Source organism: Podarcis melisellensis (assembly GCF_964234715.1).
Source record: "Podarcis melisellensis genome assembly, chromosome: 16".
Lineage (NCBI taxonomy): Eukaryota > Metazoa > Chordata > Lepidosauria > Squamata > Lacertidae > Podarcis > Podarcis melisellensis.
The window spans coordinates 29,676,556-29,926,863 of NC_138533.1; the positions used below are offsets into that span (position 1 = coordinate 29,676,556).

Consider the following 250,308-nt stretch of genomic DNA (forward strand, 5'->3'; position numbering starts at 1 on the left):
TGCTAGGGAAAATTGGAAACTTTGGAATGAAGTTATAAGTGCATATTTTAAAGGCCTAACAGCCTGTATTCCCACATTTTAATTTGCTGCATATTTTGTGATTCTAAATCTCTCTCACACCAAAAAGGACTTGCCCCAACAATAGAAAACAATTGGTTGCATCCAACTATGTTCTACTCAGAGTAGACCCATTGGAATGAATGGATCTAAGGTAGTCACACCTACAATCAATGAAGCTGTGGCCAAATTTTCAAGCCAAAGATGCCTTTTCTTTGCCAGCTTCAAGAAGCCAGACATCAGGAGGAAGGTGGCTTTGCCGTATCCTAACAAGCCAATGGCTTCGTGATGAATGAGCTACAGGTGCAGATATCTGATGGAATCAGGCAGGATGGCACGAATAACCCTCTGCTGTTTTAGCACAGTATAATGCATTCAACAGCGGGCTGTGGATCAAGCTCGTGAAACATTTATTTTAAGTCTTAAAATATCAAATTCCTCATAACGACCAACTTCCTCAAAGCAGCCCTGGCAATTACGAGGGTCACGTCGTGAGTGATTTTGCGCTCAGAGGGGAATTAATTTTAACCGCCGCTACTGTAAAGAGCACTTTTGCTGGCAAAAGGCAACTTTATGATCGGATCCAGCACAACTGAGGTTAAAGTTTCATTGTCCTCACTAAAAGAGGCACTTGGGACAAGGGGATCTAAGAGAACAGCTTCCTTTTACGTGAGTTCCTCCAGCGGTAAGAGAACTCTAGAGGTGAGCGAGAGATGAATGGACCGCTTCCAGGGGAACAAAGAGGGATATGGATCCCCAAAGGCTTGGTAATGCAACATTCCCCAGCCAAGCACACTCCATTTCCCACTGTACCTCAAGGACCACCTCTTTCTATATGAACCAACCTGGACCCTGCGATCATCATCTGCTTAAAATAGGTAGAGAAGCCTATCCAGACATGTGGAAGTTACTTGTGTTTTAGTTTTTCTTAGCTACTGATGAGTTCAGCTATCTTCTGAACATTTTAAAATACTTGTTTCAAACTGTTTTTTATCAACAATTTTATTTTTATTTTATTTTTTAAATATATCTTTATTATGTTAATATATATGTTTATTATATTTATTTTAAATATATCTTTATTAATTTAAAATTATTAATTATATATCTGTACAGTGGTACCTCAGGTTACATACAAACAAATAAGAGAAGAATCAATCAAACCACCACACTATAAGATACAAGAAGATTAATATAATTATAATCATATATACTCCTGATACTGAACACAATTACAAAGCTTATAGAGAAGAAATTTAAAACTGACTTCCAATTAATCTCACTGTACTTTATCTATCCATTACTTTATACTGCACAGTTACATATTTCTTATATAATTTATATATATAGATATTCAACAATTTTAATGTGTGTGTGTATTTGTAACCTCCTTAGAGATTGTTTACAATCAAGTAGTATATAAATTTTGTTCAAGAACACAAAAACACAAGCGTACTGAAATGTAGTTGCCATATTTTGAAGAGCAAAAAAGAGGACACATTTGCCAACTTCTGCTTTTTACTATGGGTCGCTATGACGACTCACTTTACATACCCAGGAAAAAGAAGATGGGTCCTGGAAAAAGAGGGCATATGGCAACCGGAGGGGGGCATCTTGTCCTCAGCTTCTGCACTAGAATGCCTCCAAGGAGCCTGATTGAGAGAGCCTGTGTGGTGCAGTGGTGAGAGTGATGGACTATGACCTGGGAGACCAGGGTTTGAATCCCCACTCAGCCATGAAGCTCACAGGGAGATATTGGACCAGTCCCTGCCTCTCAGCCTAGCCTACCTCACAGGGTTATCATGAAGATAAAATGGGGAGGAGGAGAAGTATGGATGCCATCTTGAGCTTCTTGGAGGAGGAAAGGCAGGATTGCTGTTGTTTAGTCGTTTAGTCGTGTCCGACTGGACCCCATGGACCAGAGAACGCCAGGCACTCCTGTCTTCCACTGCCTCCTGCAGTTTGGTCAAACTCATGTTAGTAGCTTCAAGAACACTGTTCAACCATCTCGTCCACTGTCGTCCCCTTCTCCTTGTGCCCTCCATCTTTCCCAACATCAGGGTCTTTTCCAGAGAGTCTTCTCTTCTCATGAGGTGGCCAAAGTATTGGAGCCTCAGCTTCACGATCTGTCCTTCCAGTGAGCACTCAGGGCTGATTTCCTTCAGAATGGAGAGGTTTGTTTTTTTTTTTTTATAAAAAATTTTTATTAAGATTTTTTACAGATACATATTTAACAAACAGAATAGGTTTCATAACATCCTTTCATTCTATTGTGGACTCCCTCACGTCTCCCGCTTCCACTTTCATCATTAAAAACAAATTTTTCCAAGCAAATTATCAACTTGTTTATGCTCTTAAGTGCAATATTTAGGTTAAACTCAAATAAAAAATTATAATTTAATGGTAGACAGTTATTTCTGCTCTGGCTTCCTTGTTAGGATTCAACCAAATTACAGTACTTTTGTAAATAGATCTTAAATTTCTTCCAGTCTTCTTCAACCCTCTCCTCTCCCAGGTCGCGGATTCTGCCAGTCATCTCAGCCAGTTGCATATAGTCCATCAGCTGCATCTGCCATTCTTCCAGTGTGGGTAGATCTTGGGTTTTCCAGCTCTTAGCGATAAGTATCCTTGCCGCCGTTGTAGCGTACATAAAAAATGTTCTGTCCTTCTTTAACACGTTCTGGCCGACCATGCCCAGAAGGAAGGCCTCTGGTTTCTTGGTGAAGGTATACTTAAATACCTTTTTTAACTCATTGTATATCATTTCCCAAAAGGCCTTCACTTTAGGGCAGGTCCACCAGAGGTGAAAGAATGTTCCTTCATTTTCCATGGACTGCAAGAAGATCAAACCTCTCCATTCAATGCAGAATGGAGAGGTTTGATCTTCTTGCAGTCCATGGAACTCTCAAGAGTCTCCTCCAGAACCATAATTCAAAAGCATCAATTCTTCGGAGATCAGCCTTCTTTATGGTCCAGCTCTCACTTCCATACATCACTACTGGGAAAACCAGGATATGAATGTAGCAAACAAACAAACAAACAAACAAACAAACAAACAAATTCACAGCTCCCACACCCATCACTTTGATCACACAGCACTTATACCACAGATCTTCAGCAAGAAGAGCAGGATTGACCTATGCAAGCAAATTCCTGCCAGTGAACTCCAGGTACCCCTTGTGCAACTTGGGTGGTTGCATTCCCAAAGGTGTGTCTTTTCATTTTCTGGCAGTCTTGGACACCCAAGATTGTAATGCCTGGGAGTCAAACGCTGGCCTGATTAGCGTTATGAAATCCAAGCGAAATCAAGTTAATTGACGTCAAATGGGTTAAATGTTAAAACTGCAGCAAACAAGAGGAGTTTTGTTATCTGGTATCCAATCTGGTGCCCCGTTTATGAACCACAAGTTCCAGAAATCAGGATTTCCTTCTACGACCTCCTGCTTTTTCAGAAGGTATTGGGACCAGAGAGAGGCCTGGCCTTCTCACCTTGGTGGCAGACTCCTTAACCTCTGACCAGGGATGTCGGAGAAGCCCAGAGAAAATGGAAATTGGAGCAAATTGGTGCATTCTCCTGTGGTCAGAAACAGAACTCAACAAAGAGAACGCGACTAGTGTTTGTTCACATTGTTTTCAAATCAAAAAAGAAGTTGGGGATGTTCAGAAAAGGGCCACGAAAAATGATCAAGGGGATGGAGTGAGGAAAGCTAGCAATTTAATTTTGGACTCACAGTTGTCCATGGAGGTGCAGGTTAATTCTCTGTCCAGGGCAGCTGTCTACCAGCTCCATCTGGTACGCAGGCTGAGACCCTACCTTTCCGCGGACTGTCTCACCAGAGTGGTGCATGCTATAGTTATCTCCAACTTGGACTACTGCAATGCGCTCTACGTGGGGCTACCTTTGAAGGTGACCCAGAAACTGCAATTAATCCAGAATGCGGCAGCTAGACTGGTGACTGGGAGTGGCCGCCGGGACCATATAACACCGGTCCTGAGAGATTTGCATTGGCTCCCAGTATGTTTCCGAGCACAATTCAAAGTGTTGGTGCTGACCTTTAAAGCCCTAAATGGCCTCGTCCCAGTATACCTGAAGGAGCGTCTCCACCCTCATCATTCAGCCCGGACACTGAGATCCAACACCGAGGGCCTTCTGGCGGTTCCCTCATTGTGAGTAGTGAGGTTGCAGGGAACAAGACAGAGGGCCTTCTTGGTAGTGGCTCCCACCCTGTGGGATGCCCTCCCATCATCTGTCAAGGAAATAAGCAGCTATCCTATTTTTAAAAGACATCTGAAGGCAGCCTGTTTAGGGAAGTTTTTATATTTAATGCTTTATTGTTTTTAACACTCGATTGGGAGCTGCCCAGAGTGGCTGGGGAAACTCAGCCAGATGGGCAGGGTATAAATAACAAATTGTTGTTGTTGTTGTTGTGGTGGTGGTGGTGGTGGTGGTGAGGGAAGAATGACCACTACGTTACTGTTTCCTCCAGTTGGTTTGATCCAAAGAACTGGTCTGTCTGTCCATCTGCACTGCTTCATCAAGGGCATTGTGGGGGATTTAAATGACAGCTAGACTCTTTGTAACTGCAGCTACAGAATGGGAGGGGAAATACAGGTGAAAAGGGTAAGACCTCATAACACAGAGCCACAGTTCATCATGGCAAGAAGAGTTGCAGGGTATGAACACAACTCAAGATATTAAATGCAGCAGGGAAGCCTGGGCATGCAACAGCCTGAGCCAAGCCAAACTACATGTTGGGTTTGTTTTTCCCCAATTTGGCTTGCTTCCTTCTGCTCCGAGGGATCCTGAGCAAAGTTCAGAGTTTTCACACACCATTACGACCAGAGTTAGGACTTGCCGAAGGGCACGTTCCCATCTCAGAGGTGGTGAAACCCCAGGGAGCAATAATGCAAGGTGTTGCCTCCCTTCTATTTTAGATGCTCTGTTTGGAATGCTCTCCCTTTGATGTTGCTGTTTAGGTATCCCATGATTCAGATTTCTTTGCCTCGTGTACAAACATACCACCCAGGAAGGGTTCACCCAAGAGGCATTTTGGGAGAGATGATTATACCACCATCATCATCTCCTCTTTGACATTTCTCTCTGCACCTAACTTAGATCTTGATGACTCTGTTCTCCACTGGTTCATTCCTGGGTGCTGAATGGCTCATTCCATGGCGTCCACTGGAAGAAACAAGGGTTGCTTGTGCTGTGCTGAAATCAGTCCTCCAAATATTCCAAAAGTGACTTCCAGTTTTTCTGCCTCAATCCTCAGGACGCTTGAGAATTTATTTACAGTTTTGTTTAGGGTGTGGTTGAGATAGGCAAATCTATTGATTTTGGTTTTTGTCAGTCTCTCTCTCTCTCTCTCTCTCTCTCTCTCTCTCTCTCTCTCTACCTTCTGTTCAGTTCTCCACATTTCCACTTCAGTTTGCAGAAATTTTCTTTTCTTTTCTTTTTGTTCTCATGAAAATTCGCCAGCATTTTACTGCAAATTTCTCCAAATGTACACATTTTTGTATCTGACTTTGCCATATATATATGAGAGATAGATAGGTGCTTTTCGTGTGTGTGTGTGTGTGTGTGTGTGTGTGCATGCATGCGTGAGAGAGAGAGAGAGAAAGAATGAAAGAAAGAAAGCAATTGCTCCCATTTTATCTATCTATCTTACTTGCCAAAATGGCTTCTATATAATGCATTCTTCAATATTATTATCACTAATATATACATTTTATGCACACTTTAACCCTAGCATATGCATTTTTGTACACATTACTTGGCTCACTTGCTGGAGAACTGCACTACAAAATTTGGAGAAGCGTAAAGTTTCGATCACATGTGTTTGGTTGTTTCTTCTTTGTTTTTTCTCTGGCTATAACCTCTATTTGGTTGCCTGGTAAACTTTACTGACTCACTGGTTGAACTTCAAAGTATGTCTGTGTTTCAGTTCACGTACTGCTTCGGAAAGTGTGAAGTAGGCAGGTTCGCCTTTAGTAGTGAACAGAATTGAATTCCTCTCACACCACTAATGTGAGTTTTCAAATATTATCACTATACTAGAGGCTGCCCAACTTCTCCTAAAATGGCTGCCTGGAAGGTGTGGCAAAAAACAAAATGGCTGCCATGAGCGAGGGGCATAATGACTTGCCACGTTAAAAAAAACACACACAGAGAAAAAATTATGTAGGGAAAGCACCTACATCATCCACCGCCATGTTGTTCACAGAAAGAAGCTCATTGCTACTGTTCACTGTTTAGAACAGAAGGAAGGCTGTGTGTCCAAGGAAAATTGTGCAATTTTAAGTGCAGACAGGGACTGAGCATTAAGAATTGTCTCTTGTGTGCTGTGGGTTTCTGAGGGTGTATTTACTGAAACCTTTTGCATGAGCCTTAAGAGATGCTGTTGGGCACACTGGCACCTGTTGAAGCCACGTTAGTAACTCCTGCCAGCCAGACGCTGTGAAAGAATAAAAATTTATTTTCGTCAACCATCGGCCATAGCAACAAAAGAACAATGCGACATACAAAGAAAAGAAATAAAAAGTCAATTATATAAAACACAGTCTAGGGTCCTGAATCAGCAGTCAAATAGTGGACCTTATTCTGATTGCCCCTGCTAAAAACCTTGCAACCGTTGCTGTCACCTGCTCATCTTGATCTACCAAGAGAAAGGACACTGTGGCAGTGGCTGGGCGACCCGGAATGGACAATAAAAGAGGGGTGATAACCTCATTTCTCAAGACTGCAAGCCAGCAGGGCATGCGCCACCAATTCGGTACGACCATCTCCACAGGGACATAAGCGTTTTTCATGTGGAATCTGTTGGAATCATCCCTCAAGTACAGCTGAGGGCAATACATTCAATCTTGAGAGAGTAAAAGCATGTCTATATTGCTAGGTTATGCCAGTCTGACATATCTACAGTGCAGGATCTACAGGGGCAGCAGATCCTAATGTAGATCTTATTGCCCACTCTTGTTCCTGATGTATATCTTCACTCTCCCCTGGCGGGGAGAAAGGACGCCATTTTGTGGTTCACCTCAGGTGCCAAAATGTCTTGGGCCGACACTGCATATCAAAAACAGTAGGCGCTGCCATGACTCGTCTAGGGCTGAGGTGGAGGGAGGTTCTGGAGGGCCTTTACCAAGTTTCTCTCAGGGTGATTTGTGAGAATCTCTTTATTTACAAATGTACCAGCTGAGCAGTCATTACAAGGGTGGAGAAGTCAGATCCTGGGCAGTCCCAGACATTTCCCTCAAATCCAAAGCATCCTGACTGCTTCTGTCGTCAGAGGAATTGCACAAGGTGTCTGATGAAAACTAGCTTGTGCAACACATTACAGAGGAAGGGAGGCCGAAGGGACTGACCTCACATTATGCTCTAGTGTGAATGAGGCATCCCTGAAATGACATGGCTAGATCAGGGGTAGGCAACCTAAGGCCCGGGGGCCGGATGCGGCCCAATCGCCTTCTCAGTCCGGCCCATGGACGGTCCGGGAATCAACATGTTTTTACATGAGTAGAATGTGTCCTTTTATTTAAAATGCATCTCTGGGTTGTTTGTGGGGCCTTCTTGGTGTTTTTACATGAGCAGAATGTGTGCTTTTATTTAAAATGCATCTCTGGGTTATTTGTGGGGCATAGGAATTCGTTATTATTTTTTCAAAATATAGTCTGGCCCACCACATGGTCTGAGGGACGGTGGACCGACCCATGGCTGAAAAAGGTTGCTGACCCCTGGGCTAGATCCTTAATCTTGAATATGAAGGAACCTGCTGCTGTTAGACCCTCTGAATGAAAAACACATGTTCTTCAACTGAGCTACAGCCCTTCCTCACCAGGAAAAGCTTGTCTCCATCTCTATTTACCACCTTGTGACAAATGGAACTTTCAAAAAGACAAAAGGGTGGTGTGTGTGTGTGTGTGAGAGAGAGAGAGAGAGAGAGAGAGAGAGAGAGAGAGAGAGAGAGAGAAGTCACAGGGGGCAGCAATATTTTGAAAAGCACCTGTGCGATTCAAAAATAATAATAAATCAGCTCGATGGAGAAGGGAAAAGCCAAGCTTGTTAAGTCAAGAGGCTGGTGAAATATAGCAAACACTCAAAAATACTACAATACACTCTCAAGACTGTTTATATTGCTATCTGAAAATTATAGCAGGCACACGGCAAAGCCAGTTCAAACAAAGAGGGAAAGATAAGGGCTCTATCTTGCCCTGCTATCTGACTGGAGCACCAGGGCGATGTTTTGGCTAATAACCCTTATCTCCCTCCCACTTATCTCCCCCCTCCCTCTAATAAGAAGGGAAGTGAGCACTTGGGTCCCTTTCCCCACCCCCCAAGTTGCACCTTCTGCCCCTTTGGAAAGGTACTCCCTTACAGAGCAAGGCTAGGACTGGATAGTTGGGACAGGTTCCATCCGTGCTCTGTGCTTAAAGTTGTACCATATCTTAGATTGCCATAGGTCTGGAATTTCCCGGACATAGCCAGGATTTGTAAACGGTGTCTGGGTGGAACTTGCTATGCTGGAAGTGTAGATTTTGGCGGATTTCGTTAAAAACAGCTCCAAAAAACAACAGCTCCACAGCTTCATGTCTGGATTTTCACTTTTTGAAATATGGCAACCCTAACCATACCCAGTAGGGACATGGGTGGTGCTGTGGGTTAAACCACAGAGCCTAGGACTTGCCGATCAGAAGGTTGGCGGTTTGAATCCCCACGACGGGGTGAGCTCCCGTTGTTCGGTCCCTGCTCCTGCCAACCTAGCAGTTCGAAAGCACGTTCAAGTGCAAGTAGATAAATAGGTACCGCTCCCGCGGGAAGGTAAACAGCGTTTCCATGCACTGCTCTGGTTTGCCAGAAGTGGCTTAGTCATGCTGGCCACATGACCCGGAAGCTGTACGCTGGCTCCCTCAGCCAATAAAGCGAGATGAGCGCCGCAGCCCCAGAGTCGGCCACGACTGGACCTAATGGTCAGGGGTCCCTTTAACTATACCCAGTTCTTTTTTCCAGGGGTACACAGCGGTGCGCATACCCCTAAACATTTTGTGAATCTTTGTACTTTTGTCCGTTTACTGTATTTATTTCCCCCGATTTGAACTATAAAATGGTGATTTTCTTGGGTCAACATGAGACTACACCTAAACATTTTTTTAAGGGGAAAAAGCACTGACCATACCACTTTAGATTGTGGTAGATGTAGTTTGCTATGGTTGCTGAGATTTACTAGGAGATGCTCCTAACCTCTTCCTAGAGCTGCAATTTCCAAAGCAGGTTAACAGTCAATTGTTAGTCATTATCTGGAGAAACGATCGCGATTTGACAATTATCACCCATCGAAGTCATGCCAGACATGTACACCTACGGACATAAGAAAAGCCTGCTAAATCAGGCCAGTGGTCCATCTAGTCACTTTCTGTCCCATCAACACCAAAAGCAGGCAACACCGCTGCCCTCCGACTGTGGAATTGCCTCTCAGGAGAGGTTAGACTGGCTTTCACTTTGTTATGCTTCTGCCAGCAGGCGAAGATCTTCCTGCTTAGACAAGCCATTGAAAACTAAGTTGCAGAATCTGAGCTAGGCTTCTGTCAGGGCAAACTATTTTAATTGCTGGTTCTAAATGTGCTTTGAGGTGCTTTATTGTTTTTAACTAGTTTGCATTTTATAAAGATGTTTTTAAATGTTAGAATCCGCCTTGAATTCCAGCTTGGGAGAAAGATGGGACATTAATAATAATAATAATAATAATAATAATAATAATAATAATAATAATAATACAGTGGTACCTCGGGTTAAGTACTTAATTCGTTCCAGAGGTCCGTACTTAACCTGAAACTGTTCTTAACCTGAAGCACCACTTTAGCTAAGGGGCCTCCTGCTGCTGCCGCTGCTGCACGATTTCTGTTCTCATCCTGAAGCAAAGTTCTTAACCTGAAGCACTATTTCTGGGTTAGCGGAGTCTGTAACCTGAAGAGTATGTAACCTGAAGCGTATGTAACCCCAGGTACCACTGTAATCCAGCATCCTGTTCTCACAGTGGCCATCCAGGCTAGGTCACACGGAGAAGTTCTCAAGAAATGTAAAATAAACTCCCTCTGTTCTCAAATGTTTGGGCCCCAGGGCTTTGCCTCTATAACCAGAAGAAGAAAAAAATGAACCAGAGTTAATCCTTTCTGCCTAACTGATGGGAGTTATGCTTTATCTGATCAAAAGGACAGGACAAAGGAGATCGCAGGAGGCTTATTCCCCTTATCATTAAAGTCAATGTTCTTTGCATCACTGACCGGACAGAGGGAGAAAAAAAACAAAAGACAAAAACCCACTGGGAAGTTATCTTGCCCATGCGGAGCAGAAATTACCTCCCCATGCAAATCTTTGAGTCAATATTATTTCACACTACTGCAAATAAGAAAGCTGTTGATTCAGAGAGATCAGTGGGAGTGTATATATTTCTGTTGAGTTGGTTCCTGCTGGGGTAACTGGATTCCATCTGCCAGCTTTGCGGGGGCACATCACACATTGCCCTGCCACGGTAGGTAAATAGAAAATTCAAATTGGCTGGCTATGTTGGTTAAAAAAAAGGACATGCTTTGCATGCAAAAGGTCCCAGGTTCCATCCCTGGAATCTCCAGGTAAGGTGGTGGATGACCTCACCCATCTAAAACTATAGAGAGCTAGTGCCAGTCAAAGAAGACCATACTGAGCTAGTTGGACTGATGTTCAGACTTGGTGTAAGGCAGTTTCCTCCGTTCCTCACTGCTTTCATTGATTATTGAGACTCGCAGCTCCTGTCCCTAACAGAGAGGAATGGCAAACCAAACTGTTGGATTATGCCGAAACGGCAAAACTACGCAGAAAGCTGAGGAACCAAGAAGACCAAAACTTTAATAAAGAATGGGGGGAATTTGCAATCTACCTGAGAGACCACTGTAAGCAGATGAAAACATTAGCAGGGTTGCAATAACACTTGTAATGTAGAAAACATTATGGACAATATGGAGAGATGTAAAATTTGGGCGATGAAATAATATGCAGCTGAAAAGGTAGATAATAGGACCCATGGAGTGGGAAGTCTAGAGATTCGGAGAAATCTCTAAATATGGTTATGTATTTTGTATTGTTACAATTTTATACTTATAAAATTAAATAAAAATTATTTCACACAAAATAATCTCAGCACCTTCTGAGATTTGCACATTACAAGAAGCCCAAAGGGCTTAAAGCCAGGGTTCACATGATTGCCTTTCTATGCAACTTGTTCCAAGGACATGGACAGCATGAACAAAACATTTCTACCTCTTTCCAACAGACCTTCATAGCCTAATTAAGGGATCTGAGATGAAAAAAGACCCCAGTGCTTATGTTCATTTGATTTCCCCCTCCTCCTTTTTCTAGAGGGCAGCATTTCAAGGAAGAAATGGGAGCCAGCAATTTTTTAAAGATGTTGATTCCTTAATCATCCATACCAGCAGAAAGTCACTGCATGCTGATCTGGGACATAAGCCCTAAAGATGGGAAAATGCGCGGAGATTTGGGTTGCTAAGGAATAAATGAGTGCACAGATCCTTTCAGAATGCAACATCTCCTTGGTGGGAACAAGCTGCCCTAGTCTTTTTTTATCCAGCTTGCTCAGGTTTTGCCTCCCTCTTTTACCATTTCACCCAGCTGAAAGGTGCTAAACGAAGATCATGGCCACTGGTCCCATCACCTCCTGGCAAATAGAAGGGGAAGAAATGGAGGCAGTGAGAGATTTTACTTTCATGGGCTCCATGATCACTGCAGATGGTGACAGCAGCCACAAAATTAAAAGACACCTGCTTCTTGGGAGAAACGCATTGACAAACCTAGACAGCATCTTAAAAAGCAGAGACATCACCTTGCCAACAAAGGTCCATATAGTAAAAGCTATGGTTTTCTCAGTAGTGATGTATGGAAGTGAGAGCTGGACCAGAAAGAAGGCTGATCGCCGAAGAATTGATGCTTTTGAATTATGGTGCTGGAGGAGATACTTGAGAGTCCCATGGACTGCAAGAAGAACAAACCTATCCAGAAAAAGAACAAACTATCCGTTCTGAAGGAAATCAGCCCTGAGTGCTCACTGGAAGGACAGATCCTGAAGCTGAGGCTCCAATACTTTGGCCACCTCATGAGATGAGAAGATTCCCTGGAAAAGACCCTGATGCTGGGAAAGATGGAGGGCACAAGGAGAAGGGGATGACAGAGGATGAGATGGTTGGACAGTGTTCTTGAAGCTACCAGCATGAGTTTGACCCAACTGCGGGAGGCAGTGGAAGACAGAAGTGCCTGGCGTGGTCTGGTCCATGGGGTCACAAAGAGTCGGACACGACTAAACGACTAAACAACAACAAAAAGGTGCTAATATGATCTGACTGCTGCAAATGGCATGACCATATTGGGCCATTTGGAGTGGAATGTATGGAATATTAAGGTGTCTACATGACATCTTAATAAGAAGAGTCTTCTGGATCAGGCCAATGGTCCATCTAGGCCAGCATCCTGTTCTCACAGTGGCCAACCAGATGCCTGTGGAAAGCCCATAAGCAGGATCTGAGCACACCAGCACTCTCTCCTTCTGTGGTTTCCAACCAGGGGCGGAGCAAGGTGAGTGTGATGGGTGTGGTCCGCCCCATGTGTCACCACCGAGGGGGGTGTCAAAATGCCGCGTGGCACTCAACGTCTGTGGGAGACGCTGTGGCTTTGGTGTGCCCAGGCTTCCTGCTGCCAAAACAGCTGTAGGGCGGAGGCAGACTCCTCGTCGCAAGGCACATGATCTCTGCAAAAAGAAGCTGAACAACTCCAAAAAAGATCAACAACTTCGGTGCGGTGTGATGTTAACATATGAGAGTGCTGGAGGTGAAATAGTTAAACAGGTTACCCAATCAGGACCCAGGGGGGTGGAGTCAGAGGGACTATAAAACCAGCTCTGGGAGGGGCAAAGAGAAGAGTTTGTTGGGAGTTGGGTGGTTGGTTGGAGTGGGAGTGAATTGGGATAGAGTCTGTGGGTAGGTTGAGTTAGTGTAGCAAAATAAGCTGAGTCAGGAACAGTTAGGGGCTAGGAATACAAGTAAATATCTGAGAGGTGGTTTAGTGAGTGAAAGCAGGTAGCGGAAGTTATAGGTCTGGATAGACACCCCATGATTATAATTGACCGAGACCGTTTATGAAAACACACGCTTGTTAAACTGCAATAAATAAACAGAAGTTTCTGTTCCAATTTAACCCTGCCTGGGCTCAGTATTGTACCAGGTAGGGCCTGGGTGGTGGCAGCGAGAAATAAAGTGGTGGCACAGGGATCAATAGACGGTGAAACGTCCGGGGACCCTGTGTGATTCCCCCCCAAAAAGCTCAACAACTCTGGCTCCTCCCCCCCCCAAAATGAAATAAAGTCAAACCATTTTTGCACGCAAAAAAAAAAAAAAAAATTCAATGTGGGGAGGGGAGACAATAAATTTTCCGTACCGGGTACCACCTGACTTTGCTACGCCACTGTTTCCAAAAACTAGTATTCAGAATCATTACTGCCTCTGACGGTGGAGGCAGAGCATAATTTTATAATCTCTTGACTTGTTGCCTAAGCTAAAAAGTCCCTTGTGCAACCTATTCTCCCCTTGCTCATTGTGATGCCATGCCTCCTTCTCCAGGGAGAGCATTCCAAAGATGAGTGGTGGTGGTCTATTACAGGCCCTTTCTCTGGTCACCACCCTTTGTATGCAGAAAAATCTTGTTTTAGTTCTATTGTTCATCGTTTTTACATTGTACACCACTTAAAGGGTTTTTCTATTTTTCTAAAAAAAAACATTTAGTGGTTTATAAATGCTTCTAAACAAACAAAGCATACAGACTTATTGTTAAACAATACACAATATCAGTACAAGAACGATGAAAAACACGCGCTAAAGCTCAGGTTAAGAACACCATCAGCAAAGGTGCTCAGACGCCTGGGGGAGGAAACAAGTTTTAACCCGCTGCCAAAATGATAGTACATAAGAACATAAGACAAGCTTGTAGGGCTGGTTGCCCATTTACTGCAGCATCCTGTTCTCTCAAAGGCCAGGCATGGTGCAGAAGACACACTCCCTGCTCCTGCCATTGGTGTTCAGAAGCATTAAAGTGGAGGCAGAACATAGCCATCATGGCTTGTGGTCCTTCTCCTCTATTCATTGTCCAATTCTCTTTTAAATCCGTCCAAGTTGGGGTTCATCATTGCTTTCAGTGGGAGCAAGTTCCATAGTTTAGCTATGCACTGTGTGAAGATGCACTTTCTTTTATATTTCCTGAATGTTCCCACGTTCACCTTCATTGGATACAGGTCCTCCAAGTGTCCCTATTTTCCAGGGACAGCCTGTGGAAGCCATCCTGCTTCCTGATTCGATCCCGGATTTTTGTTGCCTTATGTCTTCTTTTTCCAGGACACATCCTCTTTTTCTATGGGCAGAGTCGTGACAGTGATTCATAGTTAAAACTAGAAGTTGGCAAATACGTCCACTTTTTTGCTCTTCAAAATATGGCAACCCTACTACGATGTCCCTATTTCCACTGGAGGGTATGGTTGTTGTTGTTTAGTCATTTAGTCGTATCCGACTCTTCGTGACCCCATGGACCAGAGCACACCAGGCACTCCTGTCTTCCACTGCCTCCCGCAGCTTGGTCAAACTCATGCTGGTAGCTTCGAGAACACTGTCCAACCATCTCGTCCTCTGTCGTCCCCTCTCCTTGTGCCCTCAATCTTTCCCAACATCAGGGTCTTTTCCAGGGAGTCTTCTCTTCTCATGAGGTGGAGCCTCAGCTTCAGGATCTGTCCTTCCAGTGAGCACTCAGGGCTGATTTCCTTCAGAATGGATAGGTTTGATCTTCTTGCAGTCCATGGGACTCTCAAGAGTCTCCTCCAGCTCCATAATTGAAAAGCATCAATTCTTCGGCGATCAGCCGACTTTATGGTCCAGCTCTCACTTCCATACATCACTACTGGGAAAACCATAGCTTTTACTATATGGACCTTTGTCGGCAAGGTGATGTCTCTGCTTTTTAAGATGCTGTCTAGTTTTGTCATTGCTTTTCTCCAAAGAATCAGGCGTCTTTTAATTTCATAGCTCATAGTTTCTCTGAGTTATTCAAGCCCTTTCGCCACGACATGGCAGTGATCCATGAAGGAGGGAGGGTATGGTAGAACATCCCTATTTTCATTGGAGGCTATGGAATTATCATACCCTCTGAGCCAAGGACTTAAGTTAACTATACAGTCAAACCTCTGTTTTCAAATGTCTCGGCTACCAAATGCCGAAAACCTGGGAGTGAATGCTTCCATATTTGAACACGCCTCAGAAATTGAATGACTTCCGCGGCACGTTTTTCCATTTTCACCATTCACTTTGCTGACAGCTTTGGAATTTCAGTTTTTGAACGTTTTGGAAGTCGAACAGACTTCCGGAATGGATTACGTTTGAAAACTGAGGCAGCCCTGTATAGATAAGTTATTTAATGTCTGCTGTTTTATTATGTTTTTATATATGTTGGAAGCTGCCCAGAGTGGCTGGGGCAAGCAGTCAGATGGGCAGTGTGTTGTTAATAACAACAACAACAGAATAGGACATCCCTATTTCCAGCAAAGAAATGTTGGAGGGTATGTTGGATGTCCTTGAGTTCTAGTGTTATGAGAGAAGCAGAAAGACTTTTCTTTACCCGCTTCCTCCAGGCCAGACATAATTTTATACATTTCCCTCATGTCACCTTTTACTTGCCTTTTATCTAAACAAAAGAGGCCCAAATGCTGCAACTTTTCCTCACAGAGGAGTTGTCCCACAAGCTTAGTAGGACAGCCATCCCTGTGAATGTGTCTCAAAGGCATCTGTTTGGCCGCTGTGAGAAAAGCATGTTGAGCTAGATGGGCTTTGGGCCTGATCCAGCACCCCCTTCTTATGCTCTGAGGGAACAAGAGGGTAAATATAAATGACTGAGGAGGCATTGCTGGTTTTCCTCCCAGCCTCCAGAGAGTTTTCCCTCCTCCCCTTCCCCTGCCTTTTAATCCTTTCTTATCTGAGCCTCTATCGTCCTGTTTCTTGTTGGGTCCAGATCACAGCCCCCTTCTGGGGAGCAAACTAGAAGCTGCTTCCAAGATAAACTGGAGGCCTTGACAGGGCAAGCTTTAGTAGTCGAGAGTGCTTTACAGAGAATACTTGCCAAGATAGGTCACTTAAACAAATAACTCGAATGGGTTTTAAGAGACAGCTCCGACACTTTTATGAGGACAGCAGAAGGATTTGTGAGCCCCGAAGACAAAGGCAGGGAGGCGGGCCCCAGATAACCGTGAAGGAGCCAGGCTCGTTGGGCCAAGTGGCTACTTCCTGCCTTTATTTGCAAAGTGAAATGAGCTCCATGTAGGGGACTGAGGGAGCAACTCAGAAAGATGCCAACCAGATCCCAGAGGGATTAACGGTCTGACTGTGGATGCACTTGTAGGTCGGGGAAATCACATTCCTTTTCCTGGTTGCAAGGCTAGAGCTTTTGCGTGTAGCCATCCCCTCGTTGGGAAATAACTCACACAAGGACATGGATATTTGTTGTTGTTGTTAGTCGTTTAGTCATCTCCGACTCTTCGTGACCCCCTGGACCAGAGCACGCCAGGCACTCCTGTCTTCCACTGCCTCCCGCAGTTTGGTCAAACTCATGCCGGTAGCTTCGAGAACACTATCCAACCATCTCGTCCTCTGTCGTCCCCTTCTCCTTGTGCCCTCCATCTTTCCCAACATCAGGGTCATTTCCAGGGAGTCTTCTCTTCTCATGAGGTGGCCAAAGTATTGGAGCCTCAGCTTCAAGATCTGTCCTTCCAGTGAGCACTCAAGGCTGATTTCCTTCAGAATGGAGAGGTTTGATCTTCTTGCAGTCCATGGGACTCTCAAGAGTCTCCTCCAGCACCAGAATTCAAAAGCATCGATTTTTTGGAGATCAGCCTTCTTGATGGTCCAGCTCTCACTTCCATACATCACTACTGGGAAAACCATAGCTTTAACTATATGGGTATTAGGTTAATGTTATTGGGCAAATTTGGCCACAGCTTTATTGATTACAGAATGTGAGCGGTATTGGCTTAGGCATTGAATGGACCCGACTATATCTGACTCCTGCTCGATGCACAGGAAGTCCAGTAAGGGTAAACCACCAGAAGGGGGAGCCCCGTCAATGCATACCAACTCGAGCTCCCCCTGGTGTTCCTGTCAGGGTTGTGTCATGGCCCTAGCCCCCAACCGGGCTTCAGACTAGATCAACACCCCCGGATTCCTTTAACGGAATACCCTTAAACTTGGAGGGGCAGGTGATGGCCACACCTTCCCTCCCCCATCACAAGGTCAAACAATGCCTAACCGCAACCCTAACAAAGTTGTGACGATTGCTACGAGGTAGGCGAAAACCAAATGGCCAGTGCCAATTTGCCAAGTGGATTAATTCCTACCAGGCCCCTTAATGGTGACCAACCGAGGTCCATAGCAACGCCAGTGCCTAAAACCTGTAAAATAGGGAGGGAGGGAGGCAGGGAGGGTGATTGAGGAAGCAAGTCAAAGAGGAAGCCCTCTGGCTCACACCTCAGTTTAAACGGACCCGTCCATGCCCCCCCCCAGCCAGTGGATTGGCTGGCCGGGCTCTCACGTGGCCGGGATCCCCCGGGCAATGGGGGACAAAGTCCCCTGCCCCTGGTGGGGAGTGGGTGGCCATGCGGTCCACCGCAACTCCTCCCCACTGGGAAGTGGAGCGGATCTGTCCCATTTCCAAATGTTCCTTTCGCACAGCCGTAGCTGTTGCATTATGTGGGTTTTTTACCCATACCCAGGCATGCCACGCTAAATATCATTCTCGCAGGTGGGCATGGCATGACACAACAGTGGATGCCATTGGATAACGTTGCTATTCTTTCCCACCCCCCGCCATTTTCTGTACATGCCTGCTTCTGTTCCCCCATGAAAACAGCTGGAAAGAACTGCATGCCGGTATACCGCCCCAAATTTCGTCAATTTACTGCTACAATTTTCTGCAATTAAGGGGGTTACGAATGGATTGCTTCTGGAAATGAGTGCTAACCTTCCATTCCGCTAGGTTTCCAGAAGTGGATTTTTTTCCTTCCCCTTACATCATGTGAAAGCTCAAATGTAAAACAGAAATTAACTGAAATGGAATAAACTGCCGTGTGAATTCAGACGGCATCTCTGTCCAGCAGCATTTCATGTTCCTGTATGTAGTAATTCAAGTACAGATTTGTACTTATACGCAGGCCACGGGGGCTCCGTGGGTATTTGGAAATCTGCTCCTTTGAGCGCCCATCTTGCATTGGGTTCCACCTTCCAAAGGTGCTCCACCTTCCAAGCCAGTATCTTGAACTTGGCTCTTGGTAGCTGGACTTTGGGGTTCTCTGGTAGAAAAATACAAAGCTTGAAAGCTGTTCATCTCTGAATTATGCTATTGCTATAGTTAAAAGCTATGGTTTTCCCAGTAGTGATGTATGGAAGTGAGAGCTGGACCATAAAGAAGAGTGGTTGCTGAAGAATTGGGGAAGCTCAGCCAGATGGGAGGGTATAAATATATTATTATTATTATTATTATTATTATTATTATTATTATTATTACAATACATCAACAGCTTCTGCATGCAAAGCAGATGCTCTAACTGCTGAACTGCAGCTCCCCTAATGCTTTAGATTCATAGAGTTGGAAGGGACCATAGAGTTGGAAGGGACCATAGAGTTGGAAGGGACCACGTCATGGAAGGGACCATGAGGATCACCATGGAGGAATCTTTCACCCAACGTGGAGCTCAAACTCATGACCCTGAGATGAATGTGAGATTACCAAAAGAGCTGCCCTGTGCCATAGAATGAATGGGTGGGTCTCTCCCTGCCTGCTAGGTAGGAGAAGAGTTGGCAGAGAGACCGTGAGAAATGGGCTGGGAGCACGCTAGAAGCTGGAGACACAGCTACCTGCTTGCTCCGTACTGGAGCCAAAGCTGCAGCTAACAGAGAAGCAATATCTTTTGGGGTGTTAATGCTATGTTGTCTTATTTTATTGTTGTTAGCCGCCCTGAGGCCGGCTTCGGCTGGGGAGGGCGGGATATAAATAAAAAATTATTATTATTATTATTATTATTATTATTATTATTATTAGCCACTCAGGTGGTAAAAAAGGTAAAGGGACCCCTGACCATTAGGTCCAGTCGTGTCTGACTCTGGGGTTGCGGCACTCATCTCGCTTTACTGGCCAAGGGAGCCGGTGTTTGTCCACAGACAGCTTCCGGGTCATGTGGCCAGCATGACTAAGCCGCTTGTGGTGAACCAGAGCAGCACACGGAAACTCTGTTTACCTTCCTGCCAGAGTGGTACTTATTTATCTACTTGCACTTCATGCTTTTGAACTGCTAGGTTGACAGGAGCAGGGACCGTGCAACGGGAGCTCACCCCGTTGCGGGGATTCGAACCGCTGACCTTCTGATCGGCAAGTCCTCGGGTCTGTGGTTTAACCCACAGTGCCACCCGCGTCCCACTCAGGTGGTATATATGTGTAAATAAAACCATATATCCTAAAGACACCACAGTCTCCGCTGACCAAGGAAACCGAAGCCTGGGACCCCTGGAAGTCGCTCACTACTCTGAGGCCGGGGGTTGTGTAACGATATGGTTATACGGGGAATGTGCAAACCGAATGACATCAATTGCAAGAAAGCGATTTTCCTTCGCTTGGTGCATCCTGACAAAGGCGCACCCTGAAACTGGTGGATTTTTATAACTTAAGGTGCCTTGTTTTCTTGGACTCCCAGCCTCAATGTCTAGACCCAGGAGGTTCAGCTGATCCTTAGAGAAACAGCTCTAGGGTGCTTATCTAAACTTGAGGTTCTGCCCCTTTGATCATTGCTCAGCAGTAATAACAACATCATGATACATATGTAGCAGCTTTCATGCTTAGAAGCTCAACGCCCTTTGCAAACCTTAATTAAGTGCCGCAACGCCCCTCGCTGATTGCTCTCATAATTACCCTACTGTCAGCTTCAAAGCAGTTCCCCCCCTCCATTAATGGAAATGGAGGTACGTCTTAGCTGTTCCTGATGCTGTCTCATGAGAGAGCCTCCTCCAATCCCGTGTAACTCCCAAGTTCTCCAAATTCCACACTCCGCATAGGTCAAACGTTCATGCAAGGGTGTGGGCCAAATCAACATCTTTTAAGGGAACTGTAAGAACGTAAGATGAGCCCTAGATCAGGCCAATGACCCATCTAGTCCAGCAACCTGTTCTCTTGAACTACTGTCTCCAAGAGAGCCAGTGTGGTGTAGTGGTTAAGAGCGGTAGACTCGTAATCTGGTGAACTGGGTTTGATTCCCCGCTCCTGCACATGCAGCTGCTGGGTGACCTTGGGCTAGTCTCACTTCTCTGAAGTCTCTCAGCCCCATTCATTTCACAGAGTGTTTGTTGTGGGGGAGGAAGGGAAAGGAGATTGAGAGCTGCTTTGAGACTCCTTGTTGTTGTTTAGTCGTTTAGTTGTGACTGACTCTTCGTGACCCCATGGACCAGAACACGCCAGGCACTTCTGTCTTCCGCTGCCTCCACTGCACTCCTTAGGGTAGTGATAAAGCGGGATATCAAGTCCAAACTCTCTATTGCAATGCACTCTACACCTTTGAAGGTGACCTGGAAACTACAACTAATCCAGAATATGGCAGCTAGACTAGTGACTGGGAGTGGCCGCCGAGACCACATAACACCGGTCTTGAAAGACCTGCATTGGCTCCCAGTACGTTTCTGGGCACAATTCAAAGTGTTGGTGCTGACCTAAATGGCTTCGGCTCAGTATATTTGAAGGAGCATCTCCACCCCCATCGTTCAGCCCAGAGACTGAGGTCCAGTGCTGAGGGCCTTCTGGTGGTTCCCTCGCTGCAAGAAGTGAAGTTAAAGGGAACCAGGCAGAGAGCTTTCTAGGTGGTGGTGCCCGCCCTGTGGAACGCCCTCCCATCAGATGTCAGGGAAATAAACAACTACCTGACTTTCAGAAGACACCTGAAGTCAGCCCTGTTTAGGGAAGTTTTTAATATTTGATGAATTGTTGTATTTTAATATTTTGCTGTTGTCTTTGTCCATGGAGTTTTCTTGGCAGGGATACTGGAGTGGCTTGCCGGTTCCTGCTCCAGGTGGATCACGTTTGGTCAAAACTCTCCACTATGACCTGTCCATCTTGGGTGCCCTGCTTGCCATAGTTCATAAGACTCCCTGGAAAAGACCCTGATGTTGGGAAAGATTGAGGGCACAAGGAGAAGGGGAAAACAGGATGAGATGGTTGGACAGTGTTCTCCAAGCTACCACCATGAGTTTGACCAAACTGCCGGAGGCTGTGGAAGAGAGGAGTGCCTGGCATGCTCTTGTCCATGGGGTCACGAAGAGTCGGACATGACTAAATGACTAAACAACAACAACAATATTTTGCTGGAAGCCGCCCAGAGTGGCGGGTATAAATAATAAATATATCATCATCACCTCACAGTAGCCAACCTGATGCCCATGGGAAGCCTGCAGGCAAGACCTGAGTGCAATGGCCCTCTTCCTTCTTGAGATTCCCAACAACTGCTTCAAACATTGGTGGTAGACCGTAGCCATTGTGGCTTGTAGCTGTTGATAGCCTCATTCTCCATGAAATTGTCTAATCCTCTTTTCAGAGTGGTTTAACAACCTATCCTTCTTCACAGGGAACTCCAGGCATTGCAGCATTCTGAGGGGAATAGGCGTTTCCTAACAACTCTCAGCACCCTTAACAAACTACAGCTCCCAGAATTCTTTTTTGGGGGGGAGCCATAGCTGTTCAAAGTTGCATTCATAATGCTTTAAATGTCAGGATGAATGTGGCCTAAGTCAACACTGCTGCTGTTCTGTCAATCCCCAGCCAGCCTCCTGAACATAAGAAGAATATAGATTAGGTTGATGGGTGTTCTTCTCTCCCTCCCTCCCTCTGTATGTGACTGAATATAAACTTTATGTACCGGAACTAAGTGTTTAACCTCTGCAGCCTTCCAGCGCCGAGGGACTCATTCTGTATTGTATTTGTGAAATGAGGGACTTAAGCAACTGGTTTGCTGATTATCTGAGCTTTTCTTTGCAGAAAACACGCACAGGCAGACACGGATTTCTGGAGAAGGCAGTTGACGCAGTTCAGCGGCGTCAATATTTTGACCGATCCGGCCCATTGACTTTTTTTGGATGGGATCAAATCAAATCGTCCACCAGTGTCTGAAATGCACGGTTTTCGTCTCATCCTTTACAGCTGCACAACACAAACAAGTGAAGGAGATTCTGTACCCACCTAGAGAAGAAGGCTGGATGCTGATGCTCTGAGGAACCACGTTTTATTTTTACATTCTCCTACCAGAGAAAAGATTTTTCTTCTTCAGAAAGACGCTTAACAATCTATTGTCCACAATGAAAGATAGGAGAAGAAGAAGCTGCTTTATATTAAGCCACACCATTGGTTCATCTAGCTCAGAACTGTGTAGAGTGGTACCTCAGGTTACAAACACTTCAGGTTACAAACGCTTCAGATTACAGACTCTGCTAACCTGGAAGTAGTACCTTGGGTTAAGAACTGTACCTCAGGATGAGAACAGAAATCACACTGGTGGCAGCGGGAGGCCCCATTAGCTAAAGTGGTACCTCAGGTTATAAGGGACTCGGGTGGCGCTGTGGGTTAAACCAAAGAGCCTAGAACTTGCCGATCAGAAGGTCAGTGGTTCGAATCCCCGCAATGGGGTGAGCTCCCGTTGTTCGGTCCCAGATCCTGTCAACCTAGTAGTTCGAAAGTACAAGTAGATAAATAGGTACCGCTCCGGCGAGAAGGTAAACGGCGTTTCCGTGCGCTGCTCTGGTTCGCCAGAAGCGGCTTAGTCATGCTGGCCACATGACCCGGAAGATGTAAGCCGGCTCCCTCGGCCAATAAAGCAAGATGAGCGCCGCAACCCCAGATGCTCCAGGGCAGGCACCCCAACCTGTGGCCCTCCAGATGTTTTGGCCTACAACTCCCATGATCCCTAGCTAACAGGACCAGTGGTCAGGGATAATGGGAATTGTAGTCCAAAACCTCTACAGGGCCGAAGGTTGGGGATGCCTGCTCCAGGGTTTCAGACACAGAGCGCCTCCCACCTTCACCTGGAGATTTTGTGGGCTGAAACCTGGACCCTCTACCTGCAAAGCAGGTGTACTTCCCAGGGGTGCCACGTCCTGCGTTGGTGCTTGAGGCAAAATGGAAAGTGTTGCGCTGCCCTTTTGTTGCAGCTGCAACCTGCACTGCCTGCCCCACTGCCAATGGAGCAGCATCTCTGGGATTGGTGCCAATTTTGGGTGAGATCTTGCTGATTTCAAGCAAAATCTCTTGCGCTGCACAAGACCACATGTGATTTCAGGTGAGATCTCACCCAGATTCGGCGAGGTCTTGCATGAAATTGATGCAGATGTTGGCACCGCTTCTCCACCGGCAACTGAGGCAGTTGGGCAAGCAGGGCACCCACGTGGGCACCGCCTTGGGAGCTTTTGCCACCTGTGGCAACAGCCTCACACCACCTAATGGTTGTGCGCCCCTGGTTCTACCACTCAGCCACAGCCAACCCCCTGAGCTCACAGTTCTCAGTACAAATATCCATTCTAGGTCTCTTTTGCAAGCCAGCAGGCTAATCTCAGGGTGCAGCGGGTTGTTATTGCGATCTATGGTACATCACTTAGAGATCTGCCAGCACATTATCAGAACGCTGCTCCAGCCATGCCCACTACTCTATTAAAACAGAATGATTGCTGTTACGTACTGAGTTGAATAGGATCCAAATTGCATCAGTCTGATAGGTCCTAGAACAATAGGATTCAGAATGCAGCAGTCTGATTGGTCTTAGAACAATAGGATTCAGAATGCAGCAGTCTGATTGGTCCTAGAACAATAGGATTCAGAATGCAGCAGTCTGATTGGTCCTAGAACATTAGGATTCAGAATGCAGCAGTCTGATTGGTCCTAGAACAATAGGATTCAGAATGCAGCAGTCTGATTGGTCTTAGAACAATAGGATCCAGAATGAAGCAGTCTGATTGGTCTGCAGGAACCACCCAATCCAATTCCAGGCGGAAGTGAATCCGCAACCTGATTGGCCTACAGGAGAATCCCGGAATTAGCCAATCACATGGGGCCCATTGTGTAAATAATGTATATAAATCAGACAGTTCAGGGAAACTTCCATTTCTCCTCACCACTATGAGCTGAATAAAGAGCATGAAGTCCACACTCGACTCCGAGTATATTTCAGTTGCATTATAGACAATTACATGAGATGTATAAGGAAGACAACAAGAAAGGGTTTAGCTATACAATTTCTAGATTTCAAAAGGAAGATATAAAAGAAGAAGTGAAGCTGCTGAAGAAAGCATACAGTATTCTGCTAGAATGGAAAACAAAAGATCAAATCAGTTATTATTAAATGGGCACAAGATATAGGACACAATATACAGTTTGGGGACTAGGAAAAGTTGTGGGAGGTAGATTTGAAATGTACTGACTGCTCTCTGCTGAAAGAAAACTATATGATGTATGGATGGTATATCACACCAGTACAAATAGCAAAAATGTATAAAACCGGGTCAAACATATGTTGGAAATGTAAAGAAAAAGAAGGTACTCTTTAACATATGTGGTGGGAATGTAGAGAAGTTTAAAAAGGGGTGGAATGTAAATGGATATATGGATTGATTGATAATCTGGTTGTTAAATTTTTTAAACAAAAATATTTTTTAAAAAACAAACAAACAGAATGAACACAAATCAAAAGGAAGAAAAACAGAATGGAAATATTCCAAACACTTGTAGCATCAAATGCCCTAAGGCACCAGCACAGAAACATATCCTAACCACAGGCAGCCAGCACACTATGAAAGCTCAAACCGTCTCTTGAAGATTGTGGTGATGGATAGAAACCAACATGGATGGCTTAAAAGAGGTGCAGGCAATTTCACAGAGGACAGGGTTAACAATGGCTACCAGCCACAATGGCTATTGTTCTACCTCCACTGTCAGAGGCAACATGGCTCTGGATGCAAGTTGCTAGGAATCAGAAGAGATTTTCTTTCTAGGAATATTACTAACAGAAATAAAGCAAAATACAAGACCACTGTTTATGTACTCAATCACGGCTGCAAGAATACTCGTAGCCAGAAGTTGGAAATGTGAAACAATACCAACAATAATAGACTGGCAAACACTCATGGTAGAGCATTTTCACTTAGCAAGGTAAAGGTAAAGGGTAAAGGGACCCCTGACCATTAGGTCTGGTCGTGGCCGACTCTGGGGTTGCGGCGTTCATCTCGCTTTATTGGCCGAGGGAGCCGGCGTACACATGCGGGTCATGTGGCCAGCATGACTAAGCCGCTTCTGGCGAACCAGAGCAGCGCACGGAAACGCCATTTACCTTCCCGCCGGAGCGGTACCTATTTATCTACTTGCACTTTGACATGCTTTTGAACTGCTAGGTTGGCAGGAGCAGGGACCGAGCAACGGGAGCTCACCCCGTCACGGGGATTTGAACCGCCGACCTTCTGATCGGCAAGTCCTAGGCTCTGTGGTTTAACCCACAGTGCCACCCGCGCCCCATGTTCACTTAGCAAAGCTGACTGGAAAAGTTAGGGGAGCCCTAAATCGAAAAGTATATAGAGAATGGATATTATTCAAGGAGTATATAAGATCACACTGTAAAAACGAAACTATCCTGGCAGAATTGAATGATACTTGTGTATAATAAATAACTGGAAAAATATCTTAGAAGAATATGCAGAAAAAGCTATAAAATAAACTGTGCGATAAAATCAAGATATTAGAAAAAGTACAATGAGAATGATTGGAAGTTTTTGTTCTAGAAGACTTTATTGGTCAAGATATGATAATACAACCAATATTCTTTTATTTTAATGTTAACTCTTCTTTGCTTTTTATTTTTATTCTTGTTATTCCTTTTTCATTTTCATGGGAAATTTTGTTGTAATTATTTGTAATGTATTTGTATGATAGCATTTTAAATCAATAAAGATATATTCTAAAAATAAATAAATGAATCACAGGTGGGGATGAAGCCTTAATTACTTGGGATCCATTTGCCCGCTTACCCAGGACGCAGAGGTGACAAAGAAGCACCAGGGATTCAGTTCCTTCGGAGAAAAAGTTTATTGTGATCTGCGCAGAGACCACCAGCGGAATTATTTCCAAAGGCTGGGGGCCCTAAAACACGTAAGCAAGCAGTTTTTATACCCTAGCAGCACCTCCCAACCACCCCACCACCAGTAACGTATCATATCATATTCCCCCCTTTGCCTTATGGCCTCATTGGGTGTTGCCAGAGCATTTTGGCAGTGCACTCCTTTCGCTTATCAGTCAAACCTGCATATCTTATTTGCTCCAGATGCATTTCTCCTCCTGCTCTCCGGGCGTTGCCTTCCAACTGTCAATGCACCCCCCCCTGCCCACTCCCTTCATTTCCCTCCTCTTCTTCTGAACAACCTAATCCATAGGTTCGTTCGCAGGGATAGGCCTATACTCTCGCATGAGGGCAATCACACGGGGTCCCATCATTCAGGACATCATTTTTTTGCATCATCTGTTGCAAAAGCAGGGAATACAGAAGCAGAGCAAAAGCAAAATTAGCAAAGGTCCCATAAGCATAGCAAAGAGCCCCCGGAGCCACCCTGTTGGGAGGAAATTGTCTAGTAGGACATATCCCATCCTTCCTTCCCAAGTTTGTACAGGAACATGGGCTACTTTTTCTGCCAATTGAAGCCACTTGTTATAGAGACTCTGAGCCCCCTGTCTTCTCATTTCATGTGTGGGGAAAATGCTATTACGATTTAAGGCCTGGAAGCATTTGGCCTTGGGAGTGGATTCTCCCACCATAAATAGGAGAAGGATCATCAAGGGGATGGAGGGGGATCGCTTCCTTCCAGAAAACCTATGGCGTTCGTGCCAACAGAAATATAACAGCATCCATATAATCAAAGCAGTACATGTCACCCCTATCCACCATGCCCGATGGTTCCAAGGTTCCTCCCACCATTCCTTAATCATGATAAGGGTCTGGGGAAGGTTTTGGCCTGCCTGGGCGTTCAGGGCGATCAGGATAAAAGGGGTCGTGGAAACCTCCAAGGATCAAATCCTATAGTATGCAAATAGAACCCTTCTAGTCCTGCGGGGTGACTATATCCTTGGTGGGTGGAGGGCAAACACAAGCCCCACGGGGAAGGAGCCCAAGGTTGGTAGATTACCACACACCCACAAGAGTAGGTGGCACTTGGTGTCAAAATACCCACGGGCTCTTCCTCACACCAAATAATACACACTAGAGTTCTTTCGGAATTTAAAACATTATCAGGTGGTGTTACTCAAACTGCAGGCACGCTGGGAGCGCTGCCGGCGGGCGCTCCTCCCATCCACTTCTTCAGCCGTGCCTAGAGGTCCGGAGTGATACCAGCAGAGCGGTCGTCCGCTGGGCGCCTGTGTACGTACATACTGCCACAAGCAAATAATGATACAATCCACATCGAGGTAATTCAGTAAAGTCCACAACAAGGTCCTCCATGGGTGCAGTCCCACTGTGCTGAACTCCTGGTGGAGCCAAGTGTCCAGTTCTAGGGTTGTTCCTTTGGCACAACATGCATTTCCTGGAAGCTTGGGCAGCCAGTTGGTGAAGGTTGGCCACATAAAAACACTTTTCCAGCTGCTTGGTCATGTCATCAGGTCCCACATGGGTGGACTCATGGTACCGCTGAATTACTTGCCGGGACAATGATCCTGGGATCCATATCCTCAGCATCTGCAGTAGCCACCTCATGGGCAGAGTACCTTGGTTTCAAGGTGCTATCCAGAATTTCTTCTGGTACCAGGGCCCCAATGAAACGTGTTGGGGATGAACCCCGGGCTGCTTCCTTTGCTACCCGGTCAGCCAGGCGGTTTCCCCTGGCCTCTTCACTAGGTCCAGTTTTGTGTCCATAACAGTGTATCACTGCCACTGCTTCAGGTTCCCAGACAGCGTCCAGAAGGTCTAAGAGCGCCTGAGGGTGCGCCACTTGACCCCCTCTGGAGGTGAGCAGACCTCTTTCCTTCCACAGTGCCCCATGGGCATGCAGGGTGAGGAAAGCGTACTTTGAGTCAGTATAAATATTGATCTTTTCCCCTTTTGCTAGACACAGGGCCCTGGTAAGTGCCGTTATTTCAGCCAGTTGGGCTGAGGTTCCCAGTGGGAGTGAACTGGCCTCAACCACATTGTTTTCAAGGGCTACCACTGCATATCCTGCCTTTCGCTGTCCAGCCTCAACAAAGCTGCTCCCATCCACAAACCATGAAGGCCAATGTGGGTTTGCCTCATCCTTAAGGTCAGGCCTGCTGGAATACACTTCATCCATGACCTCTACACAATCATGGGTCGGTCCCTCACCTTCTCCTACCGGTAATAAGGTAGCTGGGTTAAGGGCTGTGGTAACCTGAAACTTCAGGCGTGGATGTAATAACAACATCTGGCACTTCCTCATTTTTGCTTGTGATAGGAAATAGGTGCCTTTCATGTCAAGTAAGGCTGGGACTGCGTGTGGAGTCACACAAGTGGTGTCTTGTCCGAACGTGAATTTATCTGCCTTTGTGAGTAGGGTGGCCACTGCCACAACTGCTCTCATACAGGGGGGCAACCCTTGTTCTGTTGAGGTTAGCCTCTCTGACAAGTATGCAACGGGTTGCTGCCAATTTCCCAGTTTCTGGCATAAAACTCCCTTGGCTACCCCCTGGTCTTCATCTATGAACAGGGTAAAAGGCTTCTCGGGGTTTGGGATGCCAAGCGCTGGGGCTTGTTGTAATGCCACTTTGAGATCCTGAAAAGCCTGCTGCTGTTCCCTGCCCCATATAAAAGGATCCTTCTCTGTTCCCCTAGTTGACTCATGCAGGGGCCGAGCAATGCTGCTGTAGTTAGGTATCCATATCCTACAGAACCCTGCGGATCCCAGAAAACCACGGAGCTCCCTGCGGTTTTTTGGCTCTGGTATTTGGATAATAGCCTGTTTTCTTTCCTCCCTTAGAGTTCGCTGTTGGTAAGAGATGTCAAAACCAAGGTATTTTACAGTTGGTTGACATATCTGCGCCTTCTTCTTGGATACCCGGTATCCAGCCTCAGCCAGGTGGTTTAACAAGTCCTTGGTGGCTTTCATGATTCTGAATCACTTCCCTAACTCTCATCACCTACGGTCTGCAAATAATAACATCCTCAAGGTCCCAGGCCTCAGAGAGGTCAGGCTGGCCTCAACTAGAGCCAGGGCCTTCTCGGCTGCGGCTCCAATCTGGTGGAACGCTCTGTCACAAGAGACTAGGGCCCTGCGGGACCTGACATCTTTCCGCAGGGCCTGCAAGACAGAGTTATTCCACCAGGCCTTTGGTCAGGACACAGCCTGACTCCCTCCTCTGGCAACCTGCACAGAATCTTGCTTAATCAGTTGCCATTAATTTGATTTCAATTGATTTTTATAATGAAATATTTTTAGAATAGTTACAGATAGGTAGCCGTGTTGGTCTGCCATAGTCAAGACAAAAACAAAAAAACAAAAAAAGGTGCTACTGGAAGGATTTTTTTTTTTTTTTTTTTTAGAATGTGCAATTATCTGATTGTTTGATTGTTTTGATTGTTGTTAGCCGCCCTGAGCCCGGCTTCGGCTGGGGAGGGCGGGATACAAATAAAATTTATTATTATTATTATTATCAAATTAGTAGGCTTCCGGGAGGCCCGCCTCATCCCAGTCAATACATTCAAACAATTTTATAATTTTCGCTGGGTTCTCCTCAAAAAAGGGGTTCTGATTGCGCCAATTACATACATCTGCACTTGAGAAAGGCACATGTTGGACCGTATATGTTCGTGGCGCTGGCGCCCCGTTCACCCCTGGGGGTCCCGGTGGGTCATAAACCCGGCGCAGGGGGGCTATCTTCTCTGCTCTCTCCTTTTGTTTCTTGGCTGCCTTATGCAGGGCAGCTCTATCCCAAGCCTGTTCCCAATGTCTCTGTTTCTTCTTCCATTGCTCCCTTTTACACTCTGCGGCACTCACTAAGTGCCCACTAACGTCTATTTCTTCCTTAAAGTCATTTACAAAATCTCTAACTCTTTTCCTTTGTTCTTCAGTCCACCTCTTTCCACCCTTTGTCAACTTTCCAATAGTCTGTCTAAACTCCTCATCCTCTCCCTTTTCCTCATCTGATTCATCATCTTTGGCCTCCCCTGGCACTGCCATTGGTGGGGCATATGGGGGAGGAGGTCTCAATACACCTTCTTCTTCCAGGTCCTGTAAGACCTGGGGTTTTGGCTTCGTTCTGACCGCACACAGACGGGCGCCCTGGTCTATTCTACTGCGGCAGGATTCCAGCCACGAGGGATTTTTTCCCACATTAGTTTTCCAGGTGGAAATATAAGGAATCTGGTCCGGGTGAACATTAACTATATTTTGCCACAGGGGGTCTATTAACTGCAGGTCGAGAGTGCCCTCTGATGGCCAGCCAGTACTTCACATAAAGTTCTAAGTCTCTCTTTCTGCAACTTAAAACCCCAATAGTCATGTTTTGTAGCTGTTCTCCAGTTATCCAGTAAACACTGCAAAGGGGTACATTTACTGCCTCCAGATCCCATGTCTAACAAAATACTCTGCTCCTATACGGGACTTCTCTTCAAACACACCGGTTTTGCTACAGACTGTGGCTTGGCGAGCTCGCGCTGCCAAGAAACTCACAATCCTACACACGCTTGGCCATGGGGACGCTAAGCCCCGGCCTCACATATACATTCATCCTTTCACACCACACACAACACAGGCTCCCCTCTGTCCTCCCCTCCTACCCTCCTGGCGGCACTTTTACTGCCACGGCCAGGTGAGGTTGATCAAGCCTCTAGCCCCTTTCCCTTAGAGCTCACCTTTCTCCCGTTGTGGGTCCCTTTCCTCGGCCGTCGTTTTTCTCCCTTGACCGGGTGTCTCCACTTTGGGACGGTGTGGCTAGCTCCCCCTACAAACTGGCAGGGTGCGCGCTTGGAGCTGCGAGCACCAGCCCAAGCTGTTCACCGCGGTCGAGCCTGGCCTCCGGTCCAATGGGTTTGGGCAAATCCCGGACGAGCCCCCAAATCTGAAGCCTTAATTACTTGGGATCCATTTGCCCGCTTACCCAGGACGCAGAGGTGACAAAGAAGCACCAGGGATTCAGTTCCTTCGGAGAAAAAGTTTATTGTGATCTGCGCAGAGACCACCAGCGGAATTATTTCCAAAGGCTGGGGGCCCTAAAACACGTAAGCAAGCAGTTTTTATACCCTAGCAGCACCTCCCAACCACCCCACCACCAGTAACGTATCATATCATATTCCCCCCTTTGCCTTATGGCCTCATTGGGTGTTGCCAGAGCATTTTGGCAGTGCACTCCTTTCGCTTATCAGTCAAACCTGCATATCTTATTTGCTCCAGATGCATTTCTCCTCCTGCTCTCCGGGCGTTGCCTTCCAACTGTCAATGCACCCCCCCCTGCCCACTCCCTTCAGGGAGAGTGATCTTGTGGGCTTCTCATGGGCAACTGGCTGGCCGATGTGAGAAAAGGATGCTGGACTAGATGGGCCTTTGGCCTGATCCTGCAGCCAGGTTCTTCTTATGAAAAACCAGGGAGGTAATGGTATGGAATATCCTGGAAAGCAGCCTGGCTGGCTAGAACCCTGCGGCAGGGATGGAAGTCTTATGGATGCAGAATTCTCTAGAATCTACTAGAACATTCCTGAACTTTCTAGTGTGTTCACAATAGAACAAGCCTGCAGCTGGCCTTTATCTAGTCATGTAAGACTCAAGGTCACTGCCTCAGTCGGGGATATATACTCCTGCCTGCTGGGCAGTTTCTCTTCATTCTGTTCTTTTCTTTCGTTTCTGCATATACTATTTGTTTTTGGCTTTTGTAACTGGACATGCTCTCTGAGCAAAGTGTTTTTTTGTGTGCCTTACTGAGGAGCCAGTATGTTTCTGCATGCTTTAAGGCCTCAGTAAAACTACTACAGTGGTACCTTGGTAGTCAAATGCCTTAGTTGTTGAACAAATCGGCTCCCAAAGTAAGTATTCCAGTTTGCAAATGTTTTTTGGAAGCCGAACGTCCAACACAGCTTCCACTTGAGTGCAGGAAGTTCCCACAGCCAATCGGAAGCAGTGCCTTGGTTTTTGAACCGTTTCGGGAGTCAAACAGACTCCAGGAACGAATTGCATTTGAGAACCAAGGTACGACTGTACAGTGGTACCTCTGGTTGCGAACGGGATCTGTTCCGTAGGCCCAATCGCAACCTGAAAAGAACGCAACCCACATTTGTCCATGCACGGGTTGCGATTCGCCGCTTCTGCGCATGCGAGTGATATCATTTTGCACGTCTGCACATGCGCGAGCAGCGAAACACGGAAGTAACCCTTTCCGGTACTTCCAGGTTGCCGCGGGATGTAACCTGAAAACGCTCAGCCTGAAGCAAACCTAACATGAGGTATGACTGTACTGAAGAATCCTGCAGCCTGTGTGTGTTTTTTATTCTTGCACGGTGTCATTTGCTCATGTTCTGATGTGCTGTTTTCAGATATGGGGGCAGGGGGTGACTGGATTTGGCACCATCCCTGCCCCCCCTGAATAAGGACCCTTCACGCTGCAAACCTTTGTCGCAAGTCTTGCTTGTGTCCCCAAATCGTTTGCAGGATGTGTTCCTTCGGAAAAGGAGCCGCATCCTGCGAATGGGCTCCTACAGACACACCTGCACTTGCCACACTTGCAACCATTCCTGTTTCATACAGGTGTGCCTTTTGTGGTTGCTGTTGTCCAATGTCTCCACCGCAACTCACTCACTTTATTGCTCAGCTGCCAGGCTCAACTCTGGATCTTCTCATTCTCCCACACCCCATAAAGGATCAACCCCTGTAATGGGCAGGCAGGCCTGCTATAATTAAGACATGAGGCTCCTTCCATTAAAGCCACCAACAGCTGAAGCGAGGACTAAGGTTTCATATTAGATTTTATGGCTTCTCCCGCTTTGCAAAAGGATCTGGTACCGGTGGCACTAGGGGATGTGTGCTGTGTGAAAAGCTGCCAGCAAAGATGACTAAGGTGGCTCTCTGCTTGGAAAGAAGATAAAGTCCCTACCAGAGAAGAATGGCAAATTAAATTGATGGGCTATGGCAAAATGACAAAATTGACCAGAAAGCTCAGGAACCAGGAAGACCAAAACTTTAACAAACAAGGGGGGGGGGATTGTAATTTATCTTAAAGACCACTGTAAGCAGATGAAAACAGGATTGCAAGAGCACTTGTAATGTAGCAAGAACTATGGAGTTGATGGAGTTCACCCTTGCTTCTTGATAAATGTAAAGGGACCCCTGACCATTAGGTCCAGTCATGGCCGACTCTGGGGTTGCGGTGCTCATCTCGCTTTATTGGCCGAGGGAGCCTGCGTACAGCTTCCGGGTCATGTGGCCAGCATGACTAAGTCGCTTCTGGCGAACCAGAGCAGCGCACAGAAACATCGTTTACCTTCCCGCTGGAGCGGTACCTATTTATCTACTTGCACTTGACCGTGCTTTTGAACTGCTAGGTTGGCAGGAGCAGGGACTGAGCAATGGGAGCTCACCCCGTCGCGGGGATTCGAACCGCTGATCTTCTGATTGGCAAGTCCAAGGCTCTGTGGTTTAACCCACAGCGCCACCCGTGTCCCGTGCTTCTTGATAAATACATATTACCGTATTTTTTGCTCTATAAGACTCACTTTTTCTCTCCTAAAAAGTAAGGGGAAATGTGTGTGCGTCTTATGGAGCGAATGCAGGCTGCGCAGCTATCCCAGAAGCCAGAACAGCAAGAGGGATTGCTGCTTTCACTGCGCAGCGATCCCTCTTGCTGTTCTGGCTTCTGAGATTCAGAATATTTTTTTCCTTGTTTTCCTCCTCCAAAAACTAGGTACGTCTTGTGGTCTGGTGCGTCTTATAGAGCGAAAAATACAGTAATTACATTTCTGAAGTCTCTCTCCTTCCTTTCCATCCCTTGACCTGGAGCAAATTGAACTAGTCAAATCCTTTACAGGATGGGACAGGCTTCTGGTTACCTGAAACACTAGACAGGTGCAGTCCTGGAAGGTTGTGGGGACACAGGTGTCGCTGTGGTCTACACCACAGAGCCTCTTGTGCTTGCTGTTCGGTAGGTCAGTGGTTCGAATCCCCACAACAGGGTGAGCTCCTGTTGCTCTATGCCAGCTCTGTCCCAGCTCCTGCCAACCTAGCATTTCGAAAGCACGCCAGTACAAGTAGATAAATAGGTACAGCTGCGACGGGAAGGTAAACGGCATTTCCGTGCGCTCTGGCTTCCATCACAGTGTCCCATTGCGCCACATCTGTCTGTGGACAAACCCCGGCTCCCTCGGCCTGAAAGCGAGCTGAGCGCCGCAACCCCAGAGTCACCTTTGAACCGCCCAGTGGTCCTTTACCTTTTACCTTTGGAAGGTTGTGTGAGAGAGGACACACTGCAACAATTTGTTGCAGATCCCACTTCCTAAATCCCCAAACCCAACAGCCTCCCAGATTTGGCCAATCCAAAGAGAAGATCCATTTGGATTTTTCTGCAAGGATATCTTAGCCAGAGATGCTCTGTGGGCAAGCGTAACCCTAAATTTTAATTGTTGCTCCACGCACTGTTTCTTAAACTTGCTTTACAGGTTTCCTGGAAAGTGCTCCTGTTCCCTCTTACGATGTGATGGTGCAGGAAGAAGGGACTAACCTTGAACACTAAAAGACAGGGGGGGAAAGACCTTATTTGACTGAGGGAAGGGTTTCTGCCAGAAATACGTCAATTGGGTTCCTCAGTGTTGCAGACAGGTAGAAACCATTGTAATGGGCAGACATGATGAGAACTCTCATCGAGTATCCCAAAGAGGTGCTAGTCTATTCTCAAGGTGGGATGCAGTATTTGGGACCTCCCCGTCCCCAACCTCACCATCTCCCTCCCCCTGCAGAGGTGTCTTGACTGAGCCACGCACGTGCCAGATATTAATCTCCTGGTGTTTTCAGAAGGAGCTGTTTAAATATTTTTACTGGGAATCGTCTCTCTCGGTGAAGTGGGTGTGAGAACACCAAGTATGAGGTGAAGTTGTCAGAGCGCTGAAGGCAAGGAGTGACTTAGTGAACTGATGACAGAAGGCCTGGAGGAGACTGGTGGGGCTTTCGGAAAGCGGCCGGGCTTGTGGGTCGTCCGATAGAGCAGGCGGTGGAAGGGAAGGTGGGCCTTCTGAGTCTCTCTTGTGAAGTGAGGCAGGAGAGATGTCTGCCCATGGTTGGTCAGAGGGTGTATGCTTGTGAACACCAGTCGCTGGAGACCACAAGAGGGGAGAGGGCTCTTGTGCTCAGGTCTTGCTCGCTGGACTAGGTGGGCCATTGGTCTGATCCAGCATATGATCTTCTTCTGTTCATATGGTTCACCTCTTCCTAATACCACTTTCTTTGCTGCCCCGAGTGAAGCTTTTAGCTTATTACATTTTGTTAAATTTCTAAAATTTCACATACATACTCCAAAACTCCATAATAATTTTGGTTTTTTCAACTTCCCCTCCCGTTTTCCATTGTGTTTTTATTTCTCCCCCTTGCAGCACCCTATCTCTTATATCGTAAACACCATACAATGATCTCTAATTCCTACTGTTGCTCACAGGTCAAATCTTGCTCGCAAATTCATCATACTATAATATTTCTTTGAATATTCCCAAAAAGGCATCAAATCTTCCACAAAAATTAATAATCATTAGGTTCTCTTATTTTTGCTGTTAGGCTTGTCAATTCCTCATAGTCCATCATTTTTCTTATCCATTCTTCTTTTGAGAAAACTTCTTCTTCCTTCCATTTTTGCACATAAAAAATCCTAGCCGCTATCATTACACACATAAACAGCTTCAAGTTCTTCTTCTTTCTTTCTTTTTTTGTATAATCATTTTAAGCATCTTTTTTATCTCATTATATATCATATCCCAAAATACTATTGCTTTTTTACAAGACCACCACAAATCCATCTACTTGTTTACACTTCCAGCAGTTATTAGAAACCTCCTTATACATTTTAGACCATTAAAGCTGTTGGCTTTGACCTCACAAGTCCTACACCTAAGGTAGCTAAGCTGTGGTCCCCCCAGATGTTGCTGGACTCCAACTCCCATGAGCTCCAGCCAGTTTGGTCAATGGCCAGGTACGATGGGAGTCATGATCCAGCAACAACTGGAGGGCAACAGGTTCCCCAGCCCTGACCTACATGGTCTCGGTCACAGGTATTTCAGGGAGTGTCTCTAACCTGCTATGAACCAATAAGGTTCTCCTTCAAGCTCAAACTTTTTGGGAGAAATGAGAGTGACCTCCACAAGGAGCAGGGCCTTCTTAGTGGTAGCTCCAGAGGCCCCGGCGGGCCGGGCCATGTGCACTGTTTTACAGAGAGCAATCCTTTCCTTGAAGGTATCCTCTTTTGAAGGCGTGTCCTGTCTAAGTCCAGTTTCAAGATAAAGAACCATACAATATGAGATTGTATGCAGTTGCCAGTCGACAGTGCACACTTGGTCAGCAGACTGGACAGGCAGCCAGGTCACCTGAGTACAGTGGCTATCGCTGCAATGAGATGCATTGTATTTCTATAATTAGAATATGGATATTGGATTGTAGCAAATTCTCGTCCTGCTCAGAGTAAACCCATTGGAATTAATAAATACTAATTGATTTTGGTCGATAGTTTTAACTTGAGGTGAGAGAGCCATTTTGTAAGATCAGTTTAAGAAATAATACCGTATTTTTTGCTCTATAAGACTCACCTTTTCCCTTCTAAAAAGTAAGGGGAAATGTGTGTGCGTCTTATGGAGCGAATGCAGGCTGCGCAGTTATCACAGAAGCCAGAACAGCAAGAGGGATTGTTGCTTTCACTGCGCAGCAATCCCTCTTGCTGTTCTGGCTTCTGAGATACAGAATATTTTTTTTTCTTGTTTTCCTCCTCCAAAAACTAGGTGCATCTTGTGGTCTGGTGCATCTTATAGAACGAAAAATGCAGTAATTTTTGCCCTGCATATTTTCCTGTGCAGTGTTCCCCCCCCTTTTTTTTGATATTTATATGAGTGGGACACCTATGAAGATTTGAAAGCATCAAATTAATTAAATAACCACCTTGAAACTCAGAGCAGAGGGTCACAGCCAGAGACACCGCAATATGGAATCTGGAAACGCACACAGACACACACAATGTGCTTCTGGCGTTTCTCTTCTGTGTGAAAAGCAGCTGGAGTCATTGTTCTTTGTGCTCTGATCGCCTCCCTCCACCGATTCCACCCCAAGTACACTTCTTCCCCTCCCCTGTTGCGCTACAAGGCGAAAAATGGTCCACTCTAAGTAGGGAATCAACACCCTTGACCAAAACAGCCCCCTTGAACTCTGCTGGTAATAATTGCTGGGCACGGCTCATAAATCGCCCTCTGCCCCATAACTCTGACGATTGCACGAATTTGGGCTGATGTTCCCAGCGTCGCTCCGACTTGCCGTAGGGCTGTGTGGGTTTAGTTCTCCTCAAATCCTCTGCCAGGTGTAAGATTACCCCGCCTTGTTCTTTGCCTATGACCCGTTCCCCTCTGCCACCCACCCCCACCAATCTCTTGGATTCCAGCCCCCACCTGTGTGCAAATTCTTCTCCCCCAGTGTTATGCCCGGCTCAGAATAACAAGGCTTTGCCCATTTGCTCAGGGCTCTCATTCCGTGGCTTAGGGGAAGGCAGGCTTTTAATGAGATAAAAGTGTTACATCGATTTCTCTTTTTTCAGCCTAAGCCCTGTGAAAATGCCGTGGACGAGAGCCAGAGGTTCTTTGGAGACAGACCCGGCGATGTTTCAACTTCTTGGCCCTTCCATGGGCGTCTTCCTTCTCCAAACGCTTGCCCGGGACTGGTAGAATCAACTTTCACGGACGGAGCTTTGCATTTATGGGGTGTCATCTAGAGACGCTCCCAGGAGAGCCTGGCTTGAACTTTTCACCATGCAAGGAAGCAGGGAAATTAAGGAGGATCATCAGCTCCAAAGCCGGAGAAGACTCTTCCTTTGTGTGATGGGAGATAACTCAGCTGTGGTTCCTTCTGCTGTCCCTAGGGACACAGGAGGCTGCCTTTTACTGAGAGCATTGGTCCATCTGGCTCACCAGCTCCAACCTTCTGCATGCCAAGCAGATGATCTGCCACAGTGCTACAGCCATAGGAGCCAACTCCTAGGGGCCGAGCTCCCTTGGCCTCCCAATAAAATATTTGATGGGGACCCTCCCCCCCAAGTTGATGGCCATTGCCATTCAAATGTGGGGGGTGCACCCCATCATGCGATCGATTATGTGTGGTGGGGCTTACCTGCCCCCTTATTTTATTCAAGCTGGCACCCCTGGCTACAGCCCTTCTCCTAAGAAAGAAGCTGTGTCGCTGCTTCAAGAAAGTACTGGTCCTCTGCCTGGAGAGAATTCAGATGATCCTTCTTCATGTGAAGAATTTCAGCCAGAAGAATGGTGAAGAATTTCAGCCAGTCCTTCTTGCTCAATTGCCACCTTAGCTTGCAGGTGATGTGAAATATACTCGGAGTCGAGAGTGGATTTCATGCTCTTTATTCAGCTCATAGTGGTGAGGAGGAATGGAAGTTCCCCCAGAATGTCTGCTTTATATACATTATTTACACAAGGGGCCCCACGTGATTGGCTAATTCCGGGATTCTCCTGTAGGCCAATCAGGTTGTGGGTTCACTTCCACCTTGTGCTGGATTGGGTGGCTCCTGTGGACCAATCAGACTGCTGCATTCTGGATCCTTTTGTTCTAGGACAGATCAGACTGCTGCATTCTGAATCCTATTGTTCTAGGGCCAATCAGACTGCTGTGTTCTGAATCCTATTGTTCTAGGACCAATCAGACTGCTGCGTTCTGAATCCTATTGTTCTAGGACCAATCAGACTGCTGCATTCTGAATCCTATTGTTCTAGGGCCAATCAGACTGCTGCGTTCTGAATCCTATTGTTCTAGGACCAATCAGACTGCTGCATTTTGGATCCTATTCAACTCAGTACATAACAGACTCCATCTCCCGTCAGCCTCAGCCAGCAGGACTTATGACCTGGCATAGCAGGAGCTGTGGTCCAACAACAACCAAAGCGCCACAGGTTCTCAAGTCACACTTTACCTGGTAGTGCATCCCATTAAGGAAGTGGGAAGAGCCCTGCTTGGATCAGACCAAATGCTCCTTGTCAGGGAGCCGACAGGGAGAACAGGTGGTTCGCAGGTGAGAGGAAGAGAGAGAAATACTCAGCTAGCTTACAGCTAGTTTCTTTATTGAGGAAAGCAGAACAAGAGAACACACAGAGACTTGTAAAGGGTCTGATGAAGCAGTTGTCCGGACTGGCTTGTAGCTCCCCCATTACTTCCTAGGCAGGGCTGGATTTAGGTTTGATGAGGCCCTAAGCTACTGAAGGTAATGGGGCCCTTTATATGTCCAGCTGTCCTTTGTCAACAACAAATTGTCGCGGTTTTTTGTGTTGAATATACACTATATGGTAATTTATGGACCTAATAGGTATCTAGGGACGCGGGTGGCGCTGTGGGTTAAACCACAGAGCCTAGGACTTGCTGATCAGAAGGCTGGCAGTTTGTGTTTTTTTTAAAATAATTTTTATTGGTTTTTTACACATACAAAAGACAATACAAAACAAAACACACACATCAGAAACATACAACAAAAATTTGACTTCCCCATACCTTCCTTTCACCACATCCTTATTTTGCCATTTTTTAAGCAACCCTTCAGTCAATTTTTAATCAAGTCTCTTTTAAATTTACTTAAGATTTAGCATTTACAGCTGTGATTCTTTGTTTCTTACCCCTTGACATCTTATCAGTCCACAATTTTACAATAGTTTTTAAGATATATTTTAAATTTTCTCCAGTCCTCTTCCACTGTCTCTTTCCTCTGGTCACGAATTCTGCCGGTCATCTCTGCCAGTCCCACAGAAGGCTGGCAGTTTGAATCCTTGCGACGGGGTGAGCTCCCATTGTTCGGTCCCAGCTCCTGCCAACCTAGTACTTCGAAAGCACGTCAAAGTGCAAGTAGATAAATAGGTACCGTTCCGGCAGGAAGGTAAACAGCATTTCCGTGCGCTGCTCTGGTTCGCCAGAAGCAGCTTAGTCATGCTGACCACATGACCCGGAAGCTGTATGCCGGCTCCCTCGGCCAATAAAGCGAGATGAGCACCGCAACCCCAGAGTCGGCCACGACTGGGCCTAATGGTCAGGAGTCCCTTTACCTTTATTCTACCTTGATTAGACCACACCTGGAATACCGTACTGTGTCCAGTTCTGGGCACCACAATTTAAGAAGGATATTGACAAGCTGGAAGGTGTGCCGAGAAGGGTGACCAAAATTATCAAGGGTCCGGAAACCAGGCCTTATGAGGAACAGTTGAAGGAGCTGGGTATGTTTAGCCTTGAAAAGAAGAGACTGAGAGAAGATATGGTATTCATCACATGGAACAAGCTTGTTTCTCCTGCTCTGGGAATTGGGTTCTGAAAATGGCAAATCCTTTAAAAAGCCTAAAAACTCCACCCCCAAAAAAGCTCAACAACTTTGTCCGGATTTTCATCTTTGGGAACATGGCAACCCTACTGAAGGCTAAAAAACAGTTATCTATTTCAAACATTCAAAGATAATTAAAAGCAACTGTAAGCTAAAAGCCAGATTAAAACACAGGTCAATGTTCTATAAGTCTAGATACGTCTAGATAGGTTTGCTTAAATAATTTTTTTTTAGCAGGTGTTGAAAAGTGTAAAGCGATGGCGCTTGTCTGATGATGATGGGCAGGGAGCTCCACAGTCTGGGTGTTTCCACACTGAAAGACTGATTTCTTAGAAATGCAAAATGAATATTATGTTGCACTGAATCAGTGCCAGATCCACCTGCCTATTAGGAGACTAAGTACCTAAAGAAACAGGTATGCACCTTGTTCATTCCTGGTTTCCTTTTTTGGGAGGAATTATTCATAAGAGCATCTTGCAAAAGTGCTGGGTGAAGTCAAGGGTGGGGAACCTCAAGCCCCAAAGTGGCTCTCCAGGCCTCTCGATCTGGCCCTTGAGAGTCCTCACACTTGCCTGTGGATGTTGCTGTTTTGACTTCTTCACGCCTGGAGAAGACTTGCTTCTGGTACACAGCAGCTGTCCCAACCTGGAGCCCTCTGGACAGGTGGACAAGCAACTCCCACCAGCTGATCTCTGATTTTCTCTGATATATCAGAGTGCCAGAGCGTCTGGAGGGCTGCATGCTCCCCATCTCTGCCCTATATATTAAAGCTAACAAACCAAAGGATGACCGAGGGCGGGGAAATGACATTTCGACTCTTGACATTATGGCGTCAGAAAGACATATTAAAAAGACAAACAGACTCCAAAGGGAACATGATTGTTGAGGCTGGCTCAGGAGTATCGTATGTCTAGATCCGGCCCAGCCCATCCTCCTGAATTTGAATGCCTTCTTTCATTGTCTTCATTACTGTTGAAGACTTGTGATTTTCCTCCTCCTCCTCCTCCTCCTCTGTTTACTTGTGTGGCGTGCCTTTACCTACTATCACAGCAAACAGCCAGAGAAGTCTCTTGCAAACAACACTGGGTGGGGGAGAACCTGTCCATTTTCCAACGAAGGACTCCGAAACAAAATGCCTGTTTAGGTATTTGCTTTGGAGGCCAGACAAGGCTGGGCAAACATTGTATTATACATTACTCTCTCTCTCTCTCTCTCTCTCTCTCTCTCTCTCTCTCTCTCTCTCTCTCTCTCTCTCTCTCTCTCTCGGCATGCTTGTGTTCCAAACTGGCAGAAGCAGAGGGGTATTGAATAGACAAATTTGTCCATTTCTGTCCATTTCTTATTTTTACAGTCTTAATATCCATTCATTTCTGCACCCATTTGCATTTTTTAAAATTGCAAAAAAAAAATGTATTCATCTTCATGTGCATTTCTTGAAATATGCGCATTTTGCAAGAAATTCCCCCCAGCGTCATGTATTTTTGTATGTTACATTCACGGAGAAGACATGCATTTTTCAACACACACTTTCCCCTGGTGTATCGTGTGTGGGTTTTTTATGCATGCTTCGGCTGGAAGGTTGCATAGCAAACTTTGGAGAAATACAAATTTGGATAGAGAGCTGGGTTTCGGTTGTTGGGATACCTTTCAAACAGTTCCCTGGGACGATGGATTGATTATTAAACCACTCTGAATTGTAGCTCCAGAAGGGGTATAGGGAATCTCCTGACAACACTTTCAGCATAAATAACAAACTGCATTTCCCAGGATTATTGGGGGGGCATACTCTCCAACATTTCTCCAATGAAAATAGGGACATCCTAAGGAAAAGTGGGACATTCTGGGATCAAATCAGAAACCAGGACGGCTTCTGTAAATCTGCGACTGTCCCTGGAAAATAAGGACACATGACTGTTTAAACTGATATGCTACTGCTTAAAAACTTTTTTATTTTTATTTTGCAAAATTTATATACCGCTTGATTGTAATAAAACCTCAAAGCAGTTTACAAAAGGAGTGGTAGGGGGAGGAATAGGGGAGATAAGGAACCAGTTTGATTATGTTCCCCATTCCTGCAACAGAACATTAAGTCCAGAGTCTAAATTTAGGCCCCATATACAGTGGTACCTCGGGTTAAGTACTTTATTTGTTCTGGAGGTCCGTTCTTAACCTGAAACTGTTCTTAACCTGAAGCACCACTTTAGCCTATGGGGCCTCCTGCTGCTGCCTCGCCGCCAGAGCACGATTTCTGTTCTCATCCTGAAGCAAAGTTCTTAACCTGAAGCACTATTTCTGGGTTAGCGGAGTCTGTAACCTGAAGCATATGTAACCTGAGGTACCACTGTATACAGTCATACCTCGGGTTACAGCTGCTTCAGGTTGCGTTTTTTTCGGGTTGTGGACCACTGAAACCCAGAAGTACTGGAACGGGTTAATTCTGGGTTTCAGCAGTCGCGCATGCGCAGAAGTGCTAAATTGCGCTTTGCGCATGCGCAGAAGTGCCAAATCACAACCCACGCATGCACAGACATGGGTTGCGAACGCTGTGGGTTGTGAACATGCATCCTGCATGGATCACGTTCGCAACCCGAGTGTCCACTGTACTATAGATTTAACTGGGTGATTTTTTTTAACTGACAATTTTACTGTTCTATTCCTTTTGTAAACCACGCTGAAGTTTCATTGTAATGAAGATTATATTCATCTTGTGACATAAGTAAAACAGGCATTCCACATCCCAGTGTCGCAGCACCGGCACGAGGGGTGTGGCATATATAGTTCCAAAGGAGGCAAGGCAACATTCTTAAAACTAAGCTCCTTTGAAAGCCTTTTCTGATGCTCTAGTTCACGTCAATTCAGCCAGAATCAAAACTTCTGCATTTCTTTGCCCTGAGGGCAGGGTCGGCTCCGCAGTGTGCCAAAGCTAGAATGGCCATAGCTCAGAGTTAGAACATCCACCTTGCATGCAGAAAATCCAATCTTCACCATCTCCAGGTAGGGCTGTAGCTTTGCAGAGGAAGTCTCAGATTCAACTCTGCATTTTTCAAGAATGCCTCCTGTTTTCGCTCCTGGAGAGCATCGGCCAGCCAGCGTAGACTGCTTTGTTCCCAAACTTTCCCCCCTCAAAGACTACAGTACTTGAAAATTGCTGAAAACAATGTCCCTTAAAACACAAGTGCAACATAAGCCTAATAAAACAATATAAAAACAAAAGCAAGCAAAACATAGATTCAGAGGTCCAATCTTAGGAGTCGGGGAAAGCTTGGGCCAAAAGAGAAGTTGTTGTTGTTGTTGTTGTTGTTGCTATAGAAATGATAAACCTAGACACCATCTTAAAAAGCAGAGACATCACCTTGCCAACAAAGGTCCGTATAGTTAAAGCCATGGTTTTCCCAGTAGTGATGTATGGAAGTGAGAGCTGGACCATAAAGAAGGCTGATCGCCAAAGAATTGATGCTTTTGAATTATGGTGCTGGAGGAGACTCTTGAGAGTCCCATGGACTGCAAGAAGATCAAACGTATCCATTCTGAAGGAAATCAGCCCTGAGTGCTGACTGGAAGGACAGATGGTGAAGCTGAGGCTACAATACTTTGGCCACCTCATGAGAAGAGAAGACTCCCTGGAAAAGACCCTGATGTTGGAAAAGATGGAGGGCACGAGAAGGGGACGACAGAGGACAAGATGGTTGGACAGTGTTCTCAAAGCTATGGGAGGCAGTGGAAGACAGGAGTGCCTGGCGTGCTCTGGTCCATGGGGTCACGAAGAGTCGGAGACGACTAAACAACAACAACATTATTATTATTAATACACCACCCATCTGATTGGGTTTCCCCAGTCACTCTGGCCAGCTCCCAACAGAATATTAAAAAACATGATAAAACATTAGACATTAAAAACTTCCCTAAACAGGACTGCCTTCAGCTGTTTTCTAAAAGTCAGATAGTTGTTTATTTCATTGACATCTGATGGGAGGGAATTCCACAAGGCCAGGTGCCACTACCGAGAAGGCCCTCTGCCTGGTTCCCTGCTTCTTTATCAGACTTCTGAATCCACTAATGGTTGTTGCTTTGTCTGTGGCAAGGCGGAGGGTGTGCCATGGAACAGAGGCAAGAGCAGAAATTGCCTGTTTTGGGATCACCATCCTATGATATTCTTCAGGGTGTGATGCCACAAGTAGGACTTCCCCCGATGATCTAAGTGATCTTACAGGTTTTTACAGAGACAGGCGGTTGTTTAAGTAACAGCTGTTCCCAAGAAGTTCAGGGCTCTATATGTTAACAAGTCTTTGACTGTGCTTGACAGTTCCCTCAGCACAGGTGTAATATGTGTGCATCCACAACTCAGCAGCTTGGTTGTGAGATTCTGGACCAGCCACAGCTTCGAAGGGAAGCTCCACACAGAACACACTGCAGTAGTCCAGCCCATGAGCTAAAGCGGCACATCGCTTTCCATTTTTTCCATATGCAGCCATATTGGGAGCAATTTGCTAATAAGTGTGCGTGTGAGAGAGAGAGAGAAGAAAGAAAGAAAGAAAGAGAAAAAGAAAGAAAGAAAGAAAGAAAGAAAGAAAGAAAGAAAGAAAGAAAGAAAGAAAGAAAGAAAGAAAGAAAGAAAGAAAGAAAGAAAGAAAGTCTGACTCTTGTACCCTCCATTTTTGGTCTGCTAGCAGTTCCCCGACCCTCACTGCTTTTACCCTGCAGGGGAGGAAAGAGTTAAACTTTTATTCCATTTAGGGGTGTTGCAAGGGGTGAAAACAACATGCTGGTAATTTACATTATCTTTTTCAGAAATCTCTTTGGAATGCAAGGCTGGCTATCAACACAAGGTGGCACTAATTAAGGCGAAATCTTTCAATCTGATCATTTAAGAATAATAACATGACAATGATACGGAGTTCAGCAGCTGGATTCGAATTAGGGGCTGGCTAAACCTCTCTGCAGCTGAATCCCAGATTATGTAGGGGAACTGCGGTTAGTCTGTGTTGAGGAAAACGAGCTCTGCACATGCTCACACAAACTCCATTTGCTGCTACTCTGCATATTCAAAGGCTGGGCCCTGGTGCTGACAGGTGCTGTGGTTTGGTAGTTAAAAACTTCCTGAGTTCTGTGTCCAACTCAGCTGCACTCAGAACAGACCTTTTTCCCGAATATTCAACTTACAGTCTTTTTTAAACAAACAGTAAATCTCTAGACCCTTCGCCTATCCTTATTTTGCTACCATTGCATGGCGGGACCACTTTGTGTGGGAGCATAACCCGCCAAGCGTCCTGGGAAAAATGGGGCGCCCCGTATTTCCATGTGAAATCACAGCAGCCATTTCGAGTGCTGCAATCTCTCATAGTCTCGCGCCACAATCTGCCCGCCCCCCAGCGCTTTTCCTGGGCAAGATTGGGGTGTGGGTCACATGACTCATGTGGGAGCGCGTCCCAGAACACTCACATCCTGATTTTTCAGTATGCGGGAAGCCAAGCCAGCCCTTTGATTGGCTGCTGTGCGGCTGCATCCCTGGCAGAACTCATCCCCAAGAGCCAATCACGGGTCCAGCTAGTGCAGCTCCTGGGAATGGAAGTTGGAACTTCAAGGCCCCAGTCTTAGTTTGGGAGGCAGAAGCCTCTGCAATTTACTCCAGTTTCTTTTCTTTTCTTTTAAAAAAGTTTTTATTTCTACTTTTCAAGTTTATACATTTCATTAGTTTTACAATCAATTCAAAATTTCAAAGTTTGACTTCCTTCTCCCTCTTTCTGCAGTTCCTTAAATTTATTTTTTCATATCTTCTGCATATCCAAATTCATTTCACTCGTTCATTTCAATATCTACTGTACTGTGTGTGTGTGTGTGTGTGTGTGTACACACACACACACACACACACCATATTTTTCGCTCTATAGGACGCACCCAACCATAGGATGCACATTGTTTTAGAGGGGGAGAACAAGAAAAAAAAAATCTCCCCCTCTCTGCTCAGTGCCCCTTCAGCGAAGCGGCAGGAGAAACGGAGCCCCTTCCATTTCTCCTCCCGCTTCGCTGAAAAGGTGCTGCGCAGCTCTCCCTCTCTGCTGAAGCTGGGAGAGTCTTGCTCTCCTGGCTTCAGCAAAAGGAACCCAAAGCCTTCGGAGCGCAGCGCAAGATCCTGTGGCGCTCCAAAGGCTTCAGGCGGCTATCCCTGAAGCCTGGAGAGCGAGAGGGGTCGGTGCGCACCAACCCCTCTCGCTCTCCAGGCTTCAGTGAAAGCAACGCGAAGCCTCCGGAGTGTGGAGGGAGCCCTCCCTCTGCGCTTCGGAGGCTTTGCGTTGCTATCGCTGAAGCCAAGGAGCCTGCATTCGCTCCATAGGACGCACACACATTTCCCCTTAATTTTTGGAGGGGGGAAAGTGCGTCCTATAGAGCAAAAAATACGGTGTGTGTGTGTCCTCTTGTAAAACTGCAGGTTATTACAATAATCCTGCCAATGTTTTTATCTGTCTACAATTTATCTGTAAATATTCAATAAGCCATTTCCATTCTTTTATAAAAAGTTTCTTATCTTGATTTCTTATTCTTCCGGTAAGTTTTGCCATTTCTGCATATTCCGTAAGTTTTTGTATCCACTCTCCCTTTGCTTGGGCTTCTGCTTCTTTCCACTTTTGGGCAAGTAGTATTCTTGCTGCTGTAGTTGCATACATAAATAAATTTCTATAAAATTTAGGTAATTATGTCCCTATAATTCTCAGAAGAAAAGCTTCTGGGTTTTTTTTACAGAAGTTATTTTGAACATCCTTTTCAATTCATTATACATCATTTCCCAGTAAACTACAAGACCACCACATATGATAAAAAGAACCTTCTTTCTCTTTACATTTCCGACTCTTGTTTGATTTAGATTTATACATTTTTGCCAGGTTACACAGTGTCAGATACCAACAATAGATATATCATTTTCATATAATTTTCTCTTGAACCATAAGTAAAGGTAAAGGGGCCCCTGACCATTAGGTCCAGTCGCGGATGACTCTGGGGTTGCGGCGCTCATCTCACTTTATTGGCCAGTGGAGCCGGCGTACAGCTTCCGGGTCATGTGGCCATCATGACTAAGCCACTTCAGGTGAACCAGAGCAGTGCATGGAAATGCTGTTTACCTTCCCGCTGGAGTGGTACTTATTTATCTACAGTACTTGCACTTGGACGTGCTTTCAAACTGCTAGGTTGGCAGGAGCAGGGACTGAGCAACGGGAGCTCACCCCTCGCGGGGATTTGAACCGCCGACCTTCTGATCGGCAAGTCCTAGGCTCTGTGGTTTAACCCACAGCGCCACCCGCGTCCCATAACATGCTGTAAATTTTATATCCATATTCCACAATCATTCCCATGCTTCTACGTCTATTTCTGCTTCAGTTTCTGGTTGATTCCTCAGGGGCAGCCTGAACCATGGTGGGTTGTGGTCCCTTAGAGCAAATGGGATGCTGCTAGTAACCACGGATAGCCGTTGTGAATTTATCCAGTCCTCCTTTAAAGCCATCCAAATTGGTGGCCATTGTTGCCTCCTGTGGCAGTGAGTTCCATAGTTTAGCTGTGCTGCGTTAAACTTTCTTTTCTCTGTCCCAACTCTCCCAACACCCACCCCTAAAATGCCTATTGCCTTCCATTCCACCTCTGGCAAGGTGATGACACAAAAGCACTTAACACTTTGTTTTTGTAATTTGATAAAAATTAAGTGCGGTTTTATTTACGTTTTCAGCTAAAGTTATTTCCAACATGAAATAACTTTAATTCAGACTCATTAAGCTGTTTATATTTCTCGCTTTTGGTTGCGGTGCACACAGATTTACGACACTCCCTTCTCCTCGTAGCCTGAGGCTCCGAGCCGCTTCGGTGCGCCCCTGCGGAGCTGCGTTCTACGACATCGCCTGATGCTGTCTCCCTTTGGTGAATAACCCTCGTCTCCCAACAACTTAATTTGCAAATGGCAACGGCATGCTAAGATGCTAATTTGTATGTACACGCTCGGCTTGTTCTTCAAGGTCTAGCTATATAATTTTCTCCCTGGCTGCCTCATCCCCTTTTGCGGGGATTTGAGCCAAGTCAGCAGAAAGGGTTGTCCATGCTTGTCTTTGGCACTTGGGCTTCTCTGATGAGAAGCCCAAATGGCTGACACCAAGTTGTGGCTTTCTAGTCCCCCCACACACACCCTCCCAACCCCGGCGAGGCTGACTGCCAATGCTCGGAGCAAAGAATTAATGCCAAAGATTAAAAGCGTCTCGTATACACCGGTGTCATATATAATTTCCACCCCGTTTCTTGGCTTTAATTATTTATACCCGTTTTGGGGGGGAAACAGCCTCCGGCATTCTCTTAAACGCTGCCTGCCTCTCGGTTCTGAGATCAACCAGGAAGGAAGAGGAAGCTGTTCTGATGCGTCGGTGCACATCCAAGTAGGACCAAGGGACCTGCAATTTGGTGGCTGGGCTCATCGTATTTTGCTTGGAATCGATGCGATTGCAGCTGCAACAAATCCTAACCCTTCCTCCCACCACCAGATGCACAGCGGGAATGGGCTCGCAGCATCGCTGCCAGACAGCTTTCTGGGTCATGTGGCCAGCAGGACTAAACTGCTTCTGGTGCAATGGAACACCATGATGGAAACCAGAGCGCATGGAAATGCTGCTTACCTTCCCGCTGCAGTGGTACCTATTTATCTACTTGCACTGGCGTGCTTTTGAACTGCTAGGTTGGCAGGAGCTGGGACAGAGCAACAGGAGCTCACCCCGTCACAGGGATTCGAACCGCTGACCTTCTGATTGGCAAGCCCAAGAGACTCAGTGGTTTAGACCACAGCGCTACCCGAGACTACAGGTTGAATCCAATTAAGACATTGTGCAAGGGAACACTGGACCAAATCTGGGGGGCCCTGGGGGCCGGGATACCCATCAAAATTTTGTTGTGGGTGCTCAGCATCCACTCAGTGGGGCCTTGGATACAATTTCCGGTCCTGTTTGAGGCCTTGGGAGACCTTGGAAGCAGCGTCCCAGGCCTCTCAGGGCCTCTGACTCCACTTCCAGGGGGGACGTAACATGACGTCATGATGTCACGTTACGTTGGCGCCACTGGGCACTCATGATCTGGGGCCCAAGTTGGCGCCCCAGAAGGGGAATGACCTGCTCATGCAACAGAACTTCCCCTCCATCTCTTCCCTCCCTCTGCAGATCACTACATACTTCCAAATCTGTTTCAAAGTGTTTGGAGAAGCCCTGAACAGATATTTTTTTTGGGGGGGGAGCTTGTGCAGCAATAGGAGAGGAAGATGAAGTTCCATTGGGTGAGCTGGGGGCCTTCTAATTGTAAAATGACTTCACTGGACTTCACAGCCATGGCAGATTGTATCCATGTGGCTCTGGGTGCCCACCAGAAAGGTCCCACTTCCAGGAGCCCATTCTCACCTTCCCTCAAAACTTCAAAACTTAAAGCTTCCCATGGAAATGGCATCAGAGGTAGCACAGGGAGGGATCCACACTGTGGTTTCAGCTGAACATCAACCTGTTTATCTTTGCCCTAGGTGGGACTCATGGCCTGACGTGGACAGAAGCAGAAGATTCAGCCCTTGTGTTTCTCAAAATTTCCAGGAACTTTGGCACCACTTAAATATACTTTTCCAGAAAGGGATGGTGATAATATTTACTTAGCAACTGCATCAAGGGGATGACACTGTTGGTTAGAGTGCCACCACTGAGCGAGTGATCATGCTGCGATGATTGATTCTGGCCATTGTGAGTGTAGGAGAGAGAGAGAGAGAGAGAGAGAGAGAGAGAGAGAGAGAGAGAGAGAGAGAATATGCTTTGAATCTCCAAAGAGTGGATGGCCTTCCTTAGGGAGGTGCCTACTTAGTTCCTGAGCTGAGAGAGCTTTGGTGGATTCATCCTGGGATGAGCAATACTCAAGGCAGAGAAGGGTCATCATAGCTCAATGATAGAGCATCTGCTTTGCATGCAAAAGGTCCCAGGTTCAAGCCCTGGTATCTCCAGGTAGGGCTGGGAGGGAACTCCTGCCTGAAACCCTGGATAGCTGCTGCCAGTCAGTGTAGACCAGGGGTCAGCAAACTTTTTGAACAATTCGGGGCAATTAAAATGTTAAAAGTTAAATAAACCTTGTGGATGGAGAAGTGTTAACCTATATAAAATTGTACATATGGTTGATTTGAATATGTTATTATTGATTATGTATACCCAATGTATCAGCCACCTGGGGGGTTTCACTGTTCGTATTTGGTTGTTGGTAAAAAATATGTTTTTTTTATCATATTAGCTGGAGGAGACTCTTGAGAGTCCCATGGATTGCAAGAAGATCATACCTATCCATTCTGAAAGAAATCAGCCCTGAGTGCTCACTGGAAGGACAGATCCTGAAGCTGAGGCTCCAATGATTTGGCCACCTCATGAGAAGAGAAGACTCCCTGGAAAAGACCCTGATGTTGGGAAAGATGGAGGGCACAAGGAGAAGGGGAAGACAGAGGACGAGATGGTTGGACAGTGTAAATTTGGTATTAAAATTCTCTATAAGAAATTTACAAAACAACTGATTTTACCTATTTAAAATGGCATCAGAAAGGATGCAGAAAACAAAGACACTTTTCTAAAACAACCTTAAGCTTGGTTAAAAGGAATGTTTTGTTTTAAACTAAGTATCAGATCTATTTGCAAGGGCTATTCTGTCCACTCCCAAATAGCATCCACCGCAAATTCTTTGTACAACCCCTACCTATTTCCACACTGTCGGATCAAACCTTTTTTCACTTTTATAAAGTTTTATAGAAGACAGGAGTGCCTGGCGTGTTCTGGTCCACGGGGTCATGAAGAGTCGGACACGACTAAACGACTGAACAACAACAAACTTTTATAAACCATTTATGTCATGGGTGAGCAAAACGAAAACACATGAAGCTTCTTCATATTGGGACAGACTATTGGTACATCTGTTAAACCACAGAGCCTAGGACATGCCTATCAGAAGGCCAGCTGTTCAAATCCCCACGATGGGGTGAGCTCCTGTTGTTCAGTCCCAGCTCCTGCCAACGTAGCAGTTCAAAAGCACGTCCAAGTGCAAGTAGATAAATAGGTACCACTCCGGTGGGAAGGTAAACGGCGTTTCCGTGCGCTGCTCTGGTTCACCAGAAGCGGCTTAGTCATGCTGGCCACACGACCCGGAAGCTGTACGCCGGATCCCTCGGCCAGTAAAGCGAGACGAGCACCGCAACCCCAGAGTCAGCCACGACTGGACCTAATGGTCAGGGGTCCCTTTACCTTTACTATTGGCACATCTAGCTCAGTATTGGGAAGGGCCATAGCTTAGTGAGAGATCATCTGCTTGGCATGCAGAAGGACTCAAGCTCAATCCCTGGGATTTCCGGGTAGGGCTGGGAGAAAACTCTGACTGCAACCCTATGGCCTATGCCCAGTATCCTGCAGCAGTGAATTCCACAGGCTCTTGCATGTTCATTGAGCGATAGATTGCAGTATTCCTGCAGCCACTGGGGAGTGGCAAAGATTCTGACTGGGCAAATCATCCAGGGAGGCGCCATATTCTTCAGCAGCCCAAATCCAAAAGCAGCTGGTATTGTCTCCGAACTGGAATTTCCTGTAAGCAATGCACTTCTAGCAATAAAAATGAAAACAGTCAGGAAACAGCTGTGCACATGGCAAAACACTTTTAAAAAAAAAATCCCTACTAGCTGGGCATTTTCCTTCCCATCCATTTTTCAATCCCCCCTCCTTCTTTCCAATTGCTAAATCCTGTGCAAACAACTTCATTTTCACCAGCTTTCCAGCCAAGAGAAACATCTCTGGGAGGTGGGGGTTGGGGGAGGAGGTGGCGATCGGCCCCAACCACACACCATATTGTCTAGGAATAAGGGGAACGGGGATTATAAACTGAAAGCTGAAAAATGTCTTAAGGTTTTATCGGCCGCAGAGTAAACAGATAAAGTGGGAAACCAATCTCTGCTTTCCTGAAACGGCAATAATGGGCCGATAATCTTATAAACGAACACATTTCCTGTGATTGAAGGAGAAAGGAGGGACGCCGTGTACTGAACAGAGCACAATTGTGGCACGAGAAAGGGGTGCATTTGTAAAAAGAAGCGGTGCACACAATTCCCTGTGTGCCAGCTTTTAACATATTCAAATCCACAAATGATGGGCTTTGGTTCTACAGATTGTGATGCGGAGCGACAATTCCCAGAGCGGTTTAACAAACAATCTCCTCTTCCCAGGGAACTCTGGGAATTGTAGCTCTGTGTCGGAAACGGGGGTAGGGGGTGTTGTCTCCTAAGAACTCCCTACTCTCTTACTTAGAGTAGACAACACTGCACAGGATGCACACACAGGGCAGATTCATACCATACATTTTGAGAACAACGCTACTCCCGTTGTCAGTATTTATTATTTAGCCATTTTTTCATCTGTAGCAATGCATTTATGAATTGCTTCCCATCGACCTCCCAAAGCAATTTAGCAATAAAAAACAGCAAAAGCACATTTTAAAAGCAATCTGATGTCACTTAGCTCTTCCAGAGACAAAGGCCACATTCAAGCCATGCATTTTAGCACTATCAAAAAAAGGTAAAGGACCCCTGACAGTTAAGTCCAGTCGCAGACAACCCTGGGGTTGCGGCGCTCATCTCGCTTTACAGACCTAGGGAGCCGGCGTTTGTCCGCAGACAGTTTTTCCCGGTCATGTGGCCAGTGAGGACTAAGCTGCTTCTGGCACAATGGAACACCAAAACTAGAGCAGCACACAGGAATGCCGTTTACCTTCCCGCTGGAGCGGTACCTATTTATCTACTTGCACTGGTGTGCTTTCAACTGGCAGGAGCTGGGACCAAGCAATGGGAGTTCACCCCGTTGCAGGGTTTCGAATTGCTGACATTCTGATCAGCAAGCCCAAGACGCTCAGTGGCTTAGACCACAGTGCCACCCGTGTCCCCTTTAGCACTACCACACCCCCTTAAAAAGTCATGCCTTCCCCCAAAGAATTTGGGGAGCTCTTGTTTGATAAGGGTGCTTTGAGTTGTCCGGAGGCCTCTGTTCCTCTCGCAGAGTTCCCTGGGAAGAGGGATTGAGTATCAGTCTGGGAATTGTAGCTCTGTGAGGGGAAGAGGGGTCTCCTAAAAATACTCTCAGCAGTTTTAACAAATGACACTTCTCAGAATTCTTTGGGAAGAAGTGGTACAAGAGTTCATTAAATGGATGGCGCAGATGGGGCCTGAGACATGAAGAAGGCTTTCCTATATTTAGCTGGTTCGGGGGAGGCCGGAGGCAAAAAATGGAAAGGTGCAGCCCCTCTCTATCCTTTCTCCATGTCTGCAGAAACCTCCTTCACTTGGATTATGCAGTGGCACCTTCAAAGCAGCGAAAATAATGTCAAGTTCCAGTTCTCACAAAGCTTTCACGAGATCTCACGGAGCGCATAAGATCTCGTGAGATTTGGGCAGAAGTGGTGGAAGTAGCAGGGCGGGCACAGAGAAAGCCTCTTGGGCTTCCAATGCCCGAGGCAACCGCTTCAGCCCATCTTATGGTTGGGCCGGCCCTGAGCATGTTGTTATAAACAGAAAAGGAGGTTGATAATCAGCCCTAGTTGGTAGGGCCTGTGGTGCAGGACAGATATGAGGGGAGAGAGACTTTTTACTGTCCATCAGGCAATGACTTTGAGAACAGCAGAAATAGCTGGGAAGAGAGGAGTTCAGGGATATTTTTAAAAAATAATTTTATACGTTGTGTGTCCTTGTTTCTCAGTTAGACCCTTTTACATGGTTTGGTATGTTTTATGGTAATTTTATGCACTGTGACTTGCCATTATTTTTATTGTTTATAGTTTAGTAATTCTTTATTGTAATGAATAAATGCAAACTCTTTGATTTTTATTTGCTGATATTTAATTTTACTGTTTACTTTTATATTCTGATGGTTCATTGAATAGTGCTTTCTTCGATATAAGTTGTTTATTTTAAAGTTACTGTGATTTTTTTTTTTGTATTGGATCAGATTGTTATTACATATGCGATCTTTGCTGTCTATGTTGTTGTTTCTTCAGCTTGCAAACCGCCTTGTGTACAGGAATATAGAAAGGCGGTATACAAATTAAAAGTGAAATGAAATGGGGGACTTCAGTTCCCAGGGGCCAAAGGCAGCTCTCCATGCCTAAGCCTAAGCCTTATTATTGCCTTCCCCAGTCACGTGCCCTCCACCCAGAATATGTCTCTCTTCAATCCTGTTTCATAGTCTCCTTAAGCATTTCTCCCTCACTGGAAAGTGCCCTTGTACGCTGATAACGACTCTTGTTTGTCTGGATTGAGTGCCTGTAGAAACCCGTGTTATAAGAATTCTAAGGTCCCAAATATAAAATAAACATTCATAAATGTACAAGGCAAACACATACATAAGTATACAGACCACGTGTCTGAAATAGTACAGGGTAAAGATAAGGGATCCCTGACCATTAGGTCCAGTCGTAACTAACTCTGGGGTTGTGGCGCTCATCTCGCTTTATTGGCCGAGGGAGCCGGCGTACAGCTTCCGGGTCATGTGGCCAGCATGACTAAGCCGCTTCTGGCGAACCAGAGCAGCACATGGAAACGCCGTTTACCTTCCTGCCGGAGTGGTACCTATTTATCTACTTGCATTTTGATGTGCTTCCGAACTGCTAGGTTGGCAGGAGCAGGGACGGAGCAACGGGAGCTCACCCCGTCGTGGGGATTCAAACCACCAACCTTCTGATCGGCAAGTCCTAGGCTCTGTGGTTTAACCCACAGCGCCACCCGCGTCCCAATAGTACAGGAGAGCAATCCTAAAGCCATTTTGACTCTCCCAAACCATTTTGACTCTCCCAAATTGACCTCAAATACTTCTATGCAAGGAGGAAGGAAATGGGAAAGCCTCTCCATTGTCTTTTGCTTACCTGTCTTAAGGGCATATTTATGTATGGATAGGGTGAGCCCGGTGACCTGGATTCAGGAATTAAAGTATTTACCATCACAAAAGAATGGCTGGCTGCCCAGGTAAAGCAATCAGTGACCATTAACAGATATCTTGGCAAACAGGATTTCTGCTGTAGACGGCCTCCTTCTGTGATGTATTTCTGCTGTAGACCGCCTCTTTCTGTGATGTATGTATGATGTTTTTTGGGGGTGGTCTTGGGCTACGGGGTGGGCAATTTCAAAAGTCTATATAAGGGCTTGTGCACCATTGTTCTGGGTTCCTCCTCCCTCCTGCCTGTGGTGTTGCAACAGTTTAATAAAGATCAGGCTTACTAGCTGCTTTGCTTCTCAATATTCTCTGGTTGGCCTCTGTTATTTTCTCCTACTGATAGGGAACCCACTTAAGGACTCTATACAGGCTCTTGGATACCCCATAAGGGGAAAGGAGCATGTTTTTTCTATAACACCAGCTTACTGTAAAAGGTTCAGCATTGTGCCTCTCAACAACAGGTGCTGGGAAGTGGGAAAAGTGCTGTTGGACTCAGGCCCTGCTTACTTGCTTCTCACAGGCATCTGACTGGACATTTTGAGAACAGGATGTTGGACTAGATGAGCCACTGGCCTGATCGTGGGCGCCAGCTCCTAGGGATGGAGCCCTTTTGGAACCGCCACACATACCCCAACGTCGAAGAAGTGTGGAGGCCAAGGGTGGCACAGCTCCAGCGGCCAGCTTCTCCTCCTCCTCCTCCTCCTCCTCCTCCTCCTCCTCCTCCTCCTCCTTCTGCTGCAGAAGAGAAGGATGGTCAAAGCAGCCTCCTGTTTGTGGCAGTGCCAGGGGACGTTGCTGGCCATTGAAGCTGCACGGCTGCCGCATTCAACATCCTGACATCACACAAGCAATGTCACACACAATGTCACCCCAATCACCCGCACAAGCTGGCACCTCTGGGCCTGATCTAGCAGGCTTCTTTTATAATAATAATAATAATAATAATAATAATAATAATAATAATAATATATTATTTATATCCCACCCATCTGGTTGGGCTTCCCCAGCCACTCTTGGTGGCTTCCAACAAAATATTAAAATACAGTAATCCATCAAACATTAAAAGCTTCCCTAAACAGATGTCTTCTAAAAGTCTGGTAGTTGTTGTTCTCTTTGACATCTGGTGGGAGGGCATTGCACAGGGAAGGCGCCGCTACTGAGAAGGCCCTCTGCCTGGTTCCTGTAACTTGGCTTCTCACAGTGAGGGAACCGCCAGAAGGCCCTCGGCACTAGACCTCAGCGTCCGGACAGAATGATGGGGGTGGAGATGCTCCTTCAGGTATACTGGACTGAGGCCGATTAGGGCTTTAAAGGTGAGCACCAACACTTTGAATTGTGCTCGGAAATGTACTGGGAGCCAATGTCGGTCTTTTGTGTTCTTATGGTTATCAATGCATTCTCCCAAGAGTGAATGGAAATTCGAGCTGAACGGACCTTACCTGGTACAAATCCCGTTGCCGAAACAAAATGGAAAAATTCCTTCCAGTAGCACCTTAGAGACCAACTAAGTTAGTTACAGTGGTACCTCGGGTTAAGTACTTAATTCGTTCCGGAGGTCCGTACTTAACCTGAAACTGTTCTTAACATGAAGCACCACTTTAGCTAATGGGGCCTCCCGCTGCCGTCGCGCCGTCGGAGCACGATTTCTGTTCTCATCCTGAAGCAAAGTTCTTAACCTGAGGTAAAACATCTGGGTTTGCGGAATCTGTAACCTGAAGCGTATGTAGCCTGAAGCGTATGTAACCCGAGGTACCACTGTATTGGTATGAGCTTTCATGGGCATGCACACTTCTTAAGATACGATTCCCCTTGGATTTCTAAATGCATGCTCCCTCAGCCTCCTTGCCCTGGCTGATAAATCTCAAGCAGAGTCAACAACCCCAGTACAAACCAACGGTTGCCAGCTACATTCCTTCAAGACATTGCAGGACCTCCTTCCAGATTCTGCTGCTGGTATGCAAAGCCGTATGAGCAGGTGATTATCCTGCTGCCAAAAAGTGCAAATTTCTTAGACAATGTCTAAGGAAACGCATGGCAGGAAAAGTACCTCAGGCTTTGGCAAGGGAAGCTCATCATCTATGTACCCATTCTGGCTTCCTAGTTGCAAAATGGAAAGAAGAGGTACGGTAAGTATCATGCTGGGAGCATGAGGAATACCTGTGGTTTTTGTTTTTTTCTGATCATTTCAGAATTCTGAGGGATGGCAAGGAGCCAACTGAAGACTGGGCTTCTCAAATGGATTACCGGATGCCTATAGGAAGCCTGCAACAGGAGCTGTGTTTTCCAGTGACTGGGATTCAGAAGCATCTGGAAGCAGAGCAGAGCCATTGTGTCAAGTTGCCATTGAACTGAATGTGTGTGCCAAAGGCAGCCAAAGTAACTCATACCCTTCAACATTTCTCTGATGAAAATAGGAGCGTCCTAAGGAAAAGCGGGACATTCCGGGATCAAATCAGAAACCAGGATGTGTTCAGTAAATCCAAGACTGTCCCTGGAAAATAGGGACACTTGGAGGGTCTGGCGACCTCCTCCAGATGTTGTTGGACTCCAGCTGTTGTAGGAAAAGTGGGGTCTCCACACGGTGACGGAAGTCAAAAGAGGGAGCCCTGGAGTGCTTTTTGGCATCATGTCCAAATATCAAATGTGTTTCTCTGCTTACATTTGCCTGTGGTCTGGCTACACATCTGGCCCCCCAGAAGCTTGCTTAGGTGGGAATGTGGACCTCAGGATGAAAAGGGTTCTCCACCCAGATGTAGGGAAAAGGGAGATGGAGGAGGAGAGAGGTTGTGTGGGGGGGGGGGAGAGAGAGAGAATGGAACAATTCATTAAAAAATGACTGAAGGGATTCAGAGACCGTCTGGCACCTACCCTTGGCTCAGTGTACAAGCCATGTAAACAGTTCTGGTCCTCGATTCCTGTTTGCCTTGAGTGTGAGAGAGACACATGAGGAAAAAGAAAAAAGTAGTTAAACAAATGAGTCAAGCCTACCGGCCCAGCCAAGTAGGTTAAGCCTTAACATAATGTTTTCTTCTATTATTTCCCTTCTTTCTTTTCTTGCTGTTCCCACAGCAATAACTAAATATTGACACAGTCCATTTGCCAAACGAGAAAAACCAGCGGATGAATAAATATGAAATCAGACGCATGGGTTTTCCAAGTCGACTGTTCACTTGGACAGCTAAGTTTCATGCCGACGACCAGTGTTGCCTTGAAAGCGGAAGCATGGGGCTGGATCGACCTTATACGAAGCATGTTCTGGAGCAGGCCCCTGACCAAAAAAGGAGGCCCCGTTGATGTAGAACCTAGCCACTGTTCTAGAGCAGCCTTATCCAGCATGCTGTTTTCCAGATGTTCTGGAATTCAACTCCCATCAGTTGGCGGTGGCCAGGGATGGAGAAGACATTTGATTCAGTTTCCATTCAAAGCCAAATCTCTCAAGTTCTTGCTTTCAGAAACCATAGATGGACCAAAACACATCACTGCCCCACCTTCAAGCAGCCCCACACCTGCCTGCCTACAGCCAGTTCATGGAGTCTGGTCCTGGCTGTCAACATCTAATAATAATAACAATAATAATTTATTTATATCCTACCCATCTGGCTGGGTTCCCCAGCCACTCTGGGCAGCTTCCAACAAAAGATTAAAAATACATTAAAGTATCAGTCATTAAAAACTTCCCTAAACAGGGCTACCTTCAGATGTCTTCTGAATATCAGATAGTTGTCTATTTCCTTGACATCTGATGGGAAAGCATTCCACAGGGCGCGCGCCACGACCGAGAAGGCCCTCTGCCTGGTTCCCTGTAGCTTTGCTTCTCGCAGTGAAGGAACAGCCAGAAGGTCCTCGGCACTGGACTTCAGTGTCCGGGTTGAACAATGGAGTGGAGACGCTCCTTCAGGTATACTGGGCCGAAGCCATTTAGGCTTAGTCTCAAGGTTGCCTTTGGAGAATTTATCAGTGAAGATGATGCTTCAACCTTTGGTGGCCTCTCGGTTTTCTGCCCTACCAATCCCAGACATCACCACCCAACCACCAGAATTAACGTAAGAACCTTGAACCTGTCCCTGTAGCAAATTGGTAACCAGGGCAGCCAAGGGTTGCCATATGTCCTCTTTTAATCAGAGTATTGCGAAAGAATGATGTCAATCAACATTTGATGATCTCCTTCTACACAATAGAAAGTGTCCTTTCATACTGCATCACGGTGTGGTACGCTGGTTTGACATCAACTGATAGGAAGTGCCTACAGAGGGTGGTGAATACAGCACAAGATATTATGGGCTGTCGCGTGAATCCACTGGATGAAATAGCGGAAGAACATTGCCTCAGGAGAGTGAGGAAAATTCTCAGAGATGATTCAAACCCTGGCTGGCACTTTCTTGATCTCCTGCCCTCAGGCAGAAGATATAGAAGCACGATTAGTTGCACCAACAGGGTAAAGAACAGCTTCTATCCGTGGGCTGTCAGGCTGCTGAATGAAAAGATAACAACAGGGCAACTGACCTTCGGGTTTGGTGTGTGTGTGTCAGTAAATGAGGGGAATTAAGACTAAAAGAGCTGAGTGGGGGATGCTCGTGTAATCTCACTGTATGCAAGTTGTACAAGTGACAATAAAGTATTTCAAAATTTCAAAATATTTCCAATTTCCAATTTAAAGCCACCTGACCCAGAAAATTGTCTGTGGACAAACGCTGGCTCCCTCGGCCTGAATCAAGATGAGCGCCACACCCCATAGTTGCCTTTGACTGGACTTAACCGCCCAGGGGTCATTTACTTTTAACTTTAAAGGGACACGCCCTCTTTTTCTTTCTTTTTTCTTTTTTAAAAAATATTTGCTTTATTAACAATCTCTTATATCACATGACACATTTCATATAGCATATCTCGTATAACATATACATATAGATATGTATTGTACATCTTCTTGAGTAAAGATATATATAATCCGTGTAAACAAAAACCATATACAAGTTGTATTCTGATTACTTACATAAATTAAACTAATACGTACTTTTACTATCTTTTGTTGTCTTATCTATTTATTAACATGATTTAAGAAAGAAAAAACCAGAAAAAAAGAAAAAGGTGAAGTTGGACTTCCTATCTTTTCCCGGTGTATAGCCTTATTCTAGTAATGAATATACCTAACATTACTGAGTTATTCTTTATATTCCTTCTAATACATTCCTACAACAGTTAGTACCTTTTGACTTTATTTCTCATAGGTTTCACTATATAAGGGTCAATCAAATGCTTCCATAAACGTTATACCACTGTTTTCATGGGTAGAGTCATCATAGCGATCCATAGTTAGAATAAAACAAAATCATTATAAATTAATTTGGAGATGGTATTTAACACCAGTCAGATTAAATCATATAAACAAGGAATATTTGGTGTTATGTCGGAGGGGATGCCAGGAAACAGGGAATTACGTTCACATGTGGTGGGAGTGTAAATATGTGCAATTTGGGGGGCAAAGGGTGTTTAAGGAGAAAACACGTCACTGGGTTAAAGCTGACCAAAAGTTCAGAGGTAGCATTATTATCAATTTATGATGGGGTGGAAGGTTGGCAGGCTATGAAGGACTTGCTCACAAATTTATTGACAGCTGCACAAATTATTATAGCCAGGAAGTGGAAGGAGCAAGCAGAATATAAAACCGAAGAATGGTGTAAAGAGGTGTGGGATATAGCTAATAATGATGAATTAACATGTGCCATTAAGGTAAGACAGGGAATGTGCAGGAGAAATGATTTTGAGGAGATATTGAGGGTGTTTATGGAACTTGTACTGTTAAAATGGAAAGGGGTCAAACCATCGCAAGAGGTGTTGAATTTTGGGGAGGTTGGGTAGTTACAATGGAGTGGTCTCAGTGATGGAGTGCACATTTTTATTCTTATTTATGATTATTAGTTTGTCAAAATAAAATACCGTATTTTTCGCTCTATAAGACGCACCAGACCACAAGTCGCACCTAGCTTTTGGAGGAGGAAAACAAGAAAAAAAATATTCTGAATCTCAGAAGCCAGAACAGCAAGAGGGATTGCTGCGCAGTGAAGGCAGCAATCCCTCTTGCTGTTCTGGCTTCTGTGATAGCTGTGCAGCCTGCATTTGCTCCATAAGATGCACACACATTTCCCCTTACTTTTTAGAAGGGAAAAAGTGAGTCTTATAGAGCAAAAAATACAGTAAATAAAATGTTGAAGTTGGCAAATGTGTCCTCCTTTTTTGCTCTTCAAACTATGGCAACCATAGCAAATTATCACCCTCATCCCAATATGCAAACGTATTGTAGCCTCCAGCTATCACAAGCCAACACCATCCATAATAAGATGCTGACACTATCCACACGGATTTCTCTCTCTGCCATTGCATCTTCTCTGCCCCAACAGGTGCTCCCTAGTTCCCTCGGGGCTGTGAGACAGTCTCTCCCCCCTGAGAAATCAACGTGGTTTTCCAGCAAAGCCTGGGTTTTTCACACTACTGTACATCTGTCCTGAGTAAAGCAAGAAGAGATGAAGTCAGACTCAAGGAGGTTCAAAATGTTAGGCTGCGGCTTAAGCAGGATTAGAACCTAGGATTTTCCGAGATTAAGCTCGATGAGAAAGTGGGATTTGCCTAGATCAGTCCGTTACTTGCTCTAACGACGGCTGGACACAGTACTTCTCCTTGGGGTTCAGCAGGGAAAGGATTGCAGGGGAAACTAACCGCATTAGTCTCTTGTGAAAACAGTGGAGCATCAGGTGGCATCTTAAAGGCTGGCCATTTTATTCTGGCATTGGATTTCACAGACTACAGCATCGTGTGCTTCTCGCTGAATATTTCCATCTGCTTTTTTTTAGACTCCACAAGTATGTGATAGACAGTCGATCTGCAAAGGTATCTTGATGCACAGCTAATTATATCATACTTAGTACACCCATAATTGCTGCTTCGTTTGCTTTGTGCTGCTTCCAACGTAATAAAAAAATTGTAGAGTTAAATTATATCATACTTCAGACACCCATAATTGGGATTCATTTGTTTTGTGTTGATGCCAATGTAACGAAAACTGCAAACTCCCCACTTTAAAGTCTCTATAAGTTGTAACCTATCCTCCTGTATCTGCTCATATCTCATCATGTTATAACTTTGCATTATAGTCCATATTTTTCTCTTCCAGTGGTCTGCTGGTGGGACTACCTGCGCTCCTGTTCTATAGAAGAGTTTGGATTTGATATCCCGCCTTTCACTCCCTTTAAGGAGTCTCAAAGCAGCTAAGATTCTCCTTTCCCTTCCTCCCCCACAACAAACACTCTGTGAGGTGAGTGAGGCTGAGAGAATTCAAAGAAGTGTGACTAGCCCAAGATCACCCAGCAGCTGCATGTGGAGGAGCGGAGACGTGAACCCGGGTCCCCAGATAACGAGACTACCGCTCTTAACCACTACACCATACTGGCTCTTGATGCACTTAGCTTTATTGTACCTTTGTTTTGCTGTGTCTTCTATTCCGCTCCTGAATTTTGCTTTGTTATTGGCATCTGTCTGTCTCAGGAGTCAATTGAGGAGTGTGCCTTTGGGCATGAAGTCAAAATGTTGGTCAGGTGGAGCTAATAACTTGTAACTGCTGCCTCCTGTTTTGTTTTCGTTGTGTTTCCAGCACCAAAGTGACCTTCTCAGGGTGCAAGCCTGGGCAGTGTGTCTGGAGGTCCTGATGACAGGACTTCTTCTCCCAGCCTCACTGACGTGGTCCGAAGGAAAGGAAAGCAAGACTCCACTCCGTATTTGTGTAGGGTTTATGCCTTAGCCTTTTCTTTTGCGTGTTCAGACCCAGATACCTCCTCCCTAAATAAATTCACACAGGACTCAAATTTTGGTTTTGGTTTTTGGCAGAATTTAGGCCACAACTTTATTGATTACAGAAAGTGACTGGTTGCCTAGGCTCTGGTTCGACTAGCTCCCTGCCATGCATGATTATTTTCAGTTGTTATCCTTGAGAAACGTAGATATATTTATCCCAAAGTCTTCAAACTTACATGACCCTTTAAAAAGAAGGTAAGGAACCGAATGTTCTATAATACTGTTTTATAAATTATAATTTATGATAATTTAGAATTTAAATGTATTTTCGTGTAATATTTGATACAGTACTTCCAGCTGATGAAGGTGAATACTGGTACATTGAAACAGGGCCTTGTCCTAGTTTCTAATCCATAATTGACTTCTGACTTCTGCTCTGTGATTGAAACTAAGACCTCCAAGATGAATCTATGGACTAATATGAACTTATCTCTGCTCATAAACTCTTATCTTTAATTGTGTAACGAATTATTGTGTTATACATATTTTTATGAGTTTGAGTTCGTAATCTCTATTTGAGTTTGTAATCCTTGTCAGCATACTTTTGAACGGATTCGTTTTTGTTACTATTGACTATTGATTTGTGAGTAGGGACCACTCCCACTATTGAAAGTTATATTGGCCTGAGTTCTTGGTGTGCATTTGTCATGGTATATTTAATAACATAGAACTCCAACTTATTTAATGTGGTCCGAAGAAAAGCAAAGCAAGACTCCACTCCATATTTGTGTAGGGTTTACGCCTTAGCCTTTTCTTTTGCGTGTTCAGACCCAGATACCTCCTCCCTAAATAAAATCACACGACTCAAATTTTGGTTTTGGTTTTTGGCAGAATTTAGGCCACAACTTTATTGATTACAGAAAGTGACTGGTTGCCTAGGCTCTGGTTCGACTAGCTCCCTGCCATGCAGGTAGCGCTGACCCAGGGTTCCAGCATTGGTCAGCCAAGGGTGAACACCTGGATAAGCGGAAAGCTGGGAACGGGCTAACTCCGCCACCCAAATGTCCCCCTGGACTCAGGCATGGGCACAACCCCCTCTCAGGGGTTGACCAAACCATCGAGTCCCTGGTTTCCTTTAACGGAATACCCTTCACATAGGGATGGCAAGCGCCTTCTCTCATCCCTATCACCTGAACCAGAGCCTATCCGCAACCCTACAAGTTGTGACGATTTGCTATGCGGCAGGTGAAACCCAAATGGCAACAGCCAATCAGCCAAGTGGGGGAAGTTCCTGGCGTGCCCCTCTCCCAATGACAGACGACACACGATGGCATAGCAAGGTCAAGTGCAAGCCCTAACAGTAGGAAGAGGTGGGCAGATGTTCCGAATGCATGTGCCGAAAGAGGAAGCTCTGGGTCATGTGCATGGGCATAAATAGGTCCCTCAAATAGTTTGAACTGCGTCCCATTGGCCAGATTGCACCCAGCTTTGAGGGACCTACCAATAGCGTGTTGTGGCTGACCAATAGTACCCACTCACAACACAGGGTGTCGGTTGTCCAGGTCTCACCGCAATACGTGCCCTCTTTAAGGGAGGACCCGATCTCCCAAATACGTCCTGTCAAGGTAGCAGGTACAGATTCTTCCTCAGGGTTTAGTATATCCACGAGGCAACAGGGATTTAGAACTGGAGTTTTCCTTCTCCTTGACGATCTACCTTCCCAGGTTGATGAGCCCCATCTGCCCTTCATTTCCCTCTTAAATGGGGCAACACCTCCCTACCTCTTGAAATCAAGCAGGAACCTGCTTAAAACAGCACTAAAGCCTATCCAGACATGTTGACATTATCTGTTTTATTTCTTTTTAGCCTCTGTTGATTTTAATAAACTTTTGGACACTTTGAAATATCTGTAAGCAACCATTTTTAATCAACTTTGAATTTTATATTTCTGCAAACTGCTTAGAGGTGTGTGGGTTTGTTTTGTTTTTTTAAAAAAACACCCAATCAAATTAGTTAAATAAATAATAATAATTTAATTACAGAAGTAAATTTGTGGAGCCAGCACAGTCTGCCAGAGTTTTCAAAGCCTTTAATTTGTTTGCAGTTCCTGCCTTCTCCACCTAGTTTGGATGTTCGTATATTGACAGATCTCTGCAGCAAACCACTCCGGTCTTAATTGTGTGCATTGTTGTGTTTTTGCTGTGGCATTTCACTGATACACACATCTGTAAAAAGCAGCCCTTTAAAAAAAGAACCCGATTCAAGTATACAATCATATCAGGATGGCTTTATAGCAGGGTGTGGTCATATCTTGATGGTAGACCTTAAGAAGATCATTTTGAGTTTTAGGATGAGATGACATTGGGATATAAGCAAGTTCATATCGCCTTAACTTCATGATTTTGTTGGGGAGTCAAAGGTCTCCAAGACCACTCCACTCACACTGGCAGCTTCATTAGAGTGAAACTCAGATATTGCTTTTTTCAGTTACATTCATATACCACCTTTTCTTCCTAGGAACTCAAGGTGGTCACATGGTTCTCTGCCTCCCCATTTCATCCTCACATAACCCTGTGAGGTAGTTTAGGCTAAGAGGCAGTGAATGGCACAAGGTCACCCAGTGCGCTTCATGGCTGAGTGGGGATTCGAATTCATGTCTCACAGGTCATAGTCCAACACTCTAACCATTACGCCCACACTGGCTCTCTTTAGCAGCAGTCATCCTAAGATTGAGCCTTAAATGGGGTTTGCACCACTTCAAGGAAAATACGGCTGCGTGACCCCAACAACACTCATCACCCTTAACGAACAGCAGTTCTTTGAGGGAAGCCATGACTGTTTATAGTGGTATGATATTGCTTTAAATGTATAATGCAAATGGTGCCCCGGTGTAAGGTAATTTCCTTTGTTCCTTGGCAATTATTTTTCTTTTTCTGAAATGGGACCCGTTTAGGGGCAAGATGTGTGAGGGATTACAACTACTCCTTGTTTCCTTTGTCTTTTTTGTTCTTCCGGGAAGAATATTATTATTTTATTCTTCCTGGCAGGAGTTTCACAGGTCTCCAGATGGTAGTTTCAAGCAGCAGGGAGAAACACGATTCCTGGCTTAGCGGATAAGTTTTGCAGATCAAGTCTTTCGTTTGCTTTAATGTATTAGAGAACACAAGGGCAGAGGAGATAAAGAGAAAGTGACAGAGAGCAGGGGGACAATCACAGAAAAATCCGAGGGCCACACTACATTATACAGAGGAACCTGAGGGCCGGGCTACACATTACATCTAAATGTACTTAAGAGTAGCTAGGGATCTAAAAATGCTGGTCTGTGTCCCTAACATTCAGCACTGTTTTAATTCCTCTGCGGTTCAGCTTCTGACAAAAGTAGTTCTTCATATCCCTGCTACAATATTTTATGTAATTAATTACGTAATTAATCACAATGGGTTGTACACAACTAACATTAACTTGAGTAGATCCTTTTAAATTAATGGCTATGACTAACATAGGTTCATTGATTTCACTGGGTCTAGCATGAGTAAAAGTTACTTGAATTTAACTTATTATTATTATTATTATTATTATTATTATTATTATTATTATTATTATTATTATTCTACACCATTGATTTTGAAGCAAAGGAAAGGCAATGCAAATAGGAGCAGGTGGGGTGTCATCAATTACATTTCACAGACTGGAAACAACAGTAGTGAATACCAATCGCATTCAAGAACTAAGTTCTGTTCCAAATATAGAATGAATAAGTGAAGACTGGCGATTTCTGCTCCGTTTCTGTCAGAATTCTCTGACATTCTTAAGAGCAGCCCATTAGTGTCCTCTCTCTTTTCTTTCTTGAAAAGCCACTGGTGCTGACCTTTAAAGCCCTAAATGGCCTCGGTCAAGTATACCTGAAGGAGCATCTCCACCCCCATCGTTCAGCCTGGACACTGAGGTCCAGCTCTGAGGGCCTTCTGACGGTTCCCTCATTGCGAGAAGTGAGGTTACAGGGAACCAGACAGAGGGCCTTCTAGGTAGTGGCACCTGCCCTGTGGAATGCCCTCCCATCAGATGTCAAGGAAATAAACAACTATCTGACTTTTAGAAGACATCTGAAGGCAGCCCTGTTTAGGGAAGCTTTTAATGTTTGATGCATTCCTGTATTTTAATGTTTTGTTGGAAGCCACCCAGAGTAGCTGGGGAAGCCCAGCCAGATGGGCAGGGTATAAATAATAAATTATTATTATTTTTATTATTACTTTGAGAAGGGGAAATTGGGAAAATGTGTGTGTGGAAAATTAGCCCTAGGGAGGGCTTACTTAACGCCTTCTCTGCCCACCATCTTCCTGTTCCAAATTCTCTCCCTCCAAACAGCATTTCCCATTGTGAGATCTCAACTGCCTGTTTGAAGAGAGTGACATTGTCAAACTGACTCTGCCAAACGCTCAGATTTGGGAATGGTTGGTCGGCAGGATTTGTCCTTTTGATAGTATTGCTGGATGAACATGTTCGGGAAATTTTGCTTTTAACCTATTTCAGCTGTTTCTCATTTTATGATGCTGCAGGTTGCCTTGAGAGATTTATTTTTTTAAAAAACAGGATGGATAAATGCACAACAAGAAGTTAAATGACTCAAAGCATAGCAGGCTACTTACACTTTGTGACAGTCCTGCAACAATTGAACCCACCTCCTTGGGCCCTGTCCCCACAGAATTTGGCTACTGCTCTGCTTCAGTGTTCAAAGATAACATCACAAGAGTGAGTGCCAAAATGAAATGTCATCAGAATGAAAGTGAGCCCAAACACCCACCCCGTATTCACAGCAGATGACTTGGTTTTGGGATGCTCATGACTGAACAGAGGTTTTGCAATGCAAATCCACTCTTTCTAGGACAAGAAATCAGCACCATGCACACAAGACGCGGTGATAGAACCTTGCTGTTTGAAAATCATCCATGGCAAATTTAAAGTTGTAAGCCCTTTCGTGGTCTATCTGAACTTCAGATCTCTCCTCCCAGTCATTTCACCTACATGGAGCAATAATGGAATGCTCCCATTTCCCATTGTTCGCCCTTCATAGCTCATGGATTCTGGCCCCTAATGATGTGAGGAGAGAAAAGGGGAAGAAGTCATATATCACTCGGAGGTGAAACTAGCCAGAACTTAGTCCCGACTTCCTCTCCCGCTCCTCCCCGATAGCCTCCCTTCGGGGAAAGATGAGCCTGTGAAATTAATATTCATATCCCCCTTTGTCTGGTTTTTTGGCAAACGTTGCGTTTCACATCGCCCTAACAAGGAAGCAGCAACACATTGACAGGTTGGCCTTCCCTCTCTCTCGGATGACTGCATCGTGAAAGCTGCTCCGAATCACCAGAAAGGAAGGATGGTTTTGAGTCAGTGTGGATACAGGCAGGCCTCTGTGCCTATTCGCCTTGGCAGGGTGTGATTGAAGAGGAGTCACGATAAGGATGGCCGGGAGACGCTGGTATGTTTGGAATAGTGAGAGGAAATACCGCAAGCCTTGATTAATCAGGTCCAATTCCCTACAATGGAGCTTTGGCCAAACCAGGGTAACTGGAATCCTCGTTCCCCAAGCCCATTGGGTAATTAATTTAATTCTGCAGGAATACAGATGCTTGGCACCTACAAGTGCTCCTTAATTGCCCATAAAAAAGCCTTCCCCCCATGTACATATGGTTTGCTCTTAAAAAAACAAGGGGAAATAATGGTTGGTCCACTTGGCTGGAGAACGGCGTTTTGCTGAAAGGAGTGCTGTGACAATCCAGTCAAACCTGTTAAATACATCTAACCATAACCAGGTTATATATATACATAATATAATAAAGATGGCTAATTAATTTAATGACACTGAGTTTTCAACAGCTCATTTCCCACCTTTGAATTTCCCTCCTCCTATTAATCTTATCTCCGGCCAGATCTCAAATATGTGGACTAACAGGCAACCGCTCGATATTTCTCTCAAATTCCAGAAGGGAGAAGGAATTACTTCGTTGGTTTGCTACAGCTAAAAGACTACAGCAGAACTTTCCAAAGTGTGTCATGACACGTTAATGTGTCGGCTGCAGTGTGTAGGTGTGTTGCGTGAACGTTCCTCCCGAGGCTGGAAAGGGGTTAGTTTAACCTCTGGTCTGCTAGTAAAACTGAATTACTGTGTCACTAAATGACGCATGTCTAAAAAGTGTGTCACCAACATGAAAAGTTTGGAAAGCTCTGGACTACAGACTCTGCTAATATGAGGTTTGTTGTTTGTTGTTTAATCATTTAGTCGTATCCGACTCTTCGTGACCCTCTGGACCAGAGCATGCCAGGCACTCCTGTCTTCTACAGCCTCCCGCAGTTTGGTCAAACTCATGTTAGTAGCTTCAACAACACTGTCCAGCCATCTCGTCCTCTGTTGTCCCCTTCTCCTTGTGCCCTCCATCTTTCCCAACATCAGGGTCATTTCTAGGGAGTCTTTTCTTCTCATGAGGTGGCCAAAGTATTGGAGCCTCAGCTTCAGGATCTGCCCTTCCAGTGAGCACTCAGGGATGATTTCCTTCAGAATGGAGAGGTTTGATCTTCTTGCAGTCCATGGGACTCTCAAGAGTCTCCTCCAGCACCATAATTCAGAAGCATCAATTCTTCAGTGATCAGCCTTCTTTATGGTCCAGCTCTCACTCCCATACATCACTACTGGAGAAACAATAGCTTTAACTATACAGACCTTTGTGGGCAAGGTGATGTCTCTGTTTTCTAAGATGCTGTCTAGGTTTGTCATTGCTTTTCACCCAAGAAGCAGGCGTCTTTTAATTTCGTGACTGCTGTCACCATCTGCAGTGGTCATGGAGCAATATGAGGTTAGAGATGGGCAAACCTGTGATTTGCACTTGCCCTCCTGTTCCCAATGTGAAGTTCAGTTCTTCATATTTACATGTCAATTTATGATGTACAGTCAACATGCATCTTTACTTGCATGATCACAGCTTGGCAGCCGGTCAGCTGACATCTCACAAATTACCTCTTCAGCTTCTGACATCTCCTCTTCACTCTTCACACTGAGAGCCAGTGTGGTGTGGTGGTTAAGAGCTGTAGACTCATAATCTGGTGAACCGGGTTCGCGTCTCCGCTCCTCCACATGCAGCTGCTGGGTGACCTTGGGCTAGTCACACTTCTTTGAAGTCTCTCAGCCCCACTCACCTCATAGAGTGTTTGTTGTGGGGGAGGAAGGGAAAGGAGAATGTTAGCTGCTTTGAGACTCCTTCGGGTAGTGATAAAGCGGGATATCAAATCCAAACTACTCTAATCTACTCTTCCCAGTCTTCTCTCTTTTCTCCCTCTAACCACTCATCATTGTCCCACCACCAATCCCCTGGCTCTGAGCATTCTTCCCTTTGTGGTTCTCTAGCTGGTTCCTCCCATCATTTCTCTGCGTTCAACCAGTCCAAGACATCAGTTTTCATTAAACTTTATCCTCACTGATTAATCTAAACGCTGCCATTCCTGGACCTTCTTACCTAGAAATAAGTTCCATTGAACTTGTTAGGGCTCAGTTCTGAATAGACATGTATAAAATGGACCTGTTGGTTAGCCTACCAATAAATGGAATAAAGTCTGCAACCCCAATTTGAACACAGGGCATTTGTCATCCAAAACACCAGGGACTTTTGGATCACTTGGGGACTGAACCATTCCTGCTGTGGTGCCACTAGCATTTTCAAAAAGAAAAAGAAAAAGAAAGAAAGAAAGAAAGAAAGAAAGAAAGAAAGAAAGAAAGAAAGAAAGAAAGAAAGAAAGAAAATGTATGAAGAACTAAAATTCCATCCCTGAAAAATAATTTCTTTGAGAGCTACTGTGCTGCACTGAGAGGTGAGTGGAGTCGTTCAAGATATATTAAACACACGTTCCAGTTAATTTATGTGGCCTGGCGGTGCAGAAACGAATAAAACTGGCTCATACTTCCACTCACACATGATTAATGAGGGAGCACTCCATCATACATTTCAGACCGTGCCCAAGTGTGGGACAAAAATATACAGATTATGGGAGAAATTGGGAATTAACAAAACATCTGTTAACCCGAGCTAGACGCATACTTTGCACCACAGCCGTGTCATAAATCAGAACACGTAACAGCTCCGTTTTGCTTTTCTGAGACTGGAGTTGTTTTGACGACTCAGTCTAAAGGTTCTCTTAAGAACCATATCAGACTAGCTAGTGCTTTTTATTGTTGTTATTTAAATCTACGGTGGGAAGGGAGCAGAACTTGAACCCGGGACAAAAGAGGCAGCGTTCAGATCTGTATCTGACACCCTGTCTCACCCATATCCATATCCCTTCAGCCTCACAGAGTTGTCCTGTCTACCTCACAGGGTTGTTGTGGCGAGTAAATGAAGAGGGGGGGAGCCGGATTTAGAAGGCGATGGGGCCGGATCCAGCCCCCGGACCTTACTTTGCCTACCCATGATCTAATGACTCTCTGAGGGGCCAATAAAGGGCCCGTTCCGCAGGATGGAAGGAGTTCAGATCATTGTTCAACTGGTCACCTGCTCCCGACAAAACAAAAGAAGGTGCTTCGCTGCTAAAAAAAATAACGATATGCCCAGCATCTGATGTCATTTCCTGCTGAGCGGTCATAGAGCAAGATAACAGGAAGAGGTCCCACTGTCATTTCCTGGAGAGCTGAGTCCATTTCCCATAACCCGGGAGGCCGCATAATATAGAGAAGTGATCCTGAAAACCTTTGGAGGCATCCGGCTTCTCAGCACGGATTTCCCCGCCACCACCAGCACCAACTGCTTTGACTGACACCTGGCTTATATGCAGGAAGGAGGCATACATGACAAGAGCGAACTATGCATGCTCGGAGAGCTGTTGAGGAGGCGAGGGCGCCGCCTGAAAAAATAAACAAGGCGCATATTCGTTTCCCATGAAACCAGTGATCTGGATGCTCACGATTGAGCCCTTCAGGCAGGAGCTAGGCTAGCCAGATCAGAAGGTTGGAGGGCTTATGTTGCCTATTGCAAGCTCCTTGGACAGTCACTTTAGCACCTGGGATAAAACAGTAAAAAAGGAGCTTCAGCACATATGCAAGGTGGACCGAAAGACTCTACAGTGGTACCTCGGTTAATAATAATAATAGTAATAATAATAATAATAATAATAATTTATTTATACCCTGCCCTCCCCAGCCAAGACCGGGCTCAGGGCAGCTAACACCAGGTATAAAACAACTGATTAAAATACAACTTAAAAACAAGATTAAAACACAACATTAAAATGCAGCCTCATTTCAGTAGAAACTGAAATCAAAAACGTTTGGGGGATGAAAACGTCAAATCTTCACCAAGGCCAACTATCCAGACTGGTCCTCTGTGGGCCAGAAAAAAAGGAAGTCCACAAATAGGAGTTCCATCACAGAAGAAGAAAGGAAAAAGGATAGTGGGGAAGGGGATCAAGTTGATTCCAAGCCAAAGGCCAGGCGGAACAACTCTGTCTTACAGGCCCTGTGGAAAGAAATCAGATCCCGCAGGGCCCTGGTCTCATGAGGCAGAGCGTTGCACCAGGCTGGAGCCAGTGTTGAAAAGGCCCTGGCTCCGGTTGAGGCTAATCTGACTTCCTTAGGGCCCGGGATCTCTAAGGTGTTGCTATTTATGGACCTTAAGGTTCTCCGCAGGGCATACCAAGAGAGGCAGTCCCGTAGGTACGAGGCCTGAGCCCAGTATACCTGAAGGAGCATCTCCACTCCCATCGTTCAACTAGGACATTGAGATCATGCGCCCTCCCATCAGGTGTCAAGGAAATAAACAACTATCTGACTTTTAGAAGACATCTGACTTTTAGAAGACATCTGAAGGCAGTCCTGTTTAGGGAAGCTTTTAATGTTTGATGTTTTATCGTGTTTTTAATATTATGTTGGGAGCCGCCTAGAGTGGCTGGGGAAACCCAGCCAGATGGGCGGGGTATAAATTTATTACTACAGAAGAAGAAGAAGAAGAAGAAGAAGAAGAAGAAGAAGAAGAAGAAGAAGAAGAAGAAGAAGAAGAAGAAGAAGAAGAGTAGTGTGCTGGTCCCGGGGGGAAGGTACCATTACCGTAGTCCGAGTTCACAAGATGAGAGGCGAGGTCCGAAACAGGGAGCTGGGCGGGGAACAGGAACGCTGGAAGGTCTGAAGCCAACGACGACGTTGCTCCCGCAACCTGGGACCGGGCCGACTGACCTTTATCTTCTTCTAAGGCCAGGGGCGGTCCCGGCCCCCAGGAGCCCCGCCTCCCTTGGCCTTAAGGTGAGCACTCCTCCTGGGAGACACCAGTTCTCTTCGCCCCTCCGCCCTCAGCCTCTGCAGTTCAGGAGAGGCCGAAGGGTTACTGGGCCCCGGAGGAGGTTCACCTGTGGCCACTGAGTCATCAAGCCCCTCTGGGGCCAGAATGGATTCACCTGGTGCCTGCTCCTGAGGATCTGACACAGGTGCAGGCTCCTCAGAATCTAGGCCTTGCCCCAGTTCAGCCGGCCCTGGAGGCGGGGACTCCTGTGCAGGCTGGGATTCCTCCGGTTCAGCCTCTGAATCGGAATCCCAGGCCATCACAAGTAGTTTGGATTTGATATCCTTCTTTATCACTATCCTAAGGAGTCTCAAAGCGGCTCACATTCTCCTTTCCCTTCCTCCCCCACAACAAACACTCTGTGAGGTGAGTGGGGCTGAGAGACTTCAAAGAAGTGACTAGCCCAAGGTCACCCAGGAGCTGTGTGTGGAGGAACGGAGATGCGAACCAGATTACGAGACTACCCCTTTTAACCACTACACCACACTGGCTCTCAGGAAAAGTCTATCTGGGGTAGATGGTACACTCTCCAGGGCTGGCGCCAGTACAGTCATACCATGGGTTACAGATGCTTCAGGTTGCGATTTTTTTGGGTTACGGACATGCCGAAACCCAGAAGTACTGGAATGGGTTACCTCCGGGTTTCGATGGTTGCTCATATGCAGAAGTGCTAAATTGCGCTTTGCGCATGCGCAGAAGCGCCGAATTGCAACCCGTGTGTGCGCAGACATGCCGCTATTGTGTGCGCAGACAGAGAGCTATTGCCCATCAGTGCAGACAACACTGAGATAGATGGACCAGTGGCTTGACTCAGTATAAAGCCTATGGCTGCAGGTGAAGCAGTGGCTGGTGGGCAGCCAGACTGGGGTGGTCTGCAGATGTGCCACCCCTCCTGTTCTGCCGCCTGAGGCCAAGGTCTCCGCGTGGCTAATGGGTGGGCCGGCCTGGACTTTTCACGCATGAAGGCTCTGGCGCGATCACTTTCAAATGTGTGTGAGAGCCCAGAAGGTTACAACAGAAGCAGTCCTAATCCCAGCTGTTAAACCTCTCCCAAACTTGCATTATATCCAGATATCTAGTAGCCAGTTCTCTACAAATCAGGAGGTCTTTCCTTCTCTCTGTCTGCCTCTCTCGAAAGGAGAAATCCCAGCGTTTCTGATAGATGACAATGGTTTAGGCCCCCGAGAGCTCAGTTTCGCCCACGTTTGAGTCGTGAAATTGGCCGCAGGTTGGGAATCTGATACACATCAATGTGATTTCATGGTGAGACAGTCTAATGGAAGATAAAAGGAGCATAGGTTAATGCTGTTAGGTTAAGGCCTTTCCTGCTATCCAAGACACAGGAACATTTTAAGGATAATCCAAGACCTACATGTTGGGGAAATGTGGAGCTGTTTTTCTAAGCCCCAGAAAAACCTGGTAGCTTTTGCTCCCAACACACAAGCTATGAGGTGTACGGGACCTTTCTGTACTTACAGCTTGTAGTGGTACAATTGGTGTTTTAACCAACATTTTTCAGAGCAAATCTGGAGCTAATTGTCTGCACCTTCAGTCCCACGTTGCTGTTACCAGAGGGTACAGTTTTTTTCTTTCTACAACAATGGCAGATTACACCAGAACTGAGGAAAGTTCTGTGGCCACAGTCACATTCTTTATGTATATAAAGTACCGTATACATGATTTCAGGAATTGTGTGAGTGGTTAGATAGCAAAAATAAGTAGCAGGTCTGGGGTCTTTATCTGAACTGGGACCCTGGTAAGGGATGTGGGAGCTATAACCCTGTGCCCCCACTCCAGTCCTGCTCTAGACTGGGTTGCTGCAACCTTTACATCAGAAAGGAAACTTTTCTGGCATAATAAAACATCGCAACATAGAGAGACTCACACAGGCAGTGGATTGTGAATGGTTTAATGCCCAGTCACTAAAAATTATGAAGCTAAAAAGTCTAAAGTATTTTTTTTAAAAAAACAACAACTCACATGTATGAAACAAAGTTAAAGATGAACTAGAAATCACTCAGAGTTCTGCCCCAAAGTGAACTTAATTCATGATCACTCCCCCTGGCAATGATGGGAATGACTTTCAGGTTTAGTGCAGAGATTTTTGAACTGATTTGGTGAATTTCCTGAAACTGAACTAGTTCGTGTCAAGCACTGCTTTGAATGAAAGCTGCGCTCGGACTTCAGCCCTGTGTAGTCTATGAAGATCTCAGACCTTCCAAATGTCTCTATTTTCCAGGGACAGTCCTGGATTTACAGAAGGCAGCCCCGGTCTCTGATTTGATCCCAGAATGTCCTGCTTTTTATTGGGATGTACCTATAAATTTTGGAGGATCTGGAGTAATGCAACCCCCAAGACAAGGAGGTAAGTAGCTATACAGTGGTACCTCAGGTTAAGAACTTAATTCGTTCTGGACGTCTGTTCTTAACCTGAAACTGTTCTTAACCTGAAGCACCACTTTAGCTAATGGGGCCCCCTGTGCCGCCGGAGCACGATTTTTGTTCTCATCCTGAAGCAAAGTTCTTAACCCGAGGTACTATTTCTGGGTTAGCGGAGTCTGTAACCTGAAGCGTCTGTAACCTGAGGTACCACTGTACAACCTTTAGAAGACAGTTAGCCCTGTATAGTTATGTTTTTATATATGTTAGAAGCAGCCCAGATTGGGCTGGGGTAATAATAATAATAATAATAATAATAATAATAATAATAATAATGGAACAGGACATCCCTATTTTCATCCAAGAAATAGGATATGGAATCTCAAGGCCTTTGAGAGGCACAGCTAGCTCTCCCTTTCTCTCTTTCTCCCCGCCCCCCAGGCTGCTGAATAAAATAAGTTCCATAATGCAAGGAAAATCCATCCTAAGCTGTTCGTGCTTGGTGGTTCTTTGGGGCCCGGCTGCAGCTGTCTCCATTTAATACTCCCTGCCTGGAATCCTTGTGTGCACAGCTGGCTGGATAGCAGCACCTGCACGACACGGACAGCCCTCCTCTCTTAGAAGTCCGTGGAGAGGCTGTTGCCACTGCCGTCGACATCTTCCTTATTGGCAAGCCCCCCCCCCAAGTCCCCCGAAAGAAGGGGTAGATAGGAGTGCAGGAAATTCAGCAGCAGCCAGGCTGAAATCACTATGAGAAGAACCCAGGTGAATTTGAGCGCAGCTGCCATCAGAATATTTCTCCAATGAAAATCGGGAAGTCCTATTCCATCGTAATCATTTTACTATTTATACACCACACATCTTATTAGGTTGTGCCAGCACTCTGGGCAGCTTCCAGCATATATAGAAACGTAATAAAACATTAAACATTAAAAAAAAAAAAAACCTTCCCTATACAGGACTGCCTTCAGACAGCTCAGGAGTTGGATAACTCCATATCCTCCAACATTTCTCCAATGAAAATAGGGACATCCTAAGGAAAAGCTCATCTCGATGGGTTGAGCTCCCGTTGCTCGGTCCCTGCTCCTGCCAACCTAGAAGTTCGAAAGCACGTCAAAGTGCAAGTAGATAAATAGGTACCGCTCCGGCGGGAAGGTAAACGGCGTTTCCGTGTGCTGCACTGATTCGCCAGAAGCGGCTTAGTCATGCTGGCCACATGACCCGGAAGCTGTACGCCGGCTCCCTCAGCCAATAAAGCGAGATGAGCACCGCAACCCCAGAGTCAGCCATGACTGGACCTAATGGTCAGGGGTCCCTTTACCTTTAAGGAAAAGCGAGACATTCCGGGATCAAATCAGAAACCGGGACGGCTTCTCCAAATCAGGGACATCCCTGGAAAATATAGACACTTGGAGGGGAAAGGAGCTCAATGTCTCAGTGCCCAGTGTTTTTATCACTAGAGATTCTTCCAAGACTTGCAGGCCCAGGCACAGTGTACCTTTCCCTATGGAGAAAGATTGATGTATTCACCGGATAACAGATTGACACAACAACTTTAAGGGATTAAAAATTGGCCGCAGCTTTATTGATTACAGATGTAGGTAGGCTTTGGCTCAGGCACTGGGCGTGTATCCTGAATTAGCCTTCGGGCTGAAGGCGGAAATTTAATCAGGGTCGTGCCTGGGTTAAGGACCATCTCAAGACACAAGTCAACTAAGCTGGCCCTCCCCAGGCTGCTACTTGATGTTCTATGACCTGTCTGCCCTCCACAGAACAGAAACCTCCACCTAGAGCCCTTTTCCAGGGTACCCTGTGATATCACCCCTGCATGAGGTCAAGGTGATGCACCAAATCACCGCCACACCTGTTAATTAGGCTAAGGATTCCAACCAATGCCTTATCAGCTGAAACGACTGCTATGAGGAAGGTAAAACCTACAAATGGGTCCAATTTGTTTGAAGGCAAATTCCTTCCCCGCCCCGAATATGGTGATCCTTTAGAACAGGGGTCAGCAAGGTTTATCTTGCCTGGGCCAGATCGGTCCCACAGAGATCCCTCCGTGGACTGGATCACAATTTTCGTCATCTGCGCATGCGCAGATGCATTTTTCATCATCTGTATATTATTTTCACTAACACAAACATTTTATGGACATTGTACCCCAGTACATACAAAATAAAAAAAAAAATGCACACATTACTTAGCTGGTGAACGACACTGCAAAATTGGGAGAAATGCAAATTTTGACGGATGGCTGTTACTCATTGTATTAGAAAGTGTAAACTAGGTAGGTTCACCTGTAAATGCAAACTGAATCCAATTTCTTCCCTGCCCCTAGTCCATATTAATAATTACTTGGGTTTATCTGATATTACTGGATGGATCAAGTTTTTATGCCAACCAATGTCCAATTCCTATAACTTGCAGTTGCTTGGTATCTACATTAAAGGTAAAGGGACCCCTGACCGTTAGGTCCAGTTGCGAACGACTCTGGGGTTGCGGCGCTCATCTCGCTTTATTGGCCGAGGGAGCCGGCGTACAGCTTCTGGGTCATATGGCCAGCATGACTAAGCTGCTTCTGGCGAACCAGAGCAGCGCGTGGAAATGCCGTTTACCTTCCCGCTGGAGCGGTACCTATTTATCTACTTGCACTTTGACATGCTTTTGAACTGCTAGGTTGGCAGGAGCAGGGACTGAGCAACGGGAGCTCACCCCGTCGCGGGGATTCGAACCACCGACCTTCTGATCAGCAAGCCCTAGGCTCTGTGCTTTAGACAACAGTGCTGCCTGCATCTACATTATCCCACTGCAAATTCCATCTTGACCACTATACACAGCTAAAAACTGAAAACCATGTTTTAAAGAGACCGAAGAAGACTGGGTTTAAAGGTAATTAGGACGAGGGGGGGAATACACCTGTGGCGTAAACTCACTGGACCCGAGGGAACTGCGGTAGGAGTTACGTTTATTTAACTTATTTTGGACTGCCGACGGTCTCACATTTTCTAGGGATATCATTAGGGTGATATACACAAGATATGGGTCTTAAAAGACTTTACAAGCTCGGTTTACAAGCTCTATAAAATTACAAGTTTCTACCCCCCGCCACAAAGGGAGGTCTGTAACTTGCTTTATTTTGTGTTTAATGGGTATAAAGGGTAGCACTGGTAACAGAGAGACAGTGTTTTAAGGAACAGCCTCTGGCCTGAGAGGAGAATCGCCAGTAAGAAGTGGCAAGGCCTGGGAAAGACGGAGACCTCAGTGGGAGGGGCAGATCTGTGCCATTGTAACTAGGAAAGATATCCTGTCAGCAGAGAATCACATAGTGCTACTGCAGGTGGAAAGAGTGGCACAGAGCTGGGGAACCCCTGGCCCCGGGGGGAGGCTTAATCAGGCCCTCAAGGCCTCTCTATCAGGCCCTCAGAAGTCTTTTCAGGTGTCAGGGACCGTGCTGAGGAGCGCTGCACTGAGGAAGAACAGTGGGAGGCATCCCCTCCTCCTGATCCTGATCCTTAATATTCCCAGAAGCAGGAGGACAGTACAGTGGTACCTCAGGTTACATACGCTTCAGGTTACAGATGCTTCAGGTTATAGACTCCGCTAACCCAGAAATAGTACCTCGGGTTAAGAACTTTGCTTCAGGATGAGAACAGAAATCATGCTCCGGTGGCGTGGCGGCAGTGGGAGGCCCCATTAGCTAAAGTGGTGCTTCAGGTTAAGAACAGTTTCAGGTTAAGTATGGACCTCTGGAATGAATTAATTACTTAACCCGAGGTACCACTGTATAGATTTGGAACAGTGGTTTGCAGAGGGGCCTAGTTCAGAAGGCAGAAGCTGGGAAATACTGGATGGGGAGCAGCTAGCAGAAGAAACACTAGAAGAGAACGAGTTAACAGATTCACAGTATCTGGATAGTATCCACCCCCCCCCCCTTCCCCAAAGTCCCAGAGAGCTCCGGAAGTGGCAGAACAGAAAACACAGTGGCTCCAAGTTCACATTACAAGACGTAGGAGTGGTGTAGATTATTAGGGACCGAGGGGGAGAGTGAACTTAATTGGGAGCACTGCCATTTCTAGGTGATGTGTTCTTTGTTCTCTCGCTGTGATTATGAAAGTTTCTAACTGGTAAGAAGACTCCTTTTTCTTTGTTCTGCTTATCTACTGCCACCGGGGGGGGGGGGGACAAATCCCTGAAGCCTGACATCAGATGACACCCTCACTGGCCTTTCTTCCAGTAGTGCAGTGGCAGAAGGGCAGGGTTCCTTCATGACAGTCACAGCCACAGCCCTTCTAAAATGACACAACCTTCTAGGACAGGGGTAGGCAACCTCAGGCCCATGGGCCACAAGCGGCCCACGGGGGTCATTTAACTAGCCCACGAGCCACCCACGAACCAAGCCGCCCGCTCAGTGAGTCCCCACGCGCTGCACTAAACTGGTGCAGTGGCGCGGGGACTCGCTTCTGCGGTGCTGGAAATCGTGTCTGTGCAGACGCACACTGGAAATCGCATGCGCTCGCATGAGCGTGCGCACAATCCAGCCCACAGAGGGATCTCCACTGGAGTGAACCGGCCCAGGCGGGGTAAACCTTGCCAACCCCTGTTCTAGGATTCTATAATAGTTTTATAATTATAAAAAGGTAAAGAGACCCCTGACCATTAGGTCCAGTCGCGGACGACTCTGGGGTTGCGGCGCTCATCTCGCTTTATCCGGGTCATGTGGCCAGCATGACTAAGCCGCTTCTGGCGAACCAGAGCAGTGCACGGAAACGCTGTTTACCTTCCCGCTGGAGCGGTACCTATTTATCTACTTGCACTTTGTGCTTTCGAACTGCTAGGTTGGCAGGAGCAGGGACCGAGCAACGGGAGCTCACCCCGTTGCGGGGATTCGAACCGCCAACCTTCTGATCGGCAAGCCCTAGGCTCTGTGGTTTTACCCACAGCTCCACCCGCCCCATTTTATAATTATACAATACTGCAAATAATCAGGGATGCAGATATCCATGCTTTGCCGTTCATCTAAACCTCCTATTTTCTGTAAACGTACACGGGCAAATGATTTGGAGGGTTCCAACTTCTTCTTTTGGAGCAACTAGTGTTTTCCTTGAAGTTCCATTGTACAGAACAGAACTTGCATGCCGTTCTCTTGAAGCTGAAGCCTGCTGTGTTTTCAGGGTTCCTAAATGCTTAAGTTCAGAGTGTACAGAACAACAACTCCCCCGTGTCCCTCCCAAGCCTTCTCCAGGGTGACCCTAGGAGCCAATCCTCCATGACTGACCCGCCTCCTTTCACTCTGGTTGGCTCCAATCAGCACAAAGGGTGAGAGGACATCTCAGTGGCTAAGAAACTCCCTTTTGTGCTGATTGGGTGTCTCTGCAGAAAAGGACTCTGCTGGGATCCTGCTGCAGAAATAGCAATAGGTGTTTGACACACACTACAACCCTAGATCACTGCACCACTGCTTGCATCAAAATCTCCTTGAATGTTTTTGCTTAGCCAGAATGTGACCTTGAACTCTGACAATGCCTCTTGCTTGTCCAGATGGAAGCTAGAGGGGTGCATGCACACAGAAACTAGTCTACTGTTTAAAGGTTTTAAAACACATTTGTTGCTCCACCCACTTGCCCCCCACAGCACTGCAGCCCTGGAGTCCAAGACATTTCTCTCAGTCAGCCTTCGGCCAGCCTGCCCAAGATGGATCCCAGTCTTTCTTCCTCCTCCTCCTTCCCAGAACACCTTGCTAAAAACTTCCTTTTTTTCTGTCACGTCAAACACCCCCCCATCACCATCTGTCTCTTCCTGCCCTGCCCTGCCAGCCAAAGGAATCCTCTCAGATCAACTCCTTTTGTCATGTTAACAGATTTGCTCTTCACTAAGCCAGCCCTGGGATTCCTTCTCCGGCACAGCTCTGCAGCTGGTACTTTCATCCGTATCCCGATTAATCAAAATCCTACAATTTATTAATTTCTAGGGTATAACAATACGTTCCCGCACAGAGAAAAACAGCAAGTTCAACAGGCCTTCACAGTAGTCTGAACCTTCATATGCTTCAGCTGCTGATATGTTTAGAACTTCAGATATTGTAAGGCAATTGGTTTTTCCTAGGATATCTTTCAAACTTAGGAGAAACGGGAGGGGTGTGTGTTACTAAATCAATGTGCTTTTTTGGGAGAGTGTTCACCAGGAAGCAGGCTAGAAGCAGACCAGACACCGCCCCCCCCCCCAAAAGGAACAGTGTTCAGATTCAGGTTTTGGGGTGGGGTTATGACTTGTTCCCTCTGGGATTCATAAATCCTCTCCACAGCTCTAATAATTTCAGCAGTGTGTACGCACCGCAACAGCAAATTAGACACCTCGCTCAGTTTAATATATCATAACATTCCTCTTTGGGAATGGAAAATAACATATATCCTGGGTCTGTTTGCCAACCGTCAACGCTATCAGTGAGGTGTGCGTTTTTTAAAAAGAGAGAGAAAGAGAATATAAGAGTCCTCCCAGACTCATTGAAATTTATCCAGCAAAACTTGGGAGGAAAGGAAGGGGGGACCTAGACTCTGCAGATATTCTACACCAATCAATCAAGTCATGGAAAAGATTTGATGGACATGTCAAAGGGGCATTACCCAGCAAAGCTCCAGATGGACTGAGGCGTGTGGAGCGGCAAAGAGGAAGGAGTGATAGCCAGGGCGGCAAAAGGTCCAGAGTGCTCGAAGGAAAAATCGTTGCGAAGAAACACTGTCACTTTTAAAAAAACCGATCGTTTGTTTTGGTTCTCCTTTATGCCAGACCACACAAAGACATTTTGCCCATTTCTGCAACACTTTGGGTTTTCAGAAAGCCCCATTGCCAAAAGTAAATTATGTTTCTTCTGCTATAAATAGCTGAATTCAGACACACACACAAAAAGTGTGACACTTTTAATGATGCTTTGCAAAAGAAAACTCAGAAGGAGATCTGTACAGTGGAATAACAAAGCCATTTGCACATGCAATCCTTATTTGCTTTCTTCTATATTCCTCCCCAAAATATTTTATGATTTTCACTACTTATTGCTTCCACTTATTTATACAAGGAATAACAGTTATACAAGGAGAAATAATTAACGTTCAACAATCTGACCCACCCCCAGCAGAAGTGCCAAATGTCTATTGAATTATATTAACTTTTTAAGGCATTCTGGTTTTTAAACAAAGATTTTGTTCCCCCAGTTGCCATGCGTCCTCAGCGGCCTTTAAGCATGCCCTGTCAATGTTGCATATGGAATAAAAGTATGCCAGGCTGATGCAATTTCCCACGAAGGCGAAATCGTACATAACGATATTAGGGATAGAGAGATCTGTCCATTTTGCTTTCTTTCCGTTTCTAGTTTTTCAAGTCAACTGCACTCAGTTCCTGCTTGCTAGCTGTCCATTAGGCATGGAAGGGAACTCTCTCCTTCTGCCGACAGGTGAACACTTTCTTGTTTCAGCAGGGAACTGACTGCTTTTAATGAAATGGCTAGTGCCATGCTGCTTTTTATTGTAATTGTTTGTAATTGTTTGTATGCTTCTATGCTTGTATGCTTTATAAAGTTTTAATTCCAATCAATGTTTAACTGTTTTTTAATTATTTCTGTTCTATATTTTAGCAGTTCTTGTTTTTATCTGCAAGCCGCCTTGAGACCCATCAAAGGAAAATCCAGGGGATAAATACATTATTATTATTATTATTATTATTATTATTATTATTATTATTATTATTATCATTATTATTATTATTGTAGTAGTTGTTTATTTTAAATCATCCTGAAAAAGCACCAGCATTTTAGTGGTGATGTCTCCTAATAAACACAGTTTTGTATGCAGTTTTGACCGATGTGCAATTTTTTGCAAGCAATCTCCCCAAATACAGTAATGCATTTTTGTAAGTTTTCCCTAACATAGCCATTCAATGCCCACTTTCCTCTAATATATGCATTTTTGAAAACATGGTTTGATTGGAGAACTGCGTCAGAAAATGTAAATATGTGTGAATTTGGAAGGATGGCTGCATTTTGGAGCTCATGTTGTTTCGAAAACTGCAAATTCCAAACAGATTAGCCTTTAAGTTTGAATCAAATTTCTCCACATTCTCTACTTTCTATCGACACCTTGGTTGACCACCGTGAGAACAGGATGTGGGGCAAAACGGGCTTTGGGGATGATACAGCCATACACTTTTTCTATGTTCATGTTTTAACATTCTGGGCATTTTGGGGAGACACGTTCTCTGTGTTCCTGGCTGCCCCATCCTCAAGCTGGAGGACACAGTACAGAGGGCTTTCTTAAGCATGGGTTGCTCTCAAAGCAAGTCTCATGCCTCCTGAAGCAAAGCATGATTAATGAGACAAAATTCATTCTCAACCCTCCAAAGGCTTGTGTTTCATTAGTGCCAACCAGTCTTGATTTGTGTGGCCAAATGGACATTCTCTGGAGTGGCAGCCCATGTCCCGTGACAAGGGGGCTTGGGGGCATCTCTGCTAAGAGACTGCCTGCTGGCTATTGGCTTCCCCGCCCAACTCTCCAAATCCCTTACCAATGTGCCAACGTATCTGCAACATTTTTAAGATGCTCCAGAGGGCAGACGTTGATAAATGATGCTCCTGCTCAACCCCCTGCTAATTTTGGACTTGCAGTGTTTACAAACAGCTGTTATAACATCCCGAAGGTCTACAGGGGAAGGGGGTGGGTGGAAAAAAAGAATATTCTCCGTTAAAGAAAAAGAGAGTTCTTACCTGGAAGGAGTCCAGGAATGCCACAAAGCACAGCCAAGGATCTTCTCTTCCCTTCCTGCCTGCTCCAGACTGCTCCTTGCTCTGGTGCACTTTAATGGGGGATGTTAAGAATGTATCGTTTATAGCAGCTGCCGCGATCGCAGAAGGACTTCCCATCGCATCTTCCTTATGAATGCCAGCATCAGGTGGGCATCCATTCCTAGACGCCACGGCTGTGATGGTAGCAACGGCCCTTTATCAGCCGGATGCTATTTTGATATGTCCCCTAAGGCTGTCGGAGAGCGCTGGGTTTTTCCACCTACTGTTGAATTTTTAGACTCGGGTTCTTATCTGTGTCACCCTAAATAGCACCAGTGTAAATGAATGCCATGGTGCCATCTGAGCATGGAAACTGTAGCTGCACTGAGCTGCGTACAGCGTGCACATAATAATAATAATACTCCGGCAAACTGCACGAAGGCATTTTGAGTTGACCTCTGGGGCTTTGTCGGAATTATCCAGCAGGATGCAGGCAACCTCTACAATCTGCTTCAAGATGCCAACGTTTATTAATTAGATTTATTTCTTCCCCAAGAGGCTGAAGGTGGCGAATGCAATTCCTTATCACACCCCTTTGCATCTAGCACTATCTATGTTCATCTGCAGGAGCTCTCCAGAATTTCAGATTTATCACCCTAACTAGAGATAAAGGTAAAGGTAAAGGTACCCCTGCCCGTAGGGGCTAGTCTTGACAGACTCTGGGGTTGTGCGCCCATCTCACTTAAGAGGCCAGGGGCCAGCGCTGTCCGGAGACACTTCCGGGTCACATGGCCAGTGTGACATCGCTGCTCTGGCGAGCCAGAGCTGCACACGGAAACGCCGTTTACCTTCCCGCTGGTAAGCGGTCCCTATTTATCTACTTGCACCCGGAGGTGCTTTCGAACTGCTAGGTTGGCAGGCGCTGGGACCGAGCAGCAGGAGCGCACCCCGCAGCAGGGATTCGAACCACCGACCTTTCGATCAGCAAGTCCTAGGCGCTGAGGCTTTAACCCACAGCGCCACCTGTGTCCCTCTAACTAGAGATGCTGGGGATCAAACCGGCGATCTTCTGCACGCAAAACATATGCTCCACCACTGAGCCATGGTCCTTCCCAAGCCCTTGGCCACCTTGCAGGGTTAAGTAAGGTAAATAAAGTGGTGGCCTGCCCTCCCAAAACATTCAGATTTTTTTTTACCCACTATGATTTTTAAAAAAATATTCCTTTTGTCCATAACCACCCAATGAATCATTGGGGGCTTTTATTTTTAATGCCTGCCATAGCTCTAATCTCTTCCTGCATACCCAGCAGCGCTGGATAGAAAAAGAAAGCTTAAAGAGGTCTTTAATTAACACGAAAGGGACGGGTGCGTATCGCTCTGCCCCAGCTGCTAGATAGGACTTTGGAGTGGTGGGAAGGATCTGTACATACTGTTCCTGTTTCAGCTGGAGTTATGCAGACAGGAGCCTGCTAGTGCTTCTGAATCTACGCACAGATGCCTTCTGCTAGTTTGGAACAGCGGGCAGAGTGCCTTTTCCCTTCCATCTGGGGAGAAGCAGTAGGAAAGGCACCGCCTTGCGCCAGATCTGAGATGTTTTATTTTTCATTTCTTAATGAAATTTGAGACAGTTACGCGCAGCGCAAGGAAACTCAAAGCAGGCGCAGCTTGCGTTGTTATCAAAGCAGCGACCAGAAATGTTTGGAAGTTACATCTCACCACAAGGGTCTTTGCGAAATCGGAGGAAACAATTCACCACCTTGGTCATTAATATCAGCAGTGGAAGGGGCAACTAGGTAATGGAGAAAGGTTTCCACCTTTTAGCTTCTGTGTCATTATTAAAGGCACTCTTGCCCACCCGGAAATTCAAGCCTTTGAAATTCAAACCTGGGAAACCTGGAGACTTCAGGTAAGACCTGGAGGCCTGGCATCCCTAGATAGGACAGCTTGGGTTGGGAACCCAAGGCCTGGGGGCCAAATGTGGCCCACCGTTCCTCTCTTTCTGGCCCTCAGGACTCTCCTCAGGCCACATATCCCAGTGACCCAGCTTCACACCTTCCTTGTGTGTTTTTGCCTGGCTGAGATTTGTCATTGGACTCTGACCATGCTTGTTGTTTGCCCAGATGGAAAATAGTGAGATGAGTGTGCAGATGTGTCTATTATGCAGAAGTAAAACACACCATTGTTGCTCCGTCCATTTTCGCCTCTGGCCCTGCCTACCACTGACACGTTGTCCTGGAAAGTAGAAGAAGACACTGTGATCTTCGAGGTGGAATTTTTTTTCTCACCCCTGAAATAAACGATGCCTTTCAGAGGACAGTCCCTCCGAAAGCCCTTCAGATAGAAGTTTGTGATCCGAAAAGCAGGGTATATATGACCATTCCAGAATCATAAAATTGTCACGTTGGAAGGGACCCCCGAGGATCATCTAGTCCAACCCTCGGCAATGCAGGCATCTTTGGCGCAATGTGGGTACTCGAACCCACAACCATTAAGAGTCCAGTGCTCTATCAACTGAGCGAGCCCTGTGCGTTTTGAATTTTGAAATTTGAATTTTGGCACCTTTTAGAAATTAATCGCAATCTAACAGTGCTTTTTTCTGGGGGTACTCAAAATGTTAAAAGTGTGGCACTAACTGTAACAACTTCTGCATGAGTAGTTGCCCATTTTATTCTTAAAAACAAAACAAAAAGCACTGCTATCTAGATACTGTAAGAAAACTAATGGCCACCAGTACATTTTTAGCATTGGGTAGGTTTGCACAGTTGCCTACAAAAAAAGAGAGGAGTGAATGAACAATAAAAAGAGAGAGGTGCAGATACAGACAAACTGATCTTTGTTAAGAAATCTTTGGCGCTTTCAAAGGTGTGTGTGTGTGTGTGTGTGTGTGTAGAAAGTGTTTATTGCATTTCATTAGGAGAGACTAAGTTTTGCTTTTTTTCTTCCACGGCGGAGACTTGAGAGGCCACTTCAGTTAATCGAGGATACAGAACGGAGCCAAATCAGATGTTTTTCCTATCAAGGCCCTTTAAAAAACAAAAAATTAAGATGGCTGTTTAGAGTCTCCAATGGACCAAGGTTCATTAAGGCTGTTAACATCCCAGAGCCGCTGTCTTCTGACCCTCCTCTCGGTTTGGGTGGCCTGAACGAGACTCTCCCCAAGGGTTCATTACAGGTGGTAGGCAGACAGGCCTGGAGCCTAGGCCATACCACAGAGCCCTGAGAGAAATGTGTTTCCCTGACCAAAAAAGCACAATCTTATATTCTTAAAAACATTCCAGCCCTGTCTGGGTGTTCCTCTGCATGCATTCCTGTACGTGGGATTATTATTGTAGAGAATTTATAAAGTCATTCATTTCTCTGGAAGTGTACGGCGCGGGCTCTGCTTGAATGGACGGGCCTAGCGCGAAAACCCCGAGCCATGTGGGCCTATAAAAACACAACAGTAAATAAATCAGCAGGGAGAATTTACACTTTGTCCTTCTGATTGTTTTTACACTCCATGGCTCAGAAGCAGAGCCCAGAGTGTAAAATAAATAACCTTGTGGCAATGCTCCACTAGCCTGTTAGTAGCAGGGCGAGACCCAGATATATTTACAAGCTGTGCTCTCCAGGCAAAAGCCAGGCAGAGGCAGCACAGGAGGGCGATGTATTCGGTGGTTCATTATTTTGTCATACATCAGAGTTTTATTACATGGCTGTCATGGCCAATGCTTTCAGGCCAGAGCGACAGAAGAGTTATACATTTCTGGAGCAGGAAATTCAGGCGCTGCCATCTTTTCTTCACCTCCCTCCTTCCACAGTTTTGCTCTCCTGCCCTGAACTCTGGCATGGCGGTGTTCAGTATGGCCATTCCAAGACTGCCATATTTGCAGTCCCTAAAATATCAGATCAGGAATTTCAAGAAGGCTGCCCATGTTTTGTGGAACAGCCCTTACTTGTTTCCGGAAACAACTGAAGGCATTTCTTCTTTCGACAAGCTTTCCGACGGGATGAAAGCATCCTGATTGTTTATCCTGTATTCCTTTTAGATCTATCTTTAGTTGGGTTTTGTACTATTTCAAAACTATTTTTAGATGGTTTCATGGCATGCTTGCAAAATTGCCTTGAGACTCAGCGCGTAAGGCAATTCATAAATTGGTAAAACAACAATGGTGCTGTTACAGAGTTTAGTGCCAGGAATGCTGCATCACCAAAATGGATGTTTGCGTGGGATAGGAGAGCATAAGACCTGGGTGGAATGTACACACAAATTTAAAAAAACGCTGTGAAAATGCTTTTTAAAAAATAAAAAACCTTTTGAAAATTACATTGAATTTGCCATAGCTCACTGTCGCCATCTAGTGTCACATTTGTATGTTGCACTTTGCAACACATTTTAAAGCTGAGTCCCTGGACTCTGAATCCAGACCTCAGCAACACCCCTCTTCAGGCCACAGCCCTCACTAGCCCTCCTTCACCCCCTCCTGAAGTGCTAGCTGGATAGAGTTATGTGCATGTAGAGAGCTCTCACTTTACATGGCTCTAATGTGTGTATTTCTTGCATTTATATCTCACCTTCTTCTCCAAGGAGCCCAAGATGGCATAAATGGTTTTCCTACTCCACAATGACCCTATGAAGTAGGTTAAGCTAAGAGTGAGTGAATTGCCCAAGGTCTCCTAGTGAGTTTCATGGCCAAGTGGCGATTTGAACCTTGGTCTCCCAGGTCCAACGCTCTAGCCAAGACACTACACACCTAGCATTAAACAGTGGAAGCTACAACTATTACACTGCCCCCCAATTCATGGCCTACCAATGGGGCTGTGAAAGTGGAAGGGGCATTTTTTGCTCATTGCTATGTCCTGGAAACCTCAGAGTTGGCATACCTGTCAGTGTATGCCACTTAAAAGCTTGCACAACCCACTTTATTTGGTCTACCTGGCAAGTTCTTCTTGAGAGACCCATGAGCCACTGCTTGGCAGGATGTACAAACATCTTGTACATGGTGCCACCCGAAAAATAATCCTTCGGTGGCACAAGAAAGGATTCTGTTGAGTATTCTGGAAACAAGTTCCTTCTAGCAACTTGATTTCTATTTGAGCTGCTAAGAAGTTCTTCTTGAAGAGGAGGTGAGGGGAAAACAGCACACACAGTGGTACCTCCAGAGGAAAGTCTTTCTTGCATTCTGAAGAACTAATGAAGACAATGTCGTGTTATAGACAGATGTCTCTCATCGGCTTCACTCAGAAGCGAGAAGGAAATTCTGATGTTCTCCATCATCACGGCACCAGATCTTTGGGTAGCAACATGTTTATTTAACAAGCTCCCTTCCTAGACTAGACCTTGCCCTCCACTAGAAGTTTTTTTTTTTAAGCCTTCTTTGCAAGCTTTGATGTTAATTTAGAGTCAGAATTGGTTCAGAACAAGGGGAATGAATGGGCGTCTCCACACAACAGCTTACTGTGGACTTATTGTGCCCATTCTTACATATTTTGCACAGTATCCATGTGACATCATCAAAATGGCTGCCAGTTAGTTACCAATCAGGGTTCAAAGTACTGGTATTGGAGTACAAAGCCCTATGCAACTTGGGCTCTCGGTACTTTAAAGATTATTTCACACCGTATAAACCCAACCAATCACTACATTCTGCAGGATGCAAGAATTTAAGAGGAGCCCTACTGGATCAGGCCAATAGCCCATCTAGCCCAAAATCCTGTTCTCAAAGTAGCCAACCAAATGCCTGTGAGAAACTCAAAAGCAGGATTCAGGCACAAGAGCCCTCTCCCCTCCTGTACTTTCCAGCAACTGGTATTCAGAAAAATTGCTGCCCTCAATCATGGAGGCAAAGCATCACCATCAATGGCCCTGTCCTCCAAGCATTTATCTAACCCTCTTTAAAAGCTAAGTAGGCTGGTGGCTGTCACTGCCTCCAGTGGGAGTGAGTTCCATAGTTTAACTATGTGCTGCATGTAGTTTCATTTATCCGTCCTGAATCTTCCAAAATTCAACTTCATTGGATATCCATGAGTTCCAGTGTTATGAGAGACAGACAGAGAGAGAGAGAGAGAGAGAGGGGGGGAGGGAGGGAGGGAGAAGAAGAGGAGGAGGAGGAGTTTGGATTTGATATCCCACTTTATCACTACCCACAGGAGTCTCAAAGCGGCTAACATTCTCCTTTCCTTTCCTCCCCCACATCAAACACTCTGTGAGGTGAGTGAGGCTGAGAGACTTCAGAGAAGTGTGACTGGCCCAAGGTCACCCAGCGGCTGCACGTGGAGGAGCGGGGAATCGAACCCGGTTCACCAGATTACGAGTCTACAGCTCTTAACCACTACAGTGGTACCTCTGGATTCAAACGGGATCCAATTCGGAGCCCAGTTCGCATCCTGAAGCGAACGCAACCCGCGTCTGCGCATGTGCGGGTCGTGATTCGCCGCTTCTGCGCATGTGTGTGACGTCATTTTGAGCGTCTGCGCATGTGCGAGCGACGAAACCTGGAAGTAACGCGTTCCGTTACTTCCGGGTTGCCATGGAAACGCTCAACCTGAAGCGTATTTAACCTGAGGTATGACTGTACACCACAGAGGGAGAGGGAGAGAGAAACTTCGCTCTATTTTCTCCATGCCATGCGTATTTTTATAAACCTTTCTCATGTCACCTCTCACTCAACTTTTCTCTAAACTAAGAGGTCCCAGATGCTGCAACCCTTTTTCCAACTCTGCAATATTCTTTTGGAGGTGAGGAAGCCAGAATTGTACACAGTATTCCAAATGTAATTGCACCATGGATTTGTATCACAGTATAGGGCGCCCTGCAAATGCCATCCTGTCAGGAGGCCCATTGTGCGTGATGTCCGAACTGGGCCTTTAGTGTGGTGGCATCTATACCCTTTGGAACTCCCTCCCGTTGCATATAAGAAAGTCGCCTTCTCTGTCTTTTCTTTTGCTCCTTTTAAAGGTGTTCTTCTTTCAACAACCTTCTAAAAACTTTATCCCACTTGATTCTGTTGTTCTTTCTTTCAGACTGTTTTTATATTTATAATAGTTTGCTTTTATATATATATATATATATATATATATATATATATTTAAAGCTTTTTAAATTTATGTAACTGTTTTATAGATCTCTTTACTATATCGTAAATAATTTTGGGATATCTCACAGGAAGCAAGTCGTGAATGAAATAAATAAATAATCAACATACTAGCCCATACTTTTTCTTCATTTAATCCAGATTTTCCTTACCACAGAAAATCTAATAAATTAGGGGGGAACCTGATATACATCTGTGGTGACTGCTGGCATGGAAGCCCCTTAGTACATTTTTGGGGAGTGGGCAGTTTGACATGTGCATGGTAATGTTGCAGTGGGTAGCCTCTGGTGTAGTTGTTTGGGGTTTGGGGATAACTGGATCCAATTACCTATGGAAACACATTTAGTATGCAGAGGAAGCAGTGCTTGATGAGTGACTGTTGGGTAAAGAGTAGGCTTTACAATTTGCAATCACACACAGAGAGGGATGTGTAATCCGTCAGTGGGCGTTTCTTGAACTTCTTCCAGCAAAGAAGTTCTTTGACGCCAAGTCTACGCCTGCTTTCCCTGCGCGGAAGTCTTCTGCGCAGGGTTGGTGTGGGTAGCGGAGGACCTGTGCTCTCCCCGCTGGTCTCCGGCGAGGAGTCCTGGAGCCCCCTCTCCGATTCCCCCATCCGCCCTCCTTTATCCCTGGTGTTACGCTGATTTCCTTCCCCAGCCGATGAGTTCCCTCTCTCCCTGCTTGGCCCTTCTCCGGCATCGCTTGGGAGCCCTGCCTCCACTTCTGGCTCCGATGTCAGTTCCCTGACAAGATGCTTTCAGAATAAGAAAAACAGCAAACTGGTTTGTTGTAGGAAATACACAACTTGGATTGAAAAGTTTCTTGTTCTAGATTAACTAACTAGTCTAGAACAAGGCAGCCATGCTTGCTCCATCATTCTCTCAGAGGAAAGCTCCAAGGCGACATCGCATCTTGAGGTCCGAGAGAGAAGTGTGAGGAGCAGGAACTTGTAGAACAGGATGCAACTTAAGAACATCAGTCTAAACTTCAAGGGAGATAGAGGTCAGCTGAGACCTTAAAGGTATAGCCTGGGAATGTGGATGTCTCTCACTCTATATATGTTAACCCCATGCATACTCCTCTTCTGCAAGCTCAGACCCTCCAAGTGTCCCTATTTTCCAGGGACAGTACCAGATTTATAGAAGCTGTCCCGGTTTTTCATATGATCTCAGAATGTCTTGCTTTTCTTTAGGACGTCCCTGTTTTCATAAGAGAAACGCTGGAAGGTATGATAGTAACATTAAATAAGTTGGAGTTCTTGTTATTAAATATACCAAGAAAAAAACACACCAAGAACTCAGGCCAATGTAAGTTTCAATAGTGGGAGTGGTCCCTACTCGCAAATCGATAGTCAATTGTAACAAAAACTAATCCATTCAAAAGTATGTATTCCGACAAAGATTACAAACTCAAATAGAGATTACGAACTCAAATGCACAGAAAGGCTCAAGATACACGTTGATCTACCCACATGTAGTTGTTATCTCTGAGAAACGTAGAAAATAACAGGATATATTTATCCAAAAGTCTTCAAACTTACACAACCCTTTAAAAATTAGCTGATGAAGGTGAATACATCGAAACAGAGCTCTGTCCTGGTTTCTGATCCATAATTGACTTATGACTTCTGCTCAATGATTGAAACTAAGATCTTCACGTCAAATCTGACTATGGACTAACATGAACTTATCTCTACTCATAAACTCTTATCTCTAATTCTGTAATGAATTATTGTGTTATACATATCTTTATGAGTTTGTAATCTCTATTTGAGTTTGTAATCTTTGTCAGAATACATACTTTCAAATGGATTAGTTTTTGTTACAATTGACTATTGATTTGCGAGTAGGGACCACTTCCACTATTGAAATTTACATTGGCCTGAGTTCTTGGTATGCTTTTTTCTTGGAAGGTATGATAGGACGTCACTATTTTCATTGGAGAAATGTTGCAGGTATGGAAAAGGATGGAACTCAGTTCCAGCACTTCTCAGGTGAGCGCCATTGCTATTCTAAGAGAGGTAAAGGTAAAGGACCCCTCAACGGTTAAGTCCAATCAAATTTGACCACGGGGTGTGGAGGTTATCTCCGCTTTCAGGCCAAAGGAGCTGGCATTTGTCCTCAGACACCTTTTCTGGGTCATGTGGCCAGCATGACCAAACCGCTTCTGGCGCAACAGGACACCGTGACAAGTTCCAGAGTGCATGGAAACGCCATTTACCTTCCTGCTGCAGCGGTAGCTATTTACCTACTCTCACTGGTGTGCTTTCGAACTGCTAGGTTGGAAGGAACTGGGACAAAGCGACGGGAGCTCACCCTGTCACGCGGATTCGAACTGCAGACCTTACAAGGTGTTCATGGTGAGTTCTGGCACCTCTTTTTCTTGAAACATAACACTGGACGTCCCTATTTTCATCGGAGGAATGTTGGTGGGTACGCAAGCTGAGTTGCACGTAAACTTCCAAAAAGAGAGAACATTTTCAGCCTGAGCGCTGCATTTCCTCCTGAGCAAACATTTAGTAGCCGTATGCCAGTGCTGGGCAGGGTCAGAGGCAAAGTGAGCACAGCAGCGAGTATAATTTTAACATTTGTACAGTACGCTAGCTTCTACACACACACACACACACACACACACACACCCCTCCTCCATCCAGGGAAGCAACAGGCATTATCAGAATTCAGGGAGATATCCCAGGACCATGCAGAGCTGGTCTGAGGCCTGAGGCGGGAGTCTTGTTAGAATAAAGTTATAAACTCAAAGAAGCAGCCGGACCCTGGTGGGACTCCCCCTCCCAGCCTGCTTAGCTGTCCGAGGCAGGGGTCAGCAAACTTTTTCAGCAGGGGGCCGGTCCACTGTCCCTCAGACCTTGTGGGGGGCCAGACTATATTTTGAAGGGGGGGAAATGAATGAATTCCTATGCCCCACAAATAACCCAGAGGTGCATTTGAAATAAAAGCACACGTTCGACTCATGTAAAAACACCAGGCAGGCCCCACAAATAACCCAGGGATGCATTTTAAATAAAAGGACACATTCTACTCATGTAAAAACATGCTGATTCCCGGACTGCCCGCGGGCCAGATTTAGAAGGCGATTGGGCTGGATCCGGCCCCCAGGCCTTAGTTTGCCTACCCCTGGGTGTGAAGGAATGCTAGAGTTTGTGGTAGGGTGACCTAGAGAGAGGTCTGGAGAAGCCGTCCGAGTCAGCAGCCATCCCTACAGCTTTTGGGAGCTCATTCCAAAATTCACAAGGCATCTGAAGCAACTGCTTAATGATGTTTCATAACAGGGTTTCGGTTCTGTGACTCACCCCAGAATCAAAACCAAGGCAACCCCCAACGTTCAGAATGGGAAGGCTTTGATTATCAGGACATCGGAGCCACATCCTAACCGCCAACCAAGATGCTCAGTAATCATGTTTTTAAAAGCCACACATGTTTTCTTTGGAAGAAAGAGTCTCTCTTGAATTCTCTGGTTGTTCTGGAGGTTATTTTAGCTTTATCTGTTTGGCTGCATTAGAGCCCAGATTCCAGCTACTTGGTTTAAAACTGGATATTCCCTGAGCTGTTGCACTCCTGAGTATTTTGGATTCGGTCGTCCGCATAAGTAACAAAAATAAATATACAGCGAGGAGCTGCAATTTTAACAGTACACCAATCTAGATGTTAGGATCCAAACTTTCTCCTTTTTTTTTATGTATGACTAGCACATGTATGGGGGGGGGGGAGGAACCCAGGGTTTATGTTGTATAACAGCCGAGCTTGTAATTTCAAGAGAACCACAAAAAGTGTAGGCTAAAGAAAGAAAAATAGACAATTCAAGTCCAATTATGTGATAAAAGCCAATAGGTCTGCCTTGGCTACAAAAATTGTGATGATTCCCTAAAGTCTAAAATTAATCTTATACAGAATCATGAAGGTTCTTTTTTTGTTTTGTTTTTAAGAAAGAAAGAAAGAAAGAAAGAAAGAAAGAAAGAAAGAAAGAAAGAAAGAAAGAAAGAAAGAAATTCTGCTCTATGATTTTGATGATTATGTTAAATTAGTGGGCAGTTGGCTGTTGGATCAATCCACAAGGCAAGCCCAACCAACTATATTAACAGTTCAGTTCTTGCATCTTTGAAGTATTTTTAAAATTGAAATTTATATCCCATCTTCTTCTCCAAGGATCTCAAAGTGGCCTACATGGTTCTGCCCAAGGCTTTTTCTCAGTCAGAACTCACTGGAGCTCAGTTCTGACACTTCTCTCTCTCTCTCTCTCTCTGAACTATCAATTCTTTATTGATTAAAAGATTTGCATGTCTATACAAACATTATGCATTATCTCTTAACAGGTAAAAAAATGAAGAAAAAAATTATATAAAATAGAAAGTTTATAAAGAAAAATAAATAAATAATGAAGTAACAAAGATAAGAAACAAATAAATCATTTTTTTTAAAAAAGAGACAAAGTTATTTACATAGTAAAAGTACTCAGCAGTGCAATCCTTCCCATCCTTCTCATTATACTGTTTGCTATAACATTCTTTTTTTCACAGGTTTACATTGCATAATATCATTTCTTTCTGCTTTGTATACATTCCTTTGATCTTTACAAATACCCCTCAGTTTCTGCTAATATGGAGTAATTTGTACAATAAAGTTTTACATAATTCTTAATATCGAAACAAAAAACAACTAGAGAATGGATAATATATAGTTCTGACACTTCTCAGGTAGGCGCCATGGCCATTATAAGGGAACAAGGGAGGTGTTCCTGGTGAGTTCCAGCACCTCTTTTTCTAGAAAAATAACACTGGTTCTGCCCCCTTTTCATTTCCTCCCCAGAAATAATCCTGTGAGCATCCTAATCTAAGAGATGGTACTTCATTATTGACAAGCCAAGCATTATAATGAGCAAATGTGAGTCTTCTGGGATAGCTCAGTTGGTAGAGCACGAGACTCTTAATCTGAAGGTTGTGGGTTTGAGCCCCAAACTGGGTAAAATATTTCTGTACTAGATGAGCTTCGTGGTCCCTTATGAATCTACATTTCTAAGATTCTCAGTTTCCGACACTGCCATTGGTTCCAAACCTTGATTTCAAACAGGTGGCATGTTGTCCCTGACTCCCCACGACACAACGTTGAAAATACAGCTTCTATCTTTAAAACGAAACAAAAAACCCAAACTTAAATCTTTGAGGTTGCTGCCTCACCTCCCCGAGCTGTTAGTCAATGGGGAGCCGAACGTCCAATGGGGCTTCCACAGCTTCTGATTGGCTGCAGGAGCTTCCTGCAGCCAGTCAGAAACTGTGATTTGGTTTTCAAACGTTTTGGAAGTCGAACGGACTTCCGGAATGGATTCCGTTCGACTTCCAAAGTACAACTGTATATATAACAACCAATCATATTATTAAAACAGTAAAGGTATAAGAACACGGGGCTGGTTCACAAGTGACATTAAACCCTGGTTTGTGCTACAGGCGTCATCTAGGAGCCTGGGGGAAGTCTTTGCTCACATGCACTCCTCTCCTCCTGGTGTAGGAGGTTCTGTGGAGTTTCCTTGCAGTTTCCCTCCTAATCCTGGCTTGTCATTTATGTACAAACAGAGCTTGGTGGTTTGAAACGCGCTCTGGTTAGCTAAACAAGCCAGCTTCGTAATCTGTGGCTTGGAGCTCTGGATTTGTTTAGAAACCGACGGGAATTTGTTTTAAGCCACGATCTCTTGTTTGTATGGAACAAGCTGGGATTCAGGGAAATGGAAAGTCAAATAGTTAAAACAGTGGAATTTGCTCCCACAAGAGGCACCACCAACTAGGATGGCTTTAAAAGAGGGTGAGCCAAATTCATGGTAAAGGTAAAGGTAAAGGGACCCCTGACCATTAGGTCCAGTCGTTGCAGTGCTTATCTCACTTTACTGGCTGAGGGAGCCGGTGTACAGCTTCCGGGTCATGTGGCCAGCATGACTAAGCCACTTCTGGCAAACCAGAGCAGCGCACGGAAACACCGTTTACCTTCCCGCCGGAGCGGTACCTACCGTATTTTTCACACCATAGGGCGCACTTTTCCCCTTCTAAAAAGCAAGGGAAAATGTGTGTGTGTCCTATAGAGCGAATGCAGGGGGGAGGCAGGCGGGAAAAGCCCCCAAGAGCTGCACACAAGCTCCGTGCACTCTTGCGGGCTTTTCCACAGGAGGGAGAAGGGACTGACTGGCCGCATCAGTCCCTTCTCCCACCTCCCAGAAAAGCCAGGAGAAGCCACGATCTCTTTAAAGGAGTTGCACGGCTTCTGCCAGTTTTGCGGGAGGTGGGTGAATCCCCCCACCTCCCAGTAAAGCCAGGAAAGCCCTGCGCAGCGTCTCCAGCAAGGAGAGGCTGCACGGGGCTATGGATTCTTTAGCCCCACGCAGCCTCTCCCAGGGCTAAAGGGGAAGCCAAAACAGTGAGCGGGATCCATCCCACTCGCTGCTTTGGCTTGCTCCATAGCTGCGCGCAACCCCTCTGGCAAGAAGAGGCTGCACGGGGCTAAAGGGGAAGCCAAAACAGCGAGCGGGATCCATCCTGCTCACTGCTTTGGCTTGTGCCATAGCCGCGCGCAACCCCTCCGGCAGGGAGAGGTTGTGCGCAGCCTGTACGCTGCTCTTTGGGGCTGGGAAACATTTTTTTCTTCTTGATTTCCCCCCCTAAAAACTGGGTGCACCCTATGGTCTGGTGCGCCCTATGGTGCGAAAAATACGGTATTTATCTACTTGCACTTTGACGTGCTTTCGAACTGCCAGGTTGGCAGGAGCAGGGACTGAGCAACAGGAGCTCACCCCATCGCAGGAATTTGAACCGCCAACCTTCTGATCGGCAAGCCCTAGGCTCTGTGGTTTAACCCACAGCGCCACCCACGTGTAGCCTCTGTACACCTTTTAAATTTTAAATTTGTGTATGAATAGCAAAACTTTCTAAATAACCCCCTCTCACCAAACATATTTTTAAAATTGTTTTTGTTATATGTTTATATCTTTTTAAGGTGAAAAAAAAACCTTACAAAAAAAGAAAAAAGAATGGAACTATGGTTCAGAGACACCTTCCCGCCAGAGTGGTACCTATTTATCTACTTGCACTTTGACGTGCTTTCAAACTGCTAGGTTGGCAGGAGCAGGGACTGAGCAACGGGAGCTCACCCCGTCGTGGGGATTCGAACCGCCGACCTTCTGATCGGCAAGCCCTAGGCCCTGTGGTTTAACCCACAGCACCACCTGCGTCCCTCAGATTCATGGAGGGGAAGCCTATTGATGGTTAAGCCGCTTCTGCCTAAGGAGGAGGTGGGATTGCAGGCTTCACAGCCCCTCCATATGCGTGTCGGGTGGAGGCCAGCCCCACACGATTGGGGGGGATTCCCGGTCGTGTCACCCCCTGGCTGGCTGGCTCGGGGGCATGGCCTACCCTATATAGGGCAGGACGTGGCCGGGGATCTCCCTCTTTGCCGCCCGCCAGCTGTTCTTGCTTTTCCTGCCCTTTTAGGTTTCCGCTCCTTGACCTTGCTATGGACCTTGGTTGGTCGCCGTTGAGAGGCCTGGCAGGAATTTTTCCACTTGGCAAATTGGCACCAGCCACTTGGTTTTCACCTACCTCGTAGCAAATCGTCACAACTTTTGGGGTATTGGCAGTTAGGCATTGGTATAGTTCTGTAGATGGAAGAGGGGAGGTAGCGCCATCACCTGCCCCACATATTGAAGGGTAGTTTGTTAAAAGATTCTGGGGGTCATGGCCCTGTCCGAAGCCTAGGGAGATTAGGGCCTAAGGCACGGCCCCTAGCGGTGACCCCGGGGGAGTTCCTAGTTGATGTGCATCAGCAGGACTCCCCCTACTGTTGGTTAACCCTTCCCTGACTTCAAGCAGATGGGCGGGAGTCAGATATAGTTGGTTAGGACCAATGCCTAAGGCAATACAGCTCATCGCCTGTAACCAATAAAGTTGTGGCCTTTTTTAACCTTAATAATTGTGTCATGTGTCATTATTTCCACCTGGGGGGGTCGGGAACTGCCACACAACTTGCTATGATGCTCTACCTTAACTGTGGAGGCTGTGGGCTTCTGAATACCAGCTTTGGAAACCCCATGAGGGGAGAGTGCTCTTGTGCTTGGGTCCACAAACATCTGGCTGGTCATTGCGAGAACAGGAAGGTGGATTAGATAGGCCACTGGCTTGATCCAGCAAGGCTTTCTCAACCTTGGCGCTCCAGACGTTTTTGGCCTACAACTCCCATGATCCCTAGCTAGCAGGACTAGTGGTCAGGGATGATGGGAATTGTAGTCTCAAAACATCTGGAAGGCCGAGGTTGAGGAAGCTTGCCCTACATTCTTATTTCGTGGGCCATCTTTCTTCAAGACCTGTGGAAGGAAGAGATGACGGCACACATTTCAATAGAGACAAGATGCATCATGGGAAGAATCTTTCTGCAGGGCTGGGCCAGTGACATGAAAACTCAAAGCGGGGCAGGGGAGGGGCAATCAATGATGCTCCTACAGATGATCTCAGTGAGTGAGCTGGGATAGGAAGGTTCAGGTGGTCCCTAGGGTATCCTTCACTTATTTCAAAACAGGGGCCTCCGTTTGGAGGTCACTTTCTTTTTGGGGGTTCTGGATTGTTACCCCAGAGCTATACCGTGATAGCACCTACGTACATTGGCTCCCAGTACGTTTCCGAGCACAATTCAAAGTATTGGTGCTGACCTTTAAAGCCCTAATCGGCCTCAGGCCAATATGCCTGAAGGAGTGTCTCCACCTCCACTATTCAGCCCGGACACTGAGGTCCAACTCCGAGGACCTTCTGGCGGTTCCCTCACTGCGAGAAATGAGGTTACAGGGAACCAGGCAGAGGGCCTTCTTGGTAGTGGTGTCCACCCTGTGGAACGCCCTCCCATCAGATGTCAAGGAAATAGCTATCTGACTTTTAGAAGACATCTGAAGGCAGCCCTGTTTAGGGAGGTTTTAAATGTTTGATGTTTTATCGCTTCTTCTTCTTCTTCTTTTGGGAGCCGCCCAGAGTGGCTGGGGAAACCCAGCCGGATGGGTGGGGTATAAATAAACAAATTATTATTATTAAATAAGAGATAGCAGCAACAGCAGCAGCAGCAGCAACACAATAATAGAGGGAGTGGCTTCCTAATGACAAAGACCAGGAATGGCAGGGCCATGTAGGACCTGCAACAAAATGTTGCAGTGTGTTGTGCTCCTTTTTCAATAACTTAAGCCACTCTATCCCATGCCCCCAACCCCAGTTTTTTTTCCTCCCCACCACTGAGCATGCTCAGCTTTCATTTACCGGTTGTATGGGGGGTGAGGATGTTATGGCTTTAGCCCTCCCCCATTTTTGTACAGACCTCAGAACTTCCCCAAGTCTGCTGGTACTCTTATGTGTGATTGGAGCCATTTGCCTACATAAGGATTGGCACACACACAGCCTGAACCTCAGATAACAGTAAGGATTACTTCCCCGGTAAGAAAGGGGACTTGCAGCGCCTGTGTGCTCCATTTGCTTTAATCAGGCCATGTAGCACTCTGGGAATGGTGAGGCACTCCCAGGGCACCAGTTATTTATCTTTTTGCCTCCTGTAACCCCTTCCTGTGTTTCAGACAGATACGTTTACAAGGACAGTGCACCCTTAAATAGATGGCTTTCTGGGAATCACATGGAGGACCATACAAGTGGAATTGTTTCCTAGAGTGAACTAATCATAGCAGGTCTGCAAAAATAGCTTCATCTTGTCGATAACTGACTGCCACCGCAGTCCCCGATAATTGGGCAACAATTTTTTACTTTTTGAATGTTGTCTAGATTTCTACAACTGATTTAGGGTATTTTTGCACTGCTGAATTAGGAAATGGCATCCGTTTCTCTCCATCAGGTCAGGTTTACTGTAAACTGAATGGTGGGCATTGATAAAGGTAAGTACATGTAAATTGCATGTTGCTTCACCAAGCACAAGAGTCCTCTCCCCTCATGCAGTTTCCAGCAACGGAAATCCAGAAGCATTACTGCCTCCAGCTTTAGCTAATGGGGCCTCCTTCTGCTGCTGCGCCGCTGGAGCCCGATTTCTGTTATTATCCTGAAGCAAAGTTCTTAACCTAAAGCACTATTTCTGGGTTAGCGGAGTCTGTAATCTGAAGCGTATGTAACCTGAAGTTTATGTAACCTGAGGTACCACTGTAATCATTTTTTAAGACCATCTAGGTTTGAAGCCATCCCTGCTTCCTGTGGGGAGTCCCATAGGCCGCTTTGCTCTGCGTGAATAAGTACTTTCTTTTCATCTCTCCTGTTGCATTTCCCTTGAAGTTAATTGGATGGAATAATGCGATGTAATTTACGCAATTAATTATGTAAGTTACGTAATTTTGCCACAGCAGGCCAGCGAAACAAATAGCACAGTTTGTGGTGGAAGATGAACAGCAGCAGAAGGCAAACAGTACTGGATGCGATGGAATGGAAAACGAAGCCTTCTTACATCCCTACTCAATATGCTGTCCTCAGGATTCCTCCATGGAGATAGGCAGGTGTCCTTAAACCGTTGCTACCCTTCTAAAAGGGGATGCGGGTGGCGCTGTGGGTTAAACCACAGAGCCTAAGGCTTGCCAATCAGAAGGTTGGCGGTTCGAATCCCTGCAACGGGGTGAGCTCCCGTTGCTCAGTCCCTGCTCCTGCCAACCTAGCAGTTCAAAAGCATGTCAAAGTGCAAGTAGATAAATAGGTACCGCTCCGGCGGGAATGTAAACGGCGTTTTCGTGCGCTGTTCTGGTTCGCCAGAAGCGGCTTAGTCATGCTGGCCACATGACCCGGAAGCTGTACACCGGCTCCCTCGGCCAATAAAGTGAGATGAGCGCCGTAACCCCAGAGTCGGTCACGACTGGACCTAATGGTCAGGGGTCCCTTTACCTTTACCTTTACCCCCTCTAAAAAGATTAATAAAATAAAATCCTCTCCCTTTAGAAACCAAGAGGTGACCACCTTCTTGTTTCAAATAAGCTACTGAGCTGCAGTTGGACAGTAGTGACCTTTGATCGCTGCTGAGCTAAGATGGATTTGGAATTCGAACTCGAAACCCAGAGGTGGAAGGCATTGTATCCCGTTACAATTCCCGAAGGGCAATTATATCCCTTGTCAAGGTCTGAGGAGGTGGTAGGTGGGCTGCTCCTTCGCTGTGTTATTGTAAGCTGAAATGTGTGTCTCTTCTCTCCCCCCTCCCATCCAATTTGCATTAGTCCCTTCAGAAGAACATTTTACTTCCTCGGTGTTTTGAATGTGGCTTCTACTATAGAAATTCTTGCTCTTAATAAATGGCTGTAATTTCATCAGAGATAATAACCTCGGACTGTTGTCCTGTCACTCAGGGGAAGAAGAGAACTGCCGCGAAAGCAAATGGGCTTTTGAGTCATTTGGGAGACTTTGAGTTGAGTTTCAACAGAAAATTCTATATGTGTTTGCAAAAAACCAAGTCCTGTGGCATCTTTCACACTAATGGGTTGGTCTGAAAAAATATGCATTGCATATGAACATCTAGGCCAATTATATTCTTATGGGAAGCACGTAGGTAATAATAATAATAATAATAATAATAATAATAATAATAATAGTTAAAGCTATGATTTTCCCAGTAGTGATGTATGGAAGTGAGAGCTGGACCATAAAGAAGGCTGATCGCCAAAGAATTGATGCTTTTGAATTATGGTGCTGGAGGAGAATCTTGAGAGACCCATGGACTGCAAGAAGATCAAACCTCTCCATTCTGAAGGAAATCAGCCCTGAGCGCTCACTGGAAGGACAGATTCTGAAGCTGAGGCTCCACTACTTTGGCCACCCCATGAGAAAAGAAGACTCCCTGGAAAAGACCCTGATGTTGGGAAAGATGGAGGGCACAAGGAGAGGGGACGACAGAGGACGAGATGGTTGGACAGTGTTCTCGAAGCTACCAGCATGAGTTTGACCAAGCTGCGGGAGGCAGTGGAAGACAGGAGTGCCTGGCGTGCTCTGGTCCATGGGGTCATGAAGAGTCGGACACGACTAAACAACTAAACAACAACAACAACAAGGGGAGAGCTCTGATTTCAATTGGGGCACTGGGTGTTTGACCTTCCCCTCCTTGATTTTTATATATTAGTCCTCTGGTGAGAAGATACATAGCCATGATATGGACATCTATAGGTTATGTCCAGTGTTAGTCATACACAGAGTAGGAGGCCTAATAAGCTTAATGAGTGCCTGGAGGCGGTTGGAGGTTGGATGGCGGCTAACAGATTGAGGTTGAATCCTGACAAGACAGAAGTACTGTTTTTGGGGGACAGGAGGCGGGCAGGTGTGGAGGATTCCCTGGTCCTGAATGGGGTAACTGTGCCCCTGAAGGACCAGGTGCGCAGCCTGGGAGTCATTTTGGACTCACAGCTGTCCATGGAGGCGCAGGTTAACTCTGTGTCCAGGGCAGCTGTCTACCAGCTCCACCTGGTACGCAGGCTAAGACCCTACCTCCCCGCGGACTGTCTCGCCAGAGTGGTGCATGCTCTAGTTATCTCACGCTTGGACTACTGCAACGCGCTCTACATGGGGTACCTTTGAAGGTGACCCGGAAACCAATTAATCCAGAATGCGGCAGCTAGACTGGTGACTGGGAGTGGCCGTCGGGACCACATAACACCGGTTCTGAGAGATCTGCATTGGCTCCCAGTACATTTCCGAGCACGATTCAAAGTGTTGGTGCTGACCTTTAAAGCCCTAAATGGCCTCGGTCCTGTATACCTGAAGGAGCGTCTCCACCCCCATCGATCAACCCGGACACTGAGATCCAGCGCCGAGGGCCTTCTGGCGGTTCCCTCATTGCGAGAAGTGAGGCTACAGGGAACCAGACAGAGGGCCTTCTCGGTAGTGGCGCCCGCCCTGTGGAACGCCCTCCCTTCAGATGTCAAAGAGATAAAGAATTACCTGACATTCAGAAGACATCTTAAGGCAGCCCTGTTCAGGGAAGTTTTTAATATGTAATGCTGTACTGTTTTTAACACTGATTGGGAGCCGCCCAGAGTGGCTGGGGAAACTCAGCCAGATGGGCGGGGTATAAATAATAAATTATTATTATTATTATTATGGTTCTACTTTGAGTAGAACTTAGCTGGCTACAATCCAAGATCTCTTTCCACCAGGCCACAGGAAGATGTGCAAGGAATCAATCTTTTCGTGTAGCAACCCCTCATCTCTGGAACTTCCTGCCAAGTGAAGTTCTTGACAAGTGCCCTCATGAAACCGCTGGTTCCACTTCTATTTTGATAAATTGCATGATGCCTACTTGGTTTTGGTTTTATCAATATTTTCCTGCGAATATTTTTATTGTAAGAATAAAGAAAGGTTTTTCTTTATTAAGAGGTGCATGAATCTTGCTAAATAAATAATATAAAGAGCAACTTTTTTAAAAACAGATTTTTATTATGTGTAATGAGAAGAGAAGACTCCCTGGAAAAGACCCTGATGTTGGGAAAGACGGAGGGCACAAGGAGAAGGGGAGGACAGAGGACGAGGTAGTTGGACAGTGTTCTCGAAGCTACCAGCATGAGTTTGACCAAACTGCGGGAGGCAGTGGAAGACAGGAGTGCCTGGCGTGCTCTGGTCCATGGGGTCACGAAGAGTCGGACATGACTAAACAACAACAATTATGTGTAAAGGTAATCTTTGTATGAGTTCATACTTCATTATCCCTTTGGAGCTGTATCTTTTGTAGTTTCATCCTTCCAGGCTGTGACCCTTTATGGTTTAAATTTGCTTTTCTTTCGTTTTGTTAAGTTTGCACATTTTTGGTTATTAAATCACTAAAGAGAATAAAATAAAATAATAGTAATCTTTGGCAGGGAGAGGATCATACTGGGGGAATAATGTGGTGGGGGTGTTAAACACTCCTGTCCCCCCCCCTTTTATTGCTCTGATCAAAGCTGGTGCTCTCTCTCTCTCTCTCTCTCTCTCTCTCACACACACACACACACACACACACACACACACACATACAGTGCTACTTTAGCTTAAGCAGACAGCACCAGGAGCTGCGGTCATTGTTCCCTCTACATCACAAATGCCCTCCCTAGTTCAAAACAATGGCACCTCTTTTATCTGACAGATGGAGGATGGAGGTTGCTGCCTGGCTAACCTGAATTGCTCATCTCTGCCCTTCAGAGAAGAGTCATTTGTTGCAAACAGGAAAACCTCTTGCGGAAAAATGTGCCCCGTCCAAATCCTCTTCCTCCTTTTTGGAGCCTTCCCACCCTCGCTTGGTCACCAGCCAAGTTCACCAGGGAAAATCCTATTGCCTTTCCACCCCTCGCCCCCCCCACCCTGCTGACATTGTTCCCAATAGCCAGGCGCTTCCTGGATTCCACATGGAAGAACAGAGAGAAAGGAAAGCAGAATCTGTTTTGTTTCCAAACTCCTTTCCTTTCTTTGCAAATGTAATAATAACTGCAGTCCTGCTCCAAATTGCAATCGTATTCCATTTGTAATGAAAGGTGAATGTGATTTTTCTTGCTAGATAGTGCTTATTGGTGGAATGAAGTTAATGCAATAAAGTTGTAAAACACTTTCACTCCACCACCATTACTTCAGATCTGTACTTAACCAATTATGATTTTGCTCTATATTGCTGGGCACGCTTTTTTTGCTGCTGAAATTTTTGTTGCTCTTTTGATTGACTCTGTTTATAGGTTGTTGTATGGTTTTTCTTGTAATGTGTTGTTCTTTTCCCTGATTTTATTTTATCCTTTATGTTTTCAAAAGATATGTAAGTCACTTGGGGACTTCATATGCGTCAAGCAGCTAATAAATCACTATTCCCATCATTATCGTCATTACCATGGTGACGATATTGCTTTCCTACAGGACCATATAACACCGGTCCTGAAAGACCTTCATTGGCTCCCAGTACGTTTCCAAGCACAATTCAAAGTGTTGGTGCTGACCTTTCAATCCCTAAATGGCCTCGCTCCTGTATATCTGAAGGAGCATCTCCACCCCCCTCATCCAACCTGGACACTGAGGTTCAGCGCTGAGGGCCTACTGGCGATTCCCTCACTACGAGAAGTGAGGTTACAGGGAACCAGGCAGAGGGCCTTCTCGGTAGTGGCGCCTGCCCTGTGGAACACCCTCCCACCAGATGTCAAAGCAATAAAAAACTATTTTACTTTTAAAAGACAACTGAAGGCGGCTCTGTTTAGGGAAGTTTTTAATGTCTGGTGCTGTATTGTTTTTAATATTCAGTTGGAAGCTGCCCAGATGGGCGGGATAAAAATTATTATTATTATTATTATTATTATTATTATTATTATTATTATTCCTACAGAGAATAGCACTTCATGCATTTGATGAAGTTGACAGTAGCCCACAAAATCTTATGTATGCCAAAATAAATTTGTTAACTGTGTATACATTTCCACATCGGTTTTCAATCATTTTCAAAGGTTCTCATGAAAATTCAGCTGCATTTTTTGGTTGAGTTTCTTTTATGGTATACATCATTCTATGCAGTTTTCAATACTGTAGGTTAGGTTGGCATCTGTCAGTCTCCAGAGACAGTGAAGGATTGCGTATCTGGTGGTAAGGTCAAGCTGTTGGGAGGTTGCAGCGCCTGCTGTGACTGTAGAGACCAATACAGGAGAGACATGTTTTGTTGCAGCTGGGGGAGATGAAGGCATCCGGTTGCTCTGATGGAGATGGAGTGTTGATGAAGAGATTGCTGGTTATGGTGGAACCCAGGGAGACAAAATTGTCTACCGCCTCAAGCTTGTGATCACCAGTACTGATGTGTGGAGTGTTGGCAACATCCTGACCTGAGATGTTGGTTTTCGTCAGGCTGATGGAAGGCCCTGCAGGCTTGGGGAAAATACTATACGCATTTCACAAAGCCATATAATGCATTTTTACATTGTTTTCGCTAATGTAAAGCCCTATACGGCTTGGGCCCCGGCTACCTCAAAGATCTCCCCATACAAAGCTGCTCAGGATCCTCAGGTGAGCACTACCTCTTTGTCCCACCAGCATCAGAGGCGTGGTTGGAGGTGCCTGGAGAGACAGAGCCTTTTCGGTGGCTGCTCCCATATTGTGGAATTCCTTCCCAAGTGCGGTTAGACTGCCTGCTTCTCTGTTATCTTTCCACCAGCAAGCTAAGACCTTCCTTTTCAGATAGGCCTTTGAAAACTACAGTGCAAGTGATGCTGATCACTGGGCTGCCATCAGGGCAAACTATATTTTAATTACTAGCTCTGAATGCATTTTAATGTATCTTAACCATAAAAAACTAGGTGGTTTTTTTTAAATTGCTTTGAATTTTATCCTGATTTGAAAAATATTAGAAACCACCTTGAATCCCAGCTTGAGAGAAAGGGGGCAAACCAACTAACCAACAAACATTCACCCTAGCATTGTTGTACATGTTATCGAGGGCCAGTGTGGTGTAGTGGTTAAGAGCGGTAGTCTCATAATCTGGGGAACCAGGTTCACGTCTCTGCTCCTCCACCTGCAGCTGCTGGGTGACCTTGGGCTAGTCATACTTCTTTGAAGTCTCTCAGCCCCACTCACCTCACAGAGTGTTTGTTGTGGGGGAGGAAGGGAAAGGAGAATGTTAGCCTCTTTGAGACTCCTTAAAGGGAGTAAAAGGCAGGATATCAAATCCAAACTCTTTATCTAGCCGGACAGTTGCATTGCAAAATTCAGAGAAGTGTGAATTTCGTAGGAGAACTTTTGGCTTCGTGCAGCATTTTTGCAAAATACAGTTTTGGTAAGTTTGCCTCTTGATCCAAATCGAATCACTAACCTCCCATCCCAGCATGAGAGTCATGCCACAGGAATCTGTGCGTTGTCCAAGTTTCTTTAGGCGTTCTCCCACAGCGAGCCTGTGGGCTCTGAAAAATTGCAAGTGCATAGGATGGCTTTCAAGTGTTCCGTGCAAATGAATATATATATATATATATATATATATATATATATATATATATATATATATATATTAATGAAGCCCTCCTCCAGCACGACAACTTGAAACCAAAAGCAGGTGTTATTGCAAAGCCAGCAGGAGGGATCAGCCTGATTAAGGAACATTCCAGTGGCCTTGTCTTTTTTGACCCTGGCACAAGGCACAAGAGAGTCTGGTTGAAGGAGAAGGACACCCCCCCCAAAACACCCAATAAAAAAAGCCCTTTGTACATAGTGTCAGCCTGAGAAGGAATAATACTGAAATCAGCCTTCCTTTTCAGCAGCTGGCAAGCAGCAGTCAGAGATTTGATGTCAGGAGGAATTACGAAAGCAGAGGGTTGTGCCATTGCCGGTGTGCAACAGGAACGCTCTGGGACTCTGCGGTGCAGACAGAGAGCTGAAACTCCACACTAAGCATGTGCGAGGACACTAAGCTGTTGGAACTAAAGGATAATTTGAAAAGTATTTTCTCCTAATGCGAGAATTAGGTTTCCTCCAGCTTTACGGTTGGAACTGAGGAGGAGAAGAAGTAAAAGAATGTCAAGTGACGAAGGGTGAGGGAAGATTGGGAAAAACCCAGAGACATTCTAAGGGATGAATTCTGCTGGGGGTGGCACTGTGGGTTAAACCACAGAGCCTAGGATTTGCCGATCAGAAGGTCAGTGGTTCGAATCCCCGCGACGGGGTGAGCTCCCGTTGTTCGGTCCCTGCTCCTGCCAACCTAGCAGTTCAAAAGCACGTCAAAGTGCAAGTAGATAAATAGGTACCGCTCAGGCGGGAAGGTAAATGGCGTTTCCGTGCGCTGCTCTGGTTCGCCAGAAGCAGCTTAGTCATGCTGGCCACATGACCCGGAAGCTGTACGGCGGCTCCCTCGGCCAATAAAGTGAGATGAGTGCCGCAACCCCAGAGTCGGCCACGAATTGACCTAATGGTCAGGGGTCCCTTTACCTTTTAATATTTGATGGAGTGACAATTCCGTGGGACTACCTTTGATGGAGACCCAGAAACTACAATTAATCCAGAATGCGGCTGCCATACTGGTGACTGGGAGTGGCCACCAGGAACATAGAACACCAGTCCTAAAAGATCTACATTGGTTCCCAGTATGTTTCCAACCACAATTCAAAGTGTTGGTGCTGACCTTTAAAGTCCTAAATGGCCTTGGCCCAGTATACTAGAAGGAGCGTCTCCACCCCCATCGTTCAGCCCAGACGTTGAGATTTAGCGCCGGGGACGTTCTGGTGGTTCCCTCACTGCGAGAAGTGAAGTTACAGGGAACCAGACAGAGGGCCTTCTCAGTAGTAGCACCCTCCCTGTGGAACATCCTCCCATCAGATGTCAAAGAGATAAACAACTACACAGCTTTCTGGACACACCTGAAGGCAGCCCTGTATCGGGAAGTTTTTAATATTTGATGTTTTGTGTTCTTTTTACATTCTGATAGAAGCCGCCCAAGAGTGGCTAAGTCAACCCAATCAGATGGGTGGAGTACAAATACCGAATTTTTCGCTCTATAGGATGCACTTTTCCCCCTCCAAAAATGAAGGGGAAATGTGTGTGCGTCCTATGGAGCGAATGCAGGCTTTCGCTGAAGCCTGGAGAGCGAGAGGGGTCGGTGCGCACCAACCCCTCTCGTTCTCCAGGCTTCAGGAAGGTATCCGCAAGGCTTCGGAGCGCGGCGGGAGTTCCTGCCGGGCCCCGAAGGCTTGCGGATAGCAGCCTGCAGCCCGAAGCACGGGGAGCACAGCGCTGCACACCCCGGGCTTCGGGCAGCTATCCGAATATTGTAATATATGTAATATATTGTAATATATGTTGTTGTTGTTACAGAGGCAGCAGCAAACAGTCTTAGGAAGCATCCAGACTGTCACTGTTTTACAGGAGGGTTTCAAGTGCATGACAGAATTTAGCCTTGCGCAATTAAAGTGCTCAGTTGCCCCGTCTTTTTTATTTATTGTATTTGTGTTGCATTTGTGCCTCACCTCTTCTTCAAAGAGCTCAAGGTGGAGTCCTTTTTCTTGGGGATAATTCAGATGGAAATTCCCAGGTGTCAAAAAAGGTTAGCTGCCCACTTTTAGCAGGGCTTTTAGATAGCTAACTGTTTGTACAAGAAATAAGGTGGTCTCTCAAAACAGCTTCCTATGTTCCTAGAAGCCATCAAAGGCAGGTGGGTTCTTTTGACACTGTAGGTCAAAATATGGGGAGTACACTTGCGCTAGTTGACCAAGCAAACTCTTCCTTAGTTTATTTGCAGGGACAGGGAGAGCTTGAGAAATAACCAGTTGTGGGCTCTTCCCCAAAGGATAATGGTATTTTCAGATGGTCTTTTTGGGGGGCGAAGGCAGAATACAAAGTCAAGGAGTTCGGCTTCAAAAGGAAAGGGTCTTTAATTAATTTGGGAGATCGCTAAGCCCCAGTCCTATGTCATCAGTTCTTTCAGTTTGGAATTCAAGATATTTGCACAGGAGCCAATCGGTAGTGACCAGTGGCCAAGGTGATGAAATCTTCAAACAGAGGGAAAAGAGAGAATCCTTTGAGAAAAGAAAGAGCAAGGAAGGACCCGAGAAAAGGAAGTGGCGCAGTGCTGAGCATTGAGAGCCTGTTGAAATCTCTTGCATTCAGTGAGAGCGGTTGTGGGTTCTTTAAGTGGGCCTAATGATGTGGAGAATATCTTAAATGCACAAAACTGGCTGGCCCAACATGGTGCCCTCCAAATATTCCACTTGCCATGCATGCTGGGGCTGACATCTGGGGCTTAGGAATCTCTCAGCCTAAGGGTGTAAGGCAAATAAGGAAGGCTCATATTAAGATTCCTTAGAATAAGGACCTTACAGAGTCAGCTAAATAACGCTGGTGGAGTCCAGAGAGAAAAGAAATCCTGAAAACACTGAGGAAACTAAACAGAAACAGTGCATAATTTGAGGAGAAAGGTACAGAGAGGTTTTGTCTTTCTTAACTGAGGCCTTGTACATAGCAGCGAGACATTCAACCAAGCATACAGAGGGGAAACTCCTACACAGCTGTTTAGAAGGTGATCAATAAATCAATGGTGATGTTAATAATCATAATAAACTGGCGTCCAACAAGATAATGGGAAATGGAGTCCAAAAACGTCAAGAGAACCCCATATTGGCTATGCCTGTCTTAAAAGAGCCACATCCACACAATACATTCAAAGCACTGTTATGTAGGGTTGCCATATGTCCTATTTTTCCAGAACATGTCCTCTTTTTTTCATGGGTAGAGTCATCATGGTGATGCATAGTCAGGGCCATCTTACGCATATCTGGCACCGTGGTGCAAAGCTCCCTCCGGTGCTGCCCCCCTTTCCCAGAGTTTTCCACCGTTTTTTAGGGAGGATGGCACTGCCGGCGGGGCTGGAGGAGGTGGGCGGCAGCTGGAGGGCAGCTCCTGTGGCAGGGAAGAGGCGGAGGCTAGACTCAGTGCCTCCCGGCTCAGCTGGCCGCTTTGTGCCGCAGTGGCCATGGCAGACGGAGGCTCTGGGTGCGGTGCTGCTTCGGCACAGCATGGCGGAGGCGAGCGAGGGTGGTAAGCTGATGCCGGGAGGCGCCACATCCAGCCTCCGCCTCTTCCCTGGTGCCCTCCAGAACTTGTTGCCCTGGTGCCCCACACCACTAGCCTCTATGGGTAAGACTAGTTAAAAGTAGAAGTCGGGAAATGTGTCCTTTGCTCTTCAAAATATGGCAACCCTGCTGTTATGCCACTATTTACAGTCCCTTCTTCCCCCAAAGAAGCCTGGAAGCTGGAGTTTGTGAAGAGAAATGAGTGTTGCTAGAAGACCCCCTACGCTCCTCACACAACTACAATTCCCAGTGTTTCCTGCAAAAAGGTTTTGATTGTTCAGCCGCTGTGGGATTTGTAGTTCTGTGAGGGGAACGGGGATCTGCTTGCAACTTTCAGCACCCTTAACGATCTACAGTCGGCAGGTTTCTTTGGGAGAAGCCATGCCTGTTAAAGTGGTATGATAATACTGCTTTAAAAATGTAGGGTGCAGAAAGGTTGTTTTCTGCTGCTCCAGAGAAGCGGACACGGAGCAATGGATCCAAACGACAAGAAAGAAGATTCCACCTAAACATTAGGAAGAACTTCCTGACAGTAAGAGCTGTTCGACAGTGGAATTTGCTGCCAAGGAGTGTGGTGGATTCTCCTTCTTTGGAGGTCTTTAAGCAGAGGCTTGACAACCATATGTCAGGAGTGCTCTGGTGGTGTTTCCTGCTTGGCAGGGGGTTGGACTCGATGGCCCTTGTGGTCTCTTCCAACTCTATGATTCTATGATGTTTCATGGCCCAGAGCCTGCTTCGTCCCTCTGACCCAAGTGGCCTCAACTCCACAAAAACTTGTGCCAGAAGAGATCTCTCTGAGGTATCACAAGCCTCCCTCGTGTTTTTGGATTAATTCTGTGTTGCTTCCTGAGACCACCCATTTTGGTTAACCTAGGCATCATTTTACTATGCGCTACAAAGACCCTTCTCTCTCTCTTTCTCCTACACACAACACACACACACAAACACACTCTTTTCTCGGCCCAAGCATCCATTTTCTGTCAGAATTCCTCTGACAGCTGTCAACACTTCCCTGTTTATTTGTTCAACAGGAAGTGGTGGTGGAGGGTGGCAGGTGAAGACCCCGTGGCAGCAGAGAAAGGGGGGGGGTTCAATGACATTATGGGATAATCGTCTCCCTCCATCAGCAAAACTCCAGGAGTTAACAGAGAGCGGGACTTCCATGGGAAAACAGGAAGTCCCACACGCCATGGTGAAAAGTGAGGGAACAAAACCAACTGGGGCCAAAGAATCCTGGGAAGTATAGTTTCTTAAGGGTGCTGAGAGTTGTCAGGAAAGCCATACTTCCCTCACAGAACTACAGTTTCCATAGTTCCCTGGAAAGAGGAATTGACTGTTAAACCACTCTGGAAATGGTAGTTCTATGATAAAGGTCTCCTAACAACTCTCTCTCTTTTTTAATGCTTTATTGAAATTAAAAAGAAATAGCATACAAAAGTTCACCCCAGAAGTAAAAACAGCAATATATGTTACATCAGATCATGATCAATTCTTCTTACATCTATAATGACTTCCTGTCACCCCATCACGCCTCCACCACTTATTTCGTCTATTCATTTTCCTTTGTTAATTTTCATTCATGACTTATTATCCTCTAAGTTTCCACAATATCACAGAAATCATTCAAGGCCTGCCACTGACGTCATGTTATTGAAATGCTCCTTAAAGTATTTTTTATACATGCCCCAGTTTCAGGTTAAGAACGGACCTCCAGAACGAATTAAGTACTTAACCCGAGGTACCACTGTAGAAGCTTTCTGGGAGATGGTATAATTAAATGGGGGGAAATGTTTAAAATAACTTTTGTTTAAAAACCAGAAACTTTATTATAGGTACCAAAGGAGCAGAAAAAACTTATGATGTAAGTGACAACAGCCACTCAGATGCTACTAGCCCAGAGATGGAAAGAAGAAAGAGTCCCTATCAGAGAGGAATAACAGGCCAAGCTGACGGACTATGCCGCAATGGCAAAGCTGTCTGGAAAGCTCAGGAACCAAGAGGACAAAAACTTTAAAAAAAGAAAGGGGGGAAAATTATAATCTATTTAAGAGACCACTGCAAGCAGATGAAAACACTAGCAGGATTTTAATCTCACTTGTAATGTAACAATCACTATGGACAATAGGGACAGATACAAAATACAGATTATGAAATAATATGCAGTTGTAAATGTTGACAGTAGGACCCATGGAGGTGATTGGGGGAGGTTTCGAGATTCAGAGCAAGCTCTATATATGGATATGCAGTTGGATAGTTATAAATTTATATTTGTAAAATCAAATAAAAATGATTTCAAAAAGAAGAAGAACCAAGCAACTGTGAAAAATAAAAACAGTTTTGCCAGAAAAAAAGAAAAGAAAAGACACTTCCCAGGGTTCTTTGGGGGAAGCCATGATGGTTAAAGTGGTAGGCTGCTACATACAGTACAGATGGAGCCCTGAATTGTCTGTCTTCCTAAAAACGTGTCAAACAGCTTTGGGGTATTTGCTCAAAATACAGTGGTACCTCAGGTTAAGAATTTAATTCGTTCTGGAGGTCCGTTCTTAACCTGAAACTGTTCTTAACCTGAAGCACCACTTTAGCAAATGGGGCCTCCTGCTGCCACTGCGCCGCCGCTGCACGATTTCTGTTCTCATCCCGAAGCAAAGTTCTTAACCTGAGGTACTATTTCTGGGTTAGCGGAGTCTGTAACCTGAAGCGTCTGTAACCCGAGGTACCACTGTATGTCACATCAAGCAGGATGGGGAAGCTGTGCCGCACCCCCATATGCTCCAACCCTTATTCTGGCCAATGGTCAGGGATGATGGGAATTAAGAGTCCAACCATGTCTAGAGAGGCACAGGTTCTCCGTCCCCAGAAGATGTAATGGCCTGGGATTGCGGGAGGTCAAAGACCCATTACTAAGTCTGTAGCATGATCCCTGTCTCCAGTGTCCTAGTACCATTCGGCCATCATGAAAGGGGGGCTTTTTAGCCGTTGAGATGAATTCTCCTCAGCCTTTGTGTTGGCTGGAACCAGAGTGAAAAAATTATTATTTATACCCCACCCACTCTGGGTGGCTCCCAACAGAATATTCTAAAAGTTGGATACAGTGGTACCTCGGGTTAAGTACTTAATTTGTTATGGAGGTCCATTCTTAACCTGAAACTGTTCTTAACCTGAAGCACCACTTCAGGCCGCCGGAGCACAATTTCTGTTCTCATCCTGAAGCAAAGTGCTTAACCCGAGGTACTATTTCTGGGTTAGCAGAGTCTGTAACCTGAAGCGTATGTAACCTGAAGCATATGTAACCCGAAGTACCACTGTATTTGTTTATTTTCCTGACATCTGATGGGAGGGTGTTCCACAGGGTGGGCGCCACTACCGAGAAGGCCCTCTGTAACCTCGTGGTGAGGGAACTGGCAGAAGGCCCTCGGAGCTGGACCTCAGTGTCCTTGCTGAACGATGGGGATGGAGACGCTCCTTCAGGTATACTGGACTGAGGCCATTTAAGGCTTTAAAGGTCAGCACCAGCACTTTGAAATGAGCTCGGAAACATACTGGGAGCCAATATAGGTCTTTCAGGACCAGTGTTCTATAGTCTCGGTGGCCAATCCCAGTCAGCATAAGGAGATATTGGAACACTCCAAATTATTTCCCCATGTACGTACACAGAAAATAATACGTCTAGCTGCAAGGCAGCCTACTGGGATCTGCATTGACCATTGCAATGCATTCCTAATTATCATTATTGTATAATGATAAAATTATTACGTAAGCTTAGAGGGGGACATGGCTGTAAGTGGGTGTAGCTGTGACTATCACGATGGGACTCCATCTTTCTGAATTTGCAGATACACTGCTGGACCTGACTCAAAATAAGGCTGCTTCTTTTGTTGTGAACAGCCTTGGGATTTTCAGATGAAGGGTGGTAATCAAATTTAATAAATAATTGTAATAATATGCTCTTAAAATCTCAGCAAACGCTGACATGTTGACTGAATCCTCAGTCTATTTTAATTTACAGCAAAGATGTGAAAGTCTGAACATCTGGGTTTCATCTTTCTTTCCTACTCCTTCCCACCTGCCTTCAATCGACTGAACACAAGAACCCCCGGCGTGAGTCATGTCCATTTAAATATGGAAGCACATTATGAAACGCCATGGAGAGTCCAAAAGGTGAGGTTTTCTGTGGTTAGAGCTTACACAAGGGTCAAGACTGTTTGCTTTAAACATGGCGGGGGCTCCGCAATATCAGAGATGTAGGTGGCTTCCCGAATGCGGCGCAACTTCTCGCTTGCTCCTCTCGTGCATTTGGTGCTCCTCTGCAACATGTCTCGACAGAGAAAGTCGCTGGAAGAACCAGAATGCACAAAGGAAGCATCTTTGCCAAGCTCTAGTTATCTCCCGCTTGGACTACTGCAATGCGCTCTATGTGGGGCTACCTTTGAAGGTGACCCGGAAACTACAACTAATCCAGAATGCGGCAGCTAGACTGGTGACTGGGGGCGGCCGCAGAGACCACATAACACCGGTCTTGAAAGACCTACATTGGCTCCCAGTACATTTCTGAGCACAATTCAAAGTGTTGGTGTTGACCTTTAAAGCCCTAAACGGCCTTGGCCCAGTAGTCCTGATGGAGTGTCTCCACCCCCATCGTTCTGCCTGGATGCTGAGGTCCAGCGCCGAGGGCCTTCTGGCGGTTCCCTCATTGCGAGAAGCAAAGCTACAGGGAACCAGGCAGAGGGCCTTCTCAGTAGTGGCGCCCGCCCTGTGGAATGCCCTCCCATCAGATGTCAAAGAGATAAACAACTACCTGACATTCAGAAAACATCTTAAGGCAGGGAAGTTTTTAATGTGTGACATTTTAGTGTATTTTTGGTCTCTGTGGAAGCTGCCCAGAGTGGCTCGGGAAACCCAGCCAGATGGGCAGGGTACAAATAAGTTATTATTATTATTATTATTATTATTGTTATTGTTATTATTGTTATTATTATTATTACCTGGTGCCCCCCATATGCTTTTGACTACAACTGCCATTGGAGCCAGCCAGCATGGCAGTGCTAGCCGAGGCTGCTGGGAGTTGTGTTTCAAGAATTTAAAGGGCACTGAGGTGGCAAAGGCTCATCTGCCAGCACAGTAATGGAAGGCCCATTGGCAAGGGTACAACATAGGCTTTGCACATGGAAGATCCCAGGTTCTGGCATCTCCAGGTAAATACCTTGTAATCCAATGCCTCTTGACCCAATATCAATTACAAGATCTTCAGGTGATCATGAAGATGGATAAGAGGCACTTAAGAGATTGTCTCTTCAGGTCCGATGCAGAAAGGAGTTTAACCACGATTGCCTCTACCAAAAGTTCACCATGGTTCCCACTTATCAAAATGGAGCACATCTGAGCTAGTTATCTGACAAAGCTCCCACTTGCCCTAATAAGAATCGCTTTTGCAGAATTACGATTCCAATTGATGCCCTTGGCAGTGGTGGATGGTCGGTACGGCAAAGTACAGTACAGGGAGAGACTTTGTCTGTGTGGGCAACCTTGCGTAGAGGACCTGTACCACTATTTATTGCAATGCCCGCCATATATAGAACCAAGAGACCGATTTATAAAACCCCTGCTTATGAATGGAACTCACTCGAACAGGGCGGAAAGGGTGAAATGGCTGCTGAGTGATCCTGATGACTACGTAACTTATAAAGTAGCACTATACACGTTGGCAGCTAAGAAGATCAGGAGAAAAGAACTAGATAAAATAGTGGTCAATTGCAAAGGTGATTCGGACAGTTAAGCTGACACATTCTATCTGAGAACCCCCTGCTATTCTATCGTATGCAACAAATAATTTCTAGGAGACGTGACCATGGTTTATTGTATTTGCAGTGCCTGGTGTTTTTATGGTTATTGTTGCTTTTCTTCTTGTTTCCTTTGTGAATGATGCCATGGCCTTCGGCTAGTGCAATAAAGTTTATGAAAAATACCTTGTACAGTGGTACCTCGGGTTACATACGCTTCAGGCTACAGACTCCGCTAACCCAGAAATAGTGCTTCAGGTTAAGAACTTTGCTTCAGGATAAGAACAGAAATCATGCTCCGGCAGCGCAGCAGCAACAGGAGGCCCCATTAGCTAAAGTGGTGCTTCAGGTTAAGAACAGTTTCAGGTTACGTACGGACCTCCGGAACGAATTAAGTACTTAACCCGAGGTACCACTGTATCTGAAAGCTGCTGCCAGTCATTGAATACTGAGCTAGGTGAACCACCGGTGCGGCCTAATGTAAGGCTGTTTCCTGTACTCCTGTGTTCTTTACTGCAGTGGTGGTTTTGGTGTTTATATCGTGGAAGACAGGCCTTGCTGCTGTATGATCCACACGCAAGTGAAGAACAAGCACACCTAACCCCAGTTCTTCTCTCTCAGAAGGATCACGTTGATTGAAGCCAGGCATGGATAACAGAGCTTGCCGTGCCTGCTCCCCCTGGTTCTTCACCTTGCAAATAGCCTCCTCTTTGGGACAAAACAACCCTGCCCCCAGGGAAAGTGAAGGATAAGTCTTGCTCCTGGAAACGGCACCTCAACCAAACAGCTTTGCTCTTTTTTGAGGGACAAGAGTCCACACAATCTGCTCCTTCCTCTGAATGGGCAGTTAGAGTTAAGGGTAGGATTGGCATGGCAGCGCTTTGAGGAAAATGGTCCTCTGCGCCACCAAGCTCAGTTTAGGCAACACTTAGCTAGATGGATCATTGATCTGATTCAGGACTGGGCAGCATTCTTCGCTATTAGGAAGGACAACAGGTTCAAACCACAGCTGAATTATCTCCTGTCTGTGTTCTTGCATTAATAGCCTTGAATAAAGGGTACTGTAGTCTGAACAGTGAGGATGCGACTATTTCTTACACTAGTCACTGGGAGCTAACCTTGGCCCACCATGTTTAGTTCCATTTTCAGAAGCAAGAGAAAGCCCATGTACAACCAATAACCTCATTCAGCTTCCTCCATGTGTCTCTGAACCATAGTTCCATTCTTTTTCCGTTTTTTGTAAGTTTTTTTTTTACCTTAAAAAGATATAAACATATAACAAAAACAATTTAAAAACATGTTTGGTGCGAGGGGGTTATTTAGAAAGTTTTGCTATTCATACACAAATTAAAAAGGTGTACAGAGGCTACACGTGGGTGTCGCTGTGGTCTAAACCACAGAGCCTAGGGCTTGCCAATCAGAAGGTCGGCGGTTTGAATTCCCGCAACAGGGTGAGCTCCTGTTACTCGGTCCCTGCTCCTGCCCACCTAGCAGTTCGAAAGCACGTCAAAGTGCAAGTAGATAAATAGGCACCACTCCAGCGGGAAGGTAAACGGCGTTTCTGTGCACTGCTCTGGTTTGCCAGAAGCAGCTTAGTCATGCTGGTCACATGACCCGGAAGCTGTACGCCGGCTCCCTCCGCTAGTAAAGCGAGATGAGCGCCGCAACCCCAGAGTCAGTCACGACTGGACCTAATGGTCAGGGGTCCCTTTACCTTTACAGAGGCTAAGGTTTCAACTCGGCCATTTTTGCAGGGACAAACTTTCATTAGCCTCGTGATTTATTCCTGTTATTATTCCCTTAATCTTTCCCAGGTTGCATCGGGTACTAACCGCTCTCTGCTATCGAAAAAATCCTGCAGCCAAACATGAAACTGAAGTCAAAATAATGCCTGGATTTGTTTTACCCAACCCTCGCAGTTCAGTGGGGTTTTCTTTCCAATTATGGGGCTCGCTTTGGTTTGAAATAATAGGGTTTCTTGATGTAGCTCGGTCAGCTGGTTTGAGGCTAATGCTGGGCAGTCCGGGGTTCATATCAAGGACGGGAAAAGGAAAGGTTTTCCAACTTTCGAGAAATCCCTCTGCGCTTACTTTTCACATCAAAGATTCTGTGGGTTATTGTGTTAAGAATCCGCAGGATCCTGGAAGCCTTCGAATTCTGAGTCCCACCACCACAAGGGAAACCAGGTTTTGCAGCCACATAATCCTTTGCATTTTATAGTCAGAATTAGATCGGTTTGTTTTAAATTATGGGTTCACAGTAGCGCAGCAAGCAAGTGACTTTCTGGGTCAAGTACATCTTGCCCCATTCTTAATAAAAGTGCAGAATCTGGCACTGGGCAGAATTGCAAATGTCTGGTGTATCCTGGCACTACTACAGGTGCCACCTAATACCCGTTCTGTATTTATAAGAACTCAATTCAGCACCTAAACCTTGGAACTTCCTGCTCCTTTAGATCAAGCAGGCGCCTTCGCTACCCTCTTTTCATTGCCTGCTAAAAAGCATTCTTGTTTAGACAAGCCTACCCAAGTGCCTAGAAAGTTGCGGTAATTTTAATCTGTTTCCATATTTTAACTTTTGTATGTTTTAAGTATGGATGTAAATTTTCCTTGATTTTATTATCTCTTTGTAAACCGCTTTGGGTCTCATTTTGTTTTGTTACAACCAAGCAGTGTATAAATTATATTAAATAGATAAATATCTTAAGGCCCACCTCCTTCCAACAGAGGCTGATCCATTTGGGTAGACCAGATTCAGCGTTCCTATTTACAACCCATTCAGGGAATGGTACTGCCTGTTACTCACTCACTGGATCATCACCTTGTTGTGGTGTGTGGGCTTGCACATTCCGAAGCAGAAGAAGAGGAGGAGGAGGAGGAGTTTGGATTTTATATCCCACTTTATCACTACCCTAAGGAGTCTCAAGGGATGCGGTTGGTGCTGTGGGTTAAACCACAGAGCCTAGGACTTGCCGATCAGAAGGTCGGCGGTTCAAATCCCTGCAACAGGATGAGCTCCTGTTGCTTGGTCCCTGCTCCTGCCAACCTAGCAGTTTGAAAGCACCTCAAAGTGCAAGTAGATAAATAGGTACCGCTCCAGCGAGAAGGTAAATGGCGTTTCTGTGTGCTGCTCTGGTTCGCCAGAAGCAGCTTAGTCCTGCTGGCCACATGACCCGGAAGCTGTCTGCGGACGAACGCCGACTCCCTCGGCCTACAGAGCGAGATGAGCGCGCAACCAGAGTCGGTCATGACTGGACCTAATGGTCAGGGGGTCCCTTTACCCTTTACCTTTAAGGAGTCTCAAAGCAGCTAACAATCTCCTTTCCCTTCCTCCCCTTGTGAGCAAAGCCATTGGGAGTCTCGTACTCCCAGCAGGGTCACCCAAGGCAGATCCACCAGTGTTGAAGCAATGACTCTTCAACATCAACTTCGTTGGACTGGTCATGTTGTGCAGATGCCTGACTATTGTCAAGTACTCTATTCCGAACTACTCTGTTCCGAACTTAAAAATGGAAAGCGTAATGCTGGTGGTCAACAAAAGAGATTTAAAGACTCTCTCAAGGCAAATCTAAAAAAAAAAAAAGTAGTATTGACACTGACAACTGGGAAGAAATGGCCTGCGAGTGCTCTAATTGGAGAACAGCCTTTACCAAAGGTATCACGGGCTTTGAAGATGCTCGAACTCAGGACGAAAGGGGAAGACGTGCTAAGAGGAAGGTACTCTTGGCAAACCCTCACCATGATCAACTCCCACCTGGAAATGTATTTCCCCACTGTGGATCCAGAATTGGCCTCTACAGTCACTTACGGACTCACTGTTAAGACTGTGTTCATGGAAGACAATCTTACTCGACTATGAGTGATCGCCAAAGAAGAAGAAAAGGAGAAGGGGAGATTGCCTGTTCGCTTCCTCTTGGTCTCAGTGCTGCCCTTGAATAGCCCAACAGGGAGGAGACTGGGGACAAAGCCAGAATGAGTTGTCTCTACCTGTTGTTAGCTCTAGCACCAGCTACTGTCGAACTCCCTGCCTTCTGCCCCATCAGGCCCAACAGGCACCAGGCACCACTAAGCCTTTCGGGAATTTTAGGCCATTACGCAAGAGCCTTCTCTTCTCCCCACCAGCAACTTCAGAGGTAAAGTGGCTGGATACCCAGGACAGAGTCTTTTCCACCACTATACCCAACGTCTGTCTGTCTGGCTTCCTCACCCATGATCTTCATGCATTACGTTAACACAAGAAAGTCAACTTCAGAGGCCCTTCCAAACAGAAACAGCCGACAGTGTTTTTATTTTCACTTACATGCTACAAACCTAGACAGCATCTTAAAAAGCAGAGACATCACCTTGCCGACAAAGGTCCGTATAGTTAAAGCTATGGTTTTCCCAGTCGTGATGTATGGAAGTGAGAGCTGGACCATAAAGAAGGCTCATCGCCGAAGAATGGATGCTTTTGAATTATGGTGCTGGAGGAGACTCTTGAGAGTCCCATGGACTGCAAGAAGATCAAACCTCTCCATTCTGAAGGAAATCAGCCCTGAGTGCTCACTGGAAGGACAGATCCTGAAGCTGAGGCTCCAATACTTTGGCCACCTCATGAGAAGAGAAGACTCCCTGGAAAAGACCCTGATGTTGTGAAAGATGGAGGGCACAAGGAGAAGGGGACGACAGAGGACGAGATAGTTGGACAGTGTTCTTGAAGCTACCAGCATGAGTTTGACCAAACTGCGGGAGGCAGTGGAAGACAGGAGTGCCTGGTGTGCTCTGGTCCATGCGGTCACTAAGTCAGACACGACTAAACAACAACAACAACGGTAGGATGTCCCTGTTTTTGTTGGAGAAATGTTGGAGGGTGTGGAGTTATCCAACCCTCCAAGCTGTCTGCAGGCAATCCTGTATAGGGAAGGGTGTTTTTTTAATGTTTTATTATGTTTTTGTGTGTGTTCGAAGCTGCCCAGAGTGGCTGGGGCAACCCAGTAAGATGTGTGAGGTATTAAGTGGTAAAATTATTACAATGGAATGGGACGTCCCTATTTTCATCGGAGAAATGATGGAAGGTATGAGCTTGGTTGTCCCCTAGCTGAAACCCTAGTGAGGTTCTGCCAAGTCAAGATAGACAATGTTGAGCTATATGGAGCAATGGTTTTGTGATGGCCTGGGAATCCGATTCAGAGGCTGAACCGGAGGAATCCCAGCCTGCACAGGAGTCCCCACCTCCAGGGCCGGCTGAACTGGGGCAGGGCCTTGATTCTGAAGTGCCTGCACCTGTGCCAGATCCTCAGGAGCAGGCACCAGGTGAGTCCACTCTGGCTCCAGAGGTGGTTGAGGACTCAGTGCCTACAGGTGAGTCTCCCCCTGGGCCCAGTAACCCTTCGGCCTCTCCTGAACTGCAGAGGCTCAGGGCAGAGAGGCGAAGGGAACTGGTTTCTCCCAGGAGGAGTGCTTGCCTTAAGGCCAGGAAAGGTGGGTCTCCTGGGGGCCGGGACCACCCCTGGCCTCAGAGAAGATAAAGGCCAGTCAGCCCGGTCCCAGGTTGCAGGAGCAACATCGTTGTTGAGTACCTTTTCCTGCCCAGACCCAGACCTGACCCTCCAGTGTTCCTGTCCCCGCCCGGCTTCCGGCTTCGGACCTCGCCCCGCTCCTTGTGAACTGTTTCCAGGCTAGTGACCCAGGACCGGACTTTAACTACGCCAACGGTAACCTTCCCCCCGGGGCCAGCACAGGTTTGACTCAGCAGAAGGCAGCTGCCTATGTTCCTACATCTCTTTATCAGGGGCTGCTAGCAGGGACTTGCAACAAGTTGTAATAAAATAATAGAAATTAATGGTTCCAGTGGGAAGAGGCCTTGGAGATATGTCTTCCTCTACCGCAGTCTTCTCCTCTTTGACATGCAAGCTCAAGAGACACGTCATATCCTCTCCTGCACTCAAGAGGCAAAGGGATTCAACCCCCCTGCCCAAAGAAGGAAGTTTTGGGGGGAATGTTTCCATCTATACACAGCAGATTCCCAACGCGGAGCCAGAAAATCCCCTCCAGGAATCCAACCACAGGCTCTTCCAATTTGCCCCTCTTTCATCCAGGAACACTCTGGTGGGTTTGTGCGGAAGGGGAGGCTTCCAAATGCTTCCCCTCCTTGCCTAATAATATCCATCAAAGCGTTTCCAGTTTTAAAAGCAAGGACACACATCACAAGGCGGGCTCAGCAGGAAATTGTCTCTGGGAAGGCAGGGCCAGCCTTTTCTTACCAGCCAGAACAAAACCACGAGATCCTGATAGTCCCTTGGCTCAGTCCCCCCACAAGCTCTGTTTTCCTTCTCTCTCCAGACGGATTTTATTTTTATGATGTTGGGGAGTGGGGAGAAAAGGCGGGAAAATCTGGCTTTCGCACTTACTTCTTTGTGGCGATGGTGCATCTTGGCTATTATAGAGATATCTGTGACAGAAAAGAGCTGTCCAGTTTGCTAAACAAGTCAGACCTGCTACATAATGTTGCCGCATAGACTAACAAACCTATCCCATAACCCCAACAATGGGGGGTCTCAGGCACAGGGACAAAATGGAGCCCTCCAGGCCAGCAGCACAGGGGCAAGTTCAGAAGTGCAGAGTCCTTTCAGGATAGTCACAGCCCTGCCCGCTCATAGTCACACCTCCTTCTAAGAGTAAGACTATACAATAATCTTATAACTATACAGTAATACTGGGGTACCTTGGTTCTCAAACTTAATCCATTCCGGAAGTCCGTTCCAAAACCAAAGCGTTCCAAAACCAAGGTGCACTTTTCCATAGAAAGTCATGCAAAACGGATTAATCCGTTCCAGACTTTTCAAAACAACTCCTAAAACAGCAATTTAACAGGGATTTTACTATCTACTGAGACCATTGATCCATGAAATGAAAGCAATGTACTGTGCTATAAAATAAATAAGACAGTATTGCAGATGATTTAAAAATAATAATATTTTTTTTTACCTACACTGATGATAGTCATTGTTTGGATAGGGGGCTTTTATCCATTTCCGCAGAAACACAATCAATCAGTCAGTAGGTGAACTGGGTTCCACACAGCCACAAAAACAAATTAATCGAAAGCAAAATAAATAGCAAAAACAAATCGCCAAACTTAATCCATTCCAGAAGTCCATTGGACTTCCAAAATGTTTGAAAACCAAGGCACGGCTTCTGATTGGTGCAGGCACCCTGGAAACATTAGCCAACAACCGCATCGGATGTTTGGCTTCCAAAAAATGTTCCAAAACTGGAACACTTACTTCCGGGTTTTCGGTGTTTGGGAACCAAGGCGTTTGAGGACCAAGGTAAAGGTACCCCTGCCCGTACGGGCCAGTCTTGACAGACTCTGGGGTTGTGCGCCCATCTCACTTAAGAGGCCAGCGCTGTCCGGAGACACTTCCGGGTCACGTGACCAGCGTGACATCGCTGCTCTGGCGAGCCAGAGCCGCACACGGAAACGCCGTTTACCTTCCCGCTGGTAAGCGGTCCCTATTTATCTACTTGCACCCGGACGTGCTTTCGAACTGCTAGGTTGGCAGGCGCTGGGACCGAGCAGCGGGAGCGCACGCCGCCGCAGGGATTCGAACCGCCGACCTTTCGATCGGCAAGTCCTAGGCGCTGAGGCTTTAACCCACAGCGCCACCTGGGTTATTATAATTATTAGCAATGTGTTGCAATAATCATGTGTTGCCTTTCAGCTAGATATACCAGCAAATGATTTGGAGTGTTCCCATGTTTTATTTCGGAGTGACTTAAGTTTTGTTTTGCACCCCGTTCTCTTGAACAGGAAGCCCCTTGTGTTTTCAGTATTCCGAAATGCTTATCTTTGAAGCATAGAGAGCCACTCCTCCTTGGTGTTCCTCCTGCATGACCTCTGCAGAGTGACCCCAGGAGCCAATCCTCACCTCCTCTTTTCACTCTCGTTGGCTCCAATCAGCACAAAGGGTGACAGGACATTATTATTATTTATTGAATTTAAATACTACCCTACACCCGAAGGTCTCTGGGCAGTTCACAAAAGACTTCTTCTCAGTGCTGAGAAATCTCCCCTTTCATGTCTCTAAGATGCTGGAAAACAGGGACTTTGCTGGCCCTCTACTGCAGAAAGAATAATGGTTCTTTGACACAGCCATCCACAACGTTGGACAACTACACCTCTGTATCTGGCCCTTGGAGACCCCTTCCAAGCCACACCTCCTCAACTGCACCCCAGACCACCTATAACCTGTAGGGATGTGCATAGATGCTAGGAGAAGATATATTTATTAGATATTTTCCTTCCTCCGGAACCGTGGTTGGATTAAGACCTTTCAAGGTCCTAAGCACTGAGAAGGTTATTTGTGTCATTGTGAGAGTAAGACTGAGCTTTGTCTACAATTTAAAAAATTCAGTAAAAAGTATAACAGAAAATGAGCTGGGGCGAGAAGCACACCGGAAAAAATTATGGAGGAGGTGGCTTTCGGTGGCTGCTAGCCACAATGGCTGTGGTCTGTCTCCATGACTGGAGGCAATAATACTTCTGAATACCAGTTGTGGGAGACTGCAGGAACAGAGAGGGCTGATGCACTCATGCCCTGCTTGTGACGTTCCCATTGGGGCATCTGGTGGGTCACTGTGAGCAGTGACAGATTTACGTATAAGCTAAACAAGCTATAGTTTAGGGCCCCACTCTCTTGGAGGTCCCCTCAAAAATTAAAGGGGGGAAAACCTGGATGTACATTTCCAAAATATAAGATAAACCAATAAAATAAAACCTACATACAGCAACAGTGTTTTGTGTTGGCTCCTGTAATGGGCTCCTGCCTGCTAGCCTGCTCCCTAAAATATCACTGGTTTGCTCATTTCTATATATAGGGTGTCTACATTCTGCATGGACTGGTTGCATGGCAACATATGTCCATCAATTACCATATAGCATATATTCTACACCAAAAACAGCGACAATTAGTTGTTGACAAAGGACTTTCAGTAGCTGAGGGCCTCATCAAACCTAAATCTGGCCCTGACTGTGAGAACAGGACTAGATGAGCCACTGGCCTGATCCACCAGAGGCATTCTTGGGTTAAGCAGCGAGTCATTTTCACACCTCCTCAAAAGGGATGGGCTAAGATGCTGCAAAGGCTGCAGTCTGTGCAATGACACCTCTCAGTGTGTGGGAAATATCAAAAGAGGAAACTGATGGAGGTGGAGGTGAAAAAATGCGAAAGAGCTTTCTCGACTTCCAAGCAAGACGCAGACAAACTCACCCTCTGTTTATTATCTCCAGCTGGTTGGCATGAACAAGGGAGGGCCTGAATGTTCCTTTGGTTACTTCCTCTGTGGCCGAACACACACTGAGCAACAACCCAGGGGGACGGAAAGGAAGTGGAGGGGAGACAGAGCGAACACAAGGAGAGGCGGGCAGGACAGAGCAGCTACGAAAATGTCAGAGGTTCAAAAGCCGGCCAGGAACAAACGCCGTGGATTAGCTCTCCAATTTGTTGACACTGCCATAGGCCGTGTTTTCCTTGGCATGGTCTGGCTCTAGAGATCATGTGGGCTCCCCAAAGTATTTGCGAATTAATTACCAGGTACTGTTCAGAACAACAACATGGTTTCCCGTGCAGCGTAAGGAAAGCATGACCTGCCCCGCCCCACCACCGAAATATGGAACACCCAGGATTATTTAAATAATGTCTTATTTGAGAAGGATCTCAAAGTGTCAAAGATAAGCAAATCTGGAACTGTAGCCAGGGACTCACTAAAGCCGAGGGGTGACGGCAGGGACCCTGTGGCCCTCCAGATGGGGCTGGACTCCAACTCCCATTGACCCCAGAGAGTATGGACTATGCCCAGAGATGATGGGAGTTGTAGTCCTACTATTTTGTGGTGGTGATATAGTTTTCTCACCCTGTTCTAGAGCAGAGGAGTGTGTCCCCAGGGCTGGATTAAGACCTTTAAAGGCCCCAAGCACTGAAAATATTATGGTGCCTGTGCCCATAGGTAATTCAAAATCAATGCTAAACAATAAAATAAAATTTTATTGCTCACGTTTCACCCTGTCTCTTATCTCAGTTATCTGATTTCTTTTTTAAAAAAGAAACCGAATTATACAATGTACACTCTTTCTCTGTATATATGTATGAAAGATAAACAAATACATTAGTAAAAAAAAAACAACCCATAGAGTTATTGCAACTTCTGGAGTGTTTCAGGTTGGCGAACCCTAATATAGTGACTCTACGGACTGTATGTTGAAACTACTATTTTCTCCACAAAGGGAATTGATGGTGTTACAACCTAAGCTGGTGGTAATGAAACCGTTCTTAACCTGAGGTACCACTTTAGCTAATGTGGCCTCCCACTGATGCGGGCACGATTTCTGTTCTCATCCTGAGGTAAAGTTCTTAACCCGAGGTACTACTTTTGGGTTAGTGGAGTCTGTAACCCAAAGTGTTTGTAACCTGAGGTACCACTGTAAGTCAGAAATAACCCAATGTACCTTGATTTGGGAAGGGGGGGCACTAATTGGCCTGACCCTGTGGCAAGGCAGAAAGCTCCTGGCCTCTGTGATGAGTATTTTTTCCCTTCCTACGTGTACCCCATTACTGTGGGATGTATCATCACTGAAGCAGTCAAACACAACATTTCTTGTTGCCTAGAGCAGACACGCAGGGGAATGTTGCTCCAGACAGGGAGGACTTCCTGTCATACCTGCTCTGGAGCGTCCTCCCCCTGTGTGTGACCAGGTAGATGGGTGTGACCCTAGCAGACCCTATAAAAGGGCTAGTCATGCAGCCATCTTCCTCTTTTGCCATCTTCCTCTCTTCTGGCTCTTAGCCAGCAGCACATGGCTCATCCTTACAGAGGATGGAAGCCACAAGGTAGAAAGTCCGGGGCCTATCTCAGACATCTCTTCTCTACAAATGTCACTGTAACCACAAGATAAAGCCTTCCTTCAGAATCCTACTGTGAACTGAATCTAAGTGAACTTTACTCTTACTTTTAAACAAGACTGCCGTGCTAGTATTATTGTTAAGAGGGAAATAAAAGGGGAAACTTACCAGGAACAATCCAGGCTGGACAAGCCAGACTGGATTGCTTAACTTTAATGATTCTAATGAATCCACCAACTTGCACAGCAATGTGCAAGGGAATGTGTTCTGCTCCTTGTTCACTAGTGTGTGAGAGAGGAAGGATAATATTTAATCAATATACTCTCTCCTACTTTCCTCAACATTCCCACAATTGGAACCAGCAACAAATCAGAGCCTGGGAGAACACACACACACACACACGATACGATACGATAATCTTTATTGTCATTGTCCCATACAGAACAACGAAATTGAAAAATCTACACCAGACATTCAAAACCAACAAGCCTGCTATCCCAGCTATCCCAGCCTGGTTAGCCCCCTAAAAACTCTGATACCCGATAATTAAATACAATATGCTCCCATAGAGACTATCTTACACTGTGTTTAAAACCAAAATATCACATTTGAATAGAAACTGTTTCTCAGGCGGCTAGTCCTAGTCTTAATAACCCTGTACCTACGCGCGCACACACAGGGTATATAACCATGATCTCTATGTTCTACCTCCAACATTGGACACAGTGACACCTCTGAATACCAGTTGCTGGTGGTCAGAGAAGGAGAGAGCATTCATGTGCTCAGTTCCTGCCTCCCATGGGCATCTGGTTGGCTGCTGCGAGAACTCAGTGGGCCGTTGGCCTCATCTAGCAAGGCTATTCTTACGTTCGTAAGTTGTACCGTCCAGGAAAGAGATTATTATGTGATTCTGCTGCGTGTCTAGATCAGCTGTCAGAGATAGATCCCTCTCCTCTCGTGCCTAGAGAACTGCTGTAAGCAGCAGCCTTGGGGTTTAGCACTTTGCCACAGGAAAGAAATTAGGGAACAGATGGCGGATAATGAATGACAGGAAAGCTTAGCATTTGTTTGTTCCCTTCCTTCTCCCTCCCTCCTTCTCAGGTCTCATTGGCTCTAGTTATGGAGCTTCCCAGACAGCGAAAATGCACAGAGGGAGGTTTTCTCTTTTGCTAAAATATTGCCCTCCCCTTGCCACAAGTTAACCCAGACAGAGGCTCTTCAAATCGCTTCCTTGCTATGGCGATGGCTGCATCTGATCCACCTTGCAACAAAATGTGCCAACATGGCACATCTCCCCTGGTGCTGACACTGAATTGGTGGGAGAAGGGTCAAAGCCACAGACAGAGACAGCTGGTAGGTCATTAGCTCTCAATAAGAACAGCGTTTAACTGTTGTCTGGTCAGCGCGAAGGCAGACATGGTCCACCCAAAGCTGAAAAGAAGGCAGAGAGTTTGGCAAATCTGACTAACTGGTGGCAAGTTTAGCTTGGAAAGGGGTTTTTTTTGTTGTTGTTGTTGACCAGTTAGTGGAGGGCGTCACAGCTCAGTGACAGCATGGTTGCATTTCAGGTTCAAGGGCCCAGGTTAGGTCCTTGTCACTTCAGGTAGCAAGTGATGGGAAAGAAAAAGAAGAAGAAGAGTTTGGATTTGATATCTGTGGGTTATCTGTGAGAGGTCTAGTACTGTGGCCCTACCTTATTTATGTACCCCTATGATGTTATAGAGGGACGCAGGTGGCGCTGTGGGTTAAAGCCTCAGTGCCTAGGACTTGCTGATCGAAAGGTCGGCGGTTCGAATCCCTGCGGCGGGGTGCGCTCCCGCTGCTCGGTCCCAGCGCCTGCCAACCTAGCAGTTCGAAAGCACCTCCGGGTGCAAGTAGATAAATAGGGACCGCTTACCAGCAGGAAGGTAAACGGCGTTTCCGTGTGCAGCTCTGGCTCGCCAGAGCAGCGATGTCACACTGGCCATGTGACCCGGAAGTGTCTCCGGACAGCGCTGGCCCCTGGCCTCTTAAGTGAGATGGGCGCACAACCCCAGAGTCTGACAAGACTGGCCCGTACGGGCAGGGGTACCTTTACCTTTACCTTTATGATGTTATAGTTTATAATTATTGTGTAATGTTTTATTTCTGACTATCAGTTGAATAAAGGAAATTGATTGATTGATTGATTGATTGATTGATTTGATATCCCGCCTTTCACTCCCTTTAAGGAGTCTCAAAGCGGCTCACATTCTCCTTTCCCTCCTTCCTCCCCCACAACAAACACTCTATGAGGTGAGTGGGGCTGAGAGACTTCAAAGAAGTGTGACTGGCCCAAGGTCACCACACTGGCAAAGCCGGCACCCATTAGGCAATGCTGGGTGAGATTTTGATCAGTTGGCTTCTGTCCAAAGCAGAGCGCCCGATGTCATTGGGGTGTCATGTGATGTGGGTTATTTACAATGCAGTCTAACCAACAATGCTAGGCAGGCACATGATAGGAGCTGAAGCTCAGAGTCCTGTAAGTTTCCTAGACACTTCCTAGACACTGACAGACATTTCCACCGTGCCCTTTAAGGGGGAGGGCATTGCTATACATATACAGTGGTATCTTGGGTTACAAACACTTTGGGTTACAAACGCTTCAGGTTACAGACTCCACCATCACAGAAATAGTACCTCGGGTTAAGAACTTTACTTCAGGATGAGAACAGAAATCGCGAGGCGGAAGCGCAATGGCAGCGGGAGGCCCCATTAGCTAAAGTGGTGCTTCAGGTTAAGAACAGTTTCAGGTTAAGAACGGACCTCCAGAATGAATTAAGTTCTTAACCAGAGGTACCACTGTACAGTAGAACCTTGGTTCCCAAACACCTTGGTTGTACGTTTCGGTAATTGCTTCCGTTTTCAAATGTTTTTTCAGAACCCGAACTTGTGATGCGGCTTCTGCTGAGTGCAAGAAGCTCTTGCAACCAATGGGAAGCTGCGCCTCAGTTTTTAAACATTTCGGAAACCGAATGGGCTTCCGGAATGGATTTTGTTTGAGAACTGAGGTACCACTGTAATCTCACCTGGCTGGGGCACTTCCTCTTTGCTCTTTCGCCTCAATCCAGTGTAGAATATCTGCATATCTGAGCCCCATTGCTGAGACACCATTTTAAAATTAGACTAAAGTATGTCTTTGTAACTGAGTTGCCATTTTAAGCCTGCCTGAATAAAGCTGCTGTATCTGTTACTATTCAACAAGTATTCTGAGTGAGTAAATGTTACTTTTTACCTTTTACAAGGTTGGGGGAATCCAGTCTGCCTTAAAGCATCCTGGATTATTTAATCTAAAAGGCTAAAACTAGCCTATCTAAACTTCCCCTTTAAGCTGCAAAGGGATGCAGTCTGCTGAGCTCACAAACGGAAGGAAAGCTCCGTTTCGGAGCCCCATTCACATTCAAAAGTGAACGCAACCCACGCCTACGCATCTGCGTGAGGCGCGATTCGCCACTTCCGTGCATGCGCGTGACATCATTTTGACCGTATGCACATGCACGAGCGGCAAAACCTGGAAATAATGCGCTACATTACTTCCAGGTTGCCGCAGCGCGCAACCTGAAAATACTTATCCTGGAGCTACTTCAAACCAAGGTATGACTGTAGTGGTTTATCCACCAAGTCTGGATTGTCACTGAAAAACAGATTCAGTTATGCAAGTTTCGGGGGACTTTGTGATATGCTAATGTGTAATTTTACTTATTTCATTAAACACTTGTTCCCCAAAATATGCCACCTTCAGTCATGTCCCAACTTCAGTCATGTCCCAACCTGTTTAAGCATCACTCACCTTAGAGCATGGGTAGGCAAACTAAGGCCCAGGGGCCAGATCCGGCCCAATTGCCTTCTAAATCCGGCCCGCGGACGGTCTGGAAATCAGTGTGTTTTTACATGAGTAGCATGTGTCCTTTTATTTAAAATGCATCTCTGGGTTTTTTGTGGGGCCTGCCTGGTGTTTTTACATGAGTAGAATGTGTGCTTTTATTTAAAATGCATCTCTGGGTTATTTGTGGGGCATAGGAATTTGTTCATTTGTTTATTTTTCAAAATATAGTCCTGCCCCCCACAAGGTCTGAGGGACAGTGGACCGACCCACTGCTGAACAATTTTGCTGACCCCTACCTTAGAGCTTTGGTGGCTCCAATGCTGAGATGTGGAGAGAAGAGTCTAGGAGCTAAAGGAAGCAAAAAAGGAAAACTTACCTCCAAATGCCTCTATTATTAGGCTTATGGATAAGCCTGCCTTTATCCTCCCCCAATTGCTAGAGAATTAGTCAACAATAAATTGTTCAAAACTCCCCTCCACATATTTATGTGTCAGCTTTGAAAGGTGGAGAAGCTGATGAGAGAGTGACTCCATAATTAATTTGAGATTCACCTGTTGATGCTTTGTTCCCTTCCAGGCTGTTTAGAGAACCATGGTGGGAAAGGCGCTGTCAATCAAGTCGGCTGGGGATTTCAGCTTTGACTTTTATCTGCTAATTAGCACTTATGGTGGAATCAGCAGGGAGCCCCTTAGTGAAAGTCAGCTCTGGACCAAACCTCCCCACAACCTCAAAGTTCAACACAACCAATCACAAACAAGCAACCGCACCCTAGGCCAACCACAATTTCTCTCACCACCAAAGGAACACAAGCAAATAGTAAAGAGAACCTGCACAAACGAGGCTGACACAAAAACCCACACGTACCTTAAGCAAAATAGAAATATCGCCTCCCGATCCCACACGCCACCCACCATGGCCCCCTCCACCTCTTCTCCCCTTTTTTCTTCCTAATGTAACCCTAATGTCTCAACAAATGAAACTGACCTATGGAAGATGTAACCTGAAGAAAGAGACATTGCGCATACCTTTGTAAACCAAGAAAACTTTAATAAAATATTAAAAATAAAAACACACGCAAACAAAACAAGCCTGGAATAATAGAGCTTCCTGTTTCATCATCAGACCCATTGGTACTCTTTTCCAATCTTCAGTATGTTTGTGTACTATTTTGGAGACTGGGTGATAATCAGCCTTTGACACAAAACGGGGGGGGGGATCTCCCTCAGCTACTGATCAAGGAACAGAGGGGAGATGTTAAGCTACAGCAAAAATGGGGAACCTGTGGCCCTCCAGATGTGGTTGCACTCCAACTCCCATCATCCCTGAACAGGTAAAAAGGTAAACGTAAAGGACCCCTGGATGGTTAAGTCCAGTCAAAGGCGACTATGGGGTTGTGGCACTCATCTTTTAGGTCGAGGGAGCGGGCGTTTGTCCACAGACAGCTTTCCAGCTCATGTGGCCAGCAGGACTAAACCGCTTCTGGTGCAATGAAAACAGAGCTCACAGAAACGCCGTTTACCTTCCCGACGCAGCAGTACCTATTTATCTACTTGCGCTGGCGTGCTTTCGAACTACTAGGTTGGCAGGAGCTGGGACAGAGCAACGGGAGCTCACCCCGTCATGGGGATTCGAACCGCTGACCTTCTGATTGGCAAGCCCAAGAAGCTCAGTGGTTTAGACCACAGCGCCACCTGTGTCCTCTCCCTGACCAATGGCTATGCTGGCTGGGGCTGATGAGAGCTGGAGTCCAACAGCATCCAGACACTACAGTCTTGATCCACAGGCTAGGATTAAAATGTTAGCCTGTTAACCTACCAGTGAATCAGTGAAAGCTAAAAAATCCTAACCTGTAGCACTATCCTAGCCATGCCTACTTACAAGTCAGTACTACCAAGTTCAATGTGGCTTAAAGGTAAAGGTAAAGGGACCCCTGACCATTAGGTCCAGTCATGGCCGACTCTAGGGTTGGGGTGCTCATCTCGCTTTATTGGCCGAGGGAGCCACTGTACAGCTTCCGGGTCATGTGGCCAGCATGACTAAGCCGCTTCTGGCGAACCAGAGCAGTGCACGGAAACGCCGTTTACCTTCCCACCGGAGTGGTGCCTATTTATCTACTTGCACTTTGACGTGCTTTCGAACTGCTAAGTGGGCAGAAGCAGGGCCCGAGCAACGGGAGGTCACCCCGTCACGGGGATTCGAACCGTCGACCTTCTGATTGTCAAGTCCTAGGCTCTGTGGTTTACTATGTTTCCAAAGCCTGTAAGTGCCTCCCCACTGTGGGTGGGTGGTGCTGTTTTGGCTACATAAAGAACGGCACACAGAGCCAAAGCATTGGAAATAGAGGGAATGGTTAAAGTGAGGGTTGGGGCTAAAGGAGAAGGGGAAAGGATGGGGGAGAAATTTGATTCCATTTGCATTCAAATGAAAGTCTACCTTTATTCAAACTTTCCAAAACCGTACATGAGCTGAAACCCAGCCGTCTTGCAAAATTCACACTTTATGAATTTTGTAGTGCAGTTCTTCAGCCACGTAATATGTACAGAGATGTATATACAGGAGTAAATTGTGCATAAAGATGCATATAAGTAAAAATAACGTTAAGAATGCATTATGTCAAGGGGAAACGCTTTGCAAAATTGTGTATATTGGGAGAAACATGCTCTAAAATGCTGATGAATTTTCATGAGGGCTTTAAACTAAATAAATCACTAGCTGATGCGAGAGAATGTGGAGAACTGAACTTTATAGAGTGGAAAAATGAGAAACTGAAATTGTCTTTCTTTAATCATATCATACAACTGGGTATCCCAGTTAATCACCCAGGTAATACAGTGAAAATAACAGAAGCCTCTTTTCTCTCTCCTTCAGAGCCCCCATTTTTTAATCCAACTGGTCTTCCCAACTCCCCCTTGTTCAGCTTCCAAGGTTCACATTTTAATACTAGGATCTGTGCCCCTCATATATGAAGGGGGTCCATGCCAAAGCAACCTGGCAGCTCCCTGTGAATCCCAAGACACCTGCCTGGCTTTGCCGTGATTTATGAAGTGTGAAATGATCTTCCAAGCCCAATTAATAAGGCAACCTCCTGGTGGCTTCAATATCAGCCGAAGGGCTGTGGGCCAGTTCCCTCGCTGTCTCTCATCTTTTGCCACGGGAGCCTCGCTGGTTGTGATTATTTATGGGCAGTGGGCACTAAAAGTGAGAAGAGAGGATGGGACACACACACACAAACACACACACACACAATCCACCAGGTGGGAGAGAGGAATGGTCATTTCAACCTGGACAGCAGGGATGCCATCAGAGCAGGAATTTAGTGCAGCCATCAGAGCGCCGCTCAGCAGAATTAACAGGAGCAGCCAAATGCGGTGAGATTTCTGTGTTCTCCATGAACATTGTGCTGTGGTTCAGGACAGTGGTACAGCGTGGAGAGCCACAGGGTGGTTGCCTTAGGCGCATAAAATTTCATCACCTGGTGCTGCCTCAATACAGCTGTGCACTTCCGTCACTGAGCTCCAGTGAAAATGACTTCTCCATGAGAACCAGGAAATGACCTCTCCAGACAATGGAACAACTCTTCTTATCTCTGGAGTTGTGATCTCCTGAGTGACTCTTCGGTGAGTACATGTCTCTAGCTCCGCACAGCCCCTGGGTACTAGCAACCAGTGCTATGCCACTGACTCAGGGTGATGGGGATGAGGATGATACAGACAGGACTTGGGTAGCTATCACAGCAGAGTTAGGAAATAAATAAGTAAGACTGTTGTGATTGAGAAAGGTGCCACAACTTTCTTTTTTCTTTTTTTCTAAGTTAAATTTTTGTACTTTTGCATTCTATAACTTTATATTTTTGTGTATCTGTTTTTTCCTTTTTCTGTTTGTTGTTATTCTTAAAACTTAATAAAATATCATTTTAAAAAAATGAGAAAGGTGCCACAACACTAAAGGCCCTGTTCCTACATAGTGCAGGACAGACACACAGGCCGGCCCACACATGAGGCCAAGTGAGGTGACCACCTCAGGTGGCAGTGTCTACAGGGTCAGCAGATCCTGATGTCGATATTTATCCCTCCCATGTTCCTGATGAAGATCTTCACTCACCCTTTCTTCCCTGGCAAGGGGAGGAAAGCATTAGTTGGCTTATCTCAATCTTTTGAAAGTCAGCCCTCAACACAAGGTTTGGTTTGGTTGGTTGGTTGGTAAACAGGGAGTATAGTGGTACCTCGGGTTAAGTACTTAATTCATTCCGGAGGTCTGTTCTTAACCTGAAACTGTTCTTAACCTGAAGCACCACTTTAGCTAATGGGGCCTCCTGCTGCTGCCGCGCTGCCAGAGCCCGATTTCTGTTCTCATCCTGAAGCAAAGTTCTTAACCTGAAGCACTATTTCTGGGTTAGTGGAGTCTGTAACCTGAAGCGTATGTAACCTGAAGCATATGTAACCCAAGGTACCACTGTACAGTGGTATCTCAGGTTAAGAATTTAATTCGTTTTGGAGGTCCATTCTTAAACTGAAACTGTTCTTAACCTGAGGTACCAGTTTAGCTAATGGGGCCTCCTGCTGCCGCCGCACAATTTCTGTTCTCATCCTGAAGCAAAGTTCTTAACCCGAGGTACTATTTCTGGGTTAGCGGAGTCTGTAACCTGAAGCGTCTGTAACCTGAAGTGTCTGTAACCCGAGGTACCACTGCCGCTCATTTACAAGCAATGCTATTTTCACCAGTAAAAGAATGTGTAGAATTGGCAGGATTTGAGAAAATATGTGAACCAGTGGGAAAAGATTGAAAATGTAACTATGGAAGGGTGGAGGGGAGTCAAAGAATTCAGGGAATCCTAAATGATGATGATGTTTAATGTTTCAATTTAAATTTCCAATGTAAAATTTAATAAGATTAATCATTTTTCAAAAAGCACGTGTGGAAAGCCATATCATAATGCGCACTGTTTGCCCACGTACGTCTCTCCCACTCCCCAGAAAAATCCACAATCTTATGAACACTCTCTTGGGAAGGTAAGGTAAAGGTAAAGGGATCCCTGACCATTTGGTCCAGTCGTGACCGACTCTGAGGTTGTGGCGCTCATCTCACTTTATTGGCCGAGGGAGCTGGCGTACAGCTTCCGGGTCATGTGGCCAGCATGACTAAGCCACTTCTGGTGAACCAGAGCAGCGCTGTTTACCTTCCCGCCAGAGTGGTACCTATTTATCTACTTGCACTTGATGTGCTTTCGAACTGCTAGGTTGGCAGGAGCAGGGACAGAGCAACGGGAGCTCACCCCGTCGCTGGGATTCGAACCGCCGACCTTCTGATTGGCAAGTCCTAGGCTCTGTGGTTTAACCCACAGCGGTACCCCCCAAAAAACCCCACCCTACTGACACCCAACCCCTAGCATCATGATACTTGGAAGATACTATTACGTTATGAAGTTAGTGGATGGTCAAGTAGCAATGTAGTGCTTGAATATTTGAGGAAGACTTATCCCGGTTCTTCTTCCATCCAAGTCTATCTCCACATTCTTCCTTCATTCTCTTCCTTTTTAAGCCAGGAGGTCTATATTTAAAACTGGCACTCTAAAAATAGGGTAACCCGAGGTGGTCATAAAAGAGCTTTTTAGCTTTTGTACACGCCCTCTAATGCCCCTCTTTTGGGATGTATAATCCAAGCACAAACCAAGCTCCTTTTTCTCTGGGGTATATTTATAAATGGGCTTATAAATCCCCTCCCCTCTCTCTTGTCATTGGTCTAATTTGTGAGTTGGGTTCCAACCAGAAAATAGCCCAAAAGATATTTCTTTATATAGAAATGAGATACAGTGATACCTCAGGTTAAGTACTTAATTCGTTCTGGAGGTCCGTTCTTAAGCTGAAACTGTTCTTAACCTGAAGCATCACTCTAGCTAATGGGGCCTCCTGCTGCTGCTGCGCCGCCAGAGCCCAATTTCTGTTCTTTTCCTGAAGCAAAGTTCTTAACCTGAAGCACTATTTCTGGGTGAGTGGAGTGTGTAACCTGAAGCGTATGTAACCTGAGGTACCACTGTACTGAGTTGTTGTCTACCTTGAATCTTGGTAATGACATAGGGGGTATCAGATTGTTGTTGTCGTCCTTGTTGTTGTTGTTGCTGCTGCTGCTGCTACTACTAATTACCTGCCCAAAGATCCCAGGGCAGGTTACGACAATTCAAATATAATGTTAAAAACAGTTTAAAAACTTAAACAAATTATATTATAAATAAATAAAATGGATAATAATAAATAATATTTTTATTTATTTATACCCCTCCCTTCCTGGTTCAAAAAACCGGGCTCAGGGCAGCTAACAACAAATTTAAAACACTTAACTTGATGCAACAAAAAACACAGTATAAAACGTGAATAACAATAAATTCAAAATTCAAAATCAATTTAGGGGGGAAATCCATCCAATAAACATTAGATGGTCACCAGGGCTAGCTGGCTAAATTAGTCCAATTTGGGCCAGGAGGAGGTCAGGGGAGAATTAGCTGTGGGATCCCAGAGTGGGTAATCTTCATAAAAAAGGGAAGGGAAGGGAAGGAAAGGAGGGGGAATAAAAGATCAGGCTAAGTTCAAATTGAAAGGTGGATTCTTCATCCCAGAGTTGTGTTGGTTTCTGTTGCAAGAAATGTAAGAAGTGTGTTGGAGAGGAGTGGTAAACAGTGGCGTAGCGTGGGGGGTGCAGGGGGGGGCGGCCGCACCGGGCGCAACATCAGGGGGTTAGGGTTAGGGGGCACAAATTATTTGCCTTGCCCCGGGTGCTGACAACCCACGCTACGCCACTGGTGGTAAACCACAATAATAATATCCATTCCACCCAAAATATCCAAGGGCAGTGATAGCCTGTAGAACTAAATTTACCCCACTCTCCTTTGGTGACATTCTCCTCTCTCTTTTGGGTATAGAAAATGTGCACCTGATTTGCTGAGCTGGCCGCTTTGTTCTCTTTCTGTCCCTGTGTCCGCGGTTTGCTAACTGCGCTTTGAGGTTCTGAAATCTGAATGAGCAGGTCCCTAGCAGAGAAGAATGGCAGACCAAACTGATGGACTATGCCGAGATGGCAAAGCTGCCTGGGGAACTCAGAAACCAAGTGGATAAAAACTTTATAAAAGAATGGAGGAAATTTATAAGTTACTCAGCAGCAGGAGGCCCCGTTAGCTAAAGTGATGCTTCAGGTTAAGAACAGTTTCAGGTTAAGAACGGACCTCCGGGACGAATTAAGTACTTAATCTGAGGTACCACTGCACATTAAATGGCTATCTTGTGGTCTGGCTGTTCTTCCCCGGTTAAGACTTGACTTCATTTTCATATATATTTTGCGAAACCTAGGCAAGCCCCAAACCGGATCGGATGGACAAATATATGGAATGGGGGCGAGGAATCTTCCACAGGTTTTTTTTAATTAAATTATTAAGCCATATTTCTAAATATTAAAAACAGCACTCTTTTAAAAGTAAACATTGGGACGCTCCGCAGTGGGTTTGTGGACGTCAGCCTGACAGCCGATTCCGAATTTATTTTGTTTGTCTATTTCTAACAAAATTTATAAGCCGCTTAACAACAAAAAGGCTCTAAGCGGTTGATCCAGTACGATGTAAAATGTTGATATTTTTTTTAAGCAACATGCCCCATAAAAGCAAAATTTAAAAAACAGGCAGGACTTAGAGCGTATTATACGTATATTAATATATACGCAATAAAATGACGTCGCTTGCCGAAACCTTGCAAAGGAAACTCCTGCCAGAAACCGAGCCCTTCAAGGCTGCAATTCAAGATAGCCCCATTGAACTCAATGGGTCTTGCTCCAGAAAAGTCCTAATTGAATAGCGCTCTTTGGAGAAATGTCAGTTCCGGAAATCAAACGAACTTCACTTCCAAGACGAGCGCTGCGAGAGACAGAAAGCGCGCTGTCGCCAGAGTCAGTTTTTCTTTTCCTTTTAGCTGACGAGCCATCAGCTTTTCACCGACGGCTCGATCCCCCTTCAAAACCTCAGGGGAGAAGAAAGCGTGAGGCAGAGAGATGATAATTCAAACAAGGAAAAAGCGATGGCTCCTTGGCTAAGAGAGCAGGCCGTCTCTCAAGTCTTTTTCTTTCCTCGTTTCATAGAATGGAAGAGGGAAAAGAGAAATATGACGGGGGTGATGATGATGATGATCAGGGCCGGATTTAGGTTTGATGAGGCTCTAAGCTACTGAAAGCAATGGGGCCCTTTATATGTCCAGCTGTCCTTTGTCAGCAACAAATTGTCGCTGTTTTTTGTGTTGAATATATGTGATATGGTGATTTATGGACCTAATAGGTATCAAAAGCCATTTGCACATAACAAATAGGAGCCTACACAACACAAAACATATACACTGTTGCTGTATGTAGGTTGTTGTTTTTTATCTTATATTTTGGAAATGTACATGCAGGTTTTTTTCCTTTAATTTTTTTGGGGGGGCCCAAGAGAGTGGGGCCCTAAACTATAGCTTATTTAGCTTATACATAAATCCTAGACTGATGATGATGATGATGATGAAATGGGGGTTCAATTTCCAGCCTCACTGACTGAAACTGACAATTCCCGCCTTGGGATTTCCACACGATCCTCTCTCTCTTTGTCCCTCTCTTTCACGCGCACAATTGCACGCCCGCCCGTCCCCTCTCTCACCGTCACGCACACCTCCTCGCCTCTCTTTCTCTATACAGTGGTGCCTCAGGTTACATATGCTTCAGGTTACAGACGCTTCAGGTTACAGACTCCGCTAACCCAGAAATAATACCTCGGGTTAAGAACTTTGCTTCAGGATGAGAACAGAAATCGTCCTCCGGCGGCGCAGCAGCAGGAGGAGGCCCCATTAGCTAAAGTGGTGCTTCAGGTTAAGAACAGTTTCAGGTTAAGTACGGACCTCCGGAACGAATTAAGTACTTAACCCGGGGTACCACTGTACAAATTTAATAAATCATCATCAACAACTTCATCACATCTCGCAAGAACCCTTCTCTCCAGTTTTTTCTTCCCAAAACAACACCCAAAGCTTCTCCATTTGCAGAAGGATTTTTTTAAAAACTCCTACAACATGGTTATTCTTTTATTGCTATCCTGTTAATATTCTCCCCTCCGTCCCACTTTGGTTTGGTTGATCTTCTTGCTTCCTTAACTTCCGCACAGCCTTTTCCCCGAGCTCTGGAGGAGGCGGAAAGTGAGCCTCGCTGCTCACCGGTCCCGATCCACAACCATTGCTGGTAAGGCTTCCCTGCGAGATACACCTGGATTCTACCTTTCGACCTTTCTGCATCGATTCTTTGGCGCTGCGCGAAGAAGTCACCTTTGGAAAGGCCCTGGGAACCTCATATTTTCCCCCTCTCCCCTATTAAAAATAAAATAAAAGCATCACCCCACGTGAAACCCACTCACTGAAACGCTTCGCTTCCTTTCTTTACGATCTCAGAAAACAAACACTCTACTTGCACAACCAGAGCTTACAAGCAGAAAGAATCCGCTCCAGAACTGCTGCGCTTTTTCTCTCGCAACCGAAAAGAAAACGGCACGTTTCCGTTCCTTTCCTCGGACAGCCAGCGGCGATTGTCCTCGTGTGCCGGCGTTAAAACCGAAGTTGGAGGTTGGGAAGGGTGGGGGAAGGGGGCTCGCTTATAATAAAGGATCTCACGTTGTCTTCGCTCTCCATCTTCTCTGAAATCTAGCTGGCTCTAATTTCTGCGCACGAGGCCCCTTGTTCTTGCTCAAAGCAACGGCGTCGCTCAGGACTGGGGTTTAGCAGAACGGACAAAAGAACGCAGCAGAAATTAAGTCCGAATTATGTCTGAAATATGTGGGGCATATTCAGAAATTATTTATGAAATATGTTGGGATTCCCCCCCCCCCTCTTTTGTAACGTTTTCTTTGCAAAAATCCGGGGCGGCTATTTTTACATATACTGTGTGTGTGTGTGTGTGTGTGTGTGTGTGTGTGTGTGTGTGTAACAACACAAAAACCTTCAAATAAAACCTCTCCCTTGCTAAGCCCCTCAGACTCTTTTAACAATGGTTATTTATTTCCTCTCTCTTCGCCCCCCCGCCCCCCCCCCCGCCGCCCAAGAAGACAGTGAAAGACGCAGGATCGCAAGAGGCTGGGAAGCGAGGGGTTATTTATTTAATTATCGATCCCAATTCCCAGAACAGGAGGAGAGGGAATCACTACAATCCGAATCAACGTCAAAGATTTCGCATGGAAAGATACTTTTTTTAAAAAATGGGGGGGCGGGGCGGGGAAGTTCCCAATCTGGAAAGGGAACGTAGAGGCCGACCGCCTATAGCAAAATCTCTTTTTTTCCCTGCCTCTACACGCGAGGCGTTACGAGAGTTCGTCTCGTGTGTAATTGGTAACGCGTGTTTCCTTCCGTGACTTTCTTTATTTCCGTTTCGGCCGTGCCTCACACATATCCTCGGTGTTTTAAAGGAATGCTTTGCTTAGAATTAAGGTTCGGGGGGGGGGGTCGGGTCTCAAACGCACCCGGCTCCACGGAACCCCCTCCGGGGTCTATAAGAACCTCCTCCGAGATCCGTCAAATTCAACGGGTTGTCATCCATTGTTAGGCGGACTCAAGAGCAGACCCGCTGAAATGAATGGACATGGCTGGGGCCCATTCATTTCAGTGGATCTACTTTAGTTGAGCAAAACCCAAGAGGACTTTGAAAACAGAATGCCAGTCCCAAAGAAATCTCCTGGATTTGGGACCTGAGAGGTCATTGCCTGTCTCCCAAGAGATCGATAGATAAATAGACATATTGCCCTTCTCATCACGTTGTTTCGCTTTTCTCAGTGTGGCCCAAACGCTGCTAATACGTTTTTAATTCTCAAGCCACCCTAACACCTTATCATGGACACGATCCACCCGACGTGAAGCATTTTTTTTAAGCCCGTTCATTTAAACCGGAGTGTTGGGGGTCCCGATCCCTGCGAACTGGGCAGTAGATCTACCGACTGCCCTGCGGCTTCCTCGCGAGAAATGCGTCTAGGGGATTGGAACTTTGAGCAACGCGCTTTATTTCTTGCGAGGAACACAGATTTATTCCATGATGATTATTATTACCTACTGTCGTTTGTGCTGGTAGCATACTTAAAACTATTATTATTATTATTATTATTATTAGCACCGAACAGTTTATGACACTTGCCATTAAAAACTGATTTTTTAAAAGAAAACAACAACCAGCCTACTGTTTAAATATTTCCTCAACCCTGAATGAAATCGCAGGCTACTGGAAAACAGGCTTTCTGTTCAGAAGTTTTCCCTTTCCCTCTCCCTCTCTCTCTCTCTCTTCCCCCCCCCCCCCGTTTTTCTTTAAAAGTGAAAGGGAAAATATTAAAAGCGCGCGCGCACAAAACCCCATGCGCGCTAGATCGCTTTCAAAGTCGAGAAAGCAGCCCACTTAATGCACGTGGATGGGCGTTATTCCCGGGTGGAATCGGGGGCTGACAGGTTAGACTTCACCCTTCCGAAAGAAAGTGCTTCTGATCTTGATCTTCGAGTCCGGAGCGGGGCGGAGAGAGAAAGAAATCATTTGTAGATCAAGTCTAAACCCAGGCTGCTGAAAGGAGGCTGAAATTGACCCAGATGCGCGCAGGGAGAACAGCCTCGAGCCCTGTTGAAATCTCGCTAACGACAATTGCTCGGGGGCGACTATGAGAAATATCAAAGATGGAGTCATAAATAAGAATATTTTTTTGTTATATATATATTTTTAAGTTTCCTTGGGAAGGAAGATTGGAGTTAAACTCGGATTAGCTACTTGCTGATGGGTATATTCGTCCCAGCCTTTTAAATACAGTGGTACCTCGGGTTACGTACGCTTCAGGTTACAGACTCCGCTAGCCCAGAAATAGTGCTTCAGGTTAAGAACTTTGCTTCAGGATGAGAACAGAAATCTGTAGGCGGCAGCAGGAGGCTCCATTAGCTAAAGTGGTCTTCAGGTTAAGAACAGTTTCAGGTTAAGAACGGACATCTGGAACGAATTAAGTACTTAACCCCAGGTACCACTGTACGTTCCCCCCCCCCCCCATCACTTGCTAGAGACAGGGGGTGAGTGGATAAATTTAAGGGTTGCTTTTTTTCTCCTATTCTTGGGGGGGGTGCTTTTATTTATGGAGAGATGAGCTTCTGGTTTCCGGTCAAAAGCCTTTGCTCCCAGGTCCTTTATTTCGAAAATAATTTTTATGGAAAACACTGTCGCTGCCGGTCCGTGCAGACAGTACTGAGCTGGATGGCCGATTGGTCTGGCTCAGCAAAATCCAGCTTCTTATTGAAAGAAGGGCCTTAGCTCAGTGGGTGAGCATCCGCTTTGCATGCAGAAGGTCTCAGGTTCGCTTCCCTGCATCACTAGGTAAAGGTAAAGACCATTAGGTCCAGTCGTGGCCGACTCTGGGGCTGCGGCGCTCATCTCGCTTTACTGGCCGAGGGAGCCAGCGTACAGCTTCCAGGTCAGGTGGCCAGCATGACTAAGCCGCTTCTGGTGAACCAGAGCAGCGCATGGAAACACCGTTTACCTTCCCTCCAGAGCGGTACCTATTTATCTACTTGCTTTCGAACTGCTAGGTGGGCAGGAGCAGGGACCCAGCAAGGGGAGCTCACCCCGTCGTGGGGATTCGAACCGCCGACCTTCTGATCTGCAAGTCTTAGGCCCTGTGGTTTAACCCACAGCGCCACCCGCGTCCCTGGGGAAAACTCCAGAGAGCCGCTGCCGGTCTGTGCAGACGATACTAAGCTAGATGGTCTGACTCAGTGGAAGGCAGCCGAATGAATCTCTGCTCACCCTGAGCCTTCTGCGTCCAGTCCAGCCTCCGGCTCCATCGTCCTGACTCCTGCCTTCTTCCCCAACCACCCCGTCCGTCCTTCCTTGTTTGTTCGCCCGTCATGCCCAAATTCTCCTCAATGACAGCTCTTCTCCTCCGCCTCACCCCCATTTATCTCCCCTCCAGATCTACCCAGGACCACCAGCAGCCCCCGGGAAGGGGGATCCATGAATCATCCCTGAAGGGGGACGCGTGAAAGGGGGTCAGCAGCTCCCCGGAGCTACCACTGTGAAAACAAAGAGGGGGGGAGAGAGAGAGAGAGAGAAGCAAACACTTTCTAAAAGCGGCGCTTTTACGCCTGCAAATCGCGCGTGGACCCCCGCACCTGCCGGCCTCGGAAGCCTGCCCTGAATGGAGCTTTTGATTCTATGGAGGGTAACAAAAGTGGCTTTTAAAAATTATTATTCTTAAAAAAAGGAGGAGGTAGAGTATTCAGGCACCCAAAAATAATCCTGGGAATGGCACTTTGCCTCTCACGGAGCTACAGCACCCTTAAGAAACTATAGTTTCCAGGATTATTTGGGTAGGGTGCGCATTGAGAAAGATGTGGATTGACTAATCATGTCTACTCAGAAGGAAGCCGTACTGAATTCAAAGGAGCTTGGGGTTAATGGGGTTAAGGGTTGTAGTCCTAGCCAACCAGGCTGAGGTGGGAAACGGGGAGAGAGAACCCTACTTCTTTAGGAACGCCTGGCGTTCAACGCCAAAATACAGGTTCCAAACCCTGAGGCGGTGTGGTATAATGGTTAGAGGGTCGAACTAGGATCTGGGAGACTCGGGTTCAGAATCCTGATTCAGCCGTGAAGTTCCCAGAGCGACCTTGGGCCGGTCACGGTCTCTCCAGCCCAAGTCACCTCACAGGGTTGTTGTGAGAGGGGGGGCACACTTGGAAGTTGGCACGCCAACGACACACCGCTTAAAGTGGAGCCACATGGATTAAAAACACGACAACAAGCCTGATTCACATTTGAAGTTGCCAGAGGACAAGACCCGTCAGCGTAAAATTCAGATCCTAAACACCCCGCAATCCCATAGACGCCTATTCAGACCTAAACCTCATTGAAGACAATGGAACTGGCCAGTTTTCTTTTAAAAAATTTTGTTTAGGGGCACTCTCATTTTGACTCAAGAAAACCACCATTTTATAGTTCAAATTGGGAAAAATAAATACAGCAAATGGACAAACAGACAAAGATTTACAAAATGTTTAGGGCATGCGTACCCCTGCGTACCTCCAGAAAGAAAGAAAAGCACTGGAACTGGCTTTCAGTTAAGCGTGTATAAGACGTGACAATTTAAAAGTCCCCAGCGGTTATAACTTTCAAGGAGGAGGTTTGCTTAGAAAGGAGGCCTTCGCTGGATCGGCCCCAACGACCTTTATTCTGCACTGGATCCGTCTCACCTTAAATCCAACAGAAGGAAAAGTTGGGGTTTAGACGTTGCCCCCCACTTTCCCCCCTTTTTTTAATGAACCTGAACTTGTTTCATTTGCTGTATTGTAAAGCGCCTGAGGAATCTTTATGACCGAAAGGCGGTCTACAATAGAATAAGGCAAACCATGATCAAACCATACAAAACTGCTGCGTTGTTGTTGTTGTTTTGCGTGTAACTGAATCTGACCACTAGCAGCGCTAACCTCTGCTTGGTTACTCAGCAGTAAGTTACACTGCGTTCAAACGGAGCTTCCTCCTTCGTGGGCGCGTTTAAGATTGCAATCTACGTCTGCAGTTCCAACAGGGAGTAAAGCTGCGAGTAAGTCTTATTGAACTGGTTTTGAGAAAGCAAGCATAGAATCCATTCAATATTCCTGTTGCGCTCAGGACGCAGGAAGGCCTCCGTCAACAAGCGTCGGAGCGTTCAGTTGTGGATTATTTGTTTAGAATTCAGGAAAAGGGTAACCATCCACAAGTTCCACTCTTACAGCGCAAAACTAGATGTGCTTCCTTGGAAGCAAGACCTGGTGTGTTGAGCGAGACGTCTGAGCGGCATTCCTAACCCCACTTACTTGGGAATGAGCTCCATTGAATTCAATGGGACTTAAATTTGAGGAGACATAGGTTTGCACTCTTACTCCCTAGTCAGTCTTTAGATCGGAGCCTCAGTGTGTGGAGAGAGAGAGTTATATTCTGAAAGGTTCAGATGTTGAGGTTGCAACCATCAACACATTTACTAGGGCGCAAGACACCTCCGTTACCAAGGGTAAAAATTGTCAAGATCGCGCGTTCCTGCGTCCCAAAAGCATCTATATGGGAATATGGTTATCCAGGAATCGATGGTTTCATGACTAATAATAATAATAATAACAATTTTATTATTTATACCCCTCCCATCTGGCTGGGTTGCTTGGACACACACACACACCCGCCCCCCAATCTTTCTAAATTTCTAATTGGACGAGTTACTTGGAAGTGGCTGAAACCTCTGAAATAACTGGAGATTCCTTTTCTGCCAGATACTTTCTGTAGAGGTTTAGCAACTGTCATTCTAACAGATCTCTTTCTTTTAAGCAACCCCAAACACTGTGAATGTTCCAGACGAGAACTAGCTCAGCAGTTTCAAAATCCGACTACGCAGCAAAATAAGCAGAACTACCACTCTTTTAATAAGCCCTAGTGACTCTTAAAAGGTAAAACAGAAAGCACTTTGTTTATTAAAATGGAACCATATATTCCTTTTTTAGGATTACGCGCTGGTTTTTAAAACCTAGGCGCATCTTTTAAAAACATGGACAGTTCATATAAAATTACATATTATACGTTAGTATGCGGCATTGTTTTGTAAACCGCTCTGATGTTTTTCCTAGGCTCAAGCGGTATATAAATCCTGCTAAATAAATAACATTATTTATGTTTCATCTGAGGCTCCAGCTGTTTTCGAGGACAGCTTCCTCCCGCTCCAGCCAGCCACTTGCAGCCCCAAGCAGCTGGAGGGCAGCCGGTTGGCAAAGGTTTTGTGTCTCGTCACTACCCAGCGATTTGGATATGGAGATGTTATTTTGTGCTCTTCTGTTACGATCTCCCCAAACCAGTTTTCCAATCGAAATCTTCGCAGACGTATCTACAAGCTTGACATTATCTGCAAGCGTACGGGAGAGAGAGAGCTGTTGACAGACAAACCCATACTTCAGTTCTCCTTTGATACTTGCTTATCCCTTCTCTGATACGTAAGGTTTTCTTTAACCCATTCTCTGCCGTAACAAGAAGAACAATAAAATTAAGAGGACCGAAATAAAAAGAAGAACTCTGCCTCCTTTTAACCGTGTTCATCCAGCAATCAGTCTCATTAATCATTATTGTTGTTTATTGATGGGGTACCTAGAATTCAACGTAAGTCCCTCGTTTCAGGGGAAGGGAGGATTTCAGCTCAGGAGTCCTAGGGCGCCTCAAAAACTCGACTTGTGTCTTGTGGCCTGAACTCTTCCCCTCGAAAAACAGTCAAGGCATATCTGACGCAGAATGCGGGAAGGTCTTTGGACGATCCTGTCTTTGGGCGTTAGAAAGTGGTAATCCATGCTAGTCTATTCCCACTCAGAGTCCAGCCACTGAAAGGAACGGACCTCAGTTAGTCTTGTGTTCGTGAATTCCAAGGGATCGACATAAACCGCTCCCTAGAATGACAGCTTCCCGGGGTTCCCCCCACCCCACGCGGTTTATAATACAGCATTCACGGGCACCTCAATTTTTAGCGGAAGAAAACTATTTTTTAAATCAGATTGAAAATCCGTATGCCATGTACTCTGTGTGTGTGTGTGTGTGTGTGTTCATATATGTGCCATATATATGCATATATACACACATACATGAGATGTATAGTTTTAGAACCCGCCCTATTTTTGTAAAGTTAAGTTGTTTTAAACTGTTAACATTGTGCATTATTGTGTTTTATATTAATGTTGTGTTTCAATTGTCGTCACCCGCCCTGGGACCTTCAGACGAAGGACGGGCAATAAACTGTAGTAGTAGTAGTAAATAATAATAATAATAATAATAATAATAATAATAATAATAATAATAATAATGTATTCACACACAAATACACACACGCTCTCTATACTTTATTTCTGTTGTTATTGAAGTAACTGGCCTTGTGAACGTAGGCTGAAGGGCAGGTTTGAAATCCCATCAATTAATTAATAACATTCCCCGCCTCTCTGAATCAGGAGTCACTTCGATCACTCTTTGCGCGTTGGATCCTCAGACGTCTGAGCAGCCGCACTAGTCACCCGCCGACCCTCAAACTATCAGCGGTGGGTGGGTGGGGGATGCAAGCGCAGCTGGATCCTTCAGTAGCAGAAGTTTTGCAAAGGAGCCAAATAATAATATTAACTTTTCTGGGGGGCGGCTGCTACCGACCTCCAAATGTTTAGCAACCTGGCGCGTAAAGGATGGCCGGCACTAGAAAGCAACTCCCTCTCTCAGGAAATACATAGGGATTGTGGCTACCTGATGCCGGCCAAATATAAGACATCGCCATGTGTGGGGGGCGATGAAATATACCGTCCACGCTCTGTTACTGCGCAGCGTTGTTTGTATCCATTTATCTCTTTTCTAAAAATAAAATACAGCACTCTCCAAAATCTGTTATCCCTGGGAGACTCGTTAAAATAAGTCGGAATATTTTTTTATTTATTCTGATCTTTATTTCAAATGATCCTGACTCCTGATAAAGTGAGAAACCTTAAAATTTAAGTCAGCTAGCTCTTGCTTAGAAGTAGACGCCGTTGAGATTATTAACTTGCTTTAGGGTGGCTCCTACCCAACCGGAGCGACTTGCACTGAGGTTTCCTTCAGATTGTGGGGAAGATTCAGCCAGGAATATTGACTTCAGCAGGACTAAGGCTGAAGCTCTCAACGATTTTGTCGGGGAATAAATTCCCCCGAACTGTATGCCCAGTAAAAAATAATAATAACATAGGATCGCGATTCATCTTTAAATGGATCGCATATCTGGATCCGATTTAAATCCAGAATCGACGGCTTCTCTCTGCAGTGCTTTTCCTTCCCTATATTAACTAAACGAAACAAGCCAGAAGGACATTTTTCAGGGAATAGATCGCATTGCCTTCAGTCGAGCTTACTTCTGCCTAAGCTTCTTTAGGATCGCAATCGCTGGAGCGCATTCGACTTGGGTTTAGAAATAAAATAAGCAAATACTTGTCGCGAGGAAGGCATGAGATGGCTGCAATCCTAAACACATTTTCCGGAGAGGAATGAACCCCTCCGAAAACAGAATTCGTTTCGGAGTAAAGGCGCATAGGATTGGGCTCCGCTCGCCTACAACAACAACAACAACGCTTTTCAATGTTGTGCAAAAGTTCACATAAATTAGCGGTCAAAAAAGTTCGTGCGTCTTGTTTATATACTCCGCAAAATCTGGCGATTTTTATTTCTCTGCTTAAGCAAAATACATCAGGTATAATAAACCGGAAGCCTTTTGTCCTAAACTTGGTTGTCCGGCAGATTCCTGCTTCCGGATTTGGAGAGATCTTCAATCGCTTGGGCTTCATTCAGGTCTGCGTTTCACCCACAGCCGGTCACTTCGAGTCGCGGGCTGCTGTTTAACTGTCTCTTTGTTTCCGGGAAGGGATTATTTTTCAAGACAAAACATCTCCTTCTGTATATATCCCGAATACCCATTAGACGCAACTGTTTTTCTTTCGCTCTTTTTTTCAGAGCCGCCAATTAATAGGATCCCGGCTCCATAATCCCACCTGGCGCTTGCAAGAAGACCTACTTTGCGACATTCTTTCGCTCTTGTTTTTCTGTGGACGGGATTTCAGCCTCGGATTTGCCCCCACTTCGCTTGGACCGGACGTTTCCTGTTGGAAAGGCTAGTTGCGCGTTAAACACAAACGGGGGGGGGGGTTAAAACAGGGCGGGAGAAACTATTTTTCTGCACCTCCTGTGGGATGCGGTACAGAACGCAGAAATTACGAGCGAGGTCTCTGCCCCGAGGGTTTACAATCCACAAGACTGGGATCTGGGGACGGAAAGAGGGATAGGGGCTATGGATGAACATTGGAGGCACCAATAAGAGGTGGGGGTCAAGTATACCCCCACCACCAGACACATAAACATTTACTTCCCCCTCCCTCATTATTGAACAGGAAAACCTCCTTCTCGGTTTAAGGGAGCTTTAGTTAGATTGGAAGCGCTCTGTGATGCTTTTCTGTCGGTGACATAAAAATGAGAGTCACGGAAATCAGTCGCAAAGTCTGGGAGATCTTATTCTGTGGAACTGGCTGGAACATAGCCAGTCAGTTTTGTGGATCTGAGCGCGTTTAGGATCTCAGACCCGGAGCGTGAGCGCAAGAGTGAGCGCGTGATTTTTCTCTCACGCGCAAACAGCGCAGCCTGCCGAAAACCGGATCTGGAGCCTGGTACGCGCAAGAACTCCCTTACGGGGCACCGTCCGTTTAAACTTTAAAGCCTACACCCCGCTTGTAACAATCGCAGTTTGTTATAAAGCCCAGTCCTATGCGTGACTCTCCATAGAGTTCAGTGGGGCTTACTCCCAGGCCAGCGAGCGTATAGGATCGCGGTCTTACAGTGTAAGCCTATCACACAGGTCTGTTTTAGAAGCAGGTCCCATCGGGTTCAATGAGGAGGACTCCCAGGGAAAGAGGCATTTAGGATCGCCCGTTCACAGGGTGCTATGCTCTCCGCGTCTACTCTGAAGTAAGTCCCGCAGTGCTCGGTGGGGCTTACTGCCAGCTAACCGGGTACGGGATCACTGCCTTAATAACAGAGCGCGGCTTGCAGTAACAACAGCCGTCCGCTCCCAAGTGATTCTTTCCAGATTAGCAAAACCGGATTGAGATAGGCCGGGCATCGCCTTAATTTCGTACTAATAAATGCGAGCGAGCGGGTGGGTGTAATCCGGCACCCCGCCGCTTTGATAGCTTTTAGAAGGCTGTTTCTCTCGCTGACACTTTCTCCTAATTTTAGCAATTATTTCCTACCCGCCCTCCTTCTAATTAAACACGTTTTTCCCTGTTGTGCTCAGCATCTTAAACCGCCTCATTTTGGCATCTTCTTGTTTTAATCTGATCTTGATCTCTTTTGGATCCGTTTCCTCTCGCCTTCCTGAGAGCTCACCGGCTAAGGAAGCTTCCCATGTTGCAGTCCTGCGGTTTTACCTCGGAGTAAGACCCACTGAATTCAATGAGGCATACCTACGAGTATGGGGTACATAATGAGTTTGTGCGATGAATCAGCCAGGTTTTTTTGCTTGGGAGGTATGGGGGTTGTGGACTCGAAGGCGTGAGCAAGTTTCTGCTTTTTAAAAAATCCTATTTTTCTCACTTTTCCTTACTTGGCAGCAAAAGGCATCGGGTAGTCTGTGTTAAGCGGTCTCCAACTTTTTCCTTCCTGGACCCCAAACCATCATTTCTAAATGGTGTCGTTTCTAAACCGCCTCTCAGCCAACCGCACAAGGCGGTTTGCAAACATCCCTGAAATGCACCAGTGCCCGACAAACCATAACATCATCGCCTTGCGAATATCACAAAAGTGTGCAACTCGGTGTTATGTAAAAACTTCTTAAAGATCTGTTTTTAATTCATAAATCCAGCTAAACAAAACATGCGGTAAATGTGGAAAACATACTAGTATAAAACTAAATATAAAAAGCAACCTTGGGGAAAAAAAGCAAAGTGTGCCTAGACCTTTGAAAAAAGAACCGAAAGCATATCACTTACATTTATAGGCCCCAGGAGAATAAAAAAGGTATTTTCCAGGCAAGAAGAAGAACTTAATGTTGGTGCCAAGTGGGCCTTTTTTTGGGTGGTGCTATTTCACAGTTGAGATGCCACCACTAAAAAGGCCCTAGTCATCTCCTTGTGTTTGTGTAGCAACACTTGGCAGTGGCCCTCTGCTAAACTAGGGGCCCGTTTAACTCCATCTTTCGCACCCCTCTCCTCTACACTATTGCATGTCAAGCCTCTACACCATTGCATGCATTGCACCTGCAGGCTGAGGATAACATCAGAAGCTTCCTTAAACTGAGTCAGGTCATTGGCCCATCTAACTCAATAATGTCTACACTGACTGGCAGTGGCTCTCCGGGGTTCCAGGATGTGGGTTCTTTCCCAGCCCCACCTAGGGATGCTGGGGATCGAACCTGGGACATTCTGTAAGCAAAGCAGACGCTCTGCTTCTGAGCTACGCCCTTCCATAGCCTCTAGGGGAGGTTATGGCATAACAAACGTGTTAGTCTTTGAGGTGCTACGCCGTACACGGGCACCTTCTTGTTTCCCCAACAGGCACAGATGGCGGAGAGATAGACACTTGTCATCGATCTATGTACAACTGATCGAGAGGCAGGAGAGACGAAGTGATAAGGTAGATCAGTCAGTCCCTGCCTATCTCACTCAACAACTCAGAATCGCAAGTGGGTCAGAGATGACAGAATATGAGGCCGCGTCTGGTGTCCAGCCCAGCGAAAGTCCAGCTGCTGAAACCGCAGCACTTCAGCCCTTAAGCAGAAAACAGCATCCTGCTCGTTTCTGCTGCGCCAGCATCCGGACGCCGTAACTACCTGAAATGTCCAATATCCAAAATCCTAGCTGGAATCCTCTGCTTTCGGGACTTAACTCTTTCCTGCCCCACTCTTAAGTTCCCCTTCCATCCTCCTTTCCTAACTGCGGTCTGCCGCCAACTAAGTTCTCCTTAAAGTAACGAAACGAATCGAGATGACTAACTTAGGCCCATGCATTTCAACCCCTAAGGGAAACTTAGCTGGGTGCAAGTCTCCCATCCCCACTTCACGGACTTCCTCCAATTACGCTCCCACCTAATTTCCAATAAAATAAAATAAAATAAAAAAAATAATAAAAAAATAATAAAAAAATAATAAAATAATAATAAAATAAAATAAAATAAAATAAAAAGGACGGGAGAGAGACTCTCCATGGGATTCAGAGAGTCGGCTTTCTTCCTCTCAGTAAAAAAAAAAAAAAAAAAAGAGGCATTGGCACAAGTTGGGGCGGGGGAGTAAGAGCGAAAGCCAGCCAGGTTACTTGCTGAGCTTGTGCCATTGGCAGCGCGGGCTGGCGGGACTGGCTGGCTGAGAGATCAAGGCAGAAGCCTGGGTTTCCGCATAAAGAGAAGTAGCAGCAGCAGCAAGCCGAGGCAAGGCAGGGAGGAGGCTTCCCCCAAGCCAATCCTGCAAAAGATTTGGAGAGCTGGCCAGGGCGAGGGAAGCACAGACGCGGAGCCTCGGTCCCCTTTTTGCCTTCGCTGCTGCGCGCAGGAGGTGAGGAGGGAGGCGCAAGGCACCCAATGGAGGCCGGGCGGAGGGAGGCAGAGCTTCTCCTCTGAGGCACCTTGGCCCCGAGCGGAGAGAGAGAGAGAGAGGAGCCGAAGAAGAGAGAGAGACGCAGAGGGACCTCTCCGGAAGCCTCCGGGGCTTTGGGTGCTGGCGACGGGCCTCGCAGGAGGAAGCAGACCTCGCTGCCTGGAGACGAAGGGAACCTCCGCGAGGCTTTCCCTGCTGTAAGTCTCCATTCCTCCTTATTGCGGATCTTTTCCTTGGGGAGCGGGGGGAACGGACTTCTTTATCTCCCCACTTTTCTTTATATGAGCCATTAACTCTTCCCCTACCGAACAAGCTGCCTTTATTCCAACGGATCCTTGCGCGCGCTTTCCATCTTCCATCTCTTTATTTTTATTAATCACAAGAATCTCTACAGCTCCCTCACTGCTGCAACCTTGCTTCCTTAAGAGAGGCGACCTGTGGCTGGTAGCATAAACCGTAAGAAAGGGTTGTTGTTGATGTTTCGAGAGAGGGAGGCAGAGAGACAACGTTCCCTTGCGTATTTTCTTCCTTGGCGCAAATTCAGATCTGGCCGGGGGCCGTTCTGTCGAGCAAACGCGTACAGCACTGCGCTCCGAATGGTTCTTAATACCGATCCTATAAGTGTTTGGTCGGAAGTAAGCCTCCTCCCGCACCCCGCGCAATCCAGCGGGATTTACTCTCCCGCGAGCGCGCTTTAGAGCACAACACTAGATATAAAACCACTTCGCTTTATCCGGACTGTGGGTCGTTAAGGATCTCTCGGAAGAAAGCCCCTCGGAGTGTCCTGAAAATAAGGCTCACGGAGCGATCCTATGAATAGCTGGGAGTTCCGCGGGAATAAATTGGGTTTCACTTCCAGTAAACATGGTTAGGGTCGGTCTCTTAAATGCTTTCTTATTATGTAGACCCCCTTGAAAAAGAAGGGACCTATGTTAGTCCTTTTCATGAATTTCAATGGGTCTACTCTGAGTAGGCTCATCATTGGGTACGCCTAATAGTAACAACAGCAGCGGCAGCGACAGCAATTATTTGCTGCGATGCCTCCTTGCAAATTCCTTACCGACCAGACGCAGGCCACTTAAGCCGGAATCCTTGAGTCGAAGACAAAGTGTGCCTCGCTGGATTCGGAGGAACCAAATTCCCTGCACGGAGCGTTGCGGTTTAGCTAATACCTGGTGGCTTAGAGCCGCGAGGGAGGTCTAGAGCTCTCTGCTCTCTTGCGGGTGCATATTAAATCGGGATGGTAAAAGGTTTAGCTCCCAAGCGTGTTGTTAGACACACCGCGGGTGTGGAATGCCTACTGCGAAATCTGCGCGAGTTGCTTCGGGAGAGGTTGTTGTAAGAAACAGCAACGCGGCTCAGTTTCAATGCAAAAAGTGCGCGCGTGAAACTGACCCTCGGGGCTTTAGTGCAACCCAGCTCCCCCGTTGAACTCGCTGAGAGCTTTGCGAGGGTTGATCCCAACGGGGAACGGAGTTGTAAACACAAGCAGACTGACTCTCTCTCTCTCTCTCTCTCTCTCTCTCTCTCTAAATGCAGAGGGTCGTACCCAATACTGGTCATGTTCATAGCAGGACCATTGAAGTTAATGGGCAAAGCTAATTTAGGTTCCTAAATTTCAACGAGTCTACTCTGAACAGCGCTTAGCTAGAGACAACCCCAAGATTCAATCTTCGTTGTTTTGAGTAAAGCGCTGATTTACCTAGGAAGCTCTCTTATTACAGGATGAGACCAGTGTGGTTCATCTAGCTGAGAACTGCAAGCTGGCAGGAGGACTTGGTTGGAGACAACCCAGGAATAAGTAAATATAGGTAGATTTTCTGTACCCATCGAATTCTGTGTAACTTAATTATCAGTAGACAGACGTAGGATCGCAGACATAGGTGTGTGTGTATAGTCTCGTCTGCCCCTTTCTTCAGTTTGTTTTCTGGAAGTGTCCCCCTCACCCAAACATAAATACAACAAGTTTTATGGACGCATTTCAAGAGGTGTGCGCGTATCGGAGACACTCTAGAACGCGGCTCCTCCTCCAGAATCGGGTCCGGTAACCTGAAACCCGGGCGCTCTAAAGCGGGAAGGAAATAGTTAACATCCCTATATGCTCAATTACCTTGAGAGAGCGGCGGGAGAGATTAGTTTGGCTCAGGGAAGGCTCATTTAAAGGTACATTAAATCCTTCCAACACTCCCTTAGCCAAGCACCCAAGGTGAACCAGACGCGCGAAGTAAACACTGTCTGGGTTCCTGCTTAAAAAAAGTCTCCACCCTACAATCCAAAAGGAGGAACCAAATCGGCGATAATCCAGCGCAGATATACTCGGGAGTCAGTGGCGTAGCGTGGGGTTGCAGGGGGGGGGCGGCCGCACCGGGCGCAACATCTGGGGGTTAGGGTTAGGGGGCGCAAATCCACGGGTAAGGGGGCGCAAATTACTTGCCTTGCCCCGGGTGCTGACAACCCACGCTACGCCACTGCACCCCACTCCCCCGAAAACAGCAGAGCCGGTTGACCACCCGGTGAAGAAATGTAGCCGAAGGAATATAGATCTAAAGCAGGCATGTCCAAGAGGTAGAGCGATATCTACTGGTAGATCAGTGGACGTCTGAAGTAGATCGCTGGCAGATCACTGGCTCCCCCCAAAGAAGCTCAGAAATTTTGGCTCCCCTAAAAAAAGCTCTACATCTTTGACCTGCACTCCCAAAAAGGGGGTAGGTCACTGCCAGTTTTTAACTCTCTGAGTAGATCTCAGTCTCTTGGAAGTTGACCACTCTTGGTCTAAAGCTTTGCAAAGGGGCGTTAGGACAGTAAGTGCCGGGGCTAAGGTTCCCTGACTGAGCTGGTGTGTGCAGTGGGCTCCGTGAATGCTTGCCGAAAGGAGAGGTGATTATTGAACGCCCCATTCCTGCCGTCCCGGTGGTGGCAAACACAGCGAGCGAGCCGTGTTGATCCAGGGATTACACGCGTGGCCTGCTTCTCCATTAACGAGGCCCGCTTTCCCAGGGAACGCTTGCGAGCGATCCCCATTTAAAGGCTCTACAGTTACAAGGAGGATCAACTCGGGTGTCTTTCATGCCTGACCCCAGTTAAAATGTTGGGGGGAGATTTAAGAGGGCCTCCTCTTTTTTCTGGAGGAAAGAGGGGCAAAGTGCAATCTTGTGCATGTCTTCCTCAGAAGTCTCCTTTAATTCAAGGGGGTTTATTCCCAAGAAAGCGGGCATGGGATTGCAGTCTTCGGAGGAAAGAAATTGTTCCCAAATTCCGTGGGAGAGTTTGTGCATCTTCTGACTTGGACGACGCAGGTCTGTTTCTGCTTTGTCAATGTAATAGTAATAATTCTGAGTATAATGATGTTTACTCTGCCCGCCCCAGCCTTAGGGATGTGCACGGCGAAGCATCAAAATCAGTAAGGCTCAGCTATTCAGCTAAGGATAAACCCATTGAAATTAAAGGCCCCAAACTAGTCATGCCTATTAATTTCAATGGGTCTACTTGGTGTGTGATGTTGGGTGCAACTTTCAATAGTTTTCCTAGGGTCCTCAGTCACCTACTGGAAAATGTATCCTATTGAGTGAGTCCAGTGGAAATCACTTCAAAAACATGGTTTTAGACCAGGGGTCAGCAAAGCTTTTCAGCCATGGGCCAGTCCACTGTCCCTCAGACCTTGTGGGGGGCTGGACTATATTTTGAAAAAAATAAATGAACGAATTCCTAGGCCCCACAAATAACCCAGAGATACATTTTAGATTAAAGCACACATTGTACTCATGTAAAAACACCAGGCAGGCTCTGGGAAGACCCAGAGATGCATTTTAAATAAAAAGACACATTCTACTCATGTAAAACACACTGATTTGGATTGAGAAGGTGATTGGGCCAGATCCGGCCCCTGGGCCTTTGTTTGCCTACCCATGTTTTAGACTGTTGGCTAAATACTGATGGGGGGAGTGGTGTAACAAAAATTAAAAAGTACGTAAGTAACTAGAATAAGACTTGAAATCTTCCTTCCAAGCTTTCGCCTGCAAAATCAAAGAACATCCGAGACACATGGGTCTTCCAAAACTTCAAGTTAAGATTCTGGCAAATTTGCTCTGTGTTGGAGTTTGATAGCTGTGCTTACTTATTATTTATAAAATACATAAAGTCTACTCGTTTGCCTGCACTGCCAATGATATATTTCAGACAGAACAGATTACAAAATGTTAAAAGGGTTTGGAGATTTTAAAATGCTCCAGGCAGCTTCTACCATTACTATTAGTAGCAAACTGGTAGAAGCATGGGGTGGCCTTGTTAGTCTTTTGCAGCCAAGATTCAAGAATATTAAAGAATAACAAAATTATTATAGGATAAGCTTTCCTGAACAGTAGTAGTAGTAGTAGTAGTAGTAGTAGTAGTAATTATTAATATCTGCCCCACTTTTATACATACAATAATTTGTTAATTCCCATTCACAAAGAGAATGTTTTAGCACTTGATGTGTTACATGGCGGAAGGTTGCAACTCTTGCTTATATTCCACTGCAGTAGAGAAACCTACCTTAAATCAGCCACCTTTTATGACTTGGTCTGCTATTTATATCCCACTGAAATCAATTGCAAAACTGTCTCTTTTTGTTACAGCTGTTATGTTCATTGTCAATATAGAAACACACACACAAACACACACATACACATCACAAAACAAAGCCTTGCATTGAAAACAACAACTGGACAGCTGTTAAAACAGCTACGATTAAATTCAGCTCGCAATGATTCTAAAAACAGTATCCTTTACTTGGAGAAGAATAAAAAGTTACGCCTCGGATCTGTAGCATTGTGTCTGTGTATCAATTTTTTCTTTCTTCACCAGAGGCAATTACATTTTTATAATTATTGGTGTTGCAGCAGCTTAGCTGATTCATGGCAGATGAATCAACTAAAGAAACGTCCCCAAAATTAATTGGGCGGTGTAATTTTTTCTCCTATTATTTTTAATGCAAGGGTTTAATAAATTGCAGGTGGCAAGTGCATTTTAGGAGAGAGATTCTCCCTGGAGCAAGGTGCAGGAAGCCACTTTTAAGATGGCATGGGCTGCGATACACACACACATCTGCACCAGCTATCATCAAAAGGATTATGCTTTATGCTTTAGAACTATTGCAGTGTTTTGTTTTCCTTGTATGCAAATTTAACTGATAGAGCAGCTACTGTGTTTAGCTGGGCGAAAGCCTGCTATTAACACCTCTCCCTCTTTGAACTTCACCAGCCTGTGTGGTGTCATCATCTAGCATGGACATCTTCTGCCCTGAAGGCCACCTGCATGATATTGAAAGAAATGCCCACTTATAGAAGTATAGAGTGTTCAGAAGAACTAGAGTGTTTTTTGAAGGAGAGGAGGCAGGAGGGCCTTTCTTGTACAAGGGTAGGCTTCCTCAACCTCGGCCCTCCGGATGTTTCGAGACCACAATTCCCATCATCCCTGACCACTGGTCCTGCTAGCTAGGGATCACGGGAGTTGTAGGCCAAAAACATCTGCAGGGCCGAGTTTGAGGAAGCCTGTACTAGGGGATCTTTTTCTTATGGACAGTATCATAGGAAATTCCTTATGCTGATTCAGACCACTGGCTCATCTACTTCAGTCTTGTTGACACTGGCCGGCAGTCGCTCTCCAGGGTTTCAGCCAGGGACTGTCTCCCAGCCTTACTTGGAAAGCACTGTTTTAGCAGAGCTACGGCCTTCGTTGGTTTTACAAAGTCCTGTTGGTTTAACTGGAGAGTTAAGTCTAGCTTTCGTTTTTGCTTTCAACTTATGCAACGCTCAAACAGGTGGAGATGTCAACATTTTATATTTTTATTGTGGTCTCTGGGGCCAATGGTGGGGTCTAGGGAATGCAAACCCTTTTCCTGATGTTTTCATGGTGTGTGTGGGTGTGGGTGTGTGTTTTAAGTAATCCTCTAGCTACTAAGACAGACACAAGGCAAAATGTGCAGACAGTATTGTACTTGCCTGCTCCTTGCCTTCCAGTGTAGCGACAATGGGGAAACCAGCAAGCCATAGACATATTATTATTATTATTATTATTATTATTATTATTATTATTATTATTATTTATTAATCAAGTTAACTGAAGTAATGCAACTGTTGGCCAACATCTGGGCAATGCCTTTATTAGGCCAGACAAAATGTCACAAAATAGGATGCAGATTTTCAGGCTCTCCAGATCAACAAGGAGGGCATTGGCGAGGAAATTCTGTGTGTGTCTACTTAGAAGTAAGTCCCATTTAGTTCAATCAGTCTTCCTTCTAAGCTACACAATATGTTTAGGTTCTCGATTGTTCTGCCTAGATGTACCCCCCCCCCAGACACACACACCAAATCATTTGTTAGTAAAAGGTAAAGGTAAAGGACTCCTGGACAGTTAAGTCCAGTCAAAAGCGACTATGGGGTGCGGCGCTCATCTCACTTTCAGGCCAAGGGAGCTAGCATTTGTCCACAGACAGCTACTGACAGGGTTCAGTTATTATGTATCAACTTTATGATAAAAGACTTTTTAAAAACACAAAAACAAATTGCTTTTAATGTTTGATGTATTACGGTATTTTAATATTTTGTTGGAGGCCACCCAGAGTGGCTGGGGAGGCCCAGCCAGATTGGTGGGGTATAAAATAATAATAATAATAATAATAATAATAATAATAATAATAATAATAATAATAATAATAATTGTTTGAGTCTGGGAAATGTCTATTGGTTATTTTGCTTAAAAGATGTTAAGCAACATTTTTTTTTTACTATTATTTATTATGAAAGTGCAATGTGGAGCTTTTTAAGGGTACTATGTCTATGAGATGCTTGCTAGGGCTGATGGGAGCTGTAGTTCTGCAACATTTGGAGGGCCGCAGGTTCCCCACACCTGAAGTAGACTCAGGACAGTCATCTCTCAGGGAAGCTGAAGTTGCAATATGTATTTGTACTGTAGGTTCCAAATACTGTAGGTTCCAAGTATGTATTGCTGCTCTATAAACTCAGCATTGTTTAAAAAGCAGCCAGATGTCTATCAAGGGATGCGCCACCGTTTGGGATGCTGGTTGGATTTAGATCCTTGGATTAGATGACTTCCAAAATCCCTTCCAGGATTCTCCATAGATCTCCTCGCCTCCACCTTTGCTCCACCCTCTCTGCCAATTCAAACTCTTCCCTCTTCCAGATGAGTCAGGAACTGTGGACAGTCTTCGATGCTCAATTGTCTTCAGAGGCGATGGTGAGGTTTATTATTATATCCTTGGTTCCTAAGAACAGCTGAAGCAGTGATGCAATCATGGGGGTGTTTCGGTTTGTGACATTTTGGGCTTGGCATGTGGGAAAAACAAGGGAGTGGTGAGTCGAGCTGGTGTCCCACCGTTGACCTTGATAAGGAGAACAGGTTTCAACCCCCACGCTCCATCCTAGCCAGGCTTTGATGCAATGTAGATTGGGCTCCCCATTTGCATGGGGCTGGCAATTTGTTTGGTTGGCTCCTCTGTAGAAATCCGTCCGGTTTTTGTCTGGCCTCTGATGGCGAGATATTTTGCTCTCTTCCACAATGTGACAATATGGGAGAATAGCCCATGTGGCACTATCCAGATGTTGTTGAACTCCAACACCCATCAGCACTAACCAACATAGCCAATGCTAAGGTGTGGTAGTCTCACATCATCTAGTGAGACCATGTTGACGGCTCCTACTGTGGAGGGTGCCCATCCTATTAAAGTGTGTGGGATCTGCTCCCTGGGAGTTGGAGCCATTTTGTTTTTTAGATGGTCTGCAGAGATGAAATCTGTAGGTTCCAATTATATATTGCTGTTCTATAAACTCAGCATTGTTTACAAAGCAGCCAGATGTCTATCAAGGGATGAGCCACCGTTTGGGATGCTGGTTGGATTTAGATGAGTAGGAGATGATATTTTATTTTGTAATTATCCTTCCTTTTTCTCACTTGCGTGAGAAAGCAAATACCTGATTCAGCAGAGTTAAAAATCACCATCTATGTGACGCTTATCTTTAGAAGTTATTAGGACAAGTTTGCATAACCTTCTAGAACAATTAGAATATACAAGGGGGCTTTAAGCAGACTTTGATGATCTTCTCCCTTTTTTATGTTCCCCTCTTAATAAAGAAATCACTCTCAGGCTGTTAAGTGAACAAGAAAATACAAGGTTTACTCACATCAAAGGTCTTGCCAGGCTTCAACAAATGCAGTGAGGAAAATCAGGCAGCCAATAACCCTTAAACATTACAAATATCCATAGTCCATAGTTTCCCCATTGCAGGTACATAAAATAATATGTAGTGACAGAAAGAAGGTGGTACTCTGGCAGGAAGGTAAACGGCGTTTCCGTGTGAGAGGGTGGGATAAAGGTAAAGGTAAAGGGACCCCGACCATAAGGTCCAGTCAAGACCGACTCTGGGGTTGTGGTGCTCATCTCGCTTTATTGGCCAAGGGAGCAGCTTCTGAGTCATGTGGCCAGCATGACTAAGCCACTTCTGGTGAACCAGAGCAGTGCACAGAAACGCCGTTTACCTTCCCGCCGAAGTGGTACCTATTTATCTACTTGCACTTTGACGTGCTTTCAAACTGCTAGGTTGGCAGGAGCAGGGACTGAGCAACGGGAGCTCACCCCATCACGAGGATTCGAACCGCTGACCTTCTGATCGGCAAGTCCTAGGTTCTGTGGTTTAACCCACAGCGCCACCCGTGTCCCTTCTACAGGAATACAAATGCTTTAATCAATAAATACAAGCTTGAGGATATTTTATCAGCTGCATTGAGCCTCTAGGCTTTATGACAAGGGCTCAGGCATGGACCATACTACATTCAACGGGAGCTTTGGATTTTCAAAAGTGCTTAGTTTTTTGGGGGGTAGTTCTCCTTTCCAGAAGTTGGTGAAGCAGAGAGGGAAATGTTAGGCCTGTTGGCCTAGTGCAGGAAGAGGGAGCCTGTGGCCTCCAGATGCCATTGGACTCCCATCAACCCCCACCATTGACTGTGCTAGTTGCAGCTGATGGGCACTGGAGTCCAACAAGAAGTCAATGAGGACAATACTGAGCTAGGGGAAAGGCTGTAGTTTTCAATGGCAGAGCATCTGCTTTGTGTACAGAAGGTCCCAAGTTTGATCCCCAGCATCTCCAAATAGGTCCGGAAGAGAAAATCTTCCCTGAAATCCTCGAGAGCTGCTGCTGGTCAGAGTAGACAGTACTGAGCTTGGTGAACCAATACAGTGGTACCTCGGGTTACATATGCTTCAGGTTACATGGGCTTCAGGTTACATACGCTTCAGGTTACAGACTCCGCTAACTCAGAAATAATGCTTCAGGTTAAGAACTTTGCTTCAGGATGAGAACAGAAATCGTGCTCCGGCGGCAGCTGGAGGTCCCATTAGCTAAAGTGGTGCTTCAGGTTAAGAACAGTTTCAGGTTAAGTACGGACCTCCGGAACGAATAAAGTACCGTATTTTTGCTCTATAAGACTGACTTTTTCCCTCCTAGCAAGTAATGGGAAATGTCTGTGCGTCTTATGGAGCGAATTCAGGCTGCGCAGCTATCCCAGAAGCCAGAACAGCCAGAGGGATTGCTGCTTTCACTGCGCAGCGATCCCTCTGGCTGTTCTGGCTTCTGAGATTCAGAATTTTTTCCCCTCTTGTTTTCCTCCTCCAAAAACTAGGTGCGTCTTGTGGTCTGGTGCGTCTTATAGAGCAAAAAATACGGCACTTATCCCGAGGTACCACTGTAATCAGAAAAAAGGCAGTTTCCTATATTTCTAGATGAACTAGACAACTAATTCTATATAACACAGCTTCCTGTATTTCTAAAATACACTTTACATATGAGCAGAACAGAAACCCTTAGTCTTTTCTAGACAATGTCAGACCTCTCCTACATAACTTTATTATATATATATATATATATATATATATATATATATATATATATATATATAGTTAATAGTTTTTTAACATACCATTTTCAACAGTACTTAAACATACTTTTACATCTTATTCACTTTTTTTTACTTCAACAGTCCTGTCTGAAAATTTTCCAATTTAATCTCTCAGTATGCATTTCTTATTTTCCCTATTACATTTCAAACTCATAACCAACATCTCTATATTTTTCTGCTTTGTAACACTTCGTATATTTCTTCTTACAAAACTTCTTGTAGTCCTACCAGCATAATTTGTTGATTACGGTTGCTCTTCTAGTAATTCATATACTTCTTGCAATCTTCTGTAAATCTCTAGTCCCGCAGGTTTCGAATCCTTCCTGTCATTTTGTCCAATTCTGCATAGTCCATTAATTTCGTCTGCCATTCTTCTTTCGTCGGAATTTCTTCTTGCTTCCATTTCTAGGCTAACAATACTTTTGCCGCTGTTGTTGCGTATAAAAACAATCTAACATCTGGCCTATTAATGTCTTGGCCTATAATACCAAGTAAAAATGTTTCTGGCTTTTTTAAGAATGTATATTTCAACATCTTTTTCAGACCTCTCCTACATAACTCAGTCAGTAGAGCTTGAGACTCTTAATTTCAGGGTTGTGGGCTGGAGCCCCACATTGGGCAAAAGTGGCCTGCATTGCAGAGAGCTGGACTAGATGACCCTCGTGTTCCCTTCCAACTCTATGATTCTGTGGTTCTATGATTCTGATGACTGAGCAGCAACACCGAAAACAGTTCAGGAGGTTAAGTCCTGGTTTAAAGGATGCCCAGATTTTCTAACAAATTATGCTTGTTGATCTTTCCTGATAAAACTGTTTTTTACGTGTCAGTCTCTACAGTGGTACCTCAGGTTACATACGCTTCAGGTTACATACACTTCAGGTTACAGACTCTGCTAACCCAGAAATAGTACCTCAGGTTAAGAACTTTGCTTCAGGATGAGAACAGAAATCGTGCTCCGGCGGCACGGCAGCAGCAGGAGGCCCCATTAGCTAAAGTGGTGCTTCAGGTTAAGAACAGTTTCAGTTTAAGAATGAACCTTCTGAACGAATTAAATACTTAACCCGAGGTACCACTGTATTGTGAATCGCCCCCTGGCTATGCAGTTTATAATTTAACACTGATTTAGGATGTTGGCTGGATTGGTCAATTCAAGGTTACCATTGTGGTGAGAAATGTAATTGTAAAGGACCTCAAAGGTAACCAAAATCAGTGTTCTTCAAACTTGGGTCTCAGATGTTGTTGGACAACAATTTCCATAATCAATGACCATTGGCTATGCTGGCTGGAGATGATGAGAGTTGTAGTCCAACAATCCCTGGAGCTCCAAGACTGGAGCATACTGTTTAAGAACACTCCTGTTAACTTGCTAGAAACCCAAGCCTAAGAGTGAACCTCCTATCCTGAAAGCAAACACTTTGATTTTATTCTCTAGGATATCAAATCTCCTCCAGGGTGTCTGGTTTTGGCAATGGTTTTGAAGCCCAAAGCAGATTTTTCATTGGTACGTTGCAAAATGTGCCAAATAATAAAGAATGTTGTTTTTTTAAAAGCACAGGTGGGGGGGGGAGGAAATGAAGAAACAGCCCTTATTTTTATGAACTTCTTAACGACTTGACTAATACAATAATTGCTGGCCTGAGATCGCATTGCCAGGTGCAAATCACACCATCTTTCATTAAGAGCATTTGTTCTTTCTGCAAGACTTCAGACGGAAAATCCACAATGTGTTGTAGTCTAACAACATCTAGAGACCTTAGTTTGAACGATACTGCTTTAGTCCAAATCCCTGCCAATTCAGGCACTCCTGAATTGCCTGAATCCAGGAAATCAGACTACAGCAGATGGAGTAGTGGGCTGTGCTCAGGCTCAAGGGCCAATCTTGGCCCACAATGGTGTGCAGTTTGGCCCATGGGACAATATCCCTCAAAACATGCACACCTGACCATCAGCTGATAGCACTGGTAATGCCAGCTGCTGATGGATGGGACTTTCTCTTCTCCCATTCCATGGACACCCAGGGAAAGGGAGAAGCGAGGAGCTGCTTCAAATAGCACTTTTGCAAAGCACACTCCTACTTTCTGGTTTGAGCCTCCCTCCAGAGTGGGAGTGCATGCAAGCCCAGGACTGCCGCAGAAAGCCCTTTTGCAAACCGCCAGCTGACTGTGCAAAGGATTTTGAGAGGTGGGCAGGGCTGATGTGATGTGGCTACAGGTGATTTGATTGACAGGTGGGTGACCCCACCCACCTGTCAAATTTTGCTTGGGAAGCCAATCCTGAGACAAGGATCTGATCTGTGTAGCCAAAAAGGTTCCCCACCCCTAGTCTACAGCGTTCCACAGGATGTAGTGATGTTCCACCAACTTGCATGGCATGGATTACACAAATCAATACAGGATGAGGCGACCAGTGGCTACAAACCATAATGGTTATGTTCTGCTTCCAGTATGCCTCTGACGACCAGTTGCTCATACTCACCAGGAAGCAAGGATGGTGCTCAGGTTCTGTTCAGAGCCAGTGTGGTATAGTGATTAAGAGTGGTGGACTCGTAATCTGGTGAACCGGGTTCGCGTCTCCGCTCCTCCACATGCAGCTGCTGGGTGACCTTGGGCTGGTCACACTTCTCTGAAGTCTCTCAGCCTCACTCACCTCAGATTGTGTTTGTTGTGGGCGAGGAAGGGAAAGGAGATTGTGAGCCGCTTTGAGACTCCTTAGGGTAGTGATAAAGCGGGATATCAAATCCAAACTCCTCCTCCTCCTCCTCCTCCTCCTCCTCCTCCTCCTCCTCCTCCTCCTCCTCCTCCTCCTCCTCCTCCTCCTCCTCCTCCTCCTCTTCTTCTTCTTCTTCTTCTTCTTCTTCTTCTTCTTCTTCTTCTTCTTCTTCAGGAGTATCTTCTCATAGGCCTCTCATTGGCCACTGTAAGAACAGGACCCTGGATAAGCTGGGCTTTTCTTCCTGATTTTATGTTCTTAGCATCTAGGATAATGTTCAATTTATCAGGTATGGCAGTAGAGGCCTTTTACTTGGTATATTTTGAACTGGCTGGGTTATAACCACAAAAATCCACAAACTGCTTTATCCGAAGTCTTCCCCACAAACCTGCCCAGCAGCTTTCAGAGAAAGGGTTCGACTTCCAGACATTTGAGAAGAGCAGTCAGACCATGCTTTACATACTCACCTATCAGTTAAACACAGTCATCTGGGACTAATCAAATGGTAGACACGAACCACTAGACATTGGAGGGGGGGGGGGTTGGAATCTGGTGGCAAAGTTGTTGTTTCGCTTTGTTTTATATTAGCACATTTAATATCTCACCTTTCAACGCAAGGAACCCTAGTAAGTATGTTTACAACCAGGAGGTTGTAAATCTGAGAGACGCCTGATTGGGAGAGCCAACCATCTCTTGTGATGTAAGTCCCATTGAGGCCTCGGTCCTGTATACCTGAAGGAGCATCTCCACCCCCATCGTTCACTGAGATCCAGCGCCGAGGGCCTTCTGGCGGTTCCCTCATTGCGAGAAGTGAGGTTACAGGGAACCAGACAGAGGGCCTTCTCGGTAGTGGGGCCCACCCTGTGGAATGCCCTCCCATCAGATGCCAAGGAAATAAGCAGCTATCCTATTTTTAAAAGACATCTGAAGGCAGCCCTGTTTAGGGAAGATTTTAATATTTAATGCTGTATTGTTTTTAACACTCAACTGGGAGCCGCCCAGAGTGGCTGGGGAAACTCAGCCAGATGGGCAGGGTATAAATAATAAATTATTATTATTATTATTATTATTATTATTATTATTATTATTATTATTATTATTATTATTATTCAATGGATGTATAGGATTGCAACCCCTGGAATATGGCTGTTTTGGGATTTCCAAGAACACGTAAGATAGATACACACATGCCAGATAGGTTCTAAATTTCTAAATAACTGTTCACTTACCTTCTAGGACTTCTCTGGCCTTATACACACAGGGAGGTGTGTTCTTGATACATCAAGAAGTTTTCTTGGGGAAGGAACCATAGCTCAGTGATAGAGCATCTACCTTGCTTGCAGGAAGGGTGGTGTCAGTAGCGCCAACTTGGGCTCCACACTGTGGGTGCACAGAGCACGTGTGCCATTCCGCAATGTCATGGCACAGCTGATGGCCTTGCCTCTCATCCTACCAGGGTACCAGTCACAACTGCCCTCCAGCTGTCCATGCCTGATGGAGCCGGGTGGCATTCAGTGTTCCTCACAAGCAAAACTCTCTCACATGATTGCCACTTGTCACTCTAGCTCCTCCCTCCGAACTCTTTCACTAGTGCACACCACTCATTTAATGGTTTCAACAAGAAGGAATTTCTTGCATGTGTTGTGAGGCCATACACAGCACAGTCAGGCCATGGCTTCCGGCAGCAGTCCTAAGGCACATTCGTTTTAATTAGGCTCTGTTGAATGCAGTAGGACCTCCTTCTGATACATAGGACTGAATGGTAGTGAATTGACAGTCATCCAGTGCAGGAGAGATAAATAGTAGTGGACTGTGGGATGGGGCTCAGCAGGGAAAAATCAGGCTTTCTCAACTTTAGTTCCTCATCTGTAAAATGGGAATAATAGCATAGTGACCTATTTCCTCCAGGTCTTCTGCAGGCAGAGAGACAGACATTGGCTGGTTGGGAGACACACATTTGCACAATGCAAATTACCATTGAGGAGAAGAAACAGAGAAGAGACTCAGCAACCTTTCAGAGTCTGATTGTTCACCCTCTCAAAATGCAGCTTTTTTTGGATTCACTTTCAAAATCCAACTTCCAGGGGTCCCTTTAAAAATTAACACCCCCAGCCCCAGACATCACCACCTCATATCTTACATGAGTCTAGTTGAGTTCAAGGTCAGTGCCTATAGAATTGATGTAAGTCTTCTGAGAAGACACGTGTGTAAGGTTGTAAGGTTGTAAGTCTTGTGGACAAACTCTAAGGGGTTATTGCTAAGGATCAATTTGTCAGGTTCACTGGGCGGTATTTCATGCTAGTCCTACTCAGAGTAGACCTGTTGAAGTTAATGGACAGGACTTACTTAAGTCCATTAATTCCCGTGGGTCTTTTCTAAGTAGGACTTAGCTGAAGAGTTTTACACCTTCGTTCCCCCAGTCCTGTTCATTATTAAATTATTATTACTGCAATATTATTTTTGTTGATATCAAATGAGGTCAGCATGAACGCGATTTAAATGACACACTGCTATTATTATGAGTCCTAAAAATCAGCCATAACAAGAGAATGATACTGGGGATTTGAAATTGATTATAGGAAGATCAGATAGTGGGTTTTGGTGGTATGTTTCTTCAAACGGTGGATTAATCATGAGAGTTGTGAGTTTTGTCATTCATGGTAGAGAGACCTAAAATAGGGATTTAAAACTTCTTTAAAAAAAAAGAATCTGGGCAAAGTGTCATAAAAAGTGCTGTTTATTCATTGGAGGTGGAGGGAGAATCCTTGTAAAATTATAGAAACCCAGGCACGATTTGTATTTTTTTAAAAAAAGAAAGACAAATAAATCCGTTTTATTTAGAGCTCTTATTTTCTTAAGGCATCCGATCATCACCTGTTCTGAAACTATCTTGTAAACCACTTTCCAGCTAAAAGGCCAGGGATTATTATTATTCCAATGGGGCAGTTACGCTTAAATATGTCCCATTGATATAGAAGGGGCTTTATAAAGTAAGGAATCGTGGTTGAAGTTTTTTTTTCCTTCTTCCAAAAAACCAATTTTATTCGTTTGTTTATTCCATTTATAACAAACGGCCTTTTCCCCCATCCTGGAGCTCATGGCGGCTTACACGTCAAGTCCCGGGGGTCCTTCCGCACAATTCACACCCAGGTCCACCAAAAAAATCAACGGGACCGGTTGAAAGTACAACAGCTAGCCTCTCTTCCTACCCCCACTGACCTGGAACAATATTCTACGGCTTACTCAAAAGTGGGACTTGCTCCCTTAGTTGGAAAACACGGAGGAATATCCGTGCGATCGTGGTCATCGAGGGATCCATTGCGTGATAACATCCAGCCCACTTCTTACGGACTCCATGGGGATCTCATTGACTTGGCCAGGACTGCTAATGTTAAGTAAATCCTCCTGATTCATTTTAAGCGTATTTTTTTAAAAAATGTGCTGCATAAATATATATTTTTGCTCCTTATTATGGAACAGCCTTGCGGCACTTCGAAAACCTCGTCGATTTATGATGGAATAAGCTTCCGTAGCTTGCGGTCCACTTCATCAGATAGATGGAGTTTTATTCTGTTTTACAAGTATATGTACATGTGAGAGTGGTGCTTTTTTCGGGGGGGGGGGGAGTTGTAAACATTGAGGTCAGAAGCAGAACACAGATCCCGTGATTCCCGGTGGCGGTTTGCAGACAGTTGTCGCTGATAACACAGGCGTCTCTCGGAACACGAAGAATCGGGTTCGCACGTGTAACTTAACATCAAGCCCTTGTCGCGATTCAGTCCAGGAGTGATGCGGTCGAACTTCCTGATTAATGCCAATTCAGAGGTTTCACTTGGCTGTTCTCCCTTTAATGATAATGATAATGATAATGGTGGTTGATTGCAGACAGTCTCTATGCAAAACACTCAATACGCTCCCTGACCCTGCAGCGATGGTGTGTCTGCCGTACCCATCGAGATCCCAGTAGCCCTAGCCTGGGTTTGTTTTATTTTTTTCCGTGGGTGCTCATGTGGAGAAGGGTCTTGGGTATAATGCAGTGGGGGAGGCAAAGTCTGCTTATCCCTTCGGACTTGGAAGGGCTCGTCTGTAGCCGGAGGACAGATCGGGTTGCAGGAGTGCTGTGCCGGGAGCAGCCGAGAAAAGCGATCCTGTTCTCTGCGTCTGGCCTTCTAACGTTGCAGCAGAGAAAAGGGGGACGGCGCTTCAAGGCAGCCTTTGCAGGTGACCTGGCCAGTTAAGCAGATGTATTCGTGTGTGTTTCTGCGCCTAGCTCGCTCGGGAGTCCTATTGAACTCAATGGGGCTTACTCCCAAGGATGTGCGCTTAGGATCGCAGCCTCTGACCTGGAAGGGATCCGAGACGTGCGCAGCCGAGCGAAGGCTCCCGTGGCACGAAGATTTAAGTGGGTGGGGGTCTTTTCGGTGGCGGGGTGTCCTTGAAACCAGCGCTGAAGGCTCAACTCTAGAGTCATTCGTCCCCGTCCCCCCTTTTACCTGACAAGGGCTGGAGACTTGAGTGAACCGGCACAAATCCTCTCTGTACCTCGGTCGCAAGTCCAGAAATTAAGTATGTCTTTATCCAGAAAAGGCTCGCGGGCTTTCGGACTCCCGAGAGATATAGCACCTGGGAATGTTTTGCGATTTCACAAAACAGTTATGACTTTTATACGGTTTGGAACCCAGAAAGCGTTTTCTTTCTTTCTCCGAATTCAGCATTGCACAAAAGATCCATAATTCTTTTTACTGTAGCTTTGGTCCCAAAGGGATAGTTCATGTAAAATTCCTTCCTTCTTCCGTATCCATCCTGGTTTATCACCGTTTTGCATCCAAGAGAGCGTTCTCGATCCAGATGGAAACATTGTTTAAGAACTGCTAATTCTTTTTATTATGGTTTCTCACTTAAAGCATTCTCCAGCCGCAAGTAAACGTTCTTAATAGAATGTATTGTACTACCCTACTAATTGTAAGAGGATTACTCTGAATACTATACAACGGTAGTGATAAATACTCCGCAGTTACTGTTGGTATAAAATCATACTAACGCAGAAGAGTTTGGGACTATTATGGGATTGAGAGCCCGATTCATACTCGGTTCATATTTCATTCCTAGAGTAATTTTGCTTTAGGAAGGGGGACCCATTTGCTCTTAACCTTAATCTCAAATTTAGACACTTTTTTAAAAATTTTGGGAGGATTTGATATCTTTTTGCAATTTATTTTTTTGCTTAACAGACCAAAAAATGACATATCCTTTCGGCTCAGAGCTTCAAATATAATTCAAATAAGGGATTTGATCAAAGACTTTGTTGTTGACCAATATAGAACTTTGTCATATTAGATAGTTTAAAGTGTTCCTAGATATTAATGCAATAAAACGGCTGGAATGGCTCAGGATTAGACCGCGGTGAATGTGTCCTCTCAGATAAGCTGATTATACAAACCATCCACTTTTTGGATATGTTTTCTCTCTCCCCCCCCCCCCAATTTATTATTTTTAAAAAGATTATTATAGCCTGAGGCCTCAAAAACCGAAAGTGGCCCGCGCCTCTCTGGACGTCTGAGCCTGGATCGGAAAGAGATGTCTCTGCCTAGGTCTCTACGAAGCTTATTTCCACCCCGAGAAAGTGTTTTAAGTTTTTAAGCAGGTGCTGTTTGGGTCTGGGGCGGTATTCCCCCCCCCCCACCGCAAAAAATAAAAACCACCCCTGGCAATCCTTCGCAAACTAAGCTGGTACGTGTCTCGTCCCCAAGCCTCGAGCCAGAGATTATGGGTCGGCGATGACATCTCCGGCGCGAGGGGAGGAGAGGTTTGGGGTGCAAATCAAGGCTCCTCACCATAATTGCCATAGAGCTGTAATTGCTGTCTTACGCAACGTTCAGTTTTGCAGAGAAACGCGGCTTCGCAGAACCCGACGCGCGCTTTAATGGGAGGGAGGGAGATCTAAGCGCACGCACTTCTGAGGATACAGTAACCCAGGGGATTGGTGTATTGGGGCGTGTGTGTGTGTCTTTGTGTGCGGTGGGGTCACCGCTAATAGTGCGGCCTGTTTATAGGTCGAAGCAGTAAAATACAGTAGAACTAATCTGTCCACACGCACCTCTGGAGAAACCGTTTTCAGTGCCGGCTCATAGACCGAGCTGAAGAAGGGACTGTTCATTCTCAAGGTCTTGCGGGGCGAGATGACCCCTTCTTTTCTTCGGGCAACTGCAGAGCAGACTGTTTCGCTTCTAGGCTGGACTCACTCTGGGAGGGGGTTGCGCTGCTTCCTCCTATATACGTAATTCCTGGTGATTCTGGGGTGTCCTTCCACACCTGGGCAGACTCCCCACAAAGTTTCTGCTATTATTATTCTGGTGGCCATGGCAAGAGAACTGGGAAAATGAAAACAAAAAAAATTCCTTCCAGTAGCACCTTAAAGACCAACTAAGTTAGTTCTTGGTATGAGCTTTCGTGTGCATGCACACTTCTTCAGATACACACTTCTTCAGATACACATTCTTCTGTGTATCTGAAGAAGTGTGCATGCACACGAAAGCTCATACCAAGAACTAACTTAGTTGGTCTTTAAGGTGCTACTGGAAGGATATTTTTTTTGTTTTGACTATGGCAGACCAACACGGCTACCTATCTGTAACTGGAAAAATGAAGGAGACGCAGTCTACCAGCTCTACTGCTCGCCGCCACAATCCTCTCCAATTTGTAGCTCTCTTCTTTGCTAGTTTGTCGCTGGTAGTGTTTCCGCAAAGGAAGCGGGGAGTGGAGGATGCGAAATTAGCGGCGGGGCACAAGGCCGTCCTTCTCAGTCCGTGTGGCATCGCCAGCCACGGGAAGGTGCGCAGAGCTAGCTAGAGGAATCCTCTGCGACAGGGAAAGGAGCTGCGCCCTCAGCCTTGCAAGGAAGGTGCGCTCCGGGGAGGGAGGAGAGTGGTGTAAATAAACGCAATAAATCCAGGGGAAACCTGGAAAAGGGAAAACCAGGAGCATTTACCCGAACTATTCCTTGCTGGGGAAAGAGAAAGAATGCGGGAGAGATGGGTGGAGAAAGCAAGAACATAAAATTCCACTTGATCCTAAGGCCTTTACCTGGAGGTAAACCTCCCTGAGCAAGCGCGGCGCTTACTTCCGAGTAAACGTGGTTAGGCCGGCTGCAGATCCGAGGTGCGGGGGGGGGGGGCAAGCGGGAGGGGGGACGAGGTGGCAGAGGAGGAGGAGGAGAGAGATTTCGGGTTGGGCCAAGGCGCGCGGAGCCACTTTCCGCCAGCTGGGAGGAGGGAAGGGCGATGGGTTGCTGGAAAGGGGGGGGGGGAGGGAAGGGCCAGGGCAGAGGAGAGAGGGGTGGGGGAGCCGCTTCGGAAACTTCCTTCGGCTCCTTCTCTTCCCGCAGCAGTTTCTGCCGCCGGGCCGCCGCCGGGCCCCTGCCATGCGCGCCGCGCGCGTCCCAGCGCAGCTGGCCCTGGCGCGCTGATCTCCCCGACGGGCGAGCCGTTTCCAGCCGGGCTCGGTGGTTCTCTGCCCCCCTATGGACGACGCGAGCCCCCTCTCCCCCAAGGCCAACGCGTTCAGTATCGCCTCTCTGATTTCAGCCGCTGAGCGCCAGGGAAAAGGAGGCGGCGACGAAGAAGACGACGACAACGACGAGGAGGAGGAGGTTGTAGTCGCTGCGCTGGACTCCGAGCCCAGCGCCGCCGCCGCCGCCGCCGTCGGGGGGGCCCTCCGCAGACCTTACAGCCCCTCCGCTGCCGCCGCCGCCCGGAGAAGGATGCATTTTAGCGCCGTTACCCGGGATATGGAAGGTAAGCGGCGAAGAGACTCGAGAAATTTGCTTTCAAAAAAATAAAGAAATCAGATAGTGGGGAGGGGAGAGGAGAGGGGATGTCTGCAGAAATATGTGGCGCCCCTCTGCCACTGCTTAGCGCAGCCAGCACCCAGAGGTCAAGGGCGAAGGGATCTCCGGGGATCTCGCCCACAGACACTCGCGCAGTTTGCTCGGATACTCTTCTCCCGGTTAGAGTAACCCAGCTCTGCCGCGCTCGGAGACCCGGAGACGCCTTTTGACAACAGCCTCAAAGCAAGCAAAACGCAGCACGCCAGTCCCTCTGCGGCCCGCACGCCGACACCTGGGAATTCAAGGTGCCTGGGCTTACTTCCGAGTAGACACGCCTCCGCTTGCCCTGCACCGGCTCCCTAGCTCCAGGGAACTTCCACGCAATGAAAATGTGCCTTGTTTCGCGTATATTATTTTCCGTGGCGCTTTGTCGCCGAGGAATAACGCGGGTTTTGGGGGCTTCTGGACTTAGGGAGCTGCCTGCTGACGAGTTAGACCGTCGGTTCCTCTAAATACTTTTTACTGGCCCTGGGTCTCCGGGGGTCTGGAGCGCAGATTTTTCCAGATCCTAAGGGGACTGGACTGGGGAGCCATCTGCCTCCAGAGCATGCCGTTTGCCGCTAAGCCACGAACGACCCTTCCTCATATATAACCTCCCCAATGGAGATCCGCAGCAAAAAGCGCCCCCGGATCCTCCAGCTCCGGGCTGTAGCCAGCGGAGATATACTCAGAGAAGACCCAAAGGAGCTAATGAACCTGTTAGTCACGCCCATTAGTTTCAATGGGTTCTGCTTGGAGTACCCATTATAATTCATAATAATTAACGACAACAACAATAATAATTACTATTATGATGAATGTTGTGCAGCATTACCAAGTCACTTAGCATTAAACTCACCGTGTGAGCAGATGGGTCTGTGAGCAGCAAACATTGCAGTTCTGTTTGGGGTTCTTAAAAAAAGAAATATAGTCCGTACTTTTGTTTAAGTTAACCGATCTACTTGGAACTAAACCACAACCACTTCTGGTTTGCTTGCCCGCCCGGCGTCTTTTCTTTGGAAAAGGACTCTCCTCTAAAAGAAACCGAGACTGGAGTCCCGAAACAGAAGCCTACCTGGGCGTCAGCCCCACTGAACCCAGTGGGGTTGACTTCCGAGTAAAAGCATCTGTGGCATTTGGGTGGCACATATAACGTTAGCAACTGGAGCCGCCGCCCACGGAAAAAAACAAACAAACCACAGGCTCTCTCAAATCGATAGTAAATCTAGGTTAGACACATGCTTGTAATGTGCTGCTTCGCTGTCAATTAGCAAAGTAGCCCTGAGCTATGGAGTTATTAGCAGCGATTGCAGCGCAGTCAGGAAAGGACCACGTGTGTGTTTGGGGGGAGGGGGGGAGAAGCTCTCTCTAATTTGCCTGTAAGAACAAGAGAGAGTTGAGTATTTGGGACATATAGGTCTATTCTATTCTCATTATGAAATTATAATTAAATTCTATTCTTATTATTAAATTTACAAGGAACTATAATAGTTCCCTTCTACATAAGAAAAGTCAAGGGCGCGCAAATCTAACCACAGGACTTTTTAAAGTCCCGTTCCTTTGAGTGGGAAGAGGTGAAGCCTTAACACTCATTGAAAAATAAATGGCTGAAACTTCGGAATAAATGAATGACCGGATGGTTCCCATATACGATGCAGATTATACACACAGGAGCTGACATAAAACACGTTTGAGTCTTGCTTCTCGGTAAATATGGTAAACACTGGGTTATATTTTATATACAGAGATCTTAATCACTTAACTTGGAAGCCAGTTCCATTTAAGTTTTAAAAAAAGTTTACTATAAATAAACACACAGAAATGAACTTGTGCTAGATTCCACTGCGATAGCCCGGTTCATTTCAACGGGGCGTTAGCCTTGGCGGGGAGGAATTAATTCACTAGATTACAGAGCTTGGAAGAAATACAAATAATTAGAAAGAAAATAAAATAGCAGTGTTATGGTATAGGAAGTCATATGGCGCTTATAGAAAATATAAAACAATGGTTTTAGAACTTTAAAAAACCCCGGCTGGTTCAAAGCCAGGAGGCGATTTTCTACAAGGCCACAGAGTAGCTGAAATCAATAAAGTCGTTTAATTGGAGAGTGGCGGAGAGAGTTCTTTGTTTCAAATATTCCATTTGTGGGGGGGGGGAGACTGGGGGCTCATCCAGACGACCAGAGCAATAAAGGGTATATGCTGTATTACAGCGCAGCAAGGACACAGTGCTAAACAGCAAGCGAATAACACAGGACGCAATATGGATTTAGCACGTGTTTGTAAACCGCCTGGGAGAACTAGCTGGTGGAAATGCAGGATACAAATAAAATTTAATTAATTAAACTTCCCGGAAAGGTCACCTATAGGAACCCCACGGAAGTGAATGGGAGAGATGTGGTACTGCGCGGTTCCCGTTCACTTCCATGGCTCTCTCTCTCCAGTATGAGATCTCCTGGCTTGAGGAGGTGTCCAAGAGTAGCTCTGAATAATACGACGGGCTTCCACGCTATATCTTAAATTAAGCCATAAGAACTTTTTAAAAAGTTGCTTTTTAAAGGTTACTTTTAAAACAGACTATACTTACTTGAACTTAAACAACAATAAAACTTCTATTGTATATTCGCTATTTCATTATATAGCGGGATTCCACCTCGGCAGGAGAGTCCTGCCGAACTTTCCCCAAATTTCTTAGTAACCCAATTCTCTTACAGGAACATTTTTTTTTGAAAGGAAGTAAACTCCATTGAATAGGATATCTAAAGAGTCGTGTAGGAAAAGATGCCCACTCAGTCTGATTTCAGTGAGTATTCTCCGCAGGAATAACTTTAATCTTAATTTTATTTTTAAATCCGAACAGAGGAATCCGAATAATTCTGTGGTTTCCTTGGAACTTGACTTCCAAGGAAATGCACTTCCCACGGAAATCTAATAATAGCAATAACTTCCCAAACTAATCTAATAATAATAATAATACCTCTTATTGAAACCAATACCATTTCATTCCTTCCAGCGTGCTGAGCATTGGGGGGGGGGGGTCAAAGCTCAGTGGTAGGACATCTGTCTGCCTTGCATGCAGAAGGTCCCGGGCATCTCAGGCAGAGCTGGGAATGTTCCTTTTCTGAAACCCTGGAGAACCGCTGCCTGTCATTGGGGACAATATTGAACTAGATAGATCAGTGATCTGACTCTGGGTTAGCAACAGCGAATTTATCCCCCTACCCTCTCCAATACTGTGCTCACATATTAGCGAGCCCGCAATCCGGATGAGTACTGCAATCTCATATATAGGACAGTAAAACTCACTCAACACTGTATAGATCGGGGGCCTAATTCGGACAATTTCGGGCTGGAGAGGGGATTCCTGTCCAAGCCCTCCTGGCTATTTAAACAGAGTTAAGAGCTCAAATAAGGCCCCTCGCTTTTGCTTCCAGTATACGGCTTAAGAGATTTGTGGACCGGCGCTTGCTGAAGTTTCAGAGGTCCTGGGTTAAAAACGAGCCTGTTTGAATGGGTAGGAAAGCTGCAGTGGTGCTGGATGAGTTTGCGCATCTATAATATGCAGATAATTAATTTGCAGTATAATAGGAAATTGGGGCGGATGAGAAGAGATGCAAGTGGGTTGGTTGTTTTTTTTTTTGGTGTTTTTTTAAGAGGTTGCATGTAAATTTCTGCTTGCATCAAAGCTGGGAGAGCGAGCCAAGGGAGAGCTCCAGGGAAAGCCCACCCCCTCCAAGCGCGCGCGCTCCCCGCTTGTCAATCACTCCGCGGCTCCCGAGGCAAGGAAAAGCGCGCGCGCGCGCGTTACCTGCAGGGGCTCCCCTTTATCGCCATTGAAGAAGAAGGGAGGGGGGGGGGAGGAAAGTAAGAACCGGTTTGGTGGCAGCGAAAAGAGGGAGGCCCTCTGCTGAGAGAAAGAGAGAGAGAGAAGAGGCCGCCTCACAGCCAAGTCAGGAGAAAATGGAAGCAAAGCAGGGCGTTTAAAAAATGAGGGGGACAAAGAGGATGAGGGTGGGGGGCGGAGGTGCCGAGCCCTGCCCGGGCAGCCAGCCGCCAGCGCTCGCTGGCTGACTGACTGACGGCCGGGCTGGTTGACTCGCCCTCTCCCTTTCAGGGGCGAGGCCAAAAGCCAAAGCGCGAGAGGGGGGGAGAAAGAGTTTGGCGGTGGGAGGAGGGACGTCCCCTGCTGGGCTGGGCGCGAGGAGGAGATAGGAGAGCGTGGCGCGCGCGCCCAGGCCTCTCCACCGCCGCGCTCCCCCCCCCCAGTCCCCGGGGGAATGACTCAGTCCGTCTGTCAGTCAGTCAGTCAGTCAGTCAGGAGCGCCACAGCGCGAGAAAAAAGAGAGCGAGGCAGTCTGAGGGAGTTCTTGTCAGTAGCGCTCGCTCGCTCTCTCGAGGAAGCGAGAAAACGCCAGAGAAAAGGAGCTCGTTCCTTCAGAGCGCGGGGGGCTTTTTCTGGGCCTCTCTCTCTCGGTGTTCAGTTCTCTCGGCGTCTCTCCGGCGCAGAAGCCGGAGCCGAGGCGGTTGCCGCCTCGCGCTCCTTCCTCGGAGAGCCCCCGGCGCGTTTATGAGGAGAAGCAGCCGCGGGGATAAGCTGTAAAGTTTCTGGTGCGCGCGCAGGCGCGCCACCGAGAGCGCAGGAGCGAGCCCGCCGGCGCTGAGGCGAACTTGGCCGAGCGCTTTTTTTTTTAAAAGGGGGGTTGAGAAAGAGAGAGAGAGAGAGAGAGAGAGAGAGAGAGAGAAGAAGAGAAGAGGCCAAGTCAACCGAGAGAGAGAGAGAGAGAGGGGCCTCCATTCTCTTTCTCCCTCAGCGGCGGGGCGCTATAAATTGAGGCGGCTGTGGCGCCGCGGCCCAGTTTACCTCAGGAGGGCGAGCAGCTCCGGGAAGCGAGCGAGCAACCGACCTGACCGCCCGCTGTTCTCTCTCTCTATTCCCCCCCTCCCTCCCTCCTTCCTTCCTTTTCTCTCTCTTTTCTTCTTCTTCTTCCTCCGGCATGATCTCAGCCATCTCCAGCCCTTGGCTGACGCAGCTGTCCCACTTTTGCGACGTCGCCGCTTTCACGGCCAACAGCCTGAGCAGCCTCAACGCGTCGGCGGCGGCCGCGGCCGGCTACCACCACCTCTCGCCGTCGCCGGGGGACCCGTACGGGCAGCATGAGCCGCCGCACTACGAGCCCTGCTCGGCGCAGCAGCAGCAGCAGCAACACCCGCCGCCTCCGCCGCCGCCGCCACCGGCGCCGCAGCACCACCACGCCAGCCAGCAGCAACCGCAGCAGCTCGGCTACGCCTTCCCAGGCGGCTCCGGGGCCAACCCTCCTCCGCCGCCGCCGCCGAGCTCCGACACCCCCGAGAGCGGCGGAGGGGGAGGCGGCGGAGGGGGATCGGCGCCGGCCTCGGCCAAGGCGCCGGTCAAGAAGAACCCCAAAGTGGCCAACGTCAACGTGCAGCTGGAGATGAAGGCGCTGTGGGACGAGTTCAACCAGCTGGGCACCGAGATGATCGTCACCAAGGCCGGCAGGTCAGAGCCCCTTGCGCCTTCCTCCCCTTTCTGGTTTTGCGCGCGGGGGGGGGGGGTTGGATTGGATGATCCCGGAAGGTCCCTTCCAATTATGCCATTCCCGGCAATGGCATAGCGTGGGGGGTGCAGGGGGGGGGGCGGCCGCAACATCTGGGGGTTAGGGTTAGGGGGCGCAAATCCACGGGTTAGGGGGTGCAAATCCACGGGTTAGGGGGTGCAAATCCACGGGTTAGGGGGTGCAAATCCACGGGTTAGGGGGCGCGAATTACTTGCCTTGCCCCGGGTGCTGACAACCCACGCTACGCCACTGATTCCCGGCCTCTCCAGGCTTCCTAGTCTGGAGTAAATGGGGGGGGGGGGAATCTTGCTCAGAGGAGATCGGGAGAGGCTTTCGTTCGTGGTGCCTTTTGAAATGGACGGGTCTAAGGGAGTCAGGTCCGTTGACTTCAATTGAGCTACTCTGAGCAAGGATAGCATGATGGGACTCCGTGGGGCGCTAAGGGCTTCCTTCCGAGGAAGTGGGAGCCGCCGTTTCTCCTCACCCCCCCAAACTTCTTCCTCGAAAGATCCCTTCTCAGGTGCTTTCTGCCCCGATGGGCAGGCAATATTTATTTATTTTAAGGCGATTATTATTATTATTATTATTATTATTATTATTATTATTATTATCACGATCCTGCCACAGTTGGGCGCTTCAGGGATGTCCCGTTGAATACATAAATATAATCTGGGGGGACTGGGAAGGAGGGAAGGCTGCGATCCTATGCCTGCTGAAACTTGCAAGGGCTGTTGTGCTTTCTTCTGAGCAGAAGACACGCCGAGGATTGCGGCGTTAAGGCTGCGATTCTGTGCGCGCTTTGGATAGTAAAAGCTTTTGAGCGCGTTGGGACTTTTAATCGACTTCCTGGAGTTTATTCTTCGTTCCTGTCGTGAATACCACTAGGTCCCCCCCCCCTCCTTTGCTTGCTTGTGGCATTTTTTTTCACCCTCCCCTTCATTGTTTTCCTTACGCTCTTCTTGCTGTGGCTTTGGTTAAGTGCAGGAGTTACTAAGGAACGAATTCGTCCCTAAACGCCCCGATCCCAACCACTTTCGCTCGTGCCCGCCTCTCCTCCTTTAGCGGTGCTTACTTCCAAGTGAGACTATGTGATCCAGGATCCTTCACTTTATTGACTCCGGATTTCATGTAGCGACATCTCGGCTTATCTGACCCAAAATGTTGCTGATTTCTTTGCTTTTTAAAAAATCCCCTTTACAGTTCACAGTAGTACAGGCTAACGCTGGTGGAAACCTTTTTGATTTGAAAAATAGGTGTGGAGGATCATTATTATCATCATAATGCGATGATTAAATGATTAGTTCATTAACAGTCTTAATCAACCCTCATCCTTCCAAAACTCTTTCTTGAGACCCAATCTTTACATGTATGCACAATGTGTGTTTTTAAAAAGCAACGCTGTCACGGTTTCATAGATCCTGTACACGTTTACGCAGAAAGAAGTCCTACTGAGTTGAATGAGAAGTGCTCCAAAGTGTGTGTGTGCGCGCGCGCGCGCGCCTAGGATCGCAGCCTGCGCTCCCTCTACCGCCCCGCCCCACCCTACCCTCCTCGTCATTTCCTTCCGATAATTTGCTGCCCATTATAACTTTAAAATAGCTTCCCGCAAGGTGGTAGCCCACAAATTAACTAAACGTAATCGTACTCAAAACTGGCTGATCCACTTTGATCCTGAACGCAACAACGTGTACTTGTCATTCCGGCTGATTTAACGAGGACTCATTTTCACCTAAATAAATTGTTTCGGGTGGGGGCGTCAGCGATCTCCCTTTGATTCGGCGGAAGACGCAACCTCGATCCGTAAAACCCTTCGCTCAGGTAGAAGCAGCTCGCCTGGCCTGACCTGGTTTGCGGGTTGTAACGTGCAAAGGGGTCAACGCGTGACCACCAGGGTTCATTCCCTATTTTGGGAAGAAAAAATGTATAAAAATCAGAATTAAACGTTGAGATCCCGGCAGTCGAGCGGAGATTTTAACTTCCACAGGGATACGCTGCACGCTTTAAAATTATATATCTTAATATTTTAGCTGGCGCAAAATCTGCTTAAAATCTTAAATACGCGTCGTTTCTTTTCATTGTCCGGAGTTTGGGTTCTAATCTCTGTTGAGTCGCGTAAAATGTGGGTTTCGCAACATGCGGTTCTTTCTTTCTTTCTTTCTTTCTTCCGTCCCACCACAGTGCAGAAAATTAAAGTTCAGAATTTCAATGCCGTTTTAATGCTTTTTTATTTTTTTAAGTTCCTAAGGAATGAATTCAAATTCCCTTCGGGGGATAGATAGGTTGGAAACATTTTATAGGCCTGTTTCTGGAAGAAAATATATATTTAAAAACTTCACTCTTTCAGGGTAATCTGCTTTCAGTCACTTGTGTTTCTTTAAGGGAAGCTCTGCGTTTTGTCTCAGTGTGGAAAAGAAAAGAAGAGTTGGGAGCGCAGAACAGAGAAAGCCTCTTATAAATGTGTGGGGAAGCGCGGAGAGGCAAACGTGTGTTTACATTGCTTAAAATATATATGAAAAAATACAGGGAGGGGGTTATATCAATACGGAGCTTTGTTAGTACTTTATTTTGAGCGGGGGAAATGATGGGATTTCGCCTGTTTAGTCATCGCTTTCTATTCATGCCTTCGGAAGGGAAGTAAAATAAATTCAGGATTCGCCCCAGCAGGCCTCTCAAACTCTCTCTCTCTATAGTACATATATATATAGTATATATACATACACAATAAAAACAAAAATAGGTTGGTTTTTTTTTTAAAGTATTTTGTTTCGTTAAAGCCTTAGTACAGCATAATTTAAACATTCATTTGTAAAATGTTGGGGATTTTTAAATTTTATTTTTTGCGCTTTAAATTTTGTGTATATACTAAATGAAACACTTACTTCAGAGGGCCGCATAAATTAACTTGAACGCACACGGCCACCCCCAACTTTCCTATCCCAGCAGGAGTTGTCATATATTATGCTCCGGTTTTCTTACAGCAACAACCCACAATTCGGTTAAGTTGAAATTATTAGGAGCTGTTGCTCCGTTGGGGCCCCGACTATGGAGCGGTTTCTGCCGAGGCAATGAACGCCGCCCAAGGCGCTATAAACAGACCTCCGCTTCCGCGTCGGGAGAAAGTTCAAGCTTGCGCTTAGTTCCTCGGAAGTAAGACCCAGCAAGGTTCAGTTCCTCACTAGCCAAGAATCTTTAGGGCGACATCCTCTGTGGGTATACGGCCAGCAGTTGGTAGATCAGCCCCGCTGGTTTCAAAGGGGAATTGATTGAAGAATCACAGTCACTAACTTCTTTTTATGGCAAGAATGCGGAGAGAGGGGGGAGGGCTAGCTGGGGCCTTGAATCTGATCCTAACCAGCGTGGCAAATATCGTTGGTCTTCCAGTCGCGGCACACGGGCTCACTTTTATTTTGTTAGAGCAAGGAGCTCCGGATCTGGCTTGTCAGCCCCATAACCTTTTTGGAGAGGAGCCGCTTTCGTTCTGGAAAGAAAAGACTCCATTGCAGAGAAGAGGCCCGGTGTGCGCTGGAGTCCCATTTGGGTCTGACGCTTTGGGGGAATTTTCTTTCCTTCTTTCTTTCTTTCTTTCTTTCTTTCTTTCTTTCTTTCTTTCTTTCTTTCTTTCTTTCTTTCTTTCTTTCTTTCTTTCTTTCTTTCTTTCTTTCTTTCTTTCTTTCTTTCTTTTCTCTCTCTCTCCGGCTGTTCCTCGGGAAGCAGAAACGCCTGCACATGTTTGCTGGTAGCAAACCGTGAGCAGAAAGGAACAAAGCCTGCCAAGTCTACCACCGTCTCCTGCCGAGAATGCTCTGTAGGAATTATTAGCCAACCCGGACATAATTTTCTGTGTCCAGTCGCCCCCGCTCTCTTTCCCTTTCTGTTTACACCTCTGCAGCAAGGAGTGAAGCCGAACACCTGCTGGCAGGCACTGGGCACGATCCACCGCATTGACTTCCCCCTCTCTTATCAAAATGTCATACATTTAAAGTACGTTTAAAATACCTTCCCAGTCCTGAGAACCCTAGTTTACACCTTAGAATCTCCAGCACCCTGAACAAACTGCAGTTCCCGTGATTACTTTTGTGTGTTGGGTGTGTGTGTGTGCTTTAAATGTATGGTGTGTAAGCAACTCGATCTCTCCCAGGGGAATCTAGGCGATTTCCAGCGAACTTGGCTTTGCCTGGATCTTGCCCAGCCTTTTTAGATCAAGGGTTTTTCCTTTCCTAGGAGGCGATTTTTAAAATAACTGGTCTAGAAGTTATGTAGCCGTGTCAGAAAGAGAATACCCACCCCTTTTAAACTTCCACAAAAGAACACTCTGTTTACTTACTTTACTTGGCAGTTTAAAGAATATTTGACTCTGGACTTCACAGTTCTACGGTGACTCTATAGATACGTGTTTGGGGACCCTCCTGCTCATTCTTCTGAGTGGGTCCCTGGACTTCTGCCCCCAAAGTTCTACCTGGATGGCACAGTTTATAATTGTTGATCGTGTTAGAAGAACTCTTTTAACTAATACATAAACATGAATTTCCTCCCCCAGGCACAACAGAAGTTGCTTAGCGTTGTTTCTGTCGCTTTGAGTGTTTGCTCAGAAGTAAACCTCGCTGTAGGAAAATGTAAATGTACACAGTTGTTGCGTTTAAACAGCGCATGCACACACACACACACACACACACACACACACTTTCCTTTCCAGTCCTTTTGGAACTAACCGAAGGGACATGGGGGAAAATACAGACTGGCTACGAGATAATCACTACCTCATGTGGACGCCCCGCATAAAAGTGAGCGAGCAAAGCGTGACATTGCCACTCTAAATCTAAAATGCTATACGCAGTCACTTGAGATTGAGTCCCATTGGACTCGATGCGATTTGCCTCTGAATAAACATACATGCGAGGATTGCAGTAAAAAGTACAATGTGGAAAACGTTCATTTAAGAAAGCTGGGATTCTGGATTTGAAAGGAATCTCTCTATGGGCGAGCTTTTTGTTTTGATTTTTTTAAAAACAAAGACTTGTGGGAAAAGGAAACTGATGCCCCAGTTTGTCTCTCAGATTCGCGAGAATTAGGGTTCATACCATCCGGCAGCTTAGTCTAAGTCAATGGCTGCTTTTGTTCTGAAATGGTAGGGCTGAAATAATGGAGCGGCGGAATGGGCGACTTCCTAAAACCTCGGCGATTGTTTCAATGGGGAAAAATGCTCTTCGCATTGATTTCGGTTTGGTTTCAGAATTATTTGCCCACATTCCTGGGCCCACATTCCGGGCCTCCATAAGTGAGTTGGGGGGGTTGGGGGGCGTGGTTTTTGGATTTGAAAGTGGTTTCCCCGAGAAGCCCTCTATCTGAAACGGATTTCCTTTTTAAGAAAAGGTCAGCGCCGTTGATTTCAACGGGGGTCACGTCCCAGTGAACGTGTTTATTTATTAGCAGCACTGATACACAGCTTAATTTATTTAAATTAAAAAACCCTGGCTGTAAGCGGTTTTAGGGTCTGGTCTGTGTTCAGGGTCTGCAGATCTGAAGTCTACGCATATGTTAACGAGGCTCTGAGCTTGTGAATCGAACCGTTAACCCCTTCCGGACTCTTATTTTTTTGGGGGGGGTGTAAAATAGCGGGTTGTCAAATTTCTAAACGTCTATTTTAAATAGAATTACAATTGCAAATCCTCGAAACGCTTAGGTCCGGCCAGGGCGAGTTTGCTCGACGTAGTTCTGCTCTGATCCCTGCTGCTCTAGAACTTGATTTCGCCCATCTACATTGTAGAAAAATAAACCACGATTCTATTATCAGCGATTTTATTATCCTTTGGAGGTGGGTCACTCCAAAGCGGTTTTCTTTGCTTCTTCGTCTTGACTGATTTTAGTAGAGTTGATTACGAAGCAAGATTCTCTAGGGGGTCTTCTAAAAATCGTGCTTGCGCGTTTGAGAATCTGCTGGATTATTTTTAAGTGGAACAGCGAGGGAAGAATTAAGGCTTAATTCCTAAACATTTACTGGGGAGTAAGTCCCCAGTAACTTACTTGGACTCAGTTCCGAGTAAAGGCAAAAATGCTCGGCGAAAGTGGTGGGAAAAGTTACTGGATATCGTTCCTGTCTGTATTTTAAACTCTCTCACATGTATACAGTCCTTACATTTTAGCCCAAACCGTTTTAAAATTCTGAGAGCCTCTACCAGAGGCGGGGAAAGGGAAAGGTTAATAAGGGGCAAAACAAGCCGATATAATTTTTTTAAAACAGGCTTCTAGTCCCTGGTAAGGGCGAGTGGTCCGGTTTATTTTAACGACTCCTTAAAACCGGTGGTGTTTCAAGCTGGAGTTTCTCAAGTTAACGTGTTTGTTTTTCAAGCTTCATTTAAGGCCAAACGCGAAAAAACACCGGGGCGGGAGGTTAATAGGGTTCACCTCCTGTTAAACTATCAGCTCAGGGCCTGACATAATATTGCGTTCCGGGTCTGGGGGTGTGTGGCTTGGTTATTTCCAGAACGACTCCGAAGCCCCCTGCCCCAGACAGGACAAGCAGGCACCGTTAAGCAGAGATGCCCGCACATTTTCTACAAAGAGCATGTTTGGTTCGGAGCCGGCCAGAGAATCTCTCTCTCTCTCCCAAGCGCAGACGGGGGGTGGGCAGAGAAATGTTAGGGGGGAGGCTCGTGAAAAGTCGGGAACAGAAAGGACAGCTGTCCCAATCCGCAATGGAGACTTTTCCCTCCCTCCCTCTCCTTCTCTGCCTGTCTTTTTCAAACGGAGCCTGTGCTTTTTCTCCCTGGAAAGCGAAGCAGCTCCCGGACGGGGTGGCCAGTCTTCTGTTGCAGCGAGCAAGCGAGCCTGCGCCTCTTTGCCTGGGAGTAAACGCCCGTTGAACTCCCCTTGCCTGGGGAGCTGCTGAAGATCTGCGTGCCCCGAGGGAAGGCAGGAGCAAGGGAACCTACGCACCAGGGAGCCCACAAACCAGCAGTACGCAGCTGGCAGGAGAGGACTCTTGTCCGCCTTCGTTTAAGATAATCCATTTGTTTTAGTATTTAAATTGTAAACCGCCTTGGGTGCCTTGGCAGAGAAGGCGGTACTGTATACAAATCGAATAAGTAATTTAGATATACAACCCAGCTCCCTGCATCTTGCGGACTGGGTTCTCGCAGAAGTTTATGCCGCAGTAAACCTTTTAAAAGGTCGCTTCCAGGCGGGTTTTTGTTTCCTGAGCATTCAGCCCGTCTTGTTTTGGGGAGGGGGAGGTTAGACGACTTAGCAGGCCTATTTCACGAGCAAGTCATTCTGCTCTGTGGCAGGGAGGAGGAGAGATTAGACGACGTTGTGCACAGCAAGTGCTATTCTGCACTGTCCTTATTTTTCAGAACATACCAGTGTTCCCTGAAAGGGACCCAGTTTAACAAACCTGCTCAGATATCTTCTTCATATGGTGGTACAACTTTTTTGTGTGTGTGTATGTGTGTCGGGGAATCGCCCCTGACATCTCTGATTAGAAGCAAGAGAAACGGACAGCTAAGCGTGTCTCTTTATCACAAGCTGCTAAGTTTACTGGTGCCGCATAAGTCCCGCACTGTGACATATTCTCTAAGAGGAGCCACGTACAGAGGCTACAGTTCTATACTACGGGGAGTAAGACCCAACGAACTCAACAGGGCTGAGCAGATACATATTCGACTGCGCTGTTGATGGGACGGATTGTGGCCATCCTTATCCAACTTTTATCTTTCCGGCCCCTTGTAGATCGAGCCTCTGCATACTTACTTGGGAGTAAATACCACTCTACTGCAATAGGTGTTGTCCTTAGAGACGAAGCCTTAGCGTTTCGGGATTGTTTAAGCACAGAATTTGAGGATTGTAGAGCTGCAAGGGACCACGCCGGTCATCTAGTCCAACCCCCTGCGATGCCGGAATCTTTTGTCCAAGGCGAGGCTCGAGCCCACGACCCTGAGATGAAGAGCCTCTTGCTGTACCCGCTGAGCTAACCCAGCCATCCCCAGAAAGCTGGTCTGATATAAAATTCATTATATATTTTTCGGAGTGGGGCTTCCTGCACATTTGATTTCAGAAGCCCCATCCTATCCGTTTTCTTAGACACCCAATTTATTTCGGGTGGGATTTGCTCCCAAACAAGTTTGCTCGGAGTTGACACCTACTTTGTCCTCCCATCAGCTTAGCAGTTAAACATTTTAGCTGGGGGGTCCTGATAGATTTCAAGGTGGGCTTTATTTCCCAATGGGGTGGGGGGCGATCTAGAGAGTTGAGCGCTGCGCGCTTAGCTGTGTGAGCAGAAGCCGGCTGGTGCTTTCAGAAAAGGCTCCCGCCCGCCTTGGTCTCTGCCTGGATTGCGCGCAAGGCGCCTAAGGATTTATTTTTAATTTATATCCCACTTCTTTCTCCAGGGAGCTCAAGGTGACCTACCTGCTTCTCTCCCTCCTTATTTAATCTCCGCAATAGCCCTGTGAGGTAGGTTAGGCTGAGAGAGCGTGACTTGCCCAAGGTCACCCAATGAGCTTCATGGCCCAGTGGGGATTTGAACCCTGGTCTTCCAGATACGAGTCCACACTCTAACCACTAGGCCACACTGGCTCAGAAAGCCTGAGGCTGCTTATGCGCACACCATGCATTTTAAAACACATTCTTCCAAAAGATCCTGGGAACTGTAATTGGCCCCACATAGAGCTACAGTTATAGGGGTGTGGGTGGTGCTGTGGGTTAAACCACAGAGCCTAGGACTTGCCGATCAGAAGGTCGGTGGTTCGAATCCCCCCCATGGGGTGAGCTCCTGTTGCTCGGTCCCTGCTTCTGCCAAGCTAGCAGTTGGAAAGCGCATCAAAGTGCAAGTAGATAAATAGGTACCACTCCAGCGGGAAGGTAAACGGCGTTTCCGTGCGCTGCTCTGGTTCGCCAGAAGCGGCTTAGTCATGCTGGCCACATGACCCGGAAGCTGTAAGTCGGCTCCCTCTGCCAATAAAGTGAGATGAGCCCGCAACCCCAGAGTCAACCACGACTGGACCTAATGGTCAGGGGTCCCTTTACCTTTAGAGCTACAGTTCCCAGCACCCTTAACAAACTGCAGTTGGCATTATTCTTTTGTTGCGGGGGCGGGAGAGCCTTGCGCTTCAAACGGGTGGAGTGTACTCAGTCTAAGCTCAAGGCTGAGCTTCTGAGAAACGCATAACTCCGAATCACACCCCGCACCCTCAGCTGGGAAACGTTTGGTCCCTGGAAAAGGGTCTCACCTGGGGAACGTGCCTCCAGTCTTGGGATGCTGGGCCCTTCCTCGGCTGATCTCCTCAAGCTCTTCTGAGCCAAGCTGGGAATAGGCGCAGAGGAAGCTGCTCTGTAGGGATTCAGACCACTCCTCCATCTAGCTCAGCGCTGTCAACAATGACTGGCAGCCGTGGTTTCAGACGCATCCCCAAGTGAAGGTGCTAGGATTGAACGTGGGACCTTGTGCATGCGAAGCAGACCCTGAACCACAGTCCTATGGCCACCCCCATTGAAGATGCCTGCATTTAAGAGCCACCAGAATTTACTCTTAGTCTTGGACTCTTGCTCTCCTGGCTCTTAGCCAGCGCATGGCTCAACCTTCACATAGGATGGAGCCTACAAGCAGAAAGACTGAGATGCTGCTCAGACTTCTTTTCACTGTAAAGGTAAAGGGACCCCTGACTGTTAGGTCCAGTCGTGTCCGACTCTGGGGTTGCGGTGCTCATCTCGCTTTATTGGCTGAGGGAGCCGGCGTACAGCTTCTGGGTCATGTGGCCAGCATGACTAAGCTGATTCTGGCGAACCAGAGCAGCACACAGAAACTCTGTTTACCTTCCCACCGGAGCAGTACCTATTTATCTACTTGCACTTTGACATGCTTTCAAACTGCTAGGTTGGCTCACCCCGTTACGGGGATTCGAACTGCCAACCTTCTGATCTGCAAGTGTTAGGCTGTGGTTTAACCCACAGTGCCACCCGCACCCCTTTTTTCTTTTCACTGTAACCACATGATAAAGCCTGCCTTCAGGTTCCTGCTGTGCACTGAATGTGAGTAAAACTTTATTCTTGCTTTTAAAGAAGACTGTGTTGTGTTATTATTATTCTAAGAGGGAGATAAAGGGGAAACTTACCAGGAACAATCCAGACTGGACAAGCCAGACCTGTTTGCTTCATTCATTAAACGGTTCTAATGAATCATCAACTTGCTTCCAATAAGTTGCAAAGGCAATGTGCGCTGCTGTTTACTCACTAGCGTGAGTGAGGAGGGATAATATCAAAACAGTATATCCTCTCCTACCTTCCTTAACATTCCCACAGCTTTTATGCCTAGTCTCCTCTGCACACTTTCGCTGGGGTGCAAAGGTTTGGGGCTGCTGCCAGAGCCATGGGTTGCGCTGGGACATTTCGCCCCCAATAAGAGTTAATGCCCTATGCGATTCCGCTAACTTCCGAGTCCTGCATCCTGCTCAGCACGGAGTACCAAAAAAAAACTAGGAGACGATGTGCCCTAACAACTGGGGGAGGAAAGAAGAAGCGTCTTACAGAGCGATTTTCGGCGAAGTTAGCACCGTTCATGGAGCTTATAAATGGGCTTCGTGGGAAAGGCTGTAGCTGAGTGTCAGAGCATCTCCAACCCTGGAGAACGGCTGCCAGTCAGTGTAGACAGCACTGAGGCAGATGGACCAATGAGTGTGAGTCCATGGGAGGCAGCTTCCTGTTCGCGTATGTATGTCATGCTCAGGCAAACTGGAACAGGATCGCCTTCTTACGGAGCGCAAACGCTTTTCCTGCCCCGGGAATGCTCCAATCCACCGGAACTTCTTCCACAGTAAATCTGTTGGCCTTTAACGTCCCACTGGGCGGCTCTTCGCCTGCTTTTGGTGCAACAGAATCACGTTGGCACCCTTATGGAAGCTGGGGCGCTCATCCTGAAGATGGGAGGGGGAATCGTTCCCAAGCCAGGATGCCGCGCATATTTGTGCAGGCTCCAGACAGGCCCCCGGGGGGAAACGTGGGCGGAGAACCAACCGCTTTGCAGCAGGCTCAAGCGGCGCTGTTTCACCTGGTCGGTCCACACCCGTTCCCAAGGGTCTTATGTTATCCGACGTTTGGCCTATGCAGAGTAGACCCATTAAAACTGAAGGACTCGACTAACTTGGGTGTGTTTATTTTAATGGGTCTACCCTGAGTGCAACTTGGGCGGCTAAGAAGCTCCCCGCACTTAGAAGAGAAGCATGCTGGATGAAAGGCGAGGCAGAATCCTTCTCCTGCTGGATTTCTGCTTGCAAGGGTTTTTAATTCATTGCACCGCGGAGAAGCCGCCACCAGCAGCCTGAGGCGGGGTAGCCTGGGCCCTGGGAGCAGGAAATATTATACTTGAGACTTGTGCATGTGGGACCTGATCCGAAGCTGCTGAATCTCGGGAGCAGCGTGCGCCCTCGAAAGAAGTAGAGGAGGAGGGGGGGGTACCCACGTGGGCGAAGGTCGGCCTATTAAGAGTTCCTCAGGCTGCTTTCACTTTCCTCTTTTGGCCCCTAGAATTGTATTTTTTTTGGGGGGGGGTGGAGGGAGGGGAGACTCAGAGGGAGAGAAAAAAAATCCAGCCCTGCCAGAAGCGAAAACATTTGGATTTATAAGTTTAAGCAGATGTTTGCCACTCCCTCTTCCGAAGAAAACCACACTGAAGTCAAAGGGATTTAAGTGTCCTTTTTGGCACCGTTGCGCTTTTCTTCTCTGTGACCAGCATCTACATTTCCGGTGCCCCTAAAATACCACGAAGCTGTAACAAGGGAACGGGGTGAGAAGAAACAATGAAAGACACAATTGCCACATTTGCAAAGCTAAGCTGGGCGCTCCCCGTATGGTTTCAGATTGGATGTGTGGGGTTGCCTGCATTCAGGGGGTTGGACTGGATGACCCGTGGGGTCCCAACTCTGAATGGAGACGAGAGAGAGCGTGAGAGCAGTGTATTGGTCTGTGGGGTGGGGAACCGTAGGGCCAAACAAAACATAGTTGTGAGCAAGCTTCTAGATCTCACAGAGCTCTTCTGTGAAAAAGTGGCGTGGGGGACTCGGAACTTTGCTCTCCATCATCTTTGGATGGAATAGTTGTTGGTCCTACAGCAACCTTACTCCCCACCTCCCAAAAAAAATAAAAAATGATCCAACGCGGCTTCCTTTCTTTTCCAGTTTATTCACTTCTAACAAACAACTTCTTTTTATGTTGTGCATTAAGGAACAACATAGGAAGGCCCTTGGTTCACCTCGCCCTCTATACAGTGGTACCTCGGGTTACATACGCTTCAGGTTACAGACGCTTCAGGTTACAGACTCCGCTAACCCAGAAATGGTGCCTCGGGTTAAGAACTTTGCTTCAGGATGAGAACAGAAATTTTCCTGCGGCAGCAGCGGGCGGCTCCATTAGCTACAGTGGTGTTTCAGGTTAAGAACAGTTTCAGGTTAAGAACGGACCTCCAGAACTAATTAAGTTCTTAACCCGAGATACCACTGTAGTCTACACCAGGCTTCCTCAACCTCGCCCTCCAGATGTTTTGAGACTACATTTCCCATCATCCCTGACCACTGGTCCTGCCAGCTAGAGATCATGGGAGTTGTAGGCCAAAAAACACCTGCAGGGCCGAGGTTGAGGAAGCCTGGTCTACACGCCCTGCTGCGGCTCTCCAAAGCCTCCGACGGGTGCTCCTTCCTACCGTCCCTTTTCCTGCATAAGACTCCATCTCGGGGCCATCAAGGGTTTGAGCCCCACATTGGTCGAAACATTCCTGCATTGCAGGGGGAGGGACTAGGTGACCCACGTGGTCCCTTCCAACTCTGCAATTCTATGAAATCTACCCCTGCCCCTTTAAACCGGAGATTGAACCAGAACACTCGCTGGCCCACTGAGCTGGGCGCGCTCCCCATTCGCTTCCAGTAGCATGTTTACGACAGCCAGACAAGGGCTGCGCGCACACACGCCACACGTTTAAAGCGCACAGCTCCCCAAAGGACCATGGGAACTGTAGTTTGTAAAGGGTTCTGTGATCCGAAGCCATGTGGCGGGTAAACTATAGTTCCCAAGATTTCTCGTGTGTGTGTGATGTAATCTGCTTCAGATGTATGGTGCGTAACCAGCCGAGGAGAGCATTTTATGATTTTGGGTAGCAAGTCCCACTGGTTTTAAGCGCTCGGGATTGCCCCTTCTGACGAATCTTTCCTCTGTTCCTCTTAGCCTGTTCTTAGGGCATTGCCAGCCTAACTAACCAACCTTACCCTGACAGGCTGGCGACGCTTACCCAAACCCTTGTCACATCACAGGCGCTCATCTCTAGGCCCGCCACTAACGCCACTTTCTTTCCGAGAGAATGCGCGGGCTTCAAAGACGGAATGAATTTCGGTCGCAGACCAGTTCCAGCCCACAAACAATATCAAGGAAGTCATAAATCACGATGGGGATACATTTGAATTTGCAATTAGGTATAATCAGGTACTGCAGGCGCAATTAGTTTTGTCTTACACGGGCTGAAAGGTTTTCTCCCCAGTTCCACTGAGACTTGCATTTGCTGCCTGGGTTGTGCGTAACCACCTTCCAAACACCAGGGTGAGGAGCGCAGGTGAAGCTGTTTCGCAGAGTCACGCCAGGAAAAAGCTAGCTGTCCACTTATCCCAGAACTGCTTAGTATGTTTGACAGCCAGCGGCTCTCCAGGTAGCTGGGCCTTCAAATAAAAGGATCCAAGAACCGCTCGCACAGCGTGTGCGCTACACTTGCGGCTCCTTGGTAGACCATTTGCTTTGCAGGCCTATCCAGGTGGAAGGGAGATCCCGCCGCAGGTCTAAAATCCCGGAGAGCAGCTGTCAGTCCATGTAGGGATGATGCTGAGCTAGGTGGCCCAATGATCTGCTATAAGGCAGCTCCAGTGCAGCCGCTTCAGCGCTGCTAATCCGTGGGTCGTAGGGCAGCACCCAGTCGGGTCAGATGTGTTGGTTTGGTTTGTTTTCCCACGTACCTCGCCATCCACCGGGTGCAGGATCAGAAAAAACGTTTTTCTCTAACTGGCTCATCACCTGCGCTGTCCTTTCCTTCCCTAATCCAGGAGGATGTTCCCCACCTTCCAGGTGAAGATTTTTGGGATGGACCCTATGGCAGACTACATGCTCTTGATGGACTTCGTACCGGTGGACGACAAGCGATACCGGCAAGTACAGGGGCACCTCTTCTTTCCGCTCATCTTCCCGGGTTGGGAGCAAAGATTCTTATTAAGGGAGCCCAAATCGGCGCTCAGCAAACTTTGGAGTCCCTCGCAGCTCTGGGAGACTAGGGAGCGCTTGTTCCGCGCTTTGCACTAAGCGGTTTACAAGTATAAAAAAAAACCCAAACTCCGCCGACTTTGAAGTGACCCCCGTTGAATTCAGTTAGGACGCGCTTCTAAATGGATATGATGGTGAGGATAGTGCTGCAAGGTCATTTGCAACGGTTATGGGGGCAGAGTTGTGGGGCTGGAGTCGCCAGTGGTTCTTCTGGGGTTTGCTCGTGTTCAAGCTGTATGATGTTGTGTTTTCACGTTCTCTTAAAATCAAAGTCTAAGGGACGATTGCAAATATTAGGAACCAATGCAAACAACAACAACAAAAAAAACACACACCTTTTTTAAAAAATCCCAGAACCAAGTTCGATATAAGCACTCGTAAATCCCAGATCAGGACAGTTTATTTATCTATCTGATGGATTCTCATTTGTATTGCTTTATTCTCTTATATAAACCAACCCACGAGGGAGCTCAAAAGTTGTAAATTCACAATCTCTCCATGCATCATGTTCTTGAATTCTTTCCCTTCCCTGGAGACGGGAATGTAACTTTTCAGTCGTGCAGCCCCATGCAGGCTTACTCTTCCCAGCTAAAGTGTCCCAAAGCCTATCACAGCCCGGCCCTACCCATCTTTACTCACGAGCAAGTCCCATTTCTATTACTTGGGCTTTACTTCTAAGCTAATTGACGCTTATAATTGCAACACTGAAAGCAGAAGTTGAAACCCCCCCCCCACAACCTTTTGGATAGCCGCTCCGCTCGAGCATATCGTTTCAGCGACGCTGACACGCCTGGGCGCATTCCGACGTGCAAACACTTTCTTGCGTGCCAATGCCGTGGGAATGTGGGGAGCTGTGGCTCAGATGAGGGATAAGTCGTGCGGGAGGGGAGAGAAGCAAAAGCGCTCCCCACGGGATCCCTTGGCTCGGCAGAACCAGCAGCTTTGAGCCCTTCCATTCCAACGCGCAAGAATGCCAAGCCCGGATGGCGATTACATCCCAATTTTACTGCCTCTTTTATCGTGTTTTCGCTCCGAGGCCTCGGCAATTTGTCAGCGATTATCTCCAATTTTGTACTCGGTAAAAGAATCCGCCTCACGGCCATCCTTCCAAACGGGTTCGGTCGGTGGAAGTCGATTTCTGGCTTGCAGGCCCTTAGGAATCGTGGGTGGGATCATCGGGTTGACTGATAACCAACCCACCCCCCTCCGCCCGATCCATCCACACACACACACACCCCTCACCTGCGAGAATTTAATTGGCCACAATCTGTTGTCTGTTACAACACTCCTATGCGTGTTTATTCTGTAGGTTCTGCTGCGTTTAGGGACCCTGCAGTCGTCCATTGCAATTGCTGCGTGCATCAGTCAGGAAGGAAGCAACAGCCAGCTGAAAGGGAACTGGGTGTAGAGTCTGCGATCCTGTAGGCAGCTACTGAGGAGTAAGCCCCATAGAACGCAGGACTTTGGAGCAGGGCCCCATCTGTCAGAATCCATTGTCTCATATTTCAAAGGAAGAAAACCATCATCATTATCATTTTATTATTTATGAATAGATAACAAATAACACCGGTCTTGAAAGACCTACATTGGCTCCCAGTACGTTTCCGAGCACAATTCAAAGTGTTGGTGCTGACCTTTAAAGCCCTAAATGGCCTTGGTCCAGTATATCTGAAGGAGCGTCTCCTCCCCCATCGTTCTGCCCGGACACTGAGGTCCAGCTCCGAGGGCCTTTTGGCGGTTCCCTCACTGCAAGAGGCCAAGTTACAGGGAACCAGGCAGAGGGCCTTCTCGGTAGTGGCGCCCGCCCTGTGGAACGCCCTCCCATCAGATGTCAAAGCGATAAACATCTACCTGACATTCAGAAGACATCTGAAGGCAGCCCTGTTCAGGGAAGTTTTTAATATGTGACATTTTAGTGTATCTTTCATCTTTGTTGGAAGCCGCCCAGAGTGGCTGGGGAGACCCAGCCAGATGGGCGGGGTACAAATAAATTATTATTATTATTATTATTATTATTATTATTATTATTATTATTATTATTATTTGGTACATTTCTAGTCGCTCTCCATCTTCAAGCTCTGCACGGTTTAATCCTGGTGTCCCAAAAACTAGCACCCTTGTAAGCACCTAGTCTTCTGAGTCAGATAATAATAATGATAATAATAATCCACTTAAAGTCAAGCTAGGCTTCTCAGCAGTTCATAAGAACCAATTACATAAGCAATAAAAAAAACAAAAACCCCATAATTAAAACTCACAAAATAACAATCCCATTAAAAACACATTGCCAACATGGTGTCCTGCATTTTTTGGACTACATTTCCCATCATCTCTGACAACTGGCCATACTGGCTTGGGCTGCTGGGGGCAGGAGTGCAACAACATCTGCAAGGCACCTACACTGACTACTTGCCATCTAAAGAGGTGTGTCATCATAAGACAATGTCTAAAGTGATCTAAGTGCGCCGCTGACATTGACATTGACGAGAGCAGTAGAAGGGACATACTGTATAAGAATGTGAAGTGAGGGAAACAGGGGAGATACATTTTAGGCAAGAAGAGCCTCTATCTCAGGGGTCAGCAAACTTTTTCAGCAGGGGGCCGGTCCACTGTCCCTCAGACCTTGTGGGGGGCCCGAACTATATGGGGGGGGGGAATGAATGAATTCCTATGCCCCACAAATAATCCAGAGATGCATTTTAAATAGAAGCACACATTCTACTCATGTAAAAATGCCAGACAGGCCCCACAAATAACCCAGAGACGCATTAAACAAAAGGACACATTCTACTCATGTAAAAACACATTGATTCATGGACTGTCCGCAGGCCAGATTTAGAAGGCGCTTGGGCCAGATCCGGCCCCCGGGCCTTAGTTTGCCTACTCATGCTCTATCTGTTCCCCAGTGCAAGGATGCATCCTCTTCCTCTGGGGAGCTGCTTGGGGAACAGCTCGGTGCTTTGCAGCCAGGAGGTCCCCAGTTCAGTCCCCGTTATCTCTAGATAGGGCTGGGAGAGACTCCCTGTCCATGCCAGTGTGGCATAGTGGTTAGAGTGTTAGACTAGGACCGGGAGGTAAAGGGACCCCTGACCATTAGGTCCAGTCGCGGACGACTCTGGGGTTGCGGTGCTCGTCTCGCTTTACTGGCTGAGGGAGCCTGTGTACAGCTTCCGGGTCATGTGGCCAGCATGACTAAGCCGCTTCCGGCGAACCAGAGCAGCACACGGAAATGGCGTTTACCTTCCTGCCGGAGTGGTACCTATTTATCTACTTGCACTTTGACCTGCTTTCAAACTGCTAGGTTGGCAGGAGCAGGGACCGAGCAACGGGAGCTCACCCCCTTGCAGGGATTCGAACCGCCTACCTTCTGATCGGCAAGTCCTAGGCTCTGTGGTTTAACCTACAGTGCCACCCACTTGGTTATGAAGCCGACTGGGTAATCTCTGCCTCTCAGCCTAACCTCCCTCACAGGGCTGTTGTGAAGGTTAAGGAAGGAGGGAGATAACCACATGTGCCAGCTCCTTGGAGGAAAATAAAAAGACAAATAAACAATAACCCAGGAGAACCACTGCCAAGACTGATGTTCTGACTCAATATAAGCCAGCTTACGATATTCCCCAACTTCACACCCATCCTCCCCCTGTTATAGGCTTTGAACCCCCCCCATACCTAGGGTTTTCAAAGACCCAGTGAAAGGAGCATTTATGCGTCTTGCTCCAGGTCCGAGGCGCCTGGCAGAAAAACAAAAAAACCTGCTCCTATGAAATCCCGATGCCAAAGATGTAAATATTTAGACAGATCTCCAGCTTCCCAGGGCATTTCAGAAATGTTTGCTTGTCAAAGGCAACGGGATATAGAACATCTAATTGAGGATATCTCTCTTTTTTCTCCCTTTCTCTCCCCCCCACCCTCTCCTTCCCCTCCATTTTTTTGGCAAGTGATGGTTCTGCTCAACTCCGAGGCGAGAAGATTCTCCCTCTGAGCCAAAGCAGACTTTTAAATAAACAATCACAAAAGGAGAATGGCACTCTCTTGGCACTCTCGTGAATCAATGTGGACTTTGGGGAAGAAAAAAAAAACGCAGAAAGAACAAATCGGTGGCAGGTTTTGCTGGAAACCTGATTTGAGACTGCACTGATTTGAGAGAAGTTTCCACTGAACTCAGTGGACCTTACATCTGAGTAGACGTGCATAGGTGTCAACATATTTAACTGTCCCAATGACATTTAAACCAATTACTGCTTTAGCATGCTTCTCTCTTGATTCAGGCAAGGCATGCCAAATGATTTTCTCTCTTTTTTAAATAGAAAGATCACCTTTGCTAAGATGGGTCGGTGCTGATTTCAGCGTTAGACAGACATTTTCGAGGCAGAATGCCTGTAAATATCAGCTGCAGGGAATCATAAGTAGAGAGAGTTTCTGGGACGTTCGGTTCCTCTTTGCATTTGGTTCTCCAATGTAAGGACAGGATGTCGGACAACATGGGCCTTTGGCCTGTCCTAGCAGGGCTGTTGTTATATTCCTACCATATCTCCATTGGGCTCTACTGACTCAGTGGCCTAGGAAGGACGCGGGTGGCGCTGTGGGTTAAACCACAGAGCCTAGGACTTGCTGATCAGAAGGTCGGTGGTTTGAATCCCCACGACGGGGTGAGCTCCCGTTGCTTGGTCCCTGCTCCTGCCCACCTAGCAGTTCGAAAGCACGTCACAGTGCAAGTAGATAAATAGGTACCACTCTGGCGGGAAGGTAAACGGTGTTTCCGTGCGCTGCTCTGGTTCGCCAGGAGCGGCTTAGTCATGCTGGCCACATGACCCGGAAGCTCCCTCAGCCAATAAAGCAACATGAGCGCCGCAACCCCAGAGTCAGCTACGAATGGACCTCTAATTTTAGCCCTGCTTTACCTAGCAGGGCTGTTGTTATATTCCTACCATATCTCCATTGGGCCCTACTGACTCAGTGGCCTAGGTGTCTGGAGACACCTTTAGATCGAACCAGCAGGACTCTTCTAATGTTCTTAACTTCCTAAGCACCTGATCAGCTGTTCCCACCAACTTATAGACTGCATACTAAAATATTACAGCTTCTTTGCAAGCTAGCGGTTGAGAAGCTACAAGAGCAGAAAGTGGAGTTGTTCCCATTACACAGAAGGGAAAGCAAAGTATGATGCTTCACACACCCACACGTTAAAGTTCAGAAATGAAAGGCCCTTTCTGGAAGACATCCACCCTGACTTTAGAGCTCTTTTCTCTCATCCCAGATGTCCACACACTGCTTTTGGTTACTCTGTGGTGAAAGGAACTCTCTGCCCATGGTCAGCGGCACCCTCTAGTTACTGTCATTTTGCATCTTTCAAGGCGACGTGCTGGCAATGAGAACAAATTCTTTGGCTGAGCCGTGGCTCAAATGCCGCCCGGCCTCTGGCTGTGGTAGGTCTCTTTGTCTCGCTTCCAAGTTCCTTTGCCAAGGGCTCCCTAGATTAAAGCTACAGCCCTATACAGATGCAATACTTGACTGTCCCACAATTACCACATATTTGCTTAGTTTCCTTGTGGGGTAGGCAAAGCAGTCCAAGTTACCCACTGCTGCTGCCAGAGCACTGAAACATGGGAGAGGGATCTCCATGTCTACTGCCCAGCCACAGATCGGGCCTGATCTGTGTGCTAGTTCTGGGTTGGTGCAGCGATTACTCTTGCATGAAGCCCAGTACTGGCTGGCACTGGCTGTGACACCAGCTTGGGATCTGGTGGATCTTGGGCCATCTCAGTCCTGCCCCGCCAACAGAGCATCCCATTTTGGGGCTTTCAGCTCTGGTTGGGATGGTGTTCCTTCTCCCTACTACTGTTGAAATCAAATATACCTACAAGGCTGATATTTTGTCACCTGCTCAAAATTTTTACGTTTCACCAAGTGCTTCATCAGTGCTGACCGTTTGTTCTGGATTTTACGATTTTATAATTTCTTTCTATTTATTTATAATTTAATACATTTATTTTGCTTTAAACAAATACAGATAAACAACCAAAATTACAAAAGAAAAATCCATAATAATAATAATGGGAAAAAGCTAAAAAACTACAAAAAAATATCAGAGTACATGGCATAGAACGTAAGCCATTATGGGGAAGAAAAAAGGAAAAGGAAAGAAGAAGAAGGGGGGGAAGGGGGGGGAGGAAAATAAGCCAAAACACAAGAAGGCTCATCTATTGCACACTTCCATCAAGGTCACCAAAGATCATTATTCTTATAAATTCTCTCTATTTGCATTCCACACCTTATCTTGGTATAAGGGAACGTTTCCCTATTTTATAATTTCTTGTACACCACCACCATTATATATTATTATATATTATATATTATATATTATTATATTATTTATATTACCTATATTTTATATATATGTAGACAGATAGATGATAGATAGATATAGATTAGATAGATAGATAGATGATAGATAGATCAGCAGTTTATAAACGCTATCATAAATGAAAGCTCACTACAGTGGATGTGACCTGTGCCCAAATACTTACCTATTACCTTGAAGACCTGCTTGTCCCCCACAAGGCTCAAGACAGTGCGTGTGGTTTTCCTCCCTGCTCTTCATCTTACCCTCACAACAACCCTTTGAGGTAGGTTACATTGAAAGAGAGAGAGAGGCTCAAGGTCACACAGGGAGCTTCACGGCAGAGTGGGGACTTGAACTAGTAGGGTCTAACACCATTGCACCACACTGCCTCACTTTCTAATCATACTGTTAAAAATGGCACACTATTGTTTTGCTAATTAAAAACACCTAAAATTTTTTGAAGTCCATTGAGACAGGGTGATGCTGAGTAAATAAACAACCCGTTCTTTAAATTGGTTGTTTATTTAACCTATCTGAAGAACAGGATGCTTATTTGATGTATCAAAATCGGTGTTTTTACAAGTGTTGAATTCGCTGTTGGCAACGTAGATTCACAAATGTAAAACTTAGCATAGCGGCTAACCCACTGCTGGCTTTTCTCCCCATACAGATATGCATTTCACAGTTCCTCCTGGCTGGTGGCTGGCAAGGCAGACCCTGCAACTCCAGGGAGAGTCCATTATCACCCAGATTCCCCAGCTAGGGGAGCCCAGTGGATGAAACAGATTGTCTCCTTTGATAAACTCAAGCTCACTAACAATTTATTGGATGACAATGGACATGTAAGTATTGTCTTGGGGAGGGCGGAAGCTAACTGGGGAACATGGAACAATATAATAATGGAATGAGTCTTGGGTGTGGGATGGTTCTTGCAGTTGGGTGCTGAGTTGTGTTCTGTATCTGACACATATCCCACCAGTACAAGGGGATCTGCGGCAGCTGCCTATAAGGCCACTGAGCCAATTTTAAGGTTCTGCTCCTTGCATAAAGGTAAAGGTAAAGGTCCAGTCGTGACCGACTCTAGGGTTGCGGCGCTCATCTTGCTTTATTGGCCGAGGGAGCCGGCGTACAGCTTCCAGGTCATGTGGCCAGCACGACTAAGCCATTTCTGGCGAACCAGAGCAGCGCACGGAAATGCCGTTTACCTTCCCACCAGAGTGGTACCTATTTATCTACTTGCACTTTGATGTGCTTTCGAACTGCAAGGTTGGCAGGAGCAGGGACCGAGCAACGGGAGCTCACCCCGTTGTGGGGATTCGAACCGCCGACCTTCTGATCGACAAGTCCTAGGCTCTGTGGTTTAACCCACAGTGCCACCCGTGTCCCTGCTCCTTGCATACAAAGGCCTACATTTTACCTTCTGCTCCCCAGCAAGCGCACTACAATCAGCTAATAGAACCCAGTTGGTTATCAGCTCATGGTAACACAGAGGTGGGCTTTTCTATTGCTGACACCAGTGTTGTAGAAACCCTGATGAAATATGAGAAGCTCCATCAGCATTGGCATTCTGCTGGCCCCTAGAGACACAGCAGTTTCACAAGTCTCTCGCTGAACTGAACTTCTGATTTTATTTTTTACACTGTTTGCTTTTTTAAAAAAACCACACACTGTTGTCATGCATTTTAAACTGCTTGTTTCATTGCATATTTTACTTGAAGACATTTTGGTGCCCAAGCAGGTTGCCTCATTTAATTTGCACAAGAACAACTTGCAACCCTGAATGTATTTATTTTGAGAGCCCAGGCCCTCCGAAATTACGGCAGGCAGAAGCATGGTTCAAAGTGTCCTGGACTTCAGAATGCACAACTTTTTGATGGGGTTGCTTCCATCTTTAGTGGCACCCATCAAAAAAACTAAGCTAGAAGAGATTGCACACCCTCCAAGCCAGATTAATAAAACGTTTCAATCAAAATCATTGGGATTTACTGACTCAAATAAAGAGGCTGTGTGGTCAAAAGGCCTGGTGAGAAAGAGAGAGAGAGTGAGTAGCTAGCACAGGTGTGTAGTACCTATGGTCCAATCACTGCTTCTCAGCCTAGCCTACCTCACAGGGTTGTTGTGGGAGTTAAATGAGGAGGTGGAGAATCATGGGTGCCACCTGGAGCTCCTTGGAAAAAATGTGGAATATTGGCATCCTTTGACGCAATGAACAAATGATGCTTAGGTATCCTGGTTCCCAATTGTATAGCGCTTTGTACACCAGCATCATCACCTTGAACTTAACCCAGTAGCTAACTGGGAGCCAGTGTAGTTTTCTCAGCAGTGGCATTGATAGTCTGCTCCAGATTTCTTTTGTTTTGTTTTGTTTTGTTTTGGGGTGGGGGGGGGGTGACGACGACAGTGATTGCATTAATAAAGCCACCCAAATGATTTACATTGCACACCAGTAGGCCTTGTTGAGTCCTCCTGCAGTCCAGATGTCTCCTCAAAGTTAGGGGTGCACAGACTGACCCCCCTCACCCCCAGTCTGCCCCCTCTATGACATGGTATCCTTCAGCTAGGTAATTTGAAACTCTGTATTTAATGGTCTTATTGAGGGGGCGGGGTATGGACTTTTCAGATAGGAATGTGAATTGCTACACATACTTCAAAATATGGTAAGAAGCCAACCCTGCTGTGCTTGGGGGGGTGTGCATTTCCTATCAAGCAGGGGCCCAGACGTCTGCCCCAAAGCCTTGCTCCGATTGGCACCGCTGTCAGTTTCCTGCGTGGGACCCTTCTCTGCCTCTCTGCATTCCATCTTGGTGTCGTAGAATGACTCAGTTATGATCTCCCTTGCTCGTTTTATCATCCAGATCATTTTGAACTCCATGCACAGATACCAGCCCCGCTTCCACGTGGTGTACGTGGATCCTAGGAAAGACAGCGAGAAATACGCAGAAGAGAACTATAAGACTTTTGTCTTCGAGGAGACCCGCTTCACCGCAGTGACCGCCTACCAGAACCATCGGGTGAGTATCTGGAGTTCATTATTGAGACACAAACCTTCCGTCCAGTACTTCATTTATCAGCAAAAGAAAAGAAAAAGCACCTTTCCCAACCTTCTCTTCGAGCCACATGATGGATGGAGAGCCGGAAAAGAGAAGGCAGGAGAGAGAGAGAGAGAGAGAGAGAGGGGGAGAGAGAGAGAGAGAGAGAGAGAGAGAGAGAGACATTGTTAAGAGCGGTCAATCAACTGATAGGTTTTTTTAAAAAATAAAACACCAGCAGCCACAAAACAACTATCCATAAAGTGCTTTAAGGTGACGTGTCCCCAGTTAAATCAGCTCAGATGTGATGAGACTACGCAGATGGGATCAAACTGGTTGAGATGCAAAAATTGCTTGCAGACTCCTTCGGAAGAAATGTATGAAATGCATTGCATAAGTTGGGCTCCAAAACCAATCTCCCCCCTCCCCCAAAAAACCCCAAGGAGGCAAACCTAAAAAGGCACTAAAGGAAATTACATTTGCAAGTGCTCTCCAGTTTCTCCTCCTCCTATTATTACAATTACAATTTCTATTACTATTACTGCTATTACTGTTACTATTTTAATGTATATACAAAACAGGCCTCTAAGCAGATATTATGTCCAGCACATTCATCCAAGGCAGTTAAAATAATTCAGAAATTATTATTCAATCAGTTTCATAAAATGAAGAGATGTTAACAGTGCCATGCTATATATATACATGCGTAATAATAATAATAATAATAATAATAAACCCTTATTGTCACTACACCACCTGTGTGCAGTGAAATTAAATGAGCCCCCCCCCATACACTCAGTCTTGTTCACACTGAGAAGTAAGTCTCCTTGAGTTCAATGGGGCTTATTCCCAGGTTCAGGAATTACAGGCTACACACTCCGCTAACCCAGAAATAGTGCTTCAGGTTAAGAACTTTGCTTCAGGATGAGAACAGAAATCGTGCTCCGGCGGCGCGGCGGCAGCAGGAGGCCCCATTAGCTAAAGTGGTGCTTCAGGTTAATAACAGTTTCAGGTTAAGAACGGACCTCCGGAATGAATTAAGTACTTAACCCGAGGTATCACTGTATTCAGAAGGAGGAACAGGGGCAGATATGCTATCAATAAGCCCCATGACAGGAGTTAAAAGGGGTTGGTTTCCCCCTCCCCCCCTTTTATTTTGTAGAACTAGGGTGTTGCAGGAGGAAGATTTGGGATGAATCAACAGCAGTGTTCCGGGAATGGAATTTCCTCATGTGTCATCTGGATCCAACCCACAGTCTATAAACCAATTGGAAATTGTTGTTATGTTTTATTTTGTCATCTGCCCTTCACTCGGGTCCCAGGGCTGGTTACAACAATTTAAAAGGCAACAATTAAAAAAAAAATCAATTCAACACATTCACAAAAATAGGATGGATCCCTTAAAAAAAGGCATCTCAGGTGTCAAAGGCCGAGGAAAAGAGGCGATTTGCAGATTAGCAATGTGGATTAAAAGCAAAATGTATATTCCCACCCACTTCATAGGCAGTAGTGTTTTTGACATAGATCTTGTTGAAGTGGCTCACTAAGCAGTAGCTATGAAAATATGGCCCTAAATAGATTTGTGAAGCAAAAGCGGCCGGTCTAGCACACCTGGAACATTTACCCCCCTTGGCTTGATCCTAAAGCAAATTAAGACGAGAAAGTCCAAATCTAAAATATTGCAGTGGTAAAACTACAATTCGTAAAGCATAAAACAGCACTTGTTTGCTCTGGATCATGGAAAGATGCAGCTAAATCCCTCAAACCATAATTTGTTAACAAAACAGATTAAAGTCCTAAAACAAAATGTTCCAGCTTCTTCAGCTACTCTGATGGCTTTAAGACTTTGATATCTCTGGGTTTTTTTAGTCACTGCTAATATAGCTATGGATGCATATTTGTCTTACATGTTTCACGTATGTGTCACGCTCCCTAGATAATCCCATGGCTTTGAATGGGAAATATGGCAACTGTGAATTGCTGGATTTCAGCTTAGAAGCACACCGGTCCAATTTAGCAGTGATTTAATAAGAACAGCCGTTAATAACTTCCACCCACAAACCAGTAACAACACAGCGCTTGGACCCAACCAGTTCAGACATCTCCCCAGCGCGCTCGCTTAGATGTTGTTTCTGTTGCACACACTGTAAATATTTCTAGTTACAGGTAGGTAGCCGTGTTGGTCTGCCGTAGTCGAAACAAAATACAAAAATTCCTTCCAGTAGCACCTTAGAGACCAACTAAGTTTGTTATTGGTGTGCATGCTCATAGCAATAACAAACTTAGTTGGTTTCTAAGGTGCTGCTGGAAGGAACTGTAAATATTGTTAGGATCTGTGATAAGCTCTCTTAAACACAAATCAAGCAAGATTGTTTTCTGCTGTTCCGGAGGATAGGACCTGAACCAATGTATTCAAATGGCAAGAGATTGTGACTAAACATTAGGAATAACTTTCTGACAATAAGTGCTGATGGGAGTGGAACTGATGGCTTCGAAAGGTTGTGGACTCTCCTTCACTATCGATTTTTAAACAGATGGATGGACATCTGCCAGGGATTCTTTAGCTGTGATTCCTGCATCGCAGGGGGGTGGACTAGATGCCCCTTGGGGTGCCTCCCCAAATGGCAATACTTTATAGCCCCACCTCCAACTCCAAGCTAATTGCACAGATTATGAGTTGTACCCAACTGTCCTCAGATTAGACTCATGAAAATCAATGGATATTAGTTGGCCATAGCCATGTCTATTATTTGCGATGGGTCTACTCTGAGTAGGATTAGCACTAGGCAAGACCCCAGGTCTCTTTCTTGACATTACAGCTCCTGAGTTCATAATCTTAAAATCACAACAACAGGAAACAGCTTACATCACTGAGTTTAATAAAACTAGACTGGAAAGAAACTTGAATTTGGGTTTATCAAAGTACTACTGTTGAGTCTTTCTACCTATGAGACTATGGGACGCGGGTGGCGCTGTGGGTTAAACCACAGAGCCTAGGACTTGCCAATCAGAAGGTCGGCAGTTTGAATCCCCGTGACGGGGTGAGCTCCCATTGCTCGGTCCCTGCTCCTGCCAACCTAGCAGTTCGAAAGCACGTCAAAGTGCAAGTAGATAAATAGGTACCGCTCTGGCAGGAAGGTAAACGGTGTTTCCGTGCACTGCTCTGGTTCGCCAGAAGCGGCTTAGTCATGCTGGCCACATGACCCAGAAGCTGTACGCCGGCTCCCTTGGCCAATAAAGCGAGATGAGCGCCGCAACCCCAGAGTCGGTCACGACTGGACCTAATGTTCAGGGGTTCCTTTATCTTTACTGCGTATGAGACTGTGTATAGAAAGATGAGGAGCACTTGTAGAGGATTTGCAGCAACTTCACAATGCCCTAATTCACAGCATCCCCTTGCAGCGAGGGGAACCATGATAGATGAGAAGAGGTTTGACACTGGATTGTGTTTGCAGTGCAGACAAGCCTATCACCAGAGCTACTGAGAGAAGGATCCGCAATGGACTGTGAGAGTCAGCCCGTTGCTTTTTGTTCTACTCAACTCTTTCTACAGGGCTGACAGAGTCCTCTGGCTGAATAATCTGCATTCAGCTTTTTGAGCCTCAAAGCAAGTTGCGTAGACTGCCTAGGGAGTTGCCCTCCTCCTCCTCTTTCTGCTGCAGCAGTTCATCTGCTAAGCCCGTCCCTTGGTTTCTGAAGGAATTTGATCACCCTGGGAGGCCTTGAAGTATTATCTCTCCCCCCCCCCTCCAAGAAGCTGGCAAGGGTTCCATGTTTTGCCTTAAAGAAAACCTCCCACAAAAATGTCCTGAACATCAGTGAGACATCACAGCTTGTATAAACCTAGGCCTCAAGCACTGTCTGAGGTACTGCAGGAAACGCACCACCAAGGTGGTAAAAACTGGTAAGCCGAAAAGCTCCTCTTGGGGGAGGTCTCTATTTTATCTGGACTTGCTCTGCAGAACCATAGAACTCAATATGGCATAAAACATGAGTTGCCTTTCGGAAGTACAGACTAGAATATTGATTCTGGGGTTTCTTGTGTGAGAGATTTGTTTTTTATATACTCTAAATACCCACTTCCGTGCCAAAATAAATATTGATGTGGTCCATAAGCCGTTGGTTTAACTGATAATCAGCCAATGAACACATTAACTACCCCAAAGGTACCTTGAATCTGAGAATCCATTTTAAATGGTCATCCCATTTCAACCATTAATGGATTAGCTGCCTGTATTGCTTGGTTAGGAGGAGAAACTCAAGCTTCACCCACCCTATATGGAAGCGTTTCCTTTGTAAAGAAATCAGGATGTGTAAAACAGTATCAAGACAGTTGGGCTGAATATCTACTCTTTGTCACTGCAGCATCACACAAGGTTACAACTGATGACACACAGTGCCACCATGAATCCTGCACATCAACACTTTGCTGACAGTCCTAAAGCATGCTTGCCTGGGAGCAAGCCCTACTGAACACAGTGGGACTTACTTCTGAGAAAACACGCACAGGATTGCTCTGTTGTGCTGCAATCCCATACGTATGAACCCACAGATCTCGGTGGGACTTACTTCTGAGCAGGCGTGTACAGGACCACACAGCTGGAAGTCCCTCTGAATCCGTGGGTTCTAATCTGATCTGCAAATGCGACAATTTGCCTATGTGTGTGTATGTAAACCTGTATTGCTGCTAGTAGACTTTTTGTTTATGACTCGATTCTAAGAAACAAGAGTAGTATTACTCATACTGCTAAAGAATATGGAACTCTGGGCCTGTAAATTTTCATTACCCCCCTAAAAAGAATAAGATCAGAAGTGAAGCAGGCGGGGGGGGGCAGAGGGGGAGAGGTTCCGCAATTGCTGTTCTGACAACATCTGAAAATAACCTTCATGGGAGCCAAGTGCCTTTAAGAGACTTCTCTGCCCCCCACCTCCCGACTGGCATTTATCTGATGGCTTGGGACAGCTGCTCCTTCTCTTCTGCTTTCTATCAGTTTGACCTCTAAGGCTGGAACTGTCACTGAGGGGCTTAAAGTTTGTTTTTCAACCCATTCCGGAAACTCACAATCACATAGTTTATCCTTGGATTCGCTTAAATATGGGGGGTGGGTAGAAGGGGGTGGGGAGAGAGAATGCCCTGTCTTTCTCCCTGGTGAATGAAACAAATACAGGATTGCTCTTGTGGTGATGGGATGGTTTGGCAGAGGAGGGGGTGGGGTGGAGGGGAGGCATATGAAGTGACGTCTTCTTTCGAGTTTATTTGCATTTCAGACAGATCAATGTATGTTGGGGGGTGGGGGATGGGTCTGCCTTTCCCTGGTGCCCCAAATTAGCGTTAGCACAGAATACAATTTTGCATTTGGGAGCAGCCATGTGGTTGAACTTCCAAGGCATAGAGGGAGAGAGAGAAATTTGCCTGTAACAATTTTCGAAACATCCCCGGTGCCACGACCAAAAAGGGGACCCAGTATTAGGGATGCGGGAGAAATGTGATTCGGTTCACATTAATTATGACACACACACAAAAGAAAAATGAATCAAGTACGTATAGCTCAGAAGAATATATTACAATAAGAAAACAAGGATTTATCGCAACACATGACAGAATCTGATTCCCTTGCATTTTTTCAATCTGTGTTTGTATGACACTCCATATTTCTGCTGCGGTTGTTCTTCCTTCCTTCCTTCCTTCCTTCCTTCCTTCCTTCCTTCCTTCCTTCCTTCCTTCCTTCCTTCCTTCCTTCCTTCCTTCCTTCCTTTTCTTCTTCTTCTTCTTCTTCTTCTTCTTCTTCTTCTTCTTCTTCTTCTTCTTCTTCTTCTTCTTCTTCTTCTTCTTCTTCTTCTTCTTCTTCTTCTTCTTCTTCCATCTCATGTCAAATTCTTTTTTTAAAAAAACAAACAACTCGTTTTTTCTGGTGTCCCTGCTTTGCTGGTGCCCATATCACATGCATAGAATGATTATTGGGTAATCCAGCACTGTACATTCCCCTCCCAATCTTGGACAGACAGACGGACACACACCCCCCACAGACATGCTGTACTTGGTGTGCTGTACATCTCTAGGCTGCAACAACACAGCCATAACTAAAAGTGTTTAAATCCCATTAGTTGGAGCAAGATGCATATGTGCTCAACTCTCTGGCATGAAACCCAATGTGGATTTCAAGTGCTTAATGTGCCCTGCGCATACCAGACTGGGGTGGATCCTATTCAGTGTTCTCTCTTAAAAGGTACAAAAATCTTTTATTTAGGAGTGAAGAAGGAAAACCATGCTATGATCCAAATGCGGCTCAGAATAAAGGGAGCTGCAAATAAACAAACCCTATGTACTTTCTGAGAGTTAGTTCTTTGAGCGGGTTTTGTGCCCAACATTCAGCCAGTTTCACTGAGGGAGCTGACAGTGGCTCATAAATAGCTTTGCATACAGAAGTTCCCCGGGTCAGTTCCTTGCATATTCAGTGTAAAACAGAAGTGGGGAACCTATGATCCTACTGAGGATGCTGGTATGGACTACAACACTCATCATTGACCATGCTAGATTGGGCTGATGGAAACTGGAGTCCAACATGTTCCTCATCCCCGACTTTATGGTGCGGCATGCTTTGGAACAATTGATATAGGATAAAACAGAGCAACTTGCCCTCTCGAGGGCCTGGGGATTCCACCCTCTTGGTTAGTGTGACACTGTTGTTCCTTAATGGCTCTTGACGTCTTTCCTTTCCTTGAACCTCTCTCTTCAGATAACCCAGCTAAAGATTGCCAGCAACCCTTTTGCAAAAGGATTCCGGGACTGTGATCCAGAAGACTGGTAAGGATGTTTTTCTTCCCTTCCTCTGCTAAGGTCCTGATTCATCCTAGGTTTGGATTCAAACATGTCCCTGGTGTAGAGAGCAAGGGAAGATGGAGCTGGAGTCCATTTGGAGCGCTACCTCAACTTCAAGGGAAATTGGGGGTGCTGAGATTTGGGAAGCCTTATTTAGATTGTGTCTTGGAGAATTGGGTTGGTTGCTTGGCTGGCTGGCTGGCTGGCTGGATTATCCACATAATGTCTTGCTGTGTGTATTCATTATTCAGAACCCATTATTCCTTTGAAAAGTCTAAACTCTGTCCACTCTTTCCCCACATTAGGCCCAGGAATCACCGGCCCGGAGCCCTGCCTCTCATGAGTGCTTTTGCCAGATCTAGAAATCCAGTATCTTCCCCTGTGCACCAGAATGGGACTGAGAAAGGTGAGTCTATGTCGCAATGGTAGGAAACCTCCTGCATTCAGGGCAGCTGTGGCTTGTTATGGTAGATTTAAAAACTCAACCTAAGAACAGAGAAGGTCCATAGCTGAGCAGTAGGCTGACAGCTTTGTATGCAGAAGGTCCAACCAGGTAGATCTGGGAATATCCCTGGCCTGAAATCCCAATGACCTATTGCAGGTTCATGTAGACAGTACTGAGCTAGGTGGACCAATGTTCTGATAGCAAACAGTTTCCCACGTTCCTCCTAATGTAAGAGCAGCCCCTGCTTGGATTAGCCCCCCATTTAGTTATTGCAGTGGCTAAACAGATGCACCATAGGAAGCCAGCAAGCGGGAAATGAGTACAGTAGTCTTCTCCTTGCTTTTGAATGATTCCCAGCAACCGGTATTCATAGAAGAGGCTGAGATTATCAGTTGCTACTAGCCATGGCGGATATACACATCGCTGCCTCCAAGTATATTAGTCACTGGGGAACAACTGCAGGAGAGGGTGAATGCCCTCATGTTCTGATTGTGGGGTTCTTGGGTGAATCTGGCTGGCTCACTGAGAAAGAAAAAAAAAGACTGGACTAGACAGACCATTAGTCTGAATGAAGCAAGGCTTTGGACAAATTCCAGTGGAGTGGTCATGATAAGATGCAATCCCAGGACACCTGGGAGAACATCCCAGGAGCCATAGAGGTTGGATGGTCATCTGTCATGGATGCTTTAGCTGAGATTCCTGCCTTGCAGAAGGTTGGATGAGATGAACCTCAGGGTCCCGGCCAACTCTACAGTTCTATGATTCTATATCAGGTTCTCTCTCCAGCACCATGCAAGGTTAGGCCAAGGAAATTTGTTGCCTGATGTGAAGGACAATATCAAACCCACCTCCCCAATTCCACTTTATAGACTGAAAGCTGAATCTTCAATGCAGGCAACAGGACATTGTCTACTGCAACAGAAGGCAGCATGTTAACTTAGCAGGTGCAGGACTTGCCATGCTTGGCACACACAACAGTGTCCTCCAACACCTCCTCACTGCTTCCTGACCCCTGGCATCTGCTCCCTGAAGCATCCACCTCACAGGCACAGGAGGTGCCTTATAATGAGCCAAACCATTGGTCCATCGAGCTCAGAATTACTACACTGCCTGGCAGTGGGTCTCTCCCAGCCCTACTTGGAGATGCCATGGATTGAGTCTGGGACAGGTCAGACTATTGGTTCATCTAGCCCTAGACTGTCTGCTCTCACTGGCAGTGGCTCTTTGGGTTTCAGAAATGATCTTTCCCATCATTTGCTACCTGAGGTCCTTTTTTAACTGGGACCTTCTGCAAGCAAAGTGCCTGCTCCATCCAGGGGTGAACGAAGGCGGTGTGACACCCGGGGCAGGGCGTTGCTACATAGGGCGCATGTGCGGCGTTCCTACGTACGACGCATGCGGCGGCACCGCTCCAGCGCCGTGCGGATGGTGCCAGGATCCCCTGCTTGCAGCTGCAGCAGCAAACGGAGGATCTTCCACATGCGGCAGCCGCACGATGGCTGCTCGTGCCGCCGCGGAGTGCCTTCTTGTCAACCCCACAGACATCTGTGTTGCAAAGGGAACATCAGCAATGTCAGCAACACGATGACCATGTACGTACGCAATAGACAATCTTTACAGAACTCCTTCAAACCACAACAAGTACAAAATGAAATCTTTAGTCTCAAAGTCTCTGAAAATCTTTAAATGAAGCGAGGTACCAGACTTTGTACGATGAGAGACAAGCTGTGAAGCTTTGTGTATTCAGCAAATATGATGTCCAACACTGAACAGTATTGACTACTCTTTCGTAGAATTCACAGCTTGTCTTTCATCGTACAAAGCCTGGTACCTCGCTTCATTTAAAGATTTTAAGAGACTTTGAGACTAAAGATTTCATTTTGTACTTGTTATGGTTTGAAGGAATTCTATAAAGATTGTCTATAGCGTATGCACATGGTCATCGTGTTGCCTAGACATTGCTGACCCCTGCAGACATGGCACCCGGAGCACACCGCTCTACCCCCACTCCCATTGTGACACCACTGGCTCCATCACTGAGCTTTGGCCCTTCCCCAGATTCCCAACTGCCCACAGCAGAGGCAAATGTGCGCCCCTACCTGGAGAGACTGGGGATTAAACGTGGGACCTTCTGCAGGCAAAGCATATGCTCTTCCTCTGAGCTGTGACCCTTCTCCCCATAGAAAAAGAGGATACTGTATCTCACTCTTCCTGATGGCCAATAATGGGTAAACGTGGGAAGAGTCGTTCAAGCGCCGCAAGTCACTTCGTTGGAACAAGGGACAGCCGTAGTAAGAGTTAGGGATTCCACACGAAGCTCTAAGTGTGCGCTTGGCTTTAAGTGGTGTGATGCAAAGGAGCCTTAAATTAAATGTGATTAGCAGCCAGATCCACTGACTAGTCGAGGCACAGTGCCTGGAGATTTGCCAGTCTGGTTTATAGTCTTACAAGAAAAACATCTTGCTCATAAAAGAGAAAGCGTCTGAGTTACTAGCAGAGCTTCAGCGGGAGGAAGCTTCTACTTCTTTATTTCCCTTCTGCTGGCTGATCTGGTTATTCTTCTGGGGTTTTGCTGCTAATGCCCACGGCTGCAGAAACCACCCCAAGCACTTACTTGCTCAGGTGGCAAACTTCACAATAGGCTGTTTATCCTATTTAAGCAAGTGGGGCTCACTGCCTCTTCCTCAATCCAGTAGTTTCTATCCAGTGGCCTCAATGCTCCTGAGAAAAACAGGTTTCCACAAGCAAAGCTTTCTGTATTAGGTGCACAGAATTCTTCTGCTCTGCAGGGATGAGAGACCACTATCAAAAAATGCTGGAAAGGGGAACCAGGCTCCCGAGCAGGAGGTGAATGAATCCCATTCCAAATCGCCCTCCCTCACTCCAGCCTCTGCGATTTACGCTTTAAAAGCCAGCCACAGAGTTGCCAATTGCATGGAGGGCCTCGTGCATTTAGTTCAAGCCTTTGGGGAGAACGACCCAAAGACCTGCTGAATTGCAATTTAAAGGGAGAGGTCTGGGAGGGCACCCGAACACATAACCCATACTGCCCCAGGATTCTAGCGGTTGATATATTGTCCCTGTGTGCCTGAGCAAAACATTTCAGAGTTCCCTTTAAGTACAGAACTATGGAATGCCATGCAAACAGAGCCTCTGCAGGCACCTTCAAAACTTTTTTGCTATTCCACCAGGCTTACACAGACAATTAAGAGCACATCTTAATTCCATGATAGTTAGCTGAATGATAGTTGGTCTCTAATTTTAAATTTGTTGTGCGTTTTCATTATACAGTGGTACCTCAGGTTACATACGCTTCAGGTTACATATCCTTCAGGTTACAGACGTCGCTAACCCAGAAATAGTACCTCGGGTTAAGAACTTTGCTTCAGGATGAGAACAGAAATTGTGTGGTGGTGGCGTGGCAGCAGCGGGAGGCCCCATTAGCTAAAGTGGTGCTTCAGGTTAAGAACAGTTTCAGGTTAAGAACGGACCTCCAGAACGAATTAAGTTCTTAACCCGAGATACCACTGTAGTCTACACCAGGCTTCTTCGACCTCGCCCTCCAGATGTTTTGAGACTACATTTCCCATCATCCCTGACCACTGGTCCTGCCAGCTAGGGATCATGGGAGTTGTAGGCCAAAAAACACCTGGAGCAGCACGGCAGCAGCAGGAGGCCCCATTAACTAAAGTGGTGCTTCAGGTTAAGAACAGTTTCAGGTTAAGAACGTACCTCTGGAATGAATTAAGTAATTAACCCGAGGGACATAGATATTTTCGTAAACCACTTTGATGTTTTCTTATGATATAACAAATAAATAAATAAATATTCCCTGGATGTCAATGATCCTCTCAATTTTAGACAGAGTCCAGAGGGTGGGGAACTGTGGTTTTTAAAATATTTATATCAGGTATGATGAATACTTTAATCAGGAGCCAATAGTGACTGTTAACAGGACAACCCAAGGAATGACAGGCAGTAGTGTAGAAGCCTGGGATTTTCATTTACCTGGGGGCAAGTCCCATTGAACCCAATCAAGCTTACTTCTGAGTAGACATGTACAGGATACAGTGCAACTATCTGAATTTGGGTGGATTTGATTTTGGCTATTAATTAGTATTTTTTTTAAAAAAATGTGCATAGAACAAATTTGTTGGTTTGATATTATTATTTATTAGATGCATGTAACCACCCATTGGTAAATGTTCCCTGCGTAGTTGACAAACAAAATAATGTCAGCAGTTTTATGTAAAGAATTAGTGCAGTGCCATCATTATTTTCATAAACCTACAATGATGCCCGAAGAAACAATTGCTAATTCAAAAACGAGAATCTGAAGTTTGATTGAACCAAATCACATATTTTAACGACGTGTCATATATATACTCGAATACAAAGCAAAAAAGTTAATATTATGTCATCAAATGACACACACAGAGAAACCAAACCTAATCAAAACTTAACATCTAACAATATAAATATTTAACGGTCAAGTATAAACACATATTTAATTGTGAAATTGAAGGATGTTGCTCAAAGGCAGACTGTGTTCCAGTGCAGTCTATACATGTATACTCCAAATAAAGCCTATTGAATTCAATGGAATATTATCACTTAAGTATGCATAGAAGTGCATAAGCAACTCAGAATAATGGCAAGGAGACTCGTGGCATGTTAAAGATGAACAGAAGTCGTTATGGCATTCACTTCCATGGACTAGAGTCCACTTCATTGGTTGCAGGTGAAAATATATGTCTGTCTGTCCGTATACATAAACACATACTGTCCTGCATCCGATATATAAAGATAAGAACATTTATTGGCATCTATTGAATTTTGGCCCCTCCAATTTTATGTCTTAAATTTGCAGACCAATCCTATGTGTGTGCACCCACAAGTAAGTCCTTCTGTGTTCAATGGGACCTACTTCCAAGTAAGTATCTACAGCTTGCAGCTGTGCAACCTGATTCTATGCATATTTTACTCAGAATTAAGTCCCATTATACTTGATGGAAGGGACGCGGGTGGTGCTGTGGTCTAAACCACAGAGCCTAGGACTTGCCAATCGGAAGGTCGGCGGTTCGAATCCCTGCAATGGGGTGAGCTCCCGTTGTTTGATCCCAGCTCCTGCCCACCTAGCAGTTCAAAAGCACATCAAGTGCAAGTAGATAAATAGGTACCACTCCGGCGGGAAGGTAAACGGCGTTTCCATGCGCTGCTCTGGTTCGCCAGAAGCGGCTTAGTCATGCTGGCCACATGACCTGGAAGCTGTACGCCGGCTCCCTCTGCCAATAAAGCGAGATGAGCGCTGCAACCCCAGAGTTGGCCACGACTGGACCTAATGGTCAGGGGTCCCTTTACCTTTACCTGTCCATGCATTATATAAAATTGTATAGTGTATTAGCATGCACACAAACTTCACTTTTGAAATGTTCAAAAATAATTATAACGATAAACAAAAATCCCAGGGAAACAACATAAACCAGAGGATAGAATATTTGTTTTACTTCCAGATTGCCTGCCTATGATGCTGAAAATTAAAATTAGTTAGGGATCTGTTTTGTTTGGCTTCTCTTTAACCTCTGAGGCTTTCACTCTTCTCAACAATCACCTGAGCAGAGCCTTTTCCATGCTCCTCTTCTTGTTCTTTAAACCAAAAGAGAAGGAGCAAGAAAACACAACCGCCAGTAGTTGTATTTAGCCTCTTGCAGGACCCCCCCTAGCAAACCCATTAGGCACCTCTATTTGATTCCTTTTCCATTACCCAGAGTAAACAGTTGCGCAGAGAATCTTGGGGGTGGGGGCCTTTCCTCCCTCCCCCCAGCACACTCCAGGCCTATTAAAATAAAGAGAAGTCTCTATTTGTTTAGTGTTATACAATTGCAAAAATTTCAAGCGTGTGCAAACTTGTCACTCAACTCAGCTCTATTTATCACAGTCAGAATGCCTTGTCCCAGGAGCACAGATTTCTGCTGAACACAATGTTAAACACTTCATTTGAGCGGGGTGGGGGGCGGGAGCTGCTATCCCTGGCATTCCTCCTCTCCCTTCTGTTAACTTAAGATCGTTGAGCTAAGAAAAAACAACAACACACTCACACACGCACAAAAAGGGCTGTCCTTTTGTTTAAGAAACGTGGTCGCACGGAACAGAGCAGCGTCTCAGTAGGTGTAGGTGTGCAGAAGCTATTTCTAAAGCTTCACCAAGAGCTTAGTAGAACATGCAAAGCAATCAATCAAAATCTCAATCTCCTCCTTTAATCATCCAGAAATAATAACTGCACTCCTTGGTTCAGAACCCTCCTCTCCCCCAAGCTTCTACAAAACAGGTGGTCACAATCTCTGGTTTAGCACTGTGTCCAGACCAGGAAGATCCCACGGCTCCCACCTGCGTTACAGGCAGAAGGCTCCAGGTAGGATTGGGAATTCCCCTGCCTGAAACCCTGGAAAGCTGCTGCCAGTCAGTGTAGACAGTACTGAGGGACCAATTGGTGCTGCTCAGCATGAGGTAGCTTCCCACGTTCCTTCGGTAGTGATTTGTTTTCCGCCAGCAAACCATGACCAGTAGCAAACCGCTTCTGTTTGTAAAAGCGCATCTTATTCTCAATCTCTCCACCGCACCCCATTTGGCACTGGGGACAGGGCATGTCTCTGGGGTGTCTTGGAGTGCTTTGAGTGTCTGGGCCCACAACTCCAAGAAAAGGAGTGGGACCATAGGTTGGCATCGTTAGGTGCTTGCACAGGTCCCACTGCCCAGTGAAGGGGCGGCTGCCATTCGATGTAGTCTCTTCCTGGCTGACGTGGCCTGTTTATGTGTCCCCTCTAAGCAAGCGAGGAGCGATCAAAGTGGGAATATGTAGGAGAGTCCTTCGCATGTAATCTCTCTTCCTTCCAAGTCAGGGGTGATGGAGGTTATGCTCCACTTTCACAGCTGGAGGCAATGTGCTTCCAAATACCAGTTGCTAGAAACCACAGGAGGCTGGGGAAAGTCTCGCTTGTGGGTTTCTGGTGAACATCTGGTTGGCCACTGTGAGAACAGGATGTTGGACTAGATGGGCCACACTGGCCTGATCCACCAGAACTGCTCTTACATTCTTAAGGATATTAGGCAAATCAATGGCTGTTCACCATGATGGCTATGTTCTACATGTGTTCAGCTTGTTCTATGTTCAGCTTGATCTGGCAGGACTCCTCTTCTGGTGTCAAAACGGCCTAGAAGCCAAAGCACCTGGGGCAACAATACACCTTATTTTCTAATGACGTTGCTTGACAAAAGGTCAGAATTGGGTGCTTCCGCCATATTGTCCAGCCTTTCTCTACCACTTGCTTGAATCCTGCTTGCTGCTTTCCCATCTGGTTGGCCACTGTGAGAACAGGACGCCAGACTGGATGGGCTGCTGGCCTGATCCAGTAGGTTATGTTCTTATCTGCAGTGGCGCATGTTTGCACTACAAAGGCTAAAACTATATTGGTTTGAGTTACCTGGCTTCACTCTGGAGTGATGGGTCCCCTCTCTAGAGGTTAGATGGACACCTGGAGGTGACCTGGAGTTTCCAAGCTCCCTGCCAGCCAACTGACTCTTGTGTTTTTCTCCCCCCTTCCTCTTTGGCGCCCCCTGCAGATGTGGCGGAGAGTCGTCGGGAATACGAGAGGGACGCAGCTGGCGGGACGCCACTCCACGCAGATCCTGCTCACCAGCAGCTCATGTCCCGAGTGTTGAGCCCGGCGCTCCCTGTGCCCGGTGGAGGGGGTCTAGTCCCCCTCACCAGCCCCGCAGGGAGCCGGCCCAGCCCCCCACACCACGAACTGCGGCTGGAGCCATCCACTTCGGAGCCCCTCCACCACCACCCCTACAAGCACCCGGTCTCTGCCTACGACCATTACCTGGGGGCAAAGAGCAGGCCAGCCCCCTACCCTTTGCCCAGCATCCGGGGACACAGTTACCACCACCATCACCACCACATGAATTCGGCGGCTGCCGCTGCAGCGGCTGCCGCTGCGGCCAACATGTATTCCACCGCGGGAGCTCCCACCAGCTATGACTATGGACCAAGATAACCTTCGAGACGCAAGGTCCTCTAGCTTATATGACTGGCTATCTGCATGGGTTTGAACGGCTCAGTAGCATACGTTTTCAGAGAGCACTATCTTGTCGAAAGAACATCCCCTTGTCTCGCCTCTCCGCAAAAAAACAACAACCCTTCCCTGTTTCCATGAGGGGGTCCTTTGTCTCTTGCACGCGCTTTCTACTCATCCCTTCTTGCAACGTTGGAATCGTCCTTCATGACTTGGTTTCCTTCCTCGTCCCGGAGGAGGAAATGATCAGTCTCTTGACATGCGTGATGGATGGATGGATGGAGGTTGGGACTTTACTCGGAGCATTTTGCACCTCCTGCCGCCCTGCTTGGAGGGCACCACCGTTCTCATCCCCCCCCCCGACACAGTGATTGGCAGCTGCACTTTCCTCCCTTTGCTTTATAAATGAAGCCATATGTTGTTCTGTTGCTGCTGTCATCATCATAACCTTTTAGTGTTTATGCAGTTGTTTACCTGCTCAGAGTGCTTGCTGAATGCTACTTGCAGCACTGCCACGGTGCAGGGAGGTCAGGTGATCGTGCCGACACGGCTGTGGACCTAAAGCGTGAGCATCAGAACAGCTCAGTTTTTATTTTTGCCTGAATTTTAGCTTGCCTACCTTACCGCTCTAAGGTAGGTGACAAGCTTTATCTGTCAGCTGATATAGGTAGGCGGCAGACTTCCCCAACCTGGTGCTCTCTAAGTGATTTGGACTACAACTCCCATCAGCCTTGGCACAGAGAGGAGAATTAGTCCAGGACATCTGGAGGGCATTGGCTTGGGGAAGACAGGTGCAAATCCATTAGTCAGTGTAACAGTGGGGAAGGACCATGATTGAGTGCAGAAGCCCCCCAGGTTGCATCTCAGATCAGAGGGCAGATTATGGGGAAAGCCTCTACCTCCGAGACCCTGGTGAGCTGCTGCTGGTCAGTGTAGACCAGGCATGGCCAAACCTGGCCCTCCAGCTGTTTTGGGACTACAATTCCCATCATCCCTGACCACTGGTCCTGTTAGCTAGGGATGATGGGAGTTGTAGTCCCAAAACAGCTCGAGGGCCAGGTTTGGCCATGCCGGGTGTAGACAATGCTGGGATACATGGGCAAATAGTTTGTCCTGGTCCAGGTCCTTTCAATTGCAGGCAGAGTACTGGTGTGCAGCAGGCCTGCATGTCCCACTGGTGAGTTGAGCATCTGTAGACCTTGGGGGGAATTCAGTGTCACACTAAGATGACCGTTCCGTCAGTGCAATGACTTCTGCTTTTGCTGGATGGAGCAATCTCCCCTCTCGTCCCTTTGCATCGTGCTCTGGGGTGCTCTCCCAATCCTCCTGAGCAGATTTGATTGGGGGGGTGTACAAGGGCAGGAGAGGATGGGGAAAGTCCCATTGCACTGGTGCAGTGTTTCTCAACCTGTGTGTCCCCAGATGTTGTTGGACTACAACTCCCATCATGCCTAGCCAACATGACCAGTGGTCAGGGATGATGGGAGTTGTAGTCCAACAACATCTGGGGACCCACAGGTTGAGAACTGCTGCACTAGTGGGGCTCATTGTGCTGGCTACCACTAGTGCAAAAATGTAGCTGAATCAGGCCCCTTGCAGCTGGCATGGCAGTTGTAAAGGGCTTGCTGTTCTGGCATGTGTTTGGTTTCAACACCAAGAGTGGCCTCTATTTGTCATCTGTTGCACAGGCCCTGAATGCTCAAAGGTACCATTTGTTGGAGAACCTCAGGAGGGGAGAGCTCTCTTGTGCTCGGATCCTGCTCAGGAGTTTCCCACAGGCATCTGGTCGGTCACTGTGAGAACAGAATGCATCTCAACCCATTCAACCATAGTCCCAAACCATACATAGGTTTGTATCCAGCGCTAGTCCTAGTGAGAGTAAACTCGCTGAAATTAATGGGCATGGCTAGCTTGGGCCCATTGATTCCAGTGGGTCTTCTCTGAGTAGGACCGGCATTGGATACAGCCCAGGGAGCCCTTGGAGTGGCACAGCTGGGACCACCAGAAGCAGTTCTGTGAAACATACTCACAGGGTTTGCAGTGTATGCAAAGGTGGGTTTCTTCTGTAAGGTCCATCAGAATCATTGCATGCCTACGCAAAAGGGGTGCTATGTTGAGACTTTCAGAACTGCAGGTATTTTTGAATTATGTACACAATGTTTTTGCCAGGCTTGGGGTACCGCTGGGACTGATGATTATGCATCAAGATGATGTAAAATTGCAGTAGATACTGGTTCTGATTTTGTCCGCGTGGGAGAATCCTTAGAAGTTGTCTGCAGTTTAAGGTTTTTGGCTCAGTGGCAGAGCATCTGTCTTTGCATAGAAAAGGTCCTTGGTATCTCTGAGTAAAGCTGGGTACGTCCTCTGCTTGAAACCTCAGAGAGCCCCTGCCAGTCAGTGTAGACAATACTAAGCTAGATGGACCTGATGACTCAGTATAAGGAAGCTTGTTTTGTTTGTTTAGTCGTTCAGTCGTGTCCGACTCTTCGTGACCCCATGGACCAGAGCACACCAGGCCCTCCTGTCTTCCACTGCCTCCCGCAGTTTGGTCAAACTCATACTGGTAGCTTCAAGAACACTGTCCAACCATCTCGTCCTCTGTCGTCCCCTTCTCCTTGTGCCCTCCATCTTTCCCAACATCAGGGTCTTTTCCAGGGAGTATTCTCTTCTCATGAGGTGGCCAAAGTATTGGAGTCTCAGCTTCAGGATCTGTCCTTCCAGTGAGCACACAGGGCTGATTTCCTTAAGGATGGATAGGTTTGATCTTCATGCAGTCCATGGGACTCTCAAGAGTCTCCTCCAGCACCATAATTCAAAAGCATAAATTCTTTGGCGATCAGTCTTCTTAATGGTCCAGCTCTCACTTCCATACATCACTACTGGGAAAACCATAGCTTTTACTATACAGACCTTTGTTGGCAAGGTGATGCCTCTGCTTTTGAAGATGCATAAGGAAGCTTACCACCTTCCTGTTTTGAAGGACTGATGAGCATCAGTTGATGTTAGGGTGGCCAAAAACAGAAAGAACAGATTTGCATATGCTAATGTAAAACTGTGAAAATTGTGGCCAGGTGACCTGGGTGCCTGCTCTATCTGTTGCCAAGGTGCTCACGGTTGACATGCAATATCAAAGCCTCTCCTGTTTTGCTTTCTTAGGGTTCTTCTATCTTCAAACCAAACTTGTCCTCTGTATAAAGGAGGATGCACAGCCTCCCTAGCAGGAGCTATGATAAACATTCAACTTCATCAAGCAGAGAATGAGGCCTCCAAAACTGCATTCTCCATAATACTGGTTGCTGGAAGCATCCTTCCAAGGGACGGTGCTGGCCAGAGGCATAACTTTTTGCCAAACAGGGAGCCTAGATTGTGCTCCCCTGGGCCCAGCACTTATCAAAGTCTTGGTGCACCTTATGGATGCCGATTCCTGTCTCCATCTCTTCCCTTCAACCTTTGGCAGGCCGTCCTGGAGAAGCAAGGAGCCATGTTCTGTTTGCCAAAGGTCCCAGGTTCAAACTCTGGGAATCTCCCTTTGAAGAGGGTCAGGTAGAAAGTGATGAGGAATATCTTCTTTTGCTGAGACCTTGGGTAGTTGTCCGAGTCCTTTGTTATTGTTGTTTAGTCGTTAGTCGTGTTCGACTCTTCGTGACCCCCTGGACCAGAGTACGCCAGGCACTCCTGTCTTCCACTGCCTCCCGCAGTTTGGTCAGACTCATGTCTGTAGCTTCAAGAACACTGTCCAACCATCTTGTCCTCTGCCATCCCCTTCTTCTTGTGCCCTCAATCTTTCCCAACATCAGGGTCTTTTCCAGGGAGTCTTCTCTTCTCATGAGGTGGCCAAAGTACTGGAGCCTCAGCTTCAGGATCTGTCCTTCCAGTGAGCACTCAGGGCTGATTTCCTTCAGAATGGATCGGTTTGATCTTCTTGCAGTCCATGGGACTCTCAAGAGTCTCCTCCAGCACCAGAATTCAAAAGCATCAATTCTTCGGCGATCAGCCTTCGTTATGGTCCAGCTATCACTTCCATACATCACTACTGGGAAAACCATGGCTGGGTTGTCTAGATATTTTATTTTGACACACTTGTCACATGAACCAGAGAAGTTACACAAGTGTGTGTGGGCACATGCACACATTTTATCTTCTTGCAGCGTGTGGGCTAGTTTAGGAGGAAAGGCAGACCCATGACCCCCTAAAGTGGTACTCATGACTGAATAGCCCAGGTTGTGCTTCTTGTGGAGAGCCAGTGTGGTGTAGTGGTTAAGAGCGACAGACTCGTAATCTGGTGAACCGGGTTTGTGTCTCCGCTCCTCCACATGCAGCTGCTGGGTGACCTTGGGCCAGTCACACTTCTCTGAAGTCTCTCAGCCCCACTCACCTCACGGAGTGTTTGTTGTGGGGGAGGAAGGGAAAGGAGAATGTTAGCCACTTTGAGACTCCTGAAGGGGAGTGAAAGGCGGGATATCAAATCCAAACTCCTCCAGTGGCGTAGCGTGGGGGGTGCAGGGGGGGGACCAGCTGCACTGGGCGCAACATCTGGGGGTTAGGGTTACAGGGCGCAAATCCACGGGTTAGGGGGCACAAATTCATGGGTTAGAGGGCACAAATTACTTGCCTTGCCCCGGGTGCTGACAACCCACGCTACGCCACTGAACTCTTCTTCTTCTTCTTTCCCCAAAGGCAATTTTTAGACAAGGAAGTTGTAGTGAAGACTTTGAGCAGAATCAAAACATAACACTTGGGTTCATGGGCTGCTGTTGGTTCCTCTCTCCCACCCCTCAATCACATAGCAGAGAGCAGGGAAAGGAAGTGGCAATCTCCCCATCCAGCTGCAACAACAAAGGAGCCTCAGCAGACTTGACCGGAGCTGTGTCTGACCTTAAGAATGACTGAGAAGGTCCCTCTAGTGGGTTCAGGTACAAAGAGCTCTGATGGGATCAGGCCAATGGCCAACCAAGTCATCGTCCTCTTTGTGAAGCCAACCAGACCCCCCTTGGAAGCCGCAGAGAAGGACCTGGGTGCAACAGGGCTCTCCCCACTTCCGAGTCTCGGAAGCTGATACTTAGAGGCAGGCTGCCTCCAACAGCAGAGGCAAATCATAGCCACCCTGACTAGTAGACCATGATGGGACCAGCCTGTTCTAAAGCAGCTGTCCTGTCCTGTTCCAGCCGCCCCTGGCCAAAAATGATGCTTGGAACCATTTCTGGACCCTAACAGGAGGTCCTTGCGTGCAGGTCGTTATATTTATTTTATTTATTTCTTGTCTCACATGCTGGCAGGAAGTGTGGTGCAAAACACCTGGAAGGAACCAGGTTGGGGGTGCTGGTCCACACTGGCTCTCCACCAATTCGGACTGGGCCTGAGACGCTCTGCATGCAAGGCAGATACTCAACCACTGAATGTCCCTAACCCTAACAAGTAGATGCCTTATAAGGAGCCAGGTCATTAGTCTATCTAGCTCAGTATTGTCTACACTGGCTGGCAGAGGCTCTCCAGGGATTCATCAGGGCTCTGTCCCAGCCCTACCTGGGGAGAACCTGGGATTCAACCTGGGACTTTCTGCATGCACAGGAGATTCTCTCCTGTGGAGCAATGACCCTTGCTACCTTACTGGCTCATCACGCTTAGTACTGTCTGCACTGACTGGCAGCTGCCCTCCAGGGATTCAGAGAGGAACCATTCCCTGCTCTAACCTAGAGATGCTGGAGATTGATCCTGCAACCCTTTGAAGGAATAGCATGCATTGCACCACTGCGTCTCTGGTTCAGCTCTCGCCCCAGTTATACGAAATTGCCTTTTTACCGAGTCAGGCTATTGGTCCTACACTGACTAGCAGTGGCTCTCTGGAGCATCAGGCAGAAGAAGTCTCTCTTGGTCCTACCTGGAGGTGCCAGGGGTTGAACCCGTCTGCCCCGCATGGCCCCCTCCCTCTGCCACTGCGTTACTGCCCCTTCTGAAGGAGGAGGGGCATTCATTGCAGCACAAACAGAACCAAGACTTGCAACGCCTTAAAGGTGAATCCATTTATTGCTTCAGTGGGCTGGAGAGCACTGCTTCCATTCCACTTTATCTGACAAAGTGTGCTTTAATCAGCGGCGGAGTTTTGGCTTTCAAATTTCAGCAGTGGTCTGTTGTCCCATGCACCTGCTCTTCTTTGAAAGAGCAGTCGGACTCTCTGACCTTCCTAGAAGCTGCCTTGCGTCAAGTTCCCTAGCTCGGTAAGGACAAAACCAGAATGAGTTGGCTCCTCGCACTGCCAGCTCTGGCGCCCCCTACTGTTGGCCTCCCTGCCCTTTCCCCTACCAGCCCCAATGGGCACCAGCCTTTGCTTATTACATTCTTAAAGGTAAAGGTACCCATGACCATTAGGTCCAGTCGTGGACGACTCTGGGGTTGTGCGCTCATCTTGCTCTATGGGCTGAGGGAGCCGGCATTTGTCCACAGACAGCTTTCCGGGTCATGTGGCCAGCATGACTAAGTCGCTTCTGGCGAACCAGAGCAGCGCACGGAAACGCCGTTTATCTTCCCGCCGGAGTGGTACCTATTTATCTACTTGCACTTTGACGTGCTTTCGAACTGCTAGGTGGGCAGGAGCAGGGACCGAACAACGGCAGCTCACCCAATCGTGGGGATTCGAACTGCCGACCTTCTGATCAGCAAGCCCTAGGCTCTGTGGTTTAGACCACAGCACCACCTACTTTCTTAGGTGTACTCTTTAAACTTGATGTAAGAAGCGGAGGTGGCTCGTCTGACATAGATGGGCTTTAAAGGGGATTTTTTTTGGTGGGGGGTCATTGCAAGAAGGTCCATTCACAGCTCTTGGCAACATAAGACACCACTATATTCCAAGTTGGACCCTTAGTCTATTGGACTCAGTATTGCCTGCACAGGCTGGCAGCAGCTTTCCAGGGCTTCTCTGCCTGGAGATGCAGGGAATGGAGGTTTCTGTACCCCAGGCTCTACCACCGAGCTATGCCTTCCCCAGAAATGCTTTGCCAGCACAGCTAAATAAATCACCTATGATCAGTGGATGTCTATCACTTAGTTTACCAGTGGTTGGGGGGGATAAAGGCAACAGAATGGGGACAGTTAATGCCTTAAGTGTGGGCTTCCTGGAAGGGACTCAGGCACCAGTTCTCTGGAGTTCAGAGTTCCATATTGTCTACTCCCAGCTCGCAGTGTCTATCCAGGGTTCCAGGCAGGGTTCTCTCCCAGCCCTACCAGGACATGCTGGGGACTGAACCTGAGACCTTCTGCATGCCAAGCAGATGTTCTAACACTGTTCCCCCTGGTGCTCTGATCATCCCTGATACAGGCTTATCGATCTTCAACTTGACAAATCTATCTATCTCGTATGTACATCAGCAATCATGACCCACATCTAGCCTAAACATACCCAAGCTCTGAGTGCGACTTCATGCCTCTACACTCCAGATTCTGCAAGTTGCTTCTTGATCTCCTTCAAGGGAGCTTCTCCTGCCTCCTCCCTCTTTCCCTGGATATACAGTGTTACTACTGCAGTGAGAACTCTGCTTTCGGAAGGCTTTAGCAGCGCTCGGAAGAGTCACGGTCGAAAGCAGATGTGTTCTAGTTAATTATATATTATTATTTTCCCTTTGCAAAAAAGTTTGGTTCAATCGCAACGCGTTGCACAAAAAGGGATCCTTTAAAAAAAGTGTAGTGGTAATTGTGCCTTCTTTCGAGGGCTGGACTAAACCATGTTGTCAAGCACATCCCTTAAGAAGAAGGCTGAAGGACTATTGCAAGGCTTCCTCAACCTGGGCCCTCCTGATGTTTTTGGCCTACAACTCCCATGATCCCTAGCTAGCAGGACCAGTGGTCAGGCATGATGGGAACTGTAGTCTCAAAACATCTGGATGGCTGAGTTTGAGGAAGCCTGGACTATTGCAATCATTGCCCCCTGACCGCCTCTATCGACTTCAGACTACAACTCCCATCAGCCCCAGATAGCACAGTTCTGCTGCTGGGAGTTGTAGTCTGAAACAGATGGAGGGAGTCAGGCTGGCCAAGGCTGCAGGTTTCTGTTGTGTGATTCCTGCGTTGTAGGGAGTTGGACTAGATAAGCCTTGGGGTGTGTGCGTCCCGTATGACCCTAGCATTCTACAATTCTGTGTATCACCCGCCCATCACCAGAGAACCTCCCTTCCCCCTCTATGAGAGCTTTTGCCACTCTTATTTCCAAATTATTGGAAGGGTTTTCTCCCCCATTACGTGGATTAGTGCCAAAGCTTTGGGTCAAGTCTTTCATGACATTGGTATATTTATTGTTATTATTAATATTATTATTTTCTTCCTTTCAGCAATTATGCAATTTGTGGTGTGTGTGTGTGTTCTTTTTCTCTTCTCTTCTTGCTAGTTGCAGTGTAAAGTGAAGGGTGGGGTGGGGTTGGGGGGGGGCCCGGAATATTCAACTCAACCAAAGAGTCATATCTGCAAAGAGTGTAGATAATCTGTAGATATTTGTAGATAACTGTAGATAAACATACCACGGTTACACTGGGGGTGGGAGGGGGAGAGATGACAGACAGTAACATTTATAAAAGGTTTTCGTCTTCCTTCTTTCTCAATCTCTTGTCTTTTTTCCTCCTCCCCTTCGAAATCACATGCTTTGGGGGGCGGCAGCGGTGTTCATTTCATGTTACGAAAGCAAAACGGAGCTCTTTACACAGCCTGATTCCAGAGGGCTGGAGCTGCAGTACTAAAAGCCCGGTTTGCAGCACAAACCTCAGGGGGTGGGAAGCCTCAGGTCTAGGGTCCGGGTGTGGCCCTCCGGGCTCTCAATCTGGTTTGGATTTGATATCCCGCTTTATCACTACCTGAAGGAGTCTCAAAGCGGCTCACATTCTCCTTTCCCTTCCTCCCCCACAACAAATACTCTGTGAGGTGAGTGGGGCTGAGAGACTTCAGAGAAGTGTGACTGGCCCAAGGTCACCCAGCAGCTGCATGTGGAGGAGCGGAGACGCGAACCCGGTTCACCAGATTATGAGTCCACCGCTCTTAACCACTACACCACACTGGCTCTCAGAACTTTGCAGAACTTTCCCTAGGGTACTTGTCGGCCTTGCTTCACACTCATGCCTCTCACTTGTCTGGGTGGAGGGCAGTTGTTAATTGGGGAAGGAAGGTTAACATTTATATTTGTTGCTTCACCCCATTTGTTTTTTTCAAAAAAAAAAAATTAGTTTTCCAAATTTATAACAAACATATCCACAAACATAAACAAAAAGCCCACCCAAAAACAAACAAACAAACATGTATCCTAACTATAATATTTTCACTTTTGTTGTCATTGTTGGGTGACTTCCTCAAATCCCCCTGGCTGAGTTTCCATATAAGTCATTATAGCAGTTTTCCAAAACTATTTTCACATAAAATTTACTTGGTCCATTAACATCTTTCTTTCTTTTCATTTTGACTTTTATCCATAGTATTCTACAACATCACATATTTAAATCCTAGGTCAATCTGATAAGTAAAGGTAAAGGGACCCCTGACCATTAGGTCCAGTCGTGACCGACTCTGGGGTTGCGGCGCTCATCTCGCTTTACTGGCCGAGGGAGCCGGTGTACAGCTTCTGGGTCATGTGGCCAGCATGATTAAGCCGCTTCTGGCGAACCAGAGCAGTGCACGGAAATGCCGTTTACCTTCCCGCCTGAGCGGTACCTATTTATCTACTTGCACTTTTATGTGCTTTCGAACTGCTAGGATGGCAGCAGCAGGGACCGAGCAACGGAAGCTCACCCTGTCACGGGGATTGAAACCGCCGACCTTCTGACCGGCAAGTCCTAGGCTCTGTGGTTTAACCCACAGCACCACCCGCGTCCCGCTAGGCCAATCTGATACTCATAACAAAAAAAATTCCTTCCAGTAGCACCTTAAAGACCAACTAAGTTAGTTCTTGGTATGAGCTTTCTTGTGCATGCACACTTCTTCAGATACCTCCTTCTTCAGATACCTTCAGGTATCTGAAGAAGTGTGCATGCACATGAAAGCTCATACCAAGAACTAACTTAGTTGGTCTTTAAGGTGCTACTGGAAGGAATTTTTTTTGTTTTGACTATGGCAGACCAACACGGCTACCTATCTGTAACTGATACTCATAAGTAATTCTATTTAAGTTATCTTAACATATTTAACTAAGTAGTCTTTGAATTTCTTCCATTCCTCTTGGTACTCCTCCACCTTCTGGTTGCGGACTCTTCCAGTCAGGTCGGCTAGCTCCAAAAAAATCCATCTTTATCTGCCATTCCTCCACTGTTGTGCCTCACCCCATTTGGCCTCGGGTTCCCCCCACCCACTGGCATGTGGCCCCCAGAGGATTGCCAAGATGCCGATCTGGTCCTTGGTTGGAAAAAACGTTCCCCATCCTTCCTTCAGACCAACTACTGTATTTTTCGCTTCATAAGACACACTTTTTTCCTCCTAAAAAGCAAGGGAAAATGTCTGTGTGTTTTATGGAGTGAATGTGTGGTCCCTGGAGCCAAATTGCCCAGGGGCAAAAAGCAGATCATGCTTTTTTTTTTTTTTTAGAAAGAGGGAAGGGGGTGTTGAAACGAAGCCGCTGAGCAGCTGATTGGCAAGTGATCGGGAGGGAGATAAGGGACTCTAGCAATAAAGGAGGCTGCCTGGGAGGGGATGAAGTAAAAGCACATGGATCCTCAGGATTTTTGCATTGGGTCACCCCAAATTCACCATCAGATCACATAGCATGTCCATGGCTGCAGCCTGCACCAAAAATACCCCATGCATCCACTGTTTTGTGGTGCTGCAATGGTGCAAAAATGTGGTTACGAACCACCAATCCACATGGATCCTCAGGATTTTTGCATTGGGTCTCCCTAAATTCACCATCAGATCACATATCATGTCCATGGCTACAGCATGAACCACAAAAATCATACATCCACTGTTTCATTCAGAATATTTTTTTTTCTTGTTTTCCTCCTCTAAAAACTACGTGGGTCTTATGGTAAAATATGGTAATTCCGCCCGGGACATTGGTTAGTTTATTTAAGAAAATTCCTACCCCACTTTTTTTTTTTAACCTCCAAAGGGCTTTCTCTAGATTTCCCTGACATTCTCAGTTGTGACTGGTGAACTTCAACTTTTATGAATGAAAAAAGCCTCATCGCAGGCCGTGCAAGGGAATCCTGGGTCTAATCCTGTTCTAGTAGAGCAGGTGCAGGGAACCTTTGGCCCTCCAGATGTCCGAGGAAGATGTTGGAGGAAGGAACTCCCAGACAGTCCAACAGGGATTGGGTACACTCAATGGGCTCGGAATAGAGACAGGCTTTTGGGAGCAGGGAAGACAGGAACAGAACAGGTTCAAAGCACTCACCACTGCAACTTTTTGTTGCACCTACAACTTCCAATGATGTCACAACCATTTATTTAGCTGAAATAACCCTAATTGGAGCACAGTTGTATAAATGCAAGAACCAATGAACGAAGAATATAACAGAAGCAACTTTTTAAAAATTTGATTTATCATGAACCCATGTACAAAATAACAAATAACCACGCAAACAATAACAGAACCATATCCGAGGCATGTCCCGGAGAGAAAAAAACCCTAATCATAGAGATGCAGTTACATATAGCCGAGATTGTAATATGACTCTATGTAGTCCAACCACGAGAAGGAGTGAGTCACAGGAGGAGCAATTCTATGACTCTCCCTATTTATAATAGCAAAAAATAGAGACCAATGTGCACCAAAATTGTCCTGTTTGGCTTCACCGCAAACTACCCCAAATGACCAGACGCCCAAATAAAGCAAGCAGCACTTTAAACAAAAACAAAAACCTCACATTAATGAGTTTCAAAGGTGTTATACAGTGGTACCTCCATTGCACATGGGATCCGTTCTGGAGCTCCGGTCGGATCCTGGGGAATTCACAACCAGAGGTGTCTCTTCTGCGCATGCGCATGGCACGGTAGATCGCTTCTGTGCATGCGCGCACAGCGAAACCCAGAAAAATACTTCCAGGTTTGCTGCTTTCACATCCTGAAGGATACGCAACCAGAGGTATGTGTGTGTCCGGAGGTATCACGGTTTGTGAAAGAGAGAGGCAATAAAATGGGGTGCTAACCCATTAAAAGCCCACTGAAATTTAAAAGTGTATTTAATTTCAGCCAGAAGAAACGTGTGGCGTTTGAGCAGCAAAGAAACCCAGGGCTGGGGTGCTGTCACACAGTGGCGTAGCGTGGGGGGTGCAGGGGGGGCCCGGCTGCACCGGGCGCAACATCTGGGGGTTAGGGTTAGGGGGCGCAAATCCACATGTTAGGGGTGCAAATCCACGGGTTAGGGGGCGCAAATTACTTGCCTTGCCCCGGGTGCTGACAACCCACGCTACACCACTGCTGTCACAGAAAAACTCCCAGGTCTTGTGTTCACAGACCAAACCTTCCAAAACTGAAACCAAGAGCAAGGCAGACTCTGATGATAATTCCTGAGTGAGACTAGAAGATGGGAGCAAGTATTCATTGGATCATTATGAGATTTTCTGCACAGTTTAAATGGACGAGGGCCTTTTCATGACTGCCTGATCCCTCTGCAAGTGACCTTTCCATCTTCCTAGTGTTCTGGGTGGAAGGTTGTTGCTGTCCTTTTAATTATACGGGAGAGAATTTAGGCATGCTATGCTCCAGCAAGCAGCTTGAGGTGGAACCGTTCAGAAAGAGCTGTACCACGTCATGATTCCGATTGTGTGGCTCAGTTTCCCCAGGTTCATGCTACACCTGAATCACGCCAGGGTTTCAGGCAAACTCTGAAGATGCAAGTTAGAGGGGTGTATGGTGAGGTGTATAGAATTCTGCCTGGTGGATAGACAAAAGTGTTCTCCCTCTTTCACAACTCTAGAATTCAGGGCTACCCAGCAGAGATGAGTGTTGGAAGGTTTGGGACGGATGAAAGAAATCTATGGTGTTTGCTCTCCCAAGAAATCACAAAGGCCACCAGCTGGGATGGCTGTAGAAGAAGATTAGACAAATTCTGGAAGCCCAAGACTATCAGTTGCTAGTAGTCATTACTGTTGTGTTCTGTCTCAATGGCAAAAAAAGGCAGCATGTTTCTGAGTATCAGTTGTGGGAACTCCCAAGTGAGGAGAGCTGTTGTTTCACTCACATCCTCCTTCTGAGCTTCCCAGTGGAGCATCCACTTGGCCTTTTGGCCTGATCCTGCAGGACTCCTCTTATGTTCTTACGTAGGTAAAAAAGGTCAAGGACGGTTAAATCCAGTCAAAGGTGACTAAGGGGTTGTGGCGCTCATCTCGCTTTCAGGCCGAGGGAGCCGGCGTTTGCCCACAGACAGCTTTCTGGGTCTTGTGTCCAGCAGGACTAAACTGCTTCTGGCACAGCGGGACACTGTGATGGAAGCCAGAGCGCACGGAAACACCGTTTACCTTCCCACCACAGCGGTACCTATTTATCTACTTGCGTTGGTGTGCTTTCGAGCTGCTAGGTTGGCAGGAGCTGGCACAGAGCAACGGGAGAACACTCCGTCGCTGGGATTCGAACCGCTGACCTTCCGATCAGCAGACCCAAGAGGCTCAGTGGTTTAGACCACAGCGCCATCCGCGTCCTATGTTCTTATGTACCGGTTGCCAGCTCTGCTCACAAAAGCCTAGAATCCTAGAACCATTAGGAGCATTTGCCTGTCACTGGAATGAAACATGGGAAGAAATCAGCAATGCTCTCTTGCGCTTCCTTTTGGTTTACAGGTGAGGTGGGAAAACCCGCTGTGGCGGCCTGTGTTACATTTCCTGCATTAAAGAAATGTGATTTTACATGCCACCAAGGGAAAGGAACAAGACTCTTGTTTTATACACACTTATACTGTATAGGGATGGGGGATGAAACACAACATTTAAAGGCAAATCTACCTAAGCCACACTTTGCAAAATAAGGTGCAAACTGAAACACGGCGATCTTTTGGAATTCACGCTTCTCCGAATTTTGTGGCGCAGCTGTGCAAAACTGCAGATGCTAAGGTGAAGTAGACAGAGAAGTGCATTTGGTAGTGTGAATATCACCAAAAATGCATTATATTAGGGAAATTGCTTTGTGAAAAGGTGCATAACGGGGACAATTGCATACAGAAATGTGTGCACCACGAGAATTTCACACCCAAAAAACTGGTGAGTTTTCATTACTTTTTTTATATAAAAATCCCAACTGCAGAAAACTGAACATAAGGTTGGGAAAGTGAGGAACTGAATTTGATATATTTGCCCAGAGGTCAGCAACCTTTTTCAGCAGGGGGCTGGTCCACCATCCCTCAGACCATGTGGGGGGGGGGCGGATTCTATTTTGAAAAAATAATAATGAACGAATTCCTATGCCCCACAAATAACCCAGAGATGCATTTTAAATAAAAGGACACATTCTACTCATGTAAAAACATGCTGATTCCCGGACCGTCTGCGGGCCGGATTGAGAAGGGGAATGGGCTGCATCCGGGCCCCGGGCCTTAGGTTGCCTACCCCTGTATTTGCCCATCCCTACCTGTAAATTCCACTGGATTGAAGGAGTGTTGACTTCTAAATGTATAGGATTGCACTGCCGGCCATTGAGAATTCAGCTAGCAGCTTAATAGCAAGTGCCCTCTAGAGAACAACGCTTGTATCGCAGGAAGTAAGAGGGTCCAATCGCCACTGCTCTCTGGAAAGCTGCTGAGAAGGGAGACAAAAGGGTCTGGCTGAGAAGGGAGACAAAAGGGTCTGGCTGAGAAGGGAGACAAAAGGGTTTGGTTCAAGCTGCTGTGTAGAGGCATGGAATTTTTTCTCCCAGGACGAGGGCCACATTGCCCCTATGTAAAGCTGTCGGGGGCCACATTCCACACACTCAGTCTCTTGCATTAAAATACTGGCATGCAGACACACACGTACACATGCACACACACACAAATACTATCACCGAACAAAAAGGATCTATCGTCAATCTTCTTTTCTTTTCAATTTGAGGAAACATTTAAACGTGCCGTTCCCCACCTGCAGCCTGGAATGGAGCGGCCCAGCACGAACACAGATGCCCCAATTCTCCCAATGATCTGTTTCGATTCTGGCTAACGTTTTGGTTTTGCCTCATTCGGTGCTCGAATTCCACCCACGTTAGGTTTGCAAACGAGGCACACATGTTGGTGTAATATACCTATTCTATTCCCTTTCATAGCCTATGACACTCAAACAGTTTGTATATGTCACATCTGTTTTGCATATACGGACAACAGATTTGGCTGACCCGTCTATGGCTAAATGAAGATAAATGTGGGCTTTCCCCCTTTCCATATGGGGAATTAAATGTGTTTCCAGATTTCTGTGAAGAGAAAAGTATTGAGAACAGCCTATATCAAAGTAATTACAATACATTGTTCACATTTATTTCCATTAGGTATGAAAGAGAGAGAGAAATAGAGAGAGAGAGAAGGAAGGAAGGAAGGAAGGAAGGAAGGAAGGAAGGAAGGAAGGAAGGAAGGAAGGAAGGAAGGAAGGAAGGAAGGAAGGAAGGAAGGAAGGAAGGTGGGTGAAAAGGAAGAGAGTCCACAAACCTGATGTTTGAGTCACACATGAATCTCAAGTTCAGGATTTTCACATTATAAGCAGAAACTGCCTTACAAAAGGGAAAAGTGCTTTGTAAAATACTAAATTCAAAGAATGAAGGATTGAGATGAGGATTCTTTTCCAAGGTGGAGATCCCTCAAGGCAGTGTGTGCAAAGGGGTTTTGAAAGGTTCATGGCATAATTTGCTCTGGTCTAGATAAAATAGCATTATTGAAACTACTCTCCAAACTATCTTCATCTGAGAATGGGAGGAAACTCAGAAAGGGGTACATGATGATTGTAAGTTTGGGAAACGCTTCCTTAAAAGATCATGGTGGTCACAGTTGTTTGTTGTTTATTAATTATTGTTGTTTGTTTGTTATAGCACTTATATATCCCACCTTTCCTCTAAAGAGGTCAAGGCAGTGTACACAATTCTCCCTTTCCTTACTTTGTCCTCACAACAACTCTGGGTTAGGCAGTGAGAGTGTGTGTGACTGACTCCCAAGGTCACTTGGTGAGTTTCATGGCTGAGTGGGGGTTTGGTCATTGTCACCCAGGTCCTAGTCTGACACTTTAACCCAGTGGCTCTCCAACTTGTTTTCCTGGGTCACACTTTCAGAACAAAAATTCGCTTGCTGATTAGAAATACATTGGGAAACAAAAAGAAACAAGAAGCAGTGCTGGATTTATAACACAGAACACAACTACTTTATAATATGATCATGGTACATCCAGAATGTATAAAAGCTACATAAGAACACAGATCATTTACAGAATATCCTATTGAATCTTCCCAGCAATCTAATTAAGCAGTTGTGTTTTCTTCTCTTCTTCTTCTTTGGCGATCACTCATAGCCAAGTAAGATTGTCTTTCATAGACACAGTTTTAACAATGAGTCCGTAAGTGAACATGGAGGCCAGTTCTGGATCCACATGTCCTTCCACAGTGGGGACATTGATTTCTGGGTGGGAGTTGATCACAGTGTGAATTTGCCAATTGTGCCTTCCTCGTAGCATGTTTCTCCCTTTCGGCCTGAGTTTGAGTGTCTTCAAAGCCCATGACACCTTTGGTAAAGGCTGTTCTCCAACTGGAGCGCTCGCAGGCCAGTGTTTCCCAATTGTTGTTCATACTACCTTTTTAAAAATTTGCCCTGAGAGAGTCTTTAAACCTCTTTTGTTGACCACCGGCATTACGCTTTCCATTTTTAAGTTAAGAATAGAGTAGCTGCTTTGGAAGATGATAATCAGGCATCCACACAATATGACCAGTCCATCGAAGTTGATGTTGAGGAATCATTGCTTTGACACTGCTGATCTTTGCTTCTTCCAGTACACTGGCATTAGTTCGCCTGTCTTCCCAAGTGATGTGTACATTTTTTCAGAGACACCATTGATGGAATCTTTCGAGGAGTTGGAGATAGCATTTATAAGTGGTCCATGTTTCACAATCGTACAGTAAGTTTAGCATCTATGCCGAGTCAAAAGGGAAATAAGAACACAATACCAGTGTGAGTGTGGTGTAGTGGTTAAGAGCGGTAGTCTTATAATCTGGGGAACCGGGTTCGTGTCTCCGTTCCTCCACATGCAGCTGCTGGGTGACCTTGGGCTAGTCACACTTCTTTGAATTCAGTCTCTCAGCCCCACTCACCTCACAGAGTGTTTGTTGTGGGGGAGGAAGGGAAAGGAGAATGTTAGCCACTTTGAGACTCCTTTGGGTAGTGATAAAGTGGGATATCAAACCCAAAATCTTCTCTTCTTCTTCTACACCATGACACGGATCTAAGTGATTTTAAGCCCTTCGTGACTTAGGCCTCAAGTATCCAAAATGCCATCTTCATCCCTACAGATGCTCTTGGGTCTTTGGGTCTGCAGAGGGGTTTGGCTTGATAGGTCTGCTACAACAGAAAATGAGACAGGCTGGGGCGGAAACCCTGGACCACCTGTGGTACAAAAAATCACAGGATTTCGGTAGGATGTTTGGGGACTTGCAAAAGAAGCTGTATACCTCTCAGGGATCTTTTGCCGCCTCAGACAGTACTGAAAGCGAGATCATGTATAACTGCCCTGATACCATATTGAGCACAGACCATCATGGATTCAACAAGGAGGAGGATTTCTGGAGAGCCTCCATATCGACAGCCAGGGCTCAAAGCGCTCTGTTTGGATATGCTACAAGAGGCACGTTCAGAGACGCTGCATTTTCATAACTGCCAGATAAAGGAGGCTGAGAATATTTTGGGGGGTGGGGGGAGGAGGGGAGAGAGAGACACTTTCTTGGAGTCCTTTAAACATCACCTCACATATTTCTCCTATTTCAGCAACCACAGCGAGTGCCTTTGATTCCGTTCCCTTTCCTGTATGCGTTGCTTCAAACCAGATGAGTTGATGAGATAAAAAACAAACAACCCTCTGAAATATTTCAATGTCTCTATTTCATTGAGCCTTGCAGAGATTGAATGAATCCGTCAGTTTCGGTTTTCGCTTTTTCCAGTCTCCAGATCTCTACATTTCCCCATTAGTATGCAATTGTGTGTGTGTGTGTGTGTGTGACATCCTCAAGAAAATTCCTCCGCATTTTTGTGAGAATTTATCCCAAATACGCACGTACGTATGCAACTCTGCATATACAGCAATTTCAACTTAATATGTGTGTGCATATTTTCCTAATATATGCATTTTTATGCACACTTTAGCCCATTACATGCTTTTATGCACTTTGTGCATCTATTACTTGGCAGGAGAGTTGCACTGCAAGGTTCATCATAGAGCAAATTTCAAATGTTGGATGTGTTTCGGGCTGGCGCATTGTTTCAGAGAGCATAAATTGCGTAGGTGTCAGGAGCGAGCCGGCAGTAAATCACACTGTTAAAGTTGGAGTTAACTCTTTGTTAGCAAGAACACGACCCACACAGACTTGGCAGAGTGTCAGGCCTAAGGACACTCATCTCCTAAGGCAGCTCATCCCCAGTAGGTCTTGCCCCATGGATCAGTTGCTGAGACTGGAAGTCTCCACCTCGCAACAGCCATCTAAGTCCCCTCGCCTCCAGGGCCTTTTCCCAAGCAATCGGAGGCTGCGCCTGCATGCACCCAGTCTCTCCCCCGCCCTTTTCATGTCTCTTCTGGTTCTGGGAGACAAGTGGCAAGAGGAGGTTGTCCCAGCAGGAGGGGGAGAGACTCTTCCCCAGCCAGACTCATCTCTGCCTCTTAGGCCCCCTCCTCTCCAGCCTCTGCTTCCGGACTCCTCTCTGTCGCAGACTCTCCCTTCTCACTAAGCCCTGACTCCTCTTCAGCTTCCTTTCTGCTACTCTGAAGAGCTACTGTTGTGCAGACAATATTAAGCAAGGCAGACCAATAAGGTACTAGCCTACGTTTTGTTTTAGAAAATGCACTGCTGTCGAAAAAGAGAACTGCATGGATGACCAGAGGAAATGACCTGCTCGATTGGTTGCCAACAGAGTGCCCTGGGGTGAAATGGTACCCTTGAAGTCTTCTTCAAAGCCCTTTGAGCCTTTCCCACCCCTCCCACTACTCCCTTGGTCAGGAGGGGGTGAGGGCAACTGCCTTTTTCTCCCTTCAAAATGACATAGAGCTGGAGGAGGAGGTTGAAAGAGTGATGCCCTTTCCCATTTCCTTCAGCTCTACGTGCTTTTTTTTAATGCTCAGATTAAATCTACTGGATCTGACTTTTACCAGATGCCTCAAAAAAGTGAAGCGTGAGTGTATGTGGGTTTCCCCCCCCCCTTCTGTCTTGCTATGGGGCTGATCTGAGGGGTGCAGGAGAAAGTGACCAGAAGTGGTGTTGCGCACAGCGCTTGCTTAAAAATTCCAACCATACCTGGACTTTAAAAGCTTGGCAACCTCCTGCTCTCAATATCCACACCCTGGATTTTACAAGGTTTCAAAATCAGGGGAAGTATCTGCAGGTGCCCTCCACAGACAGCAGAACTGCTTCCATGCATGGAGGGAAGTGAGATCTAGTGGAACCCACCGAGATCCAGTCTGCATCCAACCAATAACCAACTACCAGCTGCTGGAAAATCACAGGAGGGGAGAGTGCTCTTGTGCTCAGATCCTACAAGCATCTTGTCAGCCACCATGAGAACAGGATACTGGACGAAAGGAGCTATTGGCCTAATCCAGCAGGCTAATAAATAATAATAATAATAATAATAATAATAATAATAATAATAATAATAATAATAATTTATTTATACACCGCTGATCTGGCTGGGTTCCCCCAGCCACTCTGGGCAGCTTCCAATAGAATATTAAAATACAATAACCTATTAAAAGCTTCCCTAAACAGGGCTGCCTTCAGATGTCTTCTAAAAGTCTGGTAGTTGTTTTTCTCTTTGACATTTGGTGGGAGGGCGTTCCACAGGACGGGTGCCACTACCGAGAAGGCCCTCCACCTGGTTCCTTGTATCTGATGTTCAGCATTTAGTTACATTAAGCCCAGAAATAAATCAGTATCTCAGTAAAGCCATCCCATGCTCTTCTGTTCTGAGACTCCACTGCTGCTGCAATATCAGTGTTTGTAGAAGATACCAGCAGATACCTTGGGGAACCTCCAGCAGAAGTGGGAGAACCTGTGATCTTTCAGGTGCTTCTGGGCTGCCACTCTATTGCGTCTGCTGAATCAGGATGATGGGAGCTGCAGTCGAACAACACCTGCAGGGGCCACAGACTCCCCACCCCTGGCCTAGGGGAAAACTTCCACTCCCTGTCCGGAAAAGGCTCTTCCAGTGAGGATCCGCCTGTGCCGATGGGCTCAGTTGCGGTAAAGCACCCGTAATCACTCCTCGCACAAATTAGTCTCTGCTGCGATGATGAAGGAGATTGTGGTTAAGAGCTCAGAAGCGAGCGCAGTTGTTACAAATGAGAGCAAATGAGGCCGCAGCGGGCCAGATTGGCTGGCCTGCCTATGCCCAGCAGAGATTCAAAGTCCCACATCACCCAGGAGGAGGGAGGCAGTCTGGGGCAGTGCCAGAACTGTGCGCCCTGGGATTATCTCCACCCCACAACGCAAGTAACCCTGGGGGGGGGGGCGGGTTTGGGATCACAGTCAGGTCAGGGAACCTGCTTTGCTGCGTGTCTGTTTGAAAACGTGCTGCGAAGGCATGGGAACGCGATAGAGAGAGATTTGCAGGTGGCAGGGTTCTGGCCCAAGTCCAGAGCCCTGAAGGATGCACCACCTGTGTGGAAATGAGAGGGCTGGGAAGCCAAGCTAGGGGTGCCCCTCTTCTCATCAGCGATTCGAGTCAGTTTGCATTTAAAGGCAAACCTGCCTAATTTGCACCAGTTAAGTAAGCCAAAACACAACAGCCCTTCAAAATTCACACTCCTCTGAATTTTGCAATGCAAGTTCTCCACCAAAGTAATGCGTAAATAGGCAAAGGGACCCCTAAAAGTCCAGTCGCAAACAACTCAGGGGTTGAGGCGCTCATCTCCCTTACTGACCGAGGGAGCCAACGTTTGTCTGCAGTTTTTCCGGGTCATGTGGCCAGCATGACTAAGCCGCTTCTGGCGAACCAGAGCAGTGCATGGAAACGCCATTTACCTTCCCGCTGGAGTGGTACCTATTTATCTACTTGCACTTTGACGTGCTTTTGAACTGCTAGGTGGGCAGGAGCTGGGACCGAACGACGGGAGCTCACTCCATCTCGGGGATTCGAACCGCCAACCTTCCGATCGGCAAGCCCTAGGCTCAGTGGTTTAGACCACAGTGTTACCCACGTCCAAAGTAATGCGTCCAAAGGTGCATTTACCAGGTAAAGTGTGCACTACTTACATGCAGTCCAGAGGATGCCTCTGGCTGCCAGCTTCCTCCTTCTGAGTCTCAGTGTCACCTTTGTAGAACTCATCAGGGAGGATGGGGGACAATTCCAGAATCAGCTGGCTCTGCCTGTCACTGGCTCTGGCGCCACCTACTGTTGGTCCTCCCTGCCTTCCACCCCACCAGTCCCAATGGGCACCAACCACCAGGGAGTATAACGCTTGTACAATGTCCGAATCTGCCTTAGATTTTACACCCCCTCCGTTTCCTCCGCCTGGGATATTTTTTTCGCCTGCTTTCCTGGTAATCTCTGCAAACGAACCCCTGAGAAACGAGCCTTGTGCTTCCAGCGTGCCTATCTGCGTGGGGTTTGCCTTCTCGGCTTTTAGCGGTTGGGGGTCGATTCCCTCCCGGCGCCATTCATCACGGAGCCTTTGGCACTTTAATGTACGAAAAGCCCGCAGTTGGGATTGTAGCAACCTAATTCCTGCGCGGTGAAGGGTTTTGCCCATGTGATTAATGGCGTGAAACGTATCTGGCCATGTTCTTACTGCCAGGCCGGCACGCCGCTTTATTCCAGCTGTGATGTAGAGCTCAGCTCTGTGGGAAAAAGAGAGAGAGCAAGAGCAGATCTATTAGGTATCAAACAGGCTGAGTGACGCTCTCGCAGCGGCTTGCAATTCCATCTTTTGCAGAAATCGTAGCACCCGTCTAAAGTTATTAGGCCTTTTGTTGCCTCCCACCTCGAAGGCATGTTCAGGGAGGAGACGGTGACTTGGAAAAAATGCTTTTGCTGCTAACTTGCTGCTGGAGGTAGCATGATTCTGAATACCAGTTGTGTCGGCAATCGCAAGCAGTTTTGGGGCTTTCCAGGGGCTGGCCACTGTGAAAATAGCTGGGCCTTTGGACTGATTCAGGAGGGCTCCTCTTAAGTACAGTGGTACCTTGGGTTACAAATGCTTCAGGTTACAGACTCTGCTAACCCGGAAGTAGTACCTCCGGTTAAGAACTTTGTTTCAGGATGAGAACAGAAATCGCGCAGTGGTGGCAGCAGGAGGCCACATTAGCTAAAGTAGTACCTCAGATTAAGAACAGTTTCAGGTTAAGAATGGACCACCAGAACGAATAAAGTTCTCAACCCGAGGTACCGCTGTACTTCTTAATAGCGGTTTAAGGGGGGAAAGGCGAGCAAGGGGGACATCCCTGATTTAGAAAAGCCGTCCCAGTTTCTGATTTGATCCCAGAATGTCCCACTTTTCCTTAGGATGTCCCTTTATTCATTGGAGAAATGGTGGAGGGTATGGAGTTATCCAACCCCCCAAGCTGTCTGAAGGCAATCCTGTATAGGAAATTTTTTTTTAATGTTTTATTATGTTTTTATGTGTGTTGGAAGCTGCCCAGAGTGGCTGGGGCAACCCAGTAAGATGTGTGGGGTATAAATACTAAAATTATCATTATGGAATGGGACGTCCCTATGTTCATCTGAGAAATGTTGGAGGGTATGTGTTATGTACTGAGTTGAATAGGATCCAAGATGCAGCAGTCTGATTGGTCCTAGAACAATAGGATTCAGAATGCAGCAGTCTGATTGGTCCTAGAACAATAGGATCCAGAATGCAGCAGTCTTATTGGTCCACAGGAGCCACCCAATCCAGCTACTGGTGGAAGTGAATCCGCAACCTGATTGGCCTACAGGAGAATCCCGGAATTAGCCAATCACGTGGGGCCCATTGTTTAAATAATGTATATAAAGCAGACATTCTGGGGGAACTTCCATTCCTCCTCACCACTGTGAGCTGAATAAGGAGCATCAAATCCACTCTTGACTCCGAGTATATTTCAGTATGCAATATTTTTGTTGTTTAGTCGTCTTAGTCATGTTCGACTCTCCGTGACCCCATGAACCACAGCATGCCTTGGAAACTCTCACATTCTTCTCAAAGCTTCTCCTTTCTTATGTCCATGGAGTTTTCTTGGAAAATACTGGAGTGGTTTGCCAGTTCCTTCTCCAGGTGGATCACATTTAGTCTAAACTCTCGGCTATGACCTGTACGTCTTGGGTGGACCTGCAAGGCATAGCTCATAGTTTCTTGGAGTTATTCAAGCCCCTTCGCCACGGCAAGGCAGTGATTCATGAAGGGGATGCAATATTTACAAAGGTAAAAATTTGCATTCATTGCTCCATCCAGCTTTTGCCTCTTGCCTCGCCCAGCTCTGACAATGTGGCTTTTAGTTTCTCAGTCCTAAGAAGCTGGCAGCGAGAGGGAATATGTGGTAACTGGCATTTGCAGGACAAATACCTCAGAGCAAGATTATTATTATTATTATTATTATTATTATTATTATTATTATTATTATTATTTATACCCCACCCATCTGGCTGAGTTTCCCCAGCCACTCTGGGCGGCTCCCAGCCAAGTGTTAAAAACAACATAGCATAAAATATTAAAAACTCCCCTAAGCAGGGCTGCCTTCAGATGTCTTTTAAAGATAGGATAGCTGCTTATTTCCTTCGCATCTGAAGGGAGGGTGTTCCACAGGGTGGGCGCCGCTACCAAGAATGCCCTCTGCCTGGTTCCTTGTAACCTCACTTCTCACAATGAGGGAACCACCAGAAGGCCCTCAGCGCTGGACCTCAGTGTCCGGGCAGAATGATGGAGGTGGAGACTGAGGACCGAGGCCGTTTAGGGCTTTAAAGATCAGCACCAACACTTTGAATTGTACTCAGAAACGTACTGGGAGCCAATGCAGATCTCTCAGGACCGGTGTTATGTGGTCCCGGCGGCCACTCCCAGTCACCAGTCTAGTTGCCGCATTCTGGATTAATTACAGTTTCCTGGTCACCTTCAAAGGTAGCCCCATGTAGAGCGCATTACAGTAGTCCAAGCGGGAGATAACTAGAGCATGCAACATTCTGGCGAGACAGTCCGCGGGGAGGTAGGGTCTCAGCCTGCGTACCAGATGGAGCTGGTAGACAGCCACCCTGGACACAGAATTAACCTGCGCCTCCATGGACAGCTGTGAGTCCAAAATGACTCCCAGGCTGCACACCTGGTCCTTCAGGAGCACAGTTACTCCATTCAGGACCAGGGAGTCTCCCACACCTGCCCACCCCGTTCCCCCAAAACAGTACTTCTGTCTTGTCAGGATTCAACCTCAATCTGTTGGCCCCCATCCATCCTCCAACCGAAGAGGGCCCAGCCTGAACCCTGTAAAGGTAGCTGGAATTGTTCAACCACAAGTCATTACACTCCTGCCTGAAAGGGGTCAATTACCCTTCATGTCTGACTTTTTTTTTAATAGCTGGAGCAAAACACTGTTTATGCAATTGGTATTCATTAAAAAAAAAAAAATCAGCCAAGGGCAAGTTGGAATGCAGGAAATCTTTAATTGGATCGCAAGTGTAAAAGTATATTACTTTTTAAAAAAATTAAAGTAAATGAAAACAGCTTCATAACTACAGCGTTTCAGGCAAATCTCAAAATGCAGACAAGTCTGGAAAGGCCCAAGCAGGTTTGTGTGTTTGCGCACGCATTTGATGTAATGGTTAGCAACATGCTCAGCTGACCACACACCGCAGTGTCGCCCCCGTTGCCTGTGAGGGGTTTTGTTGTTGTTGAAAATGATTGGGTGTTGTTGTTTTTTTCCTTTACTGAAAACTTGAAGAACGGCGCATGCAGTGCTGGATTTACGTATAAGCTAAAGAAGCTATAGCTTAGGGCCCCACTCTCTTGGGGGCCCCAAAAAAAATTAAAGGGAAAAAACTGGATGTACATTTCCAAAATACAAGATGTTGTTGTTGTTGTTTAGTCATTTAGTCGTGTCCGACTTTTTGTGACCCCCATGGACCAGCGCACACTAAGCACTTCTGTCTTCCACTGCCTCCCACAGTCTGGTCAAACTCATGCTGGTAGCTTCGAGAACACTGTCCAACCATCTCGTCCTCTGACGTCCCCTTCTCCTTGTGCCCTCAATCTTTCCCAACACCAGGGTCTTTTCCAGAGAGTCTTCTCTTCTCATGAGGTGGCCAAAGTATTGGAGCCTCAGCTTCAGGATCTGTCCTTCCAGTGAGCACTCAGGGTTGATTTCCTTCAGAATGGAGAGGTTTGATCTTCTTGCAGTCCATGGGACTCTCAAGAGTCTCCTCCAGCACCATAATTCAAAAGCATCAATTCTTCGGCGATCAGCCTTCTTTAGGGTCCAGCTCTCACTTCCATACATCACTATTGGGAAAACCATAGCTTTCACTATACGAACCTATTGTTTTGTGTTGTGCAGGCTCCTGTGATGTAAGTAATTGGCCCCACCTGCTAGCCTGCTCCCTAAAATATCACTGGTTTGCTCATTTCTATATATAGGGTGCCTACATTCTGCATGTGCAAATGGCTTTAGATACCTATTAGGTCCATAAATTACCATATAGCATATATTCAACACAAAAAACAGCGACAATTTGTTGTTGACAAATGACAGCTGGACATATAAAGGGCCCCATTACCTTCAGTAGCTTAGGGCCTCATCAAACCTAAATCCAGCCCTGGGCTGAGGGGACATTCTTTCACATGTAGTGGACTTGTAAAAGGGTAAAAGAATATTGGGAAATAATCCATAATGAATTGAAAATAAATGTTTAAAAGTACTTTCCAAAATAAAAATCCCCGAGTCCTTTCTGTTGGGGATAATTCAGACTGAAATTCCCAGGTGTCAAAAAAGGTTATTTATGTATGCCACTACTGCGGCCCGTGTTTTGTTAGCCCCAAAATGGAAAACAAGCGAGGTCTCAACCAAAGAAGAATGGCAATTTAAGTTGACAGAATATACACAGCTTGCAGACTTAACACAGGGAATAAGAGAACAAGAAGAACATATGTTTAGAGAAGATTGGAAAGCCTTTATTGAACATATGGGGGGAAATTGGGTACATTTGAAAATGTTGGCAGCATTAAGATGAATTCGACAGTGTAAATAAGTTTTTATGGATGTAATAATGGAATACTGAATGGTTTAAGGTAAAGGTAAAGGGACCCCTGACAGTTAGGTCCAGTCGCAGACTCTGGTGTTGCGGCGCTCATCTCGCTTTAAAGGCCGAGGGAGCCAGCGTACAGCTTCCGGGTCATGGGGCCAGCATGACTAAGCCGCTTCTGGTGAAACCAGAGCAGTGCACAGAAATGCCGTTTACCTTCCCGCCGGAGTGGTACCTATTTATCTACTTGCACTTTGACGTGCTTTCGAACTGCTAGGTTGGCAGGAGCAGGGACCAAGCAACGGGAGCTCACCCCATTGTGGGGATTCGAACCACCAACCTTCCGATTGGCAAGCCCTAGGCTCTGTGGTTTAAACCACAGCATCACCCGCATCCCAGTGGAATGGTTTAGTTGCTTGTAAAATATGCAGGGATTTATGGTATGCAAAATGAACCATGGAAAGAGAAGCAGGGAAGTCACTGATGTTTTAAGGATGCAAAAATGAGTATTTTAAATCATAAAACAGAAAATTTAATTAAAAGTGTGTGTGTGTGTGTGTACACATATATACAGTGGACGCTCAGGTTGCAAACATGATTTGTGCGGGATGCACGTTCGCAGCCCGCAGCGTTCACAACCTGCAGCGGTGCTTCTGTGCACACGCAGGTTATGATTCTGCGCTTCTGCGCATACGTAAAGCGTGATTTAGTGCTTCTGCGCATGCACAACCACCAAAACCCGTTCCAGTACTTCCAGGTTTCAGCGGGTCCGTAACCCGAAAAAACGCAATCTGAAGCATCTGTAACCCAAGGTTTGACTGTATATGAAACAGAGATTGCCAATAAAATGACCACCTGTTATAAGAACATAAGCAGAGCCTGCTGGATCAAGCCAGGGGCCCATTTAGTCCAGCACCCTCTTCTCGCAGTGGCGAACCAGATGCCTGTGGGAAGCCCACATATGGGATTTGAACACATGAGCCCTCTCCCCTTCTGTGGTTCCCAGCATCTGGGATTCAGAAGCCCTCTTCCCTCCATCTGTGGAGGCAGCACATAGCTGTCATGGCTAACAGCCATCAATCGCCCACTCCTCAATGAATTAGTCAAGCAAAGGGTGCTTAGACACAACCCAGCTTTCCATAGCGTTTGTGCCTACCAAAAATTCAGGGCAGACACACCTTGCCGTTTGCAACCGGTGCATGTTCTGTAACTGACCTGCTGAAATCTTGTTCCTTTTAACCCTCCGGTGCTCTCTTACACAAAATCTAACACAAAATCCTCCCCAAGCCACACGGCTCACTGGAGTGGTGGTGGCCTTGGGCCAGTCGCTGGGCTCTTTCAGCCTACGCCTATCTCACAGGGTTCTTGTGGTGATTAAATGAGGAGAACCACGTATACCACGTCAGGCTCCTTGTAGGAAAAAAAGGTGGGGCTGTCAGTGCAAAAAGATAAATACATTTCTCTCCCCCCCCCTTTAAAATTTTCAAATCCTTTATTATTTTATTCACATAATATATATTCTTTACAACAAACAACTCCAATATAATCAGACAACTCCAAAATAAAATTGTATGTAACAAAACCAAAAGTCTCATGTTTTCATTTACACTGGTCTCCTCTCTGATACCTTTACTTGATATTTCTTGCTGCTTTCTGGTTTCCTTATAGAATCTTTATGAAAATTTAAATCTCTTAAATCCTACACCAATCTTTAACAATTTCAATTAACCCCTTCACCTTCCTCCCTGATAACCCAGTACTTCCCTCCACCTGATCTTCTTTACCTACTATTATTTTTGTTATTGTTGCGTTATTCACTTTGTTATTCCATCCTTAATATATTATTATCCTATCTCTTTGCGCCCTTTAAACTTTTGCGTATTAATTTTTAATCTCCAGCACCAACTTATTTCATGTATTCCTTAACGCATCCCCACTCTTCATTACTTTTTTGATTAGAGTAGCCTCTAATTGATGCTGTTAATTTTGCCATCTCTACGAATTCAATAAATTTGGTTCTCCATTCTAATAATTCTGGTATTTAGATAAATACATTTCTTAATTGCCAGCATTAAGCTTGGCGGCATGGAAAAGTTTTCAGTTGGTATTTAAGAGGCTAAAACAGAAAGGTGGGTGACGACGGATGGTTTTATTGAGCATTGTTGCAACATTTGTTGCTGCCTTTGGGTTTCCTTTATGCTATTTAAGGCCTATTTTTTTCTATATTAAGAGGTATTATTCTATATTAAAGGTACAGTAGTCTCCACCTCCATCGTTCTACCCGGACACTGAGGTCCAGCTCCAAGGGCCTTCTGGCGGTTCCCTCACCGCGAGAAGCAAAGCTACAGTGAACCAGGCAGAGAGCCTTCTCAGTAGTGGCACCCACCCTGTGGAACGCCCTCCCATCAGGTGTCAAAGAGAACAACAACTACCAGACTTTTAGAAGACATCTGAAGGCAGCCCTGTATAGGGAAGCTTTTAATGTTTGATGCATTACTGTATTTTAATATTTTGTTGGAAGCCGCCCAGCCAGATGGGCAGGGTATAAATAAATTATTATTATTATTATTATTATTATTATTATTATTATTATTATTAATAGTCATCTCTCACTGAGAACCTTTCTGGCTGAGGCTGCTAGGCCACTCCAGTGGTCCAGAAAGGACGCTGAGTCCAGTCGTGCTCCTCCAGGATGTGGCTCCGCGTCTCATTCCCCAGACCTCCAGCTCCAAAGGCTAGTTCACGGTCCTCTCTCCGCTGGCTCAGACGGAATGGGAACTTCTCGCTGGAGCGCAGAGGGAAAGGGACTTTGGAACTAATTGATTCATTTGCAGGAAATGTCTGGGGGTCAGAGATCAGCGTCCCTTTCGGCTGTGATAAATATCCCATGTAATTGGTGGACAAATGCGAGTGCTCAAGATTTATATCAATTAATTTTGGAATGTTGCTTGTTCTCACCCCTTCCCTTCCCGTAAAACTGCAGGACCGCAGCCACCCACTCGCTGGGAGGGCAGCTTCTGCAGAGCCAGCGTGTTGCTGTCATCGCCTTCGGATGCTGACTCTTGGCTTCGGGTACAAACCAGTCCTTTAATTTTGCGAGTTGACGTTTTAGAAAGGAGCTGTTTTACTGTGCTTTGTCTTGCAAAGTGTGCCTTTGTTAAGTTTATATTAAATGCACCATAATCACTTTTAGGGGATGCAGGTGGTGCTGTGGGTTAAACCACAGAGCCTGGGACTTGCTGATCAGAAGGTCGGCGGTTCGAATCCCTGCGACGGGGTGAGCTCCCATTGTTCAGTCCCAGCTCCTGCCCACCTAGCAGTTCGAAAGCAGGTCAAAGTGCAAGTAGATAAATAGGTACCGCTCCGGCAGGAAGGCAAACGGCGTTTCCATGAGCTGTTCTGGTTCACCAGAAGCGGCTTAGTCATGCTGGCCACATGACCCGGAAGCTGTACGCCGGCTCCCTCGGCCAATAAAGCGAGATGAGCACCGCAACCCCAGTCGGCCACGACTGTCCCTAACGGTCAGGCTTCCCTTTATCTTTACCTAATCATTTTAGGCCTAAGAATACGAGAAGAGTCCTGCTGGATGAAGCCAATGCCCCACCTAGCCCAGCATCCTGTTCTCACAGTGGTCCACTAGATGGGAAACCTGAAATCAGGATTCGAACACAAGAGCCCTCTCCCTTCCTGTGGATTCAGAAGCACGTTTGTCTCCATCTGTGGAGGC

The 250,308-nt window shown here is 46.3% G+C and overlaps 1 protein-coding gene and 2 long non-coding RNA genes across 6 annotated transcripts; 2 read left to right on the forward strand and 1 right to left on the reverse strand.

The window, feature by feature from the left end:
• The first annotated feature begins 25,471 nt into the window (after window positions 1–25,471).
• LOC309359657 lies at window positions 25,472–228,611 on the forward strand. Its single transcript, XR_014163902.1, has 2 exons — window positions 25,472–25,691; window positions 226,947–228,611. It is a non-coding gene; the product is annotated as an uncharacterized lncRNA (long non-coding RNA).
• LOC309359228 lies at window positions 87,822–89,162 on the reverse strand. 2 transcript variants are annotated; one of them, XR_014163787.1, is made up of 2 exons: window positions 88,878–89,162; window positions 87,822–87,965 (listed from the first exon to the last, which is right to left on the reverse strand). It is a non-coding gene; the product is annotated as an uncharacterized lncRNA (long non-coding RNA). The 2 variants fall into 2 exon arrangements; XR_014163788.1 differs by having other exon boundaries at window positions 88,684–89,162.
• Window positions 175,291–220,710, forward strand: TBX1 (T-box transcription factor 1). Of its 3 annotated transcripts, XM_081893359.1 has the most exons (9): window positions 175,291–175,644; window positions 180,719–181,232; window positions 195,357–195,458; window positions 202,584–202,755; window positions 204,769–204,924; window positions 211,680–211,747; window positions 212,068–212,168; window positions 217,078–217,140; window positions 219,828–220,710. In XM_081893359.1, the coding sequence occupies exons 1-9, from the start codon at window positions 175,371–175,373 to the stop codon at window positions 220,262–220,264; spliced, it is 1,887 nt and encodes a 628-aa protein (XP_081749485.1). In that variant the 5' UTR covers window positions 175,291–175,370; the 3' UTR covers window positions 220,265–220,710. The 3 variants fall into 3 exon arrangements, with proteins under 3 accessions (XP_081749485.1, XP_081749486.1, XP_081749487.1); XM_081893360.1 differs by lacking the exon at window positions 217,078–217,140 and having other exon boundaries at window positions 175,293–175,644; XM_081893361.1 differs by lacking the exons at window positions 175,291–175,644; window positions 217,078–217,140 and having other exon boundaries at window positions 180,442–181,232.
• Window positions 228,612–250,308: the final 21,697 nt, after the last annotated feature.

Excerpts from the sequence above, each read along its gene's own strand:
- TBX1 (XM_081893359.1), top strand. The coding sequence starts at position 175,371 with ATGGACGACGCGAGCCCCCTCTCCCCCAAGGCCAACGCGTTCAGTATC. Across the intron at positions 211,748-212,067 it reads GACTGTGATCCAGAAGACTG|GCCCAGGAATCACCGGCCCG; the intron begins GTAAGGATGTTT and ends TCCCCACATTAG. Across the intron at positions 217,141-219,827 it reads TCAATGGGACCTACTTCCAA|ATGTGGCGGAGAGTCGTCGG; the intron begins GTAAGTATCTAC and ends CGCCCCCTGCAG.